This window comes from Hetaerina americana, unplaced genomic scaffold (genome assembly GCF_022747635.1).
Source record: "Hetaerina americana unplaced genomic scaffold, ioHetAmer1.1.p SCAF_6, whole genome shotgun sequence".
NCBI lineage: Eukaryota > Metazoa > Arthropoda > Insecta > Odonata > Calopterygidae > Hetaerina > Hetaerina americana.
Window position 1 is genome coordinate 14,748,341 of NW_027287205.1, and position 288,358 is coordinate 15,036,698.

The 288,358-nt window shown below is 38.0% G+C and overlaps 1 protein-coding gene across 1 annotated transcript; it reads right to left on the minus strand.

Moving 5' to 3' along the window:
• Nucleotides 1-31,786: 31,786 nt before the first annotated feature.
• Nucleotides 31,787-226,477, minus strand: LOC139695260 (protein amalgam-like). Its single transcript, XM_071593954.1, has 11 exons — nt 226,309-226,477; nt 218,637-218,920; nt 206,767-206,974; nt 121,803-121,973; nt 76,760-76,888; nt 67,251-67,389; nt 61,922-62,070; nt 39,354-39,416; nt 38,984-39,040; nt 34,477-34,660; nt 31,787-31,949 (listed from the first exon to the last, which is right to left on the minus strand). Exons 1-11 carry the CDS (start codon nt 226,475-226,477, stop codon nt 31,787-31,789), a joined length of 1,716 nt encoding a protein of 571 aa, XP_071450055.1.
• Nucleotides 226,478-288,358: the final 61,881 nt, after the last annotated feature.

The window sequence follows — 288,358 nt, forward strand, 5'->3', positions numbered from 1 at the left end:
GTAAAGTCAGTTGATAAATAAGGTAGAATTCATCCATTACTACCGGAAACCTCGTGTCTAATCCACACTTCACCATGTAGGGGGCCAACTCCTTTCCTGTGTGCTACCCTTGGTTTTTCAGGAAGTAATGTCACCCGAAAAATCACATGCGTAAAGCTGCGGGTATCCAGGGTCATCTGCAGTTGACTCCGCGGCCCTCAGGTCAGAAGTTAACTCTCTGCACTCTGGATTAAAATGTCCCTTTGTAGAGCATAAAAATATATAAACACCTTTGATAAGAATGCTCTTCAGAGAGGACACAAATATATAAAAACTATGATTCAGACATTTATACGTGAAAAGATAGAACACTGAAATATTTAGTTTTAGTTTAGGATTTGTGTTTGAGGGTGGATATATGGCTATATACATAAATAAATATATATATATACACATATATATATACAAATATATATATATATATATATATATATATATATATATATATATATATATATATATACACGTGACGTGGGTCGAGCGTGGAGGTTCGCGTTAACAGAGCTCTTCACTACACCACAGCTCAGAGCCGACTGCCTTTTTCAGCGTCGCTTGCCCACATACCCCTCTCCAATCGCAGCCCATCAGAGCGGTGCTGGGCGTGCCTGGAGTGGCGCGCCCAGCCCAGGAGTCAGTACACTTATTTTCCGGACGAACCCTGTATCTCTGCCTTCTCTACCGTCGTGTTCCATCGCAATCAAATCTTTCCCGACAGTTATATCCTCGGTTATGCTTTCTAGCTCGTGTAAACTGTCGACGTTTTCCTTCCTACAAATATTGGATATTTTATGTAGACCGGAATAATGACCAATGTATATAACGTTTGCTGGATAGGTCAAGTGGTTAGAGCATCTGCCTGGCCAGTCGAAAGATCCGGTGTTGAAGTCCCGCTTATGGAAATATTTTTTACGTTTGTGATCTGCTCGATGCCTACCCTACCTCTTTACGAAAGGGAAACATTGTATAAATATATTTATATAAATCCGTCGCTTTCTATGTCATCAACATTATCTGCATAATATTTTCCCGTTAATGGGTCATAATTAATCAATAGCGAGAAAACCGTTTTACAATTACGTACGGAAAAAATATTGTTTGCCAAAATTTGTAAGTAATTAAATATTTCAAATGTGAGGTCAAAGAAAATTGGTTGTCTCATTCTATGGTATAATGAATAAGCTTGAAATTCTCGGGATTAAAAGTTAATCTAACTTTAAATTTAAGTGATGGCATATTAAGGTCATCTTTAAATGAATTTTATTTTGATTCACAATAAAAAATATTTAATATCTTAGAAAACAGCAAAATGTTAGAAGAGCGACTCGAGAGATAAATCATGTTTCTGGGACGATAGAAGTATCTTCCAAATTAAGAATTTCTCAGCAGAAAAAAAAGACTTAATGGCATTGAAGTGCCTGTAGATTATAAATTCCGCTTGAAGATTTGATATTCATCGCTATATAAACATAAAAAAATAGTAATTTTTTCAACACAAAACCTTAACATTGCAAGAATTATCATTGTAGCACCATATTTTGAAAAACAATCACTTCTGCAGGGATGGGGAAGGAGTTATTAGAGCCGGAATCATTTTCACTGATATTACCACGCATGAAAGTGTTCAGTTCTCAGGAGACAGTCTCAAGTGAGACATTCAGTAAATAAAACCCAAAGGACTATTTTGAATTGTATGATATTGTGAAAAATATGACCATTCATTAATGATGCATTCTAGTATAACTGCGTTTATTGTCACAAATATCCCGGTTGAAATAATATAAAATGTGACAGAAAACATTCGTAAACACTAGGCTAATGAAATAACTATTAGACTAATTGATTTTTGAAACTTAATGGAAAATTCGGAATATAGGATATATTAAATTTAACAAAAAATAATGAGAGAATCTCAAATAGTATCTATGGGTCACCTTGTTGCCCCGATTCTTTCAGTTGAGTAATGAACAATGATAATAATTCAAAATGATTTTTGTTATCATTATCTTCAAAACTTTTCTTTTGTTCTCTTCAATATATTTATGTTTAATTAACAATCGTAGCATGATCGTTATCATAGATGATATACAAAGAATTAAGGCAATCAATACAACAAACAATTAAAGAAAATCTTTATTATATACCGAAGTGGTATGATCTTCATAATTAAACAATAGTAGTATAAATTAAAAATTTATAAATTGAATAATACCGACGTCTCTAAGTCTTTAGTGCAAAGGTCTACCAATGAGGCTATTGTTCCTTTGAGTTCATTAAAATTATTTCAACCGTAATTATTGTATATGAGACTTAAGAGCACTGAAAAATGTATCCGGCAATTTTTTCTCTAGGATAAAATAACAATTTTCTCTTTTTTAAAAAGTCTTAGCCGCCAATATTAAAAATTCGAAATTATTGGATAAATGGTTTTATTTATTTTAAAAATGAAAAACATATTGGTGCATAATGACAGAATTCCGATAGCCCTAAAACCTCAAATATGGGAACAAAAGGTCAACCTAGAAGCTTTTCATAATATTGTATATTGAAGTTTGGAAAATTCTTGAGACCAACCAGAGAGTCGTATTTATGAGCATCTTGTATGTATCACCTTTTAATTTCTATTAATCTTGCTTGTAGTGTAAGTAAATACGCTCTTCTTCGCTGAAAAATGTCTTAAGTTCGTTATTAATACAAAAAATTAATTTTGAAAACTAGGTGACATAAGTATAAAGTATCAAGTTACAGGAGCATCTTGCAGTAATCTCGGATTTCTCAGAATGTGGTACTGTAACTGCTTAGTAACTATATCATCAAGTACCCATTTTTACTTGCGGAATCCCCTTGATAATTATTATTATAGCAGGTTGTCAAAGGCTCTTTTTAGAAAGATGTTAAACCAGAGAAGGGTAAAAATGTACCCGAAGTTGTAGCAATATTCTTATTCCTGAGAAAAAAATTTATGCATTCAGTCAGTATATCCCATACTATTTCTGTCCCAGAGTTAATAATATTTATTTTTTCCCGGATAGATGGACAGACGGGCGGCTGTTTCTCGGGCTGTATTCAAACCAGAGTAGTCTCAGAAAAGGCTGGAGACCGGTGGAGTTGGCTTCCAGCCTTTGCGGAGTACGGGTCGTACGTTTGCGAAACCTCTGTAACGTGTAACCTCGGCTCTGTCATGAACCGGTCATTGGAACAGCAATACACCATGACATTTTTTCATGAAACTTGCTAAACCGGAAAAGAAATTCATAACATGCTCAAGGCAGCTTATGGTGATAAGGTCATGGGTAGATCGAGGGTTTTTTAGTGGAATAAGTTATTTCAAGAAGCTAGAGAGGCTGAAAACGCCTGACCTTCAGCACACACTTTGACAATAAAAAGTGACAAAATTCTTCCAAGAAAGAAGGCTGTGCTGGACAGGTGTGACAGATTAAGCGTACCCAAAGTTTCTGATAACCTTAGTATCCCTAAAAGTTATGGGCATCAACTTGTGACCAAAAACATGGGCATGAGAAATGTGTGAGCGAAGTTGGTGCCTCAAGAACGTGAATCTGCCAAGAGCTCCTCGACCATGTTAGTGAGGCTCCAAATTTTTATACATTGCCTCGCCAGATTTATTTCTCTTGCTCCGTTTAAAATCTGTCTTTAGCCATAAGGACGTTACCACGGCTTGGTGGAAGCGTTACAACAGTCAATGACGACAGAGGTACTTCCTTCCAGAAGGTATGGGAGATGTATAAAACCCCATGCCAGTGGTGCGTGGACGCACTAGGGTGCTACTCCAAGGACTTTTGAGTTAATGTATCGAACTAGGTAATGGAGTTCATTAAGCTCATTCTTAAATCAACTCGGTCCTACTTCTTTGGGGATACACCTTGCCGGAAAGGTCTGAAGATCAAATAGGTGTAAATTTTCTTCTTTATTAGTTTGTCTCCATACTTAAAGGAACTACCCCGAGGCTATGAACTTTTATGTATATTATAATTAATTTTCCTGTTTTGGCAACCGATTTGAAACTACATTGATCTTATTAGGCAAATGCATGTCCAAAACCTTGGAAATGTGGCTACTGAGAAATAGCTGCACTGTAAAGCAATTAATTTTCTGTTAACAAAGGTTTACAATTGTAAAATTTGTTGTTGATGGATAAATAGCAGAGAAACTCGGTACTCATTTATTTCCCAATGATTTTTTTAATATACATTTGAGAAAATAAATGCTCCCAACGATAGAAATTGTTTTCCATGATATTTCTTAATAATACTTATCGTTATGAATATAAGGGTAAATTTAATCCAGCCCAAGATTTTTCATCTATTATATATGCTTCTTTTTTTGTAAGTAGTTTGTTTAGCAGGTACTTAGTAGAAGGCTTTCTTAAAATCTAGACAAACCGCGTCCACTATAACATTGCTCTCTCCCGAAATAACATCTTGAGCAAAAAGCTAAAGTTATGTCTCGCATTACTTACCCTTCCAGAAACCGTGCTGATTTTCCATTAATAACTCTTAATTAGCGAGGTGTCTCTCGATAAAAGTAGCAACTATATGCTCTTTTATCTTGCACAAAGCAAATGCGAGGGAAATAGGTCAGTAATTGCTCGGTTCCTTCATGTCTCTGTTTTTAAGCATTGGTGTAATTTTAGCCGTTTTCCAATTGCCGGGAACCGTGTAATCTATCAGCGACTTCTTAAATATTATGTCTAGATGCGGCGCAATTTCCAATGCTAGAACCTTAAATATACGAGCGGGTATTACATCGGTCCCGGAGGATTTTTCAGGCTTAATATTTTCTGTAAATGTTCTATTCCATTATATAAGAATTCAATTTTGGATATTGGTTGGCCATGACGATATTGTGAGCTATTGGTGGCACTAGATGAGACATTGGTGAGGACGCTTTGAAAGAAGAAGTTCAATAAGTTAGCCTTTTCGAGACTTTTGGTTACTCTTTCACCTTTATCATTTTTTAGAGAATTAACAGTTGATATATTTCCCAAAAACTCTCTGACGGACCACCAATTTACTTTCAGATTCCCTTTCAAATTTTCCGAAAATCATTTCTTAATCAATTCGTTTAGCGCTACCCGAAATTTCTTCTTATAATTTACCCTAAAAATCTTGTAATCATAATTGAAATCATTCCTTTTGTCGGTTGAGATATTATACTTAATATTTTTCATCTTGGCGTGATATAGCCAGTGGCGTCGCAATGCTTTTCTAACATTAGCGTTGTGCCGTATGTGTAGGCTCCGTGATATCTTTTATGACTGCACTAGGAATGGACTTCTTGACTGTTGAGCGCGTTATCTAAAGAAAGTTATTACACGTATCCTTAGAATTTTCTGTTTACCATCGTTCTTCAAAATTTTAAATGGCTCCGTAATAGGCATTTTAGACCATTATACGTGGTCCCCTTCTTTTCCTTAAGCAAGGAAATTTTTCATTAAAACTTCTTCTTTCTGGCCCCAATAAGCAAAAAGTTAGCATTTACTGACTGCCTTATGGTCTCTAATTCCTTTTTAAGTCTCTATAGTTTATTACTTTTTGAGTACATTCATTGCTAACTAATCAGGAATGTATTTACCCCTACTTTGTGAAGTGACAAGTTAATGCAAGAACCTCTACGTAAAAGAATTCAATAGTGGCTCGTAGATATCTTTGTCTTTATCCTCCGTTTTAAACCTTTGTTGTGTTTCAATCGATTGATGGTTTTTTGAATTCTTCAACGATTATAGCGTCGCGATTATTGTATTGGGATAAGAAACCTTTGATTTGCTCATCTAGTTCTTTTATTGAATTATCTTTTTCGTCCGCGGCCTGTAAAATTCTCATGCATCACTTTTCAGTTGAGGAATTTTAATTGAGCACCAAGTATTGTCCCATGTATTGGACAACAGACAAAAAATAAAATGAGCAACTCTCACAAGGGATACTTATCTCATTGCAATCATCCGACTCAAACGAGATATTTCTTAGGAAATATGTGTAACGCGTAAGATACGGACTTCAGGCCCTCAATGTGTACAACGATAGATTAAAATGCATTGAGGTGAGATGGCATGCGTAAGAGTATACCATGCCGTACGCAATCAGCCCTTAAGTCATTTTCGCACCAAAATTTATCCCTGAAGAATCTGTTTCTGAGTGTATACGTAAATATACGCTAAATATAGATAATGCATTGGAATTATCTTCGGTAAATTAGTTCAATTTAGTTTGTAATCTAATCCATGCATAAATATAATTAAACATACATGTAAGTACTCTAAAAATGTATTTTATTACAGTATGCTTTTGAGAAAAATTATTTCGTCATTTCATTGGAACTTCGGAAAGTGGGGCGCTCAGTTTGCATCCGGAAATACTCCGCAGTGATGTAAATATTACTAGTCCACTTATCAAAGTTTCTACAATGTTATTTTCGTTCCGTTGAGTTTGCATTCGACCATGTAGATACAACCAAGGAGTTCTTGGGATGAACCCATGGAATACCTAGGAGCGGAAAATACGTATGAAAAAATATTCATCGACTCTGATTTCGTTCGTTGCGTCCCCGAGTTTATTTTTACTCCGCTCGAAGACGAGAAAACTTTTTTAAAGTAAAAAGGATGAGGCCAGGAGAAATAAAATGCTTGCCCATGTTATGGTGTGCGTTGCCTGTATTTCAGGTGCCTTGGGATGACAGATGCACCGTGGAAAAGAAGGAGGAGGCCCTTGGATGCACAGAGGAGGATCCCGACTTCGGGCTCACTCCGAGAGAAGTGCGTACCATTAACTCTTCTCGAATGCTATTCCCCGTCAGCTGTTATCTCGCGGGCGTGGGGAGTACTCTCTTCAGCCATCCCCTCCCGCCCTTCTACCAACTCCCCCGACATCGATCTAGCATTTCGCTTCTTGTGCCCTCGATAGGAGGCAACGAGGCTTACACCCCCACCTCCTTGCAATGTCCCCTGTTTCTCCATCCCTTACAATACCCATTTCTTTCCGTTCTCGACACAGCAGCGCTCTAAATACGTTGTCAGATGCTTTAACGTTGAGGAGCCTGGTACTCGGCGTTTTGAGGATTTCCATCAGATAATTCTCAAGGTTTTGTAGAAACCGTATTCTTACAGATGTTTTAATTAACGTCCGTGTTCATTGCCGTTGGATTTCTCCTTTCGATTTATTATTCTTCTTGGCGGCATCTGTTGAAAATTCCGATTGCGAGTGAATTTTTCTCAAAAGTTAAGTCTACATGTAAATAACATGAACGTTAAATATAGGGATACCTCTAGCCTTTTTTACCAATATTGATGACTTATCCCAACGGTTTAATTAAAAACCGCAATTTTTACTGAATGCAATGCTAAAGCTTAACCCATTACTTCTAAAACAAATGACAGTTCGAACTTGATTAAATGTCTTAAAACTTCATGGTATTTCGGTGAATTGGCCACATATCAATTTATTTTAGCGTATTAATTTCCAAATTCTGATCAGGAAAGTTTAATTACCATATTTGTCTATATCCTAGACTCTTTTTAGGTGTAATGACTAAGACAAAAAGCCATATTGGCGTCTTTCGTTAGTTTACGTACACATTTTAGTCCTGATCCGGAACCCTGGGATAAAATTGAATTTGGACTTTCAATAAAAAAATAGAAATTTATGCATCGACTGCCCGCACACCCATTTTGCCACCAGATGGCGACCTGGAGCTCTAAGAGTATCGGAAATTTTTTTCCTTCCGGCGCTCTGCTGCCAATTTTTCCATACCCTTGCCCTCATCTCGTCTTCCCATCGTCCCTTCTTTTCCCTTGGTCATCCGTCAATGCCCTGGGAAAAGCACTCCCACGTTCGCATAGGGACCCGGTGCAACTTTGTGTCCCGTCTATCCTTAAAATTGGCTTTCTTTTCCAAAACTTATCCTCAAACCCTGTTGACCCCATCTTATCCCAATGCACCCTCTACCTTCCCCTCATGGACGGATCTCCCAACTGCTCCCTCCACTCCGCACGATCGGAAAAAGGATAAAAACCAGCCCCTGCTTATCCCCCCAATCCCACTCACCCACCCACGCGCTCCCTTTCTTCCCAATGTGCGATCGTCCAGGAAGGAGAATCTCCCTTCCCTCCCACTTCATCTCTTCCCTCGCCTGGGATCCTCTCTGCTGCCCTACCTTACCCCCACCCTTCGCTTCACCTCCCTCGCCTCCATTCTCCTCTCCCGGCTCTTTCCGCCCCCCTCCTCCGTTCATCACTGTTTCGGCCCCACTCATTCATCCCATTCGCTCGCATCATTCGTCTTCATGGTTAACTTTAATTGAGGTACTTCCCTCATCAGTCTTTTTGCGTTTGAACTGGTCTATGTACATCGCACGCGGGCTTTGCTATGTGGATTTGTAGTTCTCTTTTTCATACCCTGCTCATAGTTCACATTTTGCTTATACCTGAGTCTCAAATTCATTCCTTCGCCTTGCATTCTTCTCTTCCAACTACTTGATTTCACCATTAGTATGCTTTCATTTAATCATTTCCCTTGGCCTATTTAAGTCGATTTTTCCTAGTTTTTTACTCATTTCTCCCCATTCATCGATATTCCTCGTCGTAGTTTACGCTCCCTTGTGAAGAATTGAAAGTTCTTGAATAACAAAAAGAAAAAAATATTCTTTCTTGCTATTTTCTCATCGTTTACTTCAATGAAGTAAATATGGTTTCAATATGAAATGTTCCATTATTTTGCCGTGTAACACATTTTTTGGATTCCGCCAAACAAGGTCAGAAATATAGCTCTCCTTCATTTTATTCTGATGCGGTATTGTTTGCAAACTATTATCAATTTTATGATAACCACACAAGTGGGGATAAACACTATCACAAAATGAAACATTTGGTGGATTTCGCAGAATGTCCACGATTCAAGAACAAGTTTAAATATTACATAATGCCCGTGCATTTTCCGTTATGCGTGGGTACAATTACTATGCCCACATATGTATTCCAACTTCCTTTTCGGGACATAAATCTAATCGGAAATTGGCAACCTTCAGTAGCACTGTTCAATTAATTTCAGAACATTTATGCTATGAATAAAATTGATATATATATATATATATATATATATATATATATATATATATATATATATATATATATATATATATATATGTATCTCAAATAAATGTGATATATTTAAATTAGAACTTTAAAAGAAATAAAACAAGTAAACGGCCGAAATGATAATATTAAACACCATATGATAATGAATATGAGTAAATGTTCGCCGTTTTCCGGATTGTGTGGATCCTTTAAATCAGTTAAAACATAATTTTACCAATTTGTTCATGAAATGTTGTGAGAAAATTTAGAAACAATTAAATCAACAGTAATTACATCATTGAGTAATCTTGGTAGCTTTTTGGCTCATATTACTTGGAATATTTGACGAGGAACTGCTAAACATCGTTGGCTATTTGTTAATTAAAAAAAATAATGCAATATGTTATCCAATTTTTATTCCAAGTATACCGTTCTAACAGACGAACGTGATTTCTTCTTCGGAAGGTAAATGCAATGGGCTGTTTAACAACACTTGCAAAATGTTGAAACCAGCCTTTGGAAAAGTACGAACGAATATGAATACAAAAGTAGTTGTAGAATGCGGTCAATGATTTAAGGTATTACACCAGCCTCGGTCCACGGGACTCTTTTTTTCTCCTTTAAAAATCTTTTAAAAAAGAATTAATATCCGTAGTAAATTGTTTTTGTCTATGTACAACGACCAATAATTTAATTCAAATTGCTTCCAAATGTTGAAATGTAGCAGTTTTGTTTACAATTTATCCAATTTATATGATTGAGAAGTAATTGCTTTGGATAAAAATAAATTTCGCGTATTTTCAATAACAATATTAATTTATCCTTCCGTTGCATAACAAAATTATGACAAGCTTAAGATTTTCAGACGAGTTTATTATGTGTCGAAATTTTAAAATTTACCCATATTTAAGTCATTGTATTATTTAATATTATTGAAAGTAACCTGAAGATATTTATGGTATAAATAATCTGATTTTCTCATAACGCAAAATATTTTATTATGAAATATCTTCCTACCTCATAATTTTCCCATCCGCCTTTTTCCTTCAAACTGCCCTTCATTTCCCGACCTCACGATCGCCTGTTCGCCACACATTTCCTACACTCTATTCTCGAAGCAGTACTAAGTAGAACTTATTAACAAATAGAAAAAATTGCCAAGCAGTTGACATCAATTACCACTCATACTCTGAATTGAATTAGTTTTCCTAGGCTGGAAGGATCAGTGTGACTTACGATCAGATATGCTCTCTTGCTAAAAGTTTTGATTTCCAATAATGAGCAGAATATGTAATTTACAAGTATTTGCGTATCAAATTTGAAAGGGGTTATGAAGGATATGAACAATGTAGCAGTATGGGTAGTGTGCGCTTGTTCGAGTTGAATTATGAATACATAAATATATTGGGTCGCGGAAGCTCATGGGGTAGAGAGTTGGACTGCTGATTGGAGGGGCCCGGGCTCGATTCCCGGGCAAGGCACTCTGAGCACCTGCAGCTCCACCCAGGCTATGTGATTTTTCCGGTATCTTCCTGGGAAACCATAACTGGTACAGAGAAAGGAACTGACCCCCTACCCTGATGTGTGAATTTCATACGCCGTCGGGCTTGTTACTGGGTGAACTCTACCATCGCCTACAAAAGAGTCCTTCGAGTTGATTGCTGTTTATGGTGTTATATGTGTATATAGTATATGTTACACATGTTATATATATATATGTTAAACATAAATATATATATATATGTTACATATATATTTATATATATGTAATATATAGCTGTATATATACATGTGTATATATATAACAAACTTTGACAGCAACAAACAATAAAAGAACACTTAAAAAGATAACTCACACGTTATTTCTTGTTCATTGCGATGGAATTCAGCTCCGTCTTCATCGGAAGAAATAAAAGTAATCAAACTATTTTTATTCATTCATTACTTCTATTTCTTCCGATGAAGGCGGAGCTGAATTCCGTCGAAATGATCAAGAAGTAACGTGGGAGTGATCTTTTTATGTTTTCTTATATCATTTGTTGCTGTAAAAGTGTGTTATTCAACACTTCCGTGTTCCTTCGACTAAATTATAAATATATATATATATATATATATATATATATATATATATATATATATATATATATATATATATATATATATATATATATATATATATATATATATATATATATATATATATATGTGTGTGTGTGTGTTTGTGTGTGTGTGTGTGTGTATATATATACATACACATATACAATACATGTTCGAATACTGTGTTTGCATTATCTTTTAAATGCCTAATAAAATTTTTGCATTCTCTGTTAGCCGGTCATTATTACAAACGATACCTAATCCTCCCCTACCTCCAGGTCCATTTGGAAATGGGTTGACTTTTTCATTTACTCACATCATATCAAAGGCAGCTCGCAATATCTGAATTCATTTCCCTCGCCAAGCGTACCATATGATAATCCGAAAGTATTTCTTGCATTTCTTATGATTTTCCCCTCCCCTTCTCTCTCTATGTTCAGCGCCGTCTGGGTTCCACTCTTTTCTATCCAACTTTCTTGCTTCAAATATTTTTAATGTTCCCTTATTGAGGGACATTTAATTTATTCTATTTTTCCTTCGTATCGAAGACCTTTTTCATCATTTCCTTATTTCCCCGTCCCAATTCCAGTCGCTCCATCTGTGTCACTTCAAACTTTAATGCTCTCGCTTCTGTCTGTGGAAACCGCGTCTTCGTCTTGATTTCGCTCAAACGCAGGATATTGCAACGTCGCCGCCCATTAATTCTGAGAAGTCTTTGCTGGAATGGAGTGATCATTTATTGGAATAACAACTCTGTGTGCATGAGCATAACAACGTTTATCTATTTTAAATCCGAGGACTTGGACTTTCTACTTATTCCCTATCTTTATCGTAGTTTACTCGGCAAGGTAATTGTTATCGTCAAGATTCAAAAGTAAAACGTCTGTTTCGGATTCTTTTACCTTTTTAATGAATGCAAAGAACGAGTGTATGTTAAAAGTGGATTGTAACAAATGTTCCTTGAATAAATATTTGTAAATATTTCAATAACTTTAAATGAGAATTTTTATCGGTCAGTTAGGAAATGGAAATAAAGTGATTAAAGTGATTTATTTTTTGTTTTTAGTTTAGCCTATGTTATGTGTGTTTAATAAATCACAATATTGCAAGTACTTGAGATATCGTAACAAAATATTTGTTCCATGGTGTTTAAATTTTTTCTGTTAAAATGTAGATAGTTTCTACCTAGTTACTATTTTAGGTGGTTTCAATTTTAATTGGAATGCGTGTTTAGCATTTATTTTTCTAATATTATAAATCTCATTATCTAACATTTATTTTGGTCCCTGTCAGTTATATTTTTAAAAGAGGGAATACAAATATTTTCACAAGAAGGTAGGTATTTTTATTATTATTCAATTTCATTTTTAATTTAACCTACAAATGTTGAGAATGAGTTCTTATTAGACTAATTTTTTTAGCACATCATGCAATAAGAATTGAAGGCTAAACTGATCCTTCGACTTTCATCTTTTATAATAACGAAAAAGGCATGTGCATTACGCCTGAAATCGTTTACATTGAGAAGTGCCTCACACAATATTTTATAATTTAATAAAATTGTATATTTCTCCGGTGGGCTTCAAAAATAAGTATTAGCTAGTTTTCAGAAGACATTTCAATGCCAGCATCTTGTGAAGAACAATTAGACCCTAATTATAATTTAATTTCTGTGACTAAAATGCGCTAAGAGAAATATTCCCAAAAGATCATGTCCGTGGAAATATTTAATTCACAAGATACGGGAGATCCTTCATATAATTTTAAAGGGTTCATTCATTAGGTCCTCAAAAATTGAATAATCTTACTTAGAAGTAATCTATCTAGAATGTAGGCCGAGGGATAACAACTTATAACCAAAAATGAAATATGATAAGGCTTCCGTTAAATTCGTACCACCTCTACCAGCTTTGAATTTCTTAGGCTATTATTGGCATTTACGTCCCTCTTACCGTAATTAAGTCGCACTAATCGCACGCTCCTCCCAATACGACTACTGATTCCTGCATGGTGAACGCCGGGAAGAGGAGACGAGAAGACAAATCCAGATGGAGCTAGGATAGATAGCCCCCACCCATGGTACTATTCCTGTGTACCACTAGGAAAAATTGATTCCCTTTGCTCTCTCTCTCTCTATGCATATGAACACGTGTGTGTATATATACCGATAAGTATATATATATATATATATATATATATATATATATATATATATATATATAAATAGCCCCCTGACGCCATCTCTTGGCTAAAGAAAGGCGCTTGGCGACATATTAAACCCACGGATCTCAGGGTAAATTACGTTTCCTCGATAGCTCAAGTGGTTAAGAGCATCCGCCCGGCAAGTGGAATGATCCGGTGTTCGAATCCCGGTCAAGGAAATAATTTTACTCTTGTGATCCGTTCGATTCCGCCTTCCCCACCTCTATTGTGTTCGTCCTTTATGTGTGTTCCTATCCCTTTTCCTTATATCTGTTTCTGTATATATGAGTATTTATTCACCGTTTGGCGGGATTTCGTGTTTGAATGTATATATATATATATATATATATATATATATATATATATATATATATATATATATATATATATATATATATACATACGCGTGTCTATCAGTGTAACCGAAAATTAAACGTTGGATTATTGGAATACCTACAGTATTAAAGGGATGGAATTTAAAGTAGGAAAACCATGAGTTATATTCACAGGATTGAAGGGAAAGGAAATAAATCTTCCTCTCGTTTTATGGTCAATATTCTCAGTTTAAGCCAATTCAAAGGAGCCAATATTAACGCATTGAAACACAAATGGTTTTCATTCGTGTTCAGGTACCCAGCTAGCGAAGACCTTTACACTCCTAAAAATAAACAACTTAGAAGATGTTTCGTTAATATTTTATAAAAATAACTAATTTTAGCTTCCTTTGGCATATTTGACTGAGTGTCAGTGTTGGAAGAATATGATTGTTCTATTTCCTGTCCCGTTCTAACCACCCTCACAACTGTACAGAAACCTTTGATCAATATGGTGCAAAAATAAAGGATATTCTTTTAGGATGACGGGAATCTCGCAGTTATCCATGTTAATCTCATCTCCACATGATACTGGTACATCAGTAGGCATAGACTCTTACTCCTAAAAGGAACGTGTAGCCTACGTCGTTCGGATACTGAGAAGAAAGTGCGAATTCACCTGGAGCTTTTAATAGTGAAATAACAGTTCATGAGAGAGTGAATGTTGACTTTTTTTCATGTGCAGCACTTTACTGGGCCACCTTTGATGAAGCATTTCCTATTTTGATTGAGGATTCAAGTGAAGAAATTGTAAAATGAATGTACAATCTTGGTCAATCTGTTTATGGGTCGCATATAATCTTGACTTATATAGCTCGCATGTACTTTTTAATACATTGTTTGGCAGAAACATTATATAGCTTTTAAATAGCCCAAGTTAACCTTACAACTTTCGCACATATCGTCTTTCATCATATATTTCCTATTTAAAATATGAGTGTACCTCCTTCATATTTAATGGGTAAAATTATAGATGCCGGGATAACGGAGTATATGTTATATATTTTATCTTTGATTTATTTGTTGCATAACTATTTCATTTGTTTTGGTTGCGATGAAAGCATTCATTACAATTTGTCTACACGTATTTATGCAAAAATTCAATGTGTTTGTAAATACAATATTTATGTATGATCAAACCCTCTTATTTTTGTTGCTTCATTAGACTATATTGAAAGATTTTCATCCATTCTCATTTTTTTATCCGGCAAATAATAATGTATTCCGTTGTTGAATTTGGCAAGTGTTCTAAAGGAAATTGAACCCGACATGGAAATAATTCTCTTTTGAATTCCACGTGATCTACAGTACCGCTTTCTGCTCTACCCCATTTCTACATCAGCCATTCTTGGCGGATGGATTGCATTAGATGTTCTCCGCCTGCTTCAATTTCCTTCTCTCCCCTGTCAACAATTAACTCCATAACGCCCTCCCACGGGAGGCAGTCACCCTTCGCCGTCATCTCCTCCCTCATTCTCCGACGTCGACAAACACGACATTCCTCCACCTCCTTTCTAGAAGGGAAGTTAACATTGCGGGAAGTCTTCTCCCCTCCCTTTTTATGCGCTCCTCCTTTCAATGTATCTTCCTCGTGCTGAATGTTTATTTTGCGATACTGCGATTAATTAAAAGTGATATATTTGATATCAAATTCGTCTCGTGATCATCGGGCCACAATGCAGCGCCATAGACTTTAACTATTTGGGGATTGTTTAAAATGTATTGACAGTATCTTGGTTACTTTAGAAATATATTTCATTTTTCATTAAATGTACATTGACAAAGTGCATCTAGTTACCGCCGTTTCTGGGTAGAATTTTCCTATTTTGGCGATGAAATGAAACATAAGAAATATAAAATTGAATCCTTAGGGTCATAGATTAATTTAGAGAAGCTCCATTCAAAGCTATCATCACTCGCATGTACAACAGCATGACTGAATGACTTTAAGAAGTTTACAGTTTACTCTCAGACTATAAATTATGTTTAAGCTGAAATACATGGTTTTCCGGCGAAAAATGGTTTAGCCGAATGCCGATAAGATTCATAAAACATATTACTCTAAGGAATTATGAGTAAATAAATAATGTTACATGGATGAGAGACATTTTAATACAAAAATATTTTGAAATGTCAATTAAATTTAAACAAGTATAGTAGAAATTATTTATAATTCAAGCTAGCTTTTTTTGCTTTTTTGTCTTCTACTTAATAATAGTTCACATTCGGGCTATTTGATGTTGATGATACATCCGTTGCTGTCACTCACCCTATGCCATATCCCATATTTCTAGTATTTAGGACATAAATAAAAATTTATATTAATTTCAATGAACATTTAAATAACACTTCAAAATCTCAGTTTGTTATTCCCATGCACAAACAAACAGCCCCAGTATAGAGCAGATGAAATGCGTGTATACACTTAGCAAAAAGAGAGTTACTATCTCAAAAATCGAGCAGCTCCCCATTTCCTAATCAATATGATGCTTATTTTAGTAGAATGTTGGCACAGCGAAAATATATAGTGAATCTCCACTGTCCTCTGGTTGAATTCCATTCGTTCAATCCGCACTTGAATATATCAACACTTTCAGGGTTCAATTTACGAGTATATTGCTCAGCCCAACTCCACCTTACAATCGTTCTTCGACTGCGGCGGGAGGAAGGGGATGAGAGAATGTTATCCCTTGGAGGGAGGGACTTTGGTTGCATTCATGAATTTCTTTCATTTTATTCGGCAGCATCCCAGCGCGGGCGCTCTCTTCCGAAAAAGTAGAAGGGAGAAACTAATGCGGAGAATGTTTACCCCACGTGGAGATTAACCATTAATATTCTATGTTTGGGAAATCCTCTCAAATGTTGTTTCACAGAGAGAAACGAATGGATATCTCTGTGGAAAATAAACAAGCGGAGAGCATCACCAATTCCAATTTTTAGCTTAAATAAATGCATAATTTATTCTGAAGAGCTTTATCGAAAGCCTTCCCGACTTAATAATTTCAAATAAATTCCTTATTTCTGCGTTGTAGTTAATAGGAAGCCTGGAATGCATTACTAAAACTGAAGAGTTTTAAGGATAAATTTCCATAGCGGGTAAAATTATGGTATTTTACATGCTCGTTAATTTATGTTCCACCCGGAGTTTTTCAGGGATTTCAGCCCACTTATTTAGGTTTCGTGATATCCTAAGGAATTGATCGGCCGTAGTAACCGCCAAGATCGTGACGCGCTGGGTAAAAAAGACGTCGACAACCTATCATACGACAGCCCTTCCGATCACGTGAGTCGAGCACTGCATCCGTAAAAGTACACTTGGAAATTAGGACCATTCCGTGGGCTCTCCTACCAGCCAAGCGCGCCCCCTCCTCCGGCCTCAGCAACCCTACATACTCTAATGTGTGTTGTAAATGTTAGGGTATTAGGGATGAGATCAAATTGACATTATTTTATTCTCTTCATCGAACAATGGGAAATATGCAATTAAGAACCATGACATGTAAAAAAATCCACAATAAATTGAATCATTTTAAATTTGCAATAAAAAGTATGCAAGACAGTTCATTTACAAGGGATAGTGCAAAAAATAATGAGCATGTTATAACAATGTCGTAAAAATACATGAGACTGACCCACACACGCCGATTATACTACCTTGATCAAAAAGTTCCCGGAATAACCACCGTGTGGCGCTCCCATCGTTCCGATTTGAGTTCTGTTTTTTTTGTTAAATTGGTACATCTGTTGTTGATATTCCCTTTAAATCTTAGTGTCATAACTTGACATTTGCAAAAGTTACGTAGCCAAGAGTACATCTATCTCTGTGTGTGTTGGCGATTTTTTACAATTGCAGAAATGGATTTAAATTTGCAACAACGAACTTGTATTAAATTTTGCGTAAAAAACGGATTTAGTGGCGCACGGACGTTGGAAATGTTGGAAAAGTGTTTCGGCAACGATTCTCTAAAAAAAACGGTCGTTTACCAGTGGCACGAGCGGTTCAGAAGTGGTCGTGAGTCAATCGAAGATGATGAACGCAGTGGCAGACCATCGACATCGAAAGTCGGTGAAAAAATTGATAAAGTAAAAGAAATGTTGGTCAATAACCGCAAATTAACCATCAGAGAAATAGCGGAGGACTTGAACATTGCCTATGGATCCGCCCAAGACATTGTGGTTAATGATTTGGGTTTCCGTCGTGTAGCAGCAAAGTTGGTTCCAAAAGACCTCAATTTCATGCAAAAAAGAGACCGTGTTGACGTCGCAAAAGACATGATTTGCGAGGCTGAATCCGATCCCACATTCATCAAAAGGATCATTACTGGAGACGATACGTGGGTTTATGAGTACGACACGCAATCCAGACATCAGGCAAGTGAATGGCGTTCACCAAATGAGCCGAGACCAAAAATACCACGTCGTTTTCAGTCAAAAAAGAAGGCAATGCTGACGGTTTTCATGGATTACAACGGTGTAGTGCATCATGAATTTTTGCCAGAAGGCCAGACAGTAAACAAAGAGTATTATTTGGGCGTTATGAGACGTTTGCGTGAAGCAATTCGCCGAAAGAGACCAGAAATGTGGGCAGAAAACTCGTGGATTTTGCACCATGATAACGCACCGTCGCACAGTGCTATCGTTATTCGTAATTTTTTGACGAAAAATGCAACAAATACCATCCAACAGCCACCGAATTCACCTGATTTGGCTCCCTGTGACTTCTTTCTGTTCAATCGAGTTAAAAAACCATTACGGGGAACGCGTTTTAGCAGCCGAAAAGAAGTAATGGAAAAATCGCAGGAAGCACTGATGGACATACCGAAAACCGACCGTAACTTTTGCAAATGTCAAGTTATGACACTAAGATTTAAAGGGAATATCAACAACAGATGTACCAATTTAACAAAAAAAAACAGAACTCAAATCGGAACGATGGGAGCGCCACACGGTGGTTATTCCGGGAACATTTTGATCAAGGTAGTATGCTATTTCCATTTGTAATCGCACCAAAATAATTAAGAGCAAATTCTAAACTTACAATTAAAGAACATTTTTAAAACAAAAGTTTCTATAATGCAAATAGCTAAATTAAGAATATTTCATTCGTTCAAAGAAACACAATAAATGATTGACCAAACATTTGGTAGGAGAAAGCTTCAAACAATTACAAATAGGGCCCGCAAAAATAAAATATTTATGTTGATCAATTACTTGAAACTTAAGTAAGCTTTTTTAAAGTTAAATGTGAAATCAATTAGCTACAATACAGACTTGTAACAGCAAGAAATATCAATGAGATGGCCATTAAGACATAAACTGTACTAGTAAATATTTATTATAATACAAACAATAAATAAAAACAAATGATCATATGAACAAGAAATGAAGTTCCAAAGAAACTGCGGGAGATGTCGTAACAGTAACTTTTAACGGAGGTGTCCACTAATATGCATTTCAATGCAACAATTTCAGGGTGTAAAAATTATTCCCCTTGGCTGGTATTCGCACCCAGATCCCTCAATGTGTGTTCGAGTGCTTTTTGGAAACTCAAAAGTTTTGGGGGCCTTAAATGAACAAAATGCTGTGACGAAATACTGTACATACAATGTCACAGGCATTCCTTGCCGTGCGCAACGGGTCACAGGTCACGAGGTCAAGGCTAACTTTTAAACACTAAGGCTGTTTATACCTTGAAAAATTCCAAAGAAACTGCGGGAGATGCCACAACACTAACTTTTAACGAAGGCATCCGCCAATGCTCTCGACCGGACATTAAGGGATCCACGTTCGAATCCCTGCCATGGCGAATGATTTTTAAACTCTAAAGAAATGAAGTGTTTGGTTGCCCCTTCATGCACAAAAATGCATTGTCACATTGAGGGAGGTCATTAATAAATATGTCCTCATTAAATTAGCTAGATTTTAAAATAATTTCTAAGAATGGAAAGGCAGTTTTATTTTGGATACGTAATAAATGGAGTTTATCATTCTATGACTTCCGATTCATGATTGACTGAAATTAGAAGTTTTGATCACTTCCTTGACAAACCTTTTTCAATTCTTTGACAAAGCATTTTACTCTTGTATTTGAAATAGAAATAAAACGAACTAAATAAATAAAGTTCTAGCATGTAGCAGGATGGCTGGAAATAGGATATATTCATAACATCGAAGCGGATTCCTTAAGGGCAAAAGAAAAATCAGAAGCGTCGGTCTACAACTTAAAGAGAAAGTTTTTTATTTAGTTATTATTAAAACTTTGTAAAATCCCAAATAAAAATGACAAGTACAGTGAGAGGTCTGATGTCAAAACACGTGGTTCGTGCAAAAATCTCATTAAAAAATCAGAAAATAAATTATTCTGAATTTATTGTTTTTATAATTGACATAATTTATTCAAAGCTCGATCCACTAATCCCAGAGTTTCACTACCTCGTTAAGTCGTCCAAGAACTAGAATGTTGGGAGATTTGCAAAATACGCATCTTTATTGGCGATGACCTCCTCGTTCCCGTTGAATCGTTTTCCGGAAAGCCATTTTCAAGTTTAAAAATAAAAAAAGTCATTTAGAACCAAATATGGTGGATGCAGTATATGTTTCAATAACTGTACCTATAATTTCATAATATTCGCCAATAAACTGAGCAGGGATTGCACCCGTGCAGTCTTGATGGGAGAGAATTGTTTCCGTTGTCAAATGAGGACGTTTTTCGTATTTCTTCGCTCAACCGGTACGCAACGTATTGTAATGTTCTTTTAATGTTTGTCCTTTTAACAAAGCACCGACGCAAATGATTTGGCTTGTATCTCAAAAAACCGTGGCTTTTAACTAGCTGGCCACTTTTGCCACCTTCATCGTTTCCGGAGCCAGATCTCTTTCAGAAACCCCAACTTTCGAGTGTTCCTTTGTCTCTAGGGTGTCGATGTATCCTCTACAGTTATTATTTAACGCAGAGACTTGTCAGAATTTCGACAGAATGGGCGTCCCTGAATAGCATTACAACGATTAAAAGCAACATAAACACGTTCATTTCCCAATTGTGTATACGTTTAAATCATACCATATGATGTAAAATCAGTTTTTAACTACAATAATGGTATGACTTGAATAGGATTTACTTCTTGTTTTTTCTCGACTTTTCTTTTTGATTAATGAATATACGAGGGTCATCCGGAAAGTAGTACCCGTTCGTGCCGCATGAAGTGCTGACGACGCGAGTAGCCGCTGGACGAGGTCAGCTTCAGTGGCTTGTCTGCCTTCTCTGAGCCAAGTTGCGTGACGCTAGCATTGCCTGTGTTGTTTCTGTGATTGTTTACAATGTTTAAAATAATTGAGAACGCCGCCAGTTGTGAAGTGAGGGCAGTGATTAAATTCCTCAATGCAAGAAACGTTCGCCCATGTGATATTCATCGCCAATTAAAGGAGGTGTATGGAGACAATGTAATGGACGAGTCGTCTGTTCGGCGGTGGTGTCGCAACTTCAACATGGGGAGGGGGAACACACACGACGATGAGCGTTCGGAGAGACCGTCTGTCATTACAGACCAACTGGTGAGCTCAGTTGACGAATTCGTGAGGAACGATCGGCGCGTCACAATTGATGACATCTGTGAGCATTTTCCCAATGTTTCTCGAACAATTGTTCATGAAATTGTTAAACACCATCTGCATTATGCAAAAATTTGTGCAAGATGGGTCCCTCGCGTATCTCAATGAGCTGGCGGCGAAGGACTATGCAGCAGGAATACAGAAACTTGTCACACGTTATGACAAATGCCTTAATTTGCTTGGAGATTATGTTGAGAAGTAGTTTAAAGTATCCTCTTTCAAATAAAATTTTTTATGTTTGTTAATATTTACTTTTGTGTCTTTATTTCACGAACGGGTACTACTTTCCGGATGACCCTCGTACATGTTTATTTCAAATTCCCTTTACGACCACACTTTTACAATTTAAGTATCGATTATAATTTTTCGTTTCATTACTTATATCCCAATTTAACTTAATATTATGTACGATAATTATGTGAAAAATAATTATGGTACCATAGTAATCTTGAAACAACTGTTTTTTAATGCTAATTATGGTGCTCAAAACTAAGTTTCAATTTCCACTCACCTGAAGTGGTTCTTAGGATCATCAAAAAGGGATGGAGAGGAAAGAAAATGATACATTAGAGGATAATACTTTAGACTCAGAAAGGGGAGAGGCACGCGTGATACAAATAGAGAGAAACATAGAATGCATATATTGCTCTACTTATTTGTTTCCTAGATCTTCTGGAAGTAATCTAGAGAGTTAATTAAGTAGACTCAACGAATGAATTGCAGAAAATAGAAGTAGACTAGAGGGAAAGGAGACTTATGCGCAACCTTTGCTTGTCAGGTGCTCTCAGGAATTCTTTGGTGCGAGTGTCGGATGATTCGTTAGAATGGACACTGTTAGGAAGATGGGAAAAATAGGGTAGGTCAATTTTACCCATGAATTTCTACGTAAATGTGAAGGATCTGGTTTAGATGTATAGGAAGAACTGAAAAATAAGAATGACATCCTTGGAGAATCAATTGAAATCTGTTTGTGTACGGAATAATCAAGCTATTGTCAACCTAGTCAGACAAGGCAGTACAAACAATGCTGGTCACATTGGAAAGTCGGACTTAGGCATGACATGAGATTCAACGTATTAATTCAAAACAATGTCTATGAGGTTTTCGTGAAAGATCAAGTCAAGAAATAAAAAAAGGAGGTCGTAAAGTTGACAAAAGAGTTTGCCTGTCTTTGAAGTGTTTTGAAACAAATGGTCAAGGTAGTTAGGGCATAAGGAAAAGAATAGCGCTAGGCCAAAAGGCTTCCACCAAAATCTGGTGACTTTCCAGCATATGATATTTGTATATGAAGTCTTCTCGGGTATTTCAGTAGTTGAGGTCCCCCATTTTCACGAAAAATTCCCATTCAAGGCCAATAAAAAATGCTCTATTGGAGGAGGGTGGAAAAAGATGAGGGGAAGTGACGTACCACTCAAAGTGATAAGCGATTCGTTCGTTGAAAATTCTGTACAAACGGAGAAAATAACCCGGATTTCACCAAAGCTCTGACAAAAAGAAGGGAATTGTTGAAAGGGACGTTGAGTAAGGATGTTTAGAAAAGTCTCTTTAATAAAAGTACTTTGATATAGAGAGTGTTTTTGTCAGGTGCGGAAAGATGAATCTTGAAGTAGTATGATAAGCGTAGGACGAACGCATTTGAATTTCGGGTTAGAGAACGAAAAGGTGAACGCGTAGCGGGGAAGGGGAGAGATTGTAGGGAGAAATCAAAAAGATTCAGGGAAGATGGATGCAGAACATTTTCACCAGCAATGGGATGTTAAGATTGTAATAGAAGGGAAATGAAAAAGAACTTTGGGAAAATAAGAAAGGGAAAGAAGCACAGGATAGGCATGTTGGATGAAATGAATTAAGGAAGGAATTATGCGGAATTGTAGGGGTGTTTATTGAAATGTCGCATGTCAGGTTGTGCTTAATCATGTGATGCAAATAATTACAGCGCAATTTAATTTAATTCCATAGAAAACCTACCTTAATTGGAGGAAAGCCAATTATTCAATAATAAATATGGTGGATAACAATGTCATAGAATTAGATCTAGTGGCCGCTGATTCATTTAGATTTAAATAATGATTAAAGTAGTAGCGTTGTTTATCAATTTTCATCCAAATTCAAAATAAATAAAATTGAAATGATTTACATAGAATTACCACCAATTGAAAATGTTTAATCTCCTTAAGTGAAATTTTTGGAGAACACTATGCTATGCTACCTCGAAGAAAGAAATGTCACATTCACTCAAATAATAAAGGCGAATTTGTTTGTTAATCTTGACACCAAAATTTATTCAAGTGCCAAGGTTTTGGATTGTATAAAGACTGATAACCATCTCAACAATAAAACATTACAAAAATAATTTTCAAAAGAGACGGAAAGTCCTATTCCTGAAGGAATTAGTAGGAAATACTTGCGGAGGGTAGATGTTATTGGTCAGCTCAGTCAATAAGCGCCTCGGAAATACTTTCGTTCATACTTAAACTGATTCAATTGTCACTTACAAGACATTTACGAGCGAATATTTGAATAATTAATATTCTTTACTCATCACTATTCGTTATTTTGGATTGCCTATATACATTCTAGTTATGTGGATTTTTTGTCAAAAATGAAGTCATTTGCATTTAAGTTTTGCTTGAAGCTTAATTTTAACCTTAAGCTTTCAATTATAAGCAGCACCTCGCATTCTACCTCATGCTAACCGGAAGAGTCACCACGACAATTACCGCCTTTGCATGTCATTCGGCTCACCCCTACCATCACTCCCGTTAGCACTAGAAGCGCCCTCACTCGGCGGTCCATTCCGGAAGAGGTGTGGGAGAATTGGGCACGATGGACGGATGGTGAGGGTGGTAGACGGAGGTGCTGAGTCGAGAGGGAAATATAAATGTTTCACGATGGGGTAGTATGACTACGTCTTGTTGGGGGCTCTGAGGAGTGGAGCGAGAATCGCCTTTCTCTCCCGAGAGGTTAGGCCCTCAGCCTTCTTCCGAGCGTCCGCGGATAGTCTAAGGAAATGAATTAAGAGCAGGGAGCTGTGGAAGGCGGTGAGGGGTTGAAGGGGACAGCTCTGCAGGAGCAGGTTGAAGAAGATGGTCCGGCGGGCTAGGGGGGGGGGTGACGGAAGAAGGAGTGATGGGGGATTTTTAAAGGTAGGAATTGGAGAATCCGGGAATCCTACGGATACGGGATAGGAAATTGATTCCCAGGGGAAAGGAATCAGGGGTAGGGATCGGAGGAGGATAAGGGAGGAGCTCGGCGGGGCCGAGGGGGTCCGATTCCTCGTGCATTCCCTGAAGTGTGGGCCTTGGTGTGGAGGGCTAGGGAAGGCCCGAAGTTTCCCGGGAGGGGATCGAAGAGGAAGGAGGCAAACTCACACAATAAAATCTCTAACTGATTTTGCTCTCTCGTCTCTTAGCTTGCTTGTTTTCCCTAACAATCTGAACGAGGAAAAAAAAGCCTAATTTATTTATGCCTCCACCGGGGAACTTTTTAAGTGCTTCGATTTGGATTCTGTTTCCTCGAAGGAAGGGGATATTGAAGGCATTGAAGCAGAGTCGGCGCAGGCATTTGCCCTTTTGTTCGGGGGGTCTCTTATTTGCTCTCCCGTTTTTTATCACTTTTTTATTTACTGCTGACGGCGATTTTAAAGCGAACACTTGCGCAGTCTCTAAGCCTCTTTTAAAAAAATATGGTCGTCTTAAGACAGTAATCTATCTAAAGAGTTATATAACATCCTTCCTTATGCTTATATAGAATAATATTGTATATCATTCCACTAACTTTCCCGAGAGTCCCGAGTAAACAAAATTATTATTATTTGGTGGTCTACCGTGAAATGTAGGTTTTTAAAGGTCGTAGGCTAAGCACCGCTTGCATCTCTAATCAACATCTAGCAAGATACAGTCTGACTGTTTAAGTAAACTCATATTAAACTATACTAGCATTTTCCCTGAATTCATTCCGTTTAATACTCATAATCCTGTTCCTATGCCTAACACAGTCTTCAACATCACATCGCCAATGAAAACGCTCTCTATCCACATTTTCTGCGTTTTTTTGGATTTGTACCAGCAATACTCTCTTTAGCGGGCATAATCGGAACTTCCACTCATATTTTACTTCCGTTCATGTCACCCTTCCCATTCTACTCATAATTATCCAATCTGCCCCTACCATCTATCTAGGGTATCCGAGCTGTTCAAAAATGCAAACTGCATTATATTTTTAATTTTAGTTTCCTACGTCGATAACCTTAATCATCTTCTTTATCATACCCACCATCAATTAATTTTTAATTGCAAAAGTTTCTTCACCGAAAGCAATTCTTCTACTTATGTCCCAACTCTATTGATCGTCTTGCACCAAGAAACACCGTCTCTAGTTCCTGTTGTCAAATTCTAACGTTTCATTCAGCCTTCTTCTCTCCCAAAATCCTCATTGTCAATATTTCGACCACATTTAATTTCATCCCATTATTATCACTCTAATTTCCTAAGATGTTAAAAACTCTTGAATTCAGGCTAATAAATTCTGGTCAAAAAAATTTAAAATTCATCCCCGACTTCAATTTCTATCCACTTCATTTCCCATGCTTCTTTTAATACTTTCTTCAAGCATACTTTAATAGGCGCAATTCTATTTGGAAGCCCCGTAGACCCCCTTTACTAACACTGAGAAATACTTACTAACTACTTAGCCATATTTACTAACACTTTACTACGTACAGGATGTGTATTGGTCACATATACTTCCAATCCACTCCTATATTTAGTAAAATAGTAAAAAATTCTAATATTTTCAATCGTGAGCCTCGTTGAAAACATGAAAATGCGTTCTGAGTGTACTTTACGTTCCTCTCTAGCGGTCACTTCATTCCTGCAAGTGCAACAAGAGTGCATCTCCTCTTTCTGAGCCTAAATTGATATGTCCTTAAGTTATTATGCATTCTCCTCCTTATCCTCTTATTTTTCATTACTTTAGCTGCGTGTAAAAGCAAATTTATTGTTCCATTTTACTCACACATGGCTGCTTTTTCATTTTTTGGAATAGGATCTAAAACTGATCAGAAGAAATTTTCCGGCCAAATTCCCTCCTCATAATTTCTAAATTATTATTTTTAGTTGACTACTTATGCCATTGAAAAACATCCTTCTACGCTTTCCTAAATTCTTGAGTAGTTTAGAGGGAATAATATCTATCAAAGACCCTTATTCGATTTCAACTCACTCAATGCTATTTCCATCTCGGCTCAACGGAGGCGTGGTCCTGAGCTATTCCCATCTACGTCTTATTCTCTTACAATATCTCCCTCGATTTTCGGGGTCCAATTAATAAGGTAACTGATTTATCTTTAATTTTTTATGTCAATTTCCTTTTCTTATTCCTTTCGCTTCGTATATAGGGTTCCAAATTCACTCTTACTTTAGTAACTTTCCATATCCTCATACTGCATTCTATCACGCTTGTTTCGCCATATTAATTTCCCTCCTTTTCAGTTTTCTTCTCTTTCCTATTTTTCAAATTACCTCATCTGCAATCCATGGTGTTCATTTCATTTTACTATTTAATATTCCCATAGCTACGTTTACTGAGTTTTACCTTCGTTTTTTCACTTACTCTTGGTTTCATTCTGCTGGACTCGTTTCTGTGTCCACATGCATAAATTTCACTATCTCTTTCCAATAATTGCCCGTCCTCTTGCATGTGACATAACACTTCGTTTGCATATTATTATTTTTATCTGAATCTGCATCCGCTTCCGGGGAACAGTGCACAATTTTTATATGCTCTGCTTATTTATCAGTATCAGAATATAATATGATATCCATGTGAATCTCTTGCCATTATTTTTCGCTGATAATGACGTATCTTGTGTTCGTTGTGATTAAGCCATTACTCCTGTATGACTCTATTTTTTTATCCCTGAATTCATAGCTTTTCGCTTAACTGCAGTTCCTAACCCCCTTTCCCATCCGTTCACCTACCTCAGCGCTCCTATTCCCAAACTATGTCGAATGTTTCCACCTAGGGACTCACTCTACTACAATTGTTCGTTTGCGGTACATTTCTATTTACTTAAGATTACTTTTTGGTTTGGTGAAATTAAAAATGGTCAAGTTATTTGGTTATCTTCGGGTTTCTTGGCTTGTTGTTTGAGACCAAGTCAGCTTTTACTTCTCATTATATTCTGTCTTTCCCTTTCTCTATGTTTACTACATTTCTTGCAAACAGTTTACTCAGTTCTGCTGTAAAATCTGGCTGGGTCTCTCCTCCTCCGCTGTTTAATACTCTATCGTTATTGCTCCCTTATTCATAATGAGTCATAATTCCGAAGCCTCAATATTCGCCTAATATTCAAACTCCCTATTCCAATTTGTTCGTTCTTTTTCGTTGTGTTCTTTTCTCTTGTTACTTTTAATTCCATTTTTCAACGGTCCGTGAGACGTCAAACGGGGAACTTTGAGCTCTCCTCTGCCGGGCTCGAAACACGGCCGATCGGGCGGAATCCCGTAGTTTCCAGGACACATTTTTCAATGCTGTCCAACATTAAAATTTTTGGATGAATCATTGAAGTGATTTGCCGTTGCTTTTCAACACAATAATACTTTTAACATAACACAATCACTTAACAACAGCCCCACTTGGGTCAGTTTATACTACCACTTCACCAAGTAAGAGACGCTCAACGGACTATATTGTGACTCGTAGTAGTAGTATTTAGGGGAAGAGAACGACAGCTAAGGTCATTTGTGCCATTAGGAATGGACGGGATAGGATAAAGGGTGTACAGAAACCCGGTGTCGGCATTAGCCTACTCTTAAAGAAATATTTTAATCAACTCAGCCATACTTATAGATAGGACAGACTTTGTGCATCCGAGTTTTGTTCATGCGAGGGAATAGCCACTCCTCTAAGCAGTTTTTTTATCTAAATTAGGCTCTTGGTGCTGCGCTAGTGGTGGTAGTGGCAAGGGGGCCTTCGAGGGCGACCCGCAAGATTAAGTGAGTAATTGAGCCGCAAGAGGGCGCCCCTACCGCTTTCCGTTGAGTGGGAGGCGGGCTGGTGGTGCCCAAAAAGAGAATAAGCCTTTCGGAGGGAGCGGGCGTAAGTTGGAATGAGCTGTTGGTTAGCGGCGCCCCAGTCCGAGGTAGCTTAAAGGCGGCTGCACTCACTTAAAGACTATTGGTTCTGTGTTGCTCTGGAATTATTTGACGATGTTCCTTTGAGAGAGTGAAGAATCCAATGAAACCTGTAAATTCACGGCTAGCAGACTTTCTTAGTATCGTCCTCTTAAGAAAGATACGAGACTAATTCGTTTTGAGTAACATTAAATTTCCTAGCGATGATATTGAATGTGCTTTTATAAAGATTAGAGAAGCAAGATAAAATGAGCTCTACGGCCTCTCAGTTAATAAGAGGGGCGGAAGAAATTCCAATTGCCGTTATAATTAGGCGCAACTCTCTCATCAGACCAATTGTTATGTTGGTTTGACGGGAGCCACGTCAGGGACCAACCACAACCCCTCGACTAGAATACCCTTTGTGGTGGTTTACGGGAAATTAATACACGGCAGGGACCACACACAGCCAAATGCACACTATCCTGACTGAAATCCTTCACGAGGCTGTGAGACCCTGTTTAAGAATTTCAGATGGAGATAGAATCCTTCACGAGACTGTGGAGAAGATCCCGTTAAAGATTCCAGGATATTCTCAAGCACACACTTTGAGACTGGCACAGACCAATCCCACACACAAGCACTCAAGAAACACACCCACACAATCAAAAGAGCCCAACTTCTGGGAGAATCTGGACACAGGTAAAGAGCGCAACCGAGGATATGCGTAGCTACGACGACGCATCCCGTCGTCGTAGCGACGCATATCCTCGGTAGGTCTGTGCCAGTTCGCCTCATTTATACTCGAAAAAGATATTCTGCCCATGGGCTACAAAACTTGGGTAACGGGGAAAAGGACCCTCGTATTCTAATAACCAGTGAAGCTCCGCTAGCGGAAGCGCGATAAATTTTCCTAGCGAAGTCCCATATGTCAGATAGGGTGAAGAATAGGAGCCAGTCGAAAGGTACGAGTAGTCAACCGTATTTCCAACAGTGAGGTTTCTGAACATCCCACTGTCAGTCCGGCCGCCAGTTAAGTGATGGTGACAATTAAAATATAATATGTAGAAAGGCTAGGAGAAACGAATTCAATTATACATGTTTCCTAAAAAAATATGATGTGACCTTGCATGGAAATGAGTGATGAAAAGCATAGGACTCATAGCCATGCCTACATAAATAGCCCGCGATCCACCAAAAAGGTGTGTGGCGGGGGGTGCAAGCACCAAGTCGGAAGGGTAAGTGAAAAGGGATGATATAGGAGAGGAAGGGAAAAGAGAAAAATATTATTTAAAAATCTTAAAATAAAGTGCAGATTTGCAAACATATTGGAAGAAGGCTTATTTCAAAACAAATGTTAATTCACTTAATAAATTAGTTCTTTGTTATTCAAAAAAAGGGAATAACAATGAATCACCACCATCTATACGACAGTCCTCCAACATAACAAGACAGGTCATGCAGAACTGCAAAGTAAGAAGGGGAATTTCTACTATTTCATGCAACTCATGGTCTTTGCCTGTTCAATTCATGGGTAGAGAGTGTGGCACATCGCTTTTGACAGCCGATAGTGTGTAACATCCACCCAGAGAGAAACGAGGGAAAGTGATGGATTTTTATTAGTTTTATTTTTATCAGTTCTCTTTGTTAATAATTGCACATGAAACGATTTCCCCATCACACATTTAACCCCCTTGCTCAAATGCAGTTTTAGTTCTATTAATCATATTTCTCAATCGCTTAGTGAATTTCTTAAGCTCGTTTTTTTAAGCAAATTTTAAAATTCAATGATTAGTAATGAAAGAAACTATTTTTAACGTCTAACGTTTTACTCGGTGGAATTTCTCCATTGTATAAAATACAAACATATAGTTTTTCACGGTTAATATACATTTGCTTTTGAAGCAGTCAATAAATATTAACTAAGGAATTGCTGTGTTACCCTTATTTATATATTTGCTACCGTTTACTTAGAGATCCTTTCCCTAGAGACGCTAGCTTAAGCTGACTTATGGATTTTCTCTGCGCTGGATTCTAAATGCTGTTAAGAGAGACATTGATTAAGTTTTTCGTAGCCTAACGTAATTAGAATTGAAAAAATTGGAGGAAGAGGACTGAAAAAATAATTTAATATTAAAGCATTAAATTTTGGCTAATGTTTCTCTATTGAAGGCAACGTTTCATGATATAATTTTCTTTTGGAAGCTTTTCAGATGTTTATTAAACATTTTCTCAAAAATTTACGAATTGAGTAGGTTACGGAAATACTTCCAGACTATTGTTTAGTAACACCTAAAGAAATTGAATGCGTATTTGTTATTGCTAATCTCAAATTGCTTCATATTACAAAAAGTTCCAATAATGTTTTCTCTTTTATAATTTCAATTACTTTTCCAATGATTATTGTATTGTCCCTATGATTCTACGATCCGGTATGCTCCCATAATTAATAATCAAGTTATCATTTTTTACAATATAAACTAAAAATATTGCACGTTTATAAAAAATTGCAAAGTTATTTCCATACTATGCACATTTTTAGGCGCTTACTACGTCAAACACTCCTATTGTGATATATACCGAAACTATTTTGTATTTCTTATATTTTACTTCTTATATTTGAAAATATTTTTAGAAGTTGACCAAAGGAATGTTTATCAAAATTTAAAGGTAAAAATTGACCTAATGCGAACAATGATATTTAAGATGTAGAAAGATTGTCGTTGAAGCAATTTCATGAGCGTACATTGGAGGCTTTTGACTTGTGGATCTGGAGAAGGATTGAAAACGTGAGAAGTACAAAAACGAAAAACAAACAAGGGAGTCCTAGACAGGGTAAGACAGGTGAAGGGATTGCAGGGATGAATCCTAAGGAGACGAGAAAGATAGATTCAGAGCGTTTTGATGGAAAGTAGTATGTTGAAGACAGTGATAGACAAGAGAACCTTGGGGAAAGGAAGTAGAGGAAGGAAAATCATAGGTAATGGGACGGAACGAAGGCAGAGAATAATGTATGCGTAATTATCGGACAATTCAATGTGTTGCAGAATCCAAAATTACCACCAAATATGATTCATACCTTAAAAAGTATCGCCAGAATAAAACAAATCGAAAGTTAAAAAATCCTAGTTTAAGTGACACATATCTCAAAGAATAATTTGAAATAGTTTACTTAAAGATAATTCCTTTCAAAGAAATTACAAGAGCATCATTTGAATGCAAGGTAAAAGAGGAGATTACCTTTTAGTTGAATATCGATGATGAATATGTCACATCATAAGTCGGTAGCCCACCTTTAAAGCTATGTTTTGGTTGGACCTAGAATTAACATCGCTGTATTTCTTTACTTCGCCTAACAAGAACTGAATAGCAGCCCACACGGTTTCGAATGAAGGGTTCGCGTAATCTGCATACACACCTCCTCCCTTCAGCCTGTCCAACATGGGAGGGCTTATATTGGAAACTACAGGAAACTACAACACCTGTAATTCCTTCAGCAAGTCGTTCCAGATTGAAGTGTGATAATTTCAATGGGTTATTTCAAACATTCTCCATGATTAATTGAATAATTCAAATGATCTCTTCAAATGCTTTTATTAATAGCCATACATAGAAATAATGCCGGACCAGTATTTTGAGGTGTATGAAAGAAACTGTTTAATTTAGGATAATGTACCACATGTAGCTTACTTTCGGTGGCGTAATCATAACACGATATACGATCATCACTTTTTATCAACTACAAACAATATTACTTATAGCTTATATTTCCTCGTAGTACTCTCAAATAATAGTGCATACTCACAAATACTGTTTCTTTGTATTGTATTATTCTTTAGTCGTAAATTAATATTTCCGATATGTTGAAATTTATTTTCCTGATGTATACAAGAAAAAGACCTTTAGAGTACATAAGACACTGACCAGTTTCCCAAATAGCAGGGAAACCTGTTAGACTTTGAGTTGTACGATATTTCCGTATTCTCGTACGATATTTCTCGTATTTCCATGCCATGATCCAGTTTCACATTTCAATAAGGATTTAATATTTATGTTTCCGAATCACAGGGTTAACAATATCAGTTTGAAGTTGCTCTCAGGGTCACAATCAGGATTGAATTATGACATAAAATATCTTTGGATGCGTTAAATTACAAATAGATGCACATTCTGAAAAAAAGCAATAAAATTAAACTACCCGTCATGTAATATGCCCGGAGAAACTTTCAATGCACAGGTTGCATTTCCTAAAGCCAAGTTTTTAGATAAATTTTGAAGATATATTCCTTTCTCTGAGTCATTATTTTTCCACCTTCAGTTAAAATAAAAGAGTACCCTTGAGTGCTCATGGATGGGTCATAAATTCTCTTTGTGAATTAATTTTTTACACAAATTACAAATACCGATTACAGATTTAAATTTAATTACCTGAAAGGATATGCATCATCCTGATCTAGATTTACGCTTAACAGTGTATTGATATGATAATCAATTGAGAAATAAAATATTCCTCAAGTATCATTCAACAATTGCTTCACATTGCCATCAATAACAATATATTTAAAAAACTATCAGTGAATAATAAATTTTGTTGGTTTCCTGCAGCATTGCCTTTAAACTTAGAAATGTTCTTTGATGGTTTTCTGATAAAAGTTGAGGACTCCTTAACTTGACAAGTTATTTTTTTAACATATTTACCAAATTTGGTTCAAAACACTAATGCACGAGTGTTATTTTTATTGTAGAGCGCATTTTTTCACATTTAATGATCACATTATGAGGAAATACATTTCTCTTGAAGGCAGCACCTGAAATAGATCCTCTCATGCTCTTTAAGTTGACATTACACAGGTATGCCGTGTCGGGAACATCACAATAATGGACTCATTCATATGCCACACCATGTTTCTATTATTAAGATTCCGTCCATCGCACATCACACATTCACTCACTCATCCTTTCGCCGCATTTCCTTCCCTTTCAACACACTATTCATTCTTCTCACAGGACGCACAATCATTACTTTGGATGACTCATGAATCCTATTGAGATTCAATCACTCAGTGCGGTGATTAAATTCAACTGCGAGCACTAAAGCCTGAGAAACCTTTTATGCATTCAAATATATATATATATATATATATATATATATATATATATATATATATATATATATATATATATATATATATATATACATACACACACATATATATGCAAGTATGTATGTATGTATGCATATATAAACATGTATATATACCAAATATATACATGTACACAAATATGGATACATACTTATGTAAATATGTGTATATATATATATATATATATATATATATATATATATATATATATATATATATATATATATATATATACACACATACATCCACATACACGCACATACACACACCACACACACGCACACACTGGTACGAACCCGAAACACAAAATCTCTCTGGGTTTTTCCTACGGAAAAAAACACAACTGGTAGGACACCACATCACACACGCGGAAGCACGAATTTTACACACTGCGTTTGCACACGCATCTAAGTTGCGCCGCCCGATCAAAGGTCAGCATTACATTCCTACGTTTTGGCCTTGAACATTTACGATTCCTGACCAATAAATAGTCACCATAACATAATCTAAATATGGAATTAATCGGGCGTTCACCAATCCGGCTGATTAAAGTTTTATTGAAATTAACCAATCCCGGCGGAAGTAAGAGGTGTTGCAGTTATGCGTTGATCTTGTCCTTCATGGTCGAAGGAGGGCTGGGTGCTTGGGCACCCGCCATTCCTGTGCTCACCTTCACTTGGGGAGATTGTCACCTGTAGGGGGGCGCGCGGGCGGTGGGCACTCGAAGAAGAGCGGGCGAGCGGTGGGGGGCGTGGAGGGGGAAGAGGAGCTGTAGGGAGAGGAAAAGTGGTAGGAGGAGGGTGAGGAGGGAGGGCCGGGGGGTGGGGAGCGAGGAGGAGGCGGCCCTCCCGTGGGCGCTCGCGTCGGCCGCGGCCGCCGCTTCCGCCGACGCCGCCGCCTCCGCCGCCGTGGGCACTCGCTGCGCTGGGGCCTCGCCCACGGGTCCCAGCGCTCCCATGGGCCACGGCTCCACCGTAGACACCGCCTCCACCGGAGACACTGCAAAGCGGAAATTTGGACGTGAGGGAAGAAATATCTCGACCAGAAAAGCACATAGAAAAATGTCGAGCAACTCGACGGACGTAGCCTTAGAAAGAGAGATTATAGGCAAAACCCAGTCTTCTCCAAACCTTTACTGGAACCTCTGGAGACAAATTTTTTTACTTTCGGCACCCCATTTTCCTTCCTAGAAAATATTTACATCTGTATATGATGTAATAAGTATTTATCATCAAATGTTAATGCATATTTTTAAAATCAAGCAATCATAAATAGGAAGAAGTCGATAGGATATACGATCAGTTATAAGACATAATCGCAAGTGTTCCTACAGTAAAACATTTGATAGTGACGGGGGATTTAAACGCAATGATGGGTGAAGAAAGAGATGGTGATGAGGTGGAGGACTACTGTTTAGGTGTAAAGGAATGACCGCGGGGAGAAAGAATTAATTTCTGCAATAGACAGGGGCTAGTCATCATCAACACTTGGTTTAGGCACCACAAAAGGCTTAGGTATTGTACATTGAAAATTACAGGTGACTCAGAGAGGTATCAGTTAGATTAAATTATAGTTGGGAACAGATTCACGAACAGTGTGATCAATTCGCAGAGCTTTCCGGGAGCGGATGCGACCTCTGACCAAAATTTATTTGTTGTGACGTGTTGAATTCGTTTCGAAAAGCTATTACAGGGGCGGATGGTTTGTAAATGTAGTGATAGAAAAACTAGATAGATAAATCTCGTAGAAGCACCAAATGCATTGATAATAAAGGAGTTAGAGTAAATCGTGGAATACGGTAAAAAGCCGACCTGGGTTAGGAAATGAATTGGAATGAAGCATTATAAAAATTCACCAATAAGAAGTATTAGAAGGATGACAAGAAAAATTTGGGCAACATGATAATACAAAGTTCTATCGAGAAAAAGTCGGAATTCATCAAAAAAAGGAAATAAAAAGCCGTAAAAGAAACTATAGGAACTGTGAATAGGAAAAAGACAAGGAAACTATGGAATAAGAATAGCATTATTAGTAAGATTGACAAGAGATGAAAATGGAAGAATATAAACACAGATGTAGGCACAAAGTCGGGCAAGCAAATAGTTGAAACAGAAAAGGTCCAAGAAAAATGAAAAGAATATGTAGAACAACTATTTGGTAAAGATTTTAGGCCAAGTTCAGACATAGAAGGAGAAAATGACGTAGAGGCAGACTACTTTGGTCCAGGCATACTCAAACTTGAGATAGAAAGGGCATTAAGGGAGATGAAATCAAATAAGACCGTGGGGGAAGAAAAAATTCCTGCGGAACTACTGAAATGTTTAGGAAAATGTGGAAGGAGTTTATATGAACTAATTCTTAGTATTTATAAAAAAGGAATCTGGCCGCAAGACTTTATGAGATCAGTTTAAGTGCCTATTCCGAAAAAGCTAAAGGCTAAAGCATGTGAGAACTACGGAACGATAAGTTTGATTTCCCACGCCCTAAAGTTGTTCTTAGGAACATCAACAAAAGGATAGAGGGTAGGGAAAATGTTTAAATAGATGTTGATCAGTTTGGATTTAGGAAGGGGAGAGACACGCGTGATGCCATTTCTAGAGGAATGTAGAATTCAATCAGGACGTATTTGCCTGTTTCGTGGATTTTGAAAAGGCGTTTAAAGGTGTGAATTGGGAACAACTAATGAGTATATTGAATAAAATGTGAATAGCTTGTAGGGACAGGAGGCTAATCCGTAATCTGTACATGTCTCAGACTGCTCAGCTGCGAGTTGGAAACGTAGAGTCCGGATGGGCAGTGTTAGGAAGAGTTGAAAGGCAGGTTTGCCCGTTACCACCGGTACATTTCGATGTATGTTTGGGGGAAATCATTGAAGAGACATGGGGGAACTTGGGGTAGGAATGAAAGTGAGAGGGAAATTCGTAATATCAGTAAGTTTTGCTGATGGCCAAGTTCTAGTTTGCCAATCAGCCAAGGGGTTGCAAGCATGTTTGAGTAAATTAAAAATTCAGTTCGATCGATGTGGGATGACAATCAATATAAGTAAAAAAAAGGTTTTGGTTTTCCAGGAAGGCAAAGGATAAGATTAACATTAGAATAGGAGGGCCAAAACTAGAGCAGGTAGAACAGTTAACGTATCTCGGTGTTGTTTTGGACTAACACGATCAAAGTAGTAGGGACGTAAGGAGAAGAATTGCACTGGGCAAATAGGCTTTCACAAGGAGGAGGGAGTTGATGACAGGGACGTTGAGTATGGATGTTAAGAAAAGACTCGTAAAAACTTTGATATGGAGCGTAGCTATGTACGGTGCGGAAATGTGGTCACTAAAGCAGGAGAATAGATGTAAATTGGAGGCTTTTGAAATGTAGGTGTGGAGAAGGATGGAAAATGGAGAAGGTCAAATGGATCTAAAGGAAAAAAAATGAGTAAGAAATAGGTATAGTGGGCAAGGAGAGGGGTTTTTTGGGACAAATTCTAAGGTGGCCAATAAATGGATGAGGGGTGTTTTGATCGGAAGTGGGATGTTGAAGACAGTAATAGAGGGGAGAATGCTAGGCAAATGAGGAAAGAAATAGAACAGGATAGGGATGTTGGACGGGATGAAGGGAGGAAGGAAGAACACAGAGATGAAGAGAAACTTGATGCATAGTAAGTGGCTTGATTTTATTTTGTTAGGAGTCACAAAATATTTATTTGGCAGTTGTACCCATCCAAAACCTACCTTAACCTACAGATTACAAAATAATGATAATTTTAAATTATTTTTCTATGCATGATTCTTAAATAATTAATAATGTTTTAAATTTATATTTAGCTCGATAATTATTACTGCGTGCATTTTGCGGAACTTTTAATGTTTTATCAAATTACACTAATTAGTTATATCACGTCGGTTAAAAATCACATCCTTAAAAATCAAATTTGGTTTTACAAAGTAGAAATATTCGTGGATGCTTATGACATTTGCATCGGATAGTTTCTTTAAAAATATTATAAATTGAAAATGAAACTGAAGATATTCATTGACCCACATTGCTGACATAAGGGTGGTTTTTATTTCATCTCCTCGCTCAATATCTCTCGGAATGCGCGTGCGAGCGCCGATCGATTTCAGCAGGAGTAGTTGCCGCATGCTCTTCGGGGTGATGGTGTGAATGCCACCCGCAATTTATCTTTCTACGCCCGTGGAACATTGCTCTCTGCAGTGACATAAGTGGCATGAAGCGTATTCCGTGACACTTAATGTATGCCAGAATCCACATGTTTGCGTCAAACTGTCGTTTGAAGCAAACTTTCATGGCTTTGATAATGGATTTGACAAAAATATTAACTGCGTATACCGTCCGGTAACATATTTTTATGTCTGTCTTCACTACTGCAGCATTTTATTGCCTAGTATTTTGCCGATATGAAAAATAGAAAATTCAATATTACCCATGGCGCGATTGGCAATCAAACTTTATGAAATGCAAAATTTTAAGTGAAGCAGTTTGCAAGTATTCAATATTGCCCAATGTACGAGTATTTTTCATTACTATAGTCGTTATTCTTGGCTTATCTTTGACACCGAATTTTTTTCAGCAATGCAAACTCTTGTAAATAAAATACTTCCCCATTTTCCTTCTTGCCAAGACATAGGCGTAGAAATTAGAATCAAAACGGGTTACGTAATGACAGAGGATTCATTGTAATATGAATAGGTAACAGAAACTGAAGATATCGCCTAAAATACACGAAGTTTATGATGTCATATGGAACGCTATGGAAATAATCGCGAAGCGGAATCATAACTTTCAGCTATACTTAGTTATACAGTGTTAGCTGACAAATTAAGATTTCTTAGAATATATCTTGCTGGCATATTAAAAGATCTATAATATTCCGTTTTGATTGCAAATACTTGGCCATTCGTCATGCACTTGAAAGGTGAAAAATGAGATATATTTCCAACACCCTATTAGGAAATAATTTGTACACCTAATGTTTTTTATTAGAAAGAATGTTTATAATGAGTTTCACAGTTAGAACTTTACCGCATCTCCTGCGCTGGACCACTTTAGAAAGAAATAATTACAGTTAAAGTTAGGACAAAAATCTCCTTTTGAAAACTGAATGAAGATTACACCCGAATGAAAATTGACAGATTCTAGCTCCATGATTTGGCGTAATTCCATGTTAATTAGCACCTAAATGAATTTATGCCAAACAATTTTGCTTTGAATATGAAAATTCTGCATTTGATCTCCCCATTACCTTCTTAATCCTCATGTCAGCAGATAGAATAGTCTTTTCTTAGAAAAAATACTATTAAATTTTCTTACCAAAAGTGGTGAAAACTGTATCCTTAGCCTTGGTGCCTTGAGTGCTTAGGTGAAGGCCTGCAACACATAAAATATATTTAGAATTGAAATTTGAAGTTAAAGCAGTTTTTAATACTTTTTAGGCTTGATATTCACATTGAAATATAATTCGTGTATTATGAGATAAAAAGCCATGTCAAATTTAATTGACAACAAATAAGTAGGCATGAACGTTATTTTGATCTTATTAATTGAAGATATACTTTGTACAATACCATTTACTTTTTTCCTTCCTTTGGAAAATATCAATATTCGTTAAAGATAAGAATTGATATAAATATAAATATTAATATTTTAACTACAAATACCCTTTAAATATTGACATATGTACCTGACTGAGTAACAACCTGGTTTTCTGTTGAGCCGATGGGCATTCTGGTGGGCATTTTTATTTCTGTAAAAAAGAATTAAACATTTTCATTGAATTTCCAAATTTAACGGATCAGAAATACATAGCAATGCTCAATATTCACTTTCATTAACAATCGTGATAGAAAATATTTTCTGCACCAAAATTCGGTCTACTTCCTCCATATATGATATCGCCAAGTTATCACCCACGATGAGAAACATATGAGTGAATTTTTAGTTGACGAATATGATGGAAATATCTGTGGCAAGTACGCTTCACACTCAAATTTGTACGAAGTAGTCAAAAGAAATTTTTCAAAACGGAACCCAATATAGGCACGTACGTGTAAGTTAACGCAGGCGTTCGTAAAGGTGTTCTATACTTGAATGGCATATGTTAATTCATGCATGCCTATCATGTCAATAAATACAAAAAAATACATCAGTAAACAATTTAGGAATACCCATGTGGTTTCTTTAATAGCAGTTCACCTAATATACTCGAGAATCCCTCTAAGTAAGGTAAACTAATGTATTCCGTGGTAATATCTACGGAATTTCAGTAAATATAATCTTTTCCTCGAAAATATAGAGACGGTATATCCTTCAATATTTATCCTAAGTCGCTCAGGTCTGATCTTTTGCCGGTTACCACTCCCAGTACCATTTCTCTCCCTCGCGTATTTCGATTACACAAGAGTTTCAAATCGTATATCAGGACACTAAGTTTCCATCCGCATAAGGTCATTCCAATGTCAGCCAAGCGCGAGGAATCGAGTCGCGTGATTGAGTAAACACGGCCGAGAGATGGGTGCCGAGGAAGGATCGGAATTATTCAATCCGTGGGAGGACTCGCCCTTTTGTCAAGTCCGTAATGGCGGGCTGGATGGGCGGAAGGGGAAGCAATTCTTCTCTCAAAAGTGCGTTGCCGTAGAATTTCATCTCAGACATTCATTCTCGCCTTATTCCACGCCGTAGACCAGACACGCGGAAACTAGGTTCCTATTCCAACGTCTTCGGAAGCATTTTAACTCTTCCATTGCGAAGGGTAAAAAAATATAAAGCTATTAAACTCACGAAATTTCATTTCGCGCTCTTAGATATTTATGGCTTATATAAATACTCAGTTATTTAACAAAACTGAATGACGTGAATCATTCGAGAATTCTAAATGCCTCTGAAACTATGTTCTTTCATACATGTGGAATGATATATTATATTATAATTTATTCTTGTTAACAGACGAATTGAAAGTAGAAGATTTTTATTTAATAAATAGGCTGTATTCTTTCTCCAAATTTACTTTCAAGTATGGTTATTTAGTAGTAAAATTGCACAATACTTATGTGATATAGTGCACATAAAAATGATACTTTTAGTTGTCCGAAAATAAAAAAACATTTTTGCTTTGAATCCACACCTTTCCCTACTAACCTTAAGTTATTCATATGTAAAGGTGTTAATAGATACGTATATATTCGAGTACACATACTTATTTATATATATACACGCGCGTATATATATATATATATATATATATATATATATATATATATATATATATACATACACATATACATATATATTTCCGCACTACTATAGCACCAAATTTCATTTGCAAGCTATTAACTTAAAGTGGTACATTTCCTCATCGTTGAAGTTGACGAGAAAACCAATGTTTATTTGAGAAATATTTGATTTAAACGTTAAATTACAGAATTTGGCCAATGTTTGTGTATGATCTTAAAACTATGTGCCTACTCTGTTCATAAAATTCTTCAAATAATTCTCATTGTACAGCAAAGAGGCATGATTCGTACATAGCCTTATTTACGGCTAATTTTCTATCATGTTTCATTTTGTAGCTAATGGCTAATTTTAGGGAAAAGTAAAATAAGTTCTATTAAAAATATCAATGACGCATTTAAAATAAATGCATCTCAGTAAAAAAATCACATGTAAACTAGATGTAGTAGAATAGCGGAATTTCGGCTTCCAGTGTGAGCGTGGAGCGCAAGAATGATCGATATTTCGGCGGGAATGGCGGTTGAAGATTGCTGTGACGGTTATGTGCTCGAAGTCTCATCTGAAAATTACCGTTGGAAGGGAATTGTTTGCATCGTACCAAAAATGGGGCTCCCAAAGCTGAAACATTAACATTTACTAGAGCCTTGATCATTTAATGGAAGTTTTGTAGCGTCCATTAGAATTGCATATGCTTCGGAAGGAACAGTTCGTCTTTCTTTTCACGATGACGAGAAACATTTGTACATTTTGAATCCTTAACTGCATGGAAAACGGAACAACACGCGGATCTGGATAATTGGCCGTTGAGTTTTTAGGTATCACTAGTGATTTAATCGCGAGGCTAAATCGGTCGAAACAAATACATTTGACATTGAAAGAAGAATGATTAGGAAACTGTAGAGCCGAGGGAATATTTTGTCGCATCCCTGCCGCGCATTGAACGAACTCCCGTAACGTTAGCGCTAAGATCCCGATGGTGTATCTTGCTTGAGAGATGATGACGCATCAATGGTGATGGGTAAGACGAATGAAGATATATATCTGAAAAAAAGGCATAAATATAGCGTGATTTGGGTATTTTTTTATGAATTTACGGGGTGCATATAATTCAAAGGACGGAAGGTGGCGGTGTGGGCGGGGAGAGTGGTTTTCGCGGGTTATGTGCGGGTCTCCGCTCGCACGCAAAGAGTGAGGATTGGGAAAGCTAAGGATGAAAGCGAGATTATACTGAAAAACCCCTTTTCCGTAGATTTTACCTTCAGCCCACCACCATACCTATGCCTCTCCCTCCCCATAGTTGGGGAGGAACTGAGAAAAGGGAGTCAGGGCCGGTTATATTTTTTCTCGTCCTAAAAAGTCCCCTCGAAAGATGAGAATTTGATTTACGGCCCACGGAATGGAAAACTAAGCCAATGGTAAATGGCATGGGCGAAGTGGAATGACGGGATTGCTGGCGGCGGATAAGATTCCGTGCAGGAAGAGCGGCGATGGGGAGTCGAGGCGGGAGCAGGGATCGGGTGCGGATAGGAAGAGAGGGAATTGGGTGCAAAGAACGTACTCGTATGGAGGTGGATTGAATACCAATTTTTACACAAGGAATCCTCGGAAGCGCACTTAGTAAATTTTAAGTAAAAGTATATTATATGCATATTCCTCAGAGTGGTCATTTTATTATCCTAAAATAAGGCATTAGCGTCAATGTGATTGCATTCGAAGTCTGAATTTGAAAGATTGCACAAATTATATGTCCCTGCAAATGGGAAACTAATTTAATTCTTAAATCGTGTGAATAAGTTAATTAGAGTGTACGGATTCTTACATTGCTCTTGATTTTTTGATAATTAATGATAAGAATGCTTTCAAAGTTTTCCTATAATGATATGAGGTTTAAGATGCAATGGTAAAATAGCAGTTCAATTAGTCGTTTGATTATATTTCGGAATTGTTGTGATCATTATTCATGGAACGAGTATGTACGGAAGGAATCATCGACCAAATTTTGCAAAGTGAAACGTGGTCTCATATAAGGTGGTGAATTAATGGGTCATATGTGCTTTAGAACTAATACTTGAAAAAAATGAAGGATATGCGAAAGTCTAAGTGATTGTTTTGAAATAAATCACGATATGGAACATTTTTTTGCTCTCACACTAAGACTGTTCAATTATAAAGGTATGGGTTTGATATGTGAATGAACGAATGCATAAAAAGAAGTGGTGATGATCAATGCGAGTAAATGTGCCCGTCCTTTTGATGAGTTGCTGGTCAAGAGCCAAAATAATCGAAGAGAGGATCAAAATATCTTCATTGAGGATACTGAAAGAGGGTATATAGTATGTATCCGATAACATAGTAGTTGTGCTTCAAAATTAGATAGGAACAATCATTATACTATAATTTATCTGGAGACACCTCTCTATAAAAGAAGGATTTTTTAAATTTGGGAGAATATTTTTGAAAGATGAAAGTGCTGTTGAAGCTTCCAAAATGCTCCTGAACACCGGATTGCATGCGTTATTTTTATGTGAATTACATCACAAGGTGAATTTGCAGGTAATTTAACAAAACTGAAAATGTTTAGATTTGTACTTCTCTCATCATGAAATCTTCTATTTAATGTTTTAGTTTTAGCAGAAAATTGAGTTTCAGTATTTTTCTGGCAGTAATAGGAAAAATATGCGTGTGAAATGAGTAAACCGTGAAATAATGCTGATTTAATAAACGCGCAATAGACACGCGAGAAAAAAGTATGCTATAATTGTTCGGTAATGCTAAATCATTGGATGAAACCGAAGAAGTAAACTCATTTATTACATAAAAGTACATGTAGGTCAGAGGTAATCCCAGAGGTAGAGCGTTGGACTACTCATCGGAGGGCCCAGGTTCGATTCCCGGGCGAACTTCCTGGGCACCTCTAGCTCCACCCAAGCTATGTGATTTTTTGGGTATCAGATCTTACTGGGAAACCATAACCGCCACAAGGAAAGGAACCGGTCTCCCTACCTTGACATGTGTATTTCACACGCCGGAACATAATCCTTCCTTCAATTCCTTATATGGGAGTTTCATATCTTTAAAATATATGGTTCTAGAGGAAGGAATAAATCACGTTTCAGTGCGGTCGAGAAGAGTCACGACAAGAAAGATAATATCTCACGAAGAGAAGAGCACGATTTGAAAATGCATGAATATGACGGAGGTGGCGATATAGGCATGCAAAGATCAGGGTGCACGTGACAATCAAGTAAAAGAGGGAATACGTTACCTAGGGCACATTTTCATCACCTTATTGATTTTTGAGCACAGGGAGATGGCTAATTTGTAGCTGTGACTTACCCGAATGTAGCTGGTCGTGACCATTAAATGCGAGAAGAAGGTTTGGACAAGAGAAGGTGGAAGGGAGGAGTATTGACATCCTAAATATAAAGGTTCATATAGCCTGGTTCAGTGTTTTAAGAACCAGTTGCAGTGGTTATGCCATAACTTCGTACGCTTAAACTAATTTAGATAAAATTAAAAACATAAGAAAACACTATTTACAAATAATTAAATAACTCTTGAATATATGGTAGTACGATTTTTTACTTTATGATCTGCTGATTTGTTATGAATAACTACCTTTATAATATGACTACGTATTGCGTATGAATACCTGTATGCCATCAGGAAGTAATAAAGCATGAAATTTTCACGAAAAATTTCTTTATTACTATCAGATTTCTTTTATCATCGTGTCAGAAGTACGTTATTTTTTATATTTTTAGCTCGTTCTAAATGCCACTATCCAGTTTTCGATTTATGAGACAATTCCTTTGAAATTGAATATAGCGTCAAGAATTTGTGACTGATTCAAGGCCATTGTAATTTAACTTGATACTTTTAAATAATAATTTTGATTATCTTTATCATAAATCATACGAAGTATTAATCAAATTATGAAAATATGGAATATGTGCGGCAACTTATGTTAAGCTGCTGGTTTTTCACAAACACTCAAGTAATCTATAGTTTTCTTTATCTCACTTGAATATTTTCCTTGTTTCGTGGCATTTTTAATATGTAAGTATGATGTGATATGATAATAATAAGTATGATGTGTTTTTAACTATGATATTACTTTTCAAAGTTTTTATAAGAGTGATTTCACTTCAATAGGATTTAGAGTGAAATCCACCTCGTTCGGATGCTAGCAAGCATAGCGCCCTTTATTCCCAATAATACGAAACAATGTCGGTTGTCAGAGTCAGTGATTTTCTTTATGTCCCGGAGATGCTGAGGGCGGACTTTATTCCCGATGAATTCAAAATCCCACGCACGCCATGGAATTGATTCTTTTGCGCAGCAGCATCCGGGATTGGTTACGCTAAGTCACATTTTCCGATCGATAGAGCGTGGATACCCGATGGTTACCGTGGTAACCTTTGCTTAGAGAATACGACGGTTAGACTCCAAGATGGCAGATCCTTGAGACCCAGGGTGGAGGAATTCCCCTTACGAAAAAAAGTAAGGGAGTGCGGGGGTGGAAGGAAGAATGTATCCGGATCTCGGAAAGGCTAAATTTACATTCTCGCTGGGATCGACCTTTAAAGGGTTTGCCGGGAAAACGAGGCACGAGCAAGCCTCAGAGTGAGAAAAGAGCATTTCGAGGCGTGCGCTCTCTTTTTCTCTAAATTCGATTCCAAGACGGAGGAGGAGCCAGGAAGGAGAGGGGAGGCGGAGAATGGATGAAAGGGGGTGGGCATTAATGGGAGGGAAATCGATAGTTTATAAGTAAATGCGTTATGAGATCTCTCCGCTGTTTATTCTGAAACCTGATGCGTTAAGTGTTAAGTGCTTAGGGAGTTAAGCTCTACATTGGTGTTTAGCACCGGAGTCTGATGCATATACCACCGAATAGGTCGAAAGAAATCTCCATTATGCTTACATGAAGCTTGAGACTGTTATAGCTTTGAATGCAACATCTACGTAGAAAGTTAAGTATGTAACAAAAATGTCTTTCCTTATTTTCGCACAAGAAGACTTGTAGCTGACAAAATTCACCATATTACTCGTATACTGTAACAAATAAAATTAACGTGACGACGAAATGTTAGAAAATGATGAAAAAAGCATAACATTTGGAATGTTTTTTTAAAATACTTCTTAATGTATTCTTTTTTGAAATGTTAAACAAATGCACACATTTTGCAATATTTCGTTATTTTATCTGTTTTTCCGCCGTTCAGAAAGATAAGCTAAAAGTTGACTCCTAGTAGTTGAGAATATTTTTACTTTCTTTTTATGAGTAGGATGCTTGCTTATTGGGAATTTTTAGCTTTGGCAATACTAAATCAATATTGAGAATTAATTGATAATTTAGCAAATCAAAAAGCCATGTAACCTTAGCTACAAATAAAATCTTTCGATTAATTTCAGTTAAAATATTAGATGCCAGCTGTCCTCATTATTAGGTGTTGTCGCAAGGACATATCGCACGTGCAGCATCCGGCCTACGGGGGGCCACGGGACCCTAACCCTCATGTACCCCCACAGGGTAATGGTCAAGGCCGGACTCGCAGCATCCTGCAAAGCACGTGTGTCCCACGTGCAGCATCCGACCTGTGGGGGGCCACGGGACCCTAACCCTCATGCACCCTCACAGGGCAATGGTCAAGGCCGGACTCGCCTCGACGTCACTCCTTAAGGATGAATAACGAGTACCGCACCTGCTAAGGACGGTATATAAGGAGGGCCCCATGCCTAAGGGAGGGTAGTCTTGAGTCTTGTGTCTTGCCTCGCATAGGATCGTTAGTTAGGTCGTGCTACCAGTGCGACCGGCCGGCGACCGTGTAGAGGATCGTTGACTAGGGCGTGCTACCAGTGCGACCGGCCGGCGACCGATCGTTGATTTGGGCGTGCTACCAGTGCGACCGGCCAGCGACCGTTCGTTGATTAGGGCGTGCTATCAGTGCGACCGGCCAGCGACCGATCGTTGATTTGGGCGTGCTACCAGTGCGACCGGCCAGCGACCGTTCGTTGATTAGGGCGTGCTACCAGTGCGACCGGCCAGCGACCGTGAAGACCAAGCAAGGTTTACTGACTTATTCCGTGAGTGTACGTGAATTGTTATAAGTCATGCAAGGGTTTTACTGTTCTTATTGTATGTCGTGTGGGTGTCTCGACAATAAATGTATTTAAAGAATAAGATATGACTTCATACTTTATCGACCCGTCGTTCCCCACCTATGCCCCTCGCGACATATTGGTGTCAGGTGTGTGGGGTCTCTGTCAATGTCCGAGAGCACCAGAGTAAAAGGAATAATAAGGAATAGGGTATATAAAAATTTAAGATACGTTCTTTTCGTGAATCGAGGACCGTTTTCCACTTCCTTTGGAAATGGATGTCCTCTAGAACGGTTCTCCCGGGCATTGACCGCGGACCGCGACGGGTTGATATTGTATTAAGCATTTGTAATATATCTCTGTAGCCATGGAGTCGTAAATCGTGGATGCGTCCCGCTCCTTTCCCCTTCGATGGGAACTGACTCCCCCGCCTCCCGTAAATGTTATGGATTTTACACCTTCTGTAAATAGTATTGACGGCCTTTTGGGATCGGAACCGGCACCCCCCAACCCAATTCCCCCATCTAACATATTCGGCTCTCAAATTTCATTGATCCCCTGCTTTAGTGGAGAAGACGACACTACAATAGATACCTTCTTGGAGCGGATTAGGATCGTGAGTCATTTTAGCTATTGGAACGAGTCCCAAACACTAGGTGCAGCCCGCCTACGTCTAAGTGGAACGGCCGCCGAATTTGCTAACTATAATCCCCATGTCATTGAATCATATGAAAACTTTTCAAGATATATGAAGGAACTTTTTACTCCTAAAATTTCCAAGGTTTCACTAGAAAAAATGTTCACTAGTTGCTTGCAAATGCCCTTAGAATCTGTTTGCGACTATTCCACCCGGTTAAGGGGGATTGCAAGGAAACTCCGTTCGTCATTTAATGAACCCGACTCCGAGGCAATAAAGGTAATGATTGAAGAGAGACTTCTGACCCAATTTCTGGCAGGTCTTAGAGCGGAGATTGGCCGTTTTGTCTCCGTGCGAAATCCGAGAAATGTATTAGAAGCCGAAGAATTCGCGCGTTTAGAAGAGGCTAACGCAAGGAATTATTCATCCATGAATAAGGACGTGAATTTGCTAGCCCATTCTGTAAGAGAGTCTCCTCCTTCCAGTCTGTACAACATGAGCGCAATCCCACACCCACAATCAAACTTCTTTTCCCATCACAACCCAGAGCATTTAAGCTACTGCGCGACAAACCCGAGTTTACGTGATAACCGTGCACGTCAAGCTCAAGCTCTTCCCCCTCAAAATTTTGGAATGTACCCCTACCCCGCAAATTATGGTCTCCCACCCCAAGTCACCCACGGAGATGGCGGTTATCCTAATAACATCTATGCTATGCAGCCAACCACATTCCAAGCTCCCAGACTGCAGCGTCAGAATACCCCCAATCCACGGCCCCCTATTGATGCCCGCAAGTGCTATTACTGTAAAAAAGTTGGACACATCGCTAGAAAATGCCGCGACAAGACACGGAAATGCTTTAATTGTGGCGAGGAAACTCACGCATCCAGGGACTGCCCCTTGATAAGATGCGGTGTATGTAATCAGACAGGACATCTTCCAATTAATTGCCGTAATCATGCATTAAATAAGCATTCGGGAAACGTGTAGAACCCGACCCACAGGTCGGGAACGAGTTAGTACTGGCCGTGACGCCAGAAGCAGGAATGACAGTTTCCGTTAGGATATTAGGAGTACTGCATAAATTTCTTGTCGATACCGGTGCTGCAGTAACAATTGTTCATCGGAAATGGTTCCCCTTTGACCACCTCAAAATTTCGCGATATGACACACCTGTAAGAAGTGCCTCCGGGCATCCGCTGAAAATTATCGGGCAATGCCAAGTGCCATTCGAAATTGATGATAAATTATACCCCCATGACGCTTTGATAATAGATGGGAATTCCCCTGACTATGATGGCATACTTGGATTGGATTTTATGGTGCGATATGGAAGTAGCATATCGTTGGAAAATCGGAAACTAAAGGTTTGCGACGGTCATGAAACTAGGCTTGAATCCAATAACAAAAAATCAACGGTCTTTCCAATTGTAACCGATGATCTAATCTCTTTTAGTGAATCAGAACCCCTAACACAAAATAATTTTAATTTTAACCCATGTAGTTCGACTTTGCCTGATGTAGATTTTAATTTATTGGAAGCAAAAGGTAATGAGGATAGCGTTAAAAGCGAAGAAGGTACCGCGACTGTAATTGTCGATCTGTTAGGACCTATTGAAGAGGGGTTCAGTGAGGACAAATTAGAAGCCTCAGTGCGTGTCTTGGACGCTTCCGAAAGGAACACTGATGGCGACATAAATGGAATAACTGGCGACGGCGGGACAGATGATAGGGTTTCCTGTACGCCACAATTAAGGGATGTCCAAACAGATCTGTTTAGTGGGGCACCTGAGGGTCTTTCGTGCACACTAGACTTAGAAAAGGGTTCGATTGTAGTGGAAGAAGAGCGCCTTAGCGGGACAGATGATAGGATTTCCTGTACGCTAGAGAGCGATGGGCGAAATCGCGGGATAGATGAGCAAGATTCCTATACGCAAGATTTTGAGACCCAAAGAGCCACTACCTTAAGAGCAATTAAAGTACCTCCTCATTCAATTGTGTTAGTACAAGTTCAATGTTCCAATTTCTCAGGCAAAGAGATTTCAACTTTTGAAGGGTTCCATGATGTATGTATTTTACCGATTCTCGCCTCCGTTTGTGATGATGGTTCAGTCCCTCTGCTCTTTTCTAATCCTAGTAATGACATCCAGGCACTAAAACGAGGTACCCACATAGAATATGAAATTCATAAAAAGAGTACAGAAATTCCCATTGTTAATATAGTGGAGTCAAGCGATGTTGAAATGTGGCCAGAATCGCCCAAGGACGGTGAATTGACTTCCTTGTTTGAACTAAGCTCTGTGCATCCCAATGCCCTCGAACCTTTAAAGAAACTTTCAAGTGAATTTTCGGATATATTTGTCCACGGAGACATTAAATTAGGCCCACCACTGACCCAATTTACGAGAAAAGGCATAGGATAGACTCTATCTGTCACAACCCCTGAGGAATATTGTCCATTTGAAAATTATTCCTCCATACCACGAAGCCCTCCATGGCGCCATCTGTTTAGTAAAATATGTTAGTAATTAGTAAAGATATGGTTTATGTGAATACGGTTCTTGTAGAGACAATAGAAGGATACAAGATCCCGAAAATCGATCGGCTGTGTATGTGTGGAACTCAGTGCTATTAGTGAACTCAGTGAGAACTTAACTGTTATTTACACCAAGAAACAGCTTCACCCTGCTACCGGCGGATGGATTGTGCATTCCACAACTGTATGAAGCCGCCAGTGCAGTGGAGTTCAAACGCGTGTCTTCACTGACTTAAGTGCACAAGTGACCAGTCGAGTAAAGTTTAATACATCTTCAACATGGTGGAACATTCCTAGTGAATACGAACGATGGTTGAAGCACGAACTTTCCCTTGTGTGGAAGAAAATTTATAGGTTAAGACTTTCTGAGGTTTATTTATATTTTAGATTATGGATTGCATCACTTACGGGTACAGCCGCCGACGATCAAATTAAATCGCTGTCGAAGCAGATTTCTAGATTGGCCAGCGAATCTGAACGTCCCCTCGATGTCAGATATACCTTTCTCCCTAATGCCTTAGCCATATACAGAGACACAATATCATGTTAACGCAACCTTAAAAGCTCCTCAAGCCCTAAAATCATCTTCTGAATAAAATAATAATGCCCTTGCTCACGCTATTACACAAATAAAACTCCGCCAATAAATTGTTAGCCTTCTGCACGCCACCTTCCTCGCAATTTCACGTCTTATCCGTGAAATTCATGGTGATGGACAACCACTGAGAAATATCAGCGAGTTGGCTGAGATTGGTAAATTAACCCCGTCCATTCTCCCTCCTAAACGTCTAAGGGACAGTGCGAGAGACGTCGCCAAGAGACTGCCGTCGTACTTATTTTTCATTGGGTTCACTAGCGGGGGTGATATCTCCCTCTACGATGTGGCCCAAACGAGAGTGTTACGCCAGCCGGGAAGAATTGAACTCTTGGTCATCGTTCCCGACACGTGCAAACGGCTCACAGCAGGCCATAATAATGCATTCCGACTCACCTTACTCAGGTGTGGCCGCAAATCGTGAACGATTTGTTCGCCTACCGGCTGAATACTCTTTGCAGTTCTCAAACGGCATTACCCTGATCTGTCCTCCCGCCTATCCTATCCTAAACCTTTAGCGCCAACTCATGCAACATCGCGGTGTTTCTCGGTGTCACCACCAAAATAAAGCAACATTGTTAACTTAGGTTAGCAATTCCTCCTTTTGCTGTGCACGTGAAAGGCGAGCACCCCGGCGAATAGCGTAAGCAAGGTTACGAAGTGAACTTTCCAATGTCCCGATAAATATAGTGTTTCTGATATCTCAGGGCATGGGACCATTATATTGGCATCCGGGTGTTCAGCACACGGTGACACTCATTACCCCCCCCGTGTCGGTAACGTCGCGCAAGACTCTTCACATGCAATCCATGCACCTAAATTTCCTGTATAATAGATGTAGGCACCCTTGTTCCCTCTTTTTGTAAAAATATCTGTATTTGCACCCCAGCAAGTGGGTCTGTCCTTATTGAATGTTATATATATGTATGTATTTTTTTTTTTTTTGCATTCATGTTCATTGGTCTGTATTCTGTTCTGTATAGTATCCTGTATTATGATTAGTGTTGCCATGTCTCTTTGAAAACCGGGGTGATGTCGCAAGGACATATCGCACGTGCAGCATCCGGCCTACGGGGGGCCACGGGACCCTAACCCTCATGTACCCCCACAGGGTAATGGTCAAGGCCGGACTCGCAGCATCCTGCAAAGCACGTGTGTCCCACGTGCAGCATCCGACCTGTGGGGGGCCACGGGACCCTAACCCTCATGCACCCTCACAGGGCAATGGTCAAGGCCGGACTCGCCTCGACGTCACTCCTTAAGGATGAATAACGAGTACCGCACCTGCTAAGGACGGTATATAAGGAGGGCCCCATGCCTAAGGGAGGGTAGTCTTGAGTCTTGTGTCTTGCCTCGCATAGGATCGTTAGTTAGGTCGTGCTACCAGTGCGACCGGCCGGCGACCGTGTAGAGGATCGTTGACTAGGGCGTGCTACCAGTGCGACCGGCCGGCGACCGATCGTTGATTTGGGCGTGCTACCAGTGCGACCGGCCAGCGACCGTTCGTTGATTAGGGCGTGCTATCAGTGCGACCGGCCAGCGACCGTTCGTTGATTAGGGCGTGCTACCAGTGCGACCGGCCAGCGACCGATCGTTGATTTGGGCGTGCTACCAGTGCGACCGGCCAGCGACCGTTCGTTGATTTGGGCGTGCTACCAGTGCGACCGGCCAGCGACCGTGAAGACCAAGCAAGGTTTACTGACTTATTCCGTGAGTGTACGTGAATTGTTATAAGTCATGCAAGGGTTTTACTGTTCTTATTGTATGTCGTGTGGGTGTCTCGACAATAAATGTATTTAAAGAATAAGATATGACTTCATACTTTATCGACCCGTCGTTCCCCACCTATGTCCCCCGCGACAGTGTCCATACTGGACATCCTAAGAATAGGTATTGATAACTTTCCATACCGATTGAGGCAAGATGTGCCAAATTTCTAGATTAACATTTCCTGCGTTTCTGTAACATAAGTTCAAATGAAAACATGTATGTTTATATTTTAAATGGGCACTAAATACGAACCACAGTTATCAACCCGAAGGCCATTCTGATAGCTGAGGGTATAGATTCACTAATTGCTAAAAATACATTTCGTGAAATTCCCATATTACGGAATAGTAAGGGGGCTAGTTCTCCCCCCTTTGCTGCTTATGGCTTCCCATGCATATCAGATACACAAAAAATACACATCTTGGGTGAAACTGGATTTTTCTGGAGGCGTACCTGGGATTTGAACTCGAGCCGATAGGCCAAAGCTCTACTCACTAAATTACTTTTCCCCCATAAATATGTGTAGGACCTTGGTAACCCTTTGATTTTGGTTTTTTACTGCATGAAACGTTTCTTGGCGTCTTAAAATTGCCACATTTGTAATTCTAAACAGTAACTATATTAAATTCCAAAGAAACTGCGGGAGATGCCGCAAGAGTAACTATATTAAGTCAGAAATTTAAGGAAATATCTCCATTGACAGATATTTCTCACTAAATTAAAATACGAGGGTCATCCGGAAAGTAGTACTCGTTCGTGCCGCATGAAGTGCTGACGACGCGAGTAGCCGCTGGACGAGGTCAGATAGCTTCAGTGGCTTGTCTGCCTTCTCTGAGCCAAGTTGCGTGACGCTAGCATTGCCTGTGTTGTTTCTGTGATTGTTTACAATGTTTAAAAAAATTGAGAACGCCGCCAGTTGTGAAGTGAGGGCAGTGATTAAATTCCTCAATGCAAGAAACGTTCGCCCATGTGATATTCATCGCCAATTAAAGGAGGTGTATGGAGACAATGTAATGGACGAGTCGTCTGTTCGGCGGTGGTGTCGCAACTTCAACATGGGGAGGGGGAACACACACGACGATGAGCGTTCGGGGAGACCGTCTGTCATTACAGACCAACTGGTGAGCTCAGTTGACGAATTCGTGAGGAACGATCGGCGCGTCACAATTGATGACATCTGTGAGCATTTTCCCAATGTTTCTCGAACAATTGTTCATGAAATTGTTAAACACCATCTGCATTATGCAAAAATTTGTGCAAGATGGGTCCCTCGCGTATCTCAATGAGCTGGCGGCGAAGGACTATGCAGCAGGAATACAGAAACTTGTCACACGTTATGACAAATGCCTTAATTTGCTTGGAGATTATGTTGAGAAGTAGTTTAAAGTATCCTCTTTCAAATAAAATTTTTTATGTTTGTTAATATTTACTTTTGTGTCTTTATTTCACGAACGGGTACTACTTTCCGGATGACCCTCGTATCATTGGCTGTTTGAATCCATGACATTTTCACAGCATAAATGTATTTGAATGTATATATCTATAAAAATACAACAGATACCTATAAAGTCTCCAGTTCTTCTGTGACTAATAAGCCATCAGCATAGCTGAAGTGAAAATTTTCTATCGTAACTATGTTTTCTTTATAATGCAACGCATTTATTTCACATTTACTCGCTCTTCATATCCCGCGACGATATTCCAGCGACAGTTTTAAATATACACAGCACAGTTTGATATTTGCTATTACATCGCGATGAGGTTTTCAACTGTGAGAAATACAAGTTCATCTTTCATGTACGATATAGTATTGGTGCGCAATCTGACAAAAAATCTAATAATGTACATTTTCAATGAAATAATATTGCAGACTTTATGCATTGTGTTTGTACAAGGTAAGTTTTAGTTCCATATGATTTCTTCAGTAATTCAAACAAAAACTATTATTCCTTATTTTTAATTTGCCTTTCTCATAGTTTCTGCGATAGAAATTGTTCTAATTCGAAAGTATTAATCAACGGTCACGTTCGAACTCGTTACCAGATGTTTTATGATTTTAATTGCAGTTTTTTTCAGTTACTGTTGCTCGGATAATATCCCAGCTTACGTTTTTCCCATGCCGGCGCTTCAACCCAATGGCTGTGCGACGATGAGCCTTTTGTGTTTCTTCCCCCACCCCCTTCGCTCCTTCCCGTTCCTCCGCTTCATTCGTTCCGGGGGTGCAGGCTCCAGCACATTCCAATGCAAGGTTTATCCCATCCGACTTCTTTTCTTTTTACTTCATTTTTATCCTCACCACGGGTATCCTCCGGCACGCCTCCTCCACCCCAATCGCTCCCTCCCACCCCCACACTCCCCGCCCACTCACCCCCACAACTCCACACCCATTTCGGAATCCGCTCTCTGATCGCGGGCGGAATGGCAAATGAGTCTCGAGGTGCCCTCAGCGCCACTGGTGTGAATCTTTGGTACCATTTTAACGGAATAAGTCCTTCCACCGTCTCGGAAGCGCTGAGGAACTATGCACTTGATGACTTACTTGGCACAAAACCGGGCTTCACGTGGAGTATAGGTGAGCAAGAGTGAGTGATCGGGGATGGGAAAGAAAGGGGTGGCTCGAGAGAGAAGAGGGAGAAGATTTTCGGAGGGTGAAAAGTTAGATGTGAGAACGTGCCCCACTGTTTCTTACCGGGTTTGTGGTTTACCATTTTGTTTCACGGAATGTCAGTGTTCTTTCCCATTTTTTTGCACTTCGCAGGTGCAGTTCTGAACTCGAATCAATCGAAACACTCGGAAAAATAATGGAAAAAGATTTATATTGCTTTGAAATTGGGAATTTCATTTATGAATCCCAATCGCGATGTATTTACTTTTTAAGTGAGGTTTGGACGGCATGAAAAAAATGAATGAAAATACTTTGAGATAGAAAAACCACTCACTCCAGAGGACAACACAAGTAGAAACAAAATTCCGTCCGTTGAATGCCAATATCCATCTCACCGAATATAGATTAGTACAACCCTTCGCTTGCATTGGCATGCCAATTGATGTTCGATTGTTAGGAAAGCGTTTTTCGAACTAACAAGAGCCATGAATTTGCAATGAATAATTATCCACATCTTAAAAAATGAATATACAATTAATGCTTCTTAGATAAATCCCAAATTATTTGAAAAAAATAATTTGGTGATCGTGCGGCGTCAGGACATGCAAAAATAATTCCATGGTTGCATATACAATGACAAAATGCTACAGAGATTTCATGAGAAGTAGCAAATATTTGATTAAGTCAGTGGCCGGGCCGGTAGTCGATCATAGACTATTAAAGATCAAGGAATATTATAAAGAATGTAAGCGACAAAAGTTTAACCGTAATCGGTCGAAGTAGTGCTTGTGTGACTCCGCATGTTAGCATTTATTATATTAATTATATAAATTGTTTTTTTTTGAAAATTTGAAATTGACGAATGAAAAAAGTTGGTTCTTAAAAACAGAGAAACTTTGTAAAAAAAATGATTTTGCAAAATGTCTAACCTTAAAAAACTTGGTCAACATCCTGTTGACAGCTCTTCTGATTTAATCATTATATTAAAAAAATTGCGCGCGTATAAAACGAGCACAGGTATCTCAAAAATATCGTAAAAAAGTATTCATTTCAACAAAGACGGTGAATTAAGTTGGCACGAGGAACATTTAAATAAGTGCCTTCCAGATATAATACCGTCCTGTGTGTTTTAAATCGTTTTGTAGAAATTTAATGCAATTTTTTTGCTGCAAGTGTATTCGTGGAAGTTAGAAAAAAAATTATTTACATCCCATGTATAGGATTTACAATGAATACATTGCACATTTGATAATGGTTTTTTTTAAATAACCCTTCATTTATAAAGATGGTCTTTAAATCCAAAGAAGCTGCGGGAAAAGCCGCTACAGTTAACTTAGCAAATTTATTCGCTGATGTCCAGTAAAAAGGCGAGAATTTCACAGTGATGAAAACCATTCACCTTCGAAATCACATTGAAATTGTGGATGACATCGGAAGACGAGGAAGCCCCAATCGAATCCCGTGCAAAGGTTTTGCACGATCAAATTATCACATTTTAACTGGTATTGAATGCTATGTACACAAGTAATGCTGTCAACATACTCATTCACAAAATGTATAGATGTAGAATATATTTAATGGGTTCTCACTGAACCTTAAAAAAATGGCACTGTCGTTAATCACTGAACAAAACACTTCATTTGCATTTAATGTGAGATAGCTCGTTCTAAAATATCGGTATGCATAAAACGAAGATATTTTTACATTCAAGTGGGTGATTGTTACCTTTTATTAAAGCTATTTTCGTGAGTACTATGCATGCATGTGTGTTATGCTGATACTTACAAAAAAGAACAGGAACACCTATCAAATCAGTAGATAAATTTTTATTTATGCAAAGTGCAAATGCATTCCAGCCTACTAAAAAATTGTTATAATTCAAATAGGTATTAAATCTCTAATATCCTTTTTCATAAGGATTGATGTGATTAGTGAAAGGTGGAGTGTCTTTAAAATTATATTTAGAAGGGGAATGGTTAACAATGTACTTCATATATCATTGTAAAGAAAACATTATCATGACCTGTCGTGGTTTCACCGTGAAAAGTGGAAAGTAATATAGTTTTAGTCAAGCAATTTCAACCCTCCTATCATTTGAATTGTGTTTTTATAAGTGAGTTGACATTTTAACTATAAATTATTCACCTTTACGGTTGTACGTAGAACCAAACGATTAATATAATAATGTCGTCATAACAAATGTAACATTTAAAGATAGTTTTGGACAATTCTTTACAATGTTTAATTCTTTTACGAGATGATATTCTCTTGATGATCCTGTTTTATTTCGTTCCTAACTTTTGAAAGAATTACCACAAATGATCCGATGGCAAACATATTGCTGGGTGCTCTTCACAGGTATTCCTGGGAATAAATTTTAGTGCCACATCCTTGCATACTCAACTATGTCTTCAACTATAACTGGCAACAATCACATTGCCTTTAATCTCTACTACAACCTCTTATTCTGCCTTCTTCGATTTTCATTTCTTCTCCCACCCTGAGTATAACTGCTTCATTAGTTTTCTCTCTATTCTGTGTTTTATGAAATATTCTCATGCTCATGTATAAATAGAACCAATCTTACGCTTATTCGCTTGTTAATAACATGAATTATCAGGACCATTCAGCACCGTAGTACATAATACAGAATTCATAAAACATTGCTTCACTTATACTTTGGATATCATTTATCTAGTATATTTGCACTAATAGCGTAACGCTGTTTCGAAAAAAATTGCTTGATTATGACTGTGAGATGCTGGTGTAAATTGTACTGCAAAAAAATTCGTTTATTTCCGACGGCTAAATTTTGTCGGTTAATTTTTACTTTCTGTGTTTACTTTACCTATAGGCATTCTATTCTCTTTTTCGGCTCATACTTCTGTCGCTTAAGTTATTTTTCTTACCATATCACTTCTTTATTACAGCTCCAATTTTCTTCCAAAACAGTCCACGTTTGCATAAAATATTTGACCGGTTGTTGAGTATTCCTTACTAGTATAGCGTTCAGTTGAAATATCTTATGTCTTCGTTATGTCATTCCGTTCGTCAACTTGATTCCCTCTTTCTAACATTCCCTCTAAAATACACGCAATAATACATGCTTTCATTTAAATATTTGGTGATTTCAGGTCACCTGAAAACCTTTAAGTAATATTTCTTCCGCACACTTTAATTCCGCACTTCACTACTTTTTTATCGCACTTAAGTATTTCTCTGAGTATGAGTTCGATAGAATCCGCACAGCTTCGTATCATATTCCGCCTGCCGATGACATGCCAATCACTGTTCACCCCTCAACGCTTTGACTTTCTCCGTTTGATTAACAAACAACCTTCAAATATTTTATTTATATGTTAATAACATCAGTACCCATGCATATAAAACCAGTATAGCCCACAAGAGTAACAAAAAGGTGGAAACAAAAATTGTGAAGTGAACACTATAAGTTGCCGTAATCTGGTTGCTATGAGGAAAGATCAAGGCAACCCTTTATTGACTGAAACAATTATGAGGTAAATGTGCTATATTTATCATTGAAAAACTCTTTTTAAGTGTTAAATAAATATCCCGCTATGACTTTCCAAAAAGAAATTTTAAGTTCGGTTACTTCTGGCGTAAGTATCGTAAATATTCAAGGGACAACCGCTGAAATCCATATGAAACCTCTTCCGTCAAGACTATGGATTGCCAAAATTGCACAAAAACTACATTCCGATCAGGCTGATGGTTGCTGATGCAGGGACCTCATGCCACAGACTGACTTACAAAATTATGCTATTTTCTGGAATTACATTAGATTTATTCCAAAAAATAATATAAAAAAATTACAAAGTTTTAATATATGCATTGGATAAAATGTTATCTCTACGGTGAGTGGAATTTACTTCCATTGACGTGGTGAGTTTTTCCATGACAGTGCGAATATAAATTACCTTGAAAATATCAGAAAATATTTTATACTGCTCCGGCTTCTATCGGTTAAGGTAGATTAGCGGTGGACACAACTTACTTAAAGTTACAGCGATACATTCCTTTGGCTCTGCCCAACTAAACGGACTGACATCCGCATGTAAAACAGAAACCCTCCGCAATTCCGCATACTTCCTTCCTCTTTTCTTTCCGTCCAACATTCCGTCTTATTTCTGCCGTTTTCTCATTTGCCTATCATTCACTTCTCCACCACTGTCTTCAGCATCCCGTACTCAATCAAAAACTCTCCGCATTCATTTTTCCTGCCTTTTTTTGAATATCTTGCAGCAATCACCTCGTCTTACACACCATGTGTAGCATACTCTCGTTTGTTCTCCCTTCAGTCCACATAACCTTCTCCGTCATTCTCTACATCCACATTTCAAAAGCCTCCAATTTACGTATTTCACCCTACCTCAATGGCCATGCTGTGGCACCGCACAAAACTACGCTCCATGTTAAAGTTTGACGAGTCTTTTCTTAACATCCTTATTGAAAGTCCTGGTCATACGTTCCCTCATCTTCATGAAATATTTTTCCTCACGCAATTCTTCTTCTTGTATCACCATTACTTTCACTAATGCGGTCAAAACACTTCCCATGTAGGTGACTTGTTCCACATGCTCTAATATGAATGTGTCATGAACTCTGATTTTTAATATTTGACTTTGACTTTCTATTTCTTGAGAAACGCATAGCATTTGTTTTATTTACATTTATTCTCATCCCGTACCCTACAATGCGCTCAGCAATGCTTGCAACTCCTTGGCTCATTCATAAATTAAGGCTTGATCATCAGTAAACCTAACTGATTTGATGGATTCCCCGCCTGTTTTCTTTCCTATCTCCAGTTCTTCCCGCGCATCTTAAATCATATCCCCTAAATATATGTTGAAAAACATAGATGATAGTGGACAATCCGTTCATACCCGTCTTCAAATCGCTACCCATCCGGAGTAGTCATTCGCCACTCCAACTAGGGCAGGCTGAGACAAGAGGATAAGCGGATAAGTCCCCTATCCCTTCAATTAATTCCTATATTCTGAAATATATTTATTGATTCTATCCATTTTATTTTATCTAATGCCTCCTCGAAATTGCAAAACAGGTAAATACATCGTAAATGTATTATTTGTACCTCTCTTTATAAATAGCTAACATGAACATAATGCGTGACATCAAAAATATTTTGCATACAAAATTGGTTAAAAAATGATCAATTTTATTGAATAAACTATTTTTCTGAAAAAGTAGTTTCGTGTAAGAATAAGAATACTATATACGAAAAAAAACGGCTGTCAAGGCAGCATTTCCTTAACAGTATTTAGCCTTGTAAATATAAATATTCTTGATGAAATTTGACTAATTAAATGCAATTCAAAACTCGCATGCTTGTATCAGACGCGGCAAAGGAACTAACTTGCACTCAAGGTTATTTATCATATATGGGTGAAAACAGATTTCCTTAACTACCAAACTATAGCGCCCAAAGTATTCAATATCCGCCGGGTAAATTTGCCTTATTCCACCTTGAGTAATATCGGTTTATTCAGCCTTTCTCTTAACATAACACACTATGAGCTGATCCAGGGGAAATGCGGCCACTTGGCGTAGATTCATTCCACGCCTACACTTGCCATTATTTTCCGTGTTTCCTAAATAACATTCGGATAGTGTTTTATTGTATTTTGTACTGTCTTTCCAAAACATTAATAACCAAATTGTAAATGTTTCAAATGGGGTTTCCAGAGTGTCCCAGAAAACTTAGAAGGTTGAGCCACATATTCAAATTTAGGATCCATGGGTAATTTTTTGTAAAGACATAACTTTTTTTAACAGTCACTTCATCTATGCCGAGATTTACAATATAGTTTCCAAATTCCCAAGAAAGACCAGTAATGAATTGAAATAAAATATTAAATCATAAATGACGCCCTGTGAGTGGAGAGAGATTAAAGGTCGGCTTGCAGATAATGAAAGCAATTTATGATCTCTATTCTCGCCATCGTCGATTGAAACGATTGGTCGTAGGCCTGTCAAAGTCTGCAAAGCCTCGTAAACGGAAACGACTCAGTTTCGCGGCCAGTTAAGCTATTCCGGTGCCTTGGTGAGAAAGGTCTTTGGGGCGATTGAACTTTGTCACAAGGATTGTGTTTTATACGGTTTTGTCACTGACTGGTTTGACCGTCCATTAATCGTAATGTGCGAAAAAGTTATTAAATTTCAAGGAAAACAAAACATAATTTAAGCAAACGAAAAATAGCCAACCTGCAGTCTTCGAATTAGTAGCAACATAGACAAGGTTGAACGCAATAATTAACCTAACTTCAGTTAGTGGAGTCATTAACTTGCTATTTAATTTCTTCTTTCGGTAAGTACGCTTCTGAGTACGCTTCTACCAATGCATCCTACATGTAAGTTACCACGTTTGCATGCGGCAAGGGGTGTTAAGTCAACAGACATCTGGGTGGCTGGTGATCATTACCATTCAATTTAGTCATAGTTTCCAATAAGTCCCGGAGCCATACGTGATATTTTATACAATATAAAATTCAAAAATAGCATTTGAAACCCGGTGGCTACATTAGGTCAGATTTTAATTTCTCGGCGGCCGGACTATCTTCCATTTTAAGCTTATATTATTATTAATGGCTTCTAATAAAAAAGGTATTTATAAAAAATATCTGAATTACAATTTGGATATTACTGGAACTTGGCAAATTTTTGAAGTTTTATTTTTAGCTAATGGGAATACTTGCATAATAATGTTGAATTATTGAGAATTTTATAGGAATACGTACCATATAGTCTCACTGTTCCATCTGCCCTTCCGAGAGAGTTCGTAGAAACACAGGTGTATGTTCCAATGTCTCGTTTGTTAAAAGTCCTTATGGTCAGTTTCAGATGGACCTTGTAGGAGTTCTTGTCTTCTTCAATGATATGTTTCCGCCTGAAATACAATACGGAGGATGTTTATTTCCAATTTTAGGTTTAATTTATTTATGAAAGAAAATATTTATTTGCGATGATCTTTAAAATCATTTTATAATTATTTAGCACCCTTTCTTGGATAATTTAAACTAAATTGACGATCAAAAGTGAAAATAATTTTGCAATAAACTGTCAACATAACTGTTAATTTTGAAGCAGTACACGTGATGTATTTGATCAAATGGAAACTTTCATGAATATGGATGAGCGTCTGATGATAAAGAATTCCTGAATCGATTTCTTTGGATTAAATCAAATCGATTTCATAAGTTATATATGCATATAACACTTAAAAGGACACTCAAATTGTAGATATTTTGAGTTTTCGGCCTTCTCAGAGGCCTTCTTCGAGTAACACTGTAAATTTCGGGGAGAGGTTAGCGTTTTGGGGGGAATAAGGGGAAGGAGCATGAAATGCTAGGAGGGGAATTAAATATGGCGGTTTAGGATGGGAATTTTAAAAGATCGGAAAGCTAGTATATTCGCGGACTCACGAGTTATCACCTCAATATTGGTGGCTGAATCGGTAAGGGATTCTAGGACGATAAGGGAGAAACACTGATCTAATGAAAGTTTGGGGGAATTTGCATGAGAAGTAATAAGAAGAGAAGAGAGGGAGGTAGAATTGCAGGAGTAGCCGTGATTGTTCATTCGAATGGTAAAGGGGGTAATACAATCGCCTATGTAAAATTAAGAGCATTGTTTGCATGATAACAGATAAATAATGTTTTTAAGAGGCAATTAGCGTGGGAACGAGGTGATGGGGCAATGAAGGGGTGTGGGGAGAGGGGAGCAGATCTAATAAGTAGACATGTTTTACATAGGGGGTGGTTGCAAGTAGGGTAAATATGAGGAAATTTGCCAGGGGGGCGCGCCCAAGGGTGGATCTTAGAAGGATTTTGAGATTGGCGGCTCGTCTATCCCCCCATGCGGTGAACAAATATTCATTCGCATGGAAAAAGATATGAGGAAAAGGGATAGGAACATGCATAATGGGCGAACACAGTAGAGGTGGGGAAGGCGGAATTAAGCAGATCACAAGCGCAAAAATATTTCCTAGGACGGGATTTGAACACCGGATCTTTCCACTTGCCGGGCGAATGCTCTAACTACTAGAGCCATCAAGGAACCGTAATCAATTGTAATGAAACCCGGTGAAATTTTTACCTGCTTTTGAAGATTTATAAATTGATATGTAAACTCAGCTTAAAAAATCACTAACTGAAAGAGCCCAAAAACATATTAAGATAGCTATAGCCATTGAATAACATCATGTTCCTATTTATATCTTTTTCTACCTTTATTGACCCAAAATACGCTGAGCTTTATTATTTAGGCAAGTTCCTTTCAGTTATTTCTTAAAAATCACACAATAAAGAATTTATTCCCATTCATCAACAACATATCCAAATTTTTCAATTTTTCCATGACTTTAAAAATATGCAAGACATTTCCTCTCAATCCCGGTCCCAGGAGTTTTTGTTGAATTTAATATTTGGAATGTATATGGAATTGCCGAAAGTTCTGGCTCCTCCCTTAGTACCGAAATTATAAACTAGCGTGAGGTTTCCCGAAAAAACAGTGGGGATTTATTAGTGGGTAGGGCAGACACATTTCCATTTATTTACATCGCGGTGAATATAGTCACAGCAGATTAGGGCATCGCTCGGAAAAAAACGCCCGCGTCCCGAGTCACGGCCGTACAACTTGTTTCGGTGTTGAATGAACAGCGCACCGGACAACAACTGGAACCACCGATCCAAAAGGGCGCGGCGATAAACAGAGTGGTGGCGTGGAGGAGGAGGAACGGCGTTACCGGAACGGTCGACGCGCCCGGGGGAGGAGGTACCCCTTCCCCCACGCACGATCGCCCTCCCTACTTCATCTTTTAACCAAATAAATTTCCTACCCATGCCGATTCCACCCACCCCGACCTCTCGTCTCCCCTTCCCTCTGCGCTCTAATCGAACTGCTCCTGCTCGTCCTCGGCAGTGGGAGGGGAGTGGGATGTGTGAGTGAGCGAAGCCGGCAGTCCGAGGGCGGGGGGGGGGGTTGTGCCAGCAGCGAGGTGAATTTCGCCGACTAGTAGGGGTTTTTTCCGAGGCGACTGGAGGAGAGCGGGGGTGAGCAGACGGGAATGTTAGGGAGCGAGGGTGGCGGCGGTTTTCTTTTGTTTATGTAATGTTAATGCTGGAAATGGTTAGCTCTGTTGGGTTGGGTTAAAGTCAGGGGTGTGGCCGAGGGACGGTCAACACACGTTTCAGTGAAGTGGACAACTGTCAATTGTTTTCCGAGTGTGACGTCATTCCCCACCCCTTCCCCCTTGGATTCGGCCACGCCGCTGTTTCCGGGCCATTGAGCCTCTAGTTCGGTTCGGCCTGGAGGGGAGGGGTGGGCGGGGAAGACGGCAATGGGATAGCGCGTGACATTGCGCTCGTTAACGCGGTTAAAGAAATTAAACAGACGGTCACTTCCATAAAAACATTACAAGAATAATTAAAACCAATAATAAACAAAGGTAGATTCACATATGTACTCGGTTAATGAGAATTATGCGATCGTCTGCCGACTGTTCTTCGATTCGATTCCCTCTTCGAGCGTCGTTTTGCTCTTGTCCATTGGATTTTTTGCGAAATAATTCAGAGTGCCTTTAAACTCGGATAATTTACTTTTTGAAATTTTCCAAACAATGATTTTACTGCGAGTTCGTTCTGGAAACCTAAAAAAAAATTAATTCTATCCCGCACGCGATGCTAGAACTGCCATACACGAGTCATCCACTTTTTTCAAAGCCATCTTCTATTTTGCTATAGCTTTCGCGTGAGATTGATAAATACAGTTTATTACATCACGAAAAAAATATTGATCCACAGCTAAAAATAGTAATCGATTTAAACTCCTGCTGGATTAATTAAAAGTTATTAGTTTAAAGTGCCTCTCGAACGTAACTATTCTTAATCGTTTGTAGCAATACGCAGCTTCAATACTAAGTTTGTAGTATTTTGTAATTTGGGTTTAGGAAGACTTGTGTTTCGTAAAATGTGACTAGGCAACCGCATTTCTTCGCACATGTAAAAATCATTAATGCTGATCATTCAACTCAGTTTGGATTAGCAATATTAGTCATAAATTGAGAATTAGAATTTTTATGTGATTTATGCATGGTAAAAGAAGCAAACAGGAGATCTTGGAATGTATTGCAAGGAATGTGGCCATAATTCCTTCAACGGTAACCAAATCGTGCTCAAACCAAACAGTGAATCAGTTAAATGTATTTTAATGGCCTTTAAACAGTATTTAATCACGTGTATTAATGAATTGATAATTTTTTTAATATTATACGGAAAGTATTAAGTGCGGTGATATGGAAAGTATTTTGTAAGCAGAAAAAACATTATAGTAGGAAGGAAAAGAAGCAGAAGATAATGAAAGAGTACATTAAATTAGAAATAAGTAAATTATATTCTTATTTCTCCGCGTAATACCGCTTATCATTTTACCGATCATCAGTAATCAACAAAGCACTGGTAATTGGTTGCTGGAATAAAACATTCCTCAATGTATTCCGCTTTGAATGAGAGAAGAGGCCGTATGGTATCCATCAATCTACTGATGCAATTTTGAAGTAAGTTACTAAATATGCATCGAATTATTGAAATGGACGACCGAAAAGAATAAAATTTTAGTTTTATATTTGTTTTCTTTTATAGTAGGTAACTAGTGTGTGAGAAAACTAGTGTGTGAAAAAATGTAGAAATTAATCGATACAACCTAGCTGAAATTCAAATAAATGCGAATCGAAATAGTTTGTCATCTATTTCGCATGAAAAATCAATTAAGAATAATATGCAATAATACGCAACTATGGATTTTTTTTAAATTTGCTCGAACTGTTTCATCTAGTAGTCCAATCAAATTATTTTTTGAGTAAAACATAAACGTATGCACACATGCATACATAAATATAAATCTGTATTTCGGCGTCACCGAAGAGAATTCTGTTTATAAGATCTACATATACATATATAACACTTGGTCGGCATAATAAAATAAAAAATATGAATAGAAAACACGTAAAATGGCACTCACATTTAAAATATGCATAGATTCTAACCTGAAGAAGGCCTAAGAAAAAACTCACAGCTCAAGCTTAAATGTGAGTCTCCTTTTATGTTATCTATTTACATTTTTCTTATATACACACACACACATATATATATATATATATATATATATATATATATATATATATATATATATATATATATATATACATATATCGATGATTTTGAAGCACTCACAAGAGTAACATAACATTTGGATGGCACAAAAGAACACTAATAAAATAGAAAACACTTAAAAGGACACACATCGTAGATTGTTTGACCTTTTGGCCTCCTCCGAGGCCTTCTTCAAGTAAGGCAACTGGTTTTTTATATGCATGCACACATATTTAAATACATTTAGACATTTATATTGAAGCATTGGTATGGATTTATGCGTTTATTAAAAAATGGCATATACTTAAAACCATTTGTAGCAAAAAATGCTGAAACCGTTAGTTTTGCTTGTGACATTCTAAATGTAGTTATCTTCACGCAACGGTAGAGAATGTGATTGTTGAAATTTATTTTGAGGAAATCGTATGTTTATAGTATATATATTTAAATATATATATCGTATGTTTATTTATATATTTAAATATGATATATGTACGTTTAGCATTTAATCCAAATCATTCGCTCCAATTAAACCTGTTGCATCATTTAAATGGATATAGACTTTCCCGTGTTTTTTTAACTTTCCGAAGTACGCTGTCAATTCTTATCTTTCCTTGAAAGTGGGCACTAAATGATAGTTTTAATAATTGAATGATCGACTTCATAACTTAGAGTTAGACATGACAATTTAATGATAGTTAATATGATTTAATAATGGTTTTATAATTTAACATGAATATTGTAAATCAGTTGGAAGGGATATTTTGACGATTGAAAGTACATTGTCACAATGCCTGCAATTTTTATTTCGCTGAATTCCACCGAAGTGGCCTCAGCGGGTCAGTCAGTCAGTATGTTAGTCAGGGATTATAGCAGCGGAAAACGGTAAGCGGAAAGAGTGGGATATTATTCTCCTCACCCGTCCAGCAGCATTTCTCCTCGGTTCTTGATCCAGTAGTTAATGGTGTTGGGGAATGCTTCCACGTGGCACTCCAAGTGCACGTCGGTGCCGAGCGGCGCCCCCAGGAGTTGGTTCGGAACCTTGATGACAGGTGCGACTGAAACGGAGGAGATAAATCATGGATTAATTGACACCCGCCTTTACACCACGGTGGTTCGAAAGAAAGGCACGAAACGCCTGGAGAAAATCGAAATCCGCCGACGTTATCACTTGGTTTATAATGAGTTTTAGTTGCGGAAAATGTTAAAGATTGATAAACCTGACAGTGTCAGGCTTCACTTCGTGGAAGTTTTGTATATCAGTCAGACGAACGGACTTTTCCAAAGAGTTTCCACGGAATTCATTCTTTAAAAAATATGTTCTCTCTTTATTTGATGGTTAAAGATTTTATGTTTCCCCTCATTTAGTTTCTTTCGTCTCTTAATACAATATATTATTTTGACTTGGGAAACGTAGAAGTAAGGAGAACATATATCACATTTCGCAATAGATGAGAAATATTTTATAAGGATACATTTTACTGAACTTCTGTGTTCTCCTAAATTCATTTTCTTATGGTGTCCCTCATTGGGTTAAACTGCTCGCACAGTTTTGGTCGTAGATGAATTGCATTCTCTTATTGAACATTGAACACAATTATTTCGGTACATTATTAAATAAATATTATTCATACTGAATGAACAATTGTTATTTATGTTAAAAAATAGGTAAAATTCGAATGCGTTCCCTCATGATACGTATATGAATCATAGTATATTTTCGTCGTAAAATGTCTAGGCCTCTAATTGGGCTAAAACCTTGTCGCGGGGAAAGAGATTGTGTCCTCCAACCACGCCAGGAGCTGTGCTGGCGAGAGCAACGATCTTTGCTCCCGGCAGGGCCACCCATGCCAAATAGTTCGATGGGTATGAGCCAGACGGATACTAGTCTGCGCAGCGTCTGTTCCTACAATGATACGGTTGCAGAGATGTCTGACCCCAGTAGAGCGAATGATGATGTCAGGTTAAAGGCACGTTTGAAGAAGTCAACGGGAAACCAACACAACCACTTATTCCTTGAGTAGTATGGTGCGTACCATAGAAAAAAGGAGCCTGGCGACTACGGGAATCGCCCCCATGAGACGTATGCCGTGCGCTACAGCCGCTGGGACAAAACTTCCGAGGTCTTAATCACATGAAATCCTTCCAGAAAAAAAGCAACAACAATAGCACAGAAGACACAGCTGAAAAACTAATTAGTTAGCATATAAACATTGGATATAAGAAAGATGCTCAGGATGAGGAAATTAGAAATTTATAGCGATTGTTGGATATATGAGATATACATGTTTTACGGTTATATGAGGTGAGATGGACAAATAGCTTGGGTTATTGGAGTGATACCTGAAGAATTAAACACAGCGGAGGGGAAGAGAGCCGGTAAGTGTTATAAATAATGTAGAGAAAAATGTAGAAGGAATTGAAGTAAACTTGGAGCTTGAGGCTGATAGAGTATTACTAGTCGCACGAAGAGCTTAACCAAGGAACTTGAGTATTATTAAGCTCTACATTCCACCAACCAATCATAGAGAGGAAGAGATTGATAGAGTATATGATTAGCTAGAGATCATTCAGCCAAATTCGGGTGATTCTGGAGGGGAACAATTGATGGTGATGAGTGATTGGAACGCGACCGCAGACGAAAGAAGAGAGGGTGGTGAAGTGGAGCAGTACACTTTAGGAACAAGGAATGGTCATGGGGAGAAAGCAATAGAATTCTGCAGGGGACAGGGGTTAATCGTCACCAACACTTGGTTTAGGAATCGCATAGGCGTAGATGTACATGGAAAATGCCAGGTGACTTAGAAAGGTACCAATTACATTATACTACGTTTAGGCACAAATTAAGAACAGCGTGATCAATTCGCACAATTTCCTGGGAACGCATGTGGCCTCAGATTATAATTTATCAGTTATTACGTCTAGCGTCCGACCCATAAAGATATGAAAGGAGAGGCTGGTTAGAAAATGGGAAGTAGATGAATTGAATTGATTGACAAGGATGGAGTATCAGCAGGCTGAAGAGAAAATCATAAGAGAGGGAATGGAGCTGAGTACTAAAGAGTGAAAATTAGTACTTAGAAATTTAAATTAGTATTAGTAATTAGAAATTTAAATAAGAAAATGGCAAGGAAGTAATGGATAACTTATGATATGATTAGGAAGATAGACGAAAGAAGGAAATGGAAGAATTCAAATACAGATCAGACAGAAGGGCATAAAGGGTTAAATAATAAATGTAGGCGGTTAATAATAAGTAAAAGAAACGAAACGTAAAAGATGCGTGCAAAGATATGGTATGATAGAGCTTATAAAGAAAGTTTTAAATTGGTTACCTGCACCGGGAGGTACAAAACACTCTTAGGAGATAAGAAGGGAAAATCAATGATTGCAACGAGAGATAAATCAGGAAAATCATTAATTCAACGAGGGAAGAAACAAGAAAGTTGGAAGTAATGCACACTTGTAGAGGATCTGCATGGCAAATGCATTGGGCCGACCAAATTAGACATGAAAACAAAATATGAAATGGATGAGGATTGTTTAGGTCTATGTTTTTATTAATGGCTTGATAGGGAGGGCATTAAAGGCGTTGATATAAAATAAGGTCGAATCGATGGACAATATAATTGGTGAAATGCGGCCATTTGTTAAGGCTACAGGACGATAAGATTTATCAATCAAGCAGGTTCAGTAGTCGTTTGGTTCATCAATAAGGGAATGGAAGGCAGGGCAAATTATTACTTGGAGAGCGATGAATTTGGGTTCAGGAAGGCGAGAGGCAGGCATGGCCTCAAAGTATTAATGAGGTCACTATTCGAGAGGTACGTACGTAGAATGGAATCAAGGTGTATATGTCTGTTTCGTAGATAAAAAAAAGTTTGATAGAAGGAATTGAATATAATGAATGGATATGCTGCAAAAATAAGGAGTAGATTAAAGGGATAGGCGTCCTATCCGCAACCTGTACATGTCTCAGGACTGCAATTGTGCGAGTGGTGGATGAAGGGATCGGATGGCCAGTATTATGTGGAGTTGTACGGCAACAATCTTAAATATCACCTATGCTCTTTAACATAAATCATATGTGAGTAAATTGTCAAAGATAAATGGAGAGAACTGGAGATTGAAATTAAATATGGCGGGGAATCTGTAAAATTATTTAGGTTTTGCGTATGAGCTTTATTAGGGAAGGACGGATTTGTTCTCATCCAAGGATTTCAAGCACGGCGAGCGCTCTGAAAAGTTAGTGCGATAGGTATCGGACGAACAGCTAATCTAAACAAGACAAAATGATTTGGTCATTGAGAAAAAGAATGGCTAAATTAAAGATCAGCCTTGGAGCTCATAGGCTATAATACGAGGGTCATCCGGAAAGTAGTACCCGTTCGTGAAATAAAGACACAAAAGTAAATATTAACAAACATAAAAAATTTTATTTGAAAGAGGATACTTTAAACTACTTCTCAACATAATCTCCAAGCAAATTAAGGCATTTGTCATAACGTGTGACAAGTTTCTGTATTCCTGCTGCATAGTCCTTCGCCGCCAGCTCATTGAGATACGCGAGGGACCCATCTTGCACAAATTTTTGCATAATGCAGATGGTGTTTAACAATTTCATGAACAATTGTTCGAGAAACATTGGGAAAATGCTCACAGATGTCATCAATTGTGACGCGCCGATCGTTCCTCACGAATTCGTCAACTGAGCTCACCAGTTGGTCTGTAATGACAGACGGTCTCCCCGAACGCTCATCGTCGTGTGTGTTCCCCCTCCCCATGTTGAAGTTGCGACACCACCGCCGAACAGACGACTCGTCCATTACATTGTCTCCATACACCTCCTTTAATTGGCGATGAATATCACATGGGCGAACGTTTCTTGCATTGAGGAATTTAATCACTGCCCTCACTTCACAACTGGCGGCGTTCTCAATTTTTTTAAACATTGTAAACAATCACAGAAACAACACAGGCAATGCTAGCGTCACGCAACTTGGCTCAGAGAAGGCAGACAAGCCACTGAAGCTATCTGACCTCGTCCAGCGGCTACTCGCGTCGTCAGCACTTCATGCGGCACGAACGGGTACTACTTTCCGGATGACCCTCGTATATACGAGGGTCATCCGGAAAGTAGTACCCGTTCGTGCCGCATGAAGTGCTGACGACGCGAGTAGCCGCTGGACGAGGTCAGATAGCTTCAGTGGCTTGTCTGCCTTCTCTGAGCCAAGTTGCGCAAATTCTCGTAAGTTGGAACAGTGTAGCTATCTCGGATATGTTCTGGGCCATAGCAGTCTAAGTATTATGGGCCAAAGAAGAATTGCTGTGGACAAAGAAGTTTCCATTAGGAAGAGGAATTGATGAAAGAAAATTTTAGTAATGATATTAAGAAAAAACTAGTTAAAAATTTGATATTGACCGTATGTTTTTTACGGCGCGAAAACATGCTCACTGAACCATGATGGTAGACAGATTCGCGACGTGTCAAATGCTTTTCATGTGAAAACATAATAGCTAATACGGTAGAATGTACTGGTATGTTGGCCGCAGTCAGGGCTACAAAACCTTCAAAGGTTTGGTATAGATATCTTCTGCGTCTAAATAAAGAATGCTGACCTAACGAAAAAGAAAATCAAACGATATATAAAGTTCAAAAGGTGCTGTTTCTTGATATTACGATTCCTTGAATACCTAATGGGGATCTGATTCTTATTATTTTGGTACAATTTATTCAATTTTTTGTCCTTTGCTATCTGACACTAATTAAGCAGCCTATTGTATGCATTTATATCAGTAAACCTCACTTCCTTTAAACTATATGCCGTCCTTCGGATGGGACGTAAAGCTGCGCCCCTTGGCGCCTTTCGTAAAGAGTTGGCTAATGCCGACGCCGGGTTTCTTTCCACCCACCCTCCTTTCCTGCCCATCCCTAATGGCGCAAATGACCTCAGCTGTCGGTCACCTACCTTAAATACTACTAATAATTTATGCTATATTATTTGGAAATGAGGACTTTAAAGACCCACTATTTGACTATTTGACGATGGCCCACACTTGAATCTAAGAACCTCAGCTGTGCCCGAATGTCCAACCCGCTACCTACCTGACGGCCTCAGCCGTGTGGTGAAAATGAGAGCTTTTTAAGAGGTTCCCTTTGCGATTGAATGGTCGGGGATTGATTGAATTGATCGAGGCCCCCTCTACCAAGGAGGCCTCGATATCCTTGCAGAAATTATGCATTAATACCCTCCACTCGGCTCCACACCGGAGCTCCACCATTAATCCAAAGGGAAATGCTACAAATTGCGAGTTTAACATCAACCCACTCAATGCGACCCAACTGCTTCAATTCATTCTTTCCCTGAGGGAATGCAGAATCTATTCAGATCCGCGGTCCGTGGCTTCGTTGGCGCCAACATGAGCCAAGACCCGCAGCTTGGAGCATTTCGCGCCCGCAGCCGCCGCTCCAACCGCCTTCGTCACCTGAGAAACGCCGCCATTCGGAATGCAACAAGCCATCAGGTGCTAGCTCACACCCTCATGATTACCTTCTCCCGCAATGGGACCATCCTACGCCTGACGTTTCTGCTGCCTATTTTTAGAATACCCTCCTTCCCACTCCGATGGTTACTTCTGGGCGGTGCTCCCACAGAGGCGGAGGTAAGGGCAGACGACACCACAGGGCTATCTTATGCTTGCTCCTGATATATGTTGTAGACAGGGGTGAAGTTGGCCCTCGCATCTCCCATCCCTCGCCGCAGCGTTTACTTCCCAACCCTTCCAAACGAGACAACCTTTCAATCTTCCAGTTTACGGATTGGCACCTCACCCACATTGAAAGATGACGGTCTGCTTTCGGAGTTCTCTGCCACATGTGGCATACAAGAGAGCCAAGACAGTGCATGAATGTATATCTTAGTCTTAGACGTTGTGATTGTGATTTGACAAATAATAGGATTTAGAAATTATTTGATTCAAAGAGTATGAGTCACTTTCATTCTGAGGTTAAGTTTAGCAGCTGACTTGTTAATAAGCTCGATAAATTTAGTTCATATGAGAAGACCGGTTATAAATAAGGAATTTTCCAACCAAAAATTAAGATAACCTTGGAATATTTTCTGTTTCATAAAAAAATGGGTGAAATCCAATTATGTTTTTAGCATTTTGTTGCGGATATTCATTTCTAACAACGAAGCCGTCACCGTGAAGTACATGTAGATTGCAGAACATATGGGAATAGTTTCCCCACAACTCGTCAGCTAACGCACGAACTGAATAACCAAGGATTGTTGGTCAAAGTAAATTGATCGGTAAAGCAGATACACTGGAGGGGTAATTAAAAGATTTTACGTAAATGAAGGCAGTAATCTATTTGTTTCAATTTAAAAAGTTCAATTATAAATTCAAGACAACATCCCAGAGAATCCGTTTGAGTTACAAAAGGCATGGAGCTGCATTAATATTAAACTAAAAGTCGTAATCATAGAACTTAAAAGTGAAACGAATTAATTTCTTATGGATCAGATATAGTTTTTGGAGGAACATTATGTATGGACGAAAGAGATTTTCTTTCCTCAGTTAGATACAATATTTTCTAAATCTAATTATTCACCTTCCGGTGAGCCGTGTCCAATCACTTGTATTAAACTCAGGTCATTTTTCTTTGCTCTATAGGTGACTTACTCTAAGCATCGGGCCATGCAAGCCACCGCTAAGGTGCGTGGCAGTGGGTGATTACACACTAAACCACTTGAAGATCAAAATACTTTTCCCAGTCAGCTAACGGTATTCTGATCCTTCATCTTTCGTAGGAAAAATGTTATCTGAAATCTGTTATTAATATATGATCTTTCTAAATTGATTTAGATGATCTCTCCTGGCGCAATACTTTGGAAATAATATTACATTTTCAACGCCATCACTAAAAACACCTTCCAATGTATGCTTGACCTTCGCTCCATGAGTGATGCCCAGCTTACCTTGTAGTTCCTCTAATGATTTTGATGCGCTACTCAGTTTGTCATGACAACTTTTTACGAATCTACCCTTCCTACGCTGCGTGCAAACTAATTTTTAATGTATGTATTGATAATTTATCTCTATTTTCAACTATGCAAGGCCAAATGCACCATAAATGAATTACCCGAACCAAATACTGAGAGTAATCTCGGTTCGATATGTGAACTTCGTCGTGCGGCTATTGCCCAGTGGTGCAGTTCCATTGATTACATGTTCTTCCAATTACATCACGGGGAATAAGAAGACCCAGGAGAAATAAATGGCACGCCGTTCCAATCGGATGGAGTTAAAATCCGTTAAATAATGCACAAATAACAGAAATCGTTAAGTTTGAATTTTAACAAGTGCTGGAGAGTATTTTTCATCGAGCAGAATGTTTGCGTTAAATTGGATGATGCCTGGATTTGCCAGGCATCATCCAAACCACTAATAATATCACCCATAATTTAGTTATACGAAGTTTTTAATCCCATATAAATTATTTCCCTGGCGGGGCAAAGATGAAGAGATTAAGGCAAATACATTACAAAACAGCGCTATTCGTACTAGTTAGTAGGATACTATGGAACAAATTTCTTATCACTCAACTTAGAAGAAGTGATAGTAAAACTTATTAAGACTACAAATATTTCAACGTTGTTTAAAATTATTATGTAAAATATTCTATCAAATGAATCTTTAAACAATTATTGTTTTGTGGACAGATGATTTTTTCTAAGATTAATTTGTTAAACCCGTTAGTTGAATGTAATAGACAGACAAATGCAGTTTTATGCTAAACTCAATTTTAATTGTTATTAAGGATATTATCATTTTATATGTTTTATGCCACGTTTCAACTGGCCTCAAGTTTCATTCTCATCGAAGTTCATTTTGAAAAAAAAGACATATCGCTTCAACTCTATGGCCTACTTCTTAGGTGCAGCGCCTGTGGCTTTGAAGTTATCGCTCAAGTGACACGCCGGCAAAGTAGATACGTGACCTAAAAGCCAAGTATTATATTGAGTAAAACATACCAAGGGCTATTTTAAAATTTTTTTTTGTTTAAACTATCGCAGCAGTTCCTTAATGTATTCCACCCTTGGCTCCTAATCACTTTGGTAAATTGATTGGGCGTAGAGTGGCTAGATTTTTAAAACCTCTTTTGATAAACTTACCAGCGTATCCAAAATATTAGCGCAGCTAGACTGGCAATCCCTCAAGGAGCGAAGATTTAATTACAGATAGAACATCCTGCATAAATTGGAAGGTCTTTCTAGCAGTGATATTGCAAATGTATTATTACCCATATCGTACGGCAAGAGAGATCATGTTAGTAAAATTAAAGAGGTAAAATAAAGAACAGATAGATTTAAGATGTCAATTTTTCCACGAACGATAAGGGTTCAAAATAATATTATCCATCCGCGGTAGGGCCATATTCGGGTTAAAATTAGTCTATTATTTAGTCACCCACCTCCGTACACCAATGCGATGGTTTGAAAGGTGCTAACATATCAAATAAAATTATCTACTGCTGCTATTATTTTCAGGGGGGCCTCAAATTTAGATTAATATCAATCATTAAACCTTCGACATTGCACGCATCCATTTTTGGATTGGTTCTTGCCTTCGAAAATGTAACTTCTTCTAGCGAAAATACGAAAAACTGCTATCGTGTACACCAAAAAGTGTACCATCGAAAAAAAAATCCATCATAAGGGGATTAAAATAACTCCAACAGGTTGCGCAGGATTTTTACTCATTATAGAAGACTAAGATAAATGAATGATAAAACAAAAAAATGTGCTCGGAAATACAGACCACTCCTTTTGCCCGAACCGTTAATCAAGATCGGATCGATCACCTGTCATATAACCACGGCAACAATAAGGTTATTTCGAGGCGTCGAGGCCGTAACGGCACTCCTGATAAGTAATCGATGTAGTTCTTATTTAACGTCTTCGTTATTTTTTTTAAATTTGCTTCTGAATAAAACTGATTTCCTCCTCCCCCCCTGCCCCCGGCAGTCCTCGCTACTCCACACCCCCCCACCGCACTCACAACGCCTCATCTCCCCTGCGTTGCCTCTTCCTTCCTCAATACACCGTCACGCGACACCCGGGACACCCGCCAGCCCCCCTCTCAATCGCCCCGCCCCGCTCCCGGCGGTGATAAATGGACCCATGGACGGCCAACGCCGCCATCGGAATGGCCTTGATTGATGGCCCTCGCGCGGGATATGGCGTGATTCACTCATTCATTCGTTTGTGCACCCAGTCGTTTCTTTCGCTGCACGCAATACATGTGTGCGGCGCCAGTTATACATGCGTATGCGCGAAAGCGCGGCCGTGTTAGTGTGTCCGTCCCGGGAATTAAATGAGAGACGCAGAACCGAGTGTGCCTGCATGTCCTAGCGATACTCACAGTTGACGTTGAGCGTGATTCGCTTGCTGACAGCGGGAGGAACGTCGTTGGAGGCTATGCACAAATATGCACCCATCTGCTTCCGGTCCAGCTTCACCAGGGTCAGGACGTCTCCACCAATGGTGTCCTCTGCAGGGAAATAATAAAAGATTTTATTCGTCACTCCATAATAATTTACATAAATATATATATATATATATATATATATATATATATATATATATATATATATATATATATATATATATATATATATATATATATATATTATTTATTTATTTATTTATTTAAGTGCATTCATGCATATACTCACCCTTAAACGGCGTCTGTTCAGGTATAACCGATCGCACTGAAAAACGCGCAAACTTCAATATATTGAGTGATACGCTGTTAGCAACACTACCTTGCAAATTACCTCTTTCGTAAAAACGCGTTTTTGGATTTTTGACATCTCGTTTAGTTTTCGGGATATTATCACTTGATTGTAACGTTTTTAAGTGTCAGTTGCCATTTTTTAAATTTTCGATCACCTGAAACAACGATGTAAGGTAAATTTTGCGAATAATTGGGAAAAGCTTCTTCAGAAATGTTTTCACTGTTGAAACAAGCTTACCGAGATGATGTTCTAGGTCATGAAAACGTGACGAATGGTTTCTTAAGTTTTCGTATGCCACATGAAGATGATTCTCGACCCGGGAGGAATTACACCTCAACTGATGAATTTTTTTCGTTTATTTGTGCTCATTTTTTCATGGTTCTTGCACTACGACAATTCGATTGTGCACCGCTTTGTCAATTCTTCAGTTTTGCACCACAAGTCAAATCACTGCGCTCCCGCAGCCTCCTCACTCGCTAAACATGGCTCATTCCGATTTCTTCATATTTCCTAAATGAAAATCTGTTCTGAAAGGACGGCGTTTTCAGAGAATTGGTGACACCAAAGCAGATTCTTGCCAGGCCTTAAAGGTCATCTCAGATGAGGGTATCCAGGACTGCTTCCCGAAAAGGCAACGACACTAGTAAAATTAAAGATGCTTGCATGTTTGCATATATATATACGAGGGTCATCCGGAAAGTAGTACCCGTTCGTGCCGCATGAAGTGCTGACGACGCGAGTAGCCGCTGGACGAGGTCAGATAGCTTCAGTGGCTTGTCTGCCTTCTCTGAGCCAAGTTGCGTGACGCTAGCATTGCCTGTGTTGTTTCTGTGATTGTTTACAATGTTTAAAAAAATTGAGAACGCCGCCAGTTGTGAAGTGAGGGCAGTGATTAAATTCCTCAATGCAAGAAACGTTCGCCCATGTGATATTCATCGCCAATTAAAGGAGGTGTATGGAGACAATGTAATGGACGAGTCGTCTGTTCGGCGGTGGTGTCGCAACTTCAACATGGGGAGGGGGAACACACACGACGATGAGCGTTCGGGGAGACCGTCTGTCATTACAGACCAACTGGTGAGCTCAGTTGACGAATTCGTGAGGAACGATCGGCGCGTCACAATTGATGACATCTGTGAGCATTTTCCCAATGTTTCTCGAACAATTGTTCATGAAATTGTTAAACACCATCTGCATTATGCAAAAATTTGTGCAAGATGGGTCCCTCGCGTATCTCAATGAGCTGGCGGCGAAGGACTATGCAGCAGGAATACAGAAACTTGTCACACGTTATGACAAATGCCTTAATTTGCTTGGAGATTATGTTGAGAAGTAGTTTAAAGTATCCTCTTTCAAATAAAATTTTTTATGTTTGTTAATATTTACTTTTGTGTCTTTATTTCACGAACGGGTACTACTTTCCGGATGACCCTCGTACATACAAAACAAAGCAATCAACCCAAAGGTCGGTTTGGTAGGTCATAATAGAATTCGCCCAGTACTAAGCCCGACGGTGTGTGAAATTCACACACCGTCGGGCTTAGTTCCTTTCCTAGTGCCGGTTATGGTTTCCCAGGAAGATCTGGTACCCGAAAAATCACATACAGGGTTCGTCCGGAAAATAAGTGTACTGAGCTCAGGAAAAAAAATTTATTACACTTTTACATATCTCAAGCTAATATTCCTGAAAATAGGACCCTTGTGAGTCGATACACTTGTTCCAGCGGCGTTCCCATTCCTGGAACGCTCCCGCGAAGGCATCATCGGGAACCTCTCGAAGACTCGTCGTCGACCTCTTCTCTGCCCTCCACGAACATCTTGTGCCACCGAAAGATCATGTTTCTGGACATGGCTGACTCCCTGTAAGCCTGGTTAATCATACCGACAGTTTCGGTAGACGATTTCCCAAGCTTTACCGCAAATTTGATGGAATAACGCTGCTCCAAAAACTTCGGCATCGCGTTCCGTGATGTGGGTCGAGCGTGGAGGTTCTCGTTAACAGAGCTCCTCACTACACCACAGCTCAGAGCCGACTGTCCACAGCCCAGCCCAGGAGTCAGTACACTTATTTTCCGGACGGACCTTGTAGCTCGGGTGGAGCTGCAGGTGCCACAGGGTACCTTGCCCCTGAATCCTACCCGGGCCACTCCGGTCAGCAGTCCAATGCTCTATCCCCTGGACTACCATGACTCACATATATATATATATATATATATATATATATATATATATATATATATATATATATATATATATATATACCCACTCACACACACGAAGTTGGATTCATTGCCAAATTGGCGCGTGCAGCGAAGAGGCGCAAGATTTGTAAAACGTTGTTATGATAAAACAAAGGCATATCGAAAATATAAAAGCAGCTAGGCTAGGTGTCACTCACGGAGCAAAGTTTAACTTACAGATTAAATCTCTTGACTTAATTGGAAAAACGTCTCTTTAGCAGTGATATTGAAAATGTATTACCACCCTTATCATACCTCCGTAAGGGAGATAATATCATAGATATAAGAGAGATCAAATATAGAACAGATAGACGTAAGATATAATTTTTTCCACGAAAGATAAATGATAACCATATCATTTTTCGATCACGGTAGGGTCATTTTTAGGCAAAAATAATCTTTTGTGCATTAACCTCCTGCCACTTGCCCTATATATTTATTTATTTTAAAATCCTGCAGGCCACCGGTAGGGTGAGTGGCAAGGGATGAATACACACTAGAATAATATTAACTCAATTATAACTCTACCGCTGTAAAATGCTATTCTTATCCATTATTGTAGGTGGAAAAGTGAGTGTTCTGTTCTACACTTAATCTCTCTAACGCAGTTCAAATGACCTAAACTCCCGTAATACGATGGGGGCAATAAAACATTTTCAAAAACACTGTTTAAGAGACCTTCCATTTTATGCAATAGCTTCAATCTGTAATTTAACCTTCGCCTCGTGAGAGATTCCCAGCCTAACCTCTCTACTACTCTAATATTCTGGATGCACTACTAAGTTTATCACAACACAGTTTTACAAATAAAAATAAATAAATCTAGCTCCTCTACGCGGCACGCGATCCAATTCGGCAAGTAATCCAACTGCGTGAGGCTCCCATATGATTGCACCATAGTGTAAATTAAGCGTAACCAACGAATGGTCAAATTTCCATTTGATCATTTCATCACTTTTACCAAGACTCTTCTAATATATCCTAATTTTGTATTACCTTGTCCACACTTCCCTTATGTTATTCACCCGGGAGAGATCATGAGTAAGGATAACGCCCAGGTATTTAGTCGAATCTAAACATTTCGTTTCTGCGTTCCCAATGCAGTAAACGTTCGGGATAGAATTGCTTTTTTTCCAAACATAATTGGCTACGCACTTTTTAAAGTTGAATTCTAATTGTCAAGTGTCGCACCAGCGTTGTATAGCAGTAAAGTCATCTGAAAAGGTTGTTATTTCCTCAGGGTCACAGATATAACGGTAAACCACTGCATCGTCGGCAAACAAACGTACCTAACTAGAGACTAGGAAGTCAATTTCATTAACGTAAAGTAGGAATAAAAGAGGCCCGAAAGCACTTCCCCGGATAAACACCTAAAGTAACCTCTTCAGCATTTACACTAAATCCATTTATGACTACTCTTTGAGCCCGACCATTGCAAAAAACTTGAATCCAACCCCGGAATATTTGTACTTTTGCCATATGCTTCTAGCTTTGCAAGTAGTTTACTTTGAAGCACTTTGCCAAAGGCTTTCTCAAAGTCTAGAGCATACACGTCCACTGGAGCATTAATCTCCCCAGAAGTAAGATTATCATGAACAAAAAGCGCAAGTTTTGTTTTGCAGGATCTACCTTTTCACAAAAAATGCTTATTTTTCATTAATAACTCTTAATAATCGAGGTATCTCACGATCTAAGTAGTAACTATACGATCCATAACCTCGCCGGAAATGGATGTAAGGGAAATATAACTGTTATTGCTCGGCTCCTTCTTGTCTCCGTTTTTAAATATTGGTGTTGCGTTAGCTGTTTTCTAATCTCTGGGAACCTTGTGATAAACCAGCGACTTCTGAAATGTTATTTCTGGATACGGCGCAATTTCTGAAGCTAGAGCCTTAAGTATACGAGCCGGTATTTCATCTAGCCCGGAGGATTTATTTACCTAAATATTTTTCAGCAAACGTTCTAATTCATTATATGACATTTCAATTTTGGGCATTGTTTGACCGGTTGATTTGGTAAGCTGTCGGAGGCGTTTGATGAGATATTGGTGAAGACTCTTCGAAAGAAGGAATTTAATAAGTTAGCCTTTCCCATACTGCTAGTTACTATTTCGCTTTTGCCATTTTTTAGTGGATTGACAGGTGATTTATTTCCCTGAACTTCCCTGGCGTATGACCGAAATGCTTTTGGATCAACTTTCAAATCTTCCGCTAGCCATTTCCTTTCGGATTTGCTTAACACTTTCCGAAATTCATTTTTGGCATTCCCCTAAGATATCTTGTAATCATAAGTGATCTCATTCGTTTTGACGCAAGAGAAATCATCCGTGATATTTTTCATCTTTTCGTGACATGGGGTCGTAATGCCTTTCTTGCATTTGTGTTGTTCCATCTAGGTTCCTTGTTTCCTTTTATAAATTTACTGGGGATAAACTTTTGACTGCTGAGCGTGCAATTTCAAGGAAGTGATTCCCCATATCCTTAGTATTTCGGTGATTACTATATTTCATAAAACTAGCATATGGATTCTGTAGCACGCACTTTGGTTCATTGTAGGCGCCTTCGTTAAAAAAGTAAATTTTCATTTTTGGTTTATATCGGACTCCATGTAGCAAAAACAGCATTTACAGCCCTGTGGTCACTAATTCCTTTCATAGTTTCTACATTTATGAATTTTACGGCAATATTTGTGGCTAACAAGTTGAGAATATTAACACTTTTAGTTAGTGAAGTGACAAGTAAGTTCAATTAGTTCAACGTAAAAGAATTCAATAGCGATTCACAGATATCTTTGTCTTCACCGTCCGTTTTAAAACTATTCTTGTATGTGCTCCAGTCAATAGATGGGACATTGAAATCTTCGTATAGCGAACATTGTGTTTGGATAATAAACCTTTGATTTGCTGATATAATTATTTTATTGAATTGTCTGTCGACTGATGGTCTATCAAATGCGTACACATAAATTCTATCGGATTGAGGACTTATAATTGGCCACCAAACGCTTTCCAAACCTTTACCTAGAAGTACCTCAGGCCTGCTGATGCTATAATTTTTCAACTACAATATAGGAACCACCCCGATTCTATTTTTTCTGTTATTTCTGTAAATGGTAAAAGATTTTGGGAAAATTTCACCGTCAACGATATTAGTGGATAGCCAGCCTTCTATCTTAATATTTTTTTTGAATTTTTAACGAGGATCGTCTTCTTATTAATATTAAATCCATGATAAAATTTTTCGTCCGATGCTCCCTGGTTGCTGTTAAACAAACTATTGGTAGCACTGAACCTCACTTAATTTAAAGCAACATAATTTGGCAAAGAAGACCTTAGAGACCCACTAATTGACCTAAAAGATATATAGAGTATGGAGAAATAGCATCTACAAATATGCTTACAGCGATGCAAAAACTGCATTCGGATATATAAGTATACCATATGTTGCACCATTAGCCATCATACTACGTGAAATGTTATAAAAGAACAACATTTATTTTAATAGTGTAAAAATATACGGATTCAGTTTGAATTGTGACCTTTCTTGGTAAAAATATATGTACATTATTGCTGACAAACAATTCTTTTGGCTGCTGAATGCTAAGTTTAACCTTGGAGTCAACCGTTACTGTCATTCCAAGTCGGTCGCTGAGACCGCTTGACTAATTTGGGCTTTCTCGCTCTTCTAGCATGTTAACCCTAACGAATTGAACCACTCAACCAAATAAAAATTAAAAAGTTCCTCGCCGCGAAGAAGTTTTCGCCGCGAATGAATGCTAATATTTTTCAAAAGCCGAAGAATTTAATTTTCTATTCTCGACTATCTTTAATTTTCTCTTCTATTGCTATATCTAAACCTTCTTTAATGCCTGGTTCTTTGGAAACCATATTCGCCAGATGTAGTAATATTATTTTTAATCGTCAATCGTCTTCCATTTCACAATTTTACGGGGCACTCACGACGAATGGATACTCATTCCGCAGATTTTAGTATTTTCGAGATTAAAATGAGATGAATTGATCCCTCCCTCCAGCAGTCAAACGCGGCGAGCGTTCGTCTGCCATTCAGCTCCGCGCCAAAGTTGCAATTTTAGTTCCTAGCTGTGCGAGCGCAGTCCATAAATCAGGCGACTTCAATCCACGGATTTGAAAAGAGATTTATCCTAAACACTAGAGCATTTCCATGCCAATGAAGTGATTTAACTAACAGCGGAAGCACGGCTCGCAATCAAAGTACATCACTTTTAGATCCACGGCCGATTGAAATGTTTGATTCCGGTGCAGCTTTCGGAGGGTTGGGCTTCCCCTGCTCATTCTTAGCCGATGACACGCCGTCCCCTCGGGATTTACGAGCCAGCTCTGTGAAAGCCTTCGTCCCGGCCACAAATATTAGCAGGAACACATTACGACGACTCCGCCAACACCAGAGGCCTCGGGGAGGGAGAGAGGGCTCTGCTTTTACGGCTTCCCGCAACAAAGTGTGCAAATTGAGTGCCTAGTATTTAGAGCGAATAGGCGGCGGGCCGAAACGGGAGCTTTAAGCCTTTCGGCCATCTCGCATTCAATTGGCCCGCACGAGGCGTCACAATAAACAGTAATTTATAACGGGCCGCGTCCGGTCCCAACACAATGCAGTTGTACATCAGTCGCAATATGTGACGGTTTCAAACGGGCGTTTGCGTCTTAAAACTTTCGTATTGTTGACGTGACAAAGCTGTGAAGGAGGCATAGCTTTGATTTGGCGGGGCTTTTGCTGGCAGGACGACGAAAGCATTCCCTGCCCCTATTTATTGTTTCAAGCAACCTAAAGTGAAAGGTGAAATGTGTTGTTACCCATACAAAAATAATTTCGTGACCGGTTAGCACGACCAGCAACACCTGATGCAAATATACATTATGCGTGTCTTTGGCAATTTTGTTTTAAATTTATTTTTACCCCTACTGCACTACGGTAGGAGTACGAAAGGGGTAAAATGACCCCGTGCAACGCACCTTAGCAGTGGCTTGCAGGGAACATAAATAAATTAAAATTAAAAATAACACACACACACTAAGGGAAATAGATCTAAATATATATATATATATATATATATATATATATATATATATATATATATATATATATATATATATATATATATATATATATATATATATATTTATTTATTTATTTATGTTTGTGTGTGTTTGTATTACACTGCAAATACAGATCTATTTCCCTCATACCTGTTTCGTGTAAGGCTATGGAACATTTAGTTGCTAGTTTGTTAGTGAAACGCTGATAAAAAAAATTATTAAAGAAAAATTAGCACGGTTTCTGAATAGGGAGATCCCACGAGACACAATTTGCGCTTTTTGTTCGCGATTTTCTTACTTCGGGTTAGAACAATGTTCCATTAAAGCGATTTTTCTAGATTTCAAGAAAGCGTTCGATAACATACCGCATAGTAAATTACTCACAAAGCTAGACATATATGGCATGAATTAAAATATCTGGGTTTGGATTAAAGACTATTTGAATGGTCGGGTGCAAAGAGTAGTCATGGATGGAGTCAGCTGAAATGCAGCAGAAGCATGTTCAGGTGTTCCCAAGGGAAGTGTCATCGAACCTCTTTTATTCCTACTTTACATCAACGACATTGGCATCGTACTCACGAGTAAGATACGTTCATTTGCCGAAGATGCAGTTGTTTACCATTATATCCGTGATCCTGAGGACACAGCGGCTTTATCAGCTAATCTTAATGCTACAAAATGATGATGCGAATTGGGCATTTAGAATTTAACTTTAATAAGTACGTACTAAAATACTTTTGGAAAAAGAGAAACTTTATCCGAGAGCCTACTGCATCGGAAACACCGATATGGAATGTAGAGACCCATTTAAATACGTAGGCGTTACCCTCAATTACGAACTCTCCTAAGTGAAACATATATGGGGAATATGTGCACAATCTAATTAAAAATTAGGATTTATCAGTAGAGTACTGGGTAAATTTGATGTAAAAGTCAACGACAAATGTAATCTTTCGCTGTTTAGGCCTCATTTAGAATAGTATGCTGCAAGTATATGGGGTCTTCACGAAGTGAATTGATTGCTGAATTGCATTGCGTGAAGTGAAGAGACATAGATTTGTAAAACGTTGTTATGATTAACTTAGTAGTGTATCCAAAATATTAGAGCGGCTTGGCGGGGAATCGATCACAGAGCAAAGGTTAAATAACAGATTAAATCTCTTACGTTGTTTGGAAGGGCGTATCTTAGGCAGTGATGTTGGAAATGCATTATTACCCTGAAATGTAGAACGGATTGATTTAAGATTTCATTTATTACACTAATGATAAACGATCATAATAATATTTTCCGGCCGCGGTAGGGTCGTTTTTGGATCGAAATTTGTTTGGTATGTATTCACCCTCTGCCACACACCCTAGCAGTGGCCTACAGGGTACTTAAATAAAAGTTTACACAAATATTAGTAACTTAGTTCATAACTTCTATTGCTAAATTTATAATGGTTGGTCACCTGGAGGAACTCATTCACTGAAAGGTTATTACGTAGATTCGTGATTTTTTGCATATTTTATAGGAACAACAACAATCCGGAGCCTTCTTTGGCAATATCAAGTGAAAGGGAAAATATGAATAGGAGACAACGGAAACTTGAGTTGTGCGTATGCATAAGAATATCTCTATTTGAAGGGTTTTTTTTAATGCAACATCTTTGACCAATTTGTCAACTACCAATATTAATATTGTACATTTCCTGTATTTTTTAGAAATAAAATATGCCATAAAACAAATTTCTCAATGTTTTTATGTGTGCGGTGGAATATTGATTTGGGACAAATAAATATTGGATGATTTCATTTTTATGGTTTGTCCATATATATGCACATTGATATTTTTAAAAGTATCCATCCATGTGTTCAAAAGTTGAGGAAATTGCTGCATTGGATCGTGTACAATGTAGAGGAACTAGATTTGTAAAATGTTTTTATGATAAATTTAGTAGCGTACCCAAAATATTCGAACAGCTAGGCTAGAAATTACTCACCGAGCTGAGGTTAAATTACATATAGTATTAAATCTCTTGCATTTATTGGAAGCATGCACACATACATGCTCTTGAATGTACAGGGTTCGTCCGGAAAATAAGTGTACTGATTTTTTCCCGCCGCTCCAGGCGCGCCCAGCACCGCTCTGACGGGCTGCGATTGGAAGGGGGGTATGTTGGCAAGCGACGCTGAAAAAGGCAGTCGGCTCTGAGCTGTGGTGTAGTGAGGATCTCTGTTAACGTGAACCTCCACGCTCGACCCACGTCACGGAACGCGATGCCGAAGCAGCGTTATTCCATCAAATTTGCGGTAAAGCTTGGGAAATCGTCTACCGAAACTCTCGGTATGATTAACCAGGCTTACAGGGAGTCAGCCATGTCCAGAAACATGATCTTTCGGTGGCACAAGATGTTCGTGGAGGGCAAAGAAGAGGTCGACGACGAACCACGGCCTGGACGCCCATCAACGACACTCACCGACGAAAATGTGCGAAAAGTTCACGATGTACTGAACTCTGATCGTCGTCTTAGTGTTCGGATGATAGCAGAGCAGTGTAATGTGCCAAAAACAATAGTGAACGAGATTATTAGGCACCAATTACAGATGCGAAAAATTTGTGCAAAGTTGGTGCCGAAAGTGCTCAGTGATGATCAAAGACTCAATAGTTTGGAAATCGCGACACAACTTGCGGTTCACTGCAAAAATGATCCACATTTTTTAGAGAACGTTGTTTCGGGTGACGAGACGTGGATCTTTGAGTACGACCCGGAGTCGAAGAGACAAAGTGCTGAGTGGCACACCCCATCATCACCCCGTCAAAAGAAAGCTCGCATGAGCAAATCTCGGATCAAGGCGATGCTCATTGTCTTTTTTGACAAAAGGGGAGTCGTCCACTACGAATTTGTACCTGAACGACAAACTGTAAATGCTGCATTTTACGTCCAAGTGCTCGACAGGCTTCGAAAACGAGTCGCCCGCGTCCGGCCAGCGATCAAAAATATCTGGCGGCTGCATCACGACAATGCGCCGTCTCACACCGCGCTTGTCGTGTCGGACTTCTTGGCCAAGCACGGCGTGGCAACGCTGCCGCACCCGCCCTACAGCCCGGACTTGGCACCACCGGACTTCTTTCTGTTCCCGAAGATAAAGAGGAGTTTGAAAGGAACGCGATACGGGACTTTGGACGCCGTCAAAGAGGCCGTGACGACGTGTCTTCGAGAGGTTCCCGATGATGCCTTCGCGGGAGCGTTCCAGGAATGGGAACGCCGCTGGAACAAGTGTATCGACTCACAAGGGTCCTATTTTGAGGAATATTAGCTTAAGATATGTAAAAGTGTAATAAATTTTTTTTCCTGAGCTCAGTACACTTATTTTCCGGACGAACCCTGTATGTTAAGTAGTGACGTTGAAAATGTATTATTACCCCCATCGTACTACGGTAGGAGAGATTATGCCAATAAAATTAGAAAGAAATCCCAGGCAAGGCGAATGATTTTTTTATCCCGATCACCCCGAAATTGTTGCAAAATTAGAATGGTTTAGTGTAGAACAAATAGATTTCCCTGCCACACACCCTAGGGGTAGTGTGTAGGGTTCTTAATAAATAAAAAATGTCATTTTTTCCACGAACGATTAGGAATCAGAATAGCATTTTCTTGACCGCATTAGGAGTAAAAATATTTTGGTCAAAATTATTCTTATGTGTACTCACCCCCTAAAATGCACCCTATTGGTGGCTTGTAGGGTATCATATTATCATAACAAATCAAGCGGAATGAAATCTATCTGACACTTAAAACCTGAAAAGGCATCCTTGATATCTCATTTGCAATATATTCTAATCATTCAAACTTCCTGTCGTGTATGGAAAATCTACTAGGCTATTGAGATAACTATTGGCCCCCAAGGGCAGGAACTGGACACAGACGAGGTGATCACTCCACCCTGACTTTTTCTTTAAAGTCGCGATATTGTCCAGTTTCTTCCTGATGAACCGTATTGGTGGCAAAGATAAAGGAGTGCCTGACTCTTATATTCTAATAAGTGCCCGGGTTCTAGCACAGTAGGTGCGCATCCCTTTAAAAAAAACCAGTTGCTTCTTATGTGCTGTGCAAAGATTTCGTAGATACAAATTTCATTAAAATTTTAAGTGTGTGTGGTGGAAATATTATTGTCTAATATATAAAAACTGAATTTAAACTAAAACGCATAATTACAGGCGCCTGTCTTACACCTGTATCTTGTAATTTTTGACCTGGGATTTTTACATTTCCGTGGATCGCCATAACTTTGTGTAATATCAGCAGCGTAGTCTAGAAAATCGACGCTCACTATTCGATCCCCAATATCCCAATTGATGAGTCTTATTGATGATTATAAAACTCAGGTGTTAGTTGATGTTTATGTTAATTGTTCAATAGATTTGTGAGCCATTAATATTTAAAAGGCCGCTCATCGTGGCATACACTGGCCTTCATTGCCAGGGCTTCTACCGCAAATCAGGTAACCACGCAAAAATATATTTAATTATTTTCGGATGTGCTTTGCACTGAAAATGGATTTAAAAGTATTTCCCATTCAACCACGGACCCATTTAATTTTCACGACTCGATGCGAGAGACAGAATGAATGATATCCATTACCCGAAATAAATTCATGAGCATTACCTGAAACAGCCGAACGGTGCGGCGCGCTGAAGAGGCCTATCGCGTCGTATTGTTGTAAATGGAATGATTAGCGAGCGGAGATGTCGATTACCTCTGCACCTTCCCCTCTCTCTTCTCCCCTCCCCCCTCCGGCCCCACCACCTTCCCGCAGTAAATTCGAGACTGCCTCCGCACAAAGATGAATGATCACGGGGACTCCCTTAAAACTGCACGGTGGGGGGGGGACGAGAGGGTTGGGCCACGGCGAGAGTGTGGGCGAGGAGCGGGGGGGGGGATGTTGTTTTGTGTCGGCGAAAGTTACGGGGCTTGAGGTCTCATATCAGGTGGGGGTGGGGAGGCTAATCACTCGATTCCCCAACGCATCAAATTTCCTCCCTCCAAACCCAACTCTTTTATTTCGCGTCCTTATCTCTGAATTGGTGTTGCGTATTAGCTCCCACCTCTCGCCACCCATTCTTCAACCCCACCTCCCTACACCCGGAGCCAAAGTTTGGATATCTCCCCATCCCCCTTAGCACCGTACCCCGAAGCTCTCCCACGCCAAAAGGGCCCCCAGGGGTCGGGGGTTGCACTGCGGGGGGGCGTGGTTCTGGGTGGTGGGGGGAGGTCACCGGGGTTAGTTTTAAGGAGGGAGGGTGTATGGGTGTTGGGAAGGGGAGGTTGAAGAATAATGGGAGGGGGTGTAAGCGCCGGTTTTGGGATTTACTGCGCGCTCGCCTGAAAAGGGTATTTCCTCTGCATTGTCTCCGCGGTGTTGAGGAATCCTCCGGCATTGTAGTGAGGCTGAGCCGCCGGTAGGGGCGAGTGAATGTTCGGGGGAGGATGCTGAGGGAATGGGTTTTAGGGTGCGGTGGGTGCGGCGTGCTGGTGAGGGGAGAGAGTGTGCTGGATGCGCTGGCTGGCGATTGATTGCTATCTTGGGCGTTTCGGTGGGTCAGGCCAGTGGGGGGATGAATGGGGGAGATCATCCCGTCATTTGCGGCTTCGGGGCACACCCCCGTCCACTCAACATCCACATGCACACTGCCTGGCTCGCAGACTTGTGATGTTTCGCCGGGTTATTGTTTGAAATGCTTGCCATCAATTAGTAAAATTAGTAGTAGTTAGTACATTTCTCTCTATCTCCAGTGACTCCGTTTCCCTACCCGGGCATGGTATGCGCTCTGAATGCCTCATCACCCGTTGAAAGTGACGCCGAAAAGTGTGCTTTGGGGGTGGATGCAAAACGTGAAATTCCCGAAAAACAATTTTCATAGCAGTAAAAGCGATACAGAATTGGTCTAAAATGAAGCTAACAGATCTGAATCCGGGCATTTTACGTATTTAATCTATAATGAAATTCCTATAGCGACAAACCTTTTCCTTAAATGACTATGGCACCATGGAAATAAGTTTTTTATTAAACTATTCAAATTTTTCAATCAAACGGTTCTTTACAGTGAGTTAATCAAATTAATAAATGGTTCTATATTGTGATATAGTCTCTATTTATAATCAGCTCGTCGAAAAGAATGTTTGTTCTTTTAATATCCAATTAAGGATCATAAGGGTAATATTATGCAGAGTGTAGTTTTATGGAGCATTTATTAATTAAGCATATGGAAATAGTCAGGATGTTGGGTCAGTATTAATGCCACACTAACCAAACATTAATTGACTGACTACTGTCTGATACACATACATTATAAGTTTTTATCAAGAATTCCGAATATTCGGGGGAAATAAAAAAACTATTTACCTTATCTAACACACCAATTTCCTCTGCTGGTAAATTGATCAAGGCTGTAAGCCATAGTCATCACTAATAATTCCGAGCAGAATAGCTCAGCAAAGTGCGATGCATGTGCATTTTATGAATTGATACATGCTCTTCATAGAGTAAACAATATGTCGCGTAGCCTCCACTTAAAGTAAATGTCGTAATCTTTCCTCTCGTTCGAACGGTTATCAGAAAAATAATCCAAGTCGTCATAAAAAGGCATTTATGTTCACCAGCTGGCAGCTAACTCTATAGATAGTCGTTCTGGGTGTAGATGCTAACTCTATAGATAGTGGTTCAGCTGTGGGAGTAGATGTTCTGCCTGCTCCCGAAGATCGCTTCCTAGGAAACTTGTACAACAATAATTTATTACTGTTTTTCCAAGTTTTTTCTAGCTACACACATACGGGCAGCATTGTTCGAGATGATATGATCGGCGCAGTCCTTTGTTCAGTTTGGGGTAAAAAACTGGCCGTTGTACCAAATACTTCCGTTTTGGGATTCCAGGAATATCCACCGTCTCTTCGGACGTGGTCCCCTGCTTGCCTGAGAGTGAATTGTACACCGAAGTAGCTGCATGCATCGCACCAATACCACTCCCGCCGTCTGCTATAATGCTGACAGTCCTCGGATGCCTGCTGCTTCTCGCTAGTGTCCGTGTCTGTTTTCCTATGCTTCGTGCAACGACGAATTAGTTTGCCTTAATGTCGCAAGGCCCGGTAGCCCGTTCAACCCATTCCTTCATTGACCGCAATCCTCGCAGATAGGACGGACATTTTTGCTAGCAATGGTAAATCCTTCGTCATAGCTATGATCTCACTTTTTTAAGCTCATTCTATTAATGCTAAATCAGGTATATCTTTTTCTAGATTTTAAGAAGGCCTTCGCAAAGTATTTCATAGTAAAGTACTCAAAAAGCTAGAAGTATATGGCATTGATAAAAATATCTGGGGTTCGATGAAAGACTATTTGAATGGTCTGGTACAGAAAGTAGTCATAGATGGAGTGGGCTCATATGCTGAAGAAGTCACTTCAAGTTTTTCCCAGGGAAGTGCTATCGGACCTCTTTTTTAACTTAAAAAAGTTCTTAGCCATGAATTTTTGGACAAATAGCGATTCGCTAGCTCCCGAACGCCTCATTTGGAATGCGCTGTAAGTGTATGGAATCCTCACGAAGTTAGATGGTTTGCCGAAATTAATAGCGTGTAGCGTAGAAGAGCTAGATTTGTAAAACTTTCTTGTGATAAACTTAGTAGCGTGTCCAAAATAATAAAGTAGTTAGGCAGGGATCACTCATGGAGCGAAGGTTAAATTACAGATTGAAAATCTTGCATAAATTGGAAGGTCTCTTTAGCAGTGATCTTGAAAATTCATTATTACACCCATTGCACTAGGGTAGGAGGGATCATGTTACTAATATTATAGAGATTAAATTTATAACAGATACTTAAAAGATGTCATTTTTTCCATTAACGATAAGTGATCAGGATAATATTTTCCGCCCGCGATAGGGTCATGTTCGGACAAAAATTATTCTAGGGTGCACTCACCTCTTACCACACACCCTAGCGGTGGCTTGCAAGATACTATAATAAATGAAAAAATTATAATTTCTTCGGTAAACAAGAAGGGAAAATCTGTGTTAATTATTGGGGATAATTTGGCAGAAATATTAACTGAATTAGAAAATATCCAAGATAGATGGAAGGAATACAAATAATTGTGTGGCAAAGAACTTAGAGCAGCAAGGTTAGACGTAAGAAAATATACCGCATATGAAAATAGCTTAGGCCTAGGCTTGCTCGAGTGCGAAGTAAAAAGGAAAACAAGGGATTTGAAGTCAAATAAGGTCATCGGGGATAGAAATGTTTTTGTGGAACTATTTAAAGATTTAGGTAAACGCGGTGTCTTCATGTACTAATTCGTAGAATTTATAACAGAGGAATCTAGCGGGAAGATTTGGCAGATCAGTTTCTATACCAAAAAGGGCCAAGGCAAATATCATGTGAGGAATGCAGTACAATAAATTTGATTTCGAACTCACCTAAAGTGGTTCTCAGTATAATCAATAAGAGAATGGAAACAAGGAAAATACTTTCTGTGCCTTCAGCGTAGTCAGTAGAGGGGTATAGAGCAGTGAACCGTTGTAAAGAGTGTAACGGATGTTACGACATGAATAATGTCTGGTCGTTTCCCTTCAACTCAACCTTTTGTTGGATTGCGGGTTGCCATGTGTTTTTGGAAATAAAATTATTGAAATAGAGGTGGTCTGGCTGTTTTTCTAGCTCTCCTCATCACACGTTCTTGCAAACGCTTGCGGGGTAGTATATAGATGTAAATACCTGGTTTTGTTTTCTTATGAGAAGTAAATAAATTTATTCCAGTCCAATACAAAACACTGACCCTTTTACGGAAGGACTCTTGCGAACGAAAACACACGAAAACGTTGATGATTCGATCGATTTATAAATTCCTCTCATCCAAATTCTTCATCATAACCCGGAACAGGGGGTGGAGCCCAACTGTTTGGCTCCTCCTTTCATCACCAGCCCTTTACAAAACCTTATTTCCGAACGCCTATTCCTCCACCTCTCTTGTTTGCTTAGGCCGTCCCCAACCCCTTGCCAAACTTCTCTCATTCCCCCTACTCACGTTCAGTACGTTATGGAGGCTTCGACAATTTCCTTCGCTCCATTTCACCCTCCGCCGTAAAAATACGCGCGGGCGTCTCGTGAGAAACCCATTCCCCTGCCCCACCCACAAACCCAACCTACCCCAGCTACACGTTGCCAACTGAGCCGCCGCTTTCGTCGAGATTTTCTCATAGTCCATCGGCGACATGAGTGTTTTTTTAGGGAAACACTACTTTGTTTGTCGAGTCCACTCTACCACAGTAGAGAGTATTGATTGCTGTCCGCCAATTTTTACACCCATTTTCTTACTCTTTCCATCAAGCGTTCCCGCGATCGACAATGATTAAGTCGAGTTCATGGAATCCTCTTCCAGTGCTTGCAATGTTTTTTTGTGCTTATGGTGGACATAATTTTCCATTTATTGTGTACAGCATTTTCATAAGCATTTTCGCTCAATTCATAAATGGCCCACATTAAGTGTGAGGTAAATTGGTCTTTTAAAAATAGAAAATACGAGGTCTGTCCGGAGGGTATCCAGCCATGCAATTTTTCGAGAAAAATAGCCAAATTAGAATAATGAGGCCTCAGTCCCCTTCAATGTACTCACCTTGGAATCTCTCACACTTGTTTTAGCGTCTCTTCCACTTCTAAAAACAAAAGGCAAAGTTCTTTTTTTGGCATGGACATCAGCTGTCTCGTCGCATTCTCGTTTATCTCGTCAAGGTAGAAAATTTCGTGCAAGCCGCAAACGATTACCCAGGTTTTCTATAAAGTAAAATAACTGTACATGACTCGTGGGTCAACGGCTATGACCCTGAAAGAAAAGCCCAATCTTCCAAACAGTAGGTTGACGAGATAAAGGATAATGCGACGAGGCAGCTGATGACCATTCCGAAAAAGGACTTCGCCGCTTGTTTTGGAAGGTGGAAGAGGCACTGAAATAAGTGCGTGAGATCCCAAAGGTAATACTGCGAAGACATCTAGGGCCTCAGTGTTCTAGGTAGGCTATTTTTCTCAATACATTTGAATGGCTGGATTGTTTCCGATCATACCTCGTTTATATGTTACGCGTAGCTCTATTCCATCCAAAATGTGTGCTTGCTTCCAAAAACTTCTTGCATAAATGTCACAAGAAGAACCCAAGGAAAAGTTAAATGTTTATTACAGAGTTACATGCTAGATATGACTATATTTTATACTAAAAATGGCATACTCACTCAACACGCGGTATGTGTATACACACTATCCCTGCGCACATGCCCGTGGACTAACCACTGATGTATCATATATTCCGTTCATGCTGTTAACCTCGTAGAAAAAGTGATCAAATAAATATTTTCAGTCCCACACACGTACATTTTCCTTTAACGTTATTGGGGATCGAGATGGTGCGGGGGCTGACGTACTGGCTTCCCACCCAGGGGGCCAGGGTTCAAATCCCGACGGTGTTGAATATTTTTCAGAGGTATCTCGATCCCTACTTGAGGTGCTTTGTGGAGGGCACTTTGAGTGAGTACGCCGTCCGTCGGATGGGACGTTAAACTGCGGACCCCTTGGCGCCTTTCGTAAAGAGTAGGCTAATGCCGACGCCGGGTTTCTCTCCACCCTTCATCCTTTCCTGTCCATCCCCCATGGCGCAAATGACCTCAGCGGTCGGTCGCCTCTTCCTAAATACTACTGCTTTAACGTTATTTCTTTGTGGTACAAAATAATTGGAATTCGTGTGGCCATGGTAGAAAAGATCTCCAGAGTGTGCAAATAGCATTACCTACTAATTTAATGAAATTTTTTCTTTCATTGGTTAAAATACAACACGAAATAATTGAGGAACGATGTTCCTAATCACATAAAACAAATGAAATGTCAATTGTTTTGCTAAGAGCTGCTCATACTGTAAAAAAAAGGAGGGATTTGTGTCCGTGTGCGAGAGTCTACTCCTCTCACGTCCTTTCACCTCGAGGGCACGAAATTCGGCGCGGCATTAGATGGACTCATTAATTTTCTCAGTCTGCTGTACAAGTCTAATTGGATGTCCCCTTGCTATGAGTCCTATGAAATATCGCCAAATGCATTTCCCAAACCTCACGCGATAACATGCAATGTCTAGGGCAGTGGCCATTCTTGTAGACAATGTTTAGGGAGAGCGTTCAGTATGGCATCATATGGCTTTAAAGAATACGTAGGTGGTTGACAAGTATTTGAGGGATAATTACAATAATTTTGCTAAGGACGGCTAGAAGTTGAAAACTCGATCGTTGGCGTAAATGTTGCTGGTAGAAAATTAATTTTATTAAATACCCAACAATAATGAATTTGAAGTGATTAATAAAAGCCTCAAATACTACTACAATCAATTAGAGGGAAAAACTGGGATAAATAAATGTATTTCTTCAAATGATTCTATTGACAGATTCTCTGCAAAAATATTTTCTCATATTATATAATAAAACTATTTCCAGGGCGATTTTGAAAATATATTTTAATAGCGTCCATATGTGGAGTATTCTGAGGCCAGAAAAGCAATTTAATAGATACTTCATTCCTACATCTCCTTTCTGGCCACATTCTGAAGGTAACGGACATCTTAGTGAGTTTAGAGTCAGAGTCAAAATTGTGTCAGTACGATTCAATGTCCTTGCATCATTCCAAAAATGATTTTTTCCTCCATTAATATCATTATTATCATTAGTTTCATTCAAACTTTACGACAGTAATTGTTACATAATCAGAACTCGGCTATTTGAATGCGTCCTCTGATTGATGGCTAAAACAATTAAAAAAACACATAAATATCCGATTCTGCATCATTTTACCGTTGAGAAAACCCCGCAAACTTCAATCCATGATGATTAGTTTATACTCAAGCCTATGAGCTTTGTGAGACATTGCCTTCTAATGGGTTTTCTTCCAGCAGATTGCATAGGCTGCCATTGATATATTTACCCTTTTTCAAATTATCTAAATAAGAATCAATTGTAGTAAAAAGTTGAAAGTTACCAAAGATGCAATTTTTATTTTGACTCGTCCCAATACGTAACATCATTATCAATCTAGAGATGCTGAGGCAATGTTTTAGAAATACGCTAACTGAAGGGTTTCAACCTCATCTCAATGTCCATTGACGTACATGTGTTGTTATATGCACCATGGATTCCAATAAAACCAGCGATCTTTTGGATATATTTGAAATACCTTAATGAAGTTATTAAAAACTCTCCGTGAGGAAATTTATTAAGTATAATTGGTGATAATTACCGAGCATTTGGTACATGTTTTAATTGTAATGAATATAAGTTTTTTATGCTTAAAGTGTAGTTTACTGGGATAAAAAAATGTACTTGAAACACAGAAGTACAAATAAGTGAATATAAAAGCTAAATTTGTCGACCGACTTGAAAACTATGGTGGGTAGTTTATTTTTTTGTAACGTCTCCCTTTTATTTTCAACGAAATGATGTTTTCTTCCACGTACTTCAACTCACGACCCCTTTAAACGAATTCTCGGAACCACCCTCTCTTCATTTCCCTTCCTTATCCAGTTCCTACAACCCTCTCCCCATTTTCCCTCCCACCCATCGTCCCTGTCCTTACACACTTTTTCTTCCCCCAAGCACCTTGCCCTTCCCCGTTCAACCCACCCTCATGGCCGCACCTATGACCTCCCTACGCCTCCATCCCCCCGCAAGCAGTGTCTTTCCTCCTATCTGCCTCCTCCCGCGCCACCGATTGCTCCTTTCACCCCCACCTCCTTGGAACTCTCAAACCCTTCATTCCACCCGTCCTGCCCCCTCCACCCGTGCCTAGTGAATGAGAAAAGTTTCCTCCTGTTCGTTCAAAAATTTTCCAGCCCAGCGACCCCACTGCCCCTGCCACACTCCCCTACCCCATTGGCAGCGCGAGCAGACACACGCCCTTGGACACAATCGTACCAACGCACAAATATAAACGCACGCACGCAAGTAGTTGTGCGTGTGCTTTCGCCATCGCCTGAGTGGGCTCAAGAGTCTTCCTCCTTCCGTCCCTCTCACTCATTCCTTCCTCTCCATTACTTTTCTTCTCCTTTTCTTATTCCGCCTCCGCGAGCACCATATTATCCAGAGGCGTTGAAACGAAAAACTAGCTCTGTAAAAATGAAAAAAATTAACCGCTGTCACTTGACTTTTCCTCGCGCTTTTTTCCTGGAGTCCTCCCAAACCTATATTTTTCCCGTGCTATTACTATCCCGTGACAACATGCTTATTTCCGCTGAAGGATTCTTCCGATAAACGTAGGTGTTCACTATCCTTGAGGTCGAGGAATAGAACTGGTGTTCTATGTTCAGTCAATTTTATAGTGTTTATTGATACACATAAGCAGGGAAGTATAATAATTCCTAATTAATGAACAGGATATATCTCTCATTTCAATAAATAGCCCTCTCTTCCAGCACTGGTGTTCGATGTTTCATCAATTTTATATTATTTATTGATATGAAGTGGGGAAGTGTGATGATTTCGAATTAGTTAACAGGAAATAGCTCTCTTTTCAGGTAATTCTACGATTTGAGATGCTCATATACAATTTTAATTACTCAGAATTTGTAGAGATCATTCACTGTGTCTCTGGTGAAAACTCCTGATAAAACATATCGGCGCCGGCCGCCCTCTCACGGCTCCCGACAAGGGCGTTGCCGTGCGGCGGTCGACTTCCACCCGGCGCTGGCTACCTTCCACCGAACCAAAAACGAAGGCACAGTTTTTCCAACCGGTGGCAAAATAGCCAAAAAAATTCGGCGCTACTCTGCGAAATACTCACTCTCTCTTTTTTTCTGTATGATTCATCAACTTTGACATGATACTTCCACCAGTGAGCTCACAGACTGACAAACGAGGGGCGCACTGCATGTGATAAAAGAAGTAAAAAGGCTAGTCGAAGTTCATCGACATCACGCAAGTTTCATTCAAATCTTAGCCAAGCTATGATGATCGGTCGTGAGACCCATACATATTGGTCTTGATCGATAAGTTATGGTTTTAATAGGAAAAACATAATATGTAGTAGTTTAGCCCCAGGGGAAGTTTGGTTCTGATTATCCCAAAAATAGTTTAAAAAACGTTTATTTCGATGTCCTTTTGCCTATTCTTTGTTATTTTACTCATAACTCGGTTTATAGATAGTTTAATCCTTTGTATTTAATCCAAAACCCTATTCAAAGATGACCAGATATTTGAAAATGCTCCAATATTTGGACTGACCGACTGACATACTGAAATTGTAGCTCTGCAATGGAGCAATATACTTTACTTTTCGATCTTTCACATTCATTGCAAAATAAATTAAATCTCCTCAGAATTAATTAAATGGATAAGCTTTAGTGTAACCTCATGTAATTATAGGATTAACTGATCCCAAATTCATGAGAGGGATATATTTTCAAGCTTCAGAAAATTCATTAATAACATGTTTTTAATTGATACCAAAAATCACATGTTTTCCCTATGTAGAACACGCTAATCTATATTAATACGAGTGTATTATTGTACATACTATTGTGTGTATTTTAGTTTTCTGTGATTCGCCAATCAACAACCTCTCCGGAAAAGAGTAAACATTTCAGTCGAACTCTTTAACAACAGTGTCTATCGTTGGGAAGCTTTATTTGAAGCATTAACGCTGCTTTGATACAAAATATATAAACAAGTATGATACAAAACATAATTTTAATAAACACTCTGGCCTATGTTCACAAGATATCGGAGACAAGATTACAGATATTCGCATCATGCATAGTCAATTTCACTCCGTGAAATACAGCCTTGACGCGGCAGCATGGTTTGTGAGTTCTGGTGACGTGTAGATCTAAAATGACGGGAGCAATGATAAATAATTCTGACAGAGTCACTCATGCCATATTGGTCAAAGGATGTGAATAAAAGACTGTTTCAGGCATTGTGTAACGTAAAAGCAATATTGAGAATGTTAACGATAAATTATCTCAATTATTTTTGCAAAGAAATATTGATGGAAACAGGCAAAAAAGAGCCCTGACAACTACCAGACTCGGTCTAATAGGCCGCAAATCTCGACCAGTCGAGTAGCTAGAGTAATAAGATCCGATCCCCGGTTGTCATCAAAGGGAATTATTTGAAAGAAAGTCGACTGCAGAAACTAAGATTAAAACACGAAAGAGGATTGAACCAGTTAGAATAGGAACTTAAAACACTGAGACAATGTTAAAAAGGGGAAAATTATAAAAAATTGACCGAGAGATGAAATATCGCCACATTAACAATGCCATGAAACTGAATTATCAGTACTTCGCCAGTGAAGGATTGCCTTCTGTGCATATTCCTGTGAGTCAACTTTGCTAATACAAAAAAAAACTTTTGTCCGATAAGATTTTCAACTAAAAAAATCCGCTGAACATTTTTTACATGATATCCTCAATCATTCATTAACCGTTTTTAAGCTGGCTGCCATTATTATACATTCATTAGCGGTCTAGAATCAGAATTAAAGGTTTTGGGGCTTCTCGGGGGGAGATGAAAGAAAATTGTGGATTACCGGAGCGATAGACCTAGTACAGCCTAGGAAAGAGAGCCTGGGAAGGTTGGGAAAAGTATTTAAAAGAAAGGCAAGATGAAACTAAGTCAACTTAAAGCAGGCGAGTGTTAGAATATTACTAACGGAACTAAAAGCGGAATCAATGAAATTGGTCATGTTTCAAGTCTACATGCCGACAAACGAGGAAGTAATGGGGAAGTAGGTAGTTGTTCCAGGCGTGGAACTAATGCATTGATACTGTCGAAGCGAACCAAACAATGCCCTGCCTTCCACTATCAATATTTACCAAATTTAAAAAACATTGTTAATTCTACATAAAATATTTTTAAGGGGAATTAGCAAAGTTTTTAAATTGTCTCAAATAATGAAAGCGGAAGACTTCGTTCATATCGACAGATCAATTTTAGAAGAAGAGTGCCTACAGTTAGTTGCGCCCGGTAAGACATCCTCAAGTGCAATGACATCGTAACCAAATTCCGAGCATGTACGTAGAGTATACCGCGACGGAAATGGATTGGGTGGTTGTGTTTATGGGATGGTTGGTGTGTTTCAGGGGGTAGGTGGGAGGGAGATAGGTGAGGCTGCGGGGCAACGGCCAGGGAGATATTATTACAATGGGATGCTAAGAAGAGGGAAGGGCATACCATTCGCCAAAATTCCGCGCTTTTGCCTGTGAATGATGCTGTGCTCTAGGCGGTTAACACGCGCGCGTTTGTCCTCCGATTAAGGTAAGGGTCGCTAAAGTCACCCTTGGTCATTTAAACGAGATTCCCAATGTTGTGATCTTAAATGAGATTCTACAGGGTGTTTGTGTAGGCGAGTAGGTGTCCCTTTGCTTTCTCATTTGAAGTTTCCGTACTATCCTACAATGTACAGGTACGTGCAAGTAGTCCAAAATTGCTGCACGGCAGATAATTGATTCTTTATTTTCCAAACAAACCCGCTTGGTCTTGCCCTCGCAAAGAAAGTTACCTATGCTCTTAATTATTATATACTGCTCTCCTCTTTCTACTTTGCCGCTCAATTACCTAATGCACTCTAGTGTTAACGCCTCACTTTTCAGATCTTTGAATTATATCATTATTCGTGAGAATTAATAATCGAAATAACTAGACTATAACGCTATCAATCACCTGCTCGGTATTTTAATGGTAGAAAACAATCCAATATTCTCTTTAGTAAATGCGTATTGTGTTGAGCTTCACGTTTCTCTTTTAATATTTTAATAAATATGCATCAGTGTATTTTCCTGCACCGTGCATTAGTGACGACGAATAATCCATTTTCACTGGAGTATCTGATAATCGTAAAGGAGTGGTTAGATGAGCCGAATCACATTTTATTCAGCCGGTATACACAATATACTATCAATTAATTAAGTAATAAATATAGGTTATAGAGGCAGTGGAAAATATGAAACACTTTAAACTGTTTAACACAGTTGTGAGGCAAGTTTTAACTTCCCATTGCCCGCTCTCGCTGACTGCAACACGGTTATTGAGTCATGACATTACATCTCACCTCGACATATTTAGAGGCGTTTTCAGTTCCCAATGCATTTTGAAATATAACCTCAAGTACTTTCAACAAATGAACTCAAGTTATTTTAAAAATTGAACTCATAAGCATGCAATGGATTCTTACTGATTACTACCGACAGTTTTTAATGCTATTGTGAAAATGCACATTTTAGCCAAGTTCCCCCTCGGGGAACCTATTTATTTGGATTTGTATTTGATTTATTTTTAACTTATTTATTTGGATTCATGGAAAGATTCATGAAAAAAGTGAAAAAATTCTCCTGGATGAACGCGAGATTACCGACACTGCATTTGCTTGAACGCGGCATAGCCTTTTAAGAAGCACATTGTTAAGGAACCGTATACAGATACAAGTGGGTGTTATTATTATTATTATTTTTAGGTAAAGGAACAATTCTGCACAATTAGGTTTGGAAAATTAAATATTTTTTAGGAGATCCATATATTTCGGTTCGGATGCACTGAGATAGTTTGCCGACAGGGGGTTGAAACCCCTGCTGGCATTCTTCTCTCCCTGCCCTTCAGTCGCTCCTTCCGTGGTGAGGGAAAGGGCAATGGAATGAATACACCCGCGGAGACTCAACGACGGACTCCCTGGTCTGAAGAAGCGTATGTTGTGGGGTGTGGTGCACTGCCCAACGTAGAAGGAGGGACAGAGTTTGCAAATAAGTTGATACGTTATATTGCGGGATGTGCATGAGGGAATGCCGTGGAATGGGAGAGAATCAGTAAGCTAAGAGGGTAGGTAATGAGTGGTGAAGATGGGGCATGTTTTACATTTGGGTCAGTTGCAAGTTATCGGAATGGATTTTCGGATGATGAATGAATTATATAAGAGCCTATTACATGTCAATGTGTCAGATGATTTGGAATTTCTTATGTAATTGTGTGGCGGTTGGACAGAATGGGTAAGAGGTATTTTAGAATATATTTGAAGGACTGCATTCCTGGGAAGCATGCTTATAAAATGGAGAGTATGTGCGAGTTGGTATTTTGGAAAGGTTTGGTCGCGTGAAAGTTTGGGAGGATTTTTTTTATTGAGAAGGGGCTCCGGATAACCGCGGTGTAGGAGAGCCAAATATAAGTTAGTGAGAGAAAGTTGTTACCATTTGCCTCTAATCACAACAGTGTATTTACCGAACATTTTAAATCCAGGAGCCAAGACTTCATTTGACAATGAACCTAATTCAATTGAATAATATACATAAAGACAAGGCGGGATAAAACGATGCATCTCTACTGCAAATACAGAAAGAAATAATGTTTCAAAAGTAATTTTGCAATTTATTTTGATAATGAACTCACGATAATTTTACTCCGTAAATAGCTATGATCAGGGAATAATGGAGCTCCTGGTGCAGGATTTCACAGAAACCCCAAATATTCTCTCATTAGGCCTTCAAAAGGAGTTCGTTGGAGACCATTACGGTTTCTGTGAAGTCCACCGTGGCTTAAAAATGAAATTCTTTGCACTGGGTGGGTTAACGATTCCTTCCACCCAGACGAATAACTATTTTTATTGCATGCGTTTGACGCTTTTGTTTTATTTTGTATGCTTACATGTAACCAGAAATATTATCTCAACAAATGAAATTAACATAGTAGTTCTTATATAATAAGTGGGAATACCAAAGCTTTGAGGTACTCCTGGCGTGTTTCATAGTTACGGTTTTTTCTAGAAAACCTTTTGTCGAATTTGAAGGAAATTTAAGCAATGAAGTTCATGTGCCACAGGGATAATTTGCTGAAAAGGAAAATAAATCGGAACCGAACGCCTATTTGGCGTCAAAGACCTTTGTTATTAATTGCATTAGGGAATTCCGAAGGAGGCATGATAAATACTCCGCGATAAGAGGGTTTGGGATGGAGGGGAGAGAGCGGTTGCGCCTGATTTAGCCGATCGCATCCAATTTGCCCCCGTCGGCTCCATTGAGGTGCGGGGGATGATGAGTCTGGTCTTAGCGAGCTCAGGTCATTACGGACTCGGGAGAGGATTCAGGACGCGGTTTTAATATTGCATGTCGTTGCAAGTTCCTTGAACGAGCAAACCGTTCCCTTTAGTAAATTTAGTCGGGTGAAATCTCAACACGGTTACTTTAACTCCGAAGCTAATACGAGTAGAACGGAAAGGAATGGGGCTTTTAAACTTTCCTTTCATGTTTAGTTAAACCATGCCCTGTGTACAATTGTTTTTCTCTTGAACATAAAAATACTTGATATGAACTATGAAATATTTTCTCGTAAATGGATATTTGCACGGACGCATAAAAATATTAGACATTGTCATAAATTATTTTATAATTTAAATTAAATCCTTTAAAACCCCCATTGGTGTGTTTTATGATTAGGCTCTGATATTAGCAAATTTTATCTGGTAAATTCTCTAATATTGTTTTGCTACATAAGAAAAACCTGCTCGAATCAGCTGCCAATATGGACGTGAGTATCCATAATTCTGGGTCCGTAAACATTTGGTTCATAAATATCTGAGCCCTATAGTCCAACAAATCCCCAGATTAAAATAGTTTTCATTCTTATACACTTTATGTTTAAAAATGTTCTGTTTAATATTGTACTAAGCATTAATGACGCATTATGACTTTCATTCCAACTTGCACCACAGTCACAACTGAAGAAAATCTAGTGTAAATTTCCTTGTTGAGTAGGATTGCAAGTCGTATGGGACTTTTCCTAAATGGCCTAGACATAGAATATATGGGAACAATGTCAAATAGAATACGGAATTACCTTAGAAAATAGTGTGTTCTCATATATTTCGATAATTCTTTTTTGTTGGAAAAAAATTTCTTGTCTCTTTGTAAGGTCGGAAACTTTTCAGACCACCCTCGCAAAATATGATATTTAAATTATTTGTAATTCTTTTTTTAGGATAAAATATTACAATGTGAGCACACCAGAACCTTCTGCTGAGTAGTTAGAAAAAAATTATTTTCGTGGTTTTCTAAAATTTAAAATTCACTCTCTTAAGGAAAATAAACGGTTACCGTAATTGGTGCCCAAATTTAATGACGAGATTTGGATTGGGCGTGGTAGAGAGTGTGACACATTAACGGTAAAAATTCAAAGTGACGAAGAAAAAAGTGAATTGATAATTAATCGTGGAATGTTAAGCACGCTATCAAGCGCGCCCCTGATTGGTCGCCAAGGAAACAGAATTTCAAATGAAACCGTGGAAAATGTGGTGAGGCTGAACGTTTCAAAAAACAATATCCTCAGCAAAAACCGTTTGACCAATATTCATAGCTAATGAAAAAACGCGGAATAAAACGCCAAATCGCATGAATAATTTATTGGAATATCGAGGAAGTTTAACAAGTGGTATTAAAGCGTGGGTATTAAGGCTTTGAATCAATATGTTAAATAATAAATATACCCAGTTTCCGTATAAGTACCATTGATGCAATATCTTTTTGATATTCATGTAATAAATATGGAATTAGCTATAAAAAGTTTTACATTTTTTGTGAAAAACATTATCCATAGGGATTATGTAAGGTATTTGTTTATCTGTTCTATTTAGAATTCTAGAACAAGTACTATAACTGATAAAAGTAATATGATTTTCCTAGAACACCACAAACTAAGTTATATACTAGTGTAAATATTTTCCAAATTTTAAATTACTCCTTACAACTTATTTTGCGGGTTCCTTCCATTAAAACAATATTGAGATCGGATGGGAATACTGGAAAAGCAAGAAAAATTCAGAAAAAGATTTGGCATTTTAGATGGAATGAAGGGAGGCTGACATTATGCACAGTTTATAAATGGTTCATATTGAGCCATGATAAAGACTATATAATGACGTGTTTGGCATGTTTTAGTCGTGTAGTAGTGACTATAGGGGTATCCATTCCAAAATGTTGTATAAGGTTGATCCTATTTACTTATTGTTCATATTTACGGGTGGTAACCTAACACCCCCCGCCACACACCCTTGCGGCGACTTGCGAGGTATTATGTAGATGTAGATGAAGGTTCAAGGGCATTTTGTTTCAGATTACGTGGAGATTTCAACTGCAATAATGCAAAGTTTCAGATTCCATGAAAGAACTAGTTATTGTACTACTGAATTATTATATTTTATACGTAACTTAAAATATTTAATGAAAACACAGGTATTCACAGGGCTGATAGATTTAAAATAAAGCAAAGGGTAGTATAATTGGAGGAAATTGATAGCAATGGCAAAGGAGAAGACAGGAGGACAGGGATAAAACTGGAATGTAAGCATAAGAAAATGGAAACAGTGAATCAAATATGGCTTACGATTCCGCCAACGATGCTAATGATTTATTATTTTCATTTCATTACTTTGGCTCTGAGGGTTTTCTTAGGATTTGGAATTCATTGCTGCAGAATAGGGCAATATTACCAACGGCTTCTCATACTGGAACACCGACTGTGAAAGATTCCCGAGAAGACTCATTTGAATCAAAATTTTTAATGAACTGCTACAACTCTGATTCAGCATCAGCTGTTTGGATTCATATAAGAAACTATCAGATATTCCTTGGATTCAAATTTCCGTTCACAAAGAAAATGTGGTGGTCGGTCCATATGTCGGAGTTGGAGCCATTATGTGGGGAATATCGCTCAAAAGTGGATATAATTACTGACCTGCAGCAACATATTTAAAAAAAAAAGACGGAGCTAGGCAATAAAATATCTTGGGAAAATGATGCAGATTACAGCGAAATAAATCTGTCACCTCAGGTTGATCAATTGCCTCTCTTTGCGAGGTAAAATACAATACGTAAGATATGTAACTTAGACTAGAATTTTTCAATATGCGGTGGGAGTATCGGAGTAATTAAAGTACCAAGAGAATTAGGATGAAGACGAGAAGAGGTATCACCAGAATTAGGACGAATAAGAATACTCCTTCATCAATGTTACCGTCAAAGTGAAAGCATGGCATTCCCAAACCCTGCACGAATAATTGAAAAATCAAATGATCCCAATGTGTCAGAATTCTAAATGGAGAAAAGCTGATTACCCTGGTATTCAGAAAAATAAAGATTTAAGATACAATTTGCGAAATGAGGGAATCAATAGGAAAGGAAGTTTAGTTGGAAAAAAGCGTAAGATGAGTTATAGCTGGTCAGGTTTCTATATTCACTAGTAAGCCTCTCTTATAAACAAGGAAATATTGAGTGAAAACAGTTTACTGTATGGAGTAAAGCACTCGATTGTTAAATATATGGCGTTCCTTGTCATCAACCTCCTCTCTACCATCCCGGAACATCTTGTGCCAACGGAAAACCATTTCATGAACATTGCTTGAACTCCCTAACCCGGATTTTCGAACTGATCACCAAATTTTATTTCACACCGTTTCACAATAGAACGTGGGATTGTGAATTTTTATTGCGCCCCTCAAACCGGGGTCCAGTCTATTAGCGATATGTACACTGTAACGGCCCTCAGACAACTGACGCGGATCACGATGCTCAGCCAAAACCTTCCACCATATTCTCCGCCACAAGTCGGGCCCTGTCCCACTCCAGCCGTCCTCATTGGTGGGCAAAAAGTTCATTCTACTTATTTTTGGGGCAGACTCTATAGATATTCACAATTATTACTGGTATGAAAAGATGTTTTGTGTTTCACGCTAAATTGTGATCTAAAACCGTGTCATAGAAGTGTCCTTACGTGTAAGCAACAATTATTGGCATGTGATCTGACATAAATTGTTAATTGATGGAGATAATGTTTGGCTAATTGCAATAAAACAAGCAACTGCATAACTGTCTGATTGAGTTGCACAAATTATAATAAAAAAATTACCGTGCCATTTTGTGGAATTTTGAACGGCGATATTGCCTTCGACAACGTCAAATGGAAAAAGATATGCAATATACTAGAAGTTGCTGGAATGGCATACTACGAAAAAAGAATAATTTATGACCTCTAAAAGAATCAAATGAAAAATATTAGGAAAACAACAAGTTCTTATCCTAACGAATAAACGAGGTTTTATTCTTCAAATTTATTTTCACCATTCATTATTGTCTCATTTAAGGCTCTAGACTTTTCCCAGTGATACTCAAACGTTTTACCCTACAACTTGTATTTGACTCATTTTGTGGTAATTGAATCTTTATCCACAAAAAGGCGTTGACGTGTGAGATAACCTCCCCTTCATGATTAAAAAGCACTTCCTATTGGCTCAAATGCAGTTGTTTTTTTTAATGTCTGCCTTTAGCTTGTCAATTAATGATGAGTAAACCTTTCTCGTTATTGGTCTACATTCGCTGTTAATTGACTTGACTACCTTTTTCTTGACTACGTTTTTGAAGATAGTCGATCAACACGATTCCATGACTATTCCAAAAAATAGTCGCTATCACCTTCCAAGCCAAGTCTTCGCCTTTTTTGGAGAAGGTTTTCCCTTGCCATGTAACTGTTTTGACTGCTCTTTTATTTCAGGAGTGTAGTGGTGGATCAAAGTTTCATCTGCAGTTATGTATTAAATCTGACTCAATTCGCTCCAACCACTCCAAAGGGCCTTCGAACTGTTTATTTGAATGCGTTTTTGGTCCATAGTGCCACCCAACGCGCGGATAACTTACGCATGTCCAATTCTTCGGTCAATGTGGGACAAACGCGTTCTTTTGATATGCCCATAGCCTCTGCTATCACCCAAACCTCAATTCAACTATCATCCAGTACCCTTTGGTGAACTTTTTCCATGCCATCGGAGGTTGTCAAAGTTTCTGTCTGTAGCGAATGCTTATCATGAGCCAAGCTGGTACGGCTACGTTTAAATACAGCTGCCTGAAATTTCACCGATGTAAGTGATGCCGCTGAGTCCCCGCGCCCAGCGTTCAATTCGTTTTTTAATGTGCAGTCGCATTGTCGGTCAAAAGCAAGTGTTTCATGAGAATTTGATACTCAATGTTTTCATTTTCACGACTATCCTCACAATAACTCATTAAATTAACTGTCAAACAACTGAGCATCCAAAATGGTTCACATTTGGATAAATTTTAACGCATTCGCAAACACATTCCCAAACGTCTGTTGATGAGTAGTGTCATCTACATGTTAAAGCTAGGGACGTTTCAGACAAACTTTATATTATTCGTAATTAGAATTTCTTAGGTTGGTATCAAAATGGTCCCTGGAAGATCCCTTTCCTTCTCGAGGATACCCAGTTAAAGAGAGTTGTGGTTAGGAAATAACAGATACAAATATGAGTTTTTAAGTACGCACAGAGTAAGTGCTCAAAGGATACATTCAAAGAGGCCAAAAAAATGGGATTTCAACGGACGTAATGATTCACCTGATGTAGTAATGGTAGGTGTAGGGAAGGGAAGTAGAAAAACTGATAAAAGACAGTGTTTCAATATACGTAATCAAAATATCTTCAATAGATTGAATTAATTCTTCAATAATATGAAACAAAAACAGAAAATATTCATCAACTGTAAAACTCTTTATAAAGTGACTCTGTGACATTGCTATTCCTGGAAGAGGGTAATTCTTATGTTTCTCCTGCTGCTATAAAAGATATGAAGGACACCCTTACGCCAATCATTTCACGGTATATTTTGTAAAATGAATGACAAATAGTTTGTTAATGGTTTTCACAAATAGAAATAATATACGTATTTGCCTCAAGAATGAGAGAATATTAGGATTGCATATGTGAAATGAGGATGTAATTAACCAAAACATAAAGAAAACTGTTGATATGATGAGGTAAATGTGAAACTCCTTCGTAAAAATGAATCTATTTTGCCTTTGTTGATTTAATGAATATATTTTTGATAATGCCACCACTTGAATAAACCATGATTACTTATTCTTCCAAAGATAAAAAATAATGCATTTGACAGGGTTTTTAAGAGTGTTTAAAAATATTTGGCTGCAAAATGAAGTAAATAATGAAACAAATTTACTCTTCTGAGGACCGCTGATGACTTGATTATAACTCTTGAGAGCCATTAACGGCAACTTACGTTGCCACGAATGGGTCATCAACTTTATAAATTAATTCGTTTTCATTCAATTCTCTTTTATCATTTCATTTTCAGCGTAAAGAGCAATCTTGTAATCATACGTTCACACGGAGGAGTTACTGGTTTATTTTGTTGGCTTTGAAGGGCTAAATAAATTTCTATGTTACTTAATTTTTATATTTGAAGAGGAGAGACAAGAATTTAACTGTCATTTTGGTCAAATTTTGTGCGTTTGCATGAAAATGCTGTGAAATACAATTTGCTGAAGCTGCAATGCATGGTTTGCAGTGTAATCGCCAATTAACCTGTTGAAATTAGGTTTTGTTCAAATTTAATTCATTTTGACTATCAAATATTTTCCTCTTCATACACAAATAGAAAAAGGACAGTTCCATACAGCATCTTTTGCATATTCGCCTTAAAAAAGGGTATATAACAAGGATCGAGAAGACTTTTTTCCTGGCGTGATTGTATGTCGAAGCGAGCTCGCACTTCGTAGGCTCGGTTTTGGGTGTCTGACCCGCAAAGCGCCAAGCGCTGAACGTTTGCGAGCGTTTGTTTAGGCCAGAAGTGGACCCCTGTCGATTGACTCGGTACAAGGGCAAAACACAGCAAACGATTGAAAATCGGTACACAATCAAATTTTTGGTTGGACTGGGGAAATCGGGTACTATATACAAACACCCGCATACATAACACACACACATATATATAATTCATTCATATAATTATATATATAATATTATATACAATATAATATGTTATTTTATATGTATACATATATGTATATATATATATATATATATATATATATATATATATATATATATATATATATATATATATATACACGTGGGTTGCGGTGGTCCAGGGGGTAAAGCGTTGGACTGCTGACCGGAGGGGCCCGGGTTCGATTCCCGAGCAAGGCGTTCTGGGCACATGCAGCTCCACCCAAGCTACAGGGTGATGTGATATGTGATTTTTCAGGTACCAGATCTTCCTGGGAAACAGTAACCGGTACAGGGAAAGGAATTGGCCCTCTATTCTGTAATGTAAACTCTATTATCAACTATAAAACCTCAAGGTTAATTTTGTAAGGTATGTGTTTATGGTTTTTATGTACTGGTACACCTGCATGTGTGTGTGTGAACACACATACCCAAGCACACTCACATGCACTCAGAAAACGCTTCCGAGCCAAGATACAATATATTACAAGGGAAATTGATTAAAAATAAACCTTATAAAAGGAGACGCACGGGGTTGGAATAACGTTCCAGCGACAGTCACTAGATAGAGTCAAAAGGAGCGGGAGAGAGATAGACGAGGAGCGGAGGGAAGGAGTTGAGGTGTGAGTGAAAGAGGGGCAAGTGCGGTAGGAGCGGGGCGACGGAATATGACGGGAAGAGGGGAGGAAGTGAGAGGTGCGGGAGTAGGCTTGAGTTGGGCGGGAGGTCCGTGGCAGCGTTGATCAGCCCTCACCAAAGTCCACACACTACCACGACCCTCACCCTCCCTCCTCCTCCTCACCGTACCCCTCCCCATCCTTCTTACCCTTCCTAGACTATCATACGCTATGCCACCAATGCCCTTACAACAGCCAGAGAAGGGTTCCTAACTTCTCACTGCCTGTTGAAGGCGACATGATCTCTGAAACGTTAACCAAAAACGTGTGAGTATCCTTAAAATACATTTTTATGCCTAATCATTTTATCCTGTCATATATTGCATCGCCGCTCTCCAGCACTAACTGAGAATCTATTTGGCTCCTTAGCTCAAATGCTGTTTCCTTTGCTGTCTTCTCAATTCCTGGGCGCTGTTCACGTATCGCTTCCGTGAGTGTTCTATTTTTTCCCTTTATCATTGTCTCCTTAATCTTTTTTTTCCGATGCCCTTTTTGAATTTATTTCTTTTTCCTAATCCGTTTTCTTTACCTCCTACTGATGAGTACCTCTGTGCCCCTGATCGCGCTATCATGCCCATAAGTTTTCCCGATATCAGAACCATCACGAGAACTAAAGCTCATCCTTATATCTAGGAGTAGTAGTAGTAGTATTTACAGGAGGCCACCGACAGCCGAGATCATTTGGCACCATAAGGGATGGGCAGGAAAGAATGAAGGGTGGAGAGAAACCCGCCGTCGGCATCAGCCTACTCTTTACGAAAGGCGCCAAAGGGTCCGCAACTTAACGTCCCATCCGACGGACGGCGTACTCACTCAAAGTGCCCTTCACAAAGCACCTTAAGTAGGGATCGAGATACCTCTGAAAAATATTCAACACCGCCGGGATTTGAACCCAGGCCCTCAGGGTGAGTAGGCAGTACGAGAGCAACCGCACCATTTCGATCCCCTTATATCTAGGAATCGTTCCCAATAGTCACATAGTGTAATTTCCCTCATTGTCATCTAATCTAACCTACATTGAACACACTTGCATAGCTTCACTTATGACAACTCTTTTAAATTTACATACCTCAGTTACTTTTCAGTCGTAAGTCGATCCCAAGAAAACATTTCAATGGTCAAGATCATATTCCCCTCAGGCATACATATAATCCCAACATTTAATAACATCACTCCGTCAGGGTATTTTAATTTTCACTAAGGATGCAATTAATTGATGAAGCACATATTATAACTCATAATAATCAATAATAACTTATAATATCACGCATGAGAAAATATTTCCTTACTCTCCTCACTAGGGTTTGCCTTTCCTTTCGAAGGTCTCTCACCAGCGCGTTCACCCCTTCCCTCTTCTTGGTGAATCCTGACAATTCCACTCTCTTCAATCAGCTTCCTCCTCCGCGTGGCCGTCCGGTATTTCCCAAGCGTCGGCCTGGCTACTGCGGGATCCATTAACCCTATCAAGAAGTGTTCAACCTTTCCACGAATCCATTTGATCATAATGAAATCACGCTTCTCATTTCATGGCTCTTGTTAACTTTGGACTCCATACTGTATATGAGCATCGTAAATATGAATACTGGCGCATCAAACTTGCCCCTGATAAAATTCCGGATATTCCACCCAAACTGCTCGAATTCCTTCCCATCAATGACGCAATCACTAAATTTCGCATTTCCCAATTCGAACCAATAGCACTTTATTCCAACTACTTCGTTTAATCATTCATTACCCTCTACAAAATACATCGGAAAATGTATGTATCTGACAATACATTTTTACAATCCCTTAATTCACACAACTTCTCTCACTCCAAATCAAATGCCCTCCCTCCATTAACAAAATCCGTTGACAGACACCACCGAAGTTTCAATGAAAAAACAACGGCTTCATCGACGTTCTATTCAGCAAAACTGATTTCACATAATAAGCCGTGCGAACGTATCCTCAAACACTCCCCTTCCTCATGACTCGAGCTAACCATTCCAATCAGACTTCCTCACCTTCTACGAGGGTCATCCGGAAAGTAGTACCCGTTCGTGAAATAAAGACACAAAAGTAAATATTAACAAACATAAAAAATTTTATTTGAAAGAGGATACTTTAAACTACTTCTCAACATAATCTCCAAGCAAATTAAGGCATTTGTCATAACGTGTGACAAGTTTCTGTATTCCTGCTGCATAGTCCTTCGCCGCCAGCTCATTGAGATACGCGAGGGACCCATCTTGCACAAATTTTTGCATAATGCAGATGGTGTTTAACAATTTCATGAACAATTGTTCGAGAAACATTGGGAAAATGCTCACAGATGTCATCAATTGTGACGCGCCGATCGTTCCTCACGAATTCGTCAACTGAGCTCACCAGTTGGTCTGTAATGACAGACGGTCTCTCCGAACGCTCATCGTCGTGTGTGTTCCCCCTCCCCATGTTGAAGTTGCGACACCACCGCCGAACAGACGACTCGTCCATTACATTGTCTCCATACACCTCCTTTAATTGGCGATGAATATCACATGGGCGAACGTTTCTTGCATTGAGGAATTTAATCACTGCCCTCACTTCACAACTGGCGGCGTTCTCCATTTTTTTAAACATTGTAAACAATCACAGAAACAACACAGGCAATGCTAGCGTCACGCAACTTGGCTCAGAGAAGGCAGACAAGCCACTGAAGCTATCTGACCTCGTCCAGCGGCTACTCGCGTCGTCAGCACTTCATGCGGCACGAACGGGTACTACTTTCCGGATGACCCTCGTATAATATACATAGACCGAGTGAAGCCCTTTCGCTTGCTGAGTTTTTGCCATTCTTTTCCTTCAGAACCCAACAAACACGTCACCTGAAATCCTCGAGGTCAGCTTTCTCGGACGCCCGATTGCCTACAGCTCCTATTCTCCCACAGAACGGAATTCTACATTTAGTAGACCGCCGTCTTCAACCTACAGTAACGTCACTCACATACGCTATGAAACATGCATTCTCCTTTATCAACTAGCCAAATGTCACACGTAATTCATTGTTTCCCTTTGTTCATCTAAACTCACAATGAAAGCCTTGGATGTTCAAGAGGAAGTCATAGAGCAATGAAGGGGAAGCAAAATGGCCCCCAACTAAGGTTCGGTATAGAACGTCTCAACAAAAACAATCCTTAGTTAATGTGAATGGTGTCTCGTGGCATTAATCAACAAGCACGATTTATAAACGAATAATATAGTTCATTAGTGAATGTGAACAATATAACCACAGTGACCACATCTGTAAATTATTCGGCTGTTAAACGGTCGGATTTGAACTCAACTAGCGGTTATAAAATAATTTTTGGCCTTTAAAATAATTTCAAAGTTAACCTTTAAGTTAATGAATCATAAATTCTGGCGTTAATCCGTCTGAGAGCGAGTGATCACACCCGATCGTAGCGTGATAGCAGAAGGCTAGGGACTTTTTGAAGATGGGAGTTAGCTGCGACGCTCAGTTGAGAAACTAAACTGGCGACAATGCAAAGATTACAATGCTTGAAATTGTTAGAATTGATCACAAATTAATCATTGTCATTCCTCTTTAATCTCTTTTGAACAAAATTACGTCCTTTAAGGATTAATAAATATTTCTGTAAGCTGTTAGGATGACTGTAATACATTATTTTGCTCTCTTATTATATATATATATATATATATATATATATATATATATATATATATATATATATATAATTAGATTGATGATTAGTTAGATGTGTTCTTCTTTCTTTTGTGTTTCTATATTGTGTGTTACTGTGCATTGTACTATTCGGCACTTCCGTATTACGTCTACGTATATATATATATATATATATATATATATATATATATATATATATATATATATATATATATAAATGTACATAAATATTAGTAAATATCTGTAACTTATTTTATATATCTTAATTCAATAGATTAATACAAACAAATTCTCACTACATCCCATCTCAACGTTCACATAACTTGGATACGGACGATATACAGGTAGTATTCAATTTTCTTGCTTTGAATTCGATTAAAATTTCATTTTTGTCAGTAGTACCTATATTATGATGTGTTTTACAGATATTTGAATAAATAAAAAAGAAAAAGATTATTCCTTAAAAAAACAGGGCGCACTATCGCTTAAAAATACCCTCCGGGACAATACTTCAGGCCACTTTTACTCTCCTCTACGATCACATTATTTCCTCTCACTAACCTTTACCTCCGGCTCATTCAAGTGTGATTTAATCCGTATCACCTCGCCCCGTCGTTCAGCCTCCACCTGAAAACTCCCCGGATAGAATATTTCTCAGCGGGTTATGCTTATCATATGTTGGCATGTTTCAAACATATTCTCGACTTCGAAAGGTCTTGGTATCATAACATATATGGAAGCACGAAGTATTTTCTTTTCCGGTATTGGTATTCATAATGAAGTTTTACTCACTCGTTGTTTGGATATTGCCGTATTTATTTTCTAGAAATTAACGTTTTCTCTCTGAAGGTACTCTCAGCTCTGCCAATTTTCCCACATGATGCCCACTTCAGCCAAGACAACTGCTATTAATAACCGTAACATCGGGGGATTTTTCCACCGAGGAATTGTTTTCATTCAATGCCCGATAATTTCACAGAAACGTAGTACCAAGTAAATGAATATCCTTCAATCCACACAGCCTTCATAACTTATAGTTCCCGGCATAGTTCGAACATAAGTTATATGAGGCAAAAATATGCATTCAAAATTTACTCAATCATATATTTGATATGGCTAGAATTGGGTCATAATTATTTCTGTATTAAAAGAAAATTAGACTAATCTCCTTTAAAAATTACATTTTTCAATTGAATTGGGTTCCGAAGTTAAGTTAAAGGCAGACATTTCATTGATACGTATATATTTTTAAAGTTAGAGTGGGTTCAAGTCCGTTGTCTTCTTTACGATAAAAATAATCAAACAAGATTTTTTTATTCTTGAGACCTACTGATTCTTTAATCAGTGGATCTGGGTGTAATCTTGGTTGGAATAGCCAACTTTAAATTTCTCACTACTCACTATAAGTCTCTTCCTCTCCCAAATCATCTCCTGTACTCTTACGGCTATGCTTAATCAGTGACAAGGTCATCATCAATTTTCTCAATGTGATCACATATGCGTAGTCCATCTTTGTCATTTACGTTGGAATATTCCTATGGTGGTCCTCCTTATCGTACTCATTGTCGAATACACAGTTTTCGTCCTCTCTCTTTATTTTTCCCCTAACACCTCCTCAGGAGATAAATGAGCCAATTACTTTGCATATTTATTTTTGCATATTTCTGTATAAATTCCAAAGAAACTGCGGGAGATGCCGCAACAGTAACTTTTTTAACGGAGTCATCCGCTAATGTGCATTTTAATGCAACAATTTCAGAGCGTAAAAATCATTCGCCTTGACTGGGACTCGAACCCAGATCCCTCAATATCCGGTCGAGTGCTTTAGCCACTTAAGCTACCGAGGCGTCCTCTTAAACTCTGAAATTTTGGGGCTTTTAAGGAACTAGATGTTATGACGAAATACCGTACATACAATGTCACATGCATTCGTAGTCGTGCGCGAGGCGCCACTGTCCACGAGGTTAAAAGCCAACTTTAAACACGTATGGTGTTTTCCCTTTGACAAATTCCAAAGAAACTGCGGGAGATGCCGCAACAGTAACTTTTTTAACGGAGTCATCCGCTAATGTGCATTTTAATGCAACAATTTCAGAGCGTAAAAATCATTCGCCTTGACTGGGACTCGAACCCAGATCCCTCAATATCCGGTCGATCGCTTTAGCCACTACCTAGCTACCGAGGAGTCCTCTTCAACTATGAAATTTTGGGGCTTTTAAAAGCCCCAAAATTTCAGAGTTTAAGAGGACGCCTCGGTAGCTTAAGTGGCTAAAGCACTCGACCGGATATTGAGGGATCTGGGTTCGAGTCCCAGTCAAGGCGAATGATTTTTACGCTCTGAAATTGTTGCATTATTTCTGTATACCTTAGACCTTGTTTCATTACAAGTAGGGCTAGAAGGAGTCACATTTTGCAAATTGATTTCTACTTCCTAGACAAATCTTCCTTTTATGACCCAACCCACATGCCACAAACATAAATTTAACAGAAATTTAGATGAATTTTGGTCTCTTCCCCTGTCCTTCAGCGTTTCCACAAATTTTGGCCAGAATATACAAAATTCAATCCTTTTGAAACGTAATTTTTGCCTCACCGTAGCTTCCTCCATAAAATGGTGCTTAAATTAAAAACCTCTCCATCATACTTTCTTTATCCATTCATCCAACTCTCTAACATTTATCATTAAAAGCATTAAACAGCCCTGGTTACATTACGCTTCCATGTTTTATCCCTTGCTTTATTTCGAGCCATTCACTCAAAAGTCCAAATCTCTGCGTTTATGCAAGCATAACAACGATACAAGTTTTCATAAATCTACCCAAAAAGCAAGCATTACCGGTAAAGCGCAAAATAATCAATCCATTAAAGCCTTGAGTGCCTATATTTCTCATTGAAATGAGAAAAAAATCTCAACAAAACACTGCCTACCGTCACCACTCGCGCGATAACCAGTTAAACGCTAAAAAAATGACTTTTTCCACATTGCTGAGCAAAAATATTTGTGAAAAGTTGAGCTTATAAGATGATATTACCTTCGCAATTCATTCAAAATCCAATGCCACTATTTCTTATGTGTGTCAATCAGTATGATCTTTTGAAGTAGAGGCTTAATTTCTATATTCTTCGTGGCTTTTTATTGAAGAACTAAACAGCACCTTGTTTTGACTTCATGGGAAGTGTTTTTGGAATTTCTGGATGAATTTCAATATTGTTGGAAGTATGAAGTGGATATTTACTTGTTGAACAAGAATTTTAATTCATGAATGTTTATTGCATGTGTTCAAATGTAATAATTGTCCTGCCATCTCTTTGTGCAAAAATTAAATTCATATTTTTAGGAACGCAATGTCATAGAAGTTGCATGGTAATTTGTGTCTCATTTTAAAGTTGTAACATTATAAAACAAAATGTTTGGCCTCAGATTTCCAATCTTTTCAATTATTTCTGCTTGGGGCGGACCCTGTTTCCTCTTCTGTTTTGGCTTGCCAGCGTTTTTCAGGGATGCTCGCGATCGTATGGAAAATATTTACATGGTTCTCTTTTGTTTTATTTGGTAACTGTTACTTTATTTTATGTAATCAAAAAAATACATATTTCACTCTTGTCATACGACTATTATCAGTCATAATATGCACAGCACATATTCTTTGGAAAAAAATGGGCGTAACATTCTCTTTTCGTACCTGTTGAAGCAAACTTATATTTTTTCTCCTCAGGATTGTGAATGCTCGAGAGACTTTCAGATGATGTTGCTCTAAAAAGTAAGTAATAACAAGAGACATTCCTAGTACCAATCCACAAAATTGGGAGGCAACTGCGCTTATAACTATGGGTTCGTGCCATAGAGATTTCGAGATTGACAAATGTAACCTCTACTGACAAATGTGTCCTCTATGTCAACTAAAACTACGCCAAGCTACTTATAAAACATATTCAGCATTGACATTAAGCATATGAAATAGGAAATTTTCCTTTTGAATTTGAAGGGTAAATGAACGTAAATCTGAGGAGTGCCGTTGCTAAGTGTTACGAATATTCAGGAGAATTAATTGGCTCCATACTACTCACAAAACGCGCACTCCTTACCCTACTTAGTCGTAGTAATTTTTAATCCAACCTGAATCCATACCTATTGGGCATTATCATGCTGAGTTCATGAACGCTCATAAATTTTAAAATATCCTGTACCTATATACAAATATAGGAAGTTTGCACTAGCTAACAATGACAAAACACATAAACCAACAAAAAAGAAGAGACTCACACGTTTTCGAATTTTCGGTGGTACAAGCCACCTTTCTTATGGAAAAGAAGGAAAAACTATGTACGTAATTATATATATATATATATATATATATATATATATATATATATATATATATATATATATGCTTTTGTAGACGTAACACGGAAGTGCCGAATAGTACAATACACAGTAACACACAATATAGAAACACAAAAAAAGAACACTCACACGTATTTTCTTGATATTTCGACGGAAACAATCCGTCTTCCTCTGAAGATATAGGAGTAATAAAGATTACTTCTATATCTTCTGAGGAAGACGGATTGTTTTCGTCTAAATATCAAGAAAATACGTGTGAGTGTTCTTTTTTTGTGTTTCTATATTGTGTGTTACTGTGTATTGTATATATATATATACACACACACGTCTGTTTATTAATATCATGAATCACATAATTAAATAGTAAATGTTTGCCTCTTCATCTGAAATGTAGAAAATTTCACTGCAACTCTAAATAATTTAATTAAATAACTTTTATGATTTTAAATCGTAGAACATAGTACAAAGTGGTAACCAGTTCATAATATCAATAAAGTAAAACTAACATAATGCCGTAGTATTACGTCGGCTAGCATATGCCTACTCTATTCACCTTGGAGAGCTCAAATTGATCAAAATAACTACTTATATAATTGAAATAATTTTATCAGCAAATATAATTACGATGTTGGTTTTTCATATACCAATTTGGGAGACATTGGACAAACATTATTTATACATTTTCTTGCTACTGTCACCTACAAATGGTTTGTGCTCTACTAAAGCAAACGAGAGTTGACAAAAAAATTTGATGGTTGAGGTCGGTTTGGTAGGCATTTTCACACTCATTTCGAATATTGCCAATAATTCCAGATTTTAAACTCAGAATGTTTTTGCTATAGCCTTTGACAAATGATTTTCGTCAAAAATATATGATAGTAGTGGAAGAAATCGTTATGTGCAAATATATTTTGCGAAACTCTTCTTACTCGCTTACTTGTAACGTGGCTCACCAACTAGTGATTAATCCTAACGAGTTTGCGTAATGAAAATCTATCTGTAAGACTTATAGAAATAGAAAAAAATGAGAGAGAGGTCACCATATTAATGCAGGCGAGATATATATGATTACTTGTGATGGCGAAATTTTTTGGACCGATTACTTGAAAGAGTTAAAGGCACTATGAATTTTAAAAATTAGGATCAATTAGAAAAGTCTACCGCTTGCCTGGTATTATATACAGAAAATTATTTCCAAAATGCCTTTTCCGACTAAAAATATGGATAATGGGGTTGTACATAATTATTAAATACCATCTAGCAGGAATTACGTGATCAAACTAAGAATTACTTTTATTTCAAAAAGCTACTTATTTTCCCATGTCAGTGAAACTAACAATTGATCTGTCAGAAGCCAACGCATATTTCAGTAAAGTATTTTTTTCTATGGTCGCTAAGAAATTATTATTATTTCAGATGGCAAGAGAGACTCAAACCTTTTTTCTTCAATAGAATTATCAAAATGAAAGGTATTCCATTTGAGAATAAAATTTTATTTCTTGCGGACGTTCGTAGCAGTATTTCTCTTTTTCTCCATTACTCTTTAGGCTTTCTGAAATAACCCTAGTAAATTTAGTTTTTGAACGGATGAGGCAAAGTAGGATTTTCAATAACCACGAACATATCCATATTTGTATATGATCAAAGGACTCTGTGTTTTCGATTCACTCAAATGGAAGTTAATGAATGAAAGGGTGAAAACTCATTGCTTTAATAACCTAAATTCATTCGGGTTGAATTAATTGGTTGGCAGTGCATCTTTGAAAAAGAGATAATCCAGCCAGAGTCATGGCGTCAGCATAAAAGGTACTTCACTTGAAATTTTGCTTTAACAACGATTTATGGGAGGGACGAGACTCGAGTGTTTTTCCGTGTTCACCTTCTATAATGATAACATAAATGAGATTAATTGTTCATGATTCTTTCCGACTATCTCCTGTGAATGTATGGGAGCTGCCGCTGCACAGCCACGGAATGAAGCACTTTTCTTCGAAAGGAAAAAAAACATTCTTCATTCCAATGCTTTTGATAAAGCGTACCGAACCCCGTCTAAAAATATATTCAGAAATTGGTGAAAAAAATTCAACAAAACCATATATCTGTATAAACGTTATTGCTTTCAGAATGATTGATAGCACAATGAGTTTGAGGCTCTTTTATAATTTTGATTTTCTCTACATTCAATTTCAAAGTTATCAAACGCGGTAAAAAATTAATTTGACCATATGAGTTTTCCCTCCATACACTTGTAAAGGATTTTAATGTAGTCAGTATGGAATTGCGATATCCATAATATCACTAAATGTCTTCAAACCTTTTATTACAGGAGTAATATAGGTCAATCGAAATATTTACTGAACGAATGTCAAAAGGGAGTTACGAAATAATTATTTGATAAACTTATATTCTTAGAAAATTTAATTGAAGCGATTTCAAAATAATTTTGTATAACAAAATTATAAATGTAATTCTACAAAATATCGAAGCGCTTACCGCAATATAATGAACGATTATAATGTGCTGCCTCAAATTTAGATTTGTGACCGTAGGCAAAAACATATTCAATTTTTAAACTAATTTAAAAAAACATCAGACATGATTTTGGAATTATTACATGTAAATCTAATTTATACGTCAATTATTCATTTCGTAGGATGATACACTGTTTTATATTTTGGAAAATTGGGACGAGAGATGGTGATAGCTATATTGTAATAAAAAAATGACAATTCTTTAAATACATAGACATGATTTTATTGGGTAAAACGGTCTTATTTAGTGCTTAGCATGATGAAGTGAAATCAAAGAGTCACTCTTACTTACGTCTGGTAATGTCACGAAATCCTTTTCTTATGATAAGGCTTTCTCCATCCTCCCTCCTCCACACAATCCTGGGTGACGGGTGGCCCGTCGCCCGGCACTGAAGCGTTGCGTTCTCTCCTTCTTGCACCGTAATGTCCGAGCTCGTCTCTGCATCACTGATATCCGGCGGAACTATAAGTGGACAAGAAATGTGCTATTTTAAAAATTATTTCCAAGAAAGCTTATGTGTAAGTGATGGTTAGACTGTCAAAACATAGAACCTATTTTCTGAACTTGTTGAATTTTTTATTTTGAGGACTTAGTCCAAATGTGTTTAAATAAAGTTTGTTAAAGGAGATGGAAAAAGGGTGCTAGGTAGTAGTACAGGGGTGCTAGGTAGGAAATAGGAAGATTTGGTGCAGTTTTTTGAGACAGCAGGGTTGGTAGCGGTGGAAGGATCAGACCTGTGGCGACTTACGGGCCCTGAACTCTGGTTTCATCGCGAAATCTTGATGGAAGATAGAGTGGAGAAATCCCTATATATCACGTGATTCTGTTCATTAACTCTTTTTTGACTCTAGCAGCTGGTTCCGCTTCTTAAAGCAACTACGTCGGAGTACTACTACTCCAAACAATTTCTCGTTGCAGTGGAGACTCATATTGATTCCCAATATATATATATATATATATATATATATATATATATATATATATATATATACCCCGCGATCACTAAAAAGGTGTGTGTTAAGGGATTGAAGCACCAGATGGAATTAGTAGGAGATATGGAATTCTAGCGGAAAACTTAGATCCATACCAGTGTTAAATTCATCAAAAAATTTCTTTGGTACCCAAAAAAGGAGGGAATAAAAACACAGGACAAAATCTTATATGATAGACTACCACCATACTAATAGAAGTAATGGAAAGTAAGAAGGGGAAAGTTCTATAAATTTATGGCCGTGCAACTTATGGTCCATACCCACAACGTCATAGCTGGAACATGTATCAACCTTATGTCGCCAGCGGACGCCGTGAAGCATCACCCCCGCGGAGTGGGGCAAGGGATGAAAGGGGGAACTTAAAAATAAAACCAAATACGGTGGAAAGTTTTGTAAAATACACTTCGTTTTGCCAGTGCTATGCGGTAAAGTATTTGGCAAAAATGCGGGTGAAATTGTTTTGAAATTTACGCCTGTAAGTAAAAATAAGTATACTCTAGACACTGTGGGTGGCAAGTGGCCTTCATGTTGTTTCGATCCCTATAGCTGATAGGTATCATGGAAAGGAGTATTTGAGGCTGCTAGTTTAGGTGACTATTTCGAGAATTTTTAAATGATGGCCCATTTGACCAATAAACGTCATGTTTGATTGAAAATGGTTGACGAGACCTCGGCACTGAAACGAGCAGCTCTGAATTTAGTTAATAAGTTCAACCCAGCATTAAATTGTCTTTTTTTAATGATCCCCAACCCAGCAATAAAAGCATTTCTGTGATGATTCTCGTTTTGCCGCAAAAAATTTTAATATAACGGACTGCCTTGGGTTTAATCTTGTCAATATCCCGAATGATGCCTTTTTACGTCGGGTCCCATACACTACATACATGAATATTCTTAATAGGATCTCCCGACAGTATGATAGCAACCAAAGTTCCTTGATCTTATATGCCTCCTTACAACAAATGACTAATAAATCCTAATTTTTGATTGGCTTGCTCCCATATTTTACGTTTTTGGGGGCCCCATAATAATTTGTCATTTAAAGTCATACGTTGGTATGATATCATATCTAATGCTTCAAGTCAATTCCAGCATATTTTTTGATAAAACCCATTGATATTTGGAATAAATTTACCAATTAACATTTTTTATATTGTTTAGCGTCAATCACCATTTTACTTTCCACTTCGATGTTCAAATCGTTAGTAAAAATCAAGAAGAGTAAGGGTTCGATTACACTTCCCGTAGGTACACTCGAGATCGCTCGTACGCTATCAGAACTAAAAGAGAATCCTCTGTTCTCTTTCTGACAGAAAGTCTTCAACCCAATATAAAATAATAAACACAGCAATCAACCCGAAGGTCGGTTTGGTGGGTGATGTAAAGAGTTCACCCAGTATTAAGCCCGACGGCGTATGAAATTCAAACATCAGGGTTTGGGGGGCAGTTCCTTTCCCTGTGCCGGTTATAACCGGAAAAATCACATAACTTGGGTGGAGCTGAGGGTGTCCAGAGAGATTTGCTCGGGAATTGAATCCGGGCCCTCCGGTCAGTCGTTAAATGCCCCAAGAGAGCGTTTGTAAAGCGGTTGCGGTAGACTACCGCAACCCGCAACTCAATATATTGTGTTTCTATTTATACCGCTTAAACTTATATAATACATTTACCATAGGCAGCTTTGTCAAATACCTTTTCATTATCCAAACAAATAGCATTAGCTCGCCTACCACTCTTACCCGATTCTAATATTATACGTTAATAATGATAAGAATTCGTGTACGCATTAAAGACAACTTTTACGTCGTGTTTAATATAAGAATAATAACGTCTTTTTAAATATCTACAGGTTGTCTCCCTGCATGTAATTCGGACAACGATTTCTGTAATCTTCTTCCCAAATCCGACGGCATTATACCATTGCCCTGTGTCCTCTTTCTCTTGCCCTCCGGCACCTCTCCCCATTCCCTCCCCCACCCATCACCCCTCCTCGGCCAATTCCATGATGCGGAGGGATTCTCTTCCCCACTTTGCCCTTCGCTTCACCTCTGTCAAATCCTTTACTCCTCTGGACATCGTTGTGGGCAAAGCGCTCTTCCTTTAACTCGTTGTCGTAATACCTATTGTTATTTTCTCCAAAACCTTTCTTCGGGTATTAAATAAATTAATTGAAAATAACTCGCGTATTAAAGTTTAGGAAATATGACATTTTCACAATCTCAGTTTCATGATATTTGCGGCACAGTAATATAAAAAACATATTTTTCCATTTTTCGAGAATACCCTAAAAATTAGCTATGATTTTTTAAAATGTGATTAGGAACTCTCACAAAACAATAGGCTACATATACCTAGGCCTAATACTAGTCCTTTTAAGGTGTAAATAATTAAAATTAAAATAAGGACCTGACCAGAGTGCTTCGTACGATTTTTCAAATTGTTTCATTTCGTTGAAGAAGACGGTTGGATAGAATAAAAAGAGCGCTCCTGCACAATACTCAAATCTCACGTAGTAACATAGTTAAGTATCTGTTTTGTGTTTCCTCTCGTGTCCAAACTCAAATTAGAGAGAGGGAAGAAAGCCTCCGTGACGATTGTCAAACGGCGAGTGGCTTCGCAACAACTGCCTCTTCCATCATTCATCTAGGGGCATGAGGGACGGGGAAAAGGCATTAAGGCCGTTTTACTGCAGTCACCTCGAGTTCGTCACTAGAAATTCCGGCTGCTGCGATATTTTCATAATTGGCCGCTGATAAATCATGACGGCCTGTTGTGTAGTAATATATATACTCTATATCTTCAGATGAAGACGGATTGTTTCCGTCGAAATATAAAGAAATAACGTGTGAGTGTTCTTCTTTTTTTGTCTTTCTATATTGTGTGTTACTGTGTATTGTACTATATATATATATATATATATATATTTTATATATATATATATTCCCTTTCATATGACTTCTATAAATTATTCTCCAGTTATTTTTTTAGCATCTAAACCCTTCAGAGGAGTTACCCCGCAAACCGCCGCAAGGGCGTGTGGTGGGGGTCCTCTGGTATGCACAACTACCCAGAAGTACGAAAATTATTTTTAGACCGAACATTTATTTTAAATTAAGCACATACAAGCAACTAATATACCAAACCACATGCACCTGCGAATGCACTGGATGCCTACGAAGCGTTTAAACTCGTTTTGGCTTATAATTTTTTTACTATTTAAAAAAACTTCTATTTTATACAATTATCATTCCTTTTTGACCAAGGAAAGAGCGAATATTTATATCTATCCGCAGTGGAGTCTATCTCCCCTCTACTCTTTTTGGTCTGACCTTCCCAAATAGTATAGGGCCATAAAAATGACTTTTGTGCCATAATTAAACTCGTGTATTCTGAGGCTAGCTTAAAATCTGTCTCGCTTGTTTTCTTCGCGTCTCAAGCGTCACGCAGCCTAATTTCTATTTAACGCCAGACGCACTCGCATCCATATTAATTTAATTTTCTACGAATCTTGCGGACCTTTACTAACCTTTATCTAGTTCTTATACCAACGATTTATCTTATGGATCCCAAATACTTGCGGTTCATTCTAAATAGGGCCTAAGTAAGGCAAAATTACCCCCAATTGACTTTGGCATTATATTTTCCCGAAAACCATTTAAAATGTAAGTGATCTGATATAACAAGAAGCCCTAGATCTAATTTATCACTGTATTACTAATAATATAGCGTTTAAGCCTTTGTAACAATATATTATGAAGGTTTTTAGCAAAGGCTTCCTCGAAATTTAAAAACACTGCATCAATTCGATTATTGCTTTTTCCTAACTTCAGGATTTTGAGAATTTAAAAACGCATAATTTTTCGTAGGATCAATTCTTCCAGATCCCGTACTGATTATGGGTTAATATCTTCCTCCTATCAAGAAATCTGATAACAATACTAACGCTAATATACTTCAATATTTGACATGAGGTCAATGAAAAGGTTTTGGGCCGGTAATTGGTGGACTTCTCAGTATCGCACCCTTTACAGAAAGGAGTTACATGAGCTAGCTACTAGTCGCGAGGCACTTTCTAGAAATGGGGTAGTTCCTTCATATGATTCCTTCAATATTCTAGGAAGTGTTCTTCGGGACCTGATGCTTTGTTTTTTCAGGCTTTTTTTATTTTTTTATTTTCCCATGTCATTTATTTAGTTTCTATGAATATGTATTCATTAATTCATATTTGCATTAGGTAGTTTTTGAGCTTTGTTATGTTCCGTTAGTTATGTATCCCCCCCCCCAGAGTACGCTTCGAGTGCATGGGATTCTCAGGAGGCGGGATTACTTTTGGAACTAGGTCGATTACAACGTAGGGCAGCTAGATTCGCGGAAAGCTTTTTTGAAAAAGGTAGCTGTTTCACGACACTATTAGTAAAATCAGGATAGGAGCCTCTAGGTTACCGTAGGTTGAAATTTAGGTTAAATTTACTGCGTAAATTTGAGGCAGGTCATTTTTCTGAGGATGATGAAGGCATATTTACAGTCACCACTTGCCTATGGCAGATCAGATCACGCACGTAAAATAAGGGACATAGATAGTAAAACAGACAGATTTAAAATTTGGCTATTTCCTCGTACCATGAGAGATCAAAATAGAAAAGACCATAGGCGTGAGGAGATAATTAACAATAATAGTGTAAAGGTTTTGTCAATAAACTATGTGCCTTTTTTAAGTGCACCCATCTTTTTAACAGTTCTCCTGCGTGAATTGAATGTACGTCTCTGGTTATTAAATATTGTAGCATGTATGTACCTTCTATCGTGTGATTAACTTTTATTCAGCGCAAATGACCAAACTGATATTGTTTAGAGGTGTCATGATTGGGATTGTGCATACATGATTGGTGACCTAATACCCCCGTAACACGCCCATGCGGCTTATGGGGTATTATGTCGATATAGAATATGTAGTCATGGATCAGTAATTACTCGGATCCTCTTTTTCGCTTATTTTAAATACGTATTGGCGTGAAATTGGCTACTTTCCAGCCATTGGGTACTGAGAGATCACATAGGGATAAATGGAATATAATTTCCAAATTAGACGCTATTTCTGAAGCTATCGTTATGTTTATACGAGCACGGAATCGATGAGTGCCAGGCAATTTGTTACAATTGATGCATTTAAATTTGCGTTCGATTCCAAGGGAAATGTCTTCAGGCATCGGACCCGGGCACTTCGGTTTGTTAGAGCATCCGACCCCTTGAACTACCTCCTCCCCAATTACGTATAACGTCAAAATAACCATATATTTTTCATGCGGCTTGTTTTCAATCGTGGCTATATAGGGGACGTTTGCTTTACTTAATTAGCATCTTGGAGGTTTAAATATCGTTACAGTGTCCAATAAGCTATTTTTTCCCTGCTTATTATATTCTTTGTAAAATAATTGTGACTTTTGTAACTATAGGTATTTTTATATAAAAACCGTTTGTTATCACTAGAAAAGTGGTGTCGAGTAAAGTTAAAAAATAGCAACCAGTAACTTCAAGTGCAAGAATTAGTTCTAGACTCTTGTATCATAATTTTTCCGCGAAAATATCAGGGGCACTTCAGTTGTTTGAAGGGCAAAAAGTTTTGCTTTCAATTTTCCAAGTATAAGAAAAATTAGCTGCGGAACCCTATAACGATAAATTTATTCCCCTTTGGCATAATATATAACTGGAACTCTATAAATAATAGCTTCAAGAGCCGCAGGTCTATAGTGAGGTTTCTATTAGATCTGGCGATAAAAGCGCTTCCCTTCGAATTATCAAAATGGCTACGTACGAGTACAAATGCGAAAACGGAATTTTTCCAATTGTTTAAAATTATCAGGGATTTTTATTATTTATGATGGAATTATACCCCAAAGTAATTTTTTTAGGGAATGTTAATATAGTACGTAGGTAAGAAAAAGGATGGCTAATTTATATCCGCATGACAGGATGAGTTTTTCCATTAAGGTCTATTTAACAAAAATCGCACCACTCATATTTTAGACGGTCTTCCTAGTACGCCAAAGACGTGATATAAACCCAGGAGACTTAGTCCCGTACACGGACGATTTACACACTATCCGGGAAATATGGAATCAGATAAGAAACGCATTTCCGACCTGGAAATTGATTCTTTTAGATGACAACTGGCAATCTTTTAAATTGGAAGAATAAAAAATAAAATTATTAAGGGAATTGTGTCATTAAAAGGGTGATACTTTAGAATATACATAAAAGTCCCCTGAAATCGTATTTGTATGTGAAAGGCACAAATGAAGTGAGGCTAACAAAAGAAGCTCTCCAATGGGTATCCACGGATCTTGGAATCAGTTAAAATCATAAATATAAGAAAGGGAGGTAAGAAAAATTCATATTAAGTGGTGCACAGGCATGTACGCCTTGACCTTCATGCCATTTCATTTTCGGATATCTACTGTGTAGAGAGCCCTAGACAAAGTCATAGAGCCATTAGAGGAATGGGGGAAAAGAATGGCTCCTGACTAATCCCGCCAGTGATCGTTTCCGATCGAAGCGTGTTAGCGGAGGGCTGAGAACTACTTGAAAATCGGAGTCAGCTGTGACACTCAACTGAGAAACCAAACCGGCGACACAGACGAACTCTGGAAAGAAGACAAAACCAAGAGACAGATACTCGTCCCGTCTGGCCAACTCCCACTCCCTCTATGATCAACCAGTCTATTGGAGGGAAAACGCCTAATTTTTTTTCTGCAAGAGTAAGAAAGTGATTGGCGCAAACTTATCTCTGACATTTAGTTTAACTTGACACCATGGCTGGAATGGTGTCAAATTTATTGCTTTAAAAAAACAAACCTTTCTGCGATATTACTCTTGAGGCTTCATTTGCGAAGGAATGAGTGTTTAGTCAGAATTGTAAATAATCTTTTAATGGGACCAAGAAAGAAACTTTCCTCACCAGACAATTTGGCGGAGAGGGACGCCCAGACTTACAGTTTTCTCCTTACTCTAAGTTCGGTGAACATTCACTTATCGGCAGTCGATTAAAGGTCGCCAGTAAAGAATGGATGACAAGGATGAAGAAAGCGGAGGGGAAGAAGTATATAAGGGCGAAAGCAATCACAAGTGAACCCTAAGAAACGCGCACACATTTAGAGAGCTTTTGACAAAACGATCACTAACTTTCCGGAATATTTTTAATATAGATTGAAGATTTTAGCAATAAATCGGCAACTCAATTTCTAAGTTTTCTAAATAATTTTTATAGTCAAAGCTAATTTGAAGAAAGTAAAGGATCATTGGACATTTTTTGAAGAAAAAAGTAGCATACGCTTTTCTCTGATTCTGTGACCCATGTATTTATGAAAACTTGTCATGCATGTGCTAAGAAAATCTTTCAGATAGCCCGTTAAGAATATGTCATATTGCCAAGGAATGAAAGGGAAATGACGGCGACTGTCTTTGCTTTTTTGATTTTTCAAAGTCGTTACCTGTTTTCCTTAAGAAATAGCGCTTACATTTAAATATTTTGCCGTATTTTAATTTTTGACATTATATTTCTAAAGATATTTGAGGCATGTGTAAAGACATAGCAAAGTACAAATCTTTACACCTAAAAAAAAGAAGCGGGGCATTGAGATGATTCGGTGGCTAACGTACTGGCTAGCCATCCTGAGGGTCTGGGTTCGAATTCAGGCGGCGGCAGCCAGAGGTTTTGCAGTGGTGTCCCGATCCCTAATTGAGGCACTTAGTGGAGAGCACTTTGAGTGAGTACGCCGTCCGCCATTCGGATGGGGCCTTATGCTTCTGACCCGTTGGCGACTTCGTCAAGAGTAGGCTAATGCCGACACCGGGTTTCTCTTTACCCTTCATCCTCTCGTATTCACCCCTAATGGCGCAAATAGCCTCAGCTGTCGGTCACCTCCCCTAAAAACTAATACTACTACCACTCGAAGGCTCCGTGGTAGGGGGATTCCTGAGGGTCCTTAAGGGTACGCGTGCAAGCTTCTTGAACGGCACTTCGAATCCCATGGTTGTACCCTTTGAGGGAGGGTTATACTTTTTGGAATAAGAAATAGTTGGGGCTGTAAGGGGGTTGGGAAATCGTCCCGATGACGTTGCAAAAGGTCTTCACAAACTTCGACCCTGCTTTCAGTCGTTCGTGAAGGCCTTTCGCATCGCCAAATTTTCAGTGATAATGGTGTGTACTGTCATCTTATAAATTCCAATACTATCTAAAATCATGCGCTCACTTAATAGGAATTCTAAATGTAGCACTTTACGCACACGTTAAGAAAAACTTATGGAGGATACTTTTTAAACAAACCTTGTATATCCATATATTTTCAGAGCCATATTTCTAATTTTAAGTACTTGGTGGAGAGAACGAAGACAGATAAGATTTTTTATCGTTACACTAAAACCACACAGTTCCCAGTCTTGATCTCTAGAATATTTCCTCTGGCAAGATAAAAGGGAAACGCAGTCGGCAGCGGGGCAGTTCCTCTTCTCTTTATACCGGGAGGGGATCAGCCGCCACCGCACGAACTCAAAAGGGATGGAGCGAACCATTTCGAATGCGCACGTATCGCCGCCTCCGGGCCCTTCTCTCTTGCCACCTCTTCCTCCACCCCATCATCCCCTCGCACCCCCGCCTCCGCCGCGGGTTGAGAGGAGTGTGGGTGCAAAGGGGGACGCCCTCTCCATTCATCTTCCGGTGCTTAATTCTCCTTCCTATCCCCTCCCACCTCGGTCATTCTCAATCTGCCATCTTTCCTTCCTTCGCCATGGCGTATCTCTCCCCTTTAACGGACTAGTCATACAAAGTTCTGTTTATGTGGTATTTTCAACAATGCATCAATCTCAATACTCTATTCAAGCATACGGCTGCAGTGTAGTTTTCATTAAAAATGTTCGCTTGAATTATCATGATTTCCGTCTTTGTCGCGTTCTAATTTCTCCACCAAAATAGAATCGGATGGATTGAAGAGCAAGCATACTTATTCCCATTATTCTGACTTGGTTTGCTATTTGTCATATTGCATTGTAAATATGATTTTTAATATTTTCTATATTTGACATTGATTTTATTAACATTGGTTATTTTTTGGTCGTACTTTTCAGAGGTCGATATCGTAATATTTAATCCGATAACATAATAGTCTTTCAGCAATATCAAGTTTCATTGCCGGTATGATTCTATGGCAACGACTACTTGCTTTTATTTGGAACTAGACATGATTCAAAATTAGAAAAAAAGCACGGTAAAATATAGATCTGTTCTACACCGAGAATCGAAAAACGATGTTATTTAATATTGAAAAAATTAGAAGAGCATTTCAGAAAAATGTAATGAGAAAGAAAAATAACCGAGTTAATAAATTGATTTACTTAAAATAAATTTGGAAGAGGATGAAGAGTGTACTAATTGACTTGGTAATAAATGTGACTATAATGAAATACCTATAACTATTGATTGGAAACATCTTTCGATAAATTGTGATTTATAATTGGTGTTTATATCATTTATTCTAGAATCACATTATTTGGCCGGGGAGTAGCAAAGGGTTTTTATATATTCAATAGTGGTGCAAAATGTTTTGCCAGTTGGGCCTACAAAACTCAATTAAAATCGTTTAAACAAAAAAATTATCAGCCCTGTCTCAGTCTGCTGAGTCTTCATCGCTGCGAAGGCAGTATAACTTTTGTCCCAATTGTTTTTTTAGTTGATTTTGAGCATGGCATTTGGTGAGCAATGGTAAGATGTAGATTTCTGTAAAATTCTTCGCCATAGGTAAATAATACCCAACAAGATTTCATGACGGAAAGATTGAAGTGTAATTCAAAATAATAATCCCAAGAATTACAACATAATTTAAGGTAATCCTACGTGGAGCATTCCTGTGAATAGGAATATCACCCATTGGAATTTATTGCCTATCTTCTTGTGATTTTCAGATATTTGAATACATTTAACACAAATATCATTGCTTTTATTATAAATTTTGATGATGTACATGCTTTCATTACGTTTTTTTTTGTTACAACCCATAATTTTTATTTGGCGAACTAGTACTGAACGCTGACAAGGGAAAAAAACAATTAGAAAAAAATAAGGCATTCCATGTATGACATAAGGACAGGTTTTAAATATATTTGCTCAAAAACAAATACGAAATTCGTCCGGGATAATTAAACTTCAAACTAATCCTGTTCTTTTGGAAATGTGACGGGATTGCGCTAAGGATTTTAACCTACTTGATCCTCGAGGAAATTGGAAATGAAAGTGTTGGCCTTACGTAATTGGGAAAATCGTAATCAAAAGGGAGTCGGAGAGGGAGATAACATGATTTCGGGCCGTATTCGTTCCACCCCAAAAGGAAAGAATTTCCCGTGAGACCAAACTGGCAAGGGGAACCATCGTCACCGCGTATTCGTTGGTGCGCGTACGAGCGTTGGATGTCGCTGGGGCGCCCTAGTTCGCCTTTCGGCAGGTACCCTATACTTTTGCTCGCTTCGTCACCCCCCTCTCCCCCGCTGGCGTCGCCAAGGGGACCGCCCCCCTACCGTTCTCACCCCCCTTCACCCCGTCCTCATCTCCTTCGATTCCTCCGCCTCACGTTCTGCCGCTTTTATTTCTTTCCCGATTCCCTATTCTCCTCACCTACCGTGCTTATCTTCAAACACACTCAGCTGTTTCTTTATCTCCCCTTCCTAGCCATTTCCCGCAGCGCCTTTTGTCGCTCTCATTCTTCCTGTTTATTCTGGTCTTCCTCCCCTCGCCTTTTTTTCCACATTCCGTCTCGCCACCTTCCGTCCCCCGTCCACCCCTGCTCGCGTCCCGGAATATGAATGCTGTTTAATACCTTTCGTTCCTATTGGATCTCCCCCTCTTTCCCCCAATACGAAAATCTTTTGACTTATCCTTATTCTGTGACCGGCCGTTCAATCCTTTATGGCGCGGCGAGGCATTCGCCCCTGGCGGTAGGTCGGTCTCATAACACCGCCGCTCGCCCGCGGATCCTTCCCGTGGGAGAGTGGGGTGGAATACGCGCCACGTGTGCGATGGCCAGTTTTCGATCTGCAACAGTAAAAGCCTTCACCCTCCAGCCTTTAAGGAAGTACGTGTGTATCGAGTATCCCCATAGAATTCGAAAGCGGGAAGTGTTTAATGGTCAAACGGAGTACGGCGTCGTTTATTTGGATCTGGGCTGTACTCGCCTTGCCCAGGAATACTGGGCCGCAAACTGTTGGTCGTCCGGGGCGTTTTCGGCAATGGGAAATGTTACGAATGGGTGTGGGAAAATCGTTCCATGTAAAAGAAATAAAAATATCATAAAGTATAACTCACTTTTTTCACATATCCTCACCCCTGTTTACATGTGCCTTGCCAAAATCATAGGCGCACTCGTTAGAAATGAATACATTTATGTACGATACACACTGGAAATAACTATTTTAATTAACGGATAAGGTACAGGTTTAACTGACCATAATCATTTTTTTAGTTTCAAATAATGATTCAAAATGATTTTATTTTTCCATTTCTTGAAGTCCATTTTATAAGCTCTATGTACTATAACTAGGAGTATTACAGGCGAAAATGAAGGAGAATATCTGCTCCCCTGTATGAAAAATTTAAGGATAGGAGAACTTGAATACTCTCGATTAGTTAGTCCCACCAGCTTATTTATTGACGATTATTACGAGAATTACACACGATAGATTACAAAAATGAGGAAGTTCATTTAACGGCCTATTAATTTTCCTTCTAAAGAGGGAGGCGGAAGATGGAGGAGGTTATTCTTTCTTTCTCCGTATTTCAATAGGAAAGGATATACAAACAGAAACTCTGTATATCATTTTAGAGGAAAGAAATCGTTGGTGAAATGGAAGTAGTATAAAGGAAAATTATGAGCAATTTCACAGGATTGATGTATCTGTGAATAGCATTTAGGCAATCCCTCTAAGTTAACTACGTTCACCAATATCGGAGAATAGTCACGCGGTGTAAAGATGGGTCCGACCTTGACGGAGGAATCTCGATTTCCTTCGGACATCTTCGGACTATTTATTTGAAGCTTAAATGACGGACTGGAACATCAGCAGGAAAGAGAGCACTCAGGAGAGTCAGAAAAGTTGCCGGCGAGTAAAGAACGCCCCATTCTCCATTAACGAGGGCTTCAAAGTCGAGGATGGAAGCACATGTAGCACGCGAAGCGAGGGTCACGTGAGCACTCCTTCCGTGTGTCTGTGAGCTAAGGTGGCTAGAGGGGAGTAAGGATTTTGGAGTTAGAAGGGTCGGGGATAACACAATCAAGAGGATTTCATTTTTCCTCCAGTAAGGAGGCACTTACTTAGGAGGCTTGTTCAACGTTAATTTTTTGGAAAGAACAAATGATAAAGGTGAACTGCACCAGTTTGCACATAGGTCCTTGACGTAAGCCCTCCTTCTAATCCTTTCTGTGTCTTCTCAATTTATACAAATTTTCATGTAGTCACTTCTTGTGTAAACGCCATTATATATACATATAAATAAATAAATAAATAAATATATATATATATATATATATATATATATATATATATATATATATATATATATATATACAAAAATTGGTATTATATATGTTAATGAGATGGGGATTTTCTTGCTTGTGAAAGAAATTTGTGTTTTCAAGTTGCCTTTAAGTGCAATTTTGTTTTACTGACTGATTTTACCTATTATCTTTTGTGATTCTTGTGACTCTTGTGCCACCTGGTACTGTCCTGTACCTGGATTTTAATAAAAAAATAAAATAAATTGAAAATGTAATAAGCATGTCGTTATGTGATGAATAATGAAATGAAATCCCTCGGCCGAATATTTGGGGGTAGGAATGTAAAATAAAGTGAAGAAAATAAATAAGGGGCTTTCGAAAACAGTTACACGAAGAAAAGACTCCCACTCGGAATTGTGGAGCACAGTGACCTCCGTGATTCGCAATCCCACACGCATCCAGGATTTACCACGAGGATAAACACCTGCGGTAGCGATCCCATCAATCGTATTTAAATAAATTCACTGTGACCAGAGAAGAATAATGCATATAAAGTTACAGTTGCGAGTATACACGCCTACTCTGGTTTGTTTAGCTCAGTGAACTTGGTGATTCGTAGTGACAGGCGCACTCAGGGATTACGAGGAGAAACTCCTGCGGCAGTGACCCACCAATCGCCCTTACATTAATATATGGGTAAGAAAAAGGTAATATATAAAATAAATGATACATAAATATGAAATATATATATATATATATATATATATATATATATATATATATATATATATAACCAAATGCCTAGTCTAGATATACACACGCGCTCTTTCACTGGTACATAGAAGCACACGTGAATCGCGCAAACAACAGAGTGTGTATGGATAATTACCATGCTAGTGACACATCGATTTTTTCATCAGTCACCCTCAAGAGCATAAACTGCCAATAATTTTACTTGTGCGCGTGTGTGTTCGCCTGCACATATCTGTGTATATTGCAAGTCAGAACGTACTTTTTATTTTCTTTAATTACAAAAGAGAAACACTATTTCTTCCGCTGGTAAGCATTGAAAGATCACCTTCATTTTGGACTGAAAAAAAATCCATAACTTCCTAATTCTTTCTTTCGCATTTAGACTTCTTTTCCGTACTCCCTAACTCTGGTCTTTCACTTTGCACATCACCTCGCTTCAAAACCCCATTTCCTACAATTGATTTCTACCCATAGGGAAAAATGATCAGAAACCACGAAAAATCCTTATGATTTCATCATGTACTGGTAAAAGTATCTACAACTATGACAAAAAGTGGCGAGGTAAATGATAGCTGAGAGGAATGTCAACTTAAGCTTCAAAACACTCGCCTAGTACTGCACAAAGTCAACATGGAACTAGGACAAACCTGGACCTCTTTGAATGTGGTAAACATACAAAACATAATTTTTTAAGAACGCTTTACCTGTGAGTTGTCTCTACGTTTTCCGAAGAATCAAACTTTTTAATTAGCCTTAGCTTACCCAGAATCCAATATGTTAGGGTCCTTCAGGCAGTATATGAATGATCTACCCACAGTGAAACATCGTAATAGATATAATGCTACAATGTTTGAATTTATTATCGTGCCAACTCGAAAATCAAAAGCTACGGAATAGAAGTGAATAGGCTTATGCATAAACCTTCAGGAATCGTTGCTGCAGAAGCAACCTCAGATAAAGTACCTACTGAGGGCACATTAAAGACAGAATCACCCTTAAATGGGTTTCACGCTAAGAATATCACTAGGAAGAGTGTTTTCAGGAGGAAATTCGCTGAGCGAAGTCTTTTGTATTGGGAAAAACGTGATAGCTGCTGGAAGGAATGGATCTAGTTACGTGGAATGTGGAGACACCGTTGAAGAAGGAAAATAGCGGACGAAATTATCAGATGCAGGAACGGAGGAAATAAGGAAATGAGATACGTGACGTGGATAGGCTAAAAATGTGAATAGACATGGAATAAAAAGCAAAAACTTTGGGCTTTGTAGAAATGAAATGCAAACGAAGGAGGGTCTTATTTCTAATTCAAACTAAAGCAACCCTTAAAACAGTAGCGCTTGCGTGTGAAAATAAGTACCAAGTATTCTTACATCTATATCCACACAATATCCCGCAATTGCCGCAAGGGTGTGTGGAGGGGGTGTTAGGTTAACAGCCATGCATACAAGATCCCAATCGTAAATTTTAATTAATGAATTATATTAATAAATTAATCTACATACTTTAATAAATAAATAAATAGATCTACATACACGAAGTACAGAATTTTTTTTCTATTTATTTTTCTATTTTTTATTTATTTTTCGGTAGTTTCTAATTGGTGAAGAAACACTTGGTAAAACTAAAAAAATATTAATTAAGATGGTTGATTATCGATTTTAGCTGATTTTACACCAGATTTAATACAAACGCACGTAGGAACTGAATTCCCAATTAACTCACAATATTGACGAACCTGTTTTCAAGAATTTCGTGGTTTTACTTCTTTGTTTTATATAATTATTCATCCAAGAAATATACTGCAATTAAGGAAGTTGTCACTTATACGTGTACTCCAATATATTGAAGTAAATTTTCCACAAATTATTTTATAAAATGATAGCATGCCTTTCATTTGCGTAATGAGCATTATTATTATTCATGTACCTCTCCGAGTTAAGATAGGTTTTTGATTGGCTCCGTATCAAAATTAAAATCAATGCCATTCTCACAAGCATTGAAATACCGCCCTCCACTTCGCCTCTCCAACATTTTCCCCTCTGGCATAGTCCTGAGTTTCCCACTTCGTCTAAGTATTTATTTTTTTTACTCACCCTACAATATTTGAAATTATTCAAAAAATCTGTCTGCTCTCCTTTCGTGTTACACACTACTTTATGTTTCACTCCTTCCATTTAAATTTCCCATTCTCCTTTAAAGTCTCAAAAACATCATATCCATTCCTGACCTGTAGCTGTAATGACCAAGTTTTGGAGCTATACCATTGAATGTTTTCGAAAGTTCACATAAATATTTTCCTTTAATGTTTACACAAATCCCTGCCCATTCACTACATCTATTTTGCTAACTCTTCTTTGTCTAAAAATGTCCTCCTAATATCCATAGTTTCAAATTACCAAATTTATGTGCAAAATGCACCGTGAATAGGCGATTTCTTCAACCCGCTGTGGTTAATGCCCTTTAATTTCAGCGTGAAGATTAGCCCCCTTATTCCATTTCATTAATCTCATTTTATCGTCATTATTCTCATTCGAACCTGTCACAACTTATTTTATAACATAAACTGCATGAAAAAGAATACAGACTACTTAATGCATCATTTATGATGGAACTGTGTGACGGGAAGAAGAAAGTGAATGATTTTTTCACAACTGCGTTCTTTACTGAAATATAAAGAAATAAATAATTTTTAAAACTGAATAGAAAAGAAAGATTACGAGAGAAAGCACAGCGTTATATAATCTTAGCATGGTACAAAATATGAAATTTAGGTTTAAGCTTATAGTAGCTTAATCAAGCCATGGGGCGCAGTTTTAAGAGAAACATGGAATACGTTATCCTAATCTAATAAATGAATAAATTAAATATACAAATTTAACAACTTATGAAAAATGTAAGACCCCTTAAAAAACTCGTACGGACGCTGTAATGATACCAGAAGGAGTTCTTATTGGTACGTATTACTGGTCTCAGCCGGATTCCCTCGCGCTTCAAATTCCCAAGGCGGTCACATTCTCCTCCTTAAGTACTCGGAAGTGTGGAGGCAGATAATAATGGAGCGAAACGAGAGGGAGTTTCCTCACGAATGTTTTGGAATCAAAACACGCATTCTAAAAGTAAGAATCAGTTAAAAATTTAATTATTTAGTCCTAAGTGGAATATGGATGATGTACTGCTTCAAACACTGAAATAATTTGGTGTACTGATATTTTTTTGGGACTTGCACACGATTAACTAAAATTTACGGATCATACTGTAAGAACTCCACGGTGCATCCCCAAAGTCCATTTAAAATCCCTAAGTCCATTTACAAAGAAAATATTTCACATATTCCTACTTCCTTCAAGCAGACTGACGTTTCTTCGGTAATGCTATGTCAAAATTATAGCGCGGGATACAATCAAGAACTTTTTCCTAGTTGTTAGAAAGGGTGTATTTGAATATTTTGGCAATGCGAATTCATAACGCGGAAGATAGAATGATATATATATATATATATATATATATATATATACATGTCACATAAGTTATACGTATATATATATATATATATATATATATATACGTATAACTTATGTGTAAGTCTCACGGATGTGAATAATAAAATATGTACCAAGTTAGTACTAGCGAACAAAAACAAAAAATAGAATACAAAAAAAAGAAAATCACGTTTTCAAATTTTTTCTGGTCAAGCCACCTTTCTCAAGGAAGAGAAGAAAGAAACTTTGTTTCTTTATGAGTTCGTTCCTTTTCTTTCTTGGGAAAGTTAGCTTGACCACCGAAAATTAGAAAATGTGGTGCTGCTGTGTTTTTGCTTTTGTTCGCTTGACATTATATGCATATTTATTTATTTACCATGAAATACAGCAAACGATAATATGTGGCAATTGACAAAGAAGAATGAAATCCACATCACCCTTCCCGCGATAAATAAATGCTCCACTTCACATCAACCCGCTAGCCCCCAATTCAAATACTTTCAAAGCCGTAATATGCAATCAATGGGGCGTTGAAAAAATAATAATAAATATTTGCTCTTCTGATTAGCACCCATATATTTGAATTGTAAAGAACTTATATTGCATGTATTGTCATTGAATAAATAGTGTAATTGTCAATTATATATTGTGACTTAAACGTTTTACAAAAGTTTAATGTTTTTCATACAGATCATCGCCTTACTTCCAATTACCAAACCTCTGCTGTCAAATCTACCATGACGAGCGGATTGGGAAATAGTTAATGTGGTAAATGAGTAATCCATTAGGACTAGAGGTGAGATGGCAGAGCGTAAGTCGGTGTATGATTGGAATTGGATTTCGAGGCAAAAGGGCGAGCGGGGGAAGGGTTGAGTGAGCGGGCTGTGAGGGACATAGGGACGGGAGACAGATAAAGGTCCTGTCCCTGGTAAAAAAGTGGGGCAAAAGTGGTGGAAGGGAGTAAATAACGGAAGTGCTTGAGTGGACTAGGGGAATGAAGAGGGATCCTGAAAGGAGAGGGAAGGATATGAGGAGGTGGGGAATGAGAGGGAGGGACAGAGATGCCGGAGAGGTTTGTAAGGGTATTGGAGGTCACCAAGCCGCGCCAGAAACGGTCCACTATGACGGACAGCACAGGTGGCACCGACCTGGTAAGCAATACTGCCCCGTGTCCGAACTACGTCGCATCTTAATGATTACCTGCCAACCCTTACGGGGGTATATAGCTGGGGTGAAATGACGATGAACCTAAATATATAGTGACTGAAACGTAGACAACTAAACCTGCTTCCAGTTCAAAGTAGAGTTCAACATGGATCAATTGATGATAAATTAGACGTAGGCATCGTAGAAGATCGATTCCATCAGAAACATAAGTTTAAAATTGTAGAAGGAGGCAGTTTGGGTCAAAAAATCTGACGCACTTTCAGCGATACTAAAATCATCCTAGGAAACACGCTGATTTCATCTTCATTAACTTTGAGAACACTTCTGACATTTTTCCCTCGCCATTGACGAACTAAAATTCCCTTGGCACTCATGCCTAGTTGGAGCTATTTTAAAGAAAGAAAATACGCATATGAATTTGACACTGTCTCTGCAATAAGCGCCAACTGTACAGAAGACTTAAAATCAAAAGTTTCCAACTGTGCAAATGGAGTAGAACTTGTGAGCCGCAGAAAAAGTGAAGAGTTTACTTAATTATTGAGAAAAGAATGACCTTTGGTTCTAGCCAAAAGTTCTTTGCCTATTATTGTAACTCTCATTCTCTTTCGCATTTGCTTTCTTCACTTAATAATTTTAAAAAAATATTTACTTAACCCTCCACCAACTTTAGCTAATTTCTTATAACAAGCTCTTCAACCGTTATCTAGTGCATACTGTATTATGCAAACCCTGTTCCTTTTACCTTACCGGTTGGTTTTTTAAGAGATGGGAAATGAAGCGTAGCAAAGACAGAAAGAACTACGAATGAGATAACTCTCTTTCTAAATGCATGCCCTTTAACCATAACATACCGCTGTTTTTTCATAGAAAAGGTGATATCGGGTTGTAGAAAAATGTTAGCCTTGCCAACACATGTTTGACTGAATTCACTCAGAAGTTGGTTGCCAAGAGAAATTTCGTACCTGAATGAAGTTGGTTAAAACGGGTTTACGTTTCTTGATCATTGAGAAGACCAAACAGAAAGCTCCTCACTCATTAAAATGGGAATCCAAATAAATTATGCATTTCGTATTATCATTAGTAAATAAATATTAATGAATGTATACTGCAAATTTTATTATCCGAGATTAGGTATTGCTAAATGTACTTTGGCAGAGAGCTTGCATTTCATCATAGACGTCAACAAATTGATTTCCGCTCTATCAACGTAGCTGATTTCCTGAAAAATGGGACAGAGAGTGAGAAAAATGATTCGAAATCATTTTTGTTTGTTTGGCTTTGTTGATGATAATTTTCATACAAATATGCTGTAGAATTTGGCCATTTAAATGAAGGGTTGTTGTTCCACCGTTTCAATTAGCTTTTGGATGGACACATACTTATCATCGCTAATTTTCTAAGTTCGTCTAAAACACACAACCCTACACACCAAACTATATTAAACTATTGTTAAACTCTGCATTCAGCCTCCCTTCGTTTAATCCTACATGCCTATCTTATTGCTACCCCTTCATCGCTTGCCTGAAGTCCTCCCCATTAGCATATAAATATTAAGTAGTCTACAGCCAATTCAGCTCTCCCTCCATCGCCACAATATTAGCACTTCTTGGTTTGTTTTTTTCCATTCTTGTGCATATTTCATCCTTCTAAATCGAAAGGGAGCGTGGGCTTGTACAGCTCGGCAAACGTGGCAATTAAACATGCCTAATAACTATGCCTACCTACACTATGGTCACAAAACAATGCTTCTGAATGTGTGAAAATGCCAATGCATGTCATGCAGGAGGCCAATGAACCAATGGCAATTTCTGCCAAGGGGCATTGCATTACACTGATTTGTTCTAAATTTCGAGTGAATATTCCAAAAAAAATTCATGTAGCCCAAGTTCAAGGCCTTGCTATACGTTACCTAGTTTGAAAATATTGTTTGTGGATATTGGGAACATCAAAGGATAAATTTCACCGACATACAAAATTGGGTCAAAAAAACATATTTTTATAATCCGCCCCAATGGAGTTCATAAATAATGAATCAACCTTCAATTAGATAGTGTAAATAACAACCAAATGGGCTGTTTATTTAAAAATTATCATTTATGTTCGCCCTCCTAATATTTTTTTAATGCGTTCAATGTAATTTACATTGCTTTTTATCAAATTTTAAGTCAGAAGCAGACGTTGAAATTCAAAAAAATGTTAATCTCGCTTACGGCGACGATGAAGGAAACATGTAGCAAGCAATACGCTGAATTTAAAGTTTACTTTCACTTGAAATGGCAGCAAAATGGGACCTAATTAAAGATGCAGTAGACATCTAGTATAGGGAGTCTTTCATTCCTAATATCAAGAAGATATTTTAAAATGTTAAAAGAGAGGGCGAAATCAATTTTAATGGAAGGTCAGCCAGCAAATACGTTAGAGAAATATTTGTGGGCAATAGGGTCTTAGAAGGGTAACATCTGAACAGCAGGACGTTTGTGTGCATATTTGTTCGCTGGTGAAGTTAATGCTGCAGAAAGATGAGGATTCTCTTCCGAAAGTTATAACGTCAGTCAAAACTAGGATGAATTAAGTCCTGTATGGAAATTTCTGGCATCGCCAACACCAGAGAAAGCCGAGGCAGTGACTTCTGCTGGGAAAAATTACCCTATTATTTTTCGATATTCAGGAAATTGTGTATTTACATGTGATAGCAGCACACAACTGTAAATGGAGCATACTTAAGGGATATACTGAACATTTTCTAAGGCCATATTAGTCACGAAATGACACTTTTCTATGCATCAGGCTGAATGCTGTACCTCAATATGATGCACGCTGGCACATTCAATTTATTACAGGTGATTATCTTCCGAAATCTTTGTAAAGTTTACACCTTATTTTCCCGAACGACCAGAACTTGTCCCTTGTAATTTTTTCCTGCTCAAACTTACTGAATCTTTCCTCTTATTAACTACCGTCGCGGAAAGTGGTTTTCGGCATAAAAAGCAGGCGTAGGTGAACTGAATATGCATCAAAATGCAGCAACTGCGGCTGACACAATGTTCGAATCGAATCAATGAAAAATGTACCACATATATTACTGAGTAATGTAGTCATATAATATGAGATTGAATTGTTTTCAAAAAATTAGACACAACAACAAATGTATGATTACTCCTTATTTAAAATTTCACAATTTAATTACTATATCTTCCTCATTATTGATCTAGTTTAACGGGTCTAATGTTGGTTTTAGTTAAGTAATAAATCCGTTTCAACTACATATGTAAATGCTGCAGGAACATAGTAAATATGAATACTAAATCACACTAAAGGAAACTTGCAATATCCGAATTTTCATTGATGTGGCTAAACATTTATCAATAGACGTTTATTAAAAGGTAATGGCGAGAAATTTTCGTGGGGATGTGTTTGTATCAACATAATTCAAATTGGAACCGTATTGATTTCACCTTTCATATTCTCAGCGTTATTTCGCGATAATTTTCTCAATATAGTTAATGCAACCTCTTATACGTTCGCATGCGTACGTATAGAATGATTCCCTTTATTTAACTGTAGTTTTTAAGCATTAAATATGATTTTTTGATTTAAAAGGATGTTTAAGGTAAATATCCCTGATAAATAATTAATTAAGTTACTTTTATTCCAAAATTAATTTCAAAAGTATGTTAAGGAAACTTTATTATAAAAGCCTCCCATAATGCACCCTGGAAGACCTAAACGGCCAATCGAATTACCTGCATTAAATTAAGCTGAAAAAATTAATTGACTTTATTATACGAGTAGTATGAACCGGCCAAACGGCTAAAATCTCGTGATATTTCAGCTTTCCGAGAAATGAAAAACTTGTTTTAACTTGTGTCCTTAGTGTATTATCCTCCAATGGCCCTGCAAAGAGAAATGTGATTCATACGCGTATAATTTGTTCCTGCGCTATATTCAGTGGGTTCTGATTAATTCTCTCGACTATGCATTTGTTTTTTAACACAAGTCTAGAATGAAGATCGGATGCAAACAGGTAGGCAGGGATAGAATTTTCATGCGAGAGATTGTTTCTACGAGAAACTACAATAAAGAGAAATGGCTGTTGTGCGTATATTTATTCTTCTTTAACGAGGTCTTCTACTCGGTCGAGGTAATAAATTATATGAAAGCTTGATTCCCCGTGAATTTAATCGAACGCATATGAGAACACGTAAAAACTAGAAATATAATTGTAAGTAGAGAAAGAAGGAGAATCTGAATTCATTTTCATGTATAAAGATGGCATTTTCATTAAAGATTGCAAAATTTGAATTTTCGTAGCTATAGAATTTCCATGGGCGTTTTTATGTCTTATCGGGTCTAATTTGTCAAGGTAAAAGAGTTTCTTTCAATTTTCAAAGACTCTTAGGGTCACCAATCATTTATAGGCCGAATGATAGAAGGCAGTCGAGAGTAAGTCCTCGCAGGACATGCTCCTTAGCAAGGCGGCTGGAAAGGCTTCAGACCACAATGGGGAGGTCAAACGAATTTTTGTGTCACGTTGAAAATACTATTAGGAAAGAAGCAGGTATTCACGTCCATTTTTTGTACTAGAAGTAAGGAAGGTTCGTAAGATGAAAAAAACTCCCGTCCAGAACGGCTCACTGTGTTGGGTGTCGTTCCCTCAGCGAGCGTAGGAGGCAAGGACTCAACGAGGCTATCATTTGAAATATCTACTGACCGGAGCAGGTGATAAGAAGAAAGAAGACTCAGAAGAGGAATAAAATGAAAACAGGACTGTGAAATATTAGGACAATGCTGAGGAAAGGCAATTTGGGAAACATCAACGAGATATGAAGGGAAGAAATATGAACTAGATCTATGCGAGTTGAGATGAAATCATAGCGGGAATTATTAAAGCAATGGCTACAGAGTTATATATAGCGAAGAAGTATGTGTATACTATTCGGGTATGTATACCGTAACGGTACCAAGTAGGCAAATGGGGAGTGTGGGATGGGAAAAGGCAGCGAACGTCTGAAACATCAATGACGGAATATTATTAGCATTAATGCAACAGACTTGGCAAATCAAGTAATACCCCGTTATAAATTATGTCGAGGGGATCAAAAAGTTACAGGGATAAAGAGCTAGAGACTGCATAGGTTCATTTAGGCGAAATAGATTCAATTGTGCCTTGAAGGAAAGAATTAATTTTGATTATGGATTGAATTGCGGTGTAAAGGGAGAGACGGGAGTAATGTGGGCCACAGCGACTGAGGAAGAAGGAATTTACACTGGGGGCATAAACTACTGATGTTTTTGAGAATATATTGGTTATTTATAATTAATACATGGTATAGACAATAAAGAAGATGTTAATGCACTTAGATAAGGCCAAAGTACACAAGAAGTATCCTTTTTATTATATTTATTTAGTACTAATCCGAAAAAAGCCGACTATCGGCCTTTTACGTCTGACTATAAACATGATATAACAACGAAAACTCCAAAAATTCATTCCTTAGGAGGAAAAAATTCCCCGAGACGGGAATTGAACCCGCGACCTTTGAGTTGTGGGGCAAGGACGTTAAGCCGAAGGAAGAGAAAAATTTTCCCAGTTTGTCCTCCGCGGAGAAACGACTTTTTTTTGCTGAAATGGAATTTTAAAAAAGTAAATTCAGCGGAATGAAGGAAAAGCACTAGTGGTTAGATGGCATAAACTTAGGAACGGCACGAACTAACTCTCTCAGTTTCTTGGCAGAAAATGCAAACTCAAATTACAATTTAGTGCTTATGAATTGTGATGCTAATTTTAGGAGAATGCAGAAGGAGAAATCTTGACATAAGAAAATAAAAAAATACAGAAAATTGAATGCATGAATGATAATTGCAACGAATAGGAATAATCACCATCCAGGACACTGTTGAAAATATTGTTAAGGCAAGTAAAGAGACGGGTGCAGCCGCAGAAAGAAGGGAATATATCATAAAAAATGCAAGGTAAGGGGAGTACGAAACAATATGAAAGGTAAAAAGTTAGATGTGTATAAAACAAGCGATTACAGGTTATATGAATTGGAAGATGGATGAAAAAAATAAATAGAAGAATAAGATGTTGATGGCATTAAAATTACCAGTATTTTTAGGACCAGGAATGCTCAACTGGTAGACAGGACCAGAAATACCTAAGGTAGAACAATTTTTTATGTAAATGAAATCGAAAAACTTGGAGAGTTAGGGTGATGTAATAGAGATATTAAATCGTTAGTAGACCAGGTTCCCTATCTCATAGAAAGGAACTTTAAGTACGACAATATGTATTTGTACCTATATTAAGTGGGTTTTGAGAAGGTGCTCGACAAGTTCAACTGGGCGTTGGTGAGGAACATTTTGCCGGAGATATAATATAGAATTCCCTCCCATGGACTTCATCCTTGACGTGGTTGAAAGGCTTTTGCGTTCCGATGACCCTTAGAGCTTTCCTGGTGGGAGTAATAGTAATTTCCCCTGGTAGGATCACCCATGTCAGATAGGTCAAAGGCTAGGAGCCATTTAAAAGGTAGTCTACGGAGTGTCTGCTCCTCATTGAGGCAGCTGCAAAGACCTCTGACCCCAGTGGAGCGCCAATTGAGTGATGGTGTCACGTAAAAAACACTAGTGCGGAAGGCAACAGGAAAACTCCTGCTTTATTATTCCCAAAATTTATTTGATGGACAGTATAATGAATATTTATCCTGGCATCTACGGGACTCGGCCCAATCGACCGCGTGTCGTGCCGGCCTCGAGAGAGGAAAGGCTTCGGCGGCCGTCGTCTAACAAAACACTTGATAAGGAAACTCAACAACAGAAAGACAGGGGATGACCGAATTAGTTAGAATAGAAACTTGAAATGTTAGGACAATGCTGAGGGCAGGGAAAATAGAGAATATACTAAGTAAATCATGGGATGGAAATACGAAATATAGATATTTAAGTGGGAAAAGAAAATACTTTGTTCTTCCACATATCGTACATTTTATTATGCACCACCAAGATTATGACTTATGATTCGGGTGAAGTACCGAACAAGTCATTGGTGCCTTTTGGTGGTCAAGGGCACATCATATACCGTTCCAGAGAGTAAGACTCACCCTTACGGGTCAATTTACATGCATGAATAAAATAAAGAAACATGGCATTGCTGTAACATGGTTGGTATTTGTGTCGTGTTTGCGTAAAGAAGAAACGTACGAAAACCCCGTAATGAAATGGAATAGAGACGCCACCGGCCCAAAATATCACTAAAAATGTTTAATAATGACTGAGATTAACGTAAAGCTAAGTGGTAGAAGTCTCTTGTGGTTTTAAGTGTTTTTTTTTGTTTTTATTCGCAAGGAAACAAATAGAAGTAAATAACTCCTCGGTTTTATGACTCAATTAAATAAAAACTTTGTCTTTGATTATCCTGAGGAAGAGCCGTCGCAACCAGACGTCCGTGCTCTCGTACAATTTCGTATACGGCGGCTGTGGGACACCTCCATAGGTGGGGTCCCGAAAGCGTCCCCATACAGCTGACAGAGGTGAAGAGGCGTCAAACTGTGGCCAAGAGGCTGTGAAGCGGCAAGGTAGCACAATAGATGTATATACGTGGCAGAGGCGAAAGTTAAGGAGAGGGAAATGCCGTGAAACGGCAGTCAGTGGAGACAGACGAAGTAAACATAGGTTAAAACTAAAGAGCGTAAAATGGAAATGCCGTGAGGCGGCTTAGCAAAGGAAGAAAACTTATAGCAACAGACTCATGAAAGACTCATAGAAGATTAATATCTTTAAGCAGTGTGTATGATTTCTTGCGAGGAGGTGTGTAATCCCAAATATTGCGGAGTAGATGGTTCGGGTAAGCCGCCATTTGAATGATCACTGGCGGATGAATTCCGCGACGGAGGGAAGTTTTGAACAATACGAATGTCAGCCATCCGGGTCAATTTGCTAATGCGTAACATGCCCCGAGTGGATTTATTTGGAAAAATATTCAATTTGGTCCAAAATGACTTGCGGACGGCGAATACCTGGCAGCCGTAAAGCAGCTCTGGCCGGAAGATCTCCGTGTAAAGGCGCAAAATTTCGGCGCAAGTGTGTGAGAAATCGCTGGCGGTAAGACAGCGGAGATTATTCCTCGCGACTGTGGTTTTACCGCGGTAATATTCCAGATGCGGTGAGAACGTCAGCTTTGAATCCAAAGTGATACTCAGTAAGAGGTGAGTGGAGGCTTGCGAAATACGGTGTTTATGGAAGAGTAATTGAAGATGCAGGGATGGTTTTCATGTGCACTCAAAATGAACGGGTGTATTTCTGTCGGCGTTGATTAGGATTTTCCAAGTACATGTTCATGTGTAAATTTTTCGTAGGTGGGCGTTACGTTTGACGGTGTTGGTATGGTTTTGGCGAGAAGTGGCCGCAATGGCGGTGTCGCATGCATGCATGAGAAGTGAGGTGAATGAAGTGAATGGTATGTCGTTCACGAAGAGATTGAAAAGTTGGGGGCTAAGGAGCGAATCTTGCGGCACTCCGGCCCCCGCTTGTCGTACGGAGGAACAGAGGAAATCACCCGATGAATTGCCGACACGATAGGTAGCTCTGGATGATAAGGATAAGGGGGGAAGGAAAACGGGATAGGTGGAGTTTATAAAGCATGTCTTTGTGCTATACTCTAATTAAGGCCCTGGCGACCGTGGTGGGGTCATGTTTGGGTAAAATTATTCTGGTGTGTATTCACCCCCAGCCAAACACCCTAGCGGTGGCTTGCAGCGTATATAAATAAACAGATCTTTAGCCTTTCTTCTCCAACTGTAAAATCTCAAGAACAAATTCATTTATGTTTTATTTATTGTTCTTTAGGTGCTTGGCAACATGGGAAGGATTTCTGTCCTGGAAAGAGGCGCAATACGAGTATTCTTTCACACGTTTAAGGAATTTACTCTTGGTTTGTCCAATTTAAATAGCAAAGCACTCATAACGTTATTTATTCGCTCAAATCTTTTTAATGAAGGGAATTTTGTCTTTGCTGTTTGATAAATGATTCCTTAAGTTGCCTTTATAATAGAAGGCTGGATTTATCATGTTTTCTCGAAAGGTTCTGGCCACTTAAAGAAATAAATTACCGAGAGAATGAGTTATTTTCTATTTTGATGTGTCTTTCTCGGTGAGGGATTTAAAATTCGGTGGAACTGTTCTTTTTTTCTTATTTTTTGATACTAATTTTCAAATAATTGAGTGCAGAAACCGTTACTTTCAGCTTTAATTTTTTCTATGCTGAGCACTATTTGGGTGTTTTGTGGGGACCAGGGAATGGTAGTCAAACCGTGGACCATTAAGTTGAACACCGTTAAGTTTTTAGGGAAATGATGTTTTGACGTGACGTGAATGATATGATCTTTGGAAGTATATTTCCTGAAAATGGAGTTCAGTTGCCCATGATTTTTTGTGATATCTAAAATATTAATGGACTGGTAAAGTTCTTTTTCCATTGAGAACCTAATGTTTATATCCAACGAATTCAGAAACATCATGAGGAAGATGATAATAACTTTGTAAGTCGATACCAAGATCGTATGTAATAAAATAAATGTGGAAAAACAAAGTATTTTCTTTTCGAATAAGAAATGCTTCCACAAAATGATGCCTCAAATCATTCTGGTTATACTAGATTTATACAAGGTGAGATGAAAGGATAGCGGGGATTACTGGAGTAATAACAAAAGAATAATATACAGCGGAGAGTACGAGAGCAAACTAGAGGTTACCATAATATTGAATAAAAAATTATGAGAAAGCGTAGCCAGCAAAGAGCCAGCAACGCATATAATATTACTAGTAGAGTTAAGCAGAACCAAGGAACTTGGTCATTGTTCAGGTATACATGCCACCAAGCAATCATAAGGAGAAAGCCGTCGATAGGATATGCGATCAGTTAGAGGACATAATCTCGAGTGTTCCTGCAGGGAAACATTTGATAGTGATAGGGGTTTGGAATTTAATGCTAGGCAAAGGAAGAGATGATGATGAGGTGGGGGACTACGGCTTAGGCAGGAGGAATGACCGCGGGGAGAAAGCACTCGAGTTCTGTAGGAGATAGGGGTAGGTCATCACCAACACTTGGTTAAGACACCACAAAAGAGGCAGGTATACATGGAAAATGCCAGGTGACTCAGAAATGTAACAGTTAGATTATATCCTGGTTAGACACAGGTTTAGGTGCAGTATGATAACTTCGCACAGCTTCCCGGGAGCGGATGCGGACTCTGACCACGATTTAGTCGTTGTGCAGTGTAGCGTCCATTTCAAAAAAATATGGCAGTGGTGGCCGGTTAGGAAATGGAATGTAGAAGAATTAAATGGATTAACAAAGAAGAGGTATCAGCAGGTTGTAGAGATAATCATGAATGAGGGTAAAGAGCTCAGTACTTTCAAATAAAATGGAAATATATTAAAATAGGCATATCGAAAGCCGCAAAAGAAACTATCGGAGCCGATAATGGGAAAAGAACAAGGAAACCATGGATTATGGATGAGATAATTAGAAAGACATATGAGAAAAATAAATGCAAACATATAAGCACAGAGTTCGTCAAATAGAAGTTCAAAAAGTTTAATAAAAAATGGAGATACGTAAAAAATAAAGCAAAGGTAGCATGGTGGAAGACGCAGTGTGAGGATATGGAGAGTTAGCAGAAGAAGGGTGAAATTGGTGCGCTGTACAAGAAGGTTAAAACAACACTGGGTAGTAACAAGGGAATTTACGTGCTAAAAGACAAGGATAAATATGGTACAATAATAGCTGACGCAGAAAATATCTAAGAGATATGGAAGGAATATTTAGATGAACTCCATGGTAGAGAACTTATGCCGAAAAGGTTAGAAATACAAAGAGAACATGACGTAGATGAAGGTAGCTTAAGTCCAGCTGTACTCGACGATGATATATAAAGGACATTAAGAGAGATGAAACTAAATAAGGCCATGAAGGGAGGACGACGTTCCTGCGGAACTACAAAAAGATTAGGGAAATGCGGGAGGAACCGTCTATATGGGCTGATTCGTAGCACCTATGAGGAAGGAATCTGGACGGAAGACCTTGTGAGATCAGTGTTTGCTCCTTTTCCGAAAAAGATAAAGCCTACCTCATGTAAGGACTACAGAACAATAAGTTTGATTTCCCATGCAGGTAATGTGGTTATCAGTAACATCAACAAAAGATTGAGATTAGGGCAAATGATTACTTAGGATATGATCAGTTTGAGTTTAGGAAGAGAAAAGGAACGCGCCATGCCATTTCATTAGCAAGACCACTAATCTATAGGAATATAGTTTACAATCAGGACGTATTTTCTTGTTTTGTAGATTTCGAAAAGGTGTTTGATGGAGTGAATAATGAGTACTTTTCAGAATACGTGGATAGATTGGAGAGACAGGAGGCTAATCCGCAATCTAAACATGACTCAGACTACTCAGGTGTGAGTTGGGAACGGTGAGTCCGGAAGGGCAGTGTTAGGAAGACATTTACGGTAGGAAAGGGTTTACGTCCATTATCACCGGTGCTGTTCAACGTCTATGTTGAGAAATGATTTAAGTGGCCCTAGGAAGAACTGGACATAGGCGTGTAAGCCGACGGGGAATCCATAAAATCAGTTAGGTTTGCTGATGAACAAGGTATATTTTGCCAGTCAGCGAATGGGTTGCAAGTAATTCTATGTGAATTGGAAAAACGTGGCCATAGATATGGGATAAAAATGAATACAAATAAAACAAAGGTTATGCGATTTTGGAGAAAGATTATGGCTTAGCTTAACATTAAAATAGTAGGGCAAAAACTAGAGCAGGTGGAACAGTGTACGTATCTCGGAAGTGTTTTGGAACAATACGGTCAAAGTAGCAGGGACGTAAGGAGAAGAATTGCATCAGGCAAAGAGACTTTCACAAGGAAAAGGAAGCTGATGACAAACACGTTGGGTAAGGATGCTAAGAAAAGACTCGTAAAAACTTTGATATGGAGCGTAGCTATGTACGGCGCGGAAACATGGTCATTGAAGCAGGAGGATAGACGTAGATTGCATGATTTTGAAATGTGGGTGTGGAGAAGGATGGAGAAGTTGAAATGGACGTAAAGGAAATCAAATGAGGAAGTGCTTGGTATGGTGGGCGAGGACAGGGGATTGGGTGAAATTATGAGGGGACAGGAAAAATGGATGAAGGTCGTTTTTATCAGTAGTGGGGCGTTGAAGACTGTAATAGAGGGGAGAATGTTTGGCAAATGAGGAAAGGCCAGGAATAGGATAGGGATGTTGGATGGTATGAAGGGAGGGAGAAAGTACACGTATTGAGTAGGATGCTGGATTATGTTTTGTTAGGAGATACGACATATTTATTAGTAGATGTGTCCATCTTGAACTCACCTCAGATATACAGGTATATTACTTCAATGAATATTGTAGAGATATTGTGATTAGAGTTTTGGATAAGAATTTAACATAGGAATAAGATTTCAATGAAATTAGCAAGATTTCCCAGAGCCTACAACGGCTCTGGGAAACAGAATATGGGGTGAAATCACGATAGTGAAATCACGAAGTATTTAGAGAATGTATTGGTGAAATTGAGCTTAGGTTTTGGGTTTGATAGTTGGAACAAGAAAAGGCGAAGAACTTCAACTCAAGAGGCGTCTATTGAGAGGAAGGAGTAAAAACCTTATGCAAAGACTTCGTAAAAAGAGACTACTGAAAACTGTATTGCGGATCGTATTACTTGGAAATTTTACATTTGATAATAGAGAATGAATTAAATTCACTCATCATTTCCCTTGAAATGAAGGCTAATATAATACTTGTTAATACATTAAGAAAATTACTACAGATACAAAAGGTATTGAATCGTCAACTAGCTGTAGATAAAGCGTTAAAAGTAACATGATTTCCAAGTTGATACGTTAAAGTATTTATTTATATATATACCCTGTAGGCCACCGCCAGAGTGTGTGGCAGAGGGTGAATACAAACCAGAATAATTTTACCCGAACATGAGCCTACCGCGATCGAACAATGTTATGATGATCCCCTATTGTTCGCGAAAAAAACAACGGCATCTAAATCTCTCTGCTCTATACCTTATGTCTCTAATTGCACTACCTTGATCTCTTCTGCCGTAGTAAGATGGGGGTAACAATGCATTTTCAACATCACTGCCGAGGTGACCTCCTTCCAATTTATGCAAGAGCTTCAATCTTTAATTTAAACTTCGCTCCGTGAGTGATTCCCAGCCTAGCTGCTCTAATATTTTGGATACACTTGTAAGTTTATCATAACAACGTTTTACAAATCTAGCTCCTCTACGCTGCACGCGAGTTAATTTGGCAATTAATCCAACTTCGTGAGGATCCCATATACTTGAAACATAATCTGAATAAGGGCCTCACTAACGACGGATAACATTTCTCTTTGACCTTTTCATCACATTTACCAAGTACTCTTCTAATAAATCCTAATTTTTTGTCAGCTTTTTCACATATTCCCCGTATGTGTGTTACCCAGGAGAGGTCATGAGTGGGGGTGATACCTAGAAATTTAATTTGGTAAAATTTTGTTGCGTACGAATGTATATGTTATACATTGCGTACGAGTGTATACGTCAAGTTAACCTCCCTACCATGATTATCTAAGTGCTCATTAGGTATTCCTCTCGTGATTATCCATTACTCCAATCCCATTTTTTTGCCCATCTTAATGATCACATCTTATCTAAACTTCCGTACAATACCATTTGGTAAAAATTTCATTAGGCACTAATGAATGATATGAGTGATGGTTAAGTAGATCGCTTCTGTTAGTTTTCAGTGATATTGAATACAACTAATTTTGGAACAATACCCTCATTGCATTATCGTACAGTGGATATTTTTAGAATGTATATTATCTGTACCAGTATTTATTTTAGTTGGATTATTGTCCTTACCAGATAAGCATGGGTATGCTTATCATTTCCATACAACTCACCAGAAAGGGGTATCCCAAATTCAACTTTGGCATCAAAGACATTAGATTATCTTTGTGTGTTCTCATATCTTACACAGGGAATAATAGGAATAGTATTTTAGACAGTTTCCTATCTAACTCGGCAAGGGAATATCTAGGCCCAGCTTCTATGATTCAGTCACCCATTACTTCCCGAATCCCTCCTTTCGCAATAGGAAATCGACTTCCTCTCGGTAAGGGGGGCATAATTACATCTCCAGTTGCTCCCCTTTGAGTCTGCATTTAGCCATACCGTTCTTGAATTGAACGGATAGAACTAATCCGTGATGATATTATCATCAAATTATATAGGTCATCTCTTTGAGGATTAATTCAGAAGCGAAGCATATACCACAGAGATGGAAAAGATGATCTTGAATTGTTTCACAGAGCACCTGAATTTGCTTTCTTGGAGTGAGTCGAAATAAATTACATTTTAGTGAGTATAATCATGTTACGCATGGATTGAGTGCAAGTAACTGAAAATTATTAAAAATAAACCTTATTATTGTATATTTATCTTTGGGTTTATCATTAGTGTTTTAATTAATTCTGCTAGTGTACCTGAAAGTTAAAAAAATCGAACAATTGATTCCATTCATCTTCAGCAGCAACTGTTTGACCACAAGAAAACCAAACAAGGATGTAGTGAACATATAAGTTTCATTTCATTAGTGAATATAAAAGTTGAATGATAAGCTGTATTATAATTGTAGTTATTTTTCAAATTTAGTCTTGTATGAAGCGACAATTTGATGACAAGATTAATAGTAATAAACCTCGTATTTGAAATTCAGCTATGATTTCTTTATTTATTTGGTTAAGCCCAAGGTAAATTAAAGTAAATTATTTTCTTTTAGAACTTATTTTTAACGTAATAAGTACTTATCCTTCATTTAAAAGGGTACCCTGTGACTTTAATAAATGAAAACCCATGGTGGTTATTTTAAACTGTTAGCGATTTCATTTTTAAATAGAGTAAGTCGTTCACGAATATTATATTAATTTACAGTTGGTATAAATTAAAACTTTCAGACATATCTTTAATGTAATTGTAAAAATAGTGAGTTATAGTTGAGTGGTATCGGTCATTCGCGCAGAGGAAACCAGGAAATACGAATCAGTTGCGGTGGCATCAGTGCTGAGATCGTATTCGAATGACTCCTATCTATCTTCTACCTCCACCAGGGATGACGGATTTTTGAATTAAATAATTTAAGATTCAGCTTAATGGTTTATTTAATGAGGCGGCGTTAGAAAGGATTTATATAGTTTATACTTACTACCTATGTTTATAGTGCGCCATTAATAATTATATTCCACTAAAGTTGCCATTTATTATTCCACATCAACAATTCTTTTGCGCCACCTTATTACAAATTATGTGGTTTTTCATGCGGTAATAAAGATATAATAAGTCTTCCTAATTACAGGGTTCGTCCAGAAATAAGTGTACTGACTCCTGGGCTGGGCGCGCCGCTCCAGGCGCGCCCAGCACCGCTCTGACGGGCTGCGATTGGAGGGGGGTATGTTGGCAAGCGACGCTGAAAAAGGCAGTCGGCTCTGAGCTGTGGTGTAGTGAGGAGCTCTGTTAACGTGAACCTCCACGCTTCGACCCACGTCACGGAACGCGATGCCGAAGTTTTTGGAGCAGCGTTATTCCATCAAATTTGCGGTAAAGCTTGGGAAATCGTCTGCCGAAACTGTCGGTATGATTAACCAGGCTTACGGGGAGTCAGCCATGTCCAGAAACATGATCTTTTGGTGGCACAAGATGTTCGTGGAGGGCAGAGAAGAGTCTTCGACGAGTCTTCGAGAGGTTCCCGATGATGCCTTCGCGGGAGCGTTCCAGGAATGGGAACGCCGCTGGAACAAGTGTATCGACTCACAAGGGTCCTATTTTGAGGAATATTAGCTTAAGATATGTAAAAGTGTAATAAATTTTCTTTCCTGAGCTCAGTACACTTATTTTCCGGACGAACCCTGTACATCGGTAGCGTAAACAATTTGTAAAAAATTGAAGAGTTAGTTTGTCGGACTGATAGATTCAAGTATCTCTTTATCCCTTCAAACTATTCGCGGCAATAATAAAGGAAAAAGCATCACAGAAAATAACAGGTACACGCTGTCGACAATGAGGATACACGAGATTAAATTCCCACAAAACACTCTCGGGGTCTGGTATCATAACGCCCCCCGTCGTGCGCCCTGGTGCTAGGTGTAAACGAATTTATGCAAAGTCTATTGTATTTGTGAATTGTCCATCCTGAATTCGTAGAATACTAACCAGTAATAAGTATCTGAAGTGCATATGTGCCTGCATTCCTTTAAGTTTTTCTTATCCTTTTTTTGTTGGCACAGGAATAGCTGCTAACCATGTAATACTCATAAAATGTGTGCATGTCGCATGAATGGTGTTCATTCGCCTCTTTTTCCTCCGTGGGGTTTTTGGGTGGATCGCGGGGCGCCAGGTGTATGCGGAAATAGAGAGATTGGCTGGAAACCTACCAAACCCTGCCATACGTCCTTACGATGGCTTTCGGAGCATTGTGTAGGTGTTGATCCTAATGAAAAGAGTTGACATTTCTAAATGCTGATTCCTACTTAATGGAATTTGGTATTTATTTTGAGGTTTTTACTTCCTGTATGCTTTCTTAACAGTCCAGGGGGGGATGAGTTTCTTTAACCAATTTCATGTATATTTTATTTACATCTACCTCGCAACTTCCGCAAGGGTGTGAGGCAGTGGACGTTAGGTCAACACCCGTATTAGAGGATAAAACCGCATGCAAAACCTTCAAATTCCTGCCAATGTGTACCCGCAAGTGGTATATATTCAAGCAAAAACCTCTTTAACTTAAACGCGTAACACGTGCATATAAGATCAACTAACATGCACAAGCACCTAGGAATATACCTAATGTCTATGTAACGTATATTCTTGTCCTGATATTGAAAATAAATGTATTTCTATTTCTATAAGTATTTCGTATTTCTTGTATAATGACTTTGGTTTCTTGCTATTATGAATTCTGATTGTACTAGGAGATGGCGAGTATTTTTATTTATCTGTACAGGAATCTAATTGGTCTGATCCTAAATAGAGTGGGGTTATAACAAATTCTTTAGTGCCATTAGAAAAGAACTTAGTCCAGGTTTGGAAGATAAAATGAGATATTTTCACATTTTCAAATTTTCCTGATTTGAAAGCTATATAAAGACGTCTGGAGTGCACGGCTGGAAAAGAAATTCCATTTTCTATTTGAACCATACCCAGAGAACTACTTTATTGGTATTTTTTCCCCAAGCCAAATTCGGTCTCATATCTCACTTCAGCCTTTATCTAGCATGAAAACTCTGCAATTTATGTTACCATTCTCGTTCAATTTCCCAAGTTTGATACACCTACATAATGCACCGCAAGGGCGTTTGGCGGGGGGTGTTAGGTCACTACCCGTAAAAAGTAACACAACCAAATGCAAAATAAAAATATGATATAGGATAGTGAAGAGTTCACTGTTATATATTCTAGCTCCATTCAATTATTTTTTCATTGTTGAAAACTCCGCTGAGAAATAAGTATACTGTAAATTCGTGTGATCCATAATTTTTTTAGTTAAAACAATGTGATAAAATTGTGTTTACTTTAGTATTTTTTCGATAAATCACCTTGAATTATGCTCGAAATGGAGTGCGTTAATGCATCGCAAATAAACAGTTAAGTCAATAGATGGAATATATCTCCCCATTTAAAGGAATTAAAACATTTTTCACTCCATCGTTTAAGATCAGACTTCACTGACATCTGCAACGCAGGACAAAATAAGCTACTGATATTATAAGAATTGAAGTAGAGATATAAATGAACGTCTTAAACATTGAGAATAAAAACAGTAGGTGAGGTGAAAGAAAGAGAAAAAACAACTTTGCACTTCCACACACTTTTTTAATATAACACGACCATGGTTTCGATGCTGCGCATCATCTTCAGGTCACCTGAAGATGATGCGCAGCATCGAAACCATGGTCGTGTTATATTAAAAAAGTGTGTGGAAGTGCAAAGTTGTTTTTTCTCTTTCTTTCACCTCACCATGAAAGAATTCCACCAAGTTAAGCCTGAAACTGTTAGATTCAAAAACAGTAGGGTTTCAATCTGAAAGAGATACCTAAGCATTCGTCTTCGGATCTCACGCATTAATTTGGAGTAGCGTACATTCTTACGAAAGAAGATGCATTTCCTTCCATACGATGACACCGCCGAAGTGCTCTCGGACTGAGTTATGGGGAGGGAATTCAATTCCCCTTCCTTAAAAACGAGGAGCTCACACACACACACACAAGCGAGCGCACATGCTCGCGCAGGTCGTTCGCAAGCAGATGCAAAACCGGAATTTCGAAATTGCCCGTCCCAGACGCATCATTTGCCCATTCGAGATATCCCAATTCCCTTCGGTTTTTTCGCGAGGGACGTAGTGGAGGGAAAAGAAAGGGACGCAGATACGAAAGCAGTCTCCTCTTCACTTCCCTTCGCCTCGCCGCTCCCGACCAATGGACTCGCAGAATTCCTCTTCAGCCGTAGTGCTCTCGATCCCCCTCCTCCCCAATCCCTAAGACCCCAAGCCGACCTCCGCCCCCACCCAACGTCGCCCATTCACAATATCCTTCCGCATTTCCCTCCCTTTCTTCCCCTACCCAAAAGCCTTATTTTTTCGGGACCAATCCATCGCCTACCGTCTGCTTCCCATTTCCCGGCCATATGACTTCCCACCCCTCTCCATCCCTCACCCCCCCCCCTCCAATAGGCGTCCCGTCCATCGAGTGCCAAGAACCCCGACGCGCCCCCCGTCCCCACCCTGCCTCCCCCCGTCCATGCCGTTCCGTTGAGGGGGCGCGACTCGACGTAGTCCGCGGGGTGGTGCCGAGGGGACTGGTGTGAGGGGTGTGGTGCCGAGGGGTGTGGTGCCGAGGTGTGTGGTGCCTTGACGCCGCGCCTCGGTTATTTCTCGGGCCACGACGACGAAGCGGAAGTATCTGAAGAGCGACGCGGGAGAAGAATATCCACCTTCGTTTCGCGACGTTCAGGTAGTTACATCCCCTTATCGGCTTTCCGACCGAGACAGGGTCTGTTCCTTAAAATGTCGAAACATGATCGGCCGCGTAGTTCGATTTAGAATTGGAAAGAATGCTGTTCCTTAGGAAACCTTTCTTACATTTTCACTGGGCTTTAAACGATTAAATTAAAATTTTTAATGCCACGTGATAATAATGCTTCGTGTATTAAGAGTTCTAAAGAAAATCAATTTTGTGTTCAACTTCTTCTGTCAAATAATTGATAAGAAACATATCTTCTTCTATATGCCCTCCTTTGATTGATTTGTTCTTTTAAATATACGTGTTAACTATTTTTTCTCAATTCTCATACCACAACTTTAGATCTAATTACAAACAACAGTGTTTTGACCAAAAGTCGTCACACGTCTTGCCATTTTGGGTGTGCCATGTTAACTATCTAGTCGATGATCTCTGGTTAGCCACATTTTTGAGAAATCTCAATTGTGACATCTACTACATATTCTTCTGAAGAGATGTTTTCTCCTTTTAAACTGAAAGTTTGATAAGTTTTGTGAAAAGGTTTTTCCAAGTACCGTAAAGCCTGGTGATTGCCTTTTAAATCTTGTTTGAGCAATTTTCCGTTCCTCTCCTATTCCATTCTTCTTCGAGGCATCCGTCGCATTTGCCCTTCGCCACCCCTGCTGAGCAATTTCATTGTCTTATCCCATTCCTTCCCTGCCCCTTATTCACCCCAAGCACCCACGCAACGCCCCTGTCTTCCTGAACCGGCACTTATCCTTCCCCTTTCCTTGGCGGACCTTGGAGATGGGACTCCACTTTTTTGAGCAGGGGTCCTAGAGTGAATAAGATTTACCATCTGGTGCTGGTTGTAAAAAATCTTATGTGTCTCACTTTCAGCACTTCTTCCCCGTTCCGGGAGCGAAATTGAGAATCCCTCATATCGAAAGATCTACGTTCCTTCCTTACATTGTGCCGAAAGACCACAGTGAACACAGCAAATATTTTGAATTATATCCGATTTCAAAAGAGTGAGTATTAAAAATTCACGCATGAATAAGCCAAATAAAAAGGATTTGCTGTATATTACCGGCCAAAACATGTAAAATAGATTTCCCCATTCTCCCAGTAAAAGTTTCAGATAGTTCTCGTATAAAAGTACATGAAACAGTTACCTAAAACAGTGTAAGGAAACTAAAAAGATAAATATGTCCATTAAAAAAATTATATATATATATATATATAAATATATATATATATATATATATATATATATATATATATATATATGTATCTATATATATGTAATTATATTGCCATGGTAAGCATACACACACACATATACACACACACGAGGTCTGTTCCAAAAGTATCGCGAATTTTGAATTTCCGCGGGTAATGTATGTTTGATTTTCGATTTTTTTGTGACGTTATATTGGTACTTATGTTTCTCACATATGCCGAAAAGTTTGGCAATTTTGAATGTACCGTTAATTTTTGACAGCTGTTTTGCTTGGACGTGTTTTTGGCTTGTCTTCGATTTTTGCCTGTCCCAAAATAAGGACCAAAATATCTGTATCAAATTTTTTGTGTAACACGAAATTTAATTGCGCGGACGTATTGCGAATGTGATATATGGAGAAGCTAACTTTGTCCGAAGCAGCATTTATTGGTGATATACATTTTTCTTAGAGGGCCGAGAAGATGTGAGGGACGAAGAGCATGCCGGACGTCCGAGCATTTCAACAGACGAAAACATTGATGAAGTGAAAAAATAGTATTGGCCAATCGTCAAATCACCGTTAGAGAAGTACCTGACGATCTAAGCATATCAATTGGCTTGTGCCATTCGCCTTTTACCAATGATTCGGGCATGACACGGGTCGCCGTGAAATTCGTACCAAAATTGCTCAATTTTGACCAAAAACAGCAACGCATTAACATTGCTGATGAGGTGTTGGACTCTGTCCGCGACGACCCAAATTTGCTCCAGAGAGTCATAACTGGGTTTCCACAGGGACGAATGCTTTACTCCAGAGGGACGAATCACGGGTTTATGGTTATGAAGTTGTAACTCCCAATCATCCCAATGGAAGCAGCAAGTAATTACCAAATGTATGTTTCTGGCGTCCTCTCGGGAAGCATATAAACATGAAATTCATAGAATAAGTTGTGCCCTGAAGAAACGAAAATTTTTCGAGAGACACCTTTGATAAGCCTTGTGATAGTTTGCAGTGTACTCGAAGATTGGGAAAAGTGGGAGAAAAAGAGGATAACTGATAATTCATCCGTAGGGTGAGAACGTATTTCTCAACGTGAATTTGTATGAAAGATAAACCTTAAGGATTCAAAGTTAAGGGTGAACCCTGGGTCAAATTTTGATTTCTATAAAAAACAGTTTTCAACCTGATGATCGCTTTTATAGCTGAGGGTAGAGTTAACCCAACACGAAGCCTGGCGGCGAGTTAAATTTACATACCAGGGAAGGGAGGTGGGGGCAGATCTTTTCTCTTTGCCGGCTATGGTTTCCCAGGAAGGGACCATGCCCGGTACTTTCCTGGTTCTGGAACCTGAAAAATCTTACAGCTCGGGTGAGACCAAGAGTGCCGAGAGAGGACGTGCCCGGGAATCGAACCCGGGCCTTCTGGCCGGTAGTCCTTCACGTCCCTCAATAGTGTCCTACTGTGTGTTCAATGATAATGTAATACATTTAATACGTTTTTTCACTAGCACTGGATATATTATGCACGTTACTTTACTCCATTGACGTCTTCTAGGTTTACAAAACCTTTTCCAAAAGTTATAAACAAATTTGCAAACATGTTTTAATGGGCGGAAATAGAGGATGTTTACTAAGTACTTCAAAAGTTATTGATGCGGTATCTCCCACAGTTTCTTAGAAATATTTTCCCACTAATTTCATGCTTAGTGAGCTATATGCATATCTAAGGATGCTCAAAGGCGTGCCCTGGAATCGGACCCGGACCTCTCCTTTAAGTATCCCAGGGTTTACTCACTAAGCTACCGATTTTATGCAATTGATCAAGCTATTTTTTAAAGCCAGGCAATAATTTTTAGGTAATTCATCTTCAAAGTAAATATGGTGACATCCCTAAAATTAATTTTATTCAGAGACAGGTACATTAGTTATTTTGAAAATAAATATTTGCTGCTCTAATGCACATTTGATGTAGTTGCATTTTTGACGAATTCCCCGATTTGACATTCACTATAGATTAAGAAAATTGAGACAGTCCAAATTCATTTTCAATCCGCTCTAGTTCTTGGCAGTCAACCCAACATGATCCAAATACCAGACCCGCGCCTTCCAATTTTTCTTCACTCTCTACCTTTCTCCACCACTCTCAATCTCCTCCTTGAGAAAAGGAAGTGTTATGAAAAAGGAACACTCCTTGCCGTCGCACTTCCCCCTCCCCCCCAGATGCCCCCCTCCCTTCCTAGACGCAACCGCTGGATCGATAACCATTTCACGCTCCATTGCTCCGGGGTGGGCTTTCGGATGCTGCGGATGGGGGCGAGGTGAGCACGCGGGGGGGGGGGGGGGGGGGTTCGGGTGCCCTACCGCGGTGGGATGGCACGATGCTCGGCGACAATAGGGGCGCGGGCTGTGCTCTCTCCCCAATGCTCTTTCTGATAAGGCAGAGCGATTCTCGCGAGAGTTTTGTGTGTGTCCACCGATTCTAATGACGACGGATTAAGCGGGTTCCATGCAGTGCCGACGCGAAAGATTTAATGCATCTAATCTACTAGCCTCTATTGCTCCATTCCTTATATTTGTAATTCAGGTCGGAATACCTTCACTGTTTTATGTTCTTTAACAGTGAGGAGTTGTGCGTTAAGGAATTTGACTCACCTTGGGCTTAAGATCAGATCGGGAAGTTCTATTTTCGACGTTTGCTTTTAAGTGGTGAAATCATCTGGGACAATTGTCGGGAAATCAATTATGGATACACAAACACTGTATCCCTTTCTCTGTTGGAGGCGTAGATTTAGGAGGTCGAGGCACAGAAATAAACTACCTTTAAGATGGCGATGAATTCTCTCTCGTATTCCTCATACGCGTTAAAAGCAATGACGGACCATCTCCTCTTGTTGCACTGGCGGGCTAGGACTTCGGGAAGGATAGTTCGCTTCCGTTTTCAAGCATTCAGCCCTCATTGCGGTGCAATGCCTTTCTCTGCTTACTTTATCATGGTACCAAACCTCCGATGAATGCGTTATTTTGAAGATATTTGTAAATGAGTTCACAACTGAACAATGGTATTGTGTTTTTCTCGTACATTGAGATAATTGAAATATCGTTTTCAAAGGATATCGTTTTTCATCTTGCCTACGAAGGTGGGAAGTATAAGAAAATAATTAAGATCACAAACTGCTATCAATAATAATTGGTCAATTGGAAAACAGTTATACGTATTTCTAGGAATATTTGACGATTTCCCATAAGCAGCAATCAATTCTTTTGCATCTAATGTCACATAGTGACTTGTTATTTATAGCATGAGATGTATCCCTTCGTTGCCCATCACCAATCATTATACGACTGTGGTCAACCTTATAAATGACGTTTTATGATGAATGCTTACGTCACACTGCCTTCCAGTGCTGGATAAAATCTCCGCTTCGACAGTATTTTGGCGGTATAATTCACGAGAGACGTAGTGAAACCAGATTAAAATGTCCATTGCGTCAGCGAGGTGGAATTCACCATTGGTAATAGTTGGGTATTTGGGCATTAAAAGCTCAAAGTTTTGGGGGCAAAGGGATAATTCGAGAAAAAACTAGCAATGGAATCAGTCTGAGAGCGAAATGGAGTTTGCGCTCGCTACTACCCTCGTTGACAGCCAAGGCGAGTGCTCCTCACGGCGCTCAAGTGACGCTGGCAAAACGAACGCCGCCCGTCCAAATCTCGCCGGCTTCTACGACAATTGGAAGTAAATAATTACGCAATTCATGAACTCACAGATACACGATTGAGACTTTTCATCCCCCCTATTGAGATTAACTGATAGATGGTGAGTTTGATTTTCGCTCCCGGCAAGGACGACATTTGAACCATGGTGATTGACGCAAATCTAAGACCCCAGAGGTCCTTTGGATTTCAGCCTCAGCGTGGCCATCAGAATTACTAGCAAGGGAAAGCAAATATGAAATCTTGGAGCTTGCAGATTTGTCTATGAAATATATGAGTTGCTCGTACTTAAAAATTAGTGTTATTCGTCCAATATTATTAAACAATATTCAGCTCAACGATCACCAAAAGGTTTCAGTTTATTCATTCATTCGTTCGCATGATGTTCCAAATAAAACATCCGACTCAAGGCGAATGATTTTTGCACTCTGAAAATATTGCATTGAAATGCACATTGGCGGTTGACTTCGTTAAAAGCTACTGTAGCAGCATCTACCGCAGTTTCTTTTAATTTATTAGGGTTCTCATAGTTGTAACACTATGCTCAAAAGGTTGACTTAATATTAGGTTGAGTCAAGCAATTGATAATACCTGTAGCAAAGTAAGGTTTAAAAATGGGTCAGAATTTATTAAAATAATATTTTAAGCAATCTTGTCGGTATGGTATTTCACCAGGGGTGTCTTATAAGTGCATAAACCGAGGTAGTATTTATAAATTCCGCAGTCTAAGGAGTGCAATTACCATAAGGAACAATTCTTTACGATTGGTAGGAACTTAATTAGTAGGTAGAAAATTAATTCCTTCCTAGGTAGAAAATTAAAGGATTCTTTAGGAACAAATCTTTTAGGATTTTCAATACAAAGAAAAGATGGTACGACAATATCAGTTTACATTTTATTCCTAGACAGTATTCTCCCGGCTAATGATAGATTTTCTATGTATCACAGTACCTCTACAAACTACAGTAATTCATAGAATTTACTAGTAAGGAATATTTCCCTATTCTACATGCCAATATAAGTCATTCATTAGCCCTCCATAATATTTAACTCAATTATCTGCGCCAAATAAACCTAATTTTTCTTCCGTCTCCTTGCTTCCTCATCAATCCTAACTCTCCGTCACCCCGTCCCATTGCCTCTCAATATTCCCTGCATCCACTTTTGCTGCCATATTCGAATTTCTCCCAACGCCTGCATTTCTTACACTACCATTTCTAAAACTCCACCGTGTGTTTCCCTTTTCATCCATTTTTTCAGTCTTTTCCTCGCCCTAGTCTCTAATTCATGCAAACTATGTAGGCTTACTCTTTGCCTCGCGGAATTATCCTCCGATCGATGAAAAAGTACGCTCCATATTAATATTTCACCAGCATTTTCTTTACGTCTTTTAATTTTATTTGTTATTTAATTTAAGATGCCAGTCAAAACGTCATCCCTCTTTGTAAATGCTACCTAACCTAACCCAATTCTATCTTTGCAGCTCCTACTTATATGGAAAAACACTTGTACGTTTATTCCTGTTCTTAATATCATCGCAAAAATGTAATGCTTATCTTAAGTTTCCAAATTTTCAGAATTATATACCGTCGTGTTCCAAAGTTAAATTTCATTCTTTCACCGCACTAATGCATTCATCGAAGGGGGCATTTAGGTGGGAGACGTACTTCGGAAATAGGATCATTGCAGACACGGAAGAATGTTTGTAGGAAGCGGGATGATTATTAATTCTAATATTAAGATGTATGGTATGTAGACCAATGTAAAAGACTGGGTAAAGTAGGCACGTTAGATAATAAACTGCATTACTGGAGATGCAGGAGGAGAAAGGGATGTGTGGGAGAGAGTTGAGAAGCGGGTGGGAGAGGGACGGGGTTTGAACGCCCTAACGTCTCAAAATGTTTCCTCCCCCCACCTCTTCGAATTTCAATCCTATCCCTCCCAAACTTTCCCGCCTACCCTCCCTCCAGCAACCCATCTCTCGTTTAATCCCTCTCCTCAGTTCCTTCTGTCCGCAGAAGATGGTTGTTCGCCGAAAATTTCGGAGTCCGTTTGAGTATCCTTTGTTGTTTCAATGCAGTATCTATCTTTGTGTTGGCCAACGTCACATGTCTCTCTTCCATTTCGCAAACTTCTCTTCTGCATACGTTTTTTTCGTTTAGTTAACTAATTTCTGGTATGGAATTACGCGTTGCTCTCCCTTTCTTAACCCAAATTAATCATCCTCCAAGTAATCATTGGCCCTGCTCTTTTTCTTCTTACTGGTGACCTTGAGGACTACTTAAGCTGCGTGATAAATCAAGCGTATTGGTCCGTAATCCAACTTATATAACTCCCTTTCCCGTTTTTGGGATAAGAACTAACAGTCCTCTGACGGTCCTCCGGCCAAATTTCTCTCTCATAAAAGCTACAAATTAGTCCATAAAACCTCTTCCTACCATGTTTACCTTCAACTTTTAATAGCTTCAAGGGAATGTTTTCTGCCCCCAAGGGCCTTATTTAATTTCAATTCCCTTGATGCAATTTCTATCTCACCAATAAGGTAGTCTGGCTCTAAGCTATCCTCATTTTTGTCATATTTACTTTCATTATTGAACATGACTTGACTTCTGAGAATGCCATTTAGTTCTATATATTTCTTCCATTTCTCTTGAACCTACTAGGTTAAATTAATATTTTTCTTGACGTCCTTGATTCTTATCACGGATTTTCCCCTCTTGCATCTCGAGAGATTTTTACCTTCCCGTACAGGGTACTAATCCAATCCTTTCCTTGTTAACTCTCCATATCCTCGAATTGTCTTCCACCGCGCTTCTTTTGCCTTACCAGACTTAATTTTATTTCACCATGTATTACTTTTTGTGAGTATTCTTTTGTATGTGTTTCTGTTCTTCAATTTCCTTTTCTTGTCTATCTTCTCGGCCATAATCCATGGTTACTTCTACCCAAGACGTCTATCCCTTCTGTCTACTCCCATATTTACTCCAATTTATTCAAAAATGTTCCTAGTTTACTCGGTCCAAGGCCTTCAAAAATCGAATAAGAAAACAGTTGAACCCAGGCAGTGCACTGTTTCATGTACTAATGTTATTATTATTGATTGCTATTTGTTAAAAGTGTTCATAATTTTTATTAATTTCGGTTCCCTAATTTAATAAGTAAATACTTATTTTTTGCATACTCAAATTTTTCATTGTCCTGGGTAACACCAATCAGCATTTTATGTTAACCAACTAGTCAAATGCTACTCACAAACTGCTGCGTTTGCCATTTTTGGGATGGATGTTAATATTGATGGAACAGTATTTCCATGAAATTATTTCTTTTAAGGTTTTTACCGAAACTGCTGCTCTTACAATAAATAACTTGTAATGTCCCCTTCCCCTTTAAAATTATCTCTATCCAAGGCATTCATATTTCAATCGTTTTGATTTCCCATAACAACAGCCTTAAACTCAAATATGAAGACACAGCACTCTCACCAAATATCGTCAACTGAACTCTTGTCTTCAATTATTCAAAGGAGTATTGCAATGGAGTACATCTCGAATGCCAAAGAAATTTTTAATCATTGAAATGATATCTCCGGGTTACTTATGCTCTTTAAAAGCCTCCCTGGACAAGGCATGCCTTGCTCCTTCATCCACTATTTTCCGGTAATATTATCTAAGCGCGGCGCACCGTTTGTGTTTTTTTTCCTATACACCAACTCTTCTTGGAAACGTAACCTAAAATAATAAAAAACTTGTTTTAAAAAAGCCAAACTCATAACTATTAAAGTTGTATGAAAAAATATATTTATATGTAAACTGATATATACTTTTATATTACACTTATTAAACCTTTACCTGGGTAAATGAAAATTTTTCGGCCTAAGGTAGAGATGGTGTTCTAATGAACGCAAATGTATGCTTTCTGACTGAGCGCAAGTGTCATCAGTTCATAAGACAATCTTAAACTTTTTCTCTCTAGCAGTTTGTTTAAACGTATTGTTGCAGTAGGACTTAGGTGTTTTTTTCCAAATGGAAACACTTAGATTTCGCGCGGTTACAGTTGACAAAAGTGCATGCTATCTCTGCTCATTCAATATCAACCGGTAAAAAGTGGGCAGCTGAATTAAAATGTGGTCGCACATCCTTCGAAGATGATCCATGTTATACCATGATAGCCAAAAACCGTGACTACACCGAAAACCATCGAAAAGGTGGTAAGGCCGTGGGGATATCAAAAGAAAGAGTGTGAAACATTTTGGAGAAAGAATTGGGGATGTAAAAGCTCTCCTCAAGGTGGATTCCGCATTTACTGTATGCCTATCAAAAGCAAATTCACCAACGATTTTCGCAGAAATGTTTGGACTGGTTCAAGAGGGAACCACCGACTGATTTTGTCCGGCGATTTGCACCCATGGATGTGATATGGGTCACTTCATACCAGAAACGAAACAGCCGTAGAAGCAGAGGGTGGAAGCCTGGGGTTCAGCGCCAAAGAAAGCAAAGTCAATTGCATCTGCCGAAAAAGTCATGGCCAGTGTATTTGAGATGCGAAAGTGATCCTGTTAATTAATTACCTTGTAAAGGTAGAAAAATTATAGGCTAATATTACTCCAACGTTGTTGACTGGCTAAATGCCAAAACTCGCGAGAAGAGGTCTAGTTTGAAGTAAAAAAAATCATCTTTTACCTGGAAAACACAACTATTCACAAAAATTCGTTGTGGATTGGAGAACTACGGGATATTGCGTACGATTTGTTCGGCCATCTCCCCAAATCTCTCGATTTAGCGCCCCAGAATTTCATCTGCTCCCAAGCTTCAAGAAATTTGATTCCGGGAATGAATACTAATGTTGGAGAAACGCTGGACCAAATGTGTGAAAGTCAAGCGAGATTATGTAGAAAAATAAAATAATTATTTAACTAAAAGTCTCAGTCATTCATTGTCAGCCCAAGAACTTTTCACTTTGCTCTCATATAAAATATAAAATTGTATGACAAATACTGTCTGAAAAAATGTCATGTATATGATGCTAATCGAATGAATTATCTGGCATCCTATGCTCAACTATTTTACTTTTGACTATATTGTTCTAGGTTAAAGTAAAAAGATTTCCTTTATTGGCTCCATGGTGAACCTTATTTTGAAAACATTTCTAACGTCACTGCTTATCGAACTCGCGTGAACGTATGTTTATTTCAATCATTAATAGCATCTTTTGTAAGCTCTTTTTCCCTTTGTCAGGCTTATATAGAAACAATATACTTCCATTCCACTATTCCTCATATTATCTACAAAAACGTAGGCATTAGAAAAATATGATGAAAGAGTCTGTTTTCCGTCACCTTAAAGTTATGGGTTTTATACGAGATGTTTAGTCAAGTTCTACACTTTACACCTCTCTCTATGATTATAGCAATCTTTGGTATTTGGTACGCTGACTCGCCACTCCGACATATTTTTAGAGGTCAGTTATGTAGGCATCCACAAATAAATATCTATTATCAGCCATATTTATGTTTTTGGAGGGGTGGAAATATTTGATTTCTCAGGTTACTCCTCAGTGGAAATCACTACGGCTCTTTGGCTAAGATGGATAGTTATAACTATGTGTAATATATTGTGTAAAAAATGATGGAAGAGAATAAAATAAATCAGTTCACTTTTTTTCCAATATACCTTATTATATTTTGAATGAGCGACACACTTCGTGTGTACCTAAAAAAACACCAAAATTATGGTAGAACCGAGCAGTAAACTTAACGACCAGTCAATGTTCCCTTAGACACAATAACAATGTTTAAGTTTATCGAATAATGGTAACCATATCGTGAAATACAAATATACTTTTATAGAGTTTCCTGAATAAAAAGTTTAAAATTTTGTGCAAAATTTTCTGAATTATTAAATTATTATAAAATTTCTGAATAGTTAAATTATACTCAATTGCAAAAGATCATTAGGGCATACGGTTGACCGTACACCGCGAGGAAAGCCATCAGCTGAAAGAAAAATATTGTTCAATTCCGTTGGTATGCTTAGTGATTTTATTACTGTCCTTGAATAAATTTATCGATTGTCGTGAATCTATTCGTTCGTGGACCAATTCAAGACGATATCGTAATCGGTGTAGCAATATCAGCCATTTCCCCAGAATAAGTGATTCGTATAAAAAATTAATACCGTTAATATATTGGATTTTGAGTGTTATTTTCTGTTAAGTGTTTTTATATTTTAGTAAATAATAATGGAAACAATTTTAACGAAATAATCCTTTAATCAGTGAAGCTTCATATTAAACATCAATTATATACCTAAAATTAACCTTTTTTCGATAAGAGAATTGAAACAAATTGGATAAGTGACAACGCAGCAGCAAAATTTGTCATTGCAGAATTAGAATTGCTGAAGTGCAATACTCTCATAATTAATAAATTATTTTAAAATCATTTCCACACTCAATAAAAAAGGGTCATGTTGAAAAATGCGTTGTTGTACAAATAAATGTAGAGAATTTACGAGAATATAATACGAGATCAATCGGGAATTAAAGCGTGTAACTTTGCACATTAAAGAAGTTAAATGAATATCTATAAAGAGACAGTTTGATATGTACTTTACCTTACGATGAAAATAAAACAAAATATCACCAATATACTATTTAAGTTTAGGTTGTGGTATAGCACCATCTATTTCACGAGATACAATAAGCGAAATATTAAAACCAGTTAGAGTATTGTACAGGTGACGGTACGAGGAATGGAATGCTCCCATGCAGTAACGGATATATAATAAAGGAGGCAATATGTCTCTCACAAATTGTTTCGGGTTATGAGGTGAGGAATGGATGTGATGGCGTGTAGGAGGGGTGCGGAAGGGAGAGGAAGTCTTGCAAGTGGGGGTGGATGAGTGCGGTCTGGGGGCCCTTGAAGGGGGCTTGCAAGAGGCGGGGTCACACTCCAGGAGCAGTGGATTGATGAAAAAGATTACGACCTCGGATGGAACGCGGTCGAGGATGGGGGGAAAGGCGGGAATGTCTCCCTTCCGACAGCTTCCCCTTCCCACCCCCAGAATGCGTCCCGCCAATTCGTTTCCTCCGCAGTATTCCTTTTATATATCAGTCTCTCCCGCGAAGCCAACTTTTTATGGAGAGCGAGGTGAGAAGATGCATCGAATCGATTACGGGAGGAGTATGGCGTATGGCGTGGAGGTGGTGCAGCTCGGAGGCGAAGACCGCGGGGCCGTGGTGTACGGCTTGCGTGGGTGTTGGTGCACACGCCACTGCAAACGTTGATGAATGCGATCATCGGGGCTTTTAGTTTCTACATGATCACTTTTTCGTCAGAGAATCTCATTATCGACCCCGGCACTCCATACAGAATGGCAGTATCGGTAAACAGAGCCCTAATGTGTAGCGCTATTTTCTCCGACTCAACATTTTGTGCTTTCACGTGGTCGGATGCAGCATTCATTATTTTCTTTAATCAGGGGCGTGCGGTATTAAAAAGGTTTTTTTTTGTTTTTATTTGCCTTTCATGGAACTAATGTCGTCTGTCTTTTACACGTTCTAACGAGTAATAACAACGCTTACACTAACGTAAATCGTGGTGTTTCAGTCACCATTTTTCTGTTCAAATTTTTCTGCATCGCTCTCCTAAGGATTTATTTTTAAATTTTTTTGTTTTTACTTGAATAATAAATAAGAGTGATTTGTGAAAATATCTTCAACCTCTAAATGGTATTCCTTTTGAGGAATAAGGTAAACTTTAAATTTTCACAAAAAATTCGACTTTTTGAATTTGACAAAAAATGTAACATCATCAGTATCTCATTGACCTGAAGATGTCACCTATGTGTTGAAACCAAAAGTACAATGTTAAAAGATTTTTTGTGAACTTTACAAAATTCATTTTATTTCTCAAGATGAATTTTCACAAGATTTAGCCCGATACCATTGAAATGTTATTCCTTGATTAAAAATATATGGTGTATGCCTGGATATAGATTTAATGGAAAAACTTGTGAATATTTATGTGTTTATGGGTCGTGAGTCGATACGATAACGTGGAGGAGGAGCGGCGTTGGAGCGCGGAGAGGATGGCGCCTTCCGCCGGGATCCTCCACGGCTGTTTGCAATTTCTCAAAGTGTTTTAAAGCAAAGACAAGTATAAAAAACTACCAGTTCTTTTAACTTTTGTCACTCGATTTTAACTTAAATCATTTGACTATGGAATGAGGCCATAAACGCACATTACAGGAGAACAGACCATTATAAATTTTAAATATAATCCAGGTTTCCCCACCTCTCATCGATTTACAATTAAGTCTGAAAAATGTCCTTAATATTTAATGGACTTTTGATTGATTATAATAATGCTACTGGTCATAGCGGAATGGCAAACGCTTTAGATCTTCCTACCTATTAAGGGGAAGTTTTGTTAGCATATATAAATGTGTCTTCCATAAACCAAATTTTAGCTCTTACTAAATGTTGATTTTTGCGAATAGACAGGCAATTTGATTTAAACATTTGCGCATATTATACGATGTCTTTCCATTTTTTTTTCTTGAGTTATCAGAACGGCTGGTTATTGCAGGGAATTTTCCTCGTTTTGTAAATGTGGACTTCTCCTCGTACTAGAAGTAACAATATTTGTGTTTATGTAGACCAAGATTTCTATGATGTGTAAATCAATTACCATTATTTGTTTTTCAGCTATGAATTGAGGTTAAAATAGTCACCTGATTTATAGGCTAAAATTCTAACCACTTATTCTCTCCAATACAAAACAGTTCCCAAATCATTACATTTCCCCACACACCATAAGCCACGAAGCACCTGGTGGGGAAAAGTACTCTTTAAGTGCACATATAGTGGAATACTTTGGGCAATATTGCCTTGAGCGTTCTGAAAATGGTAGATAGTTTTCGAAAACGTGTTATGAATAGTTTATATATGTACCATTCATTCAAGTTTAAATTCAAAATGGAAACCTAGTAGTTTTATAGTTTAGACGTCATCAAATTCACATTTCAGGCATTAAATATACATGTATATTAAATATAGAGATGATTTATTTTAAAAATATATTATAATATATTGTAAAATATATTATCTTTCCTTAGAAAGAAACCTTATGACATCATCCAAACTTTATCTAAGTGTTTTAATACTTTGTAAACTACATCGGGGTTACTTACACCAATAAAAAATGCCTTTATTTGTATTTTAACGCTCATGTTTAAAAAGGTTCGTTTTTAATTTATTACAATGACTGCCAGATACGCGATATGAGTTTAATATTCTCGTATGGTTGTAATGACGTTTCAACGACTCCTCTAGGAGTCGTTGAAAAAATATATCGAAGCATAATTTTCCCTCTCAAGTCAAGATTAATATTATCATGACAGCAAAATGTTTATCTGCAAACTAAAGAGTTTGTAGGGACGACTCTGACGTGAATCGTTTTGCATTCTTTGATGCAATCATCTTGAACGAATATCGCAGGGAACGCCATTTCGAAAAAGGGCCAGAAATAACTTCCCACGGCCGCAAGAAAACCTTTTCCGTTTCCATGCATATTTATATTATGATGAGAGAAAGAGGGCGGTGGAGATGAAATTACACTATTTTTTCCAAGAGTGACCGTAGAAGTTAAAAAAAAACAATGGAATTCCCTGAACAGGGTCCCATCAATTACGATTTCAAGTCCCTTCAGGAATCTCAAATTTTGCCGCATTGCAAGTTAGGAAGTTTCTCATTAATTCGTTCCTCTACTTGTATTCTTTTTGGAACTTTTGTTTCGTAACCAGAAAGAATTAAGCATAATGAGTAAGCTTTGCGTGAGATTTATATCCAAATAAGCCTGAGGACGGAGATGTGTATTGGTTGACACTAAGATAGGAAGTATTTTCCTCTTTATAGGGAATGCCGATGTTTCTGACGGGAAACTTGGCGTTGAACGTCTAATTAAGGCGTTACGATCACGCGACGCCAATGGGAAAAGTTTCAGAGTTATCTGTATCGTTATAAACAGCGATAAATTGCCATGATACCTTGTGTATATATGCTTTATTTTCCATTTTAGCCACTCAGCCAGATTCCCATTTGAAAGGAAACAGTTTGTAGGTTGTTCAATAGCATTGGTACCATGAAGTAAAGAAAGTAGGAAAGTGGGGCCAGGAAGCAAAAAAAATATTGCTATGGTAATAGAATTTTTTTGTGGTTACAATAATAATTAATTTTTACTCCAGTATAAAACATTGTTTTGTATGAAATAATCGGCTGATCTTTGGTAAGAAGTCCAATCTGAATGCAATAATAAGAATGTTTTGACTCCTATGATTTCCTTTACAATACCTGGCTGGTATATTCTTGCACCTGAAATATTAGCATTAGGAAATATTTTGTCACAAATCAATATGATAGCTCTTTTTAATGGCTATTAGTGAAAAGCTTTTTTAAAATTACGAACATTCTGTCTGTTGCCTTTTTCTTTATACTTCAGAGAAGCATATCGCAAACGTTTTGATTTATGTGAGTGATTTGCCATAGTTTTTCCCGCTTCGACGTTATGCTTACCAGGAGCGAACATGATAGCGTTGAAATATTAAATATCGTTACAAAAACCTTTTTTGCGAAAACTTACGCATAACATATCGGGAAACATAGAAACTAGTTTGATCATTGCTAAATAAACTTGGTTTTTTCACACAAAAACTTTATATTACTTCCGATTTCGTCGCTAAGGCAACATAATCAGGCCTGACCTTATGAAATCGTCCACGCGTCAATACTGGTAGCATTATAAAGTTTTTTATTAAAATACCCAGTTTATTTATTCAGTGAACATGAATTTTGACCAAATAGAGCTTCACAAACCATCAAATTACCCTTAATTTGAATGATCACCTCCGACGTGAGGTGTAGATCTCTATTGTTACGGCACACGGTGAAATACATTTCCTACGTCAAGGTCCCAATCTTGAATGAGCCTACTTGCCCCACTACCTGATATGCATGTTAGTCCAGGTCGATATTTGGCGTATATCTCGCCACACTTCGCGAGCTTCCTTCTCCACTTCCCATTGTTACCACCATCCATATCCACACCGGACATCCCTTCACCGCTGTAATTTCACTCCATTCGGTACAGGGGCTGGCACACCGGGGGGGGGAAACTTTTGTGATCTCCATGCGTACTATACGATGTAGTTTTAAGGGCGAGTCTATTGAAGACACGCGGCCATCACGTGTGATGTTTTCGGGGTAAATTGTGGGCAAGGTTGGGGAAGGGCAGTGGGAGGGAAGGAGGTCGATTGCATTTTGGGGTTTGAAAGACTGGGAGGAGCGGTGGCCAAATAATGGCAGAAAGAACTCCGATTTGTGCTGAACAGTTAAAATAGGCTGGTGCCAAAAATCTGCGACGTCATTGGACCTCGAAGCAGCGAGTACCTTGAGTTTGTAGAGAATATAGCTCACCGTCGGTCGGAAAACTTCTGCTCAAACCCCGAATATTGGTCGCTTAGTTCCGATTCTTTTGTCATTCCATTTCACGGGAACACTCTCTTTTGAGTGACAGCGGAAAATGTCGAGGTTATTATTATTTTAACACTGGTACCGGGATTTGATTCGTGGAGATGTCTCTGGATACTCTCAGCTTCTCATAAGCTGAGTGATTTTTCGAGAACCAAATTTTCCTGGAAAACCATCACCAGCTCATGGAAAAGAACTCCCCCTTCCCCATCCTTGCTCATGTGTGACGCTCACACGCCTTTGGACTTCGTATTGGGTGAGCTCTATCCTTACCTACTAAGTCCACCTCCGGGTTGATTACTGCAGTTAGTTTTTTTAGATCATTCTAAATTAATGACAAAAATACTCATTTTTACTTTTGGACAAGAATCAAGTATGAAGAAATTATTTTCCAATCCAAATGCATGCTGCCAAATTAATGGGAGTAGAAAATACTGCGTCAGGGAAGTCAGAGAAGTTTAAACCCGCCAAGCGATGGATAGGGAGACAAAATACAGCATTGTGAGGACTATCGTAGGTGAGATGGGGTCATAGTGGGGATTATTATAGCAAAAATTAGATAGCTGACAGGGTAACGCATGCATGGCGGATGAGCAAAGAGTCGTGGTGGGGTAAACATGTGTAGTACTGAAAGGAAAGAAACGATGGGCAGTGAACGTGAAACAGTTTAATGAAAATATTATTAGTAGAAATAAGGGCAGGCTAGGTCAATATAATGGCCATCAACATGTACACAACGAAAAACAGCTGATAGGAGGAAGTGTCAGACTGTGTGAATGATCAAATTAGTGAGGTGATTGCGAATGTACATGAGAGAAAATGCATAACAATTATGATGGAGTGATATATGTTGTTTATCGATAGTGAAGTTTGTAGAATACGGTTCAGGGGAAAGTAAATACCACGGGGAGAAAACGAGAAATCTAGCATAGTTATAAATAACACAGTTTAAACAACACAGCTGACATTGGTAGATAGAGAAAATGTCACTTTATACTAGGATCTATAAGTGTGATTATATTATGAATTGGAATATATCTAAAAATAGCGTCCTTCACTCACATTTGCAGTATCCTAGAAGCAGACGCGATTTTGAATAATTACTTGCCACTCATGTGTTGTAGTGTTACGCGTACATGTGAGCAGGACAGAAAGAGAAAGGGAGCAACAAAGTAGACATAGAATCCTTGGGTGAGAATTAAAAGGTGCCTGGAAAGATTTGACGAAATTATTTAAGTGAAACAGGAAATAGTATGCACAAGAATGATGGTAAGATCATAAACAGGAAAAAGCGAGTGGTATACGAAATGGAGGAAACGATGAAAAGGAAATTGATGAAATTACGAAGGCGACGATCAAAGAGGAAATCATCAGAAAGATTAGTAAGAGAAGGTAATGGAATAATTTGAACATAAAATTTAAAAGAATTGGATTCTGATCCTCGTCTCCGTTTAATGTTTAATTAAACGGAGGCGAGGATCAAAAAAGACGACTGGTCGCAGTGCGAGAATATACAGAGTTAAGAGAGACAAGGCGACGAATACGCGCTATTTCGAAAGTTGAAGATGCTGTCAGGATTTAAAAATTGGAGAAGGAATTAAAAGGAGGATCAAAGCTCATGAAAAATGGAAAGAATATGAAGTGGAACAATATGATAAAGGTGATAGACCAGTTAGTTTTAATATAGAAAGCACATTCATATGATGCCGAGGAGTATTAATGAGGACCATGGATATTATAATGTGAAAAAGAGGATAAAAGGATTAATTCATTTGAGGATATGGAATCTGAAATGCCTGCGGGGCTCGAAAAATTCAATACAGAAGTACTCTTCGGTTCAGTAATAATTATAAAAGATTTTAATATCATATTAGGTAGGGTTTACGAATGTTTTAATGTGTGTTGCAGTGGTCCATAAAAAGCAGATGGGAAACTGCTAAAATAAAGAGAAATTGAATCTCAGTTCGTGTCTATGTGTTATAATTTCCAACCTCTAAACACATATTCTGTTTTTAAACTAAACACACTCATTGATCAGATAAATTTTTGGACATACGTTTTAGGTCGCAATTATCAGCTTACCCTCATCGCTGACTCTCCTTAATTATGGAGGCTAAATAATTTATATTTTTTTTAATATTCCTGGATTCTCCCAAATAATATGACATCTTTTATTAAACGACTGCTTCATAACTTTAATTAATGTATCTTTTGTAATTCTTATGAATGTGTCTAAAAATACTTTTCAATATTAACATTTATATTTTTATCTTGCACTCCAGACAAAGGCTGTGTGACCCTGGCTAAATTTGCTAACTGCTAAGACCAATGAATAATTTTCACGCTTATTTGTTGACAAAAATCCATATTTAATAATATATATATATCTATATATGTAATATATATTTTGAAAAATTATAGAATATAAAATTTTGTCATTAAATGATGTATACCGTATAAAAATATGCATGGTTTTTGAAAGTAAAAGACTATTTGCGAGAAATGGTAACTACTTTATAAAACTTGAAGAAACGTATGAAACTCATGGGCCATTTGGTAGTTCTCGCGAACTTTGAGGAGGAAATATCGAGGGCGGGGAAGAAGAAAATAAAGGTGAGTACATCCAGAAAATGTATAGAGAGTATTGAAAGAGGAAAACGTAAGAGCACTACAAGAGAAATAATTGAATGAACGAGGACCGTACTCGGCTTAATCAAAAGAAAGGGAGATTAAATACCTTAGACTATATGTTGGATACGCACTATCAATAGAAAAGTATTATTTTAGAAAATTTTCTAATTCATTGAGTAATCTTTATCGAAATTTTCATTTATAAGTGGTTAAGAAAGAATAGTAAAAGTAATGCAGATGCTTAAAAGCAAATAGTTACGAGGATAGTTTTTTATTACCTTCATTATAGTTTATAACGTACAAATTATCAAGAAAGGTTTCAATGATCACACTTTTTTTTCAAATGACAGAACTTTAAAAAATCAGTTATTGTAAACTCATCATTCAGTTTTTTTGTAAAGCATGTAGGTATTCTTAAAATTGTAAAAATATAGGACATATGATTTCGCTAGAAACAATAGTGGCTGAATGGTACAAGGTAACAGCACGCGCAACAAGACTTAATTCTCAGTTGGAACCGGAATGATTTCGTTTCATATGAGTTACAGAAAATATCCACAGATGTCTGTTAACTCTGATATGATGGGTCCCTCTTACTATAATTTAATCGCATTTATAAACCTCTGTCAGGTTCCCACTCAGACTATGCCTGAATTCATTTGGACTTTCCAATGGACATTGCCTATCCTGAGACTCTCTACTACGTTAAATACGAGAGGGTAGAAATCAGGACATTATGTCGATATAACTACTAATAGCATGGACTCAAATTTCAGTTGGTGAAACTTTGTAAATAGAGAAGGAAATGAGAGAGAAAAGATTGGTTGGAGCAATATTTTTAAATATATGTGCATAGATGGAACGGCATACTGTGAGAAGGGGTGTCTTAAGAAGGGTTGGCAAAGAAAGAAGTAAGTTTGAAGAGAATTCGCAATAATCAGCGGAAGATGAATTTCGCAGATTTTTAGATAAAAGTATATTTGGAACTTGTATGCATTGCAGTACCTAGGAAAACGCAGATGGAAGGAGGTGAAGTGGAAATTCCAAGTAATTAATGATGGAAATTGTAAGTCTGAGGACAAATGATGTCTTGATTGGAGCAGGCCATAGCACAGATAGACAGATATGCCTTAATCGACCATAATGAGGTACCTAATTTGCTAATGTAGCATTTCAGATGTAGGTATCAATATTCAATGAATTTTCCCTTCTACTTTTCATACTTAGATTCGTGGTAATTTGTAACATCGTTTATCCCGAAACTTTTAGTTTTTAACTATATATGCTATTTAAAAAGGGGTTATTGAAAATGAAAAGTATAAATTATTATGCATCAAATGTCCTTCGCGGTATTTTAACTCAGTTTTTAATTATAACATCATAAGAGACGATATATTTCACTGTTTATTTATAACATCGATGGGAACATTGAAGAAATAGATTTTTTTTCAGGTCAATATGGAAATTTTCTTTTCTCCATAGATATTGATTGCCATAGAAAAATAAAGCCTTTTTGTTGGAATGCATTATTCGAAGAGTATTTTATTTAAATGTTCGTATACTGAAAACGTTTAGCTAAGACCAAAGTTCATTCTCTCTATCTTGCTCTCTCTCTTTCTCCTAGCCTACTTAGACCTTTAGTTTTGGCTGTGAGGGCTAGGCGCCTCAATTACCCCTGAATAGCTTATTAATGAATAATTAAATATCCTCTTTTTTATTGACTGGAGTCTGCTTACAAAAGTTTTGATCTTATGAACAATCTGTGCACTTGATCCTTCTCTTTAAATCAATGTTTTGGATCCTCTTTAAGATAATTTCTTCCCTGCTAGTCAAATGATGCCTATTCACAAGTTCATTGGCATTGTGTTTCCTAGACGCTGTTATGGTATTTTGTTCTACATCTATTCAAGAGAAAGAAACATCACTCATTTAGACAATAACCACCATTATGAAAGCAAGGTTAAATGCTTATTTCACACCTAAAGTGTGGCGCCCACTGCTACAACTCTGCCTAATATGCGAAGAACTCAAACGTGGATGGGATGATAAAAGATTGTTATTCCTTGTTGTCATGCCACCATTCATTTTTCCGTGACGTTCCACCGATAATAAAATCGCACAATTTGAAGTTTAGACGGTGTTAGCAGTGCAATGGGACAACTTGAAAACTGGCTCCTCTTCTCTGAGCACTCTCCCTATATAACGTATGATTTAGCCGTTAGAAAATTCATCAATATTCCATCGATAAACTCAAATTCAAATTGGATAATTTTCATTTCATGCATATTATTTCCTATTACCAATAAAATACCGGCGTATACAGTAGGGACCTATTGCAATCGTCCGTTCCGATAAACTTCTTCCCCTTGTATTTCTTGTTTTACCACCTAAATGTATTTTTCATCTCAATGTAAAATTTTCATCTGGAAAAGTTTGAATTCATAAAATCATTGCCTGATTTAATGAATATAGCAGTTAAGTTTGGTCCATTCTTATATATCCTCGCCTCACTGACTACCGGTATGTTGATTCCGCTATGCAATTGATTATCTAGCACGAGCACGATTGAAATCAATGTGAGTGGAGTTATTTGAGCTGGAGAGATAAAAGTGACCGGACGACGCCGCCAGCCATCTCTGTCGCCTTTGCGACGCAGTGGAGCAGAGCGGTTATCTGTGAGCCGAAGATTAGTCAGTCAGTTTTATCAAACCCGATCTCTGATTATTCTGTCTTATATTTACAACTCTTGGCACGAATAGGCAGTAGAAACTCTACGTATATATAATTCACCTTGATCAACTGGAAAATGTTTTTTATCTCCTTACTTTCTTAAATTTTATTTAGAGGAGAATTGCCCTGGGCGCCCAAATATATAGCCAAAGATTAATTTTTTTACTGAATGCATCGGTGTTTGTGGAACTGTACCAGTAGTATTTTGCGAGTTTTATGGAGCCACACAATCTGTGAAAACTGTTTATAGCAACATTTATAAATATGTTAGGAATAAAAAAGTTTATATTAGGCTTATTTCCAATCAATGCTATAGGAAGTTTTTTTGTCGGCAGTTGGGTATTTTCATTAATTTTAGCTGCAAAAACCACCCGCAATATGAGAAATTCATTGGAATATGCTATGGAAAAGTTATTAATACATTTTCTTCAACAAGATCCATATTTTTTGTCAGGGCTGACGACCAATCCATTTTCGATATTGAAAATAAAGTACGAATAAAACTCATAATGTTATATTAAAAAAACTATCAGTATAAAAATACGATCATTATTTTGTTATGCAACTGTTATTACGCATGCAACAATATTATTTTGTTAATTTCGCGTTTAACTGCAAATTTTGGTCCTTGGGAAATAAGAGATATACGGAGATTACAGTCCCTTGTGTAAAGTTGATGTTAACTAGATTGAAAGAGTTTTAATGTTCAAGAGTTCTAATGTTTGATGTGAATTTAAATTTTACAGAGAAGGGAATCACTTAGAGGAATTTAATATAGTGTAAATTACTTTTTTTAAATTAAGCCATATTTTTTATATAATCATATGTAGTACGTGCGATATAGGCTCAAATCTAATTTTAAAAAAATTCTCTGCGCAACTAGCCTCTCTTTGTTTTTCTCTAAAGAAATATTTGCTTGAAATCTTCATAGACTCTTTGCTCAAAACTGACTCTGGGGATAATACGTTAAAGGAACCTCCGCCATCTGGACATTGATGGCTGATGAGCTCGACTTATTTTTAAAAAGTTCATTGCTCTGCATGGATTCTCAATACTTTTCATGATCTAGAATTGGAATTTTTTTAACAAGGAGTTGCTCTTCAGTATGGGCTTAAACGTTGTTGGTTTCCAAAGGGGATTGCCAAAAGGGTATCAATAATATTTGAATATGTTTTGTAATTGAGTTATCTCAGTTTGGAATGAAAATATAGCTTCCTTCCAATAGATATGCATGGATTATATTAGTTTATTAATCTGGTCCTGTTATTTCACCTGTCATTCTTTCTTTCTACCCGATTCCTTTATTATTTAAAGATTCCTTTCCCTTATATCTTTATTCCACCCATTTATTCATATCCATATTGCTCGTTTTCACTGGAAACCCGCCTCTGATAACTTTCCGTATTCCCATGGAGCTTATCCGTATTTCTCTCCAAATCACTGATTGCTTTACTGCTCGAGTCACAGCAATCGGATATACGGGATATTTCCTAAACTTCCCTAAGTAGCAAGTAATTAATTTTCCTCCTCGCCTAGTGAAGTCTAAATTAAGAGGAGGCAATCGATTGATGTTCTGGAGGAAAATGATGGCTTCAAAAATCAAACTTTGCGGACAAGGGAAAGCATGTTTAGCTAATTTTGAATGGACCACATCCATCTGGGTGGTACCGAATTTCAAACAGTTCCTCTTTGTGACAGGTGGTGCCTTGAATGTAGTAATCATTTTTTAAATGCACCTTTATTACTAAACCATATCACCCCTTTATTTGTGTTGATTAACCGCACAGTTCACATCTTCGTTGCCCGTTCGTATTATTCTTTTACAAATATCTCCACATTTAGAAAGGTAAAAATTTTATATCAATGATTATTATTTTATATCTTCAGAACTAGAAAGTTACCTATAAGTGTGACAAACAAAACCACTCTATGATCATTATGCCCTATCCGATAGATTTCATGGAAAGTTGTTAGGAATTATATCATAGAAAGCACCTTTATCTGCTTCTTGCTTCTGTCATTTAAAATAGTTTATTTTGTTGGGTTCTTTTAAAGCTTGCTATCATGTAATATTACTCAAGCATACGGGAAAGCAAGCGGAAGGTGTGAATACACTTCGTAACTTTTAAGGCATATTTAATATTTAGATAAAAGCCGCAATGGTATGCAAAATATGCACTATATCGCTTTTATAAAAAAATTGAAGTATATTTGTAATAAGCTACGAGTTTTGAGTGGTTCAATTTCATAATAATAATAATAATACTTTATTCATTTTGAAAAATGGTACAAAATATTAAATGTCGATAATATAAATATTATTTAATACATAAACATACGTTCTTAAATATGATGAAGATTGTCACAAAAGAAATCATCCAATGAGTAAAGAGGGTGAGCAAGTAACCAGGTATGTACCCTATTCTTGAAACTCTGGATACAGTCCAATTTCAATTGAGTAGGCAGATAGTCATACAGTTGTATGCTCACTTTATGAAATTAGTCGTAAGTTGATGACAATCTGCAATAAGTAGTATTTAGATTTGATTTACCTCTTTTGGAGTAGTTACGGATGTTAGATCTTAATTGGTAAGTTTCCATATTGACTTTCACATGAATCAGAGCCTTTAAAGATATACAGAGTTCGTCCGGAAAATAAGTGTACTGATTTTTTCCCGCCGCTCCAGGCGCGCCCAGCACCGCTCTGACGGGCTGCGATTGGAGGGGGGTATGTTGGCAAGCGACGCTGAAAAAGGCAGTCGGCTCTGAACTGTGGTGTAGTGAGGAGCTCTGTTAACGCGAACCTCCACGCTCGACCCACGTCACGGAACGCGATGCCGAAGTTTTTGGAGCATCGTTATTCCATCAAATTTGCGGTAAAGCTTGGGAAATCGTCTACCGAAACTGTCGGTATGATTAACCAGGCTTACGGGGAGTCAGCCATGTCCAGAAACATGATCTTTCGGTGGCACAAGATGTTCGTGGAGGCCAGAGAAGAGGTCGACGACGAACCACGGCCTGGACGCCCATCAACGACACTCACCGACGAAAATGTGCGAAAAGTTCACGATGTACTGAACTCTGATCGTCGTCTTAGTGTTCGGATGATAGCAGAGCAGTGTAATGTGCCAAAAACAATAGTGCACGAGATTATTAGGCACCAATTACAGATGCGAAAATTTTGTGCAAAGTTGGTGCCGAAAGTGCTCAGTGATGATCAAAGACTCAATCGTTTGGAAATCGCGACACAACTTGCGGTTCACTGCAAAAATGATCCACATTTTTTATAGAACGTTGTTTCGGGTGACGAGACGTGGATCTTTGAGTACGACCCGGAGTCGAAGAGACAAAGTGCGGAGTGGCACACCCCATCATCACCCCGTCAAAAGAAAGCTCGCATGAGCAAATCTCGGATCAAGGCGATGCTCATTGTCTTTTTTGACAAAAGGGGAGTCGTCCACTACGAATTTGTACCTGAACGACAAACTGTAAATGCTGCATTTTACGTCCAGCGATCAAAAACATCTGGCGGCTGCATCACGACAATGCGCCGTCTCACACCGCGCTTGTCGTGTCGGACTTCTTGGCCAAGCACGGCGTGGCAACGCTGCCGCACCCGCCCTTCAGCCCGGACTTGGCACCACCGGACTTCTTTCTGTTCCCGAAGATAAAGAGGAGTTTGAAAGGAACGCGATACGGGACTTTGGACGCCGTCAAAGAGGCCGTGACGACGTGTCTTCGAGAGGTTCCCGATGATGCCTTCGCGGGAGCGTTCTAGGAATGGGAACGCCGCTGGAACAAGTGTATCGACTCACAAGGGTCCTATTTTGAGAAATATTTGCTTAAGATATGTAAAAGTGTAATAATTTTTTTTTCCTGAGCTCAGTACACTTATTTTCCGGACGAACCCTGTATAAACTAAATAATGTCATGATCCCGTACCTAATAAAAAAAGTTTTGCAGGAATCGTGTGGTAGTATAATAGCAAGAGAGCGAATATCTATCTTTTGTAGTACCAAAATTTGTTTAACATGCGGGGAATGACCCTATAACTCAACACCCTGATTCAAATGGCATTGAAAGAAGGCACGGTAAAGTGTTAAACGATACTCATTGGAAATGAGAACGTTGAGCTTTCCTAACATGTAAACAGCTCTACTCAGTTTATTATTATGTTAATTTCGGAGATTGAAGAGCAATTCAGCATCACGTCCACCACAGTTACATCTCGTTGCATCTTGAAATCGCCATTTATTAGGAACCCTAGTTTCGTATAGGTAGGTGTTAAGTTAGTCACTTGCAAATTAAAACCGGTTTGCTTATTAGGAATATCATAATATTACTTGTTCCAGAGTAAAACTAATTCCTTATCATAAATGCGTCGTAAAAGCATGACGAAATAAAATGTATCCAGCTCCTTGGGAATTTGTAGTAGCAGTGTGTGCGAAAAACTTTTAGTAGAATAAGAACGTGCCGAGTGGGGCTATTTCGATTCTATACGCGTTCACCTAATTTGTTAGTTTGGCGTCAAATTAAATTCATCAACATTAAAGTCTTGGTAATAATGTATCAGTAAAATGAGTACAAAAATTAGTATGGTAAATATATCATTGTTTTTCTGTACTGAATGAAAGTCTTCATAAAATATTTCTATACCTATTCAATAGATTTTGTTTTCATACTTTTTTGCGAAAGTTTCATTTTTTTCTGATAACGATTTCTTGTCTGGTGCAAAAAATATGATAAGTGCATATAAAACTACATTGCATTAAAATATTCAAATTTAGAGTTTCTTCTAAGAATTTTAATTAATGTGACATAAAGCTTTCATAACAATACATGAATTCTCATAAAAATGTGTGAATTTCGACCAAACCGACCTTTAGGTTGATTACTATATGTATATGGAAATGGTTTTATATATACCTGTATGTTTATATAAATACACATATACATACATGCATACACAATCATCTGCAAAGGAAACAGCTTAAGATAGGTACTCGGAGAGATAATATGTTTCATTTTCTCGACTTTTTGAAGGTAAACGTCTACCTTGGGGCGAGTTAATTTGCTTGTCTGGCGCACTTCGTTTTCGCTCTTTTACAAATTGTCCGAATTTATTCACACGTCTTCGTGTTCCCTCCTGAGGCCTTAATTCACCACGTCTCCCCTTTCGCCTTTGCCACCGGACCCATTCAGAATATTTTATCACCCACTCACTTTGTCACACAAACCATGACGGTGGGTACATATAGTATATATCTATGTGTGTGTGTGTTTATATATATATATATATATACATATATATATATATATATATATATATATACATATACATATATATATATATATATATATATGTGTATATATATATATATACACACATATATATATATACATATATACTATATATATGTGTGTGTATATATATATATATATATATATATATATATATATATATAATGTAGGTATATGTGTTTTTATTTGTTATTACACGCATATAATTCCTTACCTTTTTCTATTTCATTTACAAATTCACCCCTCTCGCCTCAAAGTCCCTTGGTTCGCCTCACCACCCATTCGCCCTACTCTTGCGGCAACATACCATGACCTCTTCGTTCGAATTCCCCCGAAAACAAAGATCCCTTTTAATGCTCAACTGAACGTTTAAACATAGTGCGGCTCCTTTCATCTCGTCCATATATTTCGGGCCTCCCGTCCCCGTTTTGAATGTACGTAACTCCATCATTTGTCGCCTAAATGGCTGTAGCAGTGGCTGCCTGACCGGCAAACGAGCCTCCTCCCCCTTTCCATCCTCCCCCCGTACCACCTCACTTGCTTGCTGCCCTTTCCCCGGCCCACCCAAGCGCTGCCCTTCCCCACCCGCGGACCAGCTACACCACCGAGGCCGAGAAAATATAAATTAAAGGGAACCGGCCAGCAGTCGGCTGCAGCCAGGGAGGACACTTAATTTTTCTCCAAGCCCCAGTCTCTTTCATCCTCGCAACCCATTTATCGTTGGTCTAAATGACGTTGCAGCCTTCTCCATAGCTCTTTCTCCCTCTCCCTCCCTATCTTTGAGTCCACCGTAGAGCTCTGCCCACACGCAAATCCCCCCGTCCCACCTTGCGTTTTACCCGCTATTTTGCTGTTATTCCATTGCCCACATCCGTGCGTGAATCGTGCATTTCTTGTAAACCATGCTTCTACGTGCGTGCCCACGTTCATGTTTATATGCACGCCTCATTTTCATTCGGAGAAGGTCATCTCGTTCTTGCCATAGACGATGTTTCTCTTCCAAGTTAGCCGATGCTGAGGTAATTGCGCACTTGAAATAACTCTGAGCCTCCCCCTTGTCTCTCACGTTTACTTTGATTTCTCTACAATTTAAAGACGAGTGAAAAGTTGAACTAAACACTTCCTTAAAACTACGTTCTGTTTAACCACTTACGAGGTAGTAACAAGTTTCAATGTTTTTATCAGTTTCATCTGAAACTGCGCTCCATTTGTTTAATGACATCATACTTTCATTCCTTTTTTTTATATTTAGCGTGATTATGTGAATACCTGACCAAAATTGGAGTATGAATCTTGTGGAATTGTACTAATAGTCATAAGGAGAGTGAAAATCAGAGAAGTATTATCATTAATATTTAATATATTGAGGATAAATAATATTAAGAATCGGCTTTAGAGGAAGTCAATTCAAAATGGTGTAGATGAATTTAATAGCATATTCGAAAGAATTGAGTAAATATTTCTTTTAAGATGCTGTATTCATATATACAAAGAGGGAATGCATTAGCATTAATTATATCTTCTCTATTTCGACATCTGTTTCAACTACCGCGATAATCTCTGGATAAACTATCTATGGGCTCTTTTTCATTTAACCTATTAAGTGTATCGCCATATTTTTTCATCCAATCAAAAACCAGCTTCCATCACGGATTTTAAACTCTACGTAACCTTTCTTCTCAATTTGGCATAAAAGCTGTTCGCCATAGGTATAGGTCAAATCTTACCAATGGATAAATATATTCTAAATTTAATTTATAAACTAATTTTCCTTGCCAGTTAACTTCTCGTATACGTATGTATCCCGTACCTTTTAGTCCCTATGCATGCATAAGGCTTTCTCGCATTGATTTTTTTCACGCCTATTAAAATTCAACGATCTTTTCTACTTTTTACCGAGATATTTACTTAGCTTCTCGTTAAACTTTATTTCCATACGCTTGTCAATGAAAAGAAAACCCACGCTTTTGAATAAAACTTAAATTAAATATCCATCTTCATCATTTTAAATTTTAATTACTATAATTACTGCCGAATTATTTTACTAAGTTTTCCTATTTTAGAACTTCAAACATTTTTATTCTTGTTTATATTCCATTCAGAGTGATACTTTCTACATTTAGCAATGCAGAGGCTCCGGTTTCTGACCTTTTTGCTTACTTTCAGCGCGTGCAATTAACGCCTGACTCAATGAGAATACTAAGCAATCACTTAGAGTTTTTTGATACCTTGCTGATTTAGGTACCTTTTTTTGAGAGACTCAAGTTGATTAAGGTATGTGTATTCAAATTAATGGATCTAGATAAGACATGTTGCCGGTTTTTAGATAATGGACCCTTGGTAATTTAATCAGGCGGTCAACGGCTATGGTATTAGAGAAATATTTTAATGAGCTAATTAATTGTATTATTTTTCAGGCAGAAAATGATCAATAATTAAACATAAGTTGTTTCATTTTGTTGGAAGCTATCATTTTTATAGTCGAGTATTATTTGCCAATGGGAAAATTATTCTCGAGATATTTGTATTTCCATTTTTCCTGAGTCAATTTCGTCCATTCTCACACTTTTGCCGAGTAATTCCTTGTCGGAGTTTTGCGTTGTGTGTGATATTTTATTTCTCTATTTTCATGAAATGACTGCATTAATGCTGCCTTATTGATACTTTTCAATATAACAAATAATAATAATTACAAAGTCCGCATTAAGGCACACTGACTGCGAAAATACTTATTGCTAAAATGTATTTATTCATATGCAATTATATCACAAGATTATGATTACTTGAGCGCTTTAAAACTTTCTGAAGTTTAAAAATATATTTTTTGGATGTATATTTTTATATTACATATATCACAATAATTTATATGCAATAGTTAAAATTGTATTGCATGAAACTGTATTATTTGATATGAAAGATATAGAATATGAAATGTGTATATTCGAACAAAACCAAATGCACTGCGATTTATTTTAAATAATTCGTGAATCGGTATTTGAATATGTATTCGTTTACAAAACGCGTGCAATTTTCATGGCAGATATTTGAAATTAGAGTTACTTTATCGGAAATGGAAATCGTAAGAAAAATCCAGTGTATTTCGTTCATAAATATCACAGACTCATATGCATACGTAAGTACCTTCCTATGCTTTAATGAGTAAAATAATGAAGAGGGGTGTGGTATCACTTCTGTTCCATCATTTTTTTAATTATTCGCCAATATTCTATAGGAGAATTTTGAATGGACACTACCGATCCGAGGAAAGTCCCGTGAGCGCCGATGTGGACGAATACGACCAGGGTGGCAATTTTCACGGAGTGCAGGGTGAATTGACGAGAGGCGAGAACAGAGCAATTCTTAAAGAGAAAAAGCACGGAGTGGTGAACGGGGTGGGGAGGGTTTTCAGGCAAATGGTGGCGACGTGCGTGTTGATCACTGTATAGAAGAGCATCCGAATTGCGTGACTCACCGTGGTGGTCCGGGTGGTCGTCCAAGGTGACCGGTGGCAGTTTACTTTGGAGGGCGTCGTGCGGGGGCGTACGGGGGATGGGGAAGGAGATCGAATTTCGGCCCTTACGGTTACTCCTCATCCTAGACCGTCATCACTTCCATTCCGACTTGCAATCCGTCCGTTAGGACACCGCAACTGGGGCGATAGCGGCTCTTATTATTTTAAGGAAGAGACTCTATTTGCTCTGACGCCTTTACGGTGTGAGTACCATACACTTTCGGGTGGCACTCTGGGCTTCACGGACGAACTGATTCGAATCGCCTCTCCCTCTTTTCTCACGCCGGACTTTACCTCGACCTATTTGAGCTCTTTACCCTGGACTACATTCGAACTATTTTAGGATTAAAAAGGTCCCTAAAATTTTCTCCCAAACGCAGAAACGATCCTTTGTTCGATCCTCGGCGTTCAAGGTGATGGTATCTGCTTGAATTATCCTAATCCTATGTTATTTCTACAAGCCATTACGTGTTCATGCTCTACTAAATATCACTCTAGCAATATAACTCTTTATTTCAATAAATATTCGTTATTCCCGTAATATTGTTTGGGCGCCATGGATCTTTAATTAGTTATATTTTAGTTATTATTATCTCTCAAACGTTTGTCATGTATGCAATTATTAAAATTAGTTCATATATCAAAACTATTCTTACCTTTGCAGCTCTCTATGCGTCGTTGTGAAATGTTCGCATTATTTTATTGATACAGTCAAATATGCTCAGTTCCTACATTTATTAAGCATTAGTTATTACATACTCAATCATTTACTAGTATATATATTTTCCACAGAAACAATGGCGCTGTTGCTTTTCGAGTGCTGTGACGCCAGATTAGAAAACTTAGCGCGGGTGTGGAAAATTGGCAATTACCAATATCACCACACAGCCAATAGTAAATTCCAAGTTTATTGTTCATCAGTGAGTTGTATAATTTGCAACCACTTTGGGTTTATTCTAAGGGGTTTCAATTAATCAGTTATATTATGGTTGAAGTCTGGTATTATATTTGATTTTGAATTTTTATAGTGTCCGAAAAGCCTAAAATGTAACTATTTCCCATTAACTCCACATCAGTTATACATTTTCCAAAACTGGCGTTAGTCCTGAGGACCAGACAGGGGTTTTTGCATGTATAGTTGCAATATTCACTCTTCTGCATGGCAAAATACCAACAACAGTGCATGTGCTTTCAAAACTTTTTGGGAATTCATTACAATATATTGCTTTAAATACGCTTTTGTAATAGGTACTGCATAAATATCCATGGTAGTTATTTTCATTTTATTAAATCTATTATAAAAAATTATAATTCTATTATAATTTTTTTTAATACATTACATTTGAAAACTAATGAGTTCATCTACCGTTGTCATTTGGTTGAATGATTAAGAACTTTGGCGCACAAAGAAATGCCTTAATACCTAATAACATACCTAATTATATAGCGTACATAATCCATGTCTGGTGATGTGGATTGGATGGCGTAGATTACAATTACGTGTTGCCAAACTATCGGTTGAAATGAACCAAATGTCCTTGAATTATTTCCATATTTAAAATTTCGCTTTTTATTAGCAAGGAAATTAATTTTAAGTGCACGCGTGTAAAAATACTATTCCTATCCGTTTTATAAAAAAACTCCATTTCAAATGATTGATGAAGTTCTAAAATCGCAATAAGCACTAAAATAAAACTAATTTTTCTTACGTCTTTGGACAGCACTTCATTGAGTTTCGTGCAACAATGCAGTGAAATTGACGAGTTGAATCAGAAACCAAATGATAAGTATCGATGATAGGAATCGTTTGCAATACAATGCCGCAGGAAATAGGTATGCTGATATTTCAAGAGATGACTAAATAAAAAATATTTTGAGAATAATTTTGAATTGCTTTCCAAGACTTATTTCATAACACCTTAAAACAATGTTTTTTTGCGTAAGAATATTTTTTTCCTCAAAATTCTAAACCTGTCTGAATGACAATGCAGGGCATCAAAAGTAATTCAATTCAGGTCAAAACTTTGTCGTGTGTTTGATTTGCTTTGGTATTGATACGACACACAACGCTACAATATACAAAACAAGGGTGGTAGTACTTTTCTTTGGTTCTCATTTCGGCGAAGTTTTTTTTGCCTAATTTTTTTTATGGTAGGCTCGGTGAACAATAGGGAGTGGAAGATCCAGATAACCTTTCAAATCTCGACTGTGACATAAGAGAATACAATGCACAAACTTTTACATGAAACATTAGTAGTAGTAGTTTTGAGGGGAGGCGACCGACAGCTAAGGTCATTTGCGCCATAGGGGATGGACAGGAAAGGATGAAGGGTGGAGAGAAACCCGGCGTCGGCATTAGCCTACTCTTTACGAAAGGCGCCAAGAGGTCCGCAGTTTAACGTCCCATCCGACGGACGGCGTACTCACTCAAAGTACCCTCCACAAAGCACCTCAAGTAGGGATCGAGATACCTCTGAAAAATATTCAACACCGCCGGGATTTGAACCCGCGCCCTCAGGGTGGGAAGCCAGTACGTTAGCCCCCGCACCATCTCGATCCCCCACATGAAACATTGCTCCACTGGGAATCACTGGTCACATTTATGACAATCGCTTTATTTCCCCCTCCACTGTCACTAGGGAGGAACTATGTCATAACAGAGGCGAAAACTCTCGCGATTTTCTACTTAATATTGTCAAGTGGGAAATTGCTAGGGTTTTCGTATCTGTTATTATGAAACAGTTCCACCACATCAAAACTGAATATATAATTTATAAATGAACTATTTGTTGACTTATCACCCAGCTATTAATTTTGTGTTAAGATTTATTTTCAGATTATATGCTGGTCAATTTGATGTTATTTAAATTTATTAACATGGGTGGTTTTTATCATGCTGTATACCAGCAAAGAATTTTTATCCTCCATTGTACATTTCCCTCAGTAATATTCTAGTATTCAGGGAAGTACAGGGTCCGCTTTAAAAGTAATGCACAAGCCCTAGTAAAAGTAGATTAATTGATCAAAATTGTACAAACACTTAAAATTATTCAAAATACCCTGCCCTGGATCAATACACTTGCGGAGACGTGTCTACCACATCTGGAAGGCACCCTGATACTCCACAACGGGAATGCCAAGCAGGAATGCTGTAACATGCTTTTGGATACTTTGCACGATCTCCCAATTCACATATTTCATTTTTCTCACTAAATAATAAAACATAAAAGCAACGCGAAACAATAAAAGTCGCACGGAGCCAAGCCGTTGTAGCCTCGGAGCCATTGTAAGGGGCTGGGGAACCGCCGGTGTGGTGCTCAGGGCTACGTGATTGGTAACGATGAAGAACGTGTGGCTGGGGGCATGTGGGGTGTGGCTGGGTGCTCTATCGCGTCGTGTTACAAAGTCGAAAAACACACTTCACACGGAGGCACGTCTTTCCACACAGACTGCTCAGAGGAAACTAGCTACCGGCTGTGTTGGAAGACCAGACCCCCCACCAAATTACCCGACCAATTCTACCGTGCTGCCATGGATAGTCGCTCCACAATGAAATCATGGGCATTACTTTCATAAAAGACCATGAAGATAAAACCTACTATTATATAATAAGGTTGGATCAGAGAGAAAATCGATCGCCTGTATGACCGACTTTAGAAAGATATAAAACCACAAAAACGAGCCTAGACAACAGGCAGGTGATACATTTAACTTTTGAAGGTCTGACTAGTGCATTACTTTTAGTTAGCAAACAGAAATTATTTAAGGAAAGGGCGATTTCTTCCACGCTTCAATTATCAGCAATGTTTTTTAATTTCCCTTTACCTTTTTCCTACCCTGTAATTCCAAAAGGTAATGCCCAAATTCATCTCGTCACCCTGAGGCAACAACGCAAAATGGATAAATACACATTAAAAAAATTGCGGCAATTCCCGAGACATTTACTTTCAACGGAGTCACCGGCTGATGTGCATTGAAAATGCAAAAAGCGAATACAGTCGGTGCAACTGTGGCGAAGTGCGCACGACTGCGTACACTTGTGACTCAGTAAGTACGGCAGTTGGTCATAACATCTTGTTCCATAAAGGCCCCCAGAATTTCAGAGTGTAAAAGGATTTCTCAGCAGCTTAACTGAGACAGGCGTCTTCTTTTGTTGGCAGGCGTGTTGATTTTTTCTCGGCGATCGGAGACTCAGTTTCTGGAAGCCAGCAGGCGGCGCTCCCGCTCTCCTCCCAAGGACTGAGGTTGGGAATTTTTTGTTTGGGCGTTTTGTTTTGTTCTTTTGTTTATGGTTGTGGTTTTTTTAGTGGCATAATGTCTCTACACTCGGTACGCGTCCTTCTGTGGCAGTGCGCAGACTGTCGTTCTTCTACTTTGCTCACTGCGAACTGTTAATATAGTATGTGCGCTGTAATTGAAAATCCCGTGAGCTGCGAAGTGCGATCTGTGATTAGGTTTTTACTGGCAATAAACTAACACCAGCCAATTGATATTCACAAGTAACCTGGTGAAGTGTACGAAGAAGGAATAATGAGTAAAGGTGGAGTGAGGCACTGGGGCATTTAATTTAAAATGGCCGCACCAATGTTCACGACGAGGACCGTACTGGTCGATTTAGCTTTGTGACAGATAAACTAATATAAGGCCAGTTCTAGGATCTCATGGACGTTTTTTCGTTGACAATGAAACTAACAACACTACTGACAAACAATACTGCCACTCTTTACTTAGTCGGTATACAAGTGCAAATTTCGCGATGAATGCCAGCAGCTTTAAAGTTTATTGCCAATAAAAACCTAAGCACTAAACGGATTACACATTTAGTGGGATTTCCAATTGTATCGTTCATTTCGACTTGCAACTATACACGTAAACTTACCATATGCACAGCTGTATCGTATTTGTGATTAGCATGACTTTATTTTGCAATGAAGAACATTTCCATAAATATCGCACGTCCAACGACATTTAACACATTAGACTGGAAATATTATTGCAGAAAACAAGGTTTACGTAAAGTGCCTTCTTATAGTGGTGGAATCAAATACAGCAATTCCATGGAATTCTTGTATTCCATGAAATTCAAGTACATTCAATATTAACACGAACAATTACTTGCAAGTAGATGCTAGCACAATGTTAACGTACAGCGTCTGGTCCTCCTTCGCCATCTGTGTGTACCCATCAGAGAAAATGCTGGTCGCTGAAATCGATAAAGTGAATTTCATTTATCTCTGTGCTCCTGCTGGAGAGGGAATATAAAGGAAAGACATTTGGTTTTTGCTGAATATTTGACGCTCTTACATTCAATCAAAGGAAATGCTATTCTAGCGGTTGAGTTCATTGATATCGTGAAGGGAATGTAGTGAATCCAATCGGGATGAATTAGCATTCCTTCCGAAATGGGCTTTCGAACATTTTTTGCAATTGTGTGAAGACACATGTGCTATTTTTGCACGAGAAATAACTGAACTAGAGTGGGGTCGATGGGGAGGACCTGCATTGACTTGGTGTTTTGCGAGCGCTACAGCCAAACCTGAGGTGCAAGTGTGGAGGTTAGTTCCCATCTCATCCTTTAACAATTGCTCAGTGGCTGTTGAGGCAACTATGATCCTATCGCCATCCGAAAAGAAAAAAATTACTTGAACCATAGATCCAAAGAATCTTTAAACTTGACGAATTATATGAGAACATACTAATCAAAAACGGCACAGACATATGAGTTGTCGGAAAACCGTTTGAAAACTATTCATTCATGCATCCATTATTAAATGGGAATAGATAAAGATGAGAGAAGAACAAAATCATGCCTTGTTATTTCTCCGTGAGGCACTTAGTGAGCTTCAGAGGGCGATGGGAGCAGTACTGTCATTAGCAGCAAGTACTCAAATGAACAATTAAAAAATTGCTAGAATACTCTCCAGCAGGATGACCGAGAGGGATTGAGCTAGATCATTGATTTCATTCTCTGAGAGACAGCAAATTCTAACGCACGGAAATCGCCGTAAGTGCCCTCAGCCTACGCTAGGACAATTGAATTAACAATATATAAGAACTGGCAACTAATTTAAAAAGTATACACGTACATAAGTAAGCACGAAAAACGAAACTCTTTTGCAGTAAATTATGGTCAATTTGAGTGAACAGTAACAGTAAGCTTATACTAACAAAATTATGGTTAATGGCCAAAATATTTCCACTCATAATAACGCTCGCATTATTCAACTCACAAAAGTAATCTTATAAAATGATTATTTAGAAGTATAACGTAAACTATTCTACGGATCCTTGGAGAAAGTTGTCTTTAACTAGACAGATACCAATCAAAAATAAAAATTCTAATATGGAAAGCACGTGGTGTAAAAACGCCGGTAGGACACAACATACGGAAGACCGCTCTTCCCAAGGACCAATCACGACTTCCGCTCCGAGGTTATGTCAAGCAAAAAATAGAGACCCTCTCGACAGGCGGGGAAAGGTTTGTGACTAAGAATTACTCAACAAAAGTCTGCTATGGTGAAAAGAAACCAGACGCTCTTCCAAAAGTGTGCAGTGGGGTGGTAACATTGGGCGAAGCGAACGAATCGAGTTGAAAGGTAAGGGAATGAAATGATGGTCTAGTCATAATAACCGCAAGGAGAGACAAATACCCTTTCAAGCTGACTCTTTCCCATCTCTGTAATCTCTGCGGCGTAGCAATTAACATTGTGTATGGCATAATCGCTAGCGTAGAGAAACTGAAAGAAAGGTGGCCATTTAGAATGCGTTAAGAAAATGAAACATATTTTGAAGGGGAAGGAATAGGAAATGGAGTCTTTTTGAGCATAAATTTTAAGATGATTCCAAAGAGGAATATTTTATTGTATGTATGGTTGACACCATTGTATACTTGAGGATAAGACAGATGTCGCAAAAGGAATGGTTCGAAAAAATAAGATGTCAGCAGCAAATGCCACGCTTTGCCACCGATAGTGTATTGTTTTGATAATTTATTATTTTCCCATACCATTTTTTACGCTAAAATCAGAATATTTGTTATTACGCTGCAATAGTACATCTGGAGCTACTGTATAGTGTATCAGATAAATATGCAGTATTCAGACTAATTCGTTAAATTACTCGGCTGGAAATCGACGGATACGGGTTTGAGTGACGGATTTACTTTAATTACTCGTAGCGAAGTTTCTGCATCTGAGTGTAAACAGTAAAAATATTAGTTATCTTTGAAATTAAATCCATACAATATGTTTTTAATCACCGTGTGAATTTTCATGATCATAAGGATGTGAAAAATTAAAAAGCGTAGGTCTGACATAGTGAACACAGGGAAGATCAGCTCACTGTTGCTATAAAACAGTATTGCACCAGCCAACCCTACTTTGACTTTCACATAATTTCCCTAATTTGCATAAGCCGCACTTCTGCGTCAAGACGGAAAGGCGTCGAATAATCTTTTCCTAAAGCACCTGATGTCACTCGGTTCTAAAAACATAATGGATGCAAAAGAAATTAGAAATTCTGATTGAAGCGGAAAAACTTCAGCCGCGACACATGAGACGCATCGAATCAATCATGGAAACTTGAGAGGCACAAAATGAATAAGACGAAGAAACCAGATAGCCGACGTCGGCGATGGAAGGTCAGTTGGGCGGGGAACGATGCAGCCCTCATCCAATCCCGACTGTTGGCACAGTCAACCATTGGATGGACAGGCAAATATCGAAGATATTCGTAAAAAGAGCTAGGCTTCTAACAAAATACCTGCTCGAGAAACGTCAAGAGGCGCACACATGCTTAAGTATCGGTTATGACTCAAAATTCCGATATTTCCTGTAGATTGTTGAGGGTAATTAAATTTTCAAATCCAGGAAATGAACTTATTTAAACGTTTTATCCCCTTTAGCCCGTTATTCACCCCTTAATTACATTTAACATTTCGTCTTATACGTATATAGTAAATACGTATTGGATAAGTTTTTTAGTCTCCTGAATTCCATTTTTATCATCTCGGCATAAGTTTCTCTTTTGATATGGATAAATATGTTCAATCACAACTTAAAAAACACACCACCATATGGTATACAAAGGATATAAAAACCCGAGGTAATTGTTCCGAATCCGGTAAGGAAACCTGTATATTACACTAAGATTTTATTTAATTTTCACGATTTTTGATTCATACTATATTATAATTGATGCAATGAGCAGTTACCATATTTTTACGAGGTTAGTTTGTAGAGACAATGTTCAAATTGTCTTGTAAGATTAATAGTTTGAATAATTCTGGATGTATAATTCTATTCCATCAAATAAAGCCAATAAAAAATTCGTCTTCGTACTACTTAATGGCATTTTAATTAAAATGAAAGCATAGTGAAAAAATCACATTGAAATAAACAATTATTTTTTTGTGCTATGATTTTAAAACTTCAATTTCAAAGGCAAAAAGACTATTTTAAACAAGTGATAGGTTACTAAAATACTGCTCATCTCTTTTCAAACGGAAATGTAGTAGTGACTTTTTGATTCAAAAGAAAATATATTACGATACGACCCGGGTTTTGATGTTTAAAATCATCTCACCTGAATATGGAGTTGGAAACCCGTGTTGTATCGTGATAAATGTTCTGTGGAATCACAAAGTTACTATTTTTTTAAATTTCCAATATGAATCGATTCTATACATTTACGCCAAAAACCATCCATTAAATATTTTTACTCGGGTTTCTATGAAAATATTAACCGACTTTACGGATTATCCCATTACTAACTTAATACTACATGTATCCCTTTCACATTGCTAAACATTGAAACGGGGAATCATTAAAATGAATTTCAGATTACAGAGGAGAATGAATGTTGAAATCAAGTTGAGAATGATCACATCCCCATAATCATAGTTCCTTTGCGCCATCGTGATATCATAATCCCACATTGCATATGGACGTATATTAAATATTCCTCCGCATATATTATAATGTGGTTAATCATCAATCAATTAATCCGCAGCACATGAAGGGTACATATATCCATCCAGCTCCTTGGTCCCCATAGTCCTGCAAATTAAACTCCTCTTAATTATTCCCCGGTCCGTCCGTCTTGCGCATTTCCTTTGCCTTTTCCCATCGCTGGAGCCTAATCCAATATCCTTTGTACTCCCGTAGCCTTGCTTGCCATCGCTATTTTCCTTTGGCGTGTCGTGTGAGGTGGATTTCGTTCTCTGTCAGTTTTTGTTCCACTCCGTCCCTGATCCCGCAGTAATGCAGATAACAATTTTTGTGTCGCGTCTTTTGCCGCTAATGCATTACTAGAGGTCATCGCGCAAGGTTTAGAGTGCCTATGTTGTCTCCCACCTCGATTTGATCACGACGAGAAGCGTATAATAAAACTGCATTAAAAGTACAAAAGGGACCCTTTCTGTTTACTCCTGCTTTACAGAAATAACAGTTGGAACACGTTCCATTTGCATGAAACGAGCTCCCACTATGATGTAACTAAACCATATGCAAAGGCAGGTACAAAGCTTGTACAGAATAATTAGGCGTGCCAGTAAATAAATGAATATTTGATATTTAATTGAGACGAACGTTTCAATGGTGCAAACACGGAGAGGTGTTCGTCATGAGCTTATTTTCTGACTTAATTATAGCTGTTTCACCCGTTGATTTATTTACACTTATATAACAGGCATCTTTTAAAGGAATTTTAAATATCCCTCAAAGCTAAGACGTAAATATTCAGAAGTAGCTGTATACATGGAATTTAGTTTGCGATGATCTTTTACCATTTCATTGAATCTTAGGCTGACACTACATTTAGGTATGCTACTCGTATGTTAATTTAAAGCTCTTGAGTACGATCATTATTTAAATATTTGATAATGATAGAATTATTGCCTCTTTCATAGATCTGTATTTTCGAAGTTTTCACTTTAATAAATTTATATGCCTTCCTCATACGAGGTTTGTACAATAAATAAAAGAAATGGTGCAATCTGGGGACCATTCCGCCCACTCGCGGGGCTAGTCCCTGCGACCCAATGAGCCGTCTGTGCTTGGCGGATTGTCGAGCTGTGCGTATTGTGCCACTTATGTTAGTTTCTGTTTACTGTTTGCCGAAAATGGAAATTTACAAAATAACGGAGAAACGAATGAGCATCAAATTTTTGGTGAAGTGGGGTAAAAGATTAGTAGTATTTAATAGCATACCCTAAGTGCGGCAGTACACCTTTTCCCCAGGGCGGTATTTAAATATTCTCATTTAAATAATCAAATAAACTCTCTCCGGATTGAATACGTTTTGATAAAAAAATAGCTGCTCCTCGTCGGTTAATCAAATTGTTCCATTCGCAAAATAATTGCAAGTTTTAAATAATTTTTTGTGACCGCATAGTTTTCTACTTGAAATAACTGGGTTCCAAATGGTATTGAATCAACTAACTCCTGTTATTTATCCAACTTTTAAAGTTTAATAGAGCGCTGACAAGTGGGAAAGTGCTTCAATCAGTTATTCACCATTTTTTTCATTCAGAATATGAGAATATAATAAGAATTCATCCTATGACCTTCACAATTCCATGTTATTCGCAGTAATAAGTTATTGTTTTTATGCGTATTCCCTTATTTTTGTGTGTGTAGGGCGGGGTATGGCCTAATAGCATACCCTATTGATAGGCCGAAATATACGAGGGTCATCCGGAAAGTAGTACCCGTTCGTGAAATAAAGACACAAAAGTAAATATTAACAAACATAAAAATTTTTATTTGAAAGAGGATACTTTAAACTACTTCTCAACATAATCTCCAAGCAAATTAAGGCATTTGTCATAACGTGTGACAAGTTTCTGTATTCCTGCTGCATAGTCCTTCGCCGCCAGCTCATTGAGATACGCGAGGGACCCATCTTGCACAAATTTTTGCATAATGCAGATGGTGTTTAACAATTTCATGAACAATTGTTCGAGAAACATTGGGAAAATGCTCACAGATGTCATCAATTGTGACGCGCCGATCGTTCCTCACGAATTCGTCAACTGAGCTCACCAGTTGGTCTGTAATGACAGACGGTCTCTCCGAACGCTCATCGTCGTGTGTGTTCCCCCTCCCCATGTTGAAGTTGCGACACCACCGCCGAACAGACGACTCGTCCATTACATTGTCTCCATACACCTCCTTTAATTGGCGATGAATATCACATGGGCGAACGTTTCTTGTATTGAGGAATTTAATCACTGCCCTCACTTCACAACTGGCGGCGTTCTCAATTTTTTTAAACATTGTAAACAATCACAGAAACAACACAGGCAATGCTAGCGTCACGCAACTTGGCTCAGAGAAGGCAGACAAGCCACTGAAGCTATCTGACCTCGTCCAGCGGCTACTCGCGTCGTCAGCACTTCATGCGGCACGAACGGGTACTACTTTCCGGATGACCCTCGTATCTTCTCCAATCATCAATATAATGAATTTGAATTATATCATGATATGAGGCTTGGCAAAAGTTTAAGTTATTTGTTTTGATGAAATATAATCATAATGCGGCGAAAGAATCCATTAGCTATACTTTCCTTTGGAAATATTGCCAAAATATTAAAATTTTATTATTATGCAGTCATGAAATCCTTTGGTCCCATGGCTACATAATAACAATATTTGTTTGACTACATAATAATATCATTTGTTTGACAACATAATAATATAGTTTGTAACATGTAATATTTGTATAAGATGTAACATTATAGGCGCTTAAATATAGGTGCTTGATTTATCGGAAAATAATACCCCTTGCCTGAGTTTTTGTGCAAACGAAAATATCTGCATTAGCCCGCTAAAAAATTGAGTTAACCTATGTGTCAATTAAAAACCAATCAATCTTAATCATGTAATCTCCATTTTCAAGTTTTTCTATGGGAATATCAGCAGTTAGCATCTTATTTATCTTAGATATGGGTCAACAGCTTTGCTATTTTCTACGCAAAATTTTGTCCAAAAATCCTAAAACCTGAGTTTGTTATTGGTGGTGATATTACTATTGTACTACTGTCACCAGAAATATTTAAATAACGATTTATAGTCTTCAAAGGAGCACATATCATTGCTTCTCAGTTCGTGTGGTTAGTTATTGTCAATAGTTTCAGAGACTTTGAACCGTAAATTCATTGGCATCTGGCGCTCGTAAGTAGCCTGTAGGGTCAGCCCTATATACGAAAAAAAAATCCTAAGCTTTTATTTAGAATATTTTAGATTATTTATAATATTCCATCAAATAACCACCCTACAGTAAACCTGTCTGTGAAATAATTTTTAATGACTCCCGCAATATTTCCAGTTAGTTTTAACTGAGAATATTTAGCTCGACTCCATAGTCTAAATGGAGTTGAGAACTTGTTTTACAATGTACTTTAAAATAAATTAACGAATGGTAACGGTACCCAAAATTATACAGAAATATAATGAAAAAAACTGGATTTTTTTCTGTGAAGGGTCTCCCAATTTACCTTTTTATTTTATCAATTTAATCTCACCGCCTGTTGACACCAAGGCCTAATTATCACTAGCCAACGCATGGCAATATGTATCCTTTCCTATTTCATAGTCGGTTTACATTGTCTATCGCGAATTCTTGGAATATTCCGTCGGATACGAATCACCTATGCTTGTACAATTAACCCCGCTCCAATGCATAATACCAAAGAAGGTGCCACGCGCTCGGATAAATTTACGGTCGTTTGCGGTTCATGCGTTAGCTTCCGTGGGCCGCCTTGAGTGGAGCTCGAGGATTATTTATTCCTGGACGTACTCTTGCATCGCATTCTTTTTTCATTCACGGGAACGTACGGAGTACGGAATACCAGCTATTTCGAATTAAACTCCTTTTTTATTTTTTTTTATCCCTTCCTACCTCCATGAACCTTAATTCGAGCGTTCATAAATATTTAAAAGTAGCTAGAATTGCTTAAAGATTACTCTTCCACATACGTAGCTGAAATTATCATTAAATTGAAATGGGACCAAAAAATTTTAACGAGAAATATAACATTTCGCTCATTTCAACATTTAAAATATGCTACTGAAGTATTGGATTTTCGTGAAATTGTATTGATTGCCGAAATGGATCACGTGCAACGTAGAGTAGCTAGATTTGTGACTTTATGATAAATTGAGTAGCGTATCAAAGTCATTAGAAGTGCTAGGTTGGAAATCACTCGCGAAGCGAAGGTTAAATTACATATTAAGTCTATTGCTTTAATAGGAAGGATGCCTCTTTAGTGATAACATTCAAAAGGTGTATTCAGTCCGATTGTACTACGCTGGGAGGGATCAGGTAAATACAATCAGAGATATTAAGTGTAGAACAGATAAATTAATGAAGTAACTCTTCTCGCGGACGATTAGGAAACATGGTCAACGTTGTTCGACCTTGCTAGGAGGGAAAATTGTTTTGATTCAAGGGCAATCTGATGTGTAATCATCCTCTGTCACATAATAATATCATGCCTATGATTGGAATACATCAAATCAGTCAGCTAAATTAAAATATAAAGAACCGTGGGGGTTTTAGCATTAAAATTTCGTGAAATAATCTTCCAGATAATACAAGTTGATTAGAGCTGAAAAAATCAGTTACCCACTAAAGACCCTTGAAATTATAGATAGTACAAAATTTATATATAATTAATTGATGTTGCCTGAATGATCGTCGTCTTATAAACCACTATTAGCGTGATAAACGAAGACAGCATTACCATTAGCTCAATTTTGTAGAATGTAGTGAGAAAGTAAGTACAGAATAATTTATAAAATTATTAGGATTCAATGAATCGAGTTTTTGCAATGAATTCAGTTAATGGATAAGTAAAACAAAGATATTAGGCAACTCAGCGCTTATATTTCAAATAAAAAATATTATGTTTCGTTCCAATTAGATATAAATATGGCTGAATTATTTCATATACATGGAATCATATTTACTAGTACCAGAAGACTATGGGACTAATTATTCATTCGCATTAGATATACAAGGGGTAAAAACTTAACCCCAGTGTAGTAAACGCTCAAACATTGCACCATTATTTCAAAGCGTTTTTAATAATCATTCACAGGAAAAATGCGAGTCACTACGCAATCGCTCCCATTAACTCGTGCCTTTAATGGCAGTATCTTCTCTTGGAATCAGACGCCAACTTATAGACATCAGTCCAAACAAATTGCCAGGCACTGATAAAATCTCTACTCGTGTTTACCAAACAATGACTTCAGAAATAGCTCCGTTGTTGAAAACAATATTCGATTAGGCCATCAATTAATGCGCAGCACCAAAGTCTGGAAAATGGCCACTGTCACTCTCATATTTAAAAAAGCACCAAAGAAGATCCGAATAATTGCCGACCAATCTCATTTACATCCATCTCATGCAAAGTTTTAGTAATTTCCACCATGAAATATCTAGGTTCGCAGAATTTACTAACAAAAACCCTACACGGTTTCCGAAATGGTAGATCATGCGAGATCCAATTGGCACCTCTCATTCATGACAATTTGGTCTCGGCAGAAAAGAACGCTGAGGTTGATGCTATATTTCTAGATTTTAAAAAGGCATTCGACAAAGTCCCTCATAAAATGTTGCTCCAAAAGTTGGGAAGCTACGGGATTGGTAAATATGCAATGGATTAGATGAATAATTTTTAACAGGTCACAAGCAAATGGTCGTGATAGACGGAGTATCATCGGACACAGTAAGCGTAACATCGGGTGCCCCACAAGGAATTTTTATTGGTACGCTATTCTTCCTTAAATACATTAAGGACATCGGGACTCAGGTTTCCAGTAATTTTGTTTATTCGATGATGATGCCGTGAAAAATTTGGAAGTATCCAAAATTGAAAATAAAGTTTCATTAGCTATTGATCTTAATGCAATTCAAAATTGGCGCGATATATGGGAACAAGAATATAACTGAATAACTGTTATTCGATAAAGTTTTGGAGGAAAATTTCTTCATCAAAAAACACTTAAACTATGCAGGAAACCAATATTACACACGTGAAATTGTTAGCTACGAGTACAGATATGCCTAGGGTAAAACACATTCATGAAATTTACCGAATGGCAAATAAAAAGTTAGGATTCATAAAAAGAATACTTAGGCATTGTAATGAAAGGTTCAAGGAGCTTAGTAATTCACGCTAGTTTGGCTCTACTTTGAGTATGCTACAAGTGTATGGGATCTTCATAAAGTAGGCTTAATTTCGGAACTAGACCGAGTGCAACGAAGAGAAGTTAGGTGTGGGAAAAGTACCAGTGTCATCACACTATTGGAAAAAGTAGGAGGGGAGCCACTAGTTAAACGGAGGCTTAAATAAAGGTTAAATTTAATATGCCCATTGGAGGGAGGTTACTTATATGAGGATGTTAAGGACATATTACAGGGCCCTACTTTGTATGTTAGATCAGATTACCAATGTAAAATCAGAGACATTTATGGTAGAATTGATGGATTAAAAATTACGTTTTTTTCGTGAACCATTAGAGATCAAAATAAAAAAGACAATAATCGCGTAGGATATAATTATAATTGGTAGAGTATACATTAGTCGACTGCATGTTTCTTCCTGCATATTATTCTTTTTATTTAATAGACCTATATTTTAATAATTGAGCTACAGGATGATTTGAATGTACGTATCCTGTTATTAAATATTGTTGCATGTAAGTCACTTCCTTCGTATGATTAAAGTTTCTCGAGTACACGAACAAACTAATATTTGTGTAAAGGTTACAAGATTCGGTTTTGCATATGGTTTTATTCTAATTTACGGTCGGGGACCTACCCCCCCCCCCTGCCACTCGCCCTGGCGGCGGCTTGCGGGGCTTTGTGTAGATATAGATGTAACATAAAGGAAATTTCATGTCATGATTTCATTTGAATAAGAACCAACAGAACTACAGAACTCTCCTCTTTCTGGGAGGAAAGCATTTAAATTCACTTATTTATATCCGACGGTAAATTCTCTGGATGAAAACTGAAATATAATACTGTTCTTTCGCGGTTCGCGCTGAAATATATACGCCAGGTGATTACTTGTCGTCCTCAGTATTATAAAAGGGCGGAGAGCGAACATCCGGTCGCCCTCTGTCAGCAATTCGGCCCACGACATCCATTAGTCATCCACAGGTGAAGCCTTCCTTTGAGATAACCAAGGGTGCCTGGCAATCTCAGAATGTGTTGGAATATAGAGACGGTCGTGTATATAAAGTGGGAATATGGAAATAAATGTAAATAAATAAAGATTTTGTGGCAAAAATGAAATTCTAAAATAGCGGGGAAAAAACTAGAGCAGGTGGAAAAGTTTATCTGATTCAAAAATGTTCTCAAGTACTCTATTGTACGCCAAACAGCCTCATACTTTTAAGATTATTTTTCATTTTCACCCAATCACCGTTTGGGAAGAAACCAGGAACTGAGATGTGGATGAGAACTCAACTTACACCCTATATCATACGAGGGGAAAAATGTTGTATATGGAAGCTCTAGTCCGTTGTGTAACGTAACGTGGTTAATATAATTAGCCCAAAGGGACTGAAAGGAGATATAGATATCTTCCTGAGCAACACTTACCGTGCACGTCCACACACCCGATCTGTTTCTTCATGACGTTGGTGTTGATTTGGCACATGTAGCATCCTCGGTCTGCTTCTTTGACTTGTCGTATGTGCAGATTCCACGTCCGATGGCCGTCGTGTGTCACGCTGATCCTGGAGTTGTGGGTCACCACTTTATTGTGCAGCGTGAGGATCGTTTGGTCCTCTGCTTTCATCCAGCCTACCTGTGGGTTAGAATGTCAAAGGGTATTTATCGTTCGGAAGAAGGTTTCACTTGTATTTTCAAGTTACGTAGATTCTGAAAATGTGTAATATAAAGACAATTATGACTCAGTATCTTACGTTCGGTTTAAGTCAATGAGCCACATTGTTGTTCAATATCGGCAAAGTGACAAAAATACATTCATGAGTTACTCTCTCATTGTTAAAATAAATTTTGTTAATTTTCTTATTTCGGTGCAATTTTTCCTGGGAAGAAAGTTACGTATCTTTCATTCCGTGTATAATATTAATAAAGCAATGTCAAAATCGATCCTAGAGATGATATAGTTTGGCGGAGCGTTTGAATTATTACGCAAGGCCGAATGACAACAGTACTTTTTAGATATCATAGGATGATATAACTGCACCGTTATCACCTAACTTAATTATAGCTCAAGAATATTAATAGCGTTTAAATTTAGTGCCCAAGTGTTATAAACAATCCATTTTGAAATTAAAGAGACTTTATATAAAGGAATAAATAATTAAATCTATATATATATATATATATATATATATATATATATATATATATATATATATATAATATATATATATATATATATGTGTGTGTGTGTGTGTGTTAGTGTGTGTGGTGTATAGCCATAATATGTATATATATATGTATGAATGTATATATTATATGTATATATATATTAGGGTATGCGGGATATGGTAGTAGCTTTGAGACGGAGCGGGGATTTGATGATTGGATTGGTCGATTCAGGGGGATCGGATAGGATGGCGGGGCGTTTGAATGTAACGGAAAGGCATTTGGGAAAAAGGTGGTAGTGGAATTATGGTTCTTAAGGATAGGTTATTCGACTTCAGGATGAATCCTCGAGACTTCGAGCTAGGGAAGTAAGTGGCATTAATTAGAAGTTGGTGGGTTTCTGGTTACATAGTACTAAATCCTTGAAAACTTCATCTCTGACCTCAAAGCTTTACCCACTGTCTTCCTTACCTATACCGTCTTATCCTCCCAATTCACCTTTCCATGTGCCAACATGTCACTTATAGACGAAAAGTCCCTACTTCTATGCATATGACACCACGTAACAAATAACAGCACCTACTCTTTAATACTTTCCACCCCTATCTTACCAAACCCTTCATCAATTACTCTTTTTCCAGACGCAGATATCAAATGCCCACTTCCTTGATGAATACCCCTCCAATGTACACGTATATCATTTCCCCTCCTACAAGTACATACATATAACCTGATCCCCCCTGAAAAAAGATTCCGAAAACATGCAATCACCCACAAACCGTCCTCCAATACAGAAGCATAGATATATTATGTATATGTATATGTATATATATATATATATATATACATATACCTTATATATATATATACATATACATTATATATATATATAAATATACATTATATATATATATATACATATACATTATATATATATATATAGCTATGCCTACAAATAAAATTTATTTAATATTTTTAAAATAATTCTTACACTAATCATTAAAGTGTTTAACGACCACCATTTTTGATATGGAGGTATATTTCGTGACGCAATATTTTTGTGGCTTTAAAATGACCTCAATATTATGAACGAAGTTACTAGTAAAACACCATTAAAGTTGACAACTACCAATTTGGAAACCTCAAACACAACAGTGCCCTAAGCGTGGGGATTTTTTTAATTATTCTAATACCAAGTATTTTCTGTTTTTCACATTTAGTTTTAATACACTTTCTCTATAAAATTATGTGAAACTAATCTCTAAACTTAATATAATCCTTGGCTCTTAAAACTAAACCCGTTAATTAACCTACGGTGAACTAGTGATCTAGCCTAAGGTATGAGTATAATAAAGCATCATGTCGGTCATTTGGTCGTTTGGTTAGAGTAGTAGGCCATAAAGAATGATAATTAAGAGGCCAACACCATTTTCCAATCTTCTTCGATACATGAATTGGTGTTAAAAAGTGCGGGTGCTAGGAGCAATAATGACTCCCTTTAGCGGAGTCATTAGCACAAGCTGCTTGGCCGTAACTTCTAGGAGACAAAGTTTTCCAGGTCTTAAATGTTTTTTTAAGGACGACAAAAAAACATTGCCAGTTACTAGTCTTCTGAGAAGTTTAAGGTTTCTGTAATAGAAAAAATTTTGGTAATAGTCCTAGAAACTTTTTCTAGGATAAAATCGACTTGAGATCGCTTTAAAACTGTTGACTGCTTCTGTGGGGAAGATAACGCTTTTTCAAGACGCTGCAGTCTAAAGCCTTCTGAAATATTATCCTGCATTCAGCGAAATTGCAGTTGCCTTTATTAACCCTTTTAAAGTACTTCCTGGCGTAATCGTGTTTTTCTGTATTAATTTTATTGACCAAGAGGCGGTTCGACTTTTCTTTCTGAGTGAGAAGGGTGGAACTTTAATTATACATCTTAAGGCCTAACTTTGGCCCAATTCTATTTCCTTCCACCAATTGCACACTCGTACAGTACACCGAAAATTGTTCACAAATTTTGCTTGAATTAGTTATGCAATTTCAAAAAGAGGGCAAATATTGCGAAACAGTGGGGTACTAAACGCCTGAAATGCCTATTTAAATCTGGATCATATATAAACTGAACGCATGTAAATTGAAGCACTGAGTAAAGGAGATAAATTCCTTTACACAGTGTTTTTTATGATTAGAATAATTGTGTGCATGAGTTGAAACTTATAATGGTAATTATGACTAACCGTATGTGTCAACTAAGATGTATTATATTCTTTGGTAAAGGTTTTACGGTACATTTGTGAGTGGGACAGAAAATATAATTTGGGCCTCACAAAAGAACTTTTTACATTTGTCAAACCAGCCAATAAAAACCCTTTTAGACGATCAAGTGAGAGGCGATGACATTATTCCAACTACAATATATAAGTTTTAAAAATGCAATGAACAAACACTTCCATTTTAAAGATGTCACTTCTCGTTTTGAGTCGCAGTGGATGCTACAAGATGCCGTTTTGAACGTGCTTTTTCAGACTGAGATCAGTCAACCGGTGTGTCAAAGGAAATAGGATAATAACCGAAATTAAGTCACTATGATAGCTGAGTTTGATTAAATATCGATGATAATCATTTATTTCATGCAACCAATTTTCTTTCCCGGATAGAAGGACGGACGGGCGGCGGTTTCTCTGGCTGGGTTCGAGGAAAGGGAGTCTTAGAAAATACTGGAGGCCGATGGGAGTTAGGCAATCCAGCCTTTGTAGAGTGGGGATTGTTCGTTTGCGCCCGTGAAAACCGGGAAAGAGGAGCACGACATGCTCAAGGGAGTTTATTTTGATAACGCCATGGGTATACCGACTGTTTTTGAGTAGCAAAACTTGTTTGGGGAGGTTAGAGAGGATGTTAAATACGCCGAACGTTCAGGACGCACTTTTACCTCAAAAAGTGACGAAAATTTGGAAGTGTGAAGGTTTTTTTAGACATGGATCGCAGATTAAGTGTTCGCCTGGTTTCTGATGAACTTAACATACCTTAAAGCTATGTTTTTTGATTTGTGAAAGCAAAACATGGGAATGAGAGATGTTTAATGGGAGTAGGTGCCGTGAAGAGCAAAAGGAAATTCACACGCGGATCTGCCGAAAGCTTCTCAGCCATGTGAGTAAGGCTGACATTTTTTTAGACTATGTCCAACCAGACTTCTTTCTGTTCCCCTGCCTCAAATTTGTGATGAATGGGTGTCACTACGGCTCATTGGAAGCGTTACGAACAGGCAGTGACGAGGGAGCATACAGCATTCTGGGCGCCGCCCTCCAGAAGTCGTATGAGCCGTGTAAAACCCGCTGGTATTGGAGTGTTTATTGGTCGAAAACTTTTAATTGAATGTGTCAATTCTGGCGATACTTATTTGTTAATCGATTCAGCCTAAATAGATTTGGAACAAACCTTATTAGGGCATGGATTAGTTAATTTGCAAAAGTAATTGAGATATCGGTCTAACCCACACGCTCAATTGAAAACACCACCATAGTCGTCATGCGTGGATTAACTCATGTGACAACTGATGTCTATTATATATTATCAGTTACTCGTCGGGGATAGGAACTTTCTGAGTTGTGGCCTTGAAATGCATTGATATCTAAGTATATTTGGTGTGACAAAAAGAAATTTAGACTGATCGAAAGATAATTATCTATTTAAAAAACAATGATTGCACATTGTGCTTGAAAATAAATTAAAATTAGCCAAAAAGGCCGAAAATAATAAGAGAACTGAGAAAATTGTAAAATTAATAATATTCAAGTAATAAGCCAAATGCCGAAATTTGGAGTTTTAGGTGTGCTATCAGGGAACAAATGAATAGCATGAAAGCTGGGCTAAAACACGTTTAAATTTTTGCTTAAAAGCTATTGCAGTTAGCGTTTCCTTTCGATATTTTTGGAAAGTGTTTTAAAGAAAACAACGCTCATATTCTTTGGGGTCAAGGATATGGAATTTGATCTTTCATAAAGGTCGTTGAACATCATTCAACTGTCTGACAGAGTAGAGGTGCACATTTGGATTTATATTTGGGAGCATCAGATATTTTCTTGTCTGGGTCACAGTGACCCTGAGGATGGGTAAGAAATACAGCTGCTGAAATCTAAATGGGCGGGGAAGTTGGCACGGAACACCGGCAATGATGAGGCAAAAAGCAATCATTCCCATACGGTTTTTGATATTTTATTTCCTTCCAGACGCCATTTCTTGCATTCGAATACGGGGAATAACCTCAAGCACTCTACACATGTTGAAAATGATATTAAACGAAATAGATGACTGGTAATTATAATGGGAGACTGTATGCCTGATGCTTCTGCTTACAGAACAAATACTAAAGAATTTGTGGAAAAAATCTGAGATTCCCTGGATGGATGGCGGTTTGGTAAATGTCTATTTTTTTAATTCAAAAACTAATAATTATTGCAAAATACAATGGACGGATTCAACTTTTTTTCTTTTTGCGAAAGCATTAAAAATTCAGTTTTCCAACCATGGGAGCCAGAAATTTGTTTGTTAATGAGCGAATAACTAACCTTGTATCTAGTGAACTATTTTGCATTTTTATATACACATCAAGATAAGAAAAAATAAGGATGATATTTCTCCATTAAAAAAGTATCACTGAAAGGAACATAACAATTTATGGAGAAATATTGTGAAAGATACTTGAATCATTGCGTAAAATTATTATAAAGTATTCATATTATTAAATGGGAAATAATCAGTCGGAAACATGAAAATTCGGTGAAGTCGGATTTTGATTCGATTCAGTAAATCATGCCGCCATTCTCTCGTGGTATCCTCCCACCTGCTGTCTCGCATTCTTTTGGCAATCTTCCCTAATGTCTCCCTAACGTCCTCCTTCATGGCCCAGGAAAAGAGGCGTAGTACCCCTGTAATGGCTTGAGAAATGTGCCATTGGGCATTGGTTTAGTTCCTCAAATGGAGGTCGAATTCAAAGAAAATGAAATGATGGCAAGCTTGAGACGTTTGGCTGCAAATCAGAGCGTAAATTTTGATTATTTTCAATTGATGTGGTGTAGTTGATCATTTTCTCTCTAAAGATGGAATTATTTTAGAATAAAAACTGATTTTTAACCCACCATAATACTTAGATCCACAAATAGAGTATATAAAAGACAAATAAAATAGTGCGAATATTATTATTTATAACTGAGAATCAAAATGTTCACTCTAGCAATACAGATGGCTCTTTCAAAATCCTTACCTGGGTAATCAAAATAAAATTAATATATAGTAGGTGTTGCTATTCTAGAATGAAGCTCGAAAGAAAAAAAAACAAATTCAAAAAATTAAATTTTTTTATGATATTATTTTTAAATTTTACAAACAAGTAATTATAGAGATTTTCACTATCTCAGATATTGTTTGATAAACGAAACTTAAATTCACTTTGCGCTGATAGGAAATATGACTTATTTATAGTTCAACGACATTTATTTCCAATTATTTCTCAATTAGACGACACAGGCTCTTTTACTAGAAGGCACCAGGCTAAACATAAAAAATTCGCCTCGCTTCTCGCGCAAAAAAGCGTCCCCCACCATGAAAGCTCTCCGATGTCTCCATTCAGTAAAAACCTGTGCGCATGCTTACTGATATCATTAGCTGCAAATGAAAAGTATTATATCAGTTTGCATTTGGAAGTATGAGAGCTGGATAAAACGAGAACCTAAATGAGTACAAGGAAGCGAGATATGAGTCTAGTTACCCCATCATATTCTCCGAACATGAGGAATATGAGAAGTTTTACGATCGCGGTAGCCCAAGGGAAGAGCGACTACTGACCAGAGGGCCCTTATTCGATTCCTGGGCCAGCCTCTCTGGGCCTCCTCAGCTCCAGCTTAGCTTTGTGATCCCTTGTGGCTCGGGCTTTTCTTGACGATACCTACTCTTAAATATGAAAGGAATAAGGCTCACGAATGTATGTAGAATAGAATCTTATGTTCTCATGCTATATAACAGATGTACACAAAACTTTTCTGCGGTTGGTTAAGTTTTTCTCAATACATTGTGGTTGGTTATACTGTTTCGTTTCCTCATAGGTTTTTGGCTCAATCCTCAACTTGGAATTATTAAACATTTATAAAATATTAACTTTGATATGCAAACATTAAGGCAAAATTACTTCATATTTTTATGAAAATCTTTTGATATTGCGCCGAATAAGGTAATCATTAGATTTCTATTATAATTTGTTCTAAAAGTTTTTGAAATCAAAACAAAACCAAAGACGTGGACGTTCCTTTATATCAGTAAATAATTGCTGACCCATTTTCAAGTAGGGAGAAGATGAGGGCACAAAGACCACGTTATAATTTTTTTCACATGAAGTTTGTGATGAATTACTAAGTAAGGGCATAATAGAAGATAATAATCTCCCTTGTCGGCGCAAAATGCAAATTATGAAAGTGCGTCTTAGTCTACCTGCTGAGCTTATACCAGGAAAAAAGTTGGAAGTCGTACATTATCTCAATGCTGCAGGATCGCATATTTTTTCTGCTTTATTAATCATACCAGAGAAAAAAAATGTGCTGAACAACGGATTCAGAATAAAATTCGGAATGGAATTAAAGACCGACATGCATTATATAAGGAAAGATATTTCTTGGAGCGTTCCATGGTGGAAATAAAATTAAATATAGAACTTAGTAGAGAACTTACATAGAGCAAACATTATACGACATTTTATTCGCTACCAGCGATACTCGAATGTCGTCGAACTCTATTGTATGGGCCGTGCCGACCGAATCTATGGCAGTACATCATCTTTAATAGCGAGGTGAAATAGATTTATATAAATTAATACGGTAAATTTAGTTGAAATTTATTTCTTATATAAAAGAATAATTTTTAAGTATTCATAAATTTTATTTCTCTCTTGTGGCAAATGTCATTTTCAATTAACATTATTCAACTTGACTTTAAGCATACATTTTTAGGGCTTTATATGGGGAGGTGCCAGCGGTTTTCAATAGTTGGCAGATGTGAAACATTTTACAGAATTTCATAGCCAGTAATTGATATTCATTTGTCTTCTTATTGCGAAAATTTCATTTTTACAGATAAACTGCTGTAAAATATTATGGATATTATAAATATATGCCTGCAACAATTCCTTTTTTTTGTTTTCATGAAAGTATTTGCAAAAACTTCATTTGAAATTTAAACCATAAGGCTATTAAAAAAATAAAATTATCGCAAAATGTATATTTAACTACTATTAAAACTAGTTTGGTGAGGGAAGAAAGACATACTTCGAGCCAAGTGGAATTATAAATAAAAGATATTCGTATAGTATTTAAGCCTCGATCTACCGGCACAATATTTATATTTTTTAATTAAAATAGAAATGCACAATCAAATAATAAAATGCGACATTGTAAGTACAAAAAATATGTATCAATAACCATTATACCTAGTAAAAATCATAGCGATTCCGAGAAACTTAAAGGAATACTAAAAGGTACCTCCGGCTCATGGTCAAAAAGAGTAACATGTATGTGGTGTGTTTTATCAATGACAGCCGGCTGTAGAATAGGGAGAAACTTAAAGTTTTATCAGAGGAGAATTAGGAGTCAAATTTGGAATACGCTGGGTCGAAGCCACTCGCTGAGGATTTTACCGACGATGACTTTTCGATATATTACGAACATGCTGTGTTGTGTTGCGGAAACAGTAGACGTCAGGTGGCCTCCATAACAAGAATGAAACGTTAGGGTATAATATTTCTTATATTATATATGTATATATATATATATATATATATATATATATATATATATATTTATATATGTATATATGTGTGTATATATATATATATATATACACACACATATACACACATATATATATATATATATATATATATATATATATATATATATATATATATATATATATATATATATATATATATATATATACATATATATACACACACACACATACACACAGAAACACGCACACAAATGCACGCGAGGGTAAGGTGAAACGTTCTCGACAAGACACAGAAATGGCGTTCCAATCAGCGAAAAGTCATGTATCCTGGCTTGGTTCAGGTGTTCTTGGCTCTTAAGACAAGTTTAAAATTGTCCTCCCAAGTTGTTGGTTCACACTTGTTGTTTGCAGTAGACTTATGTCGTGTTTATTTTAGCATGAAAAAAGTTGAATATCTTACGGTCATAAAATCCTTTGTTTTGGATGGATTCAACCCAAAGAAAATTTACCCGAAGTCGACTAAAATGAACGAGGAATCTGCTCCTTCAATTTCAAGCGTTAAAAAGTAGGCAGCCTAATTCAAGCGAAGTCACACATCCCTCGAAGATGACCTAAGTCATTCCATGACAGCCAAAAACCGCGACTATACCGGAAACCATCGAAAAGGTGCACAATATCATTTTGGGCGATAGGTGAGTGAGATAGCTAAGGCCGTGGGGATATCAGGAGAAAGAGTGCGAAACATCTTGCAGAATTAGGGATGCGAAACCTCTGCGCAAGGTGGGTTTCGCATTTGCTGAATGCCTATTAATTGCATATTCGCAAACGATGTTCGCAGCAATGTTTAGGCTGATTCAAGAGGGAGCTGACCGATTATGCTCGGCGATTTGTCACCATGGATGAGACATGGGTCCACCGCTAAATGCCAAAAATGAAACAGCAGCCGAAGCAGAGGGTATAAGCCGGTGGTTCAACTTCGAAGAAAGTAAAGTCGATCGCATCTGCTCCAAAGGTCATGGCCTGTACGTTTTGGGATACAAAATGGATTCTGCCAATTGATTACCTCAAAAATAGAAAGAAAAACTGCAGGTGAATATTACTCCAAACTTCTCGACTTGTTGGATGTCGAAATTCCCGAGGAAGGCCTGGCATGAAGAAAATTATTATCATATTTCACTAGGACAACGCACCTGGTCACAAAGGAGCGTTGGCAATGGAAAAATTAAGGGATTTTGGGTATGATTCACTCAGCCTTCCCCCAATTCTATTAGTGTAGCATCCTAAGGCCTCCATCTCTTCCCAAATTGAACAAATTTCATTCCTAGAAGCGCTTCGTATCGAATAAAACAGTTGATGGCCAAAGATGGATATTTTCACAGCATTTAAAAGTGTGACCTCCGGAAAGGAATACTGATGTTGCAAGAACGCTGGACCAAGTGTTTAGAAATCAGGGGAGATTTATTAAAATTAAATCATTTCTAACCGAAAATCGTGGTCTATAATTGTCAAGGGGAGAAAGTTTCACCTTGTCGTGGTAATAAATATAAATATATATATATATATATATATATATATATATATATATATATATATATTAAATATAAACATATATATGTATTTATTTATATTTATATGTATAAATTTCTTCGAAATGGAACGCTCTTCGGCGACGCACAAATATATAAAAACACAGGTGTAGATTTTTAATACATAGAAACATAAAGAAAGGACCCTAACATGTATGATTTTGACGGTGCGACGGCTCGACATTCTGATGACGACGGTCGAGCCGTCGAAACATCAAAAGCATAAATGTGAGTATCCTTTCTGTGTGCTTCAATGTTTTAAAAAACCTACATCTGTATATATATATATATATATATATATATATATATATATATATATATATATATATATATGACTTCGCCGAAGTAATATGGAAATGTTGAATAAAAAACTTTGACAGCAACAAACAATATATAGATTGACTTAATTGAGGTCTTTGATTTTATGATAACTCATCAAAAACATTTTACAGAAAGGAAAACTCGAAACCACCTCAAATATTCTTGTAGTTACAATTTTAAATAGAAAGTGTTTGGTGATTACTGCTCTAAATGTTACCTGAATTGCCTTATTTGTTTAAAAAAGTTAATAAAACAATTCACGGACATCCCTTAATGTGTTGCTTATAAAACGGTAATATTTATTTTAAAATTTTTATGCACAACTACCTTTATTTTATTGTACATATTCACAAAAATATACAATTATTTGAATTGATGTATACCTGTATTTAAAAATGATTAATGGAAGATCTGAACTAAAGATATTTTGAAAATTTAATTAGGTTATTTATTGGTACGTTGCTATAAACGAATTCATTACATGTTAAATTATTCGTTATATGTTATTTTTTTAAATTGTATTTAAATAAATGGTCTAGAAATGCGAGAGAAATCCTTTATTCATGAAAATCATTATTTTATTATGATATTATTAAAACCTTTTGAATCTTTCCGTATATTTTGGTGTTTTATAAAAGTCGGTAATGAGTTTTCCGATCGGGGTAATCATTTTTTTACCTGAGATCCTAATACCAAAACTGTTTCTCAAGTCTAGGGTTTCTCCTGTGGCACATGAATAATATTTCACTGAAGTGAAATACTTATTTCAAAATATTTACTACCCTCTGTCAAAATCTACGTTTATTCTTTTACTTGGAATGGTACATAAAACCTGTGTTAACGTTTCCCATGAACAAAAGATGGAAATGCAATTATTGGTTTTCATCAACAGCTAATGAAAAAGGTGGATTGGAAAAACATGTTCGTTTAGATTGTCAAAATTGAAATGACGGATTTCGTTAAAATGATTTTTAAAATTCTGTCTCTCTTTGTAGCTATCATGAAAAGATTGAGCTATTTTTCAAATGCAATCGAAGCACATTTCTAAAAATGTTTAAAACGGTAAATATTAATATTTCATTATAATATTTTAGAAAATATAATTATCGTTATATTTTTAAACGACCTTTGCAGGAAAAATATACATTTCTCCCTCCATTTATTTTCGAGTCCAAGTCAAAGCACTGCGGGGCATCTGCTTCAAACGGCCAGTCGCCGAAGCATTTCGAACCGGAGAAAAAATCAACCGTGGTGGGATAAAAAATATGAAAGCATAAAAGTTCGAAAACGTGTACGTATGAAAAAAATGAATAACTATATATACATTTCGTTTGCGTTCCCCGAGAATGCACCGAGGGAAGGAAAATTTTGGAAAATAAGTGCATATATATATATATATATATATATATATATATACATATATATGTGTGTGTGTGTATGCACATGTTCGGAGTAGGTACATACCTTGTAATTGTCCAGCTCGGTGACGGAGCAAGAGAGTATGGCCTCGCGGCCCACGGCCACCGTCACGTTTTTAATGGTCTCGATGAAGTCGGGCTCATCGCCGTTGGCCAATCCGTATTGCAGTGAGCCGCCGCTCGAGGGCGCCACTGCAGCGGAATGGACCGCCGCGGGAAGGGTGGGTGAGGCGGAGGTGACCCCGATTGCGGGGGGTGGCGGGGGCACCACACCGGCCGCCACCAGGGTGTCGCCGCCACCGACCAGGAGGCCCTGTGCCGCCGCTGCTCCTAATGAATGACGAGAAAGAACGGGTTTGGACAAGGTGCAGAGGGGAGGAGCGAAGGTGTGGGGATGAAGGTGGGTGGTGGGAAAGAGTTCCTTAGTCTGATGTTATGCTCGCACGGGTGTCGTCGACATTTACATTCTATAAATATCGCTTCAACAAACTCAGAAACGCTAGGAAATCAGTTTCATTTAATGCTAGCTTGATTACCTTTGATGACTTCAACACATCAGATATTTCATCCTTTCTCACTTAATCTTACAAATGTTCTATATTTTATAGTATTGAGTTGGTAATAGCCTTTATTTCTATCTATGAATAATGTTCAAGTATGAATATTTGTAAGTGTAAGACTAACGAATGTATGTAGGGAGTTTATTATGATTGAGTTGCCGGAAATGACACAGTTTCCGGCGCAACATGGTATAAATCGATCTTAGTGACAGAAGATAATTTTCTTTTCCACATATAATTTTCATTTTTTTATTACGACCTATGTTTCGTTACAGCATAACATCTTATGCTACTTAAGATGTTACGCCGTAGCGAAACGTAGATCGTAATAAAAAAAATTCTATGTGGAAATGCAAAGTATCTTCTTCTATCATCGTGTAGACAGTGGTAAATACTCGTAGTTATTAGGTATTTTACTATTATAAATATTATGAAATATATGAATACATTTATATATATATGTATATATATATATGTATATATATATATGCATTTTATATATATATATATATATATATATATGCATTATATATATATATATATATATATATATATATATATATATATATAATGCATATATATATATATATATATATATATATATAATGCATATATATATATATATATATATGCATTATATTTCTTCATTCAAACGGATTGCATGTGATTCTAAGACAAATAAATAGTTATATTAATATTCAATATAGGAATTCATATCTAATAACTTTATAAATTTTTTAAATTATCTTTTATTCTAAATGCATGGATCCGTGAATTAATAATGTCCTATAACCAATGATAGGACTAAACTTATTGCAGTAGCATTGGCCGTGTGTTTCAAGATGTACTGAAAATAATGTTAGCTTCAGGATTTCTGTCTGATTTGTTGGGTTTAGTATCAGCTAAAGAATACATTTTATAAAGCATTCACCTTTGGTCTTGGGACCTAGATTATATAACCGTGCAATCTGTGGAGAATTCATTGCTCAAGCCTTTTTCGTGTGATTCTATATTTGAGGATCAATAGCCTTTCGGAATTGAAACTACAAATTTATGGAAAAAACATGTACATGTTGCTGATTCTTTGTTTTTCTTGTATTTATTTGGTTTTGAGGGAAACATTCGCGTTTACCTTATTCGTATAATATGTACTTTGGAGCTTTTTTATCAATTAAAACTGATTTCTCAAGTGCCCTCAGTATTTAATTATGGTTTCGTGGTTCGTTTTCCGGGAATTTACTTGTCATTTTTATTTCTCAATAATACTTGAAATCCCTTTGCTTTTTAAAGATACTAACGTAACATTTTGTCGAAGTGGTAATTTTTAGGATGCCATGAAATATTTTCCACTTTTACAGATAATATTCAAATCGAATACCTTGGAAAAAGGAGCCATTGACCCGGTGGAAGACCCGAGATAAATTTACCCGAATACCTTGGATTTGCCGCAAAATTTGCGAGAAGAAAAGTATGCGAAATTGCTTTCAATTAATTAGAGTCAGTAATACTTGAATCAAATGATCAATACATACAGTCACCCTCGTGTATTACAATGGTAATACTTTCGATATTTCTTGAAAAGAAGAATTATATTGGTTTTGTTAGATGTTTAAAGCGGTTGTGCATAATTCCAGGCCTTTACATTTGTAATTCTGGTGTTCGATTTTCTAAACTTTTTACCTATTTTGCGGAAGCACATGCTCGAATCAATCTCAAATCTTGTAAAAAGAGCTGATTTGATTTTAGACGTCAGCGAATACTTTCTCTTTGGTGTTATAATTTCTTGAAATAGTATTTTCTCGGAAAACTTCACTGTTTTTCATGTCTTCGTACAGCCAGATCCGTGGGATGAATACAGTCAGAGTCTAAAATTTTTTAAGTGCGCTCAGTAAAATTATTAAAATATGTGGGTACACTGGCTCCTTCATTATCATTTGCTTCTGCTTGTTTTATATTCCACTTGCAAATCCTCCTTCATCAGCCGTTTTTCTTCCTTTCCCTTATGAAAGGCGTTCTTTTCGCAACTTTGTTTTCCTGTTTGCTATCATTTCTTCTTTCACTTTTTCCCTCTATTTGGTTAATTTCAATTAGTTTTCGTATTTGGATTGATTATAGCTGGTATCGCCATGCCAATAATGTTTAATCTCCTCCTAAGCCACCGCAGATATACGTAAAACTTAAATTTGATAGCCATGTATGCATTTATTTATTGTTTATTAATAAATAGATTCGTTGTATCACGTTTTTTTGCTTAACATTTTTAAAATAATTAGGAATATCTAACCTTGATGCAACTAATTTTAACTGTATTTTTTTGATCCTTTATTTCAGCAATAATTACTCAAATGTTAGTGCGGCTTTAATACAATTTCTGAGCACAGATTTTTTCCTCTTGTTGTCAATTGTGGTAAGCCAGAAAAAGAATGTGTCACGTTCGTATCTCTGAGTGCCTAGAGTCCCATCAACCTGAATGACTAGGGGAGAACTTTCGGAATACCGCCATTAAAGAGCGCATGTTTTGGAAATTATAACCGAGCGATATAAATGTGTTTGCTTTGCAAATGATTTCGGCACGACTCTAAAGGGAATACTGAAGCGGGTCATAAAGCGCGTTGTCAACCCACTGAATAATAAATCCTTTAAAGCGTTGCACCTCTCCCGGCCAGGTGAATTCTGAGATCCACAGCACACGCTCGCGCGACCAGCGACGAAGCTCTAGGAGGTGACTGAGGTAATGCAAAGGAATACACGGTACGGCATCGCGGGGGCCTGCCTACGGGGGCTCTGCGGCCACCGCCGCACCTCCCATCTTTGCCCTCGTCAAGTTGCGACGTGAGCAAATGCGTCAGCGTTGACGGTCGCTTTCGCTGTTTCCCCATCCTGACCGTGAAAATGAGGTAAACCCCATATTTCCGTTTCGTCCTGTGCTATTTAAGTTGGAGAAAAGCGTATTTGCATGCTTACTCACATACGAGCGTGAGGCGAAAAACAGAGTGCACGTGGAGACGTTCATCTCTGGGAAAAAGGAAGGACGATTCGCATTGTGTCTAAGAGTCCTTGTGAGAGTCGTTCGCGTGTGTGGCGTAAAAAGGAGGGAGGCAGATAGGGAGATCAGGGTAGACCCAAGTGGCGGAGCAATTTTTCGAGGTAGAATTCCGGGGTGATTTAGCGCCGGGTTTAAGGCAAAAGGGGATAAGGGATGTTTAGGGAGACTCCCCCGCCTTCACCCTCCCACCCCAACCTCGCACTTCCCCTCACTTGTCATCCGTTTTCATATAAAATGCCCACAGCTCTCATGTGAGCCTTTTAGAGATACCTTGCCGTCGGGAAGCCTATTTCACCTCCCCCCCTTTCTCCGTCCTCGCTCCCTCCTCTTTCCCTTCGACCCTCCCCTCCCGCCGACGACGGGGATCCGGATGGCGACGTAGCTGAAGTCCATTAGTGTTGTGACTGACGCGGTATTTAGCTGGTTACCATCCGGTTATTGTTCAACATTTGCCTAGTTGATTCTCGTATACCAAGTGGCAACCTCTCCTGATAAAATCATTGCATTATTTGAAAAGGTATTTAATTATACCTGGTTTCAGTTCATTATTAATGGTCCTTTTTCGTAGCCCGACGCAGCATGTTCTGAAGCTTAATTAGAATTATACTAGCACATTCTTGTAAAGTTTTATATTTTACGCAAGCACTAAAAAGGAGTGAACTAATTAAATGCTTGTAATACTATTCGATGTTGACAGATATATTTTCAGAATTTTCTCTTCTAAACAATTACTTGAATGTATGTCTGAATTCAAAATTAGGCTATAGTCGCTCTATTTGTGTGAAATGCCGCAGTGAGTCCTAAAGCGTGATATAAAAATACAAAAACAGTAAAATATATGGGGTGCAGTTGTTTGTTGGTTTAAGGTATATGTGTTTGTATGAGTGTTGAATGAAGGGATTTTTGTATGAGTGTGTGCGCTACTGTGGGTGTAGTTTTCCATGTTGTTGTTTTTGCATGTGGTATTGTACTTTATTACGGGTGGTGACCTAACGCCCCCCGCCACATGCCCTTGCAGCGGCTTGTGGGATATTATGTAAATGTAGATGTAGATGAATATGATAAATACAGACCATATTGGAATTTTTTACTTGTACAAAATCCCTCCGAAAAAATTGGTACAATTCATTATCCGTTTCTCGAATTTTAGCAATGAGATGTCCATCTGATTTCTATTACCGTTACTGTTACCTTTATTTTAGAGATTAAACGGAACAATTCTGCGGAACCGACACTCCAAAATCACAATAATTCCAAAACCAATTCACTAAACTTTGAAATGAATAATAGCTGACCTATCGTCTCTACATTCACAGCATCCAGGGTCATCGAGCATTCAGTTATTATTTCGATAATAAGGCATCTAAATAGCCAGAGTTTATCGTAGAAACATAATCGCAGTTTCTGAAATAATAGATATTAGGAGACATGACGTGGTTCTTTGTTTGCTTAATTTTTTTGCTATCATGAAGAAACTATACTGGTCAAATGCGGGGAATATTTCAGGAATCTGTTCTCATGATGAAATATGTAAGAAACTTATAAGTATCACTTTGCAGAACCCAAAAATTCATGAAACTCATAAATGCAAACTAAACTTTAAACGTGATAACACAAATTGAAACCTAGGTTGGTCAATGGAAAATTTTAATTATGGTTTTAATACCTACTTATTCGCTCGAATTTCAAAAAATAAACATTTAGTAAGTGAGCATCATTGGTGATATTTTATTTCAGAGAATACACAAGAATTTGTGATAAAAACGTTCGGCCGGCATGCATGCGCGAAGAAAGATAAAATGATGTGATTGACGATAGCTACGATCCAGGCACACTTGAAATCGAGATAGATAGCCATTAAGGTTGTTTAAATCAAACATAGCTCTGTGGGTCGACAGATTTTCGTGAAAATACTGAAGTATGTAGAAAAACACTCAACAAAGATTTTTTATGGCCTCTTTTGTAGTATTTCTAATTATACAGTATTTACAAAAACAGTTAGGTTTGCGGTTTGTCAGGCTTTAGTTTGCCAGTCGGGCATTCCATAACCAAGCATTGCTCGCTGTTCATTATAAAGCCAGTTTAATAGCAATGGGATGAGAATTAATGTAAATGAAATAAAGGTAACAAATGTTTCGAGAAACAGAGTGGCTAAGTTAAATGTTTGAATAGGAATTCACGAACTTAAGGAAGTGGAATAATATATAGGAGGTGTTTTTGACCACAATGCTTAAGGTAGTATTAACATAAGAAGAACCGCGATTCGCAAAGTTGTCTTCACATGGAGGAGATTGATGAATGGGACGCTGAGAAAGAATGCCTTGTACCTCTGCGTGGGGTGCACTGCTATATTACGCAATTGGAGAGAGATGGGCAGTAAGGTCAACAGAAGAGAAATTATTGAACTTATTGAGACTGAAAAGCAAATTGACTTGTCCATAAGTGTTGACGTTAGTCGGCGAAGAAAACTCACTTAAATGAGGACGTGAGAGCAAAAGCAGTCGGTGGCCTAAGGGTAGTCCTCTGATTTTTGCCCTGGTTCCCACCACAATTCCCCCTTGTTCCAACACCTTAAATACTTCAGTCAACCTCCATAGGGAATCCAGGCATCCCCGACCGTCCCGCCCACCAACCACTGTTCTACCGCCACCCCTCCAGCCCCCACGCCTTCTCCGGCCAACTTAACCCATTTGACTGCCTGCCAACCCCAACCAACGCATCTTCAAGGAATGATAAGTTCGACGCTCATCAGGGAGATGGTGTTACGACGGCCACGCAACCGAAAGAAGACCCCTCACCCTCCGGCGCACTTTAGCGGGCTGTGGTGTGTGGAATGGACCGCACCTTTCATGCGTTCACTTACGAGTGCGCATATGCACTTTTGCAGCTGTAGACTGTGCGTGGCGATAGGAAGGGGAAGGGCGAGAGTTTGCAATGATGGCATTCAGTCTGGGGGATGGTTTCGTAAGCAAAAATCGGGGTTGAGGGCACTGGGCGTGGCTGAGGGGCGGGTATGGCAAAATGTAATGGGTAGAGAGTGATGGAGTTGGTGATTTGGCGTCGGGGGGAGGGGACGAGGATTACGGGAATGACGCCTTGCATTCACATCCCTCTTTTGTTTTGCAGCCATTTCCCTCCTGCCGAACGCCGTATAATGCACCCACATACATGGCTGAGTAATGATGCCTTTTCGACGCGAGAGGGCCGTGTCCCTTTTTCCAACGCTCCTTTCCCCTCCTCCCCTCGCTGTTTCTTCCTGCTCGCTTCTCCATTCTCATCCCGCGAATCTGCCCCGAGACACACTCGAGATCTTTTTATGCATTTATCCCTCGATCCCGTTTGAAACCGAAAAAATGTGAGTGATGTTTGAAATTGCAATGCAATATGAGTACTTTTATGGAATGCAATTGAATTTACTGGAAAATTTTCTTTAAGCTTCTGTTTTCTCTTCACATACGTATCACAAGGAAATATATGATCAAGGATATATAATCGAATCAGGTTAATAACAAAACAAGAAAAAGTTTTGGGATTATGGAACAAGCTAGACTATATTCTCGATTTTAATTGCGTATTATGAAGAGGAAGTTAGTTGGTGTGTGTGTAATTTGGATTTCATTTTGGATTGATTTTGGATTGATTTCGGAAACTATACACCATATATGTGTGTCTGTAGATATATATATATATATATATATATATATATATATATATATATATATATATATATATATATATATATATATCGCACTCACTTGAGCAAATAAACATTTGGACGGCACAATAGCACACAAATAAAATAGATAGCAATTAAAAGAACACTCACAATGTAAATTGACTGACGTTGGAGAGTGTGCTTGTATAATAACCCAATCGGTAGGCATTCCTCCAATTTTAATCATTATTAGTATTTCAACTCGGAATTTTTGCTAGATACTTTTTGGAGTTTAGATTTAGGGCTACCCCATTCTTTCTCTTCTTTTCGCTCCCACTATATATTATTTTGCAAGTATCCCGACTAAATTCTTCATTTACCAACCACCTAGTTTCATACACCCTTAGTATAGCTATAATAATATCCTGCATTACTTTCTTCATTTCTTCTAATTTACCTGCCAGCAGTATTGTTCCAACATTCCATGTTCCTGTTATCAATCCTTCATTATTCTTTTTACTGAAAGGATTTCGCTGGATGACGACTTGAGAAGCCCTAATCCTTCTCATACGGCATCTTTGGTTCCGAGGCCCACAATCAGGACTTTTCCTTTGCATGCAATCCATTATCCATGATTGCATAACACGCGGCATCCATGTGGATCTTAAATGGAGTGGTTTCTTTTCGCCTTTTACTATTTTTGTATCCCCTTTCAAGATCCTCGGGCTAGAGACTGCCCCATCTGCATCAAAGGATAGAGAAGAAGGCTTATAACGTCCCTCAATCGGTCTCCAGAGTCAAGTCAGCCACTATTAGGTGCCCCTCCCCCACTGTATGATTGAACTCGTATCCTTTCATTGAGAAATAACATCCGATTTGCATTTCCCAACGCGGTCAGAACTTTAAGTGACTCTTCTTAAATATGAATTACTGTTGAATGTATGTATATCTGTTACAGTTTATACCTTTTGATCGAAATCAACTTCTCTTTTATTTCCCTCTACTATGGGTTATCATTGGCCTAATAGGGACATAAGAAGACAGTGGAATAACCTTTTACACAGCAAACCCTCTTTGAGATATTCGTACACCTACGCATATCTTATGACAGAGCTCTTCCCATTTTATCTTTTTATTTTCGTGCATGCATAAAAAACAATTTTTTTTATTTATAATGCTAGTAATATGAATTTTCCGTGAGAACATACGTTGTTCAGTACCTTTAATATCTAATCATTGAGTTTTATTTCTCACTAAGCTCATCATTAATTTAATAAATCCCTCTTACTGCCCTTTGATGGCATCGAGTCATCTTCTTCGAGCTCCGGCTCTCTCTAGAGTATATTTTTAAAGAAAAGTATTTATGTAAAGGTAGACAGAAGCTCTAAGATTGACGCAGTCATTTGCCCACTGGTGACGCAATTGGATTCGTGAAACATTAGTAATGGATAGTTCATTTGAGGGAACGGGGTCCAAAAATAATGGTGCCACGTGAATCCCCCAGAAATTCTGGAGTTTTCTTGAGAAAATTAAATAAAAGCCGTCATTGTTTCATATTTTTTTTTCTCCCCAAGTCCAACTAAATTTCGCGAGCATAGGGTTTCGTTTTTGAAAACATTCCTCGCGATGAAGCATTTCTTTTTTCTCTCCACATCCCCGAAAGGCCTTTTCCTCCCACCCCTCATCTCGGCTCCCACTCCGGCTGAGGATCAGCCGCTCCGGAGGTTCACCATCGCCCACTCTGGGTTGGCGGCGTTGCCAGGCGCCTCATCGTACCGCCCTGGACTTTCAACTCCACTCCCTGGAAACCTCCTCGGTCTCCCCCCCCCCTACCTACTCCTGGGCAACTCTACGGAGTCCCCTCCCACACCCCAACCGCCACTGATACGACCGCCCCCTCCAGGCGGTTAGCAGCGGGTGGGGAGGGGTTGAGTTCACGAGACCGTGGGAAGTTGGATGTTTCTGGCGCAGGGAGTTGCTCTAATCAAGACGACGGGGCGGGTAAACGGAGGGAGACGGCCCCATTCAATCCACCTGCTCTCCGCTCATCCCTTCCCTCCACCCACCTGTATTTTTACCCACTTCTTTAATTCCCCCCTCCTCAAAAGCCCTTCCGCGGCCAAGGGCGCAGCGAACACCCCCACCCTCCCCGAGTCACTGCGGGAGTGGCCGCTTATCTCTGTGTTTTTCAGCGTATCTACTTTATAGGATTTTTTTTCCAACAGGTTTTCTAAGGAAAAATAAAAACGGATCTTTGACTCGGCCTACGTTGATTTTCTTCCGTTCAAAAAAGTACTTGCCTCCACGTTCCCCACTCTCCCCAACTTCTATTATTCCTCGCACTTTCCCACTCCCTTTCCCTTCTCTCTCTTCCCGCCCTTCTCCCATGCTGCTGCAAGTGCTTGAAAATGTTAATAGGCACTTAGTTAATGACAGCTTATTTGAGACGACGGTGAGAACTCAAAAGAGGAGAGTGAGGCACTGCCATCCCGCGAGAGTGGTTCCGCGCTGGCTGGCTCGCAATCAAGACCTAGATTTAATTGGGAAAATGGGACGGGGCGGGAAGTGATGGTTGCTCATCAAACTGGCCCGCTCATCGACTAGCGGCGGAGTACGGAGATCAAATGACGGTGTAGTTTAGGGAAAACAGTGATTGGGCAGGGGGTAATCAAATCGAATATAATTCGAGTCGGGATAGTTTACCAGGCACAGTTGTAGAAAGAAATTTGAACTGGGAGAGAGTTAAAGGGGACATTTCGGAATGAGGCGCACGAGGCAGGTTATGCCAAACCAAGGCGAGTCATCGCGGTCGGAAGATGCTATAGCAATGAGATACCGGAATCTAGTTTTGCGGAAAGTTTTGAGGCCAGATACCGAGGCGCCAAACTAATCCCAGGACTTATGCCTTGCTTGTTTTTCTTCCCTCCACTGAGTCGGAGAATACTGTCGCGAGATTCTCTCATTCCAACTCTCTCGGCATTGGCATTAAAAACTAAAATCTGGTAATTTTATGCGTGAGGAAATTCATTATTTGCAATTCTTACGCTTCAGATCCCTGGGGCTATATTTCATTTCGGAAAGCACTGGATATTAAACACGTAATTTTCTTAAGTAGTCCATATTGCGAGTGTATTATTTTATAATACATTTATTTGATGTAGATATTTTAAGACGCTGACATCCCAGCGGATATCGCGAACGGCTATTGGCCTAAAGGTTTGTGGATCAAATCTTGAGTTATGTGATAGTAGAAGGCTATTTAAAAAAATAACAGTTATACGTACAAGGTTCCAGTTCTTCGTAGGAAGGATGAACTCGTAGAAAGAAAACATCTTTTGAAATAGAAAATATTGACTGGGTCTCCTACTTAAAGTGTCACTCATTGAAGCCTCAGGCCGTGGTAGGCTCTCACGTAGACTATAGAAAAATTTAGGCTGGCTACTGCCATGGCATTGACCTCATGACAGTTGAACCACTTTCACGCGCTGCACTCTTAGTGAATCATTTCATTCTATCAAGTATTTCACGTTTCTTCCCTTAATGTGTTAAATATAATTTTTCACAATTCTGTAGCAACGTAGTCAAACACTTTATATTAGACAGAGTGTAGACGAATATTATATGAGTTTCTTCAAAATATTTAGATTAATAACTTTTCAGTTATATTACTGAATTTGTAAAAAGCAAACACAACCTTTGTTTTATCTGGCTGGCCTTTTGACTGGACAATAATCGGATTAGACGTATCTTAGAATGATCGTAGTCTAGCCTCAATGGGGACTATTTCAGTCATAGACTTAATTTTGAATTAAAAATGATAAACATTTAAATGGCGTTATAATTATATCCATTGGAATTTCAGGAAGCGTCTTTATCTTCTGTCAATTTCGGCATTGTTTTTAACAAAAATACGGTTTTCAATGTTTGGATTCGAACTTGAAGTTTTTCAAATACTAAATAGGAACAAGGGTATGTATATGCTGGATAAAACCAGCAGGGTACCCATTTTAAAAACCAAAAATTATTCTATACATATTAAAGTTATCTTAAGATCCAAGCTTTTGCGAACAGAAAACTGCCTGTGTACTGGAAAACCTAATCCTAGTCGTCTAAAAATCCAACTCACCTGATTTTAGGCACACTTAAATGTGCTTAATGTGACCAATTTGTCGGATAATGGATAAAATTTGAATGGATAAGAAAAATGGATTATGAATTTAGAATTTAGGATTATGAATTTAGATTTAGAATGGATAAAAAAAAGTTGTACCGTGAATAATAAAAACGCTGAAGTTCTAAGTAGGGTGGATGAAGAGAGAAAGTTGAAACGTGAATTCAAAATAGATGGGAATGACAAAGAGGAAGTGGATGGAGGGAATATTGATATTCAGAATATTATATTTGTTATAGAACATTGTACGTGGGTTAGGCGGGTTAGAGATATGAAGTGAGTCGTAAGCTTTTTTGACAGCAGGAATTCAAGCTAAAGTTACGAAGAAATAGAGGTAAAAAAAGGAAGTTTCACACGAGACTTAAAAATAGTAATTAGACCTTAGGGAGAGTGAAAAAAATTAATTTTCAACATGTATAATGTCTTAATTAGTATGATGACCCCAACATTATTGTTATACATTAGAAAATAAGTCAATTTTGACCAAAAAATTTGGCAGAGCTTATAAGCAAATGTTGTGTAGGTTCTATATTATGGGCCCAAAAATTAATTCCATGCTAAATATAGTTGATATTATAGTTATTATATTATAGATATTATAGTTAGTTCATGAGTGGTACTCGAAGCATTCTCCGCTGCCCAAGTAATTATATCCTTATCGAAAGAGACTTATTTTGTCCTTAGAATGAAACCCGAACCCATTTGACCTCTCGACCAGTTCTTTTATTTTTTTTGGGTCCGAAGTACCTTGGCAAATGTCCTCATCTTGTCCACTTAGCGTGAAGAAAAAAACACCTAGGGTCATCCTGAAATATCAAACGGTAACCGCCTTCGACCAGGAGTAATTCTCTGAATACTGGGGGAATTTATTCCTTTCTTTTTTGGATGGCGCACTCTCTCAGATTCTTCTTCAGAACTCGGGCCTTTCTCAGATTTACTTCGCCATCGTTATACCCAGCGTTTTATTTGTTCGATCGCACATCCGAAGCATTAGCGTGCATAATTCCAGTCTCCCACCTTGTTTCATTGCGCTCGAGAAATCCCGCAAACCTCGCGATTCCCCAAGGTCCTCCCCGCTTTCCTCGCCGCTCTCTCCACAGTGCCTATTGCCTTCGTCCCACTCCCTTTCCTCTCCGAGGGAAGAGACAACTCCCCCCACCCCGCTTCAAGCAAACCTCTACGTTCTCCAAGGCTCTTTCTGCTCCCGCCCCATCCCACACCACACCGCCTAACCTCCCCCTCGCCATCCTTCCAATCCAGATCCCCTCCGCCGCACACCCTCCCCAACCGTGTCCCCACCTCTCCTACCCTTTCGACCACGTCTCATCGTGCAACACGAGGGGGAGCAGTGAGGATTTCTTCCCCCTGGGGAACACAATCTCTCTAGTCCAAGGGCCGTAAACCACTTCAATTTGGGTGATTATGTAGGAGATTGGGAGCAAGAAACGGAATAACTTAGAGAGAGATACGAACCAGGTACTCCGATTTACAGTCTAATACTTCGTTAATCCTCAAAATCGTCCTCTTAATTTGAGAAAATGGTCTTGTTTATGGGACACGACTTTATGGGATTTTAATTTGTTACGCGTTTCCTTGCCCACGTAATTCTCGTTATAATAAGTAAATGAAAACAATAATACGCCAATAGAAAATAATCAGATTTTTCACGTCAAACAAGGTGGCTAAAAATAAAATGACTGACAGTCATAAATTAGTGCCTAAGAGGACCAAAAATTGCGTCGAATTTAATATTAAAAAGAGTTAAATAATCAAGGGCACAGCAAAGTAAGAGATTTGCAAACATATGTGCCTAGAGTAAAGCTAAAATAGCACCTCTATTCTTGAAGTTAAGACTAAAATGTGCGACTCTCTCATAAATTCAAAAGTACTAGGAAATATATGAATGCCTCTGGGAAGTGTAATTTTTTCTCATTGAATGTGTAAAATTTGTATGCCAATTATCGCTTTTGCTTATGTATAAAATTGAAATTTAATATTGTGGAACACTCTTTGTTTTAGTGCGCTGTAATTCACGACGGGATTTTAACCAATTAAAAAAACAATTTAATCGGTTTTGCATTTGCTGAATGGTACTAGATACATTAACGCAAACAAAAGACCTTTTGAAATGATGAATTGATGACTGTTTTTTTAAGTGAAACCCGCAAAGAGTACTTCGATACTGTATAAATGAGAGGAAATACTTGACGAGGCACAGGTTAATTACTTGGGCTGGTTTTATGCTAGGTCCAAATTTATCAAATTTTAAATCATTGTTTTTGTTATAATCATAGATTTGGATAAGAAATATGCTCAAATGAAACCTCACGAATATTTTAAACATTTTATTTCGATATATTCTGCAGTAGTAATAGTTGAAAAGTTTAATAGTCGTCTTCGTGTCGGAGGTTGAGTCATGAAAGAGTCTTCTTTGACATATTGGACAATTCAATAGATACTAAAATAGCTGGCGGGATGAAAACACCCTTAGATGATGCGTAGAGGGTATGAACTTACCTGAATAGGCATACTAAATACAAATTTCAAAGAAACTGCGGGAGATGCCGCGACAGTAACTTTTAACGGAGTCATCCGCCAATGTGCATTTCAGTGCAAAAATTTCAGAGTTTAAAAATCATTCGCCTTGACTGGGATCCATGTCAAATCCTGATCTTTTTTTATCCCACTCAAGGTGAATGATTTTTAAACTTTGACATTTTTGCATTGAAGTACTACATACACTTTGTAGGGATCGCATATAATTTATATTTTTTATCGAAGAAATCCCTCTTGTTCCCTTGGAATTATCAATTACCTAACCTTAAATATTTTTAGTAGACATATGGCTTTTAAGTCATAAAATATTTTTTGGGCGGTTATTTTTGCAACAAAAATTACTTCAGCTTATTGACGACGTTTGGAATTGAAATAATCGGAAAATGTTATAAACCTTTACCATGTTAAATATAAAATTAAAAGTGTACATTTTCACAAATACACCTTTTAATGTGAAAGGAAAATATAGTACTTTATAGTTCTAATGGTTTAGCAAAATCTCCCATTTCTTTTAGGAAATTTCCCGGAAGAATTGAAAGAAATCGAAAACAACATGTTATGCTGTTTAGTCTTGTTCATTGCTCTGTTATGACGAAGCTTAACCTCACCGGCATGAGAAATTTTCAGGTAATGAATGTCAGCATGAGATGACTTATAAATACAGGCCCTTGGGAGTTGCCCTGGATGCTTGGATTGTTTTTGTCAACACTCTATGAAGCGACAAGGCAGAGTGCAGACCGGAAGAAGTGGCTCTCGCAATGTGAAGTTATGACATCAAACACGGGCAATCTAATCAAGGAAGAAGTACCATCTCAAACAACGGCATCAAATACAAAATAACGGTTAAGTCTCTTTTAGGAGATGTTTACATGTATCTCATATGTAAACACTTAAATTTTTCATTCATAAAAGGACTGAGTTCCATAGTTGGGTTTAGGTGTATCACAATATACATACGTATATCTGTATTTGGAAAATACTCCGAAGTATTTGAGACCATAGAACATTTTCATGTGAATACAATTTCGTTGAATCGATTGGCATGATCGGTAATGGGAGGGAGAAGGATAATATTTTTTAATGCATGTTGATATGGAATCCCATGTTATCCTTGGTTCGTGATTTCCTTAGCACCGCCAATGATCGTTGTGGCGGATTATAAAATAATGAATGGCTATTGGTTACCTTGTAGTTGGGTACTGAGACAACTTAAAGTTAAATCATCTGTTATTATTGACTTCAAAAGGAACGGTATACAAAAATGCGATGCTAGATATTTCTTTTGACTCCTTCCCTTTTCGCGTAAACCTCATTACTCCTAGCACTTTTCACAGACTTTAAAAAAGCTATATAAAATTAATATAATGATCACTAGAATTTGAAATCAATCCAGTTTATTAAATGAATTCATCTCTAAGCCATCGGCCTTAATTTAAAGCTTAACGCCAAAATTATATAAGTTATTAAAATCCCTTCACTAAATTGGCAGGTCAATTTTTGTAAAATAATTGCAGAAGAAACATTGGCAGTACAATTAACCCTTTTTTTGAAGAATTATAGACAATATTTTTTATGTACGAGTATATCCATAGTTTCGGCAGAGTTTATTGGTGCTGTCTATATCTGGAACTTTTAAAAAATTGGGATATTTAAGGCTCTTTTAAGGTTTCTAGAATTAATGAGTATTATTAAATACGGCGATATAAAAAATTCCACTAACAATGAGGTGTGCGTCTGTGAGCGACGACGGTGAGGTTAGTCATCAAACCTCCTCCTGATGAACGCCTTCTTTTTCTCCGTTTACCCTCCGTAAAGGTAAAGGGAGTCGCCTCGCCCCTTCTTACCCTGATGCGCGCCGCCGTATTTCCATCTCGCCAGCTCAATCACTCCGACATGCTCTCCGTCTCCCTTCAGTCCCCTCGCAAAACCTCGACTAGGGCCTACGCCACCCCTCTCCTATCCCTCCTCGTGCCCCGCGAAAGGGGGATATAAATGTCCTTCAATTGCATCCCTTCGGAGGGGTGATCGAACGCAAGCTGGAGACGACGGGGGCGAAGCCCTCCCGATCAGATCACAGGGCCTTACTACGCCAGTGCCTTTATTCGATCAATACTTTAGGGTCTCCTCTACTCATCTAATCCAAATGGAGGGATGTAACCGTAATGTTACCGTATCAATGAAAACCTCGAGAATAATAGCCTACGCAGGCATCTTAAGTTTATCCCAAGTAATTGTTGCCCTCCTTTGGTTATTAACTCAGATTTCGTTAAAAATGGAAGGGTGGAAGCAATGTGCTTTATGATCTAAACAAGGAAACCTGTCAGATGGCAAATACATGTGGACACTATGTGGAAACGCCTATAAAGGACAAAATACAAGGCTGCCAGAGAAGGTGGAAGGGTTCGGATCACTTGAGCAAAAAGGTTTTCTTGACTGTGGTTAGAACCACAAACCAGACTTTCGGGCCGATGCTCCACAAATTAAGCAATCGAAGGAACATAATTACCACTGAAATCTGCGGTGGGTTTTCCCAACCGAGTGCCCCGATTATTTGGCCTAGAGATTGCTCTCATGAGATGTTTCACCCACCATCAGAGAATTGAATTAGCACACAATGGGAGGGGAATATTTGGCAAAACAATAATACAATAACTTAAAGAATAGGCACAGTGAGTTTCAAGGCACGAAAAGCAGAAGAAAGAGACGAGACACATTTGAAAATTACACTTGATCAAAATGCATCGTTTGCATTTCTAATCGTCTCCGTGCCATATTGGTCCATGTATACCCATTTGAACATTTTGATTTAATATGACTGCAGCTTATTTAAACTTAAGAGTAAAAAACTATTTTCATGTGCGGAGCACTTTGGGAGTAATTCTTCAGGTAATAGTTTTAGTATTTCTAATATCCACATTGAAATTAATTCAACTTTTCAACATTCTTTTATCATGGCTCTTATTGTCTTTAAAATACGTCGATAGTCCGAAACACATTCTAATTATAAAATTTTTCCAAGAAAGTTTTAGTAAATACCTTTTCTTAGACTATTTCATAACATCCTATTTTGGAAAGGTCACTGAAATCTCAGTTGTTTTCAATCTCTAATTCTTATTTACACTTTTTCGGTGTTTCCCTTTACCCACATACCCGCACCCTCAGAGAGAAATTCAACAGAAACATTTTATCCTTAAAAAAATGTTGATAGGATTCATCATAAATGAAAATTAAATTTAATGTGTATAGAATGTTCTTACTTACTTCGAGTATAGAGTAAATAATTAAATTTGGCAGCCTAAATCATCAGTAATGTGCAGTTCGAAGGAGTTTGGCATTCATTTAGCGAATTCCTTGCGATAAAATTTTTGCAGCTTCTGCAGCTTCAGGATAACAAAGGTGGTTGAAAAAAGTGGTAACTGAGACATTAATTTATTGATCGATGCAGCTTAGCTCGTAAAGCTTTCCAGGATCCTCAATACCATTACATTTGCTAATTCAACCCACCACACGCGGGTCGCGGCTTACTATGTTCCTTTTGCGGCAGTTTAGTTTTCCGGAGAAAGTTATTCGGGAGAGGAAATATTTTTGGGCAGTATAAAAACCTTATCCATCCACTTTATGGGGTTCAACGTTCTGGGAATGCGAAATGACATTTCTCGAGGAGGAGGACGTTCTAGAAAAATGACAGTTGATCCTGAAGCTCTTGATTATTTTCTCTGGGACGATTTTCCTGCAACCTTTGCAGCGTGATTGCGATGAATTCTCTTACTGTGCTCTCTCTCTAACTCTTTTTAAAAACGCTAATCTTGCATTCCAGTTTTAAAACTTCTGCCTGTTGTGAAGAGGGCATGCTAAAACCTTTTGAAAAGTGGAACGTTTTGGCAAATGGATTTCCAACTTTTTTGCCAGCGTATTGTTTTCATGGACGTGGTTTATGGAATGTAAAAATCAGCATATCCTTTGTCATTTGCTGTACTTATAAAACGAAGGCCCCGTTCAGTCTCCCTTTGTTTGTTTCCGTCGCAATCAATTGTGCATGCTTTTTTTTCAATTTTAATGGACATCTTTCAATCGGTTAAGTAAAAGCAACGAAAATTAAGAAAAACTATTTGAATTATTTTGAGTTAATAGTTCTTTTTAAAGATCTTTTCTTGATTAATCCAGGTATTCAAGAAATAATTGATTTTTCCTCATACATTTAGCTAAAATATTGCACAGCTATTTGGAGATTGCATGCCTATTTTATGACTAAAACTCGGTTAAATGTGATTCTCTCTGTCTGTGGAACTATTTCCCAGCGGCTATAAAAACATTTTTTGTATGTTTATGAAAACTCAAATGATGTGTTAATGGTAATGACGACATTTTAGGTCGGAATGGAATCGTTTAAAAATTGATAACCCCTTTTTGAACAAAGTGATTATGTATAGGTTATGCAATTCACGTTCTGTGATGTAGACCGGTCTTTTTCTTTGTATACGACCATACTTACTGAGCACCGGACAAATTTTAATATGAAAGCTACTATCTGCACATACGTTGTGATCTGCTTCTATGCCAAACGGTTTGAGGAAAAGCTCATAAAGAGCGACGGGAAACAACACGATGAGTATTCACTATTATGATTAATACTAATACTAGCAATAAGTCGATGAAGGTTATTCTTAAATTTTACTTACATCAAAATACCATGCACTCATCTTTTACGTAATTAGCCGGCACTAACTTTGTTAAATTTACTTACTGGAATACGAGCGTAAAATGATAAACTGCAGCTTACAAATGAGGTAATAATATAGTCTGTTAATTTTTTGTTTTATAGAAAAATAATAAATAACATTTAAATACATTTTAAGGAAGTACAAGAGACAAATTATGCATTTTTAAAATGAATTTTGGAGACTACATTTACATTCTAAACCGTAATAACTTTCTCCATCTCCTGGCTTTGAGGCTTGCATGAAGCATTTTCACCCAGTTCATTATTGAGGAGCAATATATGATGTACCTATTTATAATAATACATGTCATGCTCTGTCAGAAGTGAATCTTTTAGATAACTATCCGATTCGGCCGTGACATACAAATATTTATGGGTACATCGAATCATAATTATATCGTAAGACAAAGTTCTACATTCGCATTGGTAGCTCAGGTGAAGCCGTGGGTACCTAGAAGTGTCACCCGGATTCGAACACCGACCCTCCAGTCAATAGTTAAACGTTCGACCCATTGGATTAAAACGTCCATTTAATTTAATATAAATGATAGATTATTGTTATTAAAAGTCTTAGGCATTAACGACAGTTTTTATTAAGGGCTATATTTGGAAAGTCAACGAAATTGAGGAGGCAGAGCTGTTGTTCCGTTGACCGCCGCCACGTGCCTTCTCTCCCCGAGCCGCATTGCTCAGATGATTTTAACATTCGAGATTCATCAGGATCCATGCATAATAGAGTGTTATTAGGAATTTTAAAGAAATAAATAGGAATTTAAGACCAGAATAACACCATTTTCACCCGGAAATATCGACGAATATGACAAAAAATATATCTAAATATAAAAATGCCGTTTTTCATCACCCGCTTATGAGAAAATTCAAAAGAATTTATGTTCCTCGCAATTCTAACAAATTAATGGCGTATTCCGAAACATATGAACGTAATTAATTTTTGGCCTGTAACTATGAACTACCATACTGTGCAGCTGGGATTTCCTTTTAATTGTCTTCTTTGTTTGGGCGGTTGAAACTTTTTCAAATATTACTATACCACTTTCAGAGATTAAGGAAATATGAAATGTTCTATAATCAGATTTCAAATTATATTTTTATTAATCAGTTATATCAAATTCCTGTTTTTTTTAAATATCAACTCGTCGAAACTTTTAAGCCGTTTATTATTTATATATATAATCGCAATTTATTTATATAAATAGATGCCTGATCAAATGTTTTACCATAAATATAATATTTTTTATTAAAATCCCTGTAAATGACTAACGGAGTACGATAATTTAACGTTAATAGAGAGATAAAAAAATGCCTTTTGAGCTATTTCGAGGGTCTTCTAAGCTGTATTAGGAATGAAACCGCTATTTGCTTTATCATGTCCATTTTGTTCTTTTGGTGTTGCCTTACAAATCGATGGTGTTTATATCTGTGAAGAGCGTCACTATCCATGCCCACTGTCCATCATCAATGCTTTGTTTCCGAAAGTGGAAAGGAAGCAGACACCCATTTCAATTCAAGGGAACGATCACCATAGAATCCAGAACAACTGAAAAAGTTTCCTTTTGATACAGGGGCTCGCCTGCGATGAAAGCTGGCTCTTCTCCATTTGTATGCATGCATCCCATAGTTCTGTTTTCCGGTTGAAAATTTTCCGACCCGCTGTCTGAAGTCGCGCTCGAGATAGAAAAAATAATGGATGTGATTCCGCCGCTGGCCTAAAAGACCACGAGAAAGCCATCGTATGACGGCGGACGAATGGGACAGCAAAAGCCCAGATGGGTCCTGGGAAGTGGGGCAGTCCATCTGTTGAAGCCGCACGAAAATGTTCCCTTCCCCTCGCGAATCAAATGGGACATTTTTTTGCGTGCGTCGTTGTCGCGTTTGTAAAAGTATACTGTGTAACTTAGGTTTACTGCTCGGAACAAAATGATGCCGGAATAATTTAAAACCCCAACGCTTTGCCGTCGAGGACTGAAAAAGACTTTGGTCAGGTGTTCTCCTGACTTTTAAAGCAACCGAAGAGGAGTTTTCTTTAGTATTGTTTCTTCCTTCATTAGGCAACTCCATTTCCAATGCTTACCTCGGCAGCATCACGACGACTCGGCATTATCTACCGGAATGAAACGTCGCCCATGTTGTTGCTCTCCTTTCTATCCTCTTTGCGCGCTCCAGCGAATAAAAGCAAAAAAGTTCTGTTCTTTTGTGTATCACGGTGCGAAGGCACTGCGTTCGCTTAGCCGCTTTGTCAAAAGACGGCCTTAAGTGCCATTTTGATACATCCTCCGCGATGAGGGGTATTGTGTTGCCCTAAAAAAATTCATTTCCTGAAGAAAATTTTGAAGAACACGAGAAAGTTATCTGTTATTATTATCTAAAAATACTAATTGATTGATATACTCCATATTCTCGGTATATTTTTTCATCAAGGACAACTTTGTTTCATTTTTTTCGCTATTTTCCACCGTCTCGAACTTTTCACATGAAGCAAGACGGATTTTGATGAGTATCCTCATCATCTTTAGCCCGTTTCTTACAACCATAAGACTGAGCTCGGGTAATCTAAAACTTGTCATTAGTAAATTCACTTATGAAAACATGAATTTCTTATGTTCAGGAAAGATATGGTGATTATTATCAGTAAATATTTTTTCATGAGAAAGCTTTTTTTAAGATCAGACAACTAAATTTAATATTATAACTTGTGAAATTTAGAAATGAGCTTGTGGTGACCCTTGTTAAAATAGGTTTACGAAATATCTACCTAGATAAAGCTCAATACTAGATGGAGAAAAAGGCTGTTTGCAGGAGGAATTTAGAGCTACGAGCTCGTACATGCCGAATAAGATGTCAGTGAGGGGAATCTTTTACATGTACGTGCATTATTATGTGGTGATGAATGGAGAATTAGGTACGAAACTGTTAAAAATATTTGCCAGCACATGTCTTCATCCCCTCTACCATCTGTCTCCACTCTCGAATATCAGTTTTACTAGGGTAGAACACAAAGCTTCCCCGAATTATACAAGTTTTTTCACTGCGATAACTATAAAAAAATGATCATGTTTTTCATAAAAGTTTTAAAAAAGGGATGTCTGTATACTAAGATGTCCAAATCATATTTTGTGTTCATTCTAGAGGTGGAAATGTATGGATTAAGTGATGCTTAATCATAAGCCACTTTTCAACACGATTGCCAAATAAAGACAAATGTTTTGCGCCATACCCGGCATTGCTCTTTTGTGGCGTCAGCAACATTTACAAAGTAGCTCCCTTCAACTAATTTTCTGCTCCTCCGGAAGAAAGGTCACTGCTTTTACGTTAGGCATACATTACCACCGCTGCCCCCATCGTGAGAGATCTTCATCCAATAAAGGCAAGAGCACTGTCGGAAATATTGAACATTTCATTGGAAACCTGCTGCATGATGTTCCACGAAAATGCACATGCGTATTACAGTAGAATTTTTTCCTGAATATCTCGCCAAAATCAATGAGACCTGTCCTCCTTATCCCTGTATTCCGGGTCATGCAACACAAATTTTTTTCCTGTTCCTCCTTGAATGAATGAATTTGTTGAAAGCGCTCTTCATTATCACATGCGGTGGCAATCGCTGTACCCAATTTTCAATGAAATAACAAAAAAAAAGCATTCAGCATATCCACTAAGACTGAACAAGGTGCTGCAAATTCATTGCGTCCGATGACGACTATTTTAGGAAGGTCGATCAAAGTCTTGAGAATGCGTAAGCGTATGCTGTTAAAAAAATATTAATTTTTAATTCAATTTCTCTCCTAAGTCCACTTAAAGCATATGGGCACTTAATATTGGGGTAATATCTTATTTATTTGAGTAACCAGATACATGAATAAATTTTTGATCAAAGCCTGCAGAATTTTCACTTGAGTGTCAAAAATTAATAATGCAAACTGTAATAATTTTATCTAAGGTTCTCATTGAAGATAAACAAGACCACTGGCAAGCTTTCAACTAATTAATTATATAATTTTGATGAACGTGAATTTAAAGAATGATATTGATAATTATTATCAAACACGTATAAATTATCTGCCCTTATATATGTATTTACTTTTTAAAAAGTAAGATAATCACGTACGTAGGATGGTGAAACGCAAGGCCAACATTCATCTCAGTGACCCTGAATACCGCTATGTCCAGCCTCGTCAGTTAGGTGCCTCAATTGCTCAATTTAGGGCGGAACCCATTTTAAAATGTGCTCAAACACGTTAGGCAGCGAATGGCTATTGGCCAAACCTTTGCAAAAGGAGTCACCGTTTCAATACGTAACCCCACTTAGTAATAAAATCAACAAAAAATGAAAAAGCGCCAATAAAAAACTAACTGTAGGATAAATACTAAATCGATGCTAACCTAAACTTATAAATATGAGACATTAGTCATGGAAAGTGCGCATTTATATAAATGAGTTACACACGATGCAAAGCATATCTTAAAAAACTTACTGTCAAGGATTAATGACCGAAAAATTACCGTGAATTAATAATACCGTGAAATAATAATATAAGGTGATGAAAGTAAGAATATAAGAAGTTTAAAGCTATTAGAATTTAATACTATCTAGACGGATACTTAAAGTAAAATATTTTATACGGATAATCTATAGAGTCAACTATAGTCCGATAAGAGAAAATGAATACGAAATTAGTACCAAAAATCGTCCAAGGTACCAAATTCAAAGGAAGAATGAAATACTCTAAGAAAAAACTACCGAATGAATAATAAATTGAGCTCAGGAATACGCATAAAACATAATGCGGTTTTGAAACCATACACTAATGTTTTCGGAAGCTTTCTCAAATATCAAAATATTTACATTTGAATATCATCTGTTTATTCGTTATTCATAGCCACATAGATGGCAGTACTACTGCGTTTGGTGTCCAAATTCAAGCTGCGTCTAATATTTAGGCACCAAAACATGCTCATTAATGCCTAACGAGCCCGGCTACGGCTTTAAATGCGTTTCTCATTCGCCGAGAAAAAATTCATAGAATACGAAACAAAAACGGGGGAAGGATACGTATACTTATGGATAAGTATATTTGCTTGGATGTTTTTAGTTCTATCTTTCAAGACTCCTGCTAAACACGTCCGGAAATAGGTTTTCCATTATATTTTCCTGCGTTGAATGCATTGATCAATAACTGGACTTTAACACCGTACTTCTAATGTTGATTTGAGTGCATATCAACAATTCTAATTCTAATAGAAAAAGGATCAGCATCCTTCAAAGCAGGCAGGACGTCACGTTCTAACTGTTTTGTAGCAGTCGTAAACAAAAAGCAGAAATTTAGCCGTCAGTTGTATAAAAGTACAAAGTAAATCCTTTGGATACGTTTTGGGATATCCGGTGTATTTGCTGCACTGTGAAAGGAGTATAACAGTATATCGGTTGGAAATGTTAAGGTCTCAACTTGCTTTTTTATTGTTTTTGAAGAACAGTTGAGAAATACATTGTGTTCTACCTTTAATGAACATGAACTTCCACGAAGTTGAGCCAGAAACCATCACATACAGGTATACCGTCCATCCTCTGCTGATTTCTTTCTTATAAGCTAAAAGAAAGCAATGTTTAATTCCATATTGCAACTCCTAAATATTGTTTTAGTCGTAATATTCCAAGGTGAAAGCCATTTTATTCTACGGATTCAGGCAAGATGTGGTGAAATTTCTTCATCATGAGAAAATTCTGTCTTCCGAGCCATCTTCAGGTACAAGACTTGAGCCGAGTCTTGTACATGAAGATGGTTTGATGAACTGAAACGTTTAAATAAATCCGTAGAAAAGAGCAAATTTAGTTTTTCTCATATTTAAAGCCATTGACCGTGCTTCGATTAAAACTCTTAAAAATGGCAACATTTAACAGGAGTTTCCGCCGCCAAGGCATCCTTTCCTTAATTCGTATTCATTTTTGCTCTTTCCAACAGTTTCGTTTTCCTTCGTTCCTTTTTATTAGACTTTAATCGATTAAACACGAGACAAGGCTTTCAAGGCTTTACCGCTTCAACCTTATATTTGGGATCCGTGGGAGAAAATTTGGCAAAAAGAATTAGATAAAGTCCAGAGAAAATCCGCTAGATTTGTTAAAAATTGTTATGATAAAAACACAAGTGTGACAGGTCTCTTAGGGGATTTAGGCTGGGAACCACTTGAAGTGCGGAGAGAACAAGCGAGGCTTAGACTTTTAGAAAGGTTCAGAACAAACGAGTTTAAATATGACACTGAAGGAATTATAATGGCCCCACACTACTTAGGTAGATCAGACCACAAAGATAAACTAAGGGAGATAGATTCCAAGACAGATAGGTACAAATACTCATTCTTTCCCCGAACAATCAGTAATCATAATAGCAAGAAACCGAAGTCACTTTAGAAATATTAAAAACTTTGAATTTACAAGTCGGAACAAAATTAAACACTATAGAGATGTTAGGTATACTTTCAGGTGCATGTGTATGTTAGTTGGTAGTTTGAGTGTTTGCATGTGTGTGGGGTGTAAGTGTTCATGCATGAATGTATGCCATGTTTTTTTTTTTTATATATGATTTTGTCGTTATTGCATGCGATTTTTTTTTTTATTATTTTTCTTTTCTAAATTATGGGTGGTGTCCTAGCACCCCCCGCCACACGCCCTTGCGGCGGCTTGCGGGGTATTGAGTAGATGTAGATATTTGAGATTTCCACTGCCGTTAGATTTTAAGAGTACGTATCTAAGTATGTTGTTGATTTCAACTTTTGAGCAAGAATTTGATTTATCCATTAATTTCCGTTCGTTATTCTTATAAAAGCTGCCTACAACCGCACTAGTACAAGTAACTGATGAAATCAAACAATGCCTCTAAAAGCAGTGTACTCATATCATGTCTTATTTATTGTTCTACCAACCGTCGCCGCTGGCTCTGTGGTTGTTTGGAGACGGAACTTTTTAAAATTTTAAAAAGTACTGGAATGGCTAGCCTGATTAAAAGTTTTTTAAGTGAGAATATACTCGCAGTGGTTGTGTTATAGCGAGATTTTTAATTGAGAAATTAGAAGACGCGTAGAAATTGTTTTGGATTATGATTCAAATAGCAGTTTGATGCCATTCTATATTATTCATAGATTCTCTCAAATGTGTTAAAATTAGCTTCATTCTATTTCATTAGTTTTTGTGACGTTGATTAAAGTTCTGTTATTTATTGAGTAGCTTAATACAGTAATAGCCACTTTGCTTCAACCTTATTTTTGGATATTAAGAAATGTTTTTTCTGTTTTCTGGGATTATCTTAGCAAATCTCTAATCGAATGGCATTGGATAAGCAGAGAAAATGTTAGAGAGATGGAAAACTACGTAACTCATCACCATGGTTTAGAATGCGAAATAGTGTGTGAACTTGACTGTCATAAATTTTTAAAATGAGGATGCTAATACTTCAATTATTGGTTTGATAATATTTTCTCGTGATAACCACGAAAATAGTGATAAATAAGAATGCACTTCATCACTTTCTGTTAACATTTTAATCTCGAGATTCGCTTTACACCGCGAGTGATGAAGGACAAACTGGCAGCCGGTCTCTTCCCATCCGTGCCTTTACTTGCGTATGAAGCTTGAGGTCTGTACTCTTCTTTAGATTCACCTGTTCTGCCACCCACTACTCTCTCCTGTGAGTACTGTATTCAGTGTACGCAGTTGAACGTCTCGGAATTCACGAATGAAATAAACACATTAGACCAAACTGCCTATTTATTCTCAATCACCATTGTAATAAGATAATGTTCATGAGATCTAACAGAATACTTTAACGCAATTTTCATTTTTAAATTTCAATTAGATAGTTGAGAAGTCATACTTAAATATTTATGAGTAGAAAGTTGTGACAAAACCATTACGGAGATTTTTATTATTTTTTATTTATCATTTTATTCAATTGCTTACTGTTACTTTAACTCAATATTTTTGTTTTAATTGTTGGGGGTCGATTATTGTCTAAAATAAATATGACTAAAATATTACATATACATAAGTAAACTTGTATTTAAATTTGACCTGCAATTTTTATGGTTAACATTAGCCAAGACGTATATACCAAAATAAAATATTTTAATAAAATATTACTTAATGGTACATATCAAACTGTAATAAATTTTTAACATCATTTTAACTCTGATGCATTTTAAGATACACTTATCATATTACGAATTTCATGAATTACTTCATGTAGAGTAATTCCTACAGTGATACACTTAAAAGCTGATCAATTTTCAGTAATAAGAGATTAGACCCTTTAGTATCATTCTCATTTCAAACGGGACGTAAATAGGGAAAATTTTACTGTAACGCGTAGAGAGTCTGCCTGGCATGTCCCTGCAAACGGTGAGCCAGTTGAGACGAGGAACGTTTTACTCTGAAAAGCGGCTTTTCTACTTTTAAAAGATAAATGGAATCTTACTCATGAATCTGAATAAAAAAATTAATAAAAAAGCTGGAATCGCTTTAAATTTCCCTTCCTTAATTTTGTATTCCCAGGATGTTTTCATGACTCATTTCATTTTATTATGAGAAAATACTTTCTCTCGCTCGTTTTCGAGTGCACTAGTTTTATTCTCCCTAGATAGCTCATAATTTCTTGCCTATTTTTATAATTTCAAGTAAGTTTCCCACTCACTCATTCACTGCAGACAAACTTCGCTCATTTTTATTAGTGTTCACTTTTGTTTCCTTGCATTTTTTATCCCTTGGGATTCACTCAATTGTGCATAAACACACCTTCCTTGTTTCCATCCATCGTTCCAATTGCTCGAACGCAGGCGTAGAGTCGACCACAACCCGGTACTCTTAACTCCATCTTCCTGAACTTTGAGCTTAAGTACTGAATTTATAACTTTATTTTTCTATCTGTTTTTCATTTTTTCATTGGCACAGAAGTAAACCGGAGTAAAAGCTTAAGTATACATTTTTGCATATGTTTAATGGTATATTCCTGCATATAAATAAATAATGGGCTTCATTTAAATGAATTTCATTAGAAATTAATACCATATATATTCATTTCATGGATGTCCTTTGAATTCATTTGATTTTGATTGACGAAATTGCGAAGGCAGGTGCTTTACCATTTCCATGTTACAATTTTCGAAAGCTTTATATCAGCCAATCTATGATTGATTTTATGAAAGTTTATTGGTTTAACATTTTCAGAGTATTACCTTTCGAATTAAAGGTCCAAGAATTAGAGGTTACAATATCTCAAATGACTCATGTCAATCATATGAATCGATAAAATGTGACATTTTGTAACATTAAATAACTAATTTTAAATTTTGTAGTAAATAATCACATTATTTAAATTTTTCAAAAGAAGGATTGAACTCTCTACCAAGTCATAAACTCAATCTGTTATTATGTGATGTTTTACTCTGTTTCTTAATGTATTAAAATATATTTGATTTCTTTCCTCTATCTCATTAATCTACCGAATATTTAATGTAGAAAATTGCGAGCTGGCATCAGATCAAATGAATAATGCTGACAGATAAACAGAAGCAGAATAAACTTCTCTGATTATTATATAAGATAAATGGATATCGTGCGGGTTTATTGATTACCAGAAGCACACCAGTCTAGAAGAACTGAGAAAGCTATCTGTTCCTCATCAAGGAAATATTTCACAGCCTACGGACGGATGGATATTCTAACCTGGAGTCCAATCATAATGAGCGGGGATTTTTATTTTAATGTTTTCATCCAGAGATTATTAATGCCATAGACACTTTTCTTCCAACAAGAGTAGGTTGTCTCACAAGAAACGTGGGGTCCTGTATGTGAAGCAATTTGCACCGGGTTCTCGTATGAATTTCAGAGTTGAACGACGTGAAGGACGAATGGAAATGTAAGGATTTGGAATGATGACCATCATTTGTTTTCAGCCGCGAGTGAAATTAATGTTCTTTCTCCATTTCACTCCACCCGCCTCCCCATTTGTCATCACTGCTAATGGCTCGTTGTACCTTAATTCTCTCTTTTGACCAACGCCATTTTATTCGCCTTCTTCACTCTTTGATACTTGGAATGGTAATCATGAGGGATATATTGGGGGATAGTCATTAATGAAACAGTTGATTTTCAAAATTTTACTTAAGGCTTGCATAACTGTTTAAATTTTTTCGCCTCAAAACTTAAAAAATATTGTGCGCCTAAGGAGGAGTGACACCTTTCAAAAACTTGTACTGAAATCATCTGTAGGATTCAAATCTACATTCATCTATTTAAAGATGATATTCAATTAATGTTATTAGGTAAAATGAAGTTAAAATAAATTTTAATAAACAAAGAGTGGTGAAGTTGAATTAAATTGCCTTAGAAAAAACTTAGTTTGAATTTACACATTCGCAACACAATTTTAAGTGCTTAACAATTCATAAATGTTGCTAATATAGGAGGTAAAGGTAGGTATTTTTAAACGCATCCATCGCATAGTAATCTATAATCAGATATAACCCTAGATTTGAAAATCTAAAATACTCTGTTTTTGTAGTAGAAGATGCTTTATTCAATTAATCAGGTGATTGTGCATCGGAATTATTGAATATATTTTGTAAATTATGACATGCTTCTTCATTTGGTTGAGAATGAACCTACCTCTAATTGATTGATATTATTAAGAGATGAACCATTTTTAGTTAGCCTCAAAGCAGCGAGAAATGAGAATAAGATATTGACTTATCATTGTTCCTCCAGGGGATTACACACAGTAGGATACGTACTTAAAGCAATACGTACTTAAGGAATTGTTGGAAACATGAAAAATAATGGTAATAGTTCAAGTGTATAACTATGCATTTATTAATTTTCTGATTTTTTTATCTTTTGATTCGTGAAATTTCCTAATTCTTAAGAGATTAACAGTCAAAAATTAGGAGTTTTAATTATCTTTGTGGTTATTAATTAAAATATTTTCAAGCTTGAGACTCGTGGAGGAAATATTGTATTATGCTCTAGTTTTTATGATAATTGCTGTGATATTGCCTTTCGGCGGGAGCAGGATATGTCGTTAGGGTTGTCACAGCTCATCAGCGGGAAGGATGCAGCACCACGACATTTTATCGAGAAGAGAACGCACGCCCTAAATCGCCAATCAGGGGCGCCCGGAAAGGGTACTCCAGTTCGCTGCATTACCGAGGACAGCCCAAATAAGGGGTGGGCGCTTTGGTAGTGAACCCATATGCATACACACAATCGCGCACACACTCTGGCCACGGCAGGCGAAGAATTCCTATAGGCACGATGGGAAGGCGTTGACGACAAGATGAACAAATTGAATTCCAAAAACGTATTTTTGTGCTTTAAAAATGTTTCATTAAACCAAAGAGACATATACCTCTAAAGTAATTACTCGTACATAATAAAACTTTTGCGTGAAAGGAAGATATTTTTTAATATAAATTGTTGGCAATCTCGTTGCTAAGCTTCAAACCATCTATGGCGTCCATTGAGTGGTGAGCTCATTCTTATGTTTAGGAAAACAGATTTGCTGTGGTGTAAGCGTATGCACCCTCGTGATAATTAGACCTATAAAATATTCGTAGGATAAAGATACAAAAGGGTACCCATAGGTTAATGGAGATACAGCGTTAGTTCCGAAAGTAATGCGATTGAATTTCCCGCGCAGCTGCTTTTGGTTGGAGTTAGATCGAATCATTTGAAGAATGTGGGGGACGCGAAGCTTCACCATATAACTGGTCTTAGTGCTCTCCAAGCTGGGGAACGTAAGTAATTGTAAACCTCTGTGCGCCGACCGTGTCACGAATAAAGGAATCGACGATCGAGCAACTTTACCCGATTACTAAATTGTTGGCTGTACTGAAAAAAATTTCTTGAGGAGAGTAACAAAATGTAAGCTGAAGGTAAAATGCTCTATAAATGCTGAGTAAACCGGCGAAGGTACGGTGACTTGGTTAAAAACTGCCGGAAAATAACAGGCCGACATATAACCCAGGAGACTACTATCATCCCTTATTCGTATGGGTGGAGACGATAGTAGGCGATATACATAGAACCAGTCACTGCACTTCGGGTGGTACGTACGTATTGTGAGCGGCCTCAGCTTTCCTGCTAGAGAGGTGACGGGAAATATTCTTTGCTTAGGCGAAAAAAAAGCAAAAATATTTCTCAACGGCATAACTTTAGAGGAAATAAACGTAATTATTTAGTAGCATTGTGTGATAGATACGTATCCATGCCTTAGGAAACTCAACTTTTGCACGCGTCATTGCCTTGCTACCCGGAGTTAAAAACTGCTCTCCACAACAATTTGCGTATGACACTCATCTAGGGAATTTCTAAGTTTTTTTCCCGTCCCCTTAATGCTTTCTTGTGCCAATTGCCATTACATTGGACGGCACCAGGAGCGGTCGCCCTCTTTCACCCGCCGTCTCAGAGGTTCCCCTCGGCGTATAATGAGAGTCACCTCGATAAAAAAGAAGTGAGTCAATGCCTATAGAAATAGCGCCCAAGAAAGGTTTCAAAAGTTATTTTAGGACTATTTCTCTTTTGGAGAGCGTTATCCCGCGGTTGGAGAACCTGAGGACCGCATTCTTTAACGCGCGCATCATACTTGCATGAGAGAGGTTTGAAGGTGTTTCACCTCGCCACATCTCCCTTTGGACAGCTTCTTTTTCCTATTTTCATCTACCCTTTACCCTCTTTCCTCTCTCTCTTTTCCCCAGACACCATTTTGGCTTTAACGCATAGGGAGACTTACAAAAGTGCAGGATAGATAAGGTACACGCCTGCAGCAGCCAACGTTCATTGTCCTCCCAGGTATAATTTATCCATTGATCCATGGCAAATAAGCCTCGGAATTTTCGATTGCCTTTGCCAAGAGAGGATAGAGGGAAAACGAAACGCCAGGAGGGGATGTAGGGCAGCGTAAAAGATATACGCATCGGGTTATTTCATTGTTCCGCTCTCCTTAGGAAGGAGCGGGTGCATTATTGCTTTATTAATGCGGCCCTCTTTTTTTTCCTTTCTCGGCTAAAGCGAATCGTATCCGCTGGAGAGGGAGAGAGAGACAGAGAGAGAGAGAAAAGGAAGCCTATGAATTTTCTTTCCTTTCCTGTGATACTGGCGCTCCAAAGTTTATAGAATAATGACCGTGCTCCTTTCTGTGAAATATCTACGCGAGAGGAAAGTATCTGGGTGCTCTCCTGCAAAAGGTTTGAAATTGGAGTTCATTTAAGGTTAATTTAGTCACTATGACGTCATAAAGTGTTGCGTATAAAGCAGTAACGTTGCACAAAAGAAGCTTTACGCTTCTTCATAACCTTCAGTTATAACATAAAAGATTATATTGCCGACTACGTGAGGGATTAGCAGTATTATGTAACTATATTACCCTTAATTTCTCATTTCGTAAATCAGCTCAACTTTCCTTCCAGCTGATTTGACTGTTTAGTGAGTTGTGATATTAGTTACCAGAGAGAAATCCGCGGTAGTATCCCAAACTTTTGGAGTTCTTTATTTCTCCAGTAAAATATATTTCAATTTAATATTTGTGCAAGCTAATTTTTAAGAAATGTTAAGGCGTAAGTTATCATTTAAAATGAAAATGCCTCCTACAACGATTAAACACCTTTATTATTTAAAATATCAAATGGTTAATTTGGACTATAATGAATATCTTTGCTGCTTCTTTTTATAAGTGACCTCGTCCCTTCCATTGTTTTGATGATCCTACTTACGAAGCTAACTGCTTGTGATACAAATCTAATTGCTTTGCAGTCCTAATATGCGGTTGCATTTCTCTTTTTTTTAATTTGGAATAATAGACTTCCGGAAAAATTCCTCCTTCATAAATGCTCAGAATTAGCCAAAAAACTCCCATGAACCCTATAGTCAAGTTGTTTTAAATCTTATACAAATTCTGCGAGAACGTTGCATTTATCCCGACGGAGATACAGTATTTCATTGCCCCGTATTCTATTTCTTCCATGCAAACAAGTATGCCTCTGCCAATGCTCACCTCATACAACTCAAATCCTTTTTCTATCTAAATTTGTAGACTAAATTATTTTATCATTAAGATATTCTAATGCATTTTTTTCATTTCTGATGAACCTTTTCTTGGCTAATTGAATATTTTTCTGCTGTTTTTTTCGGCGTAAACGATTATCCCTATTTTCCTCCTTCCTTAGAGTACTTTCCTGTATAGCGCATTAATTTCGCCATTCCTTTATAATGTCTCCATATTTTTGCACTGCGTCTTCTCGAGCGCATACATCTTCGTATTAGTTTAACGCCTAAATTTATTATTTACCTCATTATACTTCCTTCGTCCTAATCTCGATCGTATTTCATGAGATTTTTTGAGTTACCATCTGTCTTAATAATATACCTGTCTCAATGTTCACACTCGTTGTTTTTTCCCTTGATATTTTACTCTTCTACCACCATTTACAAGAAGTACATCCTATCAACTCGTCTGTATTTTTTGTTTTATCCTCTTTCAGCTGAAGTTTCTTCCATTGCCATTAAACGGTGATCAAATTCATGAAAGGCTTCCGGAAAACTTAGCACTAATGACAGTGTTCCTATATCTGCACCTAAAATATAATTGTTCAAATAATAAATTCCTGAATCGAGAGGGATTTTTTGTGCATACCAGTGTCCATTGTTGCGAGCAAACCAAGCGTTAGTTATCACCTGACCATTTCTTCTGTAGAACTCTCAATTATTTTGACCCCGTGTTTGTTTCTTATCTAAATCCTATTGCCCTGCCTAACCTCTATGTTAATGTTGCCCTTAATAACTCCCACCACCGCATTCCGATTCTCCATGACTGTAAAATCTTTACTATCAGGGGAAACCTTGATTATTTCTTCTACTTTATCATGTATCCTGTTTATTTTATATAATAATAACAGCACAGATTTGAGGTTACTAAAGTCAGCAGAGCTTATTGGGACTTTAAAATGCCCAATCACTTCAATCCTGCCTTTATTTTATTCCAACAGTAAGGAAAAGTGATATGACTTAGGAAAAGTTCATTACCTAGTATATTAGGCCTCGAATTATATGCTACTATAATAATTTGTTTAAAAATGATAATCACCAATATTTCATTTTTAAAATTGACATTCTGCAGTTCTCCATTTTTTCTCCATCCATTCATTTATTCATTGGTCACCTACATTGATTTGATCGGCGTGTGTAGGTCTCTTCTTCATCTCCTCATACTCGTCACCCTCTTCCACATCGCCCGTCACTTCGACCCTCCTCCGCCCTCTCGTGCCTTGGCCTTCCACCGTGCCTACCAGCACTTCCTTCAAGAGCCAGTCCCTTCTTAGCACGTTTCCAAGCCAATATCTTTACCTTTCTTTCAATGATTTCCAGCATATCTCTTCATTCTCCCGCTCTCGTCATCATTTCTTCATTCATCACCCGGTCTGTCAATTTTATGCTCAGCATTCATCTCCACACCCATAACTCACATTCCTTTCAGCCTTTCCCTGTCCCTTGTTAACTCAGTCGGTTTTTGCAGCCATATCGCATAACATATCATACGAGACACTTCACTAGTCTTTTTCTCTGTCCAATATCATTCACCCTGATCCTCCTCAATTGGTCTTATGTTTTCATTTCTTGGTCTTCCTGGTGAGTTCTTGCCTTCAATTTCGCCTTTTATTTTGCTTCCAACTAATCAGTTGGGTCTTAAGATATGCCCTATCCATCCAGTTCCCTTTTGCCATAGAATTTTCCATATATTCCTTTCCTCTTCTACTATTCTATACAGAGTTCCTCGTTTATCACTCTGTCTATTCATTTAAATTTCTGCATTCTCCTCTTCAGCATCATTATCCATAACCTCCAGTTTTTCATTGGTCCACCTTTCTCCTGTTCCATTTCTGGGATCGGTATAGTGCTTTGATCCACATTAACTTTTTGATAAACTGAATATTCAATTTCATCAGGCCAAAATTAAATTTTTTGAACATACTACCTTGATCAAAAATTTCCCGGAATTTATTCAGAAAATTAAAAATACAAGTTTATTCATCTAAATCTATATTGTCCCCTTCAAAGTAATCCCCATCGACTGCAACACACTTATGCCAGCGCTTGATCCAATCCTCGAAACATTTTTTATATTCGGTTTTCGGTATGTCCATCAGTGCCTGCGATCCTTCCTGCGATTTTTACATTACTTCCTCTCGGCTGCTAAAACGCGTTCCCCGTAATGGTTTTTTAACTCGATTGAACAGAAAGAAGTCACAGGGAGCCAAATCAGGTGAATTCGGTGGCTGTTGGATGGTATTTGTTGCATTTTTCGTCAAAAAATTACGAATAATGATAGCACTGTGCGACGGTGCGTTATCATGGTGCAAAATCCACGAGTTTTCTGCCCACATTTCTGGTCTCTTTCGGCGAATTGCTTCACGCAAACGTCTCATAACGCCCAAATAATACTCTTTGTTTACTGTCTGGCCTTCTGGCAAAAATTCATGATGCACTACACCGTTGTAATCCATGAAAACCGTCAGCATTGCCTTCTTTTTTGACTGAAAACGACGTGGTTTTTTTGGTCTCGGCTCATTTGGTGAACGCCATTCACTTGCCTGATGTCTGGATTGCGTGTCGTACTCATAAACCCACGTCTCGTCTCCAGTAATGATCCTTTTGATGAATGTGGGATCGGATTCAGCCTCGCAAATCATGTCGTTTGCGACGTCAACACGGTCTCTTTTTTGCATGAAATTGAGGTCTTTTGGCACCAACTTTGCTGCTACACGACGGAAACCCAAATCATTAACCACAATGTCTTGGGCGGATCCATAGGCAATGTTCAAGTCCTCCGCTATTTCTCTGATGGTTAATTTGCGGTTATTGACCAACATTTCTTTTACTTTATCAATTTTTTCACCGACTTTCGATGTCGATGGTCTGCCACTGCGTTCATCATCTTCGATTGACTCACGACCACTTCTGAACCGCTCGTGCCACTGGTAAACGACCGTTTTTTTAGAGAATCGTTGCCGAAACACTTTTCCAACATTTCCAACGTCCGTGCGCCACTAAATCCGTTTTTTACGCAAAATTTAATATTTTTACGCAAGTTCGTTGTTGCAAATTTAAATCCATTTCTGAAATTGTAAAAAATCGCCAACACACACAGAGATAGATGTACTCTTGGCTACGTAACTTTTGCAAATGTCAAGTTATGACACTAAGATTTAAAGGGAATATCAACAACAGATGTACCAATTTAACAAAAAAAACAGAACTCAAATCGGAACGATGGGAGCGCCACACGGTGGTTATTCCGGGAACTTTTTGATCAAGGTAGTAAAAGTTACCTGTTCTCCATTAACTTCTTTTTAAATAGTGTTCATATATGACGTAAAGAGTTTAACACACTCCATTAGCCCTTTAGAATTTCCTCATTGATTATAAGAGATTTTGTTCTTAGCATTTCTTAGCCACTAGGCCATTTTTCCTGCAGAACTCTCATTTGCAGTGAGAGGTATCTAAAATATTATGTCTTAAAATTGTGGATATTTAAAGACTAACGTTGGATTTTTACAAATCTAGTCAACTTTTCAGCTTTGTCTTTTGAGAATACACTAATATTTAATACTTAATTATTCTAATACTAATATAGGTAATACTTATCTCATTTTTTATTGTAACTAACTACAAATTTTGATGCATGGACGAAAGTTAAGAATATTTAGGATGATATGCGGTGAGAGGTGTATGAACAAAATAACACTCATTGGGTTTTTACATGAGTAATTTAAAGAAATACTATCAAAAGTATATCAAAAAGAAATATTTATGAAAGAGCAGGTTGCTTTGTAAGGAATTTCCCACAGAATCGATAAATCATTTTTTTTTAAGGTTCTCGTGCTAATAACAATCACAGAACACTCCAAGCGACTCGAAATTCTTGTGTCATTTCAATGTAGGATAATTCTTAGAGTTCAATGTAGGATAACGCTCACAGCTTAAAAACATGCAATAAAGTGCTTTAAAACTCGATGTACTATGCGCGGTATTCAAAAATCTTTTTTTAAGGGGAGACACTCTCTTCACGTTCCCCGATAAGAAAGAGTTTCTCGTATCCTCACTTCTTTTCACCTAGTGCAATTTTAAGTCTGAACCATACCAATAATCTTTATAGGTCAGCTAAATTTCCTTGAAACGAAGAAAAAAATTGGGTCATAGTGCCACATTACCCCTCTGCCTCGTAAAAATCCACTCAAGGAGTAAAAGGAGTAGTTCTTCACAGTGATTTTTACATTTCTTAGCTATAATGGGAAAATTAAATTCGCTTTTTACTCTTCTTCCTATTTTAAAGTACAATATAGTCTTTCTATATGTCCAATAATTTTCATGAAAGCGTCTTACCTTTGGCATTTATTCCTGATGATTTTTTTTATTGTTTCATTAATATTAAGTTTCTTAGCTATAAGTGAGAGACTCAGATTAATTTTGCTAATTTTGATTTCTTAGTATCTTTTCCATTGTGAAAGCAATTGGCTTTTATTTACCGAGCAATTACATTGTCTTTACCATTATATTTTCCTTAGTACATTAACAGTCCCTTGAAAATTATTCTACATATTTGAGGAAATATTATATAATGACTCACGACAAGCATACTTGCATAAATAAGAATGATTGTCATTTATTAATTGCTAAAATGTGCAAGTGGTGATAAAGGGTGAGAAGTCAAGAATGAAAAAAATTATAAAGAGGCCCAAATTCTTGTCCATACGTGTAAAAATCTATTTTAGGTGATCATTGAATTTTAAATGGCAACCTGATATTGAAATGAGTGTGGTAAACTTTGGGATCACTTCCTAACAGCAAAAGGCAAACACCTTTAACCGTCATATATTGAGGTAAATTTAAATCATGGACTGAACATATTTAACTTGGATTGAACCGTAGTCGATTACGAATATTTTGTCATTAATTAGAATTCCAAGGTTAGTTCTCTCTTAAATATAATTCTACTTGTAGGCATGAACATATCAATATGCGTTCATCATGTATAGAGCTAAAAAAATCAAAAATTTTCATATCCAATTCATCGACGTCATACTTCGGATAGCTCCAAATTCGTTCCCAGGGTTTTGTAACATTTCAATTCTCATAAAATTCGTGAATCTCTCTCACATCGCAAAGGTCAGGCCCTGTGACGGATGATCTTTTTTTCATTTCATGCATATTGGGAATTTGTCTGAGGCTTTTCTAAAGCAAAATCAGAACATGTTTTCATTTCATCTGTTGCGCAGGTATTGATTCAAAATTCTAATTTCGTTCTGGCGGATATATTCATGCATAAGATAAAATGAGGAAATAAGTCAAAGCGATGAATGGTTAGCAGAAGATAAACATTTTCTAAAATTCATTTGACTATTAAGGTTTTTAATTGGGTACAATTTTCAAATACCAAGCGTTACATTGCGTACGTTAACGTTTCTATGATATTTCACTTAAAAAGTATATCTTCAACAATGCAAACGTAATCAAAAATGTAATTATATTATAAAAAATAAAATATGCCGTAAATTGTATTTTTTATAGGCTGGGTCAATAAAAAATCTGCTTTAATCGGCAGAATAACAATGATACGAGGGTATGGGAAAAAGTTGTCATCCTGACAATGAAAGACTGCGATTTTCAGTTAAATGTTTAACTTTTCTTCATAATCTCCGTCGACCTCAACTCAATTGGTCCGTCGTTTCTCAAGCATCAGTATTCCGTCCCGGAAGTGAGAGTCTGGAAGGCTGTGAAAATATCCATCTACCGGCCCTCTCAACTTCTTCACTCGATATGAAGCGCTACCCAGAAACTAATTTCTTCCAGTCTGGGAATGGATGGAAGTTTGAGGGTGCTGAATCGAGAAAATTGGGGGGATTGCCGAGCAAATCGTACCCCAAATCCCGTATTTTCCCATCGCCAACTCACCTTTGTGAGCAGGTGCGTTGTCCTGGTAAAAGATGTATTTTTTTCCTTCAATCCAGGCATTTCTCTGGAATTTTGGCATCTAGCTAGTCAAAAAGGTTGGAATACTATTCGCCTGTAAATTTTCTTTATTTCAAAGCAATCAATAAACAGGATCCCTTTCGCATCCCAAAAAAAAACTGCCATGACCTTTCCAGCAGATGCGATCGAATTTACTTTCTTAGGCGCTAAATTATTGGCTTCCACCCTCTGCTTTGACTGCTGTTTCGTTTCTAGCGTATAGTGGTAGATCTACGGCGGCAAACCACCGCACCAAATCGGTCGATTCCCTTTTGAATCGGTCAAAACACTACCGCAAAAATAGTTTGCGCATTTGCTTTTGATCGGCATTCAGCAAATGCGGCACTCACCTTGCGCAGAGCTTTCGCATCCCTAATTTTTTGGGCAAGATATTTCGCATTCTTTCTTCAGATATCCCCACGGCCTTGACTATCTCATTTGCCTCCTCTCGTCTATCGTCCAACACGATACCGTGCGCCTTTTCGATGGCTTACGGGATGGCACGGTTTTTTGCCGTCTTTCATGGGGGTAGTCTAAGAGAGATGTGTGACCACGTTTTAATTCAACTGCCCACGTTTTAACGGTTGATATTGAAGGGATAGTCTCCGAACACTTTTTTCAATTTCGGGTGAATTATTTTAGGAGGTGATCCATCCTAAACGAAGAATTTTATGACCGCACGAAATTCATGTTTTTCCATCTTAACAAAAAAAATGAAAGAAATTTACTTCAATGACAAATATAAACAAACTGCTTGAGAGCTTAAAAACACGTGCATCCAGGTAGGAGTCATAAATTTTCGCTAATTGGAATACCATATCTCTTTCAGGTCGAGAAATTTTCACCTTACCCACGTATTATGAATTAATTTTTAAAGAAACTTACTCATAATGATATTAATGCCATTCAGTTCTAATTTTTACCCAAAAGTATGCCAAAATTAAAAATTTTATGTAAAAATGAAATAATCCTCCGCTTGAGCAATGTTATAGAGCAATGCTTGCGAAAGCTATTAGACAATTAATCTTTATAGGGTAATTCCAGATACGTTGAAAGGTAGAAACCGGACAAAGGTTAGTTCGTACAGCGTCGGTACTCTGTTGAGGTGGCTGCAAAGGCGTCTGACCCAAGTGGGGCGGGAATGCAACGGAAAACTATCTCAATTAATTTTTCTACTATTTTTGATGAATTAATATGAAAATGAGACCTTAGTACCACGGGATCTACCGCACCGGGTCAGTCTTTGGGAGAAACAAGGCTTCCACCGTCAGCATCAAGGAATATCCTCATAAATAGAAGTTTATAGACGCGTCAGAAAAAAGACACATTAGAGGATAGAACCAGTTGAATTACGTAGTCGGAATGTAATTTAAATATCGAGGGCATGAAATTTAGAAAATATAAAGCGGTAGATGGCAAGAAGAAGTATAGATATTTTAGGACTACACGAAAAGAGGTTGAAGAATGGCGTGTATTAATGACGTGATAATTAGTATTAATTGGCAATAATAAGGAAAAAAAGGTTGGAATAAGCGTGGTAAGCAGAGCTTGTGAATGAAAGTTTATTATTAGTATAAGTAATAGTTTCATTAAAAATTGATTGAATTGAGCTCTTTCGGCTAATAGTATTGAATAAATGAAAAATCCAATAGCCGTAATTAGTTTCAAAAAACTGTTTACGGCTTTTGGAGTCATTTATCAATAAACTTGGTAATTATCCAGGGCAAAGTCGACAAGTAACCTATAGGAGGAGGAAACATGGCAAACGATTAAAGAGAAGAAATTTCCCTGGAATTAAACATTTAACTGTCAGTACAAATAAAGTGGTGGGTGTTGGGAAAAATGGAAGTGAGGTAGGGCACTATGATTTAGGAAGAATATAAATGACCACAAGAAAACTTTAATTGAGAGTCCAGCAGAAGAAATTACTTAATCGCAAACAACACTTGATTTATATGCAATAATGAATATTGGTATATGAAATAGATGGCAGAAGATTCAGAAAAATATAAGTTAGACAGTTTAATGTTTAGGTGGAGATTTAGAAACACTGCTATTATCTCGCACAGTTACCCAGAAACCCTTCATGAATGAGATTACAGTTTAATGTAAACAGGATATAACGTCATATGAAAGAGGATAAAACAATAAAGACGGCCGAGTTGTTGGAATGCACTTCTTGTAAATGGTACAAAAATAAAAAAATGCCAGGGGACATTAGAAAAATATACGCTTCGGGACAATAAGAAGGATACCTTAGAAGACAGATAATAACCTAAAAGAGGCTTAACATAATGCGGAAACCAAATTATAGGAAATTTCAGCAGGAAAATGAGGGTGAAACCTTGGATCACAGACAAGATGCTTAAGAAGAAAGACGAGAGCCGGAAGTATGTTACGCAATGTAGAATTATTGGAGGAGGAGTTACATAGAGTTGAATAATAAACTTAGACGGGAAACTACCAGGGAGATAAAAAACCGAAATGGAAGACGAGGGTATGGAAATTTTACAAAGGAAAAGTGGATTCTGTTCTCTGTGCGGGAAAGAAGAAGGAGAAATCTGTACATAGTAGCAAATAAAAGGTAGAAAATTTAGTATTTGACTCAGGAAAATTTCACGAGAGATAAAAAGAGGATAAATACGGTAAGGTTATAGAGCCAGCTAGTTTAGGCATGGAAGGAGAACATGCTTTAAATGACGAAACATTAGGCTCAGGAATACTTGGTTATGAAATAAAAAGAGCATAAAATAAATTGAATAAAGGTCTTTGGGGTCGCAGAAAACATGGAAATAAGAGTTTATTTTGGGTTAAATCATAGCATTCCCAAGGAAGGAATACATAAAAGAATTTGTTTGGTAAATTTTAGTTCCCATCCCAAAAAAGAGAATTACAACCGTATATTAGGACTGTGGGACAATAACGTTGACGTATAGGTAACATGCAGGTAAGGTGTTCTCTGGCTTCATCAACAAAATGCTGGAGGGTAGGATAAATGATTACTTAAGGAATAATTAGTCTCTTGTATAAAAGAGTTTAATCAGGAAAGTGGTACGCTTGATGCCATAGTAATTAAGACTTTGCTGAAAGATGTTAAAAAAAGAGTACAACCAGGGTTTATTTATTTGTCTCATGGATTTCAAGAAGATATTTGATAAAGTGAATTGGTAATTAGTCGGAACAAATAAATTCATTGCAGAAGATAGGAGCAGATTATTGGGAAAGGTGACTCACCCGCAACCTGTAAATGTGTTACTCAGGTGTGTAAGGCGAATAGGGAATCGAGATATGCAGTAATTAGCAAGAAAAGTTAAAACTTCTTTCTATCAACAGTAATTTAAGAGAGTCTGGGAAGATCTGGAGAGAGGAATAAATGTGGCGGGTAATCCACAAAATCTGGGGGACTATCAAGACTTAGTTAGCCGGGTGGAATAATGTTTCCTCAGCGTATTTGAAAATCAGTGTGATATGTATTGACTGACCAGGTAATTTATCGATTAAGGTTTCGATGGACACAACTACCCAACAAAATAATGTTTCTCCCAATAAAATAACTCCTAAATTGCTATTCTACCACTAGCCCCTCTTCATCTCTGTAAGCTTTCTTCATTCCTTCATCTTGGTGGAATATATGTGATGAGAATAATGCAAGCAAAATAAATGTTATGGATTGCCAAAGTAAGAGGGAGGCTTGCATTAATCGTTAAAGCTGGAGTGGCAATACTGGAACAGATAGAAGATTTTTCCTATTTTCTGTTTAAATTGTGGTCATTATAACCAAAGTATGCGATAGTTCAAGAAAAAAAGCGTCATATTAAGAAGCTTTTACAAGGAAAAGAGAGCAGATGATATGTACATTGAGTTAGGATGTTAAGAAAAGATCAATGTAATCGGACATGGGGCCGTGTTGCACGGTGAGAAAACACTGTAATTGAAGCAATATGATTGGGATAGAGATGTTTTAAGATGCTGGTGTAAAGGAGGATGGAAATGCAGACAGAAAGGAAAACAAACGAAGAAGTACCAGATATGTTGGGGATGAAGCAGGGATTATTGGCAGAAAATCAAAAGAGGGTTATAAGATAAATAGAGATCGTTCTCATTGGCAATGGGGTGTTGAAGGCCAGGGTAGAGGGAAGAATGTTATGCAGGTGACGGTTAGGTTGGTAAATAATAGGCATTCAGGGCGGAATGAAAGGTGAAAGAAAGATTGCAGAATTGTATCAGGGTTAATTGAAATATATTGTCAGATTTTGTATTTGATAAGGCTAAAAAATATCGGTGCATTACGTATGTTAGTCGTTAGCTCACTTCAAACGGTTTTCTTCCAGTAGTATAGTTTTACCATTCAGCTAATTTTTCAAATTAGTGTTATTCAAACTTTAATACTGACTTTAGGCAAAGCAGGTAATTTCCAATGATAAGCTGAGGATAATAAGACATTTATTGGATAATGCATCTCCATCACCAGCCTAGAAGTGAAAATTCTATTTCTGGACGTTAATAAGGATATTGTATACAGTGAACATACCGTAATATAGATATTGATACAGTTGATATAGTGAACCTCTGGGGAACACTTGGTAGGAATGTGGTGAACTTTATTACGTACGTGTTAAGCAGCAGTGCCTTAAGAACAATATAGGGATTAATAGAAACTCCTTTAGCAACGACTACTCAAATTGGTTGGGAGACAGTTCCCATAACTAGATAGGCGAAGAAACTAATAAGGGAGTTGTTTGCTCCATTTTTAGCAAGCAATTTTATGGAGAACAGGGTATATTTCCCGACAATGCTAAGTGAGAGGCGCTCGAAAAGGAACAGTTAAGGCGGAAGCCCGGATGTAGTATTATCTGAGGGAAGAAATTTTGGTGTTCGAGTGTGTGTATAAGTATATGTTAGTGTGTTATGTATATATGCACAATATTTTTATATAAGGATATGCATATACGAGGGTCATCCGGAAAGTAGTACCCGTTCGTGAAATAAAGACACAAAAGTAAATATTAACAAACATAAAAAATTTTATTTGAAAGAGGATACTTTAAACTACTTCTCAACATAATCTCCAAGCAAATTAAGGCATTTGTCATAACGTGTGACAAGTTTCTGTATTCCTGCTGCATAGTCCTTCGCCGCCAGCTCATTGAGATACGCGAGGGACCCATCTTGCACAAATTTTTGCATAATGCAGATGGTGTTTAACAATTTCATGAACAATTGTTCGAGAAACATTGGGAAAATGCTCACAGATGTCATCAATTGTGACGCGCCGATCGTTCCTCACGAATTCGTCAACTGAGCTCACCAGTTGGTCTGTAATGACAGACGGTCTCCCCGAACGCTCATCGTCGTGTGTGTTCCCCCTCCCCATGTTGAAGTTGCGACACCACCGCCGAACAGACGACTCGTCCATTACATTGTCTCCATACACCTCCTTTAATTGGCGATGAATATCACATGGGCGAACGTTTCTTGCATTGAGGAATTTAATCACTGCCCTCACTTCACAACTGGCGGCGTTCTCAATTTTTTTAAACATTGTAAACAATCACAGAAACAACACAGGCAATGCTAGCGTCACGCAACTTGGCTCAGAGAAGGCAGACAAGCCACTGAAGCTATCTGACCTCGTCCAGCGGCTACTCGCGTCGTCAGCACTTCATGCGGCACGAACGGGTACTACTTTCCGGATGACCCTCGTGTGTGTGTGTGTGTATATATATACATATCCTTATATAAAAATATGCGTGTATATATATATATATATATATATATATATATATACATATACACACACAGGGTGCGGCGGTTATCTCCGGACAAATTTCAATGTCAATTTTCCACCGTAATTCCACTGGATGTGGCGATAAGTGTTCCTGAAAGCTCTAAGGATCTTGTAAGCAGTCATAACCTCCAAATGGCCAAGATGTTACGCCCAAGCGCGCAGTACAATTGAAAAGCCGCTATTATCGAAATTGTTCGTATTGGGCGTTCCCCCAGTGAAATAGTTCGATTCTTCGGGCATCCCAGATCGACTGTTTACGATATTGTGGCTAAGTATAATGCTTCAGAGAAGTTTGGGGAAGATTTCGCTCGCACGGCGATGAAAACCTCATTCGAGGAAACGCCTGTCACGAACTACGGCAGTCGTCAAAAAGGCTAAGGCGCTAATTTTAGAGGTCCCGGGGCGATCGCTCAGGAAACTGGCGTCAGAATTGTATGTTAGCGAGCGAACAATGTGTCGGATGCCAGAGGAGGACCTTCGATACTAATTGTACCCAAAAGAGGTGCGACAGGTGCTGTCTGAGGCTGCCGGAACAATGCGCAAAAATCGCTGCAACTCGCTATTGTGTTCTCTAAAAAATGAAGCTGCGGGGCGAATCAGATTATTTTCTGATGGAAACAATTTCACCGCTGACTCGAAGATCAACCGGAGAAATGATCACTGGCTCGCCCACGACCCCAAGGACACCCCGATTGTTCCTTGAACAAAATTTCCGGCTGGTGTTCACGTCCTAGGTGTTTTGTCCAGTGAGGGTGATATCATACCACCAAATTTATTTAAAAAGGAACAAACAATCACAAAAAAGTGTATTTGTAAATTTTGAGGGATGTCATGAAACCATGGATGGTAACCGTGGCCTAGGGGTGACAACATATCTTTTAACAGGACGGTGCACCAGCTCATACGATTCCTTTAGTCCAAAACTGGCCCTAAGATAGCATCAACCTAATCTGGTTTAAGGAGTTCGGGCCCCAGAATAGCCCGGACTTGATCCCCCTCGACTATTATGTTTGCAGCGTAGTCGAAAGAGGTACCAATAAGACGAGGCACCCTAATGTCGCATCTCTATGCACCGCTATCGTAGCAGCATTCGTGAATATGGACAGCGCTGTTTTAAAGAGTGCGTGCGATTGATTCAGGACAAGATTGGAGGCGGTAATTGCAGCTGAACTGGGTTACATTGAGTATTGTGTCACTTGACAGATACCACTACCAGTATGTGAAAGTATTTTCATTTTCATTTGTATTTTATTTAATAAATTTGCTTTTTAACAAAAGTTTCATTTGTCCATATTTAAGCGCCGTACGTCTTTGCATATATATTTTTAAAAGTTTTAATCAATATTTTTATATATTTATGGATATGTATGTATGTATATATATATATATATATATATATATATATATATAAATATATATATGTATATATAATATAGGAGGAGATAGCTAGGGTTACAGATTTAGAATACTAACCGGAGGGCCCAGTCAGTATTCTAACGCTGACGTCGGTTCATATAGAGTTCATATATATTTTTCATTCAAAATTTGTATGTGTTTTGTTTCGCATTTCAGCAGTGATAATTTTAAGCTTGCATATTTTTCGTTTATTAATCTTTTGATGACACACTTCTGCTCAGATGATTTCCCCCCAAGTTAAATGGAGTTAAAAATCTCCAAACATTTTTTGCAAACGACGGAAGAAACGGAGGCCATTGGCTTACATTTGCATTTATTAAAACAGTTTCAAATTTCGCCTGGTGTCTCGCTCTCGGCGCTCAGTTGCCGAGCGGGTAGGAACCCAGGTCGGGATGGAGTGAATTTGGACAAAGTGCCTGTACCAGGTCAGCTTCGTGTGGAATCCGTTAAAGGGTCCTTTGAGATTCCAATTAATCAAATCAGCATGGAAAGGGTCGCCTCGCGGAACGGCGCGAGTGAAGGGGGATCGCGTCTCCTGAAGAACCCCATGAATACGCAAACGCGGGAATAAGCGATATCCAACCGCGTCATATCAGCTCTTGGCTAGTAATTCGGTCAGGTGAACGGATTTGTGTGAATAAAAAGGACTTGAGTAGTTGATTAGAAGTAGAACTGGATGGGGAAGAATATAGGTCGGATTGGGAAGTCGGGAATGAAAAGGGGGCCGGCATTAATTTTTAACACTTCATATCATTTTCACTAATATTAAAAAAAGAAATTGAAACTCCAAGTCGGGGTTCTACAGCCTATTCGTGTAAAACTTTTGATTTTTAATACCGTGTCTTAATTTGTATTCGTGATTTATTTCATGCATGTGCTACTTTAGTATTAGTTGGATTTAAAAAAATACAATATTTTTTCCTTCATCTTTTCAATTATTTTATAGGCTAAGAGTTTCCATCTTTGAAAGGAATGAAGTGGATATTTTGTGTTGAACGCTGGTTTGAATATGCGCTAGGGATTAAGATGCTTTCGTTCCTTTTTTAAGTGTAATTAGATAATTTCCGTGCATAATATTGGAAAAAAACATTAAAAGTGACATGGTTGGCAATTGTTTGAGTGGTTTGTTTTGGAGAGTAATGTTTTTGAAAGTGGTCTACATTAGACGAAATGTTGGTTTCGCGACTAATAACATATCTACATTTAGAGTTTTTCAAGTTAAACTTTGAGAGATGCTAGATGCTAGACTGTGGATCGACAAAAGTGAGCATTAACCTGCATAAGCCTATGTTTTAGGTAACTTTCCGATCAAATATTTCCACTCATTTTACGTTTTCATAAGTCTATAGCATGAAATAGAAGTGCTTCAAAATGTCTTGTTTTTTCAAGGCTCGAAGCGTGAAGATTGCGCTGGCACGAGGAAGGTGCTTACTGTTCTTCAACTTGGCGAGATAGAGTGGAAATTCTCTTGATTCTATTTACATGTTTAGGCGACCCAAGGGTCCAATTGAAGGTCAACCATCGAAGCTAAATGCTGCCATTAGGTAAATTACGTTGGTGAACAGAAATCTGCATTCTGCGACGGCGTTAGAACGTTAGAGCGACCGTTTGAAGAGACCTGACACACGTGATAACGCCCGATGAGGGTGGTGGCCCTGGGCAGCCAGTGAAGAGGGGTGCGGGGCAAGGGAGGGCAGTGAGTGCGGTGGTACCCAGAAGAAGAAGGAGGTAGGTGGTTGGTGGCAGGGCGCCTACACTCGCATTGTGGTGGAAATCGTGAGTAATAATTGGATATTGGTGATTAACAGGCGGAAATACTAACAGTAAAGTATGATTGCAAGGTTGAAAAATGTTTCCGAAGAGGGTTAGTTGGAATACGTGTATGGACTTTTATGAAAATAATACGCATGATTGTTCTGCTACATGACTATCCATTGCAGGATGGTAAAACTGGTCAGGAAATATGATGAGCCGGCTGCTCTTTCAAAGCAGCCCATCACTAGTATGCCCTGAGCAGTCCGAGCGGAAAGACTTGCCTCCGCGTGAAGTGTGTTTTTCGACTTTGTATTACGGTGCGATGGAGCGTTTGCTTGAACAGTGATACGCCATCAAGTTTTGCAAGTAGTTTGGAAAGAATGCAACACAAAATTAAAGATACTTCAAGAGGCCTTCAAGAACGACTGCTAATCAAGGTCACAGTCCGGAAGGTGGCACAAGGCGTTCAAGGAGGGCCGGGAGGAGGTCGCTGAAAAACCCCGTATATGGACGCCCAACAACGGCCCGAACCGACGAAAACGTGAACCGAATGCACGATATTTTGCGTTTCGATCGTTGATTAAGCAAGCATCCAGCAAATTCTGATACAATACACATGTCCACATTTGCTGTACATGGGATAGTGACTGAGGGTCTGGAAATCCGCAAGGTCTGCGCGAAGCTTGTACCGAAAGTATTGCCACACGCCCTTCATCGTTACGAACTTCCTGGCTCGGAGCATTACCCCTTATCTTCCACCAATTAACCGGCCGGAGCACCACCTCAGTAGTCCCCCAACCCCCTTGGTACCGACTTGGCTCCGTGCGACTGTTCTTGTTTCCCAGACAGACGAGAAAGCTGGAATGCAAGCATTGGGAGACCATGGACAACATCCAAAAGCAAATTACAACGTTCCTGAGAGACATTCCCATCAAGAACTTTCAGGGTGCCTTACAGGCAAGGCAAACACGTCTGCGCAAGTGTATTGATGCAGGGGTAGAGTATTTTCAGGTATGCCAAGCATGTGCATCCATACGAGCAATAAATCTATTTTTCCAGGGAAAGAAAATCTTGCGCGTCGCTTTCATGATTAAACAAGTATAATCATTAGCAAATTTTAATAAAAAATACTATTGTTTTCTCTGAATGCAGTACCTTTATCTAATTAAGTGCATTTTAGAAAACGCAAAACCTAGAAATACTCATCAATTCGACGTTTTCAGCGTTGGATTGACCGTAAATAGTTTTTGATACGGTTTTGGTAGTATTCGACAACCTTCAATGAATTTTTGCGCCAGCAATATCGGCTAGTATAATTGATAACTTCTTTTCTATTTGATTAATATGTAAGATTTACCGAGAGCCGTTCATTCAGAGAAGCATACCCATTTTAAAGATAAATTTTATATGGATTTGTAACTGGATTTTTCTTAAACATTTTATTGAAAAATATTCTATAGAGGGCGTTAAAAAGTTCTTCTTGATGCAAGAGAATGCGAATTACTTACGGCTAAATAAATAAAAATGCGTACTAATTTTCTTCTGATACTCGAAATTCACCAACCAACCATGGTTGGAGATACGAATCACGAAAAATATTTGGTTTCCCTCGACGCGGCCTTGAGCAGGATCCTCAGCAGTGCGAGGCTAAGGGTGAAGAGAGGGAGGGAGACTCCTTCCCCATCCAAGCCCTCAATCCGGGTGGAAATGGGAGGGATGGGGAAGAGACGGGAAGAGGTACAGGGAGGGTGGAGAAGGGTGGCGAAAAATGAGACGTAAAACTCCTCCCCCGTAAATCACATCTGCAGTTTCCTGCCGACCTTAAAAGAACGGGGCAGTCGGGAAGAAAAAGGTGGAAGAGGAATAAAGCAACTCTCTGAGGCAAAGAGTTAAGAAGACGCTTGGGATGGGCGAGGGGGTGGGAACGAGAGAGTTCATGAAATGAGCGGGAGGGGGCAGGGGAGAGGAAGAGGCGGAGTAGGAATTATGGGCGTAGGAGTTTTTAGCGGGAGCGGAATGCGTAAGCGCGCCGGGGAGGCCTTCCTCTCGCCCCCGGGCCCTCCAGTTGGGCCCAGAGGTGCAGTTTAGCACCGAAGGGGTTAAAAGGGTGAGGAGGGAAAGGAAAGTGACTCCATGGAGTGAGCGGCGTGGGAGGGTCGGCGGGGTTGAAGGCGCCCTTCTTCGGGTGAAACGGCACTGCATGCCAGGAAGCCACTCTCCCCTCGAGAGTTTGTTGAGTGTGCCCCAGGATGTGGGATTGGTATCGCCTTGATGATAGGGAAAAAGGATCCTATCGAATATATCCTGTGACGTAAGTTAGCGATGAGGTTGAATGGCGATAGGCGAAGAATTTATTCTTTAATATTTAGGATGAAAAAGCTAAAACAGGATAGAAGGTGCAAGGAAAAATAAATATAACCTTGGAAATTAATTCTGACTTAAAGCCCAAAAGGGAACACCAAATTGACGCTACAGAATGAATATGAGTAATTTTCCATTTGTCATACTTTTGAATAATTGTCATACACTAGATTGAAGACCCAAGCTTTTATTGCCCTCATTAATAATGTACAATTACCTAAAAAGACATTTACATGCGAACGGTATCGAAATAATGCACTAGTATTTTACAATTGAATATTTTTAATTTACTAGGTAACTTGTTTAAGTCTGTCTCTTGTTCTTGGTCAATGGCCATCTTATTTTTAAAAACTATTGCTTTAAAAGGAAACTACTATTGACTCGGTATCGTCTTCATTAGTAGTAACTTTTACTCGCTTCACGTTGCTTTAAATGTGTCGAAAAAGTTTGAATGTTGATTGCTATTACTTTTACTTGACTGAAGGTCTTAAATTTTGCAAATTCATAAATAAAGGTAAATATTTAATACACCTTGATTAGTATTCGATACGCATTAAACCCACCCACTGTGGTAACATATTTTCACGTCGCAACCTCAAATCGACGTTGATTGGAAAATGTTAGACGCTCACTCCGTTAGTGTTAGATCCCATCTTATAAATCCAAGTTATTGCAATAATTCGCAATGTCAGCGTAGTTGTTAGTGCACATAAGGACATCGAAGGGGCCATATTTTCACTGCTTATTGTGCTTACATATTCATATTTCTTATCCCTACTTCATATCGATAAGTCAAATGTACTCTGAAAAAGCACATAAATCACGTTTAAAGAATGGCCTTTACCCATTTTGCCTGAAATATAATCATTTGGAAACTCTTTACAGTTCCCATATTTCAAGAAATATAACTTGATTTACGCAACTCAATTTGCAGCAGCAGGGTTTCACTAGAATTATTTATATTGGTCCGCCGCTATATTTCAAATAAGAAAACTCATATCCTGATGCAAATTGGCATGATTAATTTTAGGAGTTCCGATTTAAATATGATTTTAACTAAATTTGGGCCCATGGAAACCTTGTGAATTGCTATAACCGAATATGAGGCATAAACTGTTATTTTATCAACATTATATATATATATATATATATATATATATATATATATATATATATATATATATATATATGGTTTTATTTTTATCAATGCCATTTCAAAGCTTATGAAATATGTTATGACTAACTTTTTATAAGCATCCTTCGGAAGTCAACAATCGTGTTTTATTTCTTATGCTCCAACTTCAGTTTTTAACGGTTAGTAAAATATTTTTTCTTAGATAGTGTTGAAGCACACAAATTTTCCGTGAACCAAGTATGAAATTCCACCAATTTGAAAATTCCTTAGATTCCAGTCACTGGTATGGGATGTAATATTTCATAATGTTTATCAATATGTGGTTAAAGAGGAAATGTTTTCACCTCGTCAGAGAGGAATGACAGGGAGGACAAAGCTAGTTAGAATAGGAACTCGGAATGTTAGGACGATTTTGAGAGCATGAAAGTTAAAGAATATAAAACGAGAGATGGAGAGCGGAAATGTAGTTAATTTAAGGAAGGTGAGATGAGATGGAAGGATGGCAAGAATTAATGTGGTGATAGATTTAGAGCAGTATTCAGTGGGGGGATGACAGTCAACGGGGATAGTGGTAGTATTGAACAATGAGCTAGGTAAAAGGGCAATAAGAATGCGGCACGTGACTGATTGAATATTATTACTAGAACTTAAAGCATAGCCAACCAATTTTTCTATTTTTCAGATGCACAAGATACTCAGTAATCATAAGGGAAAAGAAGTCAACAGAGCATACGATGAACTTCAGGAAATAAATGTGGGTGTTTCAGGAGGGTAACAATTGACAATGAAGGGGGTTAAAACGCTGTGTTGAGGGTAACGATAGATGTGAGTAAGTTCAGATAACAAAGTTTACGGTGAATTTCCGCGGGGGAAAACAGAATAATAGGAGAAGTGGTTAATCATGCTATTAGTTAGTTTTATTAGAATTTGAAAGATGTTCAATTGAGAAAAAAGGCTTAATTAATGATTTCAGAAAGGAACAGATGGGAGAGGAATACGACGGACCTGCAAATTGCATCTGTCTGCAGAAATTCCTCTCCGGTCTTCCACCGGATGAGAGCCTCCATTCTAACCGTAGTTTCAATGCACGATTGAAATACTTAAGGCAGAATGCCGTGAAAACATTTGATTTTATTTCATTTGTATATTCATCTGTGTGAAGGGAATGGATTGTTAAATGGCTAGTGATGAGAAGAGGGAGGCATAGCAGTTATAAAAACTTAATCATTCATCTAAGGTTCTACAGATATTGCTGAGAAAGTTAGTGGAAGAGGTATGAGATACAAACCGTTGCCAACCAAACAAAAATTATTTGATTTTTTGAAATATAAAAATGTTAAGGTTAAAACTAAAGTATATGGTACCAATCTAGGTAGATTTTTGGGCGAAGGATACTAAATGTAATAGCGGCGTGAGAAGAAGAACAGCAACTTAATAGTCAATCGTTTATTATAAATTATGGATGGACACAAACTGAAAGACGATTATTTCTTTGCCTTTCCTAGTAGCACAAAATGACAACCGACCCAACGACAAAACACACTTCAAATGTGCAAACCGCATATTTTTATTTAAAAAATAATTAATTCTATGATTCCCTAATACATTCTATATAACTGTTGATGAGCTCCACTACTTGGTCACTGTTCATGATACTTACCACCAAGCAATCGTAAGGAGGCAGAAGTTGATAGGGAATACGACCAGTTCGAGAATATAATTGGCTGTGTTCCTGTAGGGAAACAATTGATAATAATGGGATATTGAAATAAGACGGTAGGCAAAGGAAGAGAGGGTGACGAGGTGGGTAATTACGATTTAGGCACGAGAAATGACTGCGGGGAGAAAGCAATAGAGTACTGCAGGAGACAAGGGCAATCATCACAAACACTGGCTTCAGAAACCGCAAAAGGTGTTGGAATGCATGGAAAATCCCGAGGCATTTAAAAAGGTATCAGTTAGATTACACAGGAATTGCAGAGGAAGGGTTAAATTGGTGCGTTAAATATGAAGGTGTCTAAAACACTGTGGGAAACAAGAAGGGAACAACTGCGTTAAAAATCAGGCAGGAAAAAATCAGGCCGGGAAAAAATATTTTTCGAAAAAGAAAATCAAAGCCATGGAAATAATCCAAGAATTACGCAGTGGTGAAAAGCTTAGGCCCAAGTTAGGATGGCAAGAAAGAAAGCTGATCAAGAGAATTAAAATATAATCTCTTAGGGTAATTAACATGCTCATAGAACTATTAAAAGGTTTAGAAAAACGTGGAAGGAAGAGTGCTAATGGACCAACCCTTAGTATTTAAGGGGGATGAATTTGACAAGAAGACTGCGTTAAATTAGTGTCTTCCCTATTCCAAAAACAGGAAAGGTAGTGTGATGACTTTAAAAAATCAGTGTGTTTTCACCCGCGGCTAATGTGTTTCTCTGGATTATAATTATTATCATGTTAAGAACAGGTTCATCAAAACTTTGATATGGAGCGTATTTTCTACGGCAAGGAAAGATAGTCATTAAATCAGGTTGATAGGCGAAGATGGGAGACTAGGAATGTGGTGTAGAGAAGGATGGAGAGGGTGAAATTGAAGGAAAGGAAAACAAACGAAGAAGTGCGTATGCGAAGTATGATGGTGGAAGAATGGGGATTGCTAGGAGAAATCCAAAGGAGGTAAAAAATCAGGATGTAAAGCATTCTAATCGGCAGTGGGATGTTGAAGACTATGACAGAGGGGAGAATATTTGGAAATCGAGAAAGAGACAATGATAGGATAGGGATATTGGTTGGAATGAATGGAGAAAGGAACTACGCAGAATTGAAGATGGGCTTATTTTAAAGTAGCATTTTGTATTGTGTTTCATCAACCAAAACAAGGAAATTTTTGTTCTACCATTTGGTAGCTTTTGTCCATCAAACTATACCTTAACGTGCAGATTTTTTATGATAGTGATAGCATAAATTTGCATGGGGGTATGTGGGGATTTTTGGGAATAAGGGGTTTACAAAACATAATATTTTTATTCATATTGATATCTGTAGACGATGGTCATGGAGGAATTCATATCGACAATTCATTGAATGCAGGAAATAAAAATAGTGAGGGAGTCATTGCACGCTGTTGATGAAGGAAGGATGTTTTGCATGGAATATAAAATTTGAAATGAAAGAAAAATTCTGGGAAAATATGACGCTATGAATCTTTTTTAGAAGTTGAAGCTGTACGTAGTGAACGAAAGACAATGGTTATCTACCAAAAGCACGCTCATATGCAGCGTCGTTCACAATGTGGTCCAATTATTCACATAAATAAGAGACTTCGTTTATTATAATAATTATATATAATTTAAACTAATGTCAGCTTATTCGCTGCATGTAGAATTTTAAAAAAAGAAGCGCTATTAGTATTTGTGCTTTTAATTTTTTAAGTTTGAGCGAGTAATAAATATTTAATTTAGTTTTATATTTTACTTTTTTAATACCCTGTAGAAAATCCATTACTAAATGGAGGGTAATTTACTTTTAGCCTTCATTTCTAAAATTTGACAAAATGGGGAAATTAAAATCAAATGGGGATCCCCATTGTTTAATACATTTTTAATCAAATAAAATTATATCTCTCACATTCCATTTTAAGTTTCACGTGACTGGAACGGGCACCCGGAAAGTTGCATGGAAGACCATATCCCAGTTTCCTCTTCAGTTGTTGAGAAAAAGAAGCGTGAATACGTTTACGTCTGCGGTTAACTTGTGCATCGTTTCCCAAATATTTTTATAATCTAAAGAAGGCAGATTCTCTAAACCAGTTGTTTTTTTGGTTTCTGTTTGATGCCGAATTTTATTTGGAAGCCATGTTGACTTCCCTCTTCATTTAATGAATTTTACTCACTATTGTGCGCATCCCCGTGCCGTAAAAACCTTGGGGTGGACTAATATGTTACCAGTTTCCACGTGTATTTCTTGCTTCGGTACATTTTTCTTCTCATCAATTGCGCGCAAGCAATATCTTCTAATATGCAGACTTTGCTTCACAACACGGCTCCTCGGGACGACCTTGCTTGCTCCCACCCGCTCGCCCACGGTCAATTGCAAAAGAAGGCGAAGGCCGCCCCTTTCGGGAGAGTGGGGGCGGGAGGACGCCCTCGATCCAGCCAACATCCCCGCGCTGCCGATGTCTACACACTTAGCCTCTCCCCCTCCCTCCCCACCCACAAACCTCGCCCCTTTCTCGTCCCTCTGCCGAGGGAGTGTGCCGTCAGAATCTTTTTTGGCTCTTGCCCGTCGCCCCTCTGCCTCTCCAAAATGTCCCGTCCCACTCGCCAACTCCGCCCCCGTTCCCCTCCATGTGCCCCCTGCCATCGCTCATTTGCATGCAAATTCAATAGCCGTCTCTCGACCCCTCTCAAAACTGCTCTCCGGGTACCCTGCAACCCCCACCCTCTCGCCGCCCCTTTAACTCTCTTAGCTCTCCATTCCCCGCTCCATTCCTCCCCTACTGGCGGCCCTAGGTGGGGATGCATATGGATGTCTCAGGACTCGGGAATGAGAGTAAGGGGAGGTAAATACAAGGACATCGAAGAGGGGTAGGAAAACGAGTGTGTGTGTGTGTGGGTGTGTATAAGGGGTGACTGTAGGATCTACTGAGTGCAGTGGGGAGGTGGCCTTAAGGGCGCGGGGAGGTGAAGAGGGGGGTTAATGGTCGCCCGGGTGCGTACGGAGGGGATGATGCGGGTTCGGTCGGTCGGATGAAGCGAGAGAACGGGGCGAGGGAGGGGGGAAATGTGGGGGAGAGAAGAGAGGGGGATAACGGAGAGAGTTGGGAGGGGGAGGAGGATCCCCCTCAGGGATACCACTGTCTCCATTCCGTCAGTCCAGTCCTGAGGGCTGCGTGACTGAGTAGCATTTGGCAATAAATCAGCAGTTCATCGATGATCAGTCGATGGTGTTCGTAATGGCCGTGTTTGGCAAAAGTGAGATAATGAGCAATGATGGTTAAAATAAAGAAGGAAGTGGGTGGCGAGAAGCAAAGAGAGATACGAAGACGAGTTAAAGGCCTTTTAAGGAATATGGATGGAGGTCAATGTATGGGAAACAATGGAGGTAATTGGATTGCCTAAAATATTTTTTTTGTGCTCATATTGTCTGCTTCCTTGATAATATCTAGAATATGTGCATAGTTAACTAGATAAAAAACTGTGATCAGTTGTTAAAGAGGCTCAGCTGGTGAAACTGTATGTAATGAAGAGTCAGTGGTGAATTAAATGTATAGTAAAAGGTATCATTCGTGTAATTTTCCTGCCAACTTCGACGGAAAAGTCGAAAAGATGGACTTCGAAATGTACGACCGCGATATTTGATTATATATAAATATATATATATACATACATATATATATATATATATATATATATATATATATATATATATATATATATATATATATATATTAGTGACCGACGAAGAAAATGTCATAGAAAATTTATGAGCCTACGGTTTTGAGTTCACTGCGCAAGGTTAAATAAGAAATCATTTTGTTCTATTATCTGTAATTTTTCCCTTTGTCCATCACCATTTTTTCCATGATCTCGGAAAATTAAATGTATAAAGAGAATATATGAAATGAAGACAAGTTGAAAATTCGTTTTCGTAAGGTTTTGGTTACTCCGTAATATTTTTAAACCAATTCGAGATAGTCAAAATAAAAATGAACTACTGTTTTTACGCATTACTTTCACGTGCCCAATTGCTTTTTTCACTGTTTATGCTCAAAGTTTTATTTTAAATATGCCCTACTTCATTTTTTTCAAATAATCAACTAATTTAGAGCCTAATGCAAAGTGCAAACCAACGTAATGTGGTAAAAGTTCAGATTTTGTGCATTCCAAAAATATGTAAAATGGTATCGTATAGGAACGATTTTATCGTACTGAACATTCCAAATATAGCGCAATCGTTCACGACCCTCAAGTATCAGCTTAAAGGCTGGTTTTATCGGCTCGCCCAGTTCTAAGCTCAACCCCGGGAGAAAACCACACATCAGGGTGTTTCGGGAGGGGGACAAAAAAATCTGGTAAGCATAAGTTCGCTTAGCTTGGGTTTTAGTTGAGAGTGCCCAGAAGTGTCCCTATGAATCGAACATTTGTACGAGTCGTTATTTTTCTTACTCTTTTAAGTTTTCAAACTGTCAAAATGGGTGCGGGAATTAAGAAATATAAAAATATGAGTCCAAAATTAAGGGATTTTATCACAATGATGGCATCTATCTTCTCCTAGGCAAATTTAGGATGAACCTTCCTTATTATTTTGCAATTCTATTGCACTGTATTTAGCTCTTGTGTTATTCTTAATAAATATAAAATCCTGTAAAGTCAAGGAATAAAAACACAATTTCAGAAAATATTTTCATTCCAAAACTCAACTCATAGTTATGCCTGTTTTCCCCTTACAAATAGTGTCACACGGCGACATCTTGTATCTCCATAAAATATGTTTATCAACGATTGTAATCAACGAATAATTTTTCCCTGAAGATCTATATGAAGCTTAAAAAATTAATTTAAGTATAACCTTCCGTTTCAGCGAAATGCTAAGCCAAATCATTTAATGTTGAATTATTAGGTGTAAATAACACTTTTTCATTAACTTGGTAAATTAAAAATTATTTAAAAGGTTGTAATCCAGTAATAATAATATTTCAATTCGCATATGAACATGAATTTAGAGATGGTTTGATTATCTGGATTTGTTGACCAACACAAAATATTCCTTCCACCTTCTATCAATATTGCTTATAGTGGGGAATCTAGTAGCATGATCTCATAAAATTCAGCAAAAAAAATCTATATGATCATATATATTGGCTATTCTTAGGAATCGTACTTTCAAAAATCAACAAGGTATTTTACTAATTTACATCTACATCTACTTAATACCCCGCAATCCGCCGCAAGGGCGTGTGGCGGAGGGCGTTAGGACACCACCCGTAATTTAGAAAAGAAAAAAAAACCGCATGCAAAAACCACAAAATCATACATCCACAAAAAAAAACATAGCATAGGTTCATGCATGAACACTTACACCCCACACACATGCTAACACTCAAACTACATCTTACATACACATGCACCTGAAGGTATACCTAACAGCTTAGCAGGGTTTAAATTTGCTCCTACTTTTAACTTCAATGTTTTTAATATTTCTTAAGTGACTTGTGTTCCTTACTATTATGATTTCTGATTCTTCGAGGAAAGAATGAGTATTTGTACCTGTCTGTCCTGGAATCTATCTCCCTTATTTTGTCTTTGTGGTCTGATTACTACTAATGAAGAAACACGTGCAGCAAACTAATACCGTATTTCAAGCGGGTGTCCCCCCCCCAGGCAGGTACTAGACATAAATTTCATTTGATGCATAAGCGTGAGAAACGGTAGGTATTGACTTGAAATATTAAATTCTAAAAAATATAGTGTTGTAAAGTGGATGAAAAAATTTTCAGGAATAATTTAATTTCATCCTTTGAGATGTTGATCCAAAAATTGTGGAGCAACAAATTTCTTAGCGGGTAACGAAACCTAGTTATTTGATTTTTATGGATTTGATGCTTCATATTTTGCCAATGTTCATTTGAATCTTTCAAAGATATCTTATGAATAAACACATTAGTAACTATGACTATGGCAGGATTTCTACATGCAAATCACCGCCCTGTTACGACTTTAATATTCCATGAGATTCACACCCAACTCTGAATTTACGGCCTGTAAGTTCACGGCTATTTCTTTTCCTTTTGCTTAATTAGGGGACTAGAAAGAATTAATGCAAGCAACAATTTTATTGAATAAAGCAATCAAACTAAACTGCCTTTCTTTTTACCTGATATTCTGCGCTTATTCCTGACCTATTATTATGTCTGCTAATTTGTCATACCTCATTTCCTACTATCATTCATTCGCAGATTTTTGCGTGGATTTCTCTTCATTTTTGCATCAAAATACAAGTTACGAATGAACGCGAAACACGCCAGTTCAATTAGGGCCATGCAAAATGAAATCGTGGAGGAGATTAAGGATTTGAGAACGGAAGAGAAACTGAATCAGAATATTTTATTGTATGGAGGTACTGGCCGATAGCACACTAACATTTCAATTAATTTTGCTAACATTGAGGGAGATTTTGGATTATAAGAAAATGAAGATTGGGAAGAAAAAAATGATAAACATTACTGACAGAGGAGGTATGAGTGTCTTTTCGAATAAAGGAAGAAAAGAACAGGTCACAACGCACAGATATTTAAGCATATGTTAACAGGGAATTGGAAGGGTGACATTGATGCTATAACAAGAATGGCCATGGTCAAGGTTTTCATTAATGATAAGAAATGCTTACTATGCAGTAATCTTAAACTAGATGAGAAGAAGATGACGTACAAATATTATATGTGGAGTGTTCTGATGTGCGGGTGGGAAGAAAGAGAGAGAAAGAAAGAATTTAGGCTCTTTGAGGTGTGGGCATGAAAAAGGTAGGGAAGAATAAGATGGGTGGAGGGAATAGGGAATGAGGAGTTTTTGAAAAAGGTTTGCTAGGCTAGAACCTTTGTGAACGTTATTGATAAGAGGAGATAAAACTAGGTTGGGAGAGCTGTCAGTACCTTTGGAGGGAACAGTAAAAATGGAAAAAGGAAGAGTATAAAGAAGACTAAAATGTAGAGATGATAAGAAGAGAGGAAGAGAGATATGTGGAGACCCAGGCCCAGGGTGAGAGTGGATGAAGACAGCAGTGGAGTACTGGACCTGCCACTAGGCAAAAACCCACATGAAGATGATGAATTTTACTGTTATCATTATTTAAAAAAAATCAATTGACACCTGAATCATCTTACTCAAGGAAATTCCATTAATGAGAAATTTGTGTAGTCTCTTAAAAGTCTCAGTAGTCCTAATGCAACAATTTCTGAGCGTAAAAATCATTCGTCTTGACCGAACGATTTTTACATTTGAAGTTATTCCATTGAAATGAATATTAGCGGGTGCTCCGTTAAAAATTACTGCTCTGGCATTTCCTACCGTTTTTTTGAAAGTCTCAGTAGCGTTCATTCGATATGAATTTCCTTTGCGTTAAAGGGGAATGCACAAATTAGCTTTTTAATTTTTGTCATTATTAGTAACCAATCTACTGTATCCTATTTCATTTGGTTACCTAGTTGAAATCGACAATGTTTTATATTCACCTCTGTTTTCGTACTCATCATTTATTCTTCACTTTTCATTGATTCCTCAAAAAAAAAAAACCTTACCTCCAGTTGTACAGCAATTGTTACTTAGGCATAGGTTTAGTCTCTGGGTGGTTCCAAAGCCAGTTGGTATGCAGTGCATCCACTTATCCAAATCCGGGAGGAGTTTGCTTGTAATTGTGAATCTCGAATGAAACGCTCCCAACTTTTGCCGCCGTAATATCCGCCGCCGAAGTCAACGCACGGAATGTGCAAACGCCGCCGTATGGAACAGACGTCGCCTGAGGGATTCCAAACATTTGACTTGCAATTTCGAAACGCCTGGAGTCAAAATTTTGCCCATATCCGCAAAGGAAGCGCGCCTGATCAGCTTTCAGAGCACGCCTCCATCGCGGAGATCACGTTTCGTTTGCCTTCCGAGGGCAGCGTGCTCCCAGCCGATATTTTCGAATCACTAGTGGAAGGGCAATAATAAAAACTCGCCCCGGCAGAAACACGACTGCGAAACAGGCTCCGGAGGTGCGGTGATGGGGAAATGAGAGCCGCTGAGTGATATTTAATGCGGGCATCCGGCAGAAAGGAGGAAATCGCGAGGGGAGACGTAAAAAGGCAACGCGATCAAAGGGGACAATGAAGAATAAGGTACCGAATGGGGCGCGGAGTGCAAGGAGCTGAGGTCGGAAAGAAATCACCGGTAATGTAATAGGCCTGAGGAGGAGTGAAGCGGGAGAGGGGGGAGGTTATGAGGTGAGTAGGGAGGATATGTGGAAGGGAATGGGCTGGAAGGTCTTCTTGGAAAAGGGGATGCCCTGAGATTCTAAGCTAGGGCCGTGCAAGATTCGGGCAAATATTGAAGTGGTTGCCGCAAGAATAGGTTCGGGGGGATCGGGTGTAGAAAGAAGAGAGTGGGGGTGAAGAAAGACACGACTCCTGGAAGATGTGATTTACAGGTAAACGATACGCAGATAATTGAGAATCCAGTGCCATTAACCAAACACGGCTAACCAATGCGTTAGCAAACAGGCCGACATAGCTGAGGCGGTAAAAGCACAGAATGATCTCATTAAGTATTTGATACAGAAGAGGAAATTTTACCAAAAATACGTCAACATGGTCAACCCATATCACACGTTGGCTTCATATTTTATTAAGAGAAATTTCGCACCGTATGACAGATGTGACTGCAGGTTATTTTAAAATTTAAGCACACAATATATATATATATATATATATATATATATATATATATTATTTATTTAAGAGCTGTGTCCATCCAAAAACCTACCGGTAGATTACCTAATAATAATATATATACATATATGGTTGTGTTTATATATATATATATATATATATATATATGATATATATGATATCCCCCTCCCCGGACTACAACCTTGACGTGGTGGAAGGGCTTGTGCGTTCCGATGACCCCTAGAGCTGTACTGGCGGGAGTAATAAAAATTGCTCCTGGTAGGGTCACCCATGCCAGATAGGTCGAAGGTTAGGAGCCAGACGAAAGGTAGTCCACGCAGCGTCTGTTCCTCAGTGAGGCGGCTGCAATGGCGTCTGACCCCAGTGGGGCGGCCAGTAAGTGATGGTGTCACGTTAAAAACACTATTGAGGAAGGCAACGGGAAACCACCTCAATTATCATTCCCAAGAACAATGTGATGGACAATAGAGATATTTTGAGTCCTGGCAACCACGGGGCTCGGCCCAATCGGCCGTGTGTCGTGCCCGGCAGCGGGGGAGGCAAGGCTTCCGCGGTCGTCATCCCACGAAACCCTTGCAAGGGAAAACCAGCAGCAGCAGGACAGAAGACGCAGGAGAAGAAGACCAAATTAGTTAGAATAGGAACGTGGAATGTTAGGACAATGATGAGGACAGGGAAATTGGAGAATGTTAAGCGAGAGATGGAAAGGGGAAATATAGATATTTTAGGTCTATGCGAGGTGAGATGGAAAGATAGCGGGGATTACTGGAGTTATAAGTATAGAATAATATACAGCGGTGAGGACGAGAGCCAACGAGGGGTTACCATAGTATTAAATGAAGAGGTAGGAAGAAGCGTAGTCAACATAGAGCAGGTAACGGATAGAATACTACTAGTGGAGATAAAAGCAGAACCGACGAACTTAGTTATTATCCAGGTATATATGCCACCGAGCAACCATAAGGAAGAAGAGGTCGATAGGATATACGATCAGTTAGAGGACATGATTGCATGTGTTCCTGCAGGGAAACATTTGATAGTGATGGCGGATTGGAATGCGACAGTAGGCGAAGGAAGAGATGGTGATGAGGTGGGGGACTACGGTTTAGGCACGAGGAATGACCGCGGGGAGAAAGCAGTTGAGTTCTGCATGAGACAGGGCTTAGTTATCACTAACACTTGGTTCAGACACCACAAAAGACGCAGGTATACATGGAAAATGCCAGGTGACTCGGGAAGATATCAGCTAGATTATATCCTGGTTAGACACAGGTTTAGGAACAGTGTGATAAATTCCCACAGCTTCCCGGGAGCGGATGCGGACTCAGACCACAATTTAGTTGTTATGAAATGTAGCGTACGTTTTAAAAAGATAAGGCAGGGGCGGCGAGTTAGAAAATGGAATGTGGAAGCATTTAATGGGTTGAAAAGAAAGGAATACAAACAGGCGGTAGAGAAAATCATGGAGGACGGTACAGAGCTAAGTACTATTGAAGAAAAATGGGAATGTATCAAAAAAGGGTTGTCTAAAGCGGCAAAAGACACTATTGGAACCGTTAACGCTAAAAGGACTCGTAAACCATGGATCACGGATGAGATGATTACAAAAATGGATGAGCGGCGAAAATGGAAGAATATAAATACAGAATTAGGCAAAATGAAGTACAAAGAATTGAACAATAAATTGAGGCGGGCAACAAATAAAGCGAAAGAAGCATGGTGGAAGACGCAGTGCGAGGATATGGAAAGTCTGCAGAGGAAGGGGGAAATCGGTGCGCTTTACAGCATAGTTAAATCTTTATCGGGAAGTAAGAAAGGGAGATCAACGATAGCAATTAGAGATAAGGCGGGTAAGGTAATAGTTGACGCAGGAAAGATCCAAGAGAGATGGAAGGAATATGTAGAAGAACTGTATAGTAAAGAGCTTAGACCAACAAAGTTAGACATTGAAAAGGAACATGACGTAGAGGAAGATAGCTTAGGTCCAGGCATACTAGACAATGAGATAAAAAGGGCATTAAGGGAGATGAAACTAAATAAGGCCGTGGGGGTAGATAACATTCCCGTGGAACTTTTGAAATGCTTGGGAAAATGTGGGAGGAAGAGGCTATATGGGCTGATCCGTAGTATTTATGAGGAGGAAATCTGGCCGGAAGACTTTGTGAGATCAGTTTTAGTTCCTATTCCGATAAAGGTAAAGGCCACGTCATGTGAGGACTATAGGACAATTAGTTTGATATCCCACGCAGCTAAGGTTGTTCTCAGGATCATAAACAAAAGGATAGAGAGTAGGGCAAATGATTACTAAGGGGATGATCAGTTTGGGTTTAGGAAGGGGAGAGGTACGCGTGATGCCATTGCAGTAATGAGATTATTAATCGAGAGGAATATAGAACAAAACCAGGAGGTATTTGCCTGTTTCGTAGATTTCGAAAAAGCGTTTGATAGAGTAAATTGAGAAAAACTAATGAGTATATTGCAGAAAATAGGAATAGATTGGAGGGAAAGGAGGCTAATCCGCAACCTGTATATGTCTCAGACTGCTCAGGTGAGGGTGGGAAACGGGGAGTCAGGATGGGCAGTGTTAGGAAGGGGTGTAAGGCAGGGTTGCCCATTATCACCGCGTCTGTTCAACCTGTACGCAGAAGAAATGATCAAAGAGGCATGGGAAGAACTCGAGGTAGGAATGAAAGTGGGCGGGGAATTCGTAAAATCAGTTAGGTTTGCTGATGACCAAGCTTTAGTTTGTCAGTCAGCCAAGGGGCTGCAAGCATTGCTTAATGAATTGGAAATTCAGTGCGACAGGTATGGGATGAGAATCAATATTAATAAAACAAAGGTTATGCGATTTTCTAGAAAGAAAAAGGCCAAGCTTAACATTAAAATAGGAGGGCAAAAGCTAGAGCAGGTAGAACAGTTTACGTATCTCGGTAGTGTTTTGGACCAACACGGTCAAAGTAGTAGGGACGTAAGGAGAAGAATTGCGCTAGGCAAAGAGGCTTTCACAAGGAGGAGGGAGTTGATGACAGGGACTTTGAGTAAGGATGTTAAAAAAAAACTCGTAAAAACTTTGATATGGAGCGTAGCTATGTACGGAGCGGAAACGTGGTCATTGAAGCAGGAGGATAGACGTAGATTGGAGGCTTTTGAAATGTGGGTGTGGAGAAGAATGGAGAAGGTGAAATTGACAGAGAAGAAAACAAATGAGGAAGTACTTGGTATGGTGGGCGAAGAGAGGGGTTTGTTGGGAGCAATCCTATGGAGGCAGGAAAAGTGGATGAAGGGGGTGTTGACCGGCAGTGGGATGTTGAAGACTGTGATAGAGGGTAGAATGTTGGGCAAAAGAGGAAAGGGAAGGAACAGGATAGGGTTGTTGGACGGGATGAAGGGAGGAAGGAAGTACTCAGAGATGAAGAGGGACCTGATATAGAGTAGGATGATTGATTTTGTGTTTTGTTAGGAGTAATAAAATATTTGTTTGGTAGTTGTGTCCGTCCAAAAACCTACCTTAACCGGTAGATAACTTAAAAAAAAAATATATATGATATCTAAGATACTGTCTTCATATTCTAACCAAGATACGTATGCAAATATTGCCCAGAAATTGCCTAGAAAAGTTAGAAAACCGAAGCTCTTTCATGTTTGTTTAATAACAGAGATTCATTCTCGTTCATTTGCTCTGATATTAACGCTAATTTATTCTAATATTCATGTTCATTACTGAAGTTTAAAAAAACTTCTCAATACCATGAATACGATATTTCTTCGGAGTTTAGTAACGTTAAACTCAACGCGGCTTGAAGTATATTGAATTGATGAATCCCTATTCATTTCCCAGAAACGCCTATTATATTGTCTTTAAAATATAAGGGCGGCCGCATCGAGTAATTCACACTGTGCAAAACTACCATGCTCCATGAATTGTGATGTTAAAGACATACTATGGTGCTGCGAGAAATAAATTGCTGTTTTCCCATCACATTGAATTACACTGTTAATATTTCTGAAAAATTCAAGAAAGGTAGAATGGACAAAGGCTTTGCTCCGTACCATGAATGTCAATCCCTCCACGGTCCTCGTATTGAATTATTCTTGCGTATATGAGTTAGGGAGAAAGTTAAAAAAAAAAACAGGCGCGCGGGGTAAAAATGCATAAATAGTGACTTTAAATGCTTTGATGGTGTTTGGGGTAGGGAAACTAATTAAATCAAGGGAGAAACGGATACAGAATATATGGTTGGGATATGTTCGATTGAAAAGAGTTGGAGAGATATTGGGGATCATTGGAAAGATATTGGCTGGCTAGTTTATGGGAAGGGAAGGGTTGGAAAGGGATTGATGTGTGGCCGCCGTGTTAGTTGTTGGAAAACTTGAATTACCGTTGAGCGAAATAGTAATTGAATGTTTTCGCGCGCAACAAGAGCACACCAAACTAATAATTTCTTTAATCAAGACGGATATCTGGAAAGTTAATCGCTGGATAAATATAAAATGTTATCTAAAAATACTAATTCGTTTACCGGTAAGCCAAACATAATAATTAAAATCATCAATGAAAGAAGGCATACAGTATGGGGATGCAGGAGTATGTGAAAGGAGAAGGACGATATTGATGAATTTTTATTAGAAGATTTGGAATAAAAAACGCTATAGGAGTAAAACATAGTCAAATAATAATGAAACGCAAGTCATACCGTGATATCTGACGCCTGCTTAGGCACCATCACAGGCATGTTTTCTTACGTTGAATCCTATAGCGATAAAGCAGTTTTCTCTTAAATATCTTCAAGTTTAATATAGGAACAGCCATCATTTCGGTTAATTTCCACAGTCTATGTACAATAAGATTTCTCTTTTTAATTGCTGACAATGAAGAGCCATAAAGTTTTAAAACATAAAACTAATAATTAAGGGTGGAATTACAATTTAGTGACATTGACCAGAGAAAAAATAACTGAACTAAGTACTTAGGCATTGAATGTAATGAGTGGGGATTGGGATACGGTAACTATGAAGCTGAGAAGATAAAAGAACGAGCAGCAAGAGCATCAGTGGAAAAAGGAGAAACATAAGTACGCGAAATGATGACACATGATTATGAAGACGGAATATATTATTAATTACTTATTAGTGCTATGAAATCATGTCACAGTTCAGGAGAAACATGTTTGGGGGGTTTTGGACTACTTCTGCGCTTGGAGCCCTCTTTTCGTGTATTTGTTTCTTTGTAATATTTTCCCTTTTTTTGTGAAACCTGGTAATATATGACATTATGCAGGAAAATGCGAAAGAAATAGCACTGAATTACCGCCTAGCTTATGATAATTATCTCGCCCATTGCCAATAATATTCCATGACTTCTCTATTTTATTTTATGCAATATGCATCTATGTTTCCGCGAGTAACTGGAAAGCTTGGAATTTATATGTAATTATTGAGTATTTAGCCAAAAAAATGAAAAGATTTTATGCGTGCTATTTTAAGTAAGCTTTTTAGCATGTAAAATTAATTAATGTTTTTTAAATTGCTGGGGATAACTAAATGATCTAATGAGTCAAATCCAGATAAATTATTCAATTTATTTTCAAATGTGTAATATGAACCTGGCTTGCATTTGTGCTATATTATATGCCTTATCATGTTGGATATAATAAAGGAAAAAAATTAGTATGAGGAATTGAAGATGGGGTTACTGTACTGTCCAATTTCAGGTTACTTTTTGGTTATGAGAGGTACGCAAATGCATTATTACATTGTTCAAAAATTTATTTATTTATTATCGACTTAATTGGGCGAGGTTGGGACTAATAGTCCCTTCTTCCACCAAACCCTACATTACAGACATTTGACGACAGTCACATACAACCAAGCCCTAGATGGAGGGAAATCCACCTTCAGCCTTAAACGCTACTTCTCGCTACCGAACTTTTTGGAGTTAAGAGTAATGAAAGAGTGCAGCTATTTGTAATTCATTGTTTAGATGAATTTATAGCTTTAATCAATCATTTTAGTATTTTATTAAGGATTAGTATACGATATTTTAAGTTTCTTCGTTAGCAAAAATAAGAACTCTTTTGAACAATATTTTATTTATCAGCATACGGAATAACCCTACCTTTCAAAAAATTAACCGCGAATATTCCAAAAGATAAAAACACTACAGCCTAGGCAGGGGTGTTATTTGAACCTTTGACCTCGAGTTCAGGTGAGTGAGTTTGACTGATTGACTCATGGGTGACCCAAAGGAACCGTACCAGGGACCACAAGGGCACTGCTACACAACAGATCAACACACCAGGATGCTTGGATCAGCTAGTTGCATGCACGTGGACGCCAAGATGAGCGCTAAGCAATGATGCATTTTCGGTGCATACACGCATTCATTAGATTTGCAAGGAACTGTAGCGATGCTTCTGTCATAAAAATCACTTCCTTGAACATGGATGTCAAACGCCGGACACAGCCAACTCATTCGTAGATATACCATAAAAAACTAACTAAAACTAAGACAAGCAATCTATAAATCACTAATGTTTCTGTGTTACATTCAAAATACGATTGCTCCCTTGACCTCATCTGTCCATTCAAAAGATTTCGGCGGAGAAAGGATGTATACGCATAATGCTTTGCAACAGCCACCGTTTCAAGTCACGCCTCGTGAATTCACGAAATGTGAACCTTGTTGGTTTAGGAAACTGAGAATATGACTGAAGCGGGTTCTTGAAAGTCTAGGTTACGAGAGTGCGGTAGTTATTTCCGGAAAAATCAAACCCAAAATACTATAATGCACCAAATTATCTGCCCTGCAAAGAAAAGCAAAGGTTAACTTTCGATCTGTTAAACTTGGCTTACCCAGCCATTTCCCTCCTCCCCCCTGTAGGAATGTGCAGACTGTACTCGACTACGAATCCGCATCGCTTTGGAAGAAGGGAAATAACGAATCAGATATGCACCTGGAACAGTAGGCATGGACGATGCTGCGGTGTCTAAATCCTTCGTTTCCCAAGGGGAGGAAGGGTTCTTTGTCGGAGAGCCTCAGAAAGGCCTTCTCATCCCACTGTCTTCAATATGAAGCATTACTCGGTGAAACACCCGCTGAGGAATCTTATTTGCACTATTGCTTTGATGTGAAGAGTGTTGTTTATTAATGAATAGAATAACGTTTTCCCCTAGTAAATTTCACACACCCTGATTCTCGTAGTTCAATTTATCGTCCTTGATCCTGATTGGCTGTTTCACCCCCTCCCCCACTCCCTCTCCTTCGCCGTTTACACCGTCATCCTCCCTCCTGTCCTCCCGACCACGCTCTCTGACCTCTCTCATATCCGACCTTGCTTCCCCTTCTGTTCTACCCATCAAGAACCTTCCCATGGAGACAGCAGGACCAGTAACTCATCCAAAAGTCAATTACCTCGGCCTGCTAAGGAATCAGTTCGTCTCCTGCTTCCAGAAACCGTTCAATATTTATGAGCGGGAGTCAGTGGACCGCGGGATGATCAGGAACAGCTTATGCTCTGGTGCGCTAGCACTCCCTCTGGGTGAACGACGCTAGGGACCTCTCTCGGGCCCGCGGTGGATGAAGGGAGAATACTTCTCCATTTGGGCTCCGCTTTAGTAAACAATTAGGGGGATAATTAAGTCGAGTATGAAGCCCAATGGGTTATCTTTTGATGCGTACAACTTGCGAACCCTGTCTGTCCAAAGTAATTTTACCCATGTGTGGGAGATATAATGCGTAGAGTTGGTTGAAAGTTATAACGCTACGCTCAAAATATAGCAATTGAATCCTTTTACTTGGGAGATTTTGAAAGCAATTATGAGCAGAATAACTGAAAACTTATCGTAAAGAAGAGTAGAAAAAGTCAAGTAGGAGATTTAAAATAACTACAAAGTTAGATAATTATTAATTTTCAATGGTTCTACGCGACATAACAAAGAATATACTGTCTTCATAATTTTCCTTACACTATTAAATAGTGATATACCATACACAAGTATATATCATATGCTAATCTTTCGTTGGTAGAAAATGGAAACAAATGAGAGGGAACCTTTACTCAGGTCCTTAAATCTCACCATTAGGTACTCTATTATTCATGCTATGC

Coding starts and splice junctions, on each gene's coding strand:
- LOC139695260 (XM_071593954.1), bottom strand. CDS start 226,477: ATGGATTGCATGCAAAGGAAAAGTCCTGATTGTGGGCCTCGGAACCAA. Junction 62,071..67,250: donor GGAGAAATGCTGCTGGACGG/GTGAGGAGAATA, acceptor ATTGTATTTCAG/GCGGAAACATATCATTGAAG. Junction 39,417..61,921: donor TGGAACAGTGAGACTATATG/GTACGTATTCCT, acceptor TCTTTTTTACAG/AAATAAAAATGCCCACCAGA.